The sequence below is a fragment of the Mobula hypostoma genome, chromosome 24 (genome assembly GCF_963921235.1).
Source record: "Mobula hypostoma chromosome 24, sMobHyp1.1, whole genome shotgun sequence".
Lineage (NCBI taxonomy): Eukaryota > Metazoa > Chordata > Chondrichthyes > Myliobatiformes > Myliobatidae > Mobula > Mobula hypostoma.
Genome location: NC_086120.1, coordinates 44,409,056 through 44,650,033, shown reverse-complemented (window position 1 = coordinate 44,650,033; position 240,978 = coordinate 44,409,056). Strand labels below are relative to the sequence as shown.

Here is a 240,978-nt window from a genome sequence, read left to right as displayed (position 1 = left end):
CTCCATGTTGTATCACTAAAATAAAAAATAAAAATAGGCTGTATAAATACTAAAAGAGAGAAAAAAAGAACAATAATGATAAATTAATAAGCAATAAATATCAAGAACCCTTGAAGGTGAGTCCATAGATTTTGGGGACAGTTCAGCGTTGAAAGGAGTGAAGTTATCCCCTCTGGTTTTACAGACTGATGGTTGAGGGGTAATAATCGTTCCTGACCCTGGTGGAGTGGGTCCTGAGGCTCCTGTACCTGTACCTGTAAGTAATCGTTAATGCACTGCTGGTTAGCCTGTTTAATTTTAGTTAGTAGTTTCTCAGTGTAGACCTAATGATTCCTTAATCTCATGTCAGCCTTAGTATAAACCCAATTAATTCTGTCAAGAGCAGAGCTGAAGATGAAGAAGAATGAAGGATGTTCAGTCTCTGCCATAATAAAACATAGAACATAGAACAGTGAGGCACAGTACAGGCCTTTCAGCCCACAATGTGGTGTTGACCTTTTAACCTACTCTAAGATCAATGTGACTCTTTCCTCCCACATAACCCATTTTTCTATCGGCCAAGTGCATCTCTAAGAGTCTCTGAAATGTCCCTAACGTATCTACCTCTGCCAACCACCCCCGACAATACATTGCATACACTTACCACTCCATGTGTAAAAATACCACCTCTGACTTCACCCCTATACTTTCTTGTAATCACCTTCAAATTATGCCCCCTTGTATTAGCCATTTCCGCTCTGGGAAAAGAGTCTTTGCCTGTCCACTCGATCTATGCGTCTTATCTTATACACCTCTATCAAGTCACTTCTCATCTTCTTTTGCTTCAAAGAGAAAAGCCCCAGCTCGTTCAGCCTATCCTCATAAGAAATGTGCTCTAATCTAGGCAGCATTCTGGTAAATCTTTGCGTCCTCTCTAAAGCTTCCACCCCCTTCCTATAATGAGGTGACCGGAATTGAACTCAATAGTCCAAGTGTGGCCTAACCGGGGTTTTACACAGCTGCAACATTACCTCAGGGCTCTTGAACTCATTCCAGCAAGTCGTCGTGGCTATCCCTTGAGGTTGAAGATGATGGTCTTCGATCCGTACAGAGCGAAGACGCCTGTGCGTGTATTTGTTTAACGTGTACTTGATGTTGCACTCCAAGAAGCACACGATACTTCACATATCAACCAACTGATTCCAATGGCATGGAAACCATGACGATTGGAGCTGAAGGATTTGTTGCAGCCTTCATCCGCCTTCACAGCCGTTGAGTTCGAAGTAACTTCGTCCACCTGTTCCACCATTGAGGTCTTGGTTGGATTGCTCTTTGTCAGGGACCTCACCCTCGACCTTACCACCATGGGTGACCCTCCCAGGAGCATAGCTCCAGACGGCATCGCTCTCAGGATCACAGGACCACACAAGCTTCTCCACCGCGACAAGGTGACAATCCGCGGAGAAGTCCAGCAAGTACTGAAAGGCAGCACACCAAACACCCTATCAACTCGTGCAGCATCCTTGAGGAATCCATGGAGAAGAGCGATGAGCTATGCTTTGGGAACCAGTTGCAGAGGTGGGGGAGGTGGCAGGGCAAGCAGAGCCACTGTCTCTCTGCTCCAATGACCCAGGTTCGATTCTGATCCCGACCACTGTTTGTGTGGAGTCTGCACGCTTTCCCTATGACAGTGTGGGTCTCCCCCCACATGCTCCAGTTTCTTCCTACATCCCAAAAAACGTGTGGCTGGCACGTTACTTGGCTAATACGAATTGCCCAAAGTGTGTGGGTAAGTGACAGGTAATTGGCAGTCTGCTCTAGAAACACCAATGCTCTTGAAAAGAAAAGCCTACAAAAAATAATGGATGCAGGCCAATCCATCACAGATAAAGTCCTCCCCATCACTGAGCATATCAACAAGGAGCATCGTCACATGAAAGCTGCATCCATCACTAATGACCCCCATCTCTAGGCCATGCTCTCTTCTTGCTGTTGCCATCAGGATAGGATGCAAAACTGGGCTGAGAAGCAGCAGATGGAGTTCAACCCAGAAAAGTGTGAGGTGGTTCATTTTGGTAGGTCCAATATGATGGCAGAATGTAGTATTAATGGTAAGACTCTTGACAGTGTGGAGGATCAGAGGGATCTTGGGGTCCGAGTCCATAGGACACTTAAAGCAGCTGCGCAGGTTGACTCTGTGATTAAGAAGGTGTACGGTGTATTGGCCTGCATCAATCGTGGAATTGAATTTAGGAGCCGAGAGGTAATGTTGCAGCTATATAGGATGCTGGTCAGACCCCATTGTGCTCAGTTCTGGTCGCCTCACTACAGGAAGGATGTGGAAGCCATAGAAAGGGTGCAGAGGAGATTTACAAGGATGTTGCCTGGATTGGGGAGCGTACCTTATGAAAACAGGTTGAGTGAACTCGGCCTTTTCTCCTTGGAGCGACGGTGGAAGAGAGGTGACCTGACAGAGGTGTATAAGATGATGAGAGGCATTGATCGTGTGGATAGTCAGAGGCTTTTTCCCAGGGCTGAAATGGTTGCCACAAGAGGACACAGGTTTAAGCTTCTGGGGAGTAGGTACAGAGGAGATATCAGGGGTAAGTTTTTTTACGCAGAGAGTGGTGAGTGCGTGGAATGGGCTGCCGGCAATGGTGGTGAAGGTGGATATGATAGGGTCTTTTAAGAGACTTTTGGATAGGTACTTGGAGTTTAGGAAAGTAGAGGGATATAGGTAAGCCTAGTAATTTCTAAGGTAGGGACATGTTCGGCACAACTTTGTGGGCCGAAGGGCGTGTATTGTGCTGTAGGTTTTCTATGTTTCTATGTTCAGGAGATTCAGGTCCCACACCAGCAAGTTCAGGAATAATTATTACTCTTCAGCCATCAAGCTCCTGATCTAGAGAGGATAACTTCACTCACAGTAACGCTGAACTGATTCCACAACCTACGGACTCACTTTCAAGGACTCTACATCTCATATTCTCAATATTTATTTTCTGTGCTTGTACTCACAAGAGTTTAGAAGAATGAGGGAAGATCTCATTGAAGCCTATCGAATATTGAAAGGCCTAGATAGAGTGGATGTGGAGAGGATCTGAGCACACCCTCGGAATAGAGGGGTGTCTATTTAGAACAGAGAGGAGGAGGAATTTCATTCGCGTGAGTTTGGTGAATCTGTGAAATTCATTGCCACAGATGGCTGTGGAAGCCAAGTCATTGAGTATATTTAAAGCGGAGTTTGATAGGTTCTTAGTTATTCAGGCCAACAAAGGTTACAGGAAGAAAGCAGGAGACTGGGGTTGAGAGCAATACTAAATCAGCCATGATGGAATGGACTGACTGGCTTAATTCTGCTCCAATGTCTTATGGTCTTATTATTATTTTTTATGTTTTCTTGTATTTGCATATAGGTCATTTTTCTGTCTTTGCAGCTTTTCAGTGATTTTGTTGTATTTCTTTGCACTTGTTGTGAATGTCCACAAGAAAACGAATCTCAGGATTGTAGGTGACATATACAAACCTTGATAAGAAGTTTAATTTGAACTTTGAACATTATGTTGTAGAATCTAGGAGGAATTGATGGGTAACACATGGACAACAAAATAGGTTAGGGTCAGATTGAAGTAAATGGGAATTTGATGGACAGCACTGATTCGATAAATCAAAGATCTGTTGCCAGCTGCATCTTCTCTATGATTTTGTGACGGGGAATAACAAAGGCTCTTTGCAATTGTGTACAGCAGCCCTAACAGTGACCACTACTGCATGGCAGAGCTAGAAAGAAACAATATGAATTTATCAGAAAGTTACATCAATAATGAGGCTTTTAGTCCACATATAGACCAAAAACATAATTTTGACAAAGAATTCTAATCGAGGAGTCTGTGGAGGTTCCCAGAATAGTTTGTAAGGACATCATATCTGGAGCCAACCAAAGAGGTAGGTTATATTAGCCCTGGTATAAAAATAGAATTGTAATTAATGACCTCATAGACTCTCTTTAGCAGCAGCAATTATAATGGGATTGGATTTTACACTCATTATGGGGAGAGAAGGTTAAACAAGGACAATTGCTGCACAAGAGCATGAAGGTCGTCATGGCTAAAGCAAACTGGAAAATTGGGTAAAGGTGTAGTGAAAGAGATTAAAAGAGAATTAAAAGACCATAAAACAGGAATTCAGCCAGTGAGTTTGCTCCTTCATTCCATCATGGCTGATTTATTATCCCTCTCAACTTCATTCTCCTGCTATCTCCCCGTAACCTTTGATACCTTAACTAAGCAAGAACGCATCAACCTCGATTTTAAGTATATCCAATGACTTGGTCTCCAGGCCCATCTCTGGCAATGGAGTCTATGGATTCATCACTCTCTGGTCAAAAGGAATTCCACCTCATTTCTGTTCTAAATTCCGTTCTGAGGCTGTGCCCTCTGGTCCTAGACCCTCCCACTAATTGAAACATCTTCTCCATGTCCACTCCATCTAAGCCTTTCAATATTTGGTAGTTTTCAATGAGATCTCCCACCTTCTTCTGAACTCCAGTAAGCACAGGCCCAGGGACATCAAACACTCCTCAAATGTTAACCATTTCATTCCCAGGATCATTCTTGCAAACCTCCTCGGGGCACTCTCCGATCCACCAAATTGATGTTCTCTGAGAAAAGCAGTTCAGACCGTGAGACCATAACACAGGGGAGCAGAATTAGGCCATTCGGCCTCTCGCGTTTGCTCTGTTATTCCTTCATGGTTGATTTATTTTCGTTCTCAACCCCATCCTCCTGCCTTCTCTCCATAACCTTTGACACCCTGACTAATCACGAACCTATCATCCCATATTTACCCATCACCAATAAGAAGATGGATTTCTCCTCTTTTCCGTCTTAAATCTATTCGCCTGAATCTTGGGGCTCTGTACTCTAGTTCTCGTCTCAGCTGCTAGTGGAAACAATTTGAGTCCTGATGAAGGGTCTCGGCTCAAACCATCAGCTCTTTATTCCTCTCCATAGATGCTGCCTGACCTGCTGCGTTGCGCCAGCATTTTGTGAGTGTTACAGTGGAAACAACTTCCCAGCCTCTATCATATCTCTGAGGCCTCTTTTGTCGGGGTCAACCACGGATGTTGCACCCCAGCTATCTAGATACGCAAGCCAGGGCAGGGCAATATGGAGAGCAAGCTGTTGCACATGTAGCAGACTCCTCCTCTCCACTCAATGACCCCAAAGGAATGGCAGAGACCGACACAGTTCAGCACCAGAAGCACCGTGGGAGTTGCCAAGTCAACATTGAACTCAATGTAGGACTATCTTAGGGACTCCAGCTCCAGATTTTTCCCTTGGGATTTGCTCCTGAAGCTTTCCCAATGAGTGGGTATAGCCACAAGGCAATGGAGGTTTGAGATTGGAGTTTTCCTTCTCCTAGCTGAGTTGCCAACCATGGCTGACGAGTCCCATCTGCCCAAAGCGACTGGTTTTAAGGCGCCAGTAACCCGCCTTTGCCCCTTCTCCTGTCAGTTGGTACTATAAAGCATTGTGCTAGCCAATACACTACTCATGGAAGATGAGGTGACGTTCCTCAAGCTTGTGTTGGGTCACTTTGTAACAGTATAGATGACCATAGGCCAATAGACATGAACATTGATTTCTCCAATTTCCCATAATTACTTCCGTCTGGGATAAACTGCGAACAAGGTTATCTGGGTCAATGCGTGAAAGGGAGCAGTTTGAGAGGGAGGACATACCCAAAACTTCAAAGACAAAAGAAAGTTTTCAAAACTTGCAATACCCTGACCCTCCCGAATTTTTAGCATAGTGCAAAGGGTCTTGGGAGTCCCCTAAAGATTAACTTGCGGGTTGTGTTAGTAGGTAAGAAAGGCAAATACAATGTTAGTATTCATTTTGAAAGAACTGGAATATAAGAGAAAGTATGTAATGCGGAGTGGCGGGGTGGAGATACGTCTCTACCAAAGGAGGTGTGAGGCTCTCCTTCCCTTCACTAGCCTGTAGGTCACCCTTGGGCAAGGTGTAGCACCTGCTAAGTCCCCCAGTCAGGGTCACGTGAAGCCATGGCAGCAGGTGGTGGATGGTCGTGTGAGTAGCTGGTGTATATCACAAGTCCTGGCTATGCAACCACTGACGCCAGGCAGACAATCTTTGATGAGTATTGATACTGGTCGAGGTCACCCAATTTGGAAAGGCACTACCCAGAAGAAAACATTGGCAAACTACTTCTGTAGAAAAATGTGCCAAGAACAATGATGGTCACAGATCATGATTACCCACGTCATATGACACCGCACATGATGATGATGATGATGATGATGATGAAGAAGAAGTAATGCTGAGACTTTATTAGGCATTGGTCAGATCACATTTGGAGCATCGTGAGCAGTTTTGGGCCCCTTATCTAAGAAAGATGTGGCTCGTACTCACTGGAGTTGAGAAGAATGAGGAGAGATTTCATTGAAACCGTCTGAATATTGATAGTGGGAGAGTCTAGGAGCAGAAGTATGGCCTCAGAATAGAAGGACATCCCTCTAGAACAGAGATGAGGAGAAATTTCTTTCAGAGAGTAGTGAATCTATGGAATTTATTGCCACCGGTAGCTGTGGAGGCCAAGTCATTGGGGATATTTGAAGAGGAGGTCAGTAGGTTCTTGATTAGTCAGGGGTCAAAGGTTACTGGGAGAAGGCAGGAGAATGGAGTTGAGAAGGAAAATGAATCAGCCATGATGGAACGGTGGAGCAGTCTCTACTGGCCAAATGACCTAATTCTGCTTCTAGGTGTAATAGTTTCATGGTCTTTCCTAACATAGTTGTGCATCAATATGCTTTGTGGAAGTACTCACTCACAATCACATGAATCTAAATAATCTGAGCACTGTGAATGCTAATTTATCCAGATTAGGACTATTTCCGTTTGGATCAATCCCGAAGTGATCCGACACCAATCACAACTTCAACAGTTGTGTCAGTGACTGAATTGAAAAGGAAGTGATGCGTTTTTCAGACTTATCATAAGATTCCTTCTGTACATATTCACATCAAATATTCGCTCTGCTGTAACATATAGAACATGGTGGAACATAGAATGATGTTTTACCGACTTTTAACCTACTCCTCGATCAATCTAATCCTTCCTTCCTGCATAGCACTCCTCTCCTCCATGTGCCTATCTAACAGTCTCTTAAATTTCCCTAATGTATCTGCCTCTATCACCAGCCTGACAGTACTCTCCATGCACTCCCCCCCCACCCATTCTGTATAGAAATCCTGCCTCTGACATTGCTCCTTTACTTTCCTTCAAATTCTCTTGTATTAACCATTTCTGGCCTATAAAAAAGTCTGTTCACTCTTTCTATGCCTCCTATCATCTTATACACTTCTCTCAAATCACTACTCATCTCCTTCACTCCAAAGAGAAAAGCCCTAGCTCACTCCACCTATCTTCATATAAGACACAGCCTCTAGTCCAGGCAGAATCCTGGCAAGTCTCCTCTGCACCCTCTCTAAAGCTTCCACATCCTTCCTATAATGAGGCGACCAGAGCTGTACAAGATAGTCCAAGTGCGGTCGAACTAGAGCTTTGTAGAGTTTCAGCATCACCTCACAGCTCTTCAGCTCGGTCTCCCGTCACACCACTCACTTCCTTAACCACTTTATCAACTTGCACAGCAACTTTGAGGGGTCTATGGACGTGGCCCCACAATCCCTCTGTTCCTCCACACTGCCAGGAATCCTGACATTAATCCTATATTCTGCATCTAAGTTTGACCTTCTAAAGTAAATCCCTCCACACTTTTTCGGGTTTATCTCCATCTGCCACTTCTCAGGCTAGCACTGCACTCTGTCAATTTCCCATTGCAACCCAGGACAACCTTCCACACTGTCCACATCTCCACCAACCTTCCCGTGGCAACCCACAACCTTCCACACTGTCCACATCTCCACCAATCTTCGTGTCATCTGCAAACTTACTAACCCACCCTTCCACTTCCTCATCCAAGTCATTTATAGAAATCACAAAGGGATGGGGTCCCAGAGCAGATCCCTGTGGAGCACCATTGGTCTTTGACGTTCAGGTAGAATATGCTCCATAAACACAAGAGATTCAACAGATGCTGGAAATCCAGGGCAACGCACACAAAATGTTGGAGGAACTCAACAGATCATGCAGTGTATATGGAGGAGAATAAAGAGTCAACTTCTGGGCCAAGACCCTTTATCAGGACTGGAAAGGAAGGGGAAAGAAGCTAAAATAATAAAGTGGGGGAGGGAACTAGATATGCTAGAAGGCAAATAGGTGAAGCCAGGTGAGGGACTAGGTAGGTGGGTGGGGGAGGGAGATGAAGTGAGAAGCTGGGAGGTAATAGGTAGAAAATGTAAAAGGCTAAAGAAGGAATCTGATAGGAGTGGAGATTTGACCATGGGAGAAAGGGGAGGAGATGAGGAGATGAGAAGAGGCAGGAGAGGAGCCAGAATGGGGAATGGAAAAAGAGAGAGGGGGAAGGGGGAGAAATCACAGAAAGTTAACACTGAAGGTTTCAAACATTTTCTGCTGGTTTGTTTAATGCTAATTTTGGTCACCTTAAATGAAGCATATTGATTATTTATTGTAGTTGGAGTGGCAAGGTAGCATAGTGGTTAGCTCATCACTTGACATCACCAATGATATCGATCGGGGTTGACTTCCCACTGCTGCCAGTAAGCTGTTTGTATGTTCCCTGCGACCGCGTGCTCTGGTTTCCTCCCACATTCCAAAGACGTACGAGCGAGGGTGAGTGAGTTGTGGGCGTGCTATGTTGTGTGTCGACACTTGCGGGCTGCCCAGCACGAGCCTCGCTGATTTGATTTGACCAAACGATGCAGTTCACTGCATGTTTCGATGTGTATGTGACAAATAAAGCCAATCCCTTTCATGGTCCTAGATAGAGTCACTGTGACATTTCAAAGACTCCAAAAGACAGTGAGATTTACATAAGTAAAGTTTTATTATTAATTATTAATGTATAATAATGAAAAATACAAAACATATAATAAAAGCCAACAAGAGTCTTTCCAGTTTCATTGGCAGAAGATAATATTATTTTCCATGGAATGTTTACAGAATGTTTCCCTGTCTTAAACTGTTATGGTGTTCCTCTTTGGAGCAGTGCCTTGGTCTGCTGCAGTTACTGGTCCTGAGATGATCACCATAAAACCATAATACCTTCAGGCATGGGAGCAGAATTAGGCCATTAGGCCATTACTGAAAAGCATCAAAGAGTAACTCTTCTCCTGACAGTCAGTGACCTCTAAGTGCCTTCTGCTTCCCGCTGAGGTTTGGACAATATCACATACTTGATTTCCAGTTTTCCACCTTAATTCCATTTCAAAGATACTATAGAGTAGCAAATCACCGATTCAAAAGCATTCCATAATTGACGACTCATTAAAGGAGGGTACAGGGAACAGTTGAGAATGTAAAACTAATAGGTGTGAATACTCAGTTTAGAGTAAATCGTCCAAGAACTTTCATTTATAAGCCATTAAATTATGGAAAGGTTACATGATATACAGGCACATTAACTGTATGCATATGTGTGCGTGCGTGTTAGCCCGTAGCCGATTTCTAGTCTGTATTTTCAGTTATAGCATCATCATATTTAGGTTCATTGTGTTGACTTACTCCTTCATGGGATGCCTACAGGGCTGCACCAAATTAACCTCTTTTCCAAGCAAGTGATTGAGCTCAGCCTAACGATACTTATTGAGCAATGTTTTCCTGAGACTTCTGTGTGTTTCCAACATGATATTCCTTAAGTATTCTGTTAAAATGTGATTTAGACACACACAGCTATACACAGGCATGAAAACGGACACATTTACACACACACAAATATGTACACATGCAAATGCACTCACTCACGTGCACACTCAAATAAACACATACACACGCAGTCACAAATATAGTATGTAGACATGCGAATGCACTTACACACAATGCACACTCGGGTATACTATACACACACACACACCTCCAGCAAACTTCCTTTGGAATTGAGATTTTCGGCTGCATGTGACTAACAACTGCATGTCAGCAAATGGGAATAAGCAAATTGGTCTGAGGACCCACTGTGAAATTTAGATCTTCACTTGTTTGATTTGGGGTCTCACCGAAATTTACAACTTCCTCTGGCTTGTTGCATTTTACAAATCATTATAACCTACTTTCTACAGAGAATTTTGATCTAAATTTAGAAAAAAAACTAAATTAAATGAGAGGCAACAATCTTAACTTCAAAATTCATGTCAACAATTTTCATTGAGAATTTATGAAATATTTGAACTTTCCATTTCTGATCTATTTGAAAACAGACCAAAACTCGACAGTTGCAGAATATAGCCACACTAATATATGACGTACTGTAAGATAATACACAGCTTGGCTGAGTAAAATGTCACCATAAATGTTCTTAATATAGATATACACTGGTCTTTTCTGATAATATTCGACTCATGAGACAGCCGCATTGCCTGGGTCATCTGCACTTACATTCCTCTGCCACCATGTTCTTGTACACGGTGATCATGCTGCTTTGGCCATTGATAACAGCCAGGAGCAGTTCAGAGTACTCCACCGGAACACAACACGGCTCTCGCTTTGTCGGAAGCCCTTGCTCCTGCATCTTAATGAGTAAGACAACGTGATTGGATACATTCCCAGTTAAGGGAATCCTGCAGGACCCAACACAATTGTGTATATTGTACAACTTGGGCACCAAAATCCAATCATAGGACAAACGCTCAAAGTCGATGCTGAGCTCCTCCAGTTTGCAGATGGACCGGTTGGTGGCACTCCTGTTCTGCCTGAAAATTTTTTGCCTCTTGTCCCAGAATGTCTTCACTGTCTGCAATGTCTTCAGCAACAAGAAAGTATAATAGGTCTTTTGCCTTCGATTTATCTTCTTTGAGCCATCCTGAGGCGAGATATTAACTTGAGGGAACTCGGGAAGTGGAAAGGGATAGTTGCACTCATTCAGTAGGTGAATCAGCTTCTTTAGAACCTTCTCCTTCTGGAAAACGGGGATTTCCAGGACTTTATTAACGGTGTTCTTCAGTTTGGTGAGGAACAGGTGTTGTATCTTTTCCTCAGTTTCTCCAACATTTCCATGTTCGATGATTTGCTCCAAGAAGTTCTCAGCATTCTCTGGCAACAAGAACACCAAAGGCTCCTCAGACTGAACAAGCAGCTCCAGGACATAGGCATTGGAAATATTCAACGAGTGGTGGGGAAGGCTTTCAATGGTTTCTTTGTCAAGGTGGAGCACAGATCTGGAATTCTGGTCGGTGGAGTAATCTAACACTATATTCAAAAACCGATTGAGTTGTCGTAAGAACTCTCGTGGAGACCCTTGACTAGAGGATGCCGAGTGAAGTGGTAAGTCCAATGTTTCCAAATGATCATCCTCTGCTCTCTTAACCATTCTGGAAGCTTCTCTGAAAATAGAATTGACTGGATTAGGCTTCATGTATTCAAAAACATACCTCTATACAGCCCACTTCAAAGTTCATAGTAAATTTATTAACAAAGTACATATATGTCACCTTGAGATTCTTTTTCTTGGGGGCATTCACAGTAGAAAAAAGAAATATGATAGAACAAAGAAAAACACACACACAAACACAGTGACAAACAACCATTGTGCAAATACAAAAATAAATAAAATATATATACAAATATCATTAAGTACTGTTGAAACCCTTGGCATTCCTACTGAACAAAGTATACACTATGACAACCCTTTCTGTTGATTCCATAGAGTCATGGAGCATTGAAACAGTCACTTCAGCCCATCTGCTCCCTACTGACTATGTTCCCCAAAGAGCTGGCCCCATCTGCCCTCATTTGGCCAGTAACCCTCTAAACCTCTGCTCTCCATGTAATTATCTGGATGAATTTTTAATGTTGCTCATGCGCCCACCTCAGCTACTCTTTCTGGCAGCTCACTCCAAATACGCACCACCCTCTCCGTGAAGAAGCTGCCCCTGATGTCCTTTTAAATCTCTCACCTCTGATCTTAAAACTATCCCTGCAACACACATAAAGTTCTGGAGGAACTCAGCAGGCCAGGCAGTATCTATGGAAAAGAGTAAACAGTTAACGTTTAGGGCCGAGACCCTTCATCAGGTCATCTATGATTAAACCTATCCTTTCTCGTTTTTTAGAACCCCCTCCCTGGGGGGAGAAGAGGTTCTGCACTTTCATCCTATCTACCCTCTCATGATCTCATCAGGTCACCCCTCAATCTTCCAGTTTCCAAGCAATAAAGTTGGAGTTTACCCAACCTCTCATTGTATTGCACTGATCTGCTGCTGCAAAACAATAAATTTCACAACATAGTTCAGTGATAATAAACCTGATAATAATAATAATAATCTACATGTGCAGAGACAGGATAGACAGATACAGTACTGTGCAAAGACCTTATGCATGCATATATAACTAGGGTCAACATGCAGCAGAGGGCGAGTCGGTAAACCTGGCAGGAGCAAAGGATGTTAGGAATGGCGAGGGTGGAGTGCTGTGGGAAAGCTGTGGGACAGGTGGCAGAGAAGTAGTGCCAGGGGTGGGGGGTAGTGCGGGTACAGACACACCCAACCCTAAGAACCCAGGTAAGGCTGTTTGATTCCAAACAATTGTTTTATTGATCATACAGAACGTGTCTCTAGTGCTTCCCACTCCCTCCCTTCTCCCTTCCCCTTTTCCCAACCATGATTCCCCTCTCCCTGCCCCCTTCCCACTCTCAGTCCACAACAGAGACCCATTTCAGAATCAGGTTTATCATCACTCACATATGACAAGAAATGTGTTTTTTTTTTGTGGCAGCAATACATGTAATACATAAAATTACAAGAGTACTGTGTAAAAGTCTTAGGCACCCTGACTACAGTATATACTTGTTTATGTGTGTGCCCAAGACTTTTGCACAGTACTCTAGATGGACAGACAGACAGATAGATAGACAGACAAGGCAGGCAGATAGATAATGGATATGATAAATAGATAGATAGTTAGGTAGTGCAAAAAAGGAATAACAAGGTAGAGTTCATAGATTCAGGGATCTTTCAGAAATCTGGAGGGGTAGAAGATAAAATATTGAATATGGATCTCAAGCTGCTGTGCCTCCTTCCCAATGGTGGTTATGAGAAGAAGGCATGTCCTGGATGGTGAGGGTCTTTAATGATAGATTCCCCCTTTTGACAACGTGCTTGGCAATGGGGAGGTTTATGCCTGTGATGGAACTGGCCGTGTCTACAGCCCTCAGCAGCCTCTCACAAACCTGTTCATACAGATACGTGGAGGGAATCTCAAATTAAGGTATAACTAAAATAATGTAATGAGGGGAAGAAGCTGTTCCTGAATCATTGAGTGTGGATCTTCAGGCTCCTGTTCCTCCTCCCCGATAGTAGTAATGAGAAGACGGTGATGAGGGTCCATAATGATGGATGCCACAGTTGCAGTGCTCATGGCCAAGGAGTTTAAAAAAAACACAGAGACACAAGATCTCAGCCCATACTTACTCAGTGATGGGGGGCAGTATCTGTGTTTCCTGGGAGGAGGTGCAGGATGACTCCATGGGATTGTTCCTCAGCTCTCTGACAAGGAAAAATAAGGCTGGTGTCATCCGCGTGAATCGTTTCTCATCAAAGCCAAACAGCAACTCTTGCAACTCTTCCTTCACCACTGGATCATCTGTTCAACTCATTAAATGAGAGCAAATTCACTTGAATATCAGCATGAAGAACCAACATTGAACTCATAATAATTAGATAGTCAGATCCTTTATCCCAGGGGAGAAACGTTTAACACCAGATTACATGAATTTAAAGTCCTAGCACACGATACCCTAAAGATTAACTTGCAGGTTGAGTCGGTGGTGAGGAAGGCAAATGCAATGTTGGCATTCATTTTGAGAGGATATAAAAGCAAGGATGTAATGCTAAGGCTTTATAAGGCAATTGTCAGACCACTCTTGGAGTATTGGGCCCCTAATCTATGACAGGATGTGCTGGCATTGGAGAGGGTCCAGAGGATGTTCACAAGAATGAGTCTGGGAATGAAAGGGTTAGCGTATGAGGAGTGTTTGATGGTTCTGGGCCTGTACTTGCAAGAGATTAAACAGGTGAGGAGGGATCTTATTGTAACTATTTGAAAACTGAAAGGCTTAGATAAAGTGGATGTGGAGAGGTTGTTTCCTATAGTTGGGGAGCCTGGGACCAGAAGATACAGCCTCAGAATTGAAGGATGTCCCTTTAGAACAGAGATGAGGTGGATTTTTTTTTTTAGCCAGAGGGTGTTGAATCTGTGGAATTCATTGCCAGAGATGGCTGTGGAGGCCATGTCCTTGCCTATACTTAAAGCAGAGTTTATCGGGTTCCTGATTCGTAAGGGTGTCAAAGATTACGGGGAGAAGGCAGGAGAATGGGGTTGAGAGAGATAATAAAGCAGCCATGATGGAATGGTGAAGCAGATTCAATGGGTTGTACGGCTGAATTCTGCTCCCATGTCTCATGGCCATTGAATCAGTCTACACGCTTTAAAACCCGACTGGTGACATCATGGTCTGGTATAGCAAATCAAAGTTCAAAATGGATTTCAAAATTCAAAGTAAATTTATATTAAAGTATGTACTGTTTATCTCACCATTTACTACCCTGAGATTCATTTTCTTGCAGGCATTCTCAGTAGACCAAAGAAACACAATAGAATCAATGAAAAAATCCACACAAACAAAGACAAGCAAGCAATATGCAACAGAAGACAACTGAGCAAATATTAAAAAATATATAATAATAAAAAATAAATAGTTCACTTGGTAACTGTAATGTTGTATGACGTGGGCAATCCTAGTCTTTCCATGACCATGATTGTTCCTGGCAATTTTTTCCTACAGAAGTGGTTTGCCATTGTCTTCTGGGTGGTGTCTTTACAAGACTGGTGACCCCAGAGGTTGTCTGCCTGGTGTCAGTGGTCACATAACCAGGAATTGTGATATGCACCAGTTGCTCATACAAACATCCACCACAAGCTCCCATGGCTTCACGTGACCCTGATTCAGGGGGCTAAGCAGGTGCTACACCCTGCCCAAGGGTAACCTGCAGGCTAGCAGAGGGAAAGACCGCCTTACACCTCCTTTGGTAGAGACATATCTCCACACCGCCGCCCAAAAGAAATAGTAAATAAATAATATTGAGAACTTGTGTCCGTAGGTTGCGAATCAGTTCAGTGTTGAGGTGAGTGAAGTTACCCATGCTAGTTCAGGGGCCTGATGGTTGAAGGGTAATAACTGTTTCTGAACCTGCTGATATGTAAATCAAATGTGCAGGAACATATGAAGCTACAGGGAGGAGTGGATTCAGGCAAATACCTCACAGGCACACCTCCGCCCTATTGGGAGTACCTACGTGAGTTGCTACCTCAAGTAGGCAACGTCTATCATCAAAGATCCCCACCATGCAGGCAACGCCGTGCCTCACAGCTACCATCAGGCAGGAGGTATAGAAGCCTGAAGTCCAACAGCACCGGGTTCAAGAACAGCTACTGAACTTGCCTTCATCCATATGGTTCTTGAACCAGATAGTACAACCCCAATCCATCATTAGGGACCCAGGCCATGCTCTCCTCTCACTACTGCCATAGGGAGGAAGCTGCAAGGCCTCAGGACTTGTACCACCAGGTTCAGGAACAGTTACTACCCCTCAACTTTCAGGCTCTTGAACCAAAGGGGATAGCGTCACGTGCCCCATCACTAAAATTTTCCCATACCTATGGGCTCATTTTCAAGGACTCTTCATCTCATGTTCTTGATATTTACTGCTTATTTATTTATTATTATTATTTCCTTTTTTTTGCATTTCCTCAGTTTGTTGTCTTCTGCACGCTGGTTGAACACACTAGTTGGGCAGTTGTTCATTGATTCTGATATGGTTACTATTCTGTAGATTTGTTGAGTATGCCCACAAGAAAATGAACCTCAGGGTTGTAAAATTTAGCTTGAACTTTGAACCTAATCTTCGGAGTTTAGCAATGCCCTTTTCCCAGGGTGGCAATGGCTGATGGGAGAGGACATCCTTGTAAAGTGTGTGGAGGTAGGATCTTTTACACAACTTGACAGGAAGGCAACAGTTTCATGTATCAAAGTATGTAAATGTATTCATGCACTACCTTGAGATCCATTTTCTTGCAGGCATTTCCATGGAATTTTTTTTAAAAACTGTCCCTAAACAGACAAGGACTGACAAATACTAACGTGCAAAATAATTAAGTGTTCTGGAATGCACTGCTGGGGATGGTGATAGATGCAGATACTTTAGGGATGTGAAAGGGACTCTTAGGCATATGCATGACAGAAAAATGGAGGGCTATGTAGGCAGGAAGAGTTAGATTGATCTCGGAGTAGGTTAAAAGCTTGGTGCACTGAAGGGCTAGCACTGTGCTGGAATGTTCTATGTTTAAAGTTCAAAGTTCAAAATAAATCTTATTATCAAAGTACAGATATACAACTGTGTGATTCATTTTCTTGCAGGCATACAATATAAATAGAATATTAACCATAACAGAATCAATGACAGACTGCCCAATTAGGGCATCCAACCAGTGTGCAGAAGACAACAAACTGAGCAAATGCAAAGAGAAGAAATAATAATAATAACAATAATAATAATAATAAATAAATAAGCAATAAATATCGAGAACATGAGATGAAAAGTCCATAGTTTGTGGGAACAGTTCAGTGATGGGGCAAGTGAAGTTATCCCAACTGATTCAAGAGCCTGGTGGCTGATGATGATTTTCTATGTTCTAATGGTATGACCACGTTGATCACTTTGCACTAAAATGGGTGTTTTTTTAAAGTTTTTATTTATGTTTAATGTATGTTTTTCTTGTGAATGCAATATACCTGATTCGGTGTGCTGGAGATTTTGCTGCACACAAGTTTTCACTGGACCTGTGCCTACATGCACTTGTGAACACAACAATAAACTTGACTTTGACTCTGAGTAAAAGGAACATGACCCTTGGTTCCCTGTCGTAAACTGGGGGACCACTTCATTGAGCTCCTCCACTCCACAGGCCAAAAACGGAACTTCCCGGTGGCCAAACATTTCAAGTCCCATTCCTATTACTGTTGCGTCATGTCAGTCGATGGCCTCCTCTTGTGCCACAATGAGGCCACCCTCGGGCTGGAGGAGTAATACCTTATATTCCGTCTTGGTAGCCTCTAACCTGATGGCATGAATGTCGATTTCTCCTTTTGGTAAAAAAAATTCTCTCCCCCTCCTTTCTTCTATTCCCCACCCTGGCCTCTTACACCTTCTCACCTGACTATCACCTTCCCGGGTTCCCCTCCTCCTTCCCTTTCTCTTATGTTCCACTCTTCCCTCCTATCAGATTCCTTCCACTCCAGCCCTTTACCTTTCCCACCCACCTGGCTTCACCTAGCACCTTCTAGCTAGCCTCCTTCCCCTCTCCCTAATTTTTTATTCTGGCATCTTCCCCCTTCCTTTCCAGTCCTGAAGAAGAGCCTCTTTGCATGAAATGTTAATTGTTTATTCACTTCCATAGATGCTGTCTGACACATTGAGTCCCTCCAGCATTTTGTCTGTGTAGCCTTAGTTGCCTCCTCTGAGACATTATAACTTGCTGAGGGCCAAAAACTGATTTTTACTGCCCTCCACTGGTTAGCTCCTGCCAATGGAAAAAATCCTGCTGAACATGAAAATAAACTGCTGGAAATCTCCCAGCAGTTTGGGCAGCAAGTGTGGACAGGAGAGTTAATGAAGGAAGACAGGTTTTAAGATGCAGGGAAGGGTTGGCGGGAGAGGTCGAAATGGTAGATCAGATAGAAGCAGGGTGGAGTGAATGAGATGAAGATTCAGGAGTGGTGATGAAATGAGTAACCACGGCCCATTCCACGCAGGCTCTCCACTTCCCTCTGTATGCTCCACCTTCACAGTGCGTTGCTTCAGAATCAGAACTGGAATCAAGTATATTATTACTGAAGTACATTGTGAAACTTGTTGTTTTGCAGCAGCAGTATGGTGCAATACATTGAATATTACCGTTACAGTAAGAAACACGTAAAAAGTAGGTAGTGCAAAAAGAGAGCAAAATAATGTTCAATATTTCGGTAATAATTGAGTAATATTCTCAATATAGTGTTTGATTAACCATTTCTTGATTATTTACATCCACCACAAGCTCCCATGGCTTCATATGACCCTGATTCGGGGGGCTAAGCAGGTGCTACACCTTGCCCAAGGGTGACCTGCAGGCTAGCAGAGGGAAAGACCGCCTTACACCCACTTTGGTAGAGACGTAGCTCCACCCCACCACCCAAAATAAATAGTAAATAAATAACATTGAGAACTTGTGTCCGTAGGTTACGAATCAATTCAGTGTTGAGGGGAGTGAAGGTACCCATGCTAGTTCAGGAGCCTGATGGTTGAAGGGTAATAATTGTTTCTGAACCTGCTGATATGTAAATCAAATGTGCAGGAACATACAAAGCTACAGGGATAAGTTCGTGGCCTAAGGTAGAAGGAGATGAGTTATATAGCTCTCGTTACATGCATGTGCAGTTCAACTCTGAGTGAAAATGCAAAACGTTTGAAGTTAATAACTCATCTCCTTCTACCTTAGGCCATGAACTTATCAATTATCCCTGCTGTGGACCACTTCTGGAGGTCCAAGACAGGGTTATATGCAGGTAGTAAATTACAGTAAGTATAAATAAATATTTTTTAAATTAAATTAGCATTGCAAAAAGAGAGAAAAAAAGTCAGATCATGGGTTCAATGTCCATTCAGAAATCTGATGGCAGAGGGGAAGAATCCGTTCCTGAATCATTGAGTGTGTGTCTTCATGCTCTTGTACTTCTTCCCTGATGGTAGCAATGAGATGAGGGTGATGGGGGTCCTTAATGATGGATGCTGCCTTTTTCAGGCATCGCTCCTTCAGGGTGTCCTGTTTGCCGAGGAGTCTAGTGCCCACGGTGGGGCTGACTGAGTTTAAAACTTTCTGCAACTTATATTGATCCTTGCCCAGTGCCCCCACCCTCATACCAGATGGTGATGCAGCCAGTCAGAATGATCTGCATGGTACAGCTATAGAAATTTGCGAGTGTAACACAGGAATTCATGGACCGTTCAGAAATCCGATGCTGGAGGGGAAGAAGCTGTTCCTAAGACATTGAGTGTGGATCTTTGGGCTCCTGTACCTCCTCCCTGATGGTAGCAATGAGAAGAGGGCGTGTCCTGGTCCTTAGGGATGAATTCCACCTTCTTAAGGCCTCACCTTTTGAAGACGTCCTCAGCGGTGGAGGGGCCTGTGCCTGCAATGGTGCAACAGCATCTCTCTTTTTTTACCTTCTGGGAGAAAATACAGGAGCTTGCAAGCTGGACATCCCAATTTAGGAACAGTTTCTTCCCCACAGCTATCAGATCTCTGGACCGGTCACCTCTTTCATATACCCTTCCCACAAGCCAGCAGATAACCAATACTTCAGGAAAGCTGACCACATCGTCAAGGATGCCTGCCACCAGGGGTTCCCACCCTGGGGTTCACGGACCCCTCGGTTAATGGTGGTGGTCCATGGCATACAAAAAGGTTGGGGCCCCTGATTGCCACCCAGGCCTTCCCCTTTTCCCTCGTCTGCAGATCCACAATCTCTCCAGCCAACAACATTGATGATCCTGATGAAGGATCTCAGCCCGAAACATCAAATATTTATTACCCTCTATAGATGTTGTCTGACCTGCTGAGTTCCTTTAGCATTTTGTGTGCATTGCTCAATATTTCTAGCATCTGCAGAAACTCCTGTGACTAATATTTATCATCTGTTTACAATAATTATAACACTCACGTTGTCTTCCTTCCCTTTCTCCATCAATTTCTAAGTATCTTTTGCTGAATTAAAATGATCCCAAATGTTTGAGAAAATTATAAACACAGTCTTTAATTGAATACCACATTTCTATGCATGTTTTAATACCAAGGGAACAGGTATTTGTTACAAACTTGAATTATTATTTAAATTTAAATTATCCTATTGTGTGAATGTACTCCCAGTACAATTACAGTAGTCATTTAAAAAAAGAAGACATTTTAGTGTTTGTCAGATTTTGAGCTAAACTGTCACCTAGTTCCGTACATACTTAATGAGACCAAAAGACCATAAGACATAGTAGCAGATTTAGGCAAACAGCCCAGAGTCTGCTCTGCCTTTCATCAAGACTGATTTATTATCCCTCTCAACCCCATTTTCCTGCCTTCTCCCCAAAACCTGTATTTGCCCTGATTTATCAAGAATCTATCAGCCTCCATCTTAAATATACCCAATGACTTGGTCTGCACAGCCATCTGTGGCAATGAATTCCACAAATTCACCACCATCTGGCTAAAGAAATTTTCCTCATCTCTGTTGTAAATGGATGTCCCTCTATTCTGATGCAATGTTTCAATGGGATCCCCCTTCATTCTTCTAAACTCCAGTGAGTACAGGCTCAAAGCCATTAAATGCTCCTCATATGTTAAACCTTTTATTCCAAGGATCACTCAGCCTTATAAAGACTCAGCATTACATCCTTGCTTTTATATTCTACTCCTCTCAAAATGAATGCCAACATTGCATTTGCCTTCTGTATCACCAACTCAATCTGCATGTTAATCTTTAGCGAATCCTGCACAAGGACTCCCGACTCCCGCACCTCTGATTTTTGAATTTTCTCCCCTCTTATAGTCTATGCTTTTATTCTCTCTATGAAACTGCATGACCATGCACATCCCTACACTATATTCCATCCGCCATTTCTTTGCCCAGTCTCCCAATCTGTCTAAATCCTTCTGCAGACACCCTGCTTTCTCAACACTACCTGCCACTCCACCTATCTCCATTTAATCTGCAAACCTGGCCACAAAGCCATCAATTTGTTCACTCAAATCATCGACATATAACGTGAAAAGAATCGGTCACAGCACTGAAGCCTGTGGAACACCATTAGACACCGGCAGACAACCAAAAAAGGACCCCTTTATTCCCACTCTTTGCCTCCTGCCGGACAGCTAATCTTCTGTCCATGCTAGTATCTTTCCTGTAATACCATGGGCTCTTGTTTAGCATCCTCTTGAGCGACACCTTGTCAAAGGCCTGCTGAATACCCAAGTACACAACGTCCACTGACTCCCCTTTGGATATCCTGCCAGTTATTTCCTCAAAGAGTTCCAACAAGTTTGTCGGGCATGTTTTCCTCATAAGGAAATCATACTGATTTTGGCCTATTTTGTCATGTATCCCCAAGTACCCCAAAATAATGGACAACATCTTGCTAAGTACTGAAGTCAGGCTAACTGGCCTAAAATTTCCTCAAGACCTCGCTGGGGGCAGGGTATTCATTATTCTCACAGCCAGGTGGAAGAAGCTGTTACCCAGCCTGGCTGTCCAGTGGAGGATTGGAGGAACACTCTTCACTCTTTAATGGAGGAATGTGTGATTATGAAATTATTCGCTGTTACAATAACTGGATTACCTTGGGGTCTTTAGCGGGTTAACGCCAGTGTTCAAATATTGGACCATCGAGTCATAGAGCACCACAGTACAGAAACAGGCCATTCTTCCCATCTAGTCCATGCTGAACTATTAATCTGCCTAGTCCCATTGATCTGCACCAGGACCATAGTCCCCTCTCTCATCCATGTATCTATCCAAACTTCTCTTACATGTTGAAATCAAACCTGCATCCGCCACTTGTGCTGGCGGCCCGGCATTTGTCTTCAAGAACTTGTCCATTCTGTCCCCTCTCCTGCCACTGATTGCAAGGAGTTTGTACGTTCTCCCCTGTGATCATCTGGATTCCCTCCAGGTGCTCCAGTTTTCACCCACGGCACAAAGACATACTGGTTAGAGGGTTAATTGGTCATTGGAAATTGTCCCATGATTAGGCTAGGGTTAAATTGGGAGTGCTGGGCGTTTGGCTTAAAGGGCCAGAAGGAGCTGTTCCACGCTGTAGCTCAGTAAATAAATAAACAAATCTTTATCCCCTCTTCTATCGATCCAGAGATAGTAATTCAATACTTCAATCAATCGTTGTTCACCCTTGTGCTAGGAAGGGAATATTTTTGGGTTATTTGTCTATGAGATGCATCATATCACACTACTTCCTCCTTGTTGAGACCAGTACAATTTACTGCAGGAATCTCCAAAGCTCGCTCAATATTGATCTGATGTAAGGTTCAAAGTAATTTTATTATCAAAGTACGTTTACGAGAGGGATTGATAAGTTTGTGGCCTGAGGTAGAAAGAGGTAATTTTAGAAAACCTAGCACATTTATTTTTCCTACATTTACACACTTGGTCCAGCGGTTGTGGAGCATACGGATCCCTTCTTTGTAGAGGTTGGCATCTTGGACCTCCAGAAGTGGTCCACAGCAGGGGTGATTGATAAGTTCATGGCCCAAGGTAGAAGGAGATGAGTTATTAACTTCAAACTTTTTGCATTTTCACTCAGAGTTGAACTGCACGTGTGTGTAATGAGAGCTGTATAACTCATCTCCTTCTACCTTAGGCCATGAACTTATCAATCACTCCTTGTATGTCAGCATGTACTACTGTGAGATTCATTTTCTTGCAGACGTTCATAGTAGATCAAAGAAATACAATAGAATCAATGAAAATCTCCACACAAAGACTGACAATGAGCAAAAGCTGATAAACTGTCCAAATACAAATAAAATAATAATAATAAATAAGCAAATAAATACTGAGAACGAGTTGTAGAGTCCTTGAAAGTGAGTCCAGAGGTTGTGGGATTAGTTTAGTGTTGAGGTGAGTGACGTTTTCCACACTGATTCATTAGCCTGATGGTTGTAGGGTAATAGCTCTTCCTCAACCTGGTGGAGAGGGACCAAAGGCTCCTGAACTTCTGCTCGATGGCAGCAGCAAGGAGGAGTCATGGCCTGGATGGAGGGTGACCCTGATGATGAATGCCATACTCCAGGTTTGTGTCAGGACTACCGAAAGGAATTTTAGTGGATTCTGCTCACAGTTTACAAAATGTCTCTGCCCATTTTACTGATTCCTGTTGTAAAGGGCATGGGTATTGACAAGGAAAATGTGCTGCGATCCAGCACAGAACATAGTCCTACAACAGTGAGATAGAAGCTGTCCTTGAGCTGGGTGGTACGAGCTTTCAGGCTTTTGTATCTTCTGCCCGATGAGAGGGGGAGAAGAGAGTATGTCTGGGATGGGTGGGGTTTTTGACTCTGTTGGCTGCTTTACCAAGGCAGTGAGAGGTGGAGACACAGTCCATGGAGCAGGAACTGGTTTCCATGATGTGCTGAGCTGTGTCCACAACTCTCTGCAACTTCTTGTGGTCGGGGCAGAGCAGTTGCCGTACTGAGATGGGATGTTTTCTACGGAGCATCTGTGAAAGTTGCTAAGGGTCCATGTGGATGTGCCAAATTTCTTTTGCCCCTGACGAGGTGGAGGCGAATTACAGCCCCGTAACTCTGGCAGGCTCGTGTAACAGATCCGACTGCACATCTGTTGTTTTGTCTGAGGAAGTCATTTCAAAGTATGGTACATGAGGCTTTCACATAACTGAGCGCTAGCAAGCGATAAGTGTCACATCAAAGATAATCATATGCCAAGTGAATCACATTCAAAGTACATCAAACTACAAAATTAGTTCCGTTTGTTTTCTATTAATAGCCAGTACAGAACATTCAGGCTATCTCCACAGCTCCTGATAACACTATTAAGCTTAAAGTTTCAAATGTGCCAGAACAAAGAGCTGGGATCTCCCGGATCCAAACATAGATGGCATGCAATGAAGTTAAACAGTAAGATGAGAACTTCATTTTACCTGTCAGGAGTCAGAACCCACTTGGGTTCATAGAGCATACAACAGTACAGCACAGTACAGGCCCTTCGGCCCACAATGTTGTGCCAGCATTTTAACCTACTCCAAGGTCAATCTAACTCAGGGATTTCCAGCGTGAGCTCCACGGACCCCTTGCTTAATGGCATTGGCCCACAGCATTAAAAACTTGGGAATCCCTGATCTAATCCTTCCTTCCCACATAACCTTCTGTTTTTCTATCTGAAAATCTCTCAAATATCTCTAATATATTTGCTCCTACCGCCACACTCCCTGCAAGTTTCACTCTCTGTGTAAAAATCCTACAGTACTGTGCAAAAGTCATAGGCACATATGTATAGCTAAGGTGCCTAAGATTTTTGCACAGTACTGTAGTAATTTTATATATTGCACTATGCTGCTGCCACAAAAACAAAACAGATTTCACAGACATCCCACCTCTCCTGGAAGTTCCGGGAGTCTCCTGCGCATTAATAGCGGCTCCCTGATGCCCGCAAATTTTTTGAGAGCGAGCGAGAGCAACCACGAGAGAGAGAGTGCGAGAGCAAGAGAGAGAGAGCGCGAGAGAGAGAGAGCGCGTGCGAGAGCGCGAGCGTGCGCCATGGGAGAGTGTTCCAAAAAAAAGAAAATATAAAATATATGTCACCCCAGACTACACTAAAGTGTACCCCTGCCTAATAGGGGTCAAAAATAATGACAGTGTTGCTCACAACAGTGACTTTTCTATTGCCCATGGTGGGTTAAGACTGTAAAACTCATGTTGAGGTGAGCTTAACAGGTGTCATTCGTTCATTAGCATAGCTAACGTTATTTAAACTAGCTAAGGAGCTACTCTGTTGCAGACATCCCACCTCTCCCGGAAGATCCGGGAGTCTCCCGTAAATTGATGGTGCTATCTCCTTGAAATGAGTTTTTGCAGGGTGGGATGTCTGATTTCATAACATGTGAGTGATGATAAATGTGTTTGTGATGTGGGTCTCTGTGGTGGACTGAGAGTTGGAAAAGGGCCAGGACAGGGGAATCATGGTTGGGAAAGAGGGGAAGGGAGAGAACGGGATGCATCTTAGAGACATTCTGTAATGATCAATAAGCCAATTGTTTGGGATTAAATGACCTTACTTGGTGTCTCAGGGCCGGGTGTGTCTGCACCCACGCCACCACCCCCTGATCCAGAACTCCTTCTCTGCCACCTGTCCCGCACCCCACCCTCGCCATTCCCAACATCCTTTGTTCTCATATTTGCAAACTCACTCTCCACTCCAAGTTTACAAATCAAGTACTGTGCACTAGTGTTAGGCATCCTCGCTATATGCAAGTGCCTAAAACTTTTACCGTACCTCTGACATCCCCCCCCCCAAACGTTCCTCCAATCACCTTAAAGTTATGCCCCCATTTATTATCCATTTCCACCCTGGTTCAACAAGGGCTAACGGTTAAGGTAGATCTGGACAGGGTAGGGTGTGAATTATTGAATGAACTGGAGGTCAAGGATAAGAAGTCAACAAAGGGAATTAATATAATTGACTCCACAGTCAATAAAGGCATCCAACTAGAACAACAGATGGGCAGAGTTTACAGGGATAGCTCAGGCAGTACTTGTGTTGAAACACAATCAGAAAGTCCACAAAGACTCAAAACAAATACCGATGTAACATTCATGGTCAAAGTTGGCTTTATTGCTCAAGTACATGTGTGCACAGTTGCAACGAACTTGCAACAGCATCGCAGACACATGGCATCATATAGACATTATGCACGGTGAAATATAAATTAAAAGTAAATTATACAAAGTATGTTCACAAGAAAAAAGATAATTGTTCTACAATTGGAAAGATTACCTATGAATTATTTTTTTACTGATTTTGTAAAATTAATAGAGCATTAAAATATTAATGAATAAGCAACACACGCACAAAATGCTGGAGGAACGCAGCAGGTCAGGCAGTATCTATGGAAATGAATAAACAGTCAACGTTTTGGGCCAAGACCCTTCTTTAGGACTGAAAAGGAAGGGGGAAGACGCCAGAATAAAAAAGTAGGGAGGGGGAAGGAGGGTAGCTGGAAGGTGTCAGGTGTGCGGGAAAGGTAAAGAGCTGGAAAAGAAGGAATCTGATAGGAGAGGAGAGTGATCATGGGAGAAAGGGAAGGAGGTGGGGCACCAGGGGAGGTGAAGAGATAAGAGGCCAGAGTGGGGAATAGAAGAAGGGCGGAGGGGGAGGGAAAAAATTTATCGGAGGGAGAAATTGATATTAATGCCATCAGGTCGGAGGCTACGCAGGCAGAACATAAGGTGTTGCTCCTGAGGGTGGCATCATCGTGACACGATTAATTATTACTGAATAAGTAGGAAATAACTCACCATTTGAATGGTGTCTGATCTTCAGGGATACGTCAATGCACACCTGCCCCTCTTCACATTTTCCAGTGCCTCCTCTAACTCTCAGAGTGACATACTTTGTATCCTCATGGAAGCAAACCGTCTGAACAAGAAAATTCAACATTATTGGTCAATAAAAAAAAAGTCAAAAATGGCGTCACAGTGGCGTTAAGGGCTAGCACGGGGCACCGGAGTTTGGAGTTCAATTCTGGTGGAAGGATTTTGTACATTCCTCATTGTGTGCAAGTGAGTTTCCTCCGGATTCCTCCCACACTCCAGACATACTAGTTAGTGGGTTAATCGGTCACTGTAATTGTCCCGTTATTAACTAGAGTTAAGTAGGTGGGTTACTGGGTAGTGCGTCTCACTCAGCCAGAAGGGCCTGTTAGGCACTGTGTCTCCAAATAATGAAAAATAAAATAAAAAGTAATGATAATGAGATGACAGCTATGCAAACTGTGGGTCCCTCGCTCCGTTGAAAGTTAGGGAGAGTTGAGATGCCTGGTTTATTTCTGCATGAAGCTTCATCTCACCAGTTCAGTGTATTAAAGCCTGTGGGATTTGAGACTTCATTAGCCCGGCAACAAAAGCCACTTCAAATTCGAATCAAGTGCAGATGAACTAAATGAGATTTAAAAATAAACCCATGAGCATGGACTACATTCCAAACGCAGGCCGCCTACAGCCTGGTTAGGAGCCAAAAATAAATCTCCAGCAGCCGCTCTCGAATGGTGCAGTGTCTGGGGAGCTGATACCAGTGACACTAGAAATTCATATCCCAGAAGAAGACTGAGAAAATAAAAACCCAGTAAAGGTCAGTAATAAAGTGTTCAATCGTAATCACCTTTACTTTTAAGGAAGGCTCAGAATAAACATCATTAAGTTCAAAGTAAGTTTATCATCCAAGTATGTGTACCTGTGTCCTGTACCTACTAAAGTGGGCACTGAGTGTATGTCCTTGATCGTCTGCTGCTGTAGCCCATCCACTTCAAGGTTTGGCATTCAGAAGTGTTTTTCTGCACACCACTGTGATATTTGAGTTACTTTTGACTTCCTGTTAACTTCAACCAGTCTGGTCCTTCTCCTCTGACCTCTCTCATTAACAAGGCATTTTTACCCACAACACTGCCACTCTCCGGATCAGTTTTTGTTTTTTGCACCGTCCTCAGTAAACTCCAGAGACTGTTGTGTGTGGAAGATCTCAGGAGATCAGCTGCTTCTGAGGTGCACAAACCACTCCATCTGACACCAACAATCAAACCTCAGTCAAAAATCACTTAGATCACCTTTCTTCCTCATTCTGATGTTTGGTCTGAACAACAAACACTTCTTCTTCTTCCTCTTCTATTTCCGGCAGTTTAGACGCACCTAGGAGTATTACAGCCCTCCGCAGGATGTATAATTAATTATAGAACTTCAAGGAACTCAAATTCTCGAATACAACCTAGTCTCACCGTGACAACAAACCAAGTTATCAGAAGATTGATGCTGATGAGCGAGATAAGAGAGACAATGGAGAAACATTCAAAATGCTAATAAGAGAGAACAGAGAGATTAACGAGAAAGAAACACACTTCAAAATATTGACAGACCGGTTGCTTTGAACCTGAACTGATGGACAGGCGATACCCCAGCAGGGGGATAAAAAGAACAGGTTCGCTAAGGCACGACACACACCATGAGATCACGAGATAACAAGACCCTGGAAGAAGGGTGTGCCCCCACAAGTTGGTGGAGTTGGGGGTCTGGTTCGCGGGAACCGACCATAGACGCACAGGGTGAAAAGGGTACAATCGGTGGGAATCTGGTGTGTGTGTCCGCCCTTGCCTGGGTGCCGGGTTCACCGCGGAAGAACGGTCGTATCCGGAACGGAGGGGTCACAGTCGGTGACCACAGAAGACGTAAAAGAGTCCAACCGAAACCACCTGTGAACATCAAAGGTCTGCTGAATCAAATTTGCATTCTGTCTCTCTCCAACGGCACAACAGCGATTACTGTGAACTGTACTAAGCTGAACTGAACCCTGCGTCACTTGAGACTGATCATTTTACCCCTAGACTGCGATAGAGCTTGATTGATTCCTATTACCCTAGTTCTGTGTACATGTGTGTTTTATCGTTGCTAACCTGTTGCATTTATATCCGTACGATTAGAGTACTGTGTTACTTATTTCTTTAATAAAACTTTATTAGCTTCCAGTAATCCAGACTCCAACTAAGTGGTCCATTTCTGCTGGTTTGGCAACCCAGTTATGAGGTACATAACATCACGTATAAACTGAATAATAGACTCTTCAATCAGGTGTTGATTCTTTTGATGGCCAAACAAAGATTTAATAGAAAACCAAAATAAATTTAAGCCAGATAGCCTCTTGAACAACATGCTTCTTTCAATTTTGTATTGATTACTGTCTTTGGACTACCACAGTCACATAATCCAGTAGGATGTTTTCCTATTATCTTTAAATAATAGTTTAGCCCACAATGCCCCAACCTAAGTCTTGTAAATTTCACCATATCTCTACGACTTAAAAGGTAACAGTCTGAGACCTTTTTAACTAGTGGTTGACTAGAAAAATAATGCCTGCCCCTTAATTCATTTTTCCAATCCTCCTGCCACTTCTTCTCTATACCTTTTTTAATCCTACTTCTCAATTCTGCTCTGCCTAGGGGAACTCTAATTTCTACTTGCTTGTTCTGTAAGGAAGACTTTGCAATGCCATCCACAATTTCATTTCCCTCCACCCCAGCATGCCCAGGTATCCATGAAAATCTAACTGCACAACCCATCTTCCCTACTTTAAACAACACTAAGAGAATCTCAATAACTATGTCAGGACGAGCTTTTGATTTACTCCCTTTTATAGACTCTAAAGCAGCAGCAGAATCTGAACAGATGATAACCCTACGTGGTCGAGAGTCTTCCATCCACCATAAGGCCCAGAGGATTGCTAATAATTCTGTTGCAAAGACAGAAACACCATCTGAAACCCGGTGACCAATCTTAACTCCAAGTAACAACAAACTCTTGATCATGTCTGCATGCTTTTATGCATTGAGCTGACACCTGATTGGCTGATTAGATAATTGCATTAACAAGGAAGTGGTCACTGAGTGTAAGCCACCCTTGAGGGCATTCACAAAGAAATAATATAGAATCAATGAAAAACTACACACAAACGAAAACAAGCAAAAAGTGTGCAAAAGAAGACAAATTGTGCAATTACAAAAAAAAGTAATAAATAATATTGAGAACATGAGTTGTAGAGTCCTTGAAAATGAATCCACAGGTTGTGGAATCAGTCAGAGTTGAGGTGAGTAAAGTTATCCACGCTGGTTCAAGAGCCTGATGGGTGAAGGGCAACAACTATTCCTGCACCTGTTGGTATGGGACCTAAGGCTCCTCTACCTCTGTACATTAAAACTAATTTTGATATCAAAAATGAACATACACAAATTACATTTAAGAGTTTTACCATAAAATGAATTGGCATCCTATTTTAATTGTAAGATTATAGCATTTTAAATTTATCACATATTTTTTGAGTAGCTAATTAAAAAAATCATCACCTGATATTCCTCCAAATGAATTTCACTGAATCTGAAGCCTCGTTCATTTTCGAAGAGAAAGCCTTGGTTTCGGCCAAGATAAAACACTAGCAGGCACATCTCTGATTCCTCTGTCAGCTGAAGCAGATCCCTATCCAATGCCATCTTGAACTGGAGCTGGAGATTGTATCCTTTCCAGTTTACTGTTTAGAAAAGGAAACGAGGGTTACGTTTGGATCAAGGGTCAACTTTACTCACCCTATACATTGACGGTACAAGCATTAGGAATTTGCCATGGAGTGTTGGTGAGGACACGACACGTAACAGAAAACAGCAATGTTCAACAATTATAAAGGATTAAATAAAAATGAATTTCAATGTTAAAGTACAAATATGGAATGAAAGGTGCATAAACACATAAATCCCAGCATGTATTTACTTTTAAACAGCTTTATAAAGAGTGGTTTAAAGCACTTACAATACGGCGCCATGATGGGGGTAATAGAGGGGGGGGGCTCAATAGAATGATTGATCAGATTAATTGCCCGGGGGAAGAAACTTTTAAGGTGCTGAAAAGTTTTCATCTTAATATCCCTATCGAACGTTTTAGAAGGGAGCTTTTGGAAAAGGGAGTTCACAGGGTGGGTAGTGCCCACAATGTTTTTTCCTGCCCGCTTCTTTGTCCCGGACACGTACAAGTTCTGCAGTGACGGTAGACTGCAGCCAGTGACCCTTTTCAGCTGACCTGACAGTCCGCTGTAATTCCCGTTTACTGTGAGACACCAAAGCAGACGGTAATGGCTGAGGCTCTCTGTGATGCCCCTGTAGAATTGCGGCAGTGTGTTCTGGGGAAGATGGAGTTTTACCAAGTGCAGCAAGAAGTACTTCCTCTGCCATGGTCTTTTGTTCATGAAGGAGATGTCGTTCTCCCACATGCGGTCCTGTGAAATAATAACAAGTGTGGTATGCTTATGAAAGATATTTATTTATTCAGTGACACAGCACTGAGTAGGCCTTTCTGGCCCTTAGAGCCACAAGGCCCAGTAACTCCCAACAACCCTGATTAACCCTAACCTAATCACGGGACAACTTACAATGACCAATTAACCTGCTCAGTACATCTTTGGACTGTAGGAGGAAACCGGAAAACCAGGGGAAAGTCCATGTGTTGCATGGGGAGCACTCCTTCAGAATGGCGCCAGAACTGAACCCCAAACTCCGGAATGGCCCGAGCTGTCACAGGGTCAGGATAACTGTTACACTACCCTGGCTCCTCACAGATCTGATAGAGTTTCAGGTAGATCTTAGACCATAGAACAGTACATCGAATACTACAACACAGAAACAGGCCCTTCAGCCCAACTAACAGATGCCAACCTGATCTTTTACATCAACTTGCACACAGAACATATCCCTCCAAAGCCCTGTGAGTACCACACAAGAACAGGCCCTTCGGCCCACAAAGCTGTGCTGAACGAAATAAATTAGATGACTGACTGAACTAATGCCTTCGGCCTACACACCGTCCATTTCATACATATACACATGCCTATCAAAGTGCCTTGTGAATGCCTCTATCATATTTGCCTCCAGAGGAAACTCTACCTGAGAATTTCTAAAGCAGCGCTTCCCAGCCTGGGTCCACAGACCCCTTGTATGGTATTGGTCCGTAGCATAAATAATGTTGGGAACTCTGCCCTAAGGATGGCACAATAGCGCAGTGGTTATACTTCATACTTTATTGTTGCCAAACAATTGATTCTAGAACGTACAATCATCACAGCAATATTTGATTCTGCGCTTCCCACTCCCTGGAGTACAAATCGATAGTAAATATTAAAAATTTAAATTATAAATCATAAATAGAAAATAGAAAAATGGGAAGTAAGGTAGTGCAAAAAAAAACCGAGAGGCAGGTTCGGATATTTGGAGGGTACGGCCCAGATCCGGGTCAGGATCGATTCAGCAGTCTTATCACAGTTGGAAAGAAGTTGATCCCAAATCTGGCTGTACGAGTCTTCAAGCTCCTGAGCCTTCTCCCGGAGGGAAGAGGGACACAATTGTGTTGGCTGGGTGGGTCGTGTCCTTGATTATCCTGGCAGCACTGCTCCGACAGCATGCGGTGTAAAGTAAGTCCACGGACGGAAGATTGGTTCGTGTGATGTGTTGCTCCGTGTTCACGATCTTCTGTAGCTTCTTTCGATCTTGGACAAGACAACTTCCATACCAGGTTGTGATGCACCCTAGAAGAATGCTTTCTACAGTGCATCTATAAAAATTAGTGAGGGTTTTAGGGGGCAGGCCAAATTTCTTTAGTTTTCTCAGGAAATAAAGGCGCTGGTGGGCCTTCTTGGCAGTGAACTCTGCTTGGATGGACCAAGTCAAGTCATTTGTGATATTGTGATATTGACCCTGAGGAACTTAAAGTGGTTAGCACAATGCTTTACAGTGCAGGCAATTCCTGCCGCTGTCTACAAGGAGTTTGGACGTTCTCCGCATGACACTCTGGGCTTCCTCCAGATGCTCCAGTTTCTTCCCACGGTCCAAAGACGTACCGGTTGGTAGGTTATCTGATCATTGTAAATTGTCCTGTGGTTACCCTAGAATTCAATTGGTGGCTTGTTGGGTGGCATGGCTTGAAGGGCCAGAAGGGCCTATTCCATGCTGTATCTCAACAAATAAAGAAAGTGCTAGAGTTGCAGCGAACATGCTATGCAGGTAGACAATCAGGTGCAAAGAGTAGAGTGATTAGAACGGAAGAATTGTTCAGCTTGCCACGAGTTACTCACTCAGGAACCATCTTGCTTCAACAGAAAGAGGAACAAGGATTATTGACGGAGCTCGTCAAAGTTACACCACCATTTAATAAGATTTTGTAGCTCCAATCTTGTCCTGATCACCACTTCCCTGCTCTCTCCCAGTACCCCAATGACACCCACATAGTTCAAGTGCAGTACTGTGCTAAAGTCTGAGGTGCGTGGATATAGCTAGGGTGCCTTGGACTTTTGCAAAGTACTTTATTTGACAACGTGGAGCAGGGAGCAAGTTTGTAAATCTGGCAGAAGCAAAGGATGTTGGGAATGGTGAGGGTGGAGCACCGCGGGAGGGGTGTTGGACAGGTGGCAGAGAAGGAGTGCCAGGGACGGGGGTGGTGAATGTGCAGACACACCCAGTCCTGAGACACCAGGCAAGGTCATTTGATTCCAAACACAAACAACAGGAATTCTGCAGATGCTGGAAATTCAAGCAACACACATCAAAGTTGCTGGTGAACGCAGCAGGCCAGGCAGCGTCTCTAGGAAGAGGTGCAGTCAACGTTTCAGGCCGAGACCCTTCGTCAGGTCTCGGCCTGAAACGTCGACTACACCTCTTCCTAGAGATGCTGCCTGGCCTGCTGCGTTCACCAGCAACTTTGATGTGTGTTGCTTGATTCCAAACAATTGGTTTATCAATCATTACAGAATGTCTCTCTGGTCCTTCCGCTCCCTCCCCTCTCCCTTCCTCTTTTCCCAACCATGATTCCCCTCTCCCTGCCCCTTCCCACTCTCAGTCTACAACAGAGACCCATATCAGAATCAGGTTTATCATCATTCACATATGTCATGAAATGTGTGCTTTTTTGTAGCAGCGGTACAATGTAATATATAAAATTACTACGTTATGATGCAAAAGTCATATATATATACACACACAAACACCTAACACATTTGCAAAGGACTGTATCTTTCGATAATCCACTATCAATATAATTAATGACTCCGGTACCGCACTCTCTGGGAGAGAGAATTGCAAAGAGTCACAATCTTCTGAGAGAAGGAATTTCTGATGGTCTTTATCTTACACAGGTGTAGGACAACTCATAATCCAGAGAGGTCAGAAATAATGGACCAAGCTTGAAAAACAAATGATAGCCAAACTAAAGGTGTAGCCATGGGCATCCGTATGGGTCCCAGCTATGTCTGCCTTTTCGTTGGCTTTGTGGAACAATCCATGCTCCAAGCCTATACTGGTATCTGTCCCCCTCTTTTCCTTTGTTACATCGATGACTGCATTGCGCTGCTTCCTGCACACATGCTGAGCTCGTTGACTTCATTAACTTTGCCTCCAGCTTTCACCCTGCCTTTAAGTTCACCTGGTCCATTTCCAACACCTCCCTCCCCTTTCTAGATCTTTCTGTCTCTATCTCTGGAGACAGCTTATCTACTGATGTCTACTATAAGCCTACGGACTCTCACAGCTACCTGGACTATTCCTCTTCCCACCCTGTCTCTTGCAAAAATGCCATCCCCTTCTCACAATTCCTCCGTCTCCACTGCATCTGCTCTCAGGATGAGGCTTTTCATTCCAGGACAAAGGAGATTTCTTCCTTTTTTAAACAAAGAGGCTTTCCTTCCCTTCCACCATCAACTCTGCTCTCAAACACATCTCTCCCATTTCACACACATCTGCTCTCACTCCATCCTCCCACCACCTCACTAGGGTTAGGGTTCCCTTTGTCCTCACCTACCACCCCACCAGCCTCCGTGTCCAACATATAATTCTCCGTAACTTCCACCATCTCCAACGGGATCCCACCACTAAGCACATCTTTTCCTCCCTACCTCTTTCTGCTTTCCGCAGGGATCGCTCCCTACATGACTCCCTTGTCCATTCGTACTCCCCATCCCTTCCCACCGATCTCCCTCCCGGCACTTATCCTTATAAGCGGAACAAGTGCTACGCATGCCCTTACACTTCCTCCCCCACCATCATTCAGGGCCCCAGACAGTCCTTCCAGGTGAGGCAACACTTCACCTGTGAGTTGGCTGGGGTGATATATTGCGTTCGGTGCTCCCAGTGCGGCCTTCTATATATTGGCGAGACCCAACACAGGCTGGGAGACCATTTCGCTGAACACCTACGCTCTGTCCGCCTGAGAAAGCAAGATCTCCCAGTGGCCACACATTTTAATTCCACATCCCATTCCCATTCCCATTCTGATGTGTCTATCCATGGCCTCCTCTACTGTAAAGATGAAGCCACACTCAGGTTGGAGGAACAACACCTTATATTCCGTCTGGGTAGCCTCCAACCTGATGGCACGAACATTGACTTCTCTATCTTCCGTTAATGGCCCTCCTCCCCTTCACACCCTATCCCTCATTTAAAAACGCAAACAACAGGAATTCTGCAGATGCTGGAAATTCAAGCAACACACATAAAAGTTGCTGGTGAACGCAGCAGGCCAGGCAGCATCTCTAGCAATTCACCAGCAACTTTTATGTGTGTTGCTATCCCTTATTTATTTATTTAATATATTTTTTATTCCCCCCTTTTTCTCTCTCTCGTTTTTCTCCCTCTGTCCCTCTCACTATAACTCCTTGCCTGCTCTCCACCTTCCGGGCTCCCCCCCTCACTTCCCTCTCTCCCCAGATTTCCCATCCCATGATCCTCTCCCTTCTCCAGTCTGGTAACCCTTTTGCCTATCAACTTTCCAGCTCTTGGCTCCATCCCTCCCCCTCCTGTCTTCTCCTATCATTTTGGATCTCCCCCTCCCCCTCCCACTTTCAAATCTCTTACTATCTCTTCTTTCAGTTAGTCCTGACGAAGGGTCTCGGCCTGAAACGTCGACTGTACCTCTTCCTGGAGATGCTGCCTGGCCTGCTGCGTTCACCAGCATTTTCTGCGTGTGTTGATGGCATTTATGCCGTGTGACTCTTTCTCAGTGTTAGATCACTGAGTTGTTAAGAAGGTCCATCACCTTACCTCAAAGCCCATTAGCCCAATTAGAGCATCGAGTGTAGAACATTCCAGAACAGTAAAGACTTTTTAGACTACCCTAAGACCAATCTAACCCTTCTCTACTACAGAACCCTCTATTTTGCTATCATCGACATGTCTATCTAAGAGTTTCTTAAATGTCCCAAAAACATCTCCTCTACTACTACCACCCCTGTCAGGGTGTTCCATGCAACCAACACTTTCTGTGCCAAAAACTTCTCTAAGATCCTCCTATACTTCCCTCCAATCACCTTAAAATTATTCTTCCCCCCCCCCCCACATATTAGCTATTTCCACTATACCTATGTACTATGTTACTTGGTTTTAAAGCTCCTAATAATCTGGGAGTGATTGTGTTGGCGCGTGGCCAAGTGGTTAAGGCGTTGGTCTAGTGATCTGAAGGTCACTAGTTTGAGCCTCATCTGAGGCAGTGTGTGTTGTGTCCTTGAGCAAGGCACTTAACCACACACTGGTCTGCGACGACACCGATGCCAAGCTGTATGGGTCCTAATGCCCTTCCCTTGGGCAACATCGGTGGCGTGGAGAAGGGAGACGCAGCATGGGCAACTGCTGGTCTTCCATACAACCTTGCCCGGGCCTGCACCCTGGAAACCTTTCAAGGCGCAAATCCATGGTCTCATGAGACTAGTAGATGCCTAAAAAATGATTTGGGACCAGAGTACATCACAGTTTTGTTTTATAATCCTGATCGAGATCTCACGTCTTCTTTCGCCGGTCTCTTAAATTTAAGCAACCTCCCTGAAAAGATAATTGGAAGTTCAGCTTTTTAATAATCTATGCCCCTAAACTGTGGAATTCAATACCAAAAAATGTAAGGAATGAGACACAGTTGACACTTTTAAACACCAGCTCATAACCTATTTATTTAACCTTGTTTTTGACTAAAATCTTTTTGTCTCTTACTTTCATGTTTGCACTTTATCCCATTGTAAAGCACTTTGAACCACATTGTATGGATGAAAAATGCTCTATGAATAAGTTATTATTATTATCATTATTATTATTCTGCCTCTTATCATTCTGTATACCTCTATCAAGTCACCTCTCATCCCCCTTTGCTCCGAGGAGAAAAGCCCCAGCTCTCTCCACCTGTCTTCATAAGACACGCTCTCTAGTCCAGACAGCATCCTGGCAAATCTCCCCTGCACCCTCTCTATAGCTTCCACATCCTTCCTATAATAAGCTGACCAGAACTAACACAATATTCCAAGTGTGTCTAACCAATTGTATTGGAAAAACCTTGGATAAGTCTGGGGAAACAAGAAGATAGTTAAAGTTTTGGATTAAAATACGGGTTAAATTTTCAAGGTAGGACAGCAATGTTGTGTGATATAGCCTAAAGCAACTTTCTCACACACAAGGAAAACCAATTTAACACTATGCCAGTGCAAGCTATAGATAAAACATAGAATATTGAACAACCAGTGGAGGAACAGTCCCTTTTGGCTCACAGTGTCTGTGCTGAACACTGTCTTCAGAATCAGGTTTATTATCACTGACATATACAGTGAAATTAGTTCAAAGTTCATTTATTATCAAGATACGTATACAGTATACAACCTTGAGATTCATCTTCTTGCAGGAAGCACAAGACAAAGAAATACCATACAACCCATTTAAAGAGAAACCCCTCACAACAAGACCATCAAACATGTGAAGAAACAGAACAAGCCACACAAACAACAAAAGGTGAACAAATTACACACGGAACGTTAAACAGAACCCTCAAAAGTGAGTCCACAGCCACACGCCCCCGAGTTCAGCAGTTCCAGGAGCCGATGGTCGCGGCCACAGCCACAGCAAAACAGTTGTTGTGTTGTGTCAGCAGTACAGTGCAATACATAAAATTACTAGAGTACTGTGCAAAATCTCAGGCACCCTGGCTATATCTATGTGCCTGAGGCTGTTGTACTGAACTGTGGGCTACTTACACCGAGAGTGGTGCTTGCAGGGAACATAGTGCCAGGGTAGAGGTACAGGCAGATCTATTAGAGACATTGTGGTAAACTATATATACATAGGTTGTAACTGGGTTACCTGTCTGGACACGCCCCTCTGCTGACTGCTCCTGTGGCTCCTCCCACAGATCCCTGAATAAAGGCGATTGTGCCATTGCTCCTCCCTCAGTCCAGGGGCAGACACTCAGCATGGTGGAGGTCACATTTTACTGCTAATAAAAGCCTTTCAGTATTTACTCTACTTCCAGTCTTTTGGAGTTACTGATGGTGCATCAGACATATATGAGACTTTTAGATAGGAACATGGATGATATAAAAGCAGAGCATTATGCAGGAAGGAAGAGTTAGATCAGCCTTTTTTATGCCGTGGACCAATGCCATTAAGCAAGGAGTCAGTGGACCCCAGGTTGGAATCTCCTGGGTTAGACTGATCTTGGAGCAGGTTAAAATGTCGCCACAACATTGTTGCCCAAAGGGCCTGTACTGTGCTGTATGTTCTATGAACCAAAGTGGCTTCTGACTCCTGACGGCTGAAATAAAGTTCTCATCTGACTGCACGCCATCGCTCTTTGAACCTGGGAGATGCCAGCTCTTTGTTCTGGCCGGGACTGTAGTCACATTTGAACCGTAGAGTTTTAGCTTAATAGTGTTATCAGCAGCTGTGGAGATAGCCTGAACTTTCAGTACTGGATATTAATAGAAAAGAAGCTGAACTAATATTGTTGTTTGATGAATTTTGAATGTGATCCACTTGGCATACGATTATCTTTGATGTGACACTTATCACTTGCTGGCGCTCGGTTATGTGAAAGCCTCATGTACCACACTTTGAAATGACTTCCTCAGACAAAACAACAGATGTTCAGTTATTTCATTTCTCCATTTTAATTCTACTTCCCATTCCCATTCTGCCAAGGCTCCTCCACTGTCGCGATAAGGCCACACTCAGGCTGGTGAAACAACACCTTATATTCTGTCTGGGTAGCCTCCAACCTAATGGCATGAACATCGATCTCTCAAAATTCCAGTAACTGTCCCCCCCCCCACTTCTTCTTCCCCATTCCCTATTCCTGTTTCCTCTCTCACCTTATCTCCTTACCTGCCCATCACCTCCCTCTCCTTGTTTCCTTTCTTCCATGGCCTTCCATCCTCTCCAGTCAGATTCCCCCTTCTCCAGCCCCTTATCTCTTTCACCAATCGAATTCCCAGCTCTTTACTTCATTCCCTCCTCTCCCGGTTTCACCTATCACCTGCCACCTTGTACTTCTTCCTCCCCTCCCCCCACCATCTTACTCTGACTTTTCCCCTTCCTTTCCAGTCCTGATGAAGGATCTCGGCCCAAAACATCGACTGTTTACTCTTTTATAATAAACACTGCCTGGTCTGCTGAGCTCCACCAGCATCTTGTATGTGTCGCTTTGGACTTCCACCATGGGCAGATTTTCTCATATTTCAGATGTGCAGTTGGATCTGTTACACGAGCCTGACAGAGTTACGGGGCTGTAATTCGCCTCCACCTCGTCAGGGGGAAAAAGGAATTTGGCACGTCCACAGGGACTCTTAGCAATTTGCACAGATGCTCCATAGAAAACATCCCATCTCAGTACGGCAACTGCTCTACTCCGACCGCAAGAAGCTGCAGAGAGTTGTGGACACAGCTCAGCACATCATGGAAACCAGTTTCCGCTCCATGGACTGTGTCTCCACCTCTCACTGCCTAGGTAAAGCAGCCAACAGAGTCAAAAACCCCACCCATCCCAGACATACTCTCTTCTCCCCCTCTCATCAGGCAGAAGATACAAAAGCCTGAAAGCTCGTACCACCCAGCTCAAGGACAGCTTCTATCTCACTGTTGTAGGACTATGTTCTGTGCTGGATCGCAGCACATTTTCCTTGTCAATACCCATGCCCTTTACAACAGGAATCAGTAAAATGGGCAGAGACATTTTGTAAACTGTGAGCAGAATCCACTAAAATTCCTTTCGGTAGTCCTGACACAAACCTGGAGTATGGCATTCATCATCAGGGTCACCCTCCATCCAGGCCATGACTCCTCCTTGCTGCTGCCATCGAGCAGAAGTTCAGGAGCCTTTGGTCCCTCTCCACCAGGTTGAGGAAGAATTATTACCCTACAACCATCAGGCTAATGAACCAGCGTGGAAAACTTCACTCACCTCAACACTAATCTAATCCCACAACCTCTGGACTCACTTTCAAGGACTCTACCACTCCTGTTCTCAGTATTTATTTGCTTATTTATTATTATTATTATTATTATTTTGTTTGTATTTGAACAGTTTATCATCTTTTGCTCATTGTCAGTCTTTGTGTGGAGTGTTTCATTGATTCTATTATATTTCCTTGTTCTACTATGAATGTCTGCAAGAAAATGAATCTCAGGGTAGTACATGCTGACGTATACATACTTTGATAATAAAATTACTTTGAACCTTACATCAGATCAATACTGATCCAGCTTTAGAGATTCCTGCAGTAAATTGCACTGGGTTCAACAAGGAGGAAGTAGTGTGATATGAAGCATCTCATAGACAAGTAGCCCAGAAATATTCCGTTCCTAGCACAAGGGTGAACAACGATTGATTGAAATATTGAATTACTGCCTCTGGGTCGATAGAAGAAGGGATAAAGTTTTAGAGAGGGGTGGGGATGGACAAGTTCTTGAAGACAAATGCTGAGCCGCCAGCACAAGTGGTGGATGCAGGTTCGATTTCAACATTTAAGAGAAGTTTGGGTAGATACATGGATGAGAGAGGGGACTATGGTCCTGGTGCAAATCAATGGGACTAGGCAGATTAATAGCTCAGCATCAACTAGATGGGAGGAATGCCTGTTTCTGTGCTGTGGTGCTCTGTGACTCGATGGTCCAATATTTGAACACTGGCTCTATCCTGCTAAAGACCCAAAGGTAATCCAGTTATTGTAACAGCAAATAATTTCATATTCACACATTCCTCTATTAAAGAGTGAAGAGTGTTCCTCCAATCCTCCACTGGACAGCCAGACTGGGTAACAGCTTCTTCCACCTAGCTGTGAGCATAATGAATACCCTGCCACTCCAAAGTCTCGTCACTAAGACTTTGAGCTGTTTACTGTTTACAGTTTAGATTAGATTAGATTAGATTCAACTTTATTGTCATTGTGCCGAGTACAGGTACAAAGCCAATGAAATGCAGTTAGCATCTGACCAGAAATGCAAAGAATAGTGTTATTTACAAAATAACTGCAAATAAAAAGTACACAAGTACAGCACACAAATATAAAAGTACTGAGACAGTACAATATGGGTGCAATATTGCTTAGCGCTGTGATGTGAGGTTCAGCAGGGTCCCAGCCTCAGGGAAGAAGCTCTTCCTGTGCCTGCTGGTGTGGGAGCGGAGGCTCCTGTAGCGCCTACCGGATGGGAGGAGAGTAAAATGTCGATGGTTAGGGTGAGATGCATCCCTGATAATGCTTTTCGCCCTGCCCGGGCAGCGTTTATGGTAGATGTTCTCATTGGTGGGCAATTGGGTGCCGATAATCCGCTGGGCAGTTTTCACCACACACTGGAGTGCTTTGCGGTCCGATACGGGACAATTGCCATACCACACTGAGATACAGTTGGTGAGTATGCTCTCAATGGTACAGCAGTAAAAGTACCTGTGCTGTGCACTACATGCATTCTGAGTTATAGTTTATTAATTTATTTATGGCAATATTTTGTTTCGTGTGCTGTGTGTGATATATGTTTGTGGGTGAAGCGTGGTCCGCAGGAACATTGTCTCGTTTGGTCGTATGTACAGTATGTACAGTCAGATGACAATAAACTTGAACATACCTTACTTACCTACTTCAGAATCAGAATCAGGTTTAATATCACTGGCAAATGTCACGAAATTTATTTTTATGTGGCAGCTTTACATTGCAATACTTAATAATAAAAACTGTAACTGACTATTTTTCAAAACTAAACTTAAAGAAGTAGTGCAAAAGGAGGAAAAAATAGTGAGGTAGTGTTCATGGGTTCAATATCAATGTCCATTCAGAAATCTGAGGGCAGAGGAGAAGAAGCTATTCCTGAATCGTTGAGTGTGTACCCATCTTACAACCATGGGCAGACATTTCATCTCTCAGGGCTGTAGTGTTTTATGACTCTTCTACGACAGAAGGTGTAACATAAATCATATCAAATTGCTCCACACAGATTAGGGATTCAAGCCGAAACAATCCAAATCCTTGGATACAGAAGATGAATTTATACATCCAAACATTTGGATTTCATTATTCATTTTCCCTTTGAATATTACATTTCCTCTTTCTATCAGTATTGCAGTGGAGTAAAAGGAATTTTGGAGGGCTGAGAGAGGAGCTGGCCAAAGTTGATTGGAAAGGGATAGCAGCAGGGATGAGGGCAGAACAGCAACAAATGGAGTTTCTGGGAGCAATTCAGAAGCTACAGAATAAATACATCCCAAAGAAGAAAAAGTTTTCTAAAGGGATGAGAGAAGATGAGGCAACCGTGCCTGCTGAGGGAAGTCAAAGACAGCATAAACACAAACGTGGGCATATAATATGGCAAAAATTAATAGGAAGGTAGAGGACTGGGAAGCTTTTAAAAACCAACAGAAGGCAACTAAAAAAGCCATAAGAGAAAAGATGAAATGTGAAGGTAAGCTGGCCAATAATACAAAACAGGATACAAGAAGCTTTTTCAGAAATATAATGAGTAAAAGAGAGACGAGAGTGAATATTGGACTGCTGGAAAATAACACTGGAGAGGTAGCAATGGGGGACAAAAAAAATGGTGGACAAACTTAATATGCATTTTGCGCCAGTCTTCACCGTGGCAGACACTAGCAGAATGCCTGAAGTGAAAGAGTGTCGGGGGCAGAAGTGAGTCTCGTTACTATTACTAAGGAGAAAGTGCTTGTGAAACTGATTCTGAAGAGGTAGATGAAGAGATTGTGGAGGCATTGGTAATGATCTTTCAACAATTACTAGATTCTGGAATGGATCAAGAGGACTGGAAAACTGCAAATATCACTTCACTCTTTAAGAGGGGAAGGAGGCAGAAGAAAGGAAATGATAGGCCAGTTAGCCTGACTCCAGAGGTTGGGAAGATGTTGGAGTCTATTATTAAGGATGAGATTTTGGGCTGTTCGGAGGCACATGACAAAATAGGCCAAAGTCAGCATGGTTTCCATCGGAGAAATCTTGCCCGACAAATCTGTTGGAATTCTTTGAGGAAATAATAAGCGGGATTGACAACAGAGAGTCTGTGGATGTTATTTACTTGGACTTTCGGAAGGCGTTTGAAAAGGTGCCACACATGAGGCTGCTTAACAAGGTAAAACCCCATGGTGTCCCAGGAAAGATACTAGCATTGAAAGAATATTAGCTGATTGGCAGGACACATAGAGTGGGAATAAAGTGAGCCTTTCTGGTTGGCTGCCAGTGACTAGTAGTCTGTGTTGGAACCATTTCTTTTCACATTATATGTCAATGATTTTGATGAAGGAAGTGATGGCTTTGTGGCTAAGTATGTGGACAATTCAAAGATATCGATAGGTGGAAGGGTAAGTAGTGTTGAGGAAGCAAGGTGTCTGCAGAAGAACATAGACAGATAAATGGCAGGTGGAATATAGTGCAGGAAAGTACATAGTCATAGTCATAGGAATAAAGATGTGGAATATTTTCTACATGGGGAGAAAACTTAAAAATCAGAAGTGCAAAGGGACTTGGGAGTCCTTGTGCAGGATTCCCTAAAGGTTAACTTGCAAATTGAGTCGGTTGTGAGGAAGGCAAATGCAATATTAGCATTCATTTTGAGAGGACTAGAATATAAAACAAGGATGTAATGCTGAGGCCTTGTAAGTCAATGAATGATCCCAGGAACAAGATGGTCAAAATATGAGGAGCATTTGATGGCTCTGGGCCTGGAGTTTAGAAGAACGAGGAGGAATCTCAGGGAAAACAATCGAATATTGAAAGGCCTAGATAGAGTGACTGTGGAGAGGCTGTTTCCTAAAGTAAAGGAGTCTAGGACCAGAGGGCACAGCCTCAAAACAGAGGGACGTCCGTTTGGAGCAGAGGTGAGGAAACATGTCTTTGGCCAGAGAAAAACACACATCAAAGTTGCTGGAGAATGCAGCAGGCCAGGCAGCATCTCTAGGAAGAGGTACCATCAACGTTTCGGGCCAAGACCCTTCATCAGGACTAACTGAAAGAAGAGCTAGTAACAGATTTGGAAGTGGGAGGGGGAAGGGGAGATCCAGAATGATAGGAGAAGACAGGAGGGGGAGGGATGGAGCCAAGAGCTGGACAGTTGATTGGCAAAAGGGATATGAGAGGATCATGGGACAGGAGGCCTAGGGAGGAAGAAAGGGAGGGGGGGGAAAACCCCTCCAACCTGAGTGTGGCTTCATCTTTACAGTAGAGGAGGCTGTGGATAGACATATCGGAATGGGAATGGGATGTGGAATTAAAATGTGTGGCCACTGGGAGATCCTGCTTTCTCTGGCGGACAGAGCGTAGGTGTTCAGCAAAACGATCTCCCAGTCTGCGTCGGGTTGAGGTTGAAGGAACAACACCTTATATTCCGTCTGGGTAGCCTCCAACCTGATGGCATGAACATTGATCTCTCAAACTTCTGCTAATGCCCCACCTCCCCCTCGTACCCCATCCGTTATTTATTTATATACACACATTCTTTCTCTCTCTCTCTCCTTTTTCTCCCTCTGTCCCTCTGACTATACCCCTTGCCCATCCTCTGGGCTTCCCCCCTCCCCCTTTTCTTTCTCCCTGGGCCTCCTGTCCCATGATCCTCTCATATCCCTTTTGCCAATCACCTGTCCAGCTCTTGGCTCCATCCCTCCCCCTCCTGTCTTCTCCTATCATTTCGGATCTCCCCCTCCCCCTCCCCCTCTCACTTTCAAATCTCTTACTAGCTCTTCCTTCAGTTAGTCCTGATGAAGGATCTCGGCCCGAAACGTCGACTGTACCTCTTCCTAGAGATGCTGCCTGGCCTGCTGCGTTCACCAGCAACTTTGATGTGTGTTGCTTAAATTTCCAGCATCTGCAGAATTCCTCGTGTTTAGCCAGAGAGTAGTGAATCTGCGGAATCAATAGTCACAGGTGGCTGCGGAGGCCCCGACATTTGAGGTATATTTAAAGTGGAGGTTGTTAAGTTCCTGATTAGTCAGGGGGTCAAATGCTACGGGGAGAAGGCAGGAGAATGGAATTGAAAGGGGTAATAAAGCAGCCATGATGGAATGGAGAAGCAGACTTGATGGGCTGAATGGCCTAATTCTGCTCCTATTGTCTGTGTGTGTTCACTAGGTGGCAGTCTAACCCAAAATCTGACAATCACTAAAATGTCTTTTTTTTATAAATCAGCCCTATGATTATCCTGAGAATGCATTCACACAATAAGACAACTTAAATTTAAATAATAATTCAAGTTTGTAACAAATGCTCATTCTTTTGGTATTAAAACATGCATAGAAATGTGGTATTCGATTAAAGACCGTTTATAATTTTTTTAATTCAGCAAAAGATACTTAGAAATTGATGGAGAAAGAGAAAGAAGACAATGTGAGTGATGTATTCATTGTAACAGATGATAAATATTAGTCACAGGAGTTTCTGCAGATGCTAGAAATATTGAGCAATGCACACAAAATGCTGAAGGAACTCAGCAGGTCAGACAACATCTGTAGAGGGTAATGAATAGTTGATGTTTCGGGCTGAGATCCTTCATCAGGATTATCAATGTTGTTGGCTGGAGAGATTGTGGATCTGCAGACGAGGGAAGGGGGAAAGGCCAGGGTGAAAATCAGGGCCCCCAACCTTTTTGTATGCCATGGACCACTGCCATTCCGTGAGACCCAGGGTGGAAACTGCTGGTGGCAGGCATCCTCGCCGATGTGGTCAGCCCTGGTTTTCATCTACAAGAGCTTGTCATACAGGAACGTAACTGATGTAACTGAGAAGGAGTTGAGAACAGAAAAGAAGGCAGAAGTAATAAAAGGGCAGATAACCTGTGTTCCTCAGGAGGCTGAAGAAATGTGGCATGTTCCTGTCTACTCTGCGATTTTTATCAACGCACTATTGAAAATATTCTGACTGGCTTATGGGAAGGGTGAATGAAAGAAGTGATTGGTTCAGACATCTGCTATCTGGGGGGGGTGAACCAGTTCCTAAGTCGAGGCATTCAGGATTGCAAGCTCCAGAATCTTCTCCCAGAAGGTAAAAAGGAGCTAAGAGAATGGTCAGGGTGGTAGGCATCACTGATGATACTGCTGCACCATTACAGGCACTAACCTCCCCATTGCTGGGGACGTCTTCAGTAGGAGGTGCCTTAGGAAGGCGGCATCCATCATTAAGGACCCTCAGCACCCAGGACACGCCCTCTTCTCATTGCTACCATCAGGGAGGAGGTACAGGAGCCTGAAGATCCACACTCAATGCTTTAGGAACAGCTTCTTCCCCTCCAACAACGGATTACTGAATGGTCCATGCATCCCTGTGTTTCACTCGCAAATTCCTACAGGTGTACCACGGGGAGCATTCTAACTGGCCGCATCGCCGTCTGGTATGGGGGTAGGGTGGGGTCGGGGGTCGGGGGGGGGTCACTGGACAGGATCAAAATAAGCTGCAGAAACTTGTAAACTCTGTCAGCTCCATCATGGGCACCAGCCTCCGCAACATCCAGGACATCTTCAAGGAGCAGTGCCTCAGAAAGGCCACATCCATCATCAAGGCTCCCCATCACCCAGGCCATGCCCTCTTCTCATCAGGCAGGAGGTACAGGAGCCTGAAGGCACACACTCAGTGATTCAGGAACAGCTTCTTCCCCTCTGCCATCAGACTTCTGAACGGACAATGAACCCATGAACACTATCTCACTACTTTTTTACTCTTTTTGCACTACTTTTTTAATTTTACTTTTCCAATATATATTCTTCTTACTGTTTTTTTTTTGCGATGTACTGCTGCCACAAAGTTATCAAATTTTACAACGTATCCTGGTGGTAATAAACCTGATTCTAATGTTTTGTAACTCCAGAAATTAATCAAATGAAAAACACTGGAGCTAGCTTGTTCCAAGATGCCTAGAACAACCTACCTACTGAATCTCTTATGAAACTGCAGAACAGTGTATCTAAGAGAACCGATGCAGTTTTAAAAGCAAAGTGTGTTCACGCCAAATATTGATTTGCTTTGGGTTTTTTTTTACTGTTTACTGCTGTTTAGAATAAATGTTTTGATATTTAAATACATTCCATTTTATTATTTTTGAAAACGTCTTTGCTTTAGAGAATTTTTTTACATGTGCCTGAGACCTTTGCACAGTTCTGCATACACTGACAATTTTCATGCATCGTCGCTCACTGATATTCAGGAGCTACCTTGTATCAGAGAGAGACATCTGCAGCCTAACACATCATAGCTAGCAGCTTGCTAGAGAGGGACATCTCACACTTCGCCCCTGTGATGTTTCTAACCATAAACTGCTAGAGGACCAAGCTGCTCGTAGACAGATGATGAAGAGGTACCTGGGAACTCAGTGAATCTCTGGGACCACATCGTTAATCCATCTGATGCAAGGACAGATGAACAAACTCAGAAACAGAGCTTTATTTCAAATCAGGTTTAGAAATAGAACAAAGCATTAGGAGAGAAATATGAAAATGCAAGTAAGGAAATTAATTCAATTTGAGAGATCTCCTTCAACAAATTGCCATCTGAAAGAGTGGGACTTGACATCTTTAGTTATTTAGGTTCAAGAATAGGTAATTCCCTTCAACCATGCTATCAGATTTCTGAACCCACAGTCACTACCTCACTATTTTTGTTCTTTTACTACATTACTCTTTTTATATCGATACCGTACTGTGCAAAGCTCTTTAGCACATATATTGTAAATTGTCCTGTGATTAGGCTAGGGTTAAATTGGTGGCAGCTGGACAGTGCAGCTCAAAGGACCTGAATGACCGGTTATTGATCAATAGATAGCTTAATAAATAAATACATAGATAGACAAGTATCACACCACAAATTTTCTTCCTTCTATGTTTGTCACTTCAAAAAGCAGTCTGTGTAGAAGTGTGTGCAGGTAATCCTGGTGTGGACTCTAAGATTACTAATGAACATGAACACGATTTAAAATTTACAATTATCAATTATATATTGGACAGTAAAAGGCCAATATGGCTCCTCGTAAACCTTTTCCCTCCTTTCTTCAATCCACCCTGTCAGCATATCTTTCTTTCCACTAAGTGATTTTTTAATTTTTATTTGTTGAGATAGAATAGGCCCTTCCAGCCCTTTGAGCCAGGCCACCCAGCCTTACCACGGGACAATTTACAATGCCCAATTAACCCATCAACCGGTACGTCTTTTGACCGTGAATGGAAACCAGAGCACCTCAGAGGAAACCTACGCAGTCACAGGGAGAATGTTATAAACTTACAGGCAGCGGCGGGAATCAAATCTGGGTTTTCGCTACTGTAAAGTGTTGTGCTAACCACTATGCTACCGTGCACCTCAGTAAGCAACCAGCAATGCGAAAGAGCCTTCTAGTAAAAACATAACCACCCAAACTTTTCACAGATTCACACTGTGGTTAGTATTTTTCTGACAGACCCGACTTCACACCTTATATTCCGTCTGGGTAGCCTCCAACCTGATGGCATGAACATCGACTTCTCTAACTTCCGCTAATGCCCCACCTCCCCCTCGTACCCCATCTGTTATTTATTTATATACACACATTCTTTCTCTCTCTCTCCTTTTTCTCCCTCTGTCCCTCTCACTATACCCCTCGCCCATCCTCTGGGTTTCCCCCCCTCCCCCTTTTCCTTCTCCCTGGGCCTCCTGTCCTGTGATCTTCTCATATTCCCTTTGCCAATCACCTGTCCAGCTCTTGTCTCCATCCCTCCCCCTCCTGTCTTCTCCTATCATTTTGGATCTCTCCCTCCCCCTCCCACTTTCAAATCTCTTACTAGCTCTTCTTTCAGTTAGTCCTGACAAAGGGTCTCGGCCCAAAACGTCGACTGTACCTCTTCCTAGAGATGCTGCCTGGCCTGCTGCGTTCACCAGCAACTTTGATGTGTGTTGCTTGAATTTCCAGCAACTGCAGAATTCCTCGTGTTTGTATTCTTAAACATATGTAGAACATAGAACACCACAGAGATTCTTGGGTCTACGATGTGTGTCAACCCTTTAACCTACTCTAAGATCAATCTAACTCATATCTCCTACATAGCCCTCCATTTTCTTGATCATCCACGTGCCTATCTAAGAGTCTCTTAAATGCCTGCTAATGTAACTTGAATTGAATTGAATTGACTTTATTACTTACATTCTTCACATACGAGGAATAAAAATCTCCGTCTAAATGTGCAATGTGCAATCATAAAAATTTATAATAACTTATAATAAATAGAACATTAATGTAACAGAAATACACACAGATCAGCATGAGTTCATCAGTCTGATGGCCTGGTGGAAGAAGCTGTCCCGGAGCCTGTTGATCCTGGCTTTTATGTTGCGGTACCATTTCACCGATGGTAGTAGCTGGAATAGATTGTGGTTGGGGTGACTCGGGTCCCCAATGATCCTATGGGCCTTTTTACACACCTGTCTTTGTAAATGTCCTGAATAGTGCGAAGTTCACATCTACAGATGTGCTGGGCTGTCCACACCACTCTCTGCAGAGTCCTGCGATCAAGGGAGGTACAGTTCCCATACCAGGCAGTGATGCAGCCAGTCAGGATGCTCTCAATTGTGCTCCTGTAGAAAGTTCTTGGGATTTGGGGGCCTATACCAAACTTCCTCAACTGCCTGAGGTGAAATAGGCACTGTTGTGCCCTTTTCACCACGCAGCTGGTGTGTACAGACCATGTGAGGTCCTCGGTGATGTGGATGCCGGGGAACTTAAAGCTGTTTACCTTCTGAACCCCAGATCCATTAATGTCAATGGGGGTTAGCCCATCTCCATTCCTCCTGTAATCCACAACCAGCTCCTTTGTTTTTGTAGCGTTGAGGGAGAGGTTGTTTTCTTAACACCACTGTGTCAGAGAAATGGCTTTTTCCCTGTAAACCACCTCGTTATTGTTTGAGATTAGGCCAATCAATGTTGTGCCGTCGGCAAATTTAATTAGCTGATTAGAGCTGTGGGTGGCAACACAGCCATGGGTATAGAGGGGTAAAGGAGAGGACTTAGTACACAGCCCTGAGGAGCTCCTGTGTTGAGAGTCAGAGGGGTGGAGGTGAGGGAGCCCACTCTTACCACCTGCCGGTGATCTGACAGGAAGTCCGGGATCTACCTGCACAAGGCAGGGTCAAGGCCGAGGTCTCTGAGCTTCTTGTCGAGCCTGGATGGAACTATAGTGTTGAATGCTGAACTGTAGTCCAAGAACAGCATTCTCACAAAAGTGTCCTTCTTCTCCAGATGTGTAAGGACAGTGTAGAGCAGTGGCTATTACATCACCTGTCGATCGGTTGTGTCGGTAGGCGAATTGCAGGGGGTCCAGTCTGGGTGTAGCAAGCTGCAGATGTAGTCCTTGACCAGCCTCTCAAAGCATTTGCTTATTATTGAGGTGAGTGCGACAGGACGCCAGTCGCTCAGACATGTTACCCTGGTCTTTTTAGGTACCAAGATACCAAGGGACAATGGTGGATAATTTGAAGCAGGAGGGGACTCTGCACTGGGAGAGGGAGAGAGAGAGATTAAAAATGTCTGTAAACGTACTTGCCAGTTGTGCTGTGCACATCCTGAGTACTCGCCCTAGGATACCATCCAGTCCCACAGACTTAACTTCCTCTAGCACGGCATTCCACGCACCCACCACTCGCTGTGTAAAGAACTTATCTCTGACATTCCCCACCATACCTAAAATGATACTCCCTTGCATTAGCCATTTCCATCCTGGGAAAAAATAACTGACTGCCCACCCAATCAATGCATCTTATCCTTTTATTTATTTATTGGGAAACAGGTCAGAATCTGTCCTCCTGGCCCTTTGAGACACACCGCTCAGCAACCTACCGATCTAACCCTAGCCTAATCACGGGACAATTTACAATGACCAATGAAACTACCAACCGGTACGTCTTTGGACTGTGGGAGGAAACTAGAGCACGGGGAGAATGTACAAACTCCTTACTGACAATGGCTGGAGCAGAACCTGGGGCCTGGAATCCACTGCTGGGGGTGGTAGTAGAGGCTGACGGATTAGGAACATTTAAGAGACCCGTGGGTGAAAGAAAAATGGAGGGCTATGTGTTGTGTAGGAGGGAAGAGTTAGATTGATCATAAAGTTGGTTAAATGGGTCGGCACAACTTTGTGGGCCGAAGGGCCTGTACTGTGCTGTAGTGTTCTATGTTTTGTGTGAATGGAGAGCTCACTAACATTTTTGCAATGCATCACTTGGCTCTACTGACAGCAATTATTGTTGCGTCTTTTTTACAAAGAAAGAGACATTCAGGAGTACGGGAATAAACAATCATTATGAGATTCAAAACACACAGAGGACAAATATAACTGTTCGACATGCCAAATATGTAGCCAATACTACTAATGTACAACCAAAACATCACTTCTTTTATTCCTCAACAGAAAACGTGTTCAAAATGCACACATAATGGGTAGATCTTGTGGATGACTGCCAAGTGAGGGAAAGGGAACCAGAAACTAAAAAAAATTATCACACTCCTTCTTCTTCAGTCCTTTACTGTTTGCACCCATCTCCTCCCAGCTTCTTACTTCACCCTGCCACCCATCCATCTCCCTCCCTACCTGGTCTCACCTATCCCTTACCATCTTGTACTCCATAAGAGACCATAAGATAGGAGAAAAATAGGCCATTTGGCCCATTGAGTCTGCTCCGCCATTCCATCATGGCTGATCCCAGATCCCACTCAAACCCAGACACCTTGTCAGTGTGATTTTTGGGTTTAGGACACATACTTCTAGCAACTGACAGTCTTCACATCTGAAAATGTATTGTGCATTTAATTTGGAGTGCAGCTCTGAACGATGGGTTCCTAAAAGCAGCGAGCCCCAATCCAGACATTGTGACTAAAATGTCTGTGGTGTGGATGCCAGTCGGGAGGTGTGAAGTTTGAATGTAGTTTCAAGGAAAGCATTGTCTATACTTTGTAAAAATGGAGTTGTCCTTTGATCGCAAACAACAGGAATTCTGCAGATGCTGGAAATTCAAGCAACACACATAAAAGTTGCTGGTGAACGCAGCAGGCCAGGCAGCATCTCTAGGAAGAGGTGCAGTCGACGTTTCAGGCCGAGACCCTTCGTCAGGACTAACTGAAGGAAGAGTGAGTAAGGGATTTGAAAGTTGGAGGGGGAGGGGGAGATCCAAAATGATAGGAGAAGACAGGAGGGGGAGGGATAGAGCCAAGAGCTGGACAGGTGATAGGCAAAAGCGATATGAGAGGATCATGGGACAGGAGGTCCGGGAAGAAAGACAAGGGTGGGGGGGGGGACCCAGAGGATGGGCAAGGGGTATATTCAGAGGGACAGAGGGAGAAAAAGGAGAGTGAGAGAAAGAATGTGTGTATAAAAATAAGTAACAGATGGGGTACGAGGGGGAGGTGGAGCATTAGCGGAAGTTAGAGAAGTCGATGTTCATGCCATCAGGTTGGAGGCTATCCAGATGGAATATAAGGTGTTGTTCCTCCAACCTGAGTGTGGCTTCATCTTTACAGTAGAGGAGGCCGTGGATAGACATGTCAGAATGGGAATGGGATGTGGAATTAAAATGTGTGGCCACTGGGAGATCCTGCTTTCTCTGGCGGACAGAGCGTAGATGTTCAGCAAAGCGGTCTCCCAGTCTGCGTCGGGTCTCGCCAATATATAAAAGGCCACATCGGGAGCACTGGACGCAGTATATCACCCCAGTCGACTCACAGGTAACAAGTGCTACACATGCCCTTACACTTCCTCCCTTACCACCATTCAAGGCCCCAAACAGTCCTTCCAGGTGAGGCAACACTTCACCTGTGAGTCGGCTGGGGTGATATACTGCGTCCGGTGCTCCCGATGTGGCCTTTTATATATTGGCGAGACCCGACGCAGACTGGGAGACCGCTTTGCTGAACATCTACGCTCTGTCCGCCAGAGAAAGCAGGATCTCCCAGTGGCCACACATTTTAATTCCACATCCCATTCCCATTCTGACATGTCTATCCACGGCCTCCTCTACTGTAAAGATGAAGCCACACTCAGGTTGGAGGAACAACACCTTATATTCCGTCTGGGTAGCCTCCAACCTGATGGCATGAACATCGACTTCTCTAACTTCCGCTAATGCCCCACCTCCCCCTCGTACCCCATCTGTTACTTATTTTTATACACACATTCTTTCTCTCTCTCTCCTTTTTCTCCCTCTGTCCCTGTCACTATACCGCTTGCCCATCCTCTGGGTTCCCCCCACCCCCGTCTTTCTCCCTAGGCCTCCTGTCCCATGATCCTCTCGTATCCCTTTTGCCTATCACCTGTCCAGCTCTCGGCTCTATCCCTCCCCCTCCTGTCTTCTCCTATCATTTTGCATCTCCCCCTCCCCCTCCAGCTTTCAAATCCCTTACTCACTCTTCCTTCAGTTAGTCCTGACGAAGGGTCTCGGCCTGAAACGTCGACTGCACCTCTTCCTAGAGATGCTGCCTGGCCTGCTGCGTTCACCAGCAACTTTGATGTGTGTTGTCCTTTGATGTTTGGCACATAAAATATCGAGCGCGTGTTGCGCCAGCGAGACCTTTCGACCAAAACTGTCTCCTGTGGTACCTTGTCTCATCGAATAGAGAAGCTGCTTCGTATCTGCCAGTAATTTTCATTCACGCAACAACATTTGGAGTCAGGAGTGGGATACCTCGGTCACCCATCGTGTGGCCAGCGATCTTAGCAGTCTAAGTGGGTGAGTATTTTTTTAAAATTAGCACTCACACTTGGATCTGTTCGGGTCAGTGGTGCATGGGAACACGAGGTATCACGGACACTGAGAGCTGAACTGCTAGATATAAATGTGGTGTGTGCGCGCGTGCGTGTGTGTTTATGTGAGAGAGGAAACTTTGCGAGTTAGTTTGGTGAGACGGGCCCACCAGTCGAGGAGAGTGGTTACTGATGGTTCGGGTCGCCAGAGTGGGGTGTGCACTCTTTTTTAGCAGACACGCTTTGCGAGTGTGATGCAGAGCCCACTGCCAAGAAGGCCCACCAGCGACTTTACTTCCTGAGAAAAGTAAAGAAATTTGGCCCGTCCCCTAAAACCCTCACTAATTTTTACAGACGCACCGCAGAAAGCATTCTTCTAGGGTGCATCACAACCTGGTATGGAAGTTGTCCTGTCCAAGACCGGAAGAAGCTGCAGAAGATCGTGAACACAGCGCAGCACATCACACAAACTAATCTTCCGTCTGTGGATTCACTTAACACCGCACGCTGTCGGAGCAGTGCTGCCAGGATAATCAAGGACACGACCCACCCAGCCAACACACTTTTCGTCCCTCTTCCCTCCAGGAGAAGGCTCAGGAGCTTGGAGACTTGTATGGCCAGATTTGGGAACAGCTTCTTTCCAACTGTGTTAAGACTGCTGAACGGATCCTGACCCGGATCTGGGCCGTACCCTCCAGATATCCGGACCTGCATCTCAGTTTTTTTGCACTACCTTACTTCCCATTTTTCTATTTTCTATTTATGATTTATAATTTAAATTTTTAATATTTACTGACTTTAACTATTCTTAATATCTTTAATATTTAATATTTGTAATCCAGGGAGCGGGAAGCACAGAATCAAATATCACTGTGATGATTGTACCCTCTAGTACTAATTGTTTGGCGACAATAAAGTATAAAGTATAAACAAAGGAATAGAGCAGGCATTGGGAGTTTAGGTGCTCAAAAGCGGCAGATTACAGAATACATCCTCTGCGGTTTTAAGTATGTTTGTTTCTTTTAAGTATGTATGTATCTTTAACTGGTACCCATTATTTATAAATTGCGTAGTGTGGGAATTAGTGTGGAGTTATTTCAGGGAGAGGTTTTACCCAGATATATCTGTCAGGATGGCACCTACTGAGATCAAGCGAGGTCAGGCCGAAAACCCTGATCATGACCATTCATAAGCCCTTCACCCCCTAGGAGAAACAGGGCACTTTGTCAGAATTGACCTTAATTAAAGTCGCGTGTGGGAATTCAAAATTTGCCATATCTATTCTGTTCAGGCCTTTTAGCATTCGGAATGTTTCTATGAGATTCTCCTGAACTCCGGGGAATACAGCCCAAGAGCTGCCAGACGTTCCTCATACGGTAACCCTTTCATTCTTGGAATCATTCTCATGATTCTTCTCTGAACCCTCTCCAATGTCAGTATATCCTTTCTAAAATAAAAATCACAACATTCCAAGTGTGGTCTCACGAATGCCTTATAGAACCTCAATGTCACATCCCTGCTCTTATATTCTATACCTCTAGAAATGAATGCCAACATTACATTCGCCTTCTTCACAACTGACTCACCCTTTAACCTTTAGGGTATCCTGCACAAGGACTCCCAAGTCCCTTTGCTTTCTGAATTCTCTCCCACATTTGAATAATAGTCCACCCATTTATTTCTTCCACCAAAACGCATGACCATACACCCTGCCACATTGTATTTCATTTGCCACTTCTTTGCCCATTCCCGTAAACTATCTGTGTCTCTCTGCCGGTTCTCTGTTTCCTCAACACTCCTCCACCTATCTTTGTATCATCGGCAAATTTAGCCACAAATCCATTAATCCTATAGTCCAATCATTGACATACATTGTAAAAAGCAGCGATCCCAACACCGACCCCTGTGGAACTCCACTGGTAACTGGCAGCCAGCCAGAATAGGATCCCTTTATTCCCACTCTCTGTTTTCTGCCGATCAGCCAATGCTCCACCCATGCTAGTAACTCCCCTGTAATTCCATGGGCTCTTATCCTGCTAAGCAGCCTCCTGTACGGCACCTTGTCAAAGGCCTTCTGAAAATTCAAGTACACCACATCTACTGCATCTCCTTTGTCTACCCTACTTGTAATTTCCTCAAAAAATTGCAGTAGGTTAGTCAAGCAGGATCTTCCTTTCAGGAAACCATGCTGACTTTGGCCTATCTTGTCATGTGCCTCCAGGTACTCTGTAATCTCATCCCTAACAACTTCCCAACCACTGATGTCAGACTAACAGGTCTATAATTTCCTTTCTGCTGCCTCCCACCCTTCTTAAATAGCGGAGTAACATTTGCAATTTTCCAGTCTTCTGATACAATGCCAGAATCTATCGATTCTTGAAAGATCATTGTTAATGCCTCCGCAATCTCTCCAGCTACTTCCTTCAGTACCCGAGGGTGCATTCCATCAAGTCCAGGAGATTTATCCATTCTCAGACCATTAAGCTTCCTGAGCACCTTCTCAGTTGTAATTTTCCCTGTACATACTTCACTTCCCTGATACTATAACCATATAACCATATAACAATTACAGCACGGAAACAGGCCATCTCGGCCCTTCTAGTCTGTGCCAAACTCTTACTCTCACCTAGTCCCACCGACCTGCACTCAACCCATAACCCTCCATTCCTTTCAGGTCCATATAGCTCTCCAATTTAACTTTAAATGACAACATCAAACCTGCCTCAACCACTTCTGCTGGAAGCTCGTTCCACACAGTTACCACTCTCTGGTAAAGAAGTTCCCCCTCATGTTACCCCTGAACTTTTGCCCTTTAACTCTCAACTCATGTCCTCTGTTTGAATCTCCCCCACTCTCAATGGAAAAATCCTATCCACGTCAACTCTATCTAATCCCCTCATAATTTTAAATACCTCTATCAAGTCCCCCCTCAACCTTTTATGTTCCAAAGAATAAAGACCCAACTTGTTCAACCTTTCTCTGTAACTTAGGTGATGAAACCCAAGTAAAATTCTAGTAAATCTTTTCTGTACTCTCTCTGTTTTGTTGACATCTTTCCTATAATTTGGTGACCAAAACTGTACACAATACTCCATATTTGGCCTCACCAATGCCTTGTACAATTTCAACATTACATCCCAACTCCTATACTCAATGCTCTGATTTATAAAGGATTTATAAAGACCTACTCTTGAATGTCCGGTATACTGCAGATGTCTTCAACTGTGAAGACTGATGCAAAATATGCATTCAGTTCCTCTGCCATCTCTGCATCTCTCATTACAATATCTCCAACATCAATTTCTATTGGTCCTATCTCTACCCTCAACTCTCTTTTACCCTTTATATATTTAAAAAAGCTTTCAGTATCTTCTTTGATATTAGTCGCCATCTTCCTTTCATAATTCATCTTTTCCTTCATAAAGACCTTCTTAGCTTCCTTCTGTGAGTTTTTATAAGCTTCCCAATCCTCTATCTTCACCCTGGCTTTGGTTTCCTTGTACGCCCTCTCTTTTGCTTTTACTTTGGCTCTGACTTCATTTGTCAGGCATGATAGTGTCCTTCTTCCATTCGAAAACTTCTTCTTATTTGGAATATATCTGTCTTGCCCTTCCTCATTTTTCACAGAAACTCCAGCCATTGCTGATCTGCTGTCCTTCCTGCTAGTGTCTCTTTCTAGTCAACCTTGGCCAGTTCCCCTCTCATGACATTGTAATTTCCTTTATTCCACTGAAATACAGACACGTTGGAATTTAGTTTCTCCTCAAATTTCAAAGTGAACTCGATCATATTGTGATCACTGTTCCCTAAGGGTTCCTCAACCTTAAGCTCTCCTATCACCTTCAGATCATTGCACAACACCCAATCCAGCACAACTGATCCCCTAGTGGGCTCAACAACAATTTATTCTAAAAAGCCATCTCTTAGACATATTACAAATTCTCTCTCTGGAGGTCCAGTACCGGCCTGGTTTTCCCAATCCACTTTCATGCTAAAATCCCCAACGATTATCATGATATTGCCCTTCTGACATGCCTTTTCTATCTCCTGCTGTAATTTATAATCCACATCCTAGCTGCTGTTTGGAGGCTTGTGTGCAGCTGCCAATAGGGTCCTTTTACCCTTGCCATTTCTTAACTCAACCCACAGAGACTCTAGATCTTCCAATCCTATGTCATTCCTTTCTAATGATTTAATATTGTTTCTTATACACAGAGCCACAACACCCCCTCTGCTTACTAACCTATCTTTCCGATACATCATATGTCCTCGGACGTTCAGCTCCATCCTTTAGCCAAGTTTCAGAGATGGCCACAATGTCATACTTGCCTGAATTTCAAGATCGTCTATTTTATTTCTTATGCTGCATGCATTCAAATATAACATTTTCAGTCCAGTATTTGTTGCTTTTTGTTTTAACTGCACCATGCCTCTATTGCCCTGTAACTCATGCCACTGGCTGTGATTAAGCCTCATCTCCTGCTTGTTCTTTCTATAATCTCTGTCGCACGCTATCTTTGATTTATTTCTATTTTCCCATCCCTCAGCCACTCTGGTCCCATACCCCTGCCAAATTAGTTTAAACCCTCCATAATGGCTCTATTAAACCTGCCTGCTAGAATATTGGACCCCTTTGGGTTCAGGTGTAACCCGTCCTTTTTGAACAGGTCGTACCTGTCCCCGGAAGAGGCCCAAATGATCCAGGAACCTGAAGCCCTGCCCCCTACACCAGTCTCTCGGCCACACATTGATATGCCTGATCATGCTATTCTTGCATTCGTTAGCACGTGGCACAGGCAGCAGTCCTGAGACTACAACCCTGGAGGTCCTGCTTTTCAGCTTCCTATCCAACTCCCTGAATTCTCTCTTCATGACCTCCTCCCTTTTCCTACCTATGTCAACGTGCACCAAGACTTCTGGCTGTTCACCCTCTCCCTTCAGAATACTCTGCACCTGATCCGAGACATCCCGTACCCTGGCACCTGGGAGGCAACACACCATGCAGGTATCTCTATCAGGCTGACAGAACCTCCTGTCTATTCCCCTCATTATGGAATCCCCTATGACTACCGCATTCCTCATCTTCTTCTCTCCCTTCTGCACCATGGAACCAGGCTCAGTGCCAGAGACCCGATCGCCGTGGTCACCCCCACCCCACTAACAGCATCCAAAATGAGATAATGATTACTGAGAGAAATGACCAGAGGGGTACTCTCTACTATCTCAGCTCTTCCCATCCCTTCCCTGACAGTCACCCTCTTGTCTACCTCCTGTAGCCTCAGGGTGACTAACTCCCTTTAGCTCCTATCTATCTCCTGCTCACTTTCCCTAATAAGCTGTCGGTCATCGAGCCGCAGCTCCAGATCCCTAACACGGTCTCTCAGGAGCTGCATCTTGGTGCACTTGGGGCAGATGTGGCCATCTGGGAGACTGGAAGATACTTTATACTTTATACTTTATAGATTCCCAGGATTCCCACGTCTGACACCCAAAGCAAAATAGTAACCCTACAGACATGCTCTCTATTCCTCCAAAAAATATGCAGGGAAGAAAAAACGAAGTCCACTTGCCCACTTACCTTGTCAAATCCCAAATGAGCCAAAGCTCTACCCCTCTGCCTCAGACCACTCCGTCGATGACCGCTCCTTTGATAACCGCTCTACTAGGCAGTGTCTCTCTTTAATGCCCGAATCTTCCCAGCTCTCCAACTCACGATTGGTGCTCTGGTTATAGCTGAGTTCCCGCGAAGCTTTCCCCCTTTAAACTTCGCTCCCGGACCTGTGTGCCACCTCCTATCTCAAAGCTCTCCAACTCACGATTGGTGCACTGGTTAGAGCGATGGAATACCAACGAAGACGTTTTTGTAAAGTCCGTTGTTCAAATTTCTGGAAAAATCTCTCTGCTTAGCATTTTGTAGGTAGCGATTAGGGATGATAGGGTGGAAGTAGAGGCACACAAAATAATTGGGGGGGGGATTCCGAGGCAGGGCATTTTTGCTGCCCTATTTGAGTAGATCCTCCTTTAGGTTGGCCTTTCCTGGTACAAATTAATTTTTGTCCAAGAGGGACTGTCAAATTGATTTTTGGGTTTAGGACATATGCATTTAGCAATTGGCTTTGGCTACCAGTCTTCACATCTGAAAATGTATTGTGCATTTAATTTGGAGTACAGCTCTGAAAGATGGGTTCCTAAAAGCTGTGAATTCCGATCCAGACAATGCTGAATAAAATTCATTTGGATGTGAATCAGAAGGTGTGAAGGTTGTATGTAGTTTCAAAGAAAGCATTGTCCATACATTGTAAATACGGAGTTGCCCTCTGATCAGAAAATCTGCAGATGCTGGAAATCTGAGCAACACACACAGAAAATGCTAGAGGATCTCAGCAGGCCAGGTAGCATCTATGGAAAATGTACAGTCGATGTTTCGGGCCAAAACCTCGACCGTACCTTTTCCATCGATGCTGTCTGGCCTGCTGAGTTCATCCAGAGTTTTGTGTGTGTTGTCCTTTGATGTTTGGCACATAAAATATCGAGTCCCATGTTGGCCCAGCCAGACCTTTCAATCAAAAGTGTCTCCATATGATGCCTGTTGTACCTTGTTTTGTCGAATGAAGAAGCTGCTTTGTATCTACCAGTAATTTTTTCCAGTGACTTCGTTCACACAGCAACACACCTGCCTTCTTGCCATAACCTTTGATGCCCTGACCAATCAGCAAAATATCGATTTTCACTTTAAATATACCCACGGTTTTGGCCTCCACCGCAGTCTGTGGCAGAGCATTCCACAGATTCACTACTCTCTAGCTAAAAAAAACTCCTCCTTACCTCTGTTCTAAAGGGTTGCCCCTCAATTTTGAGGCTGTGCCCTTGAGTTCTGGACACTCCACCATAGGAAACATCCTCTTCACATCCGCGTTATTTAGTCCTTATAACATACAGTACATTTCAATGAGATCCTCCCGCATTCTTCTAAATTCCAGTGAGTACAGGCCCAAAGCTGCCAAACGCTCTTCAAATGTTAATCCGCTCATTTCCAGAATCATCTATGGACCTCTGGATTCTCTCCAATGACAACACATCCTTTCTGAGATATGGGGCCCAAAACTGTTGACAATACTCCAAGCGCAGCCTGACTAGTATCTTATAAAGGCTCTGCATTAATTCCTTGTTTTTATGTTCTATTCCCCTTGGAGATGAAAGCCAACTTTGCGTTTGCCTTCTTTACCAGAGTCAACCTGTAAATTAACCTTCTGGAAGTCTTGCACGAGGACTCCCAAGTCCCTTTGCAGCTCTGATGTTTGAATTTTCTCCCCATTTAGGTAATAATCCACACTATTGTTCCTTTTACCAAGTTACATTATCATACATTTCCCAACACTGTATTCCATCTGCCACATTTTTGCCCATTCTTCCAATTTGTCTAAGTCCTTCTGTAATCACATTGCTTCCTCAGCACTACCTACTCCTCCACCTTTCTTCATATTATCTGCAAACTTTTGCCCCAAAGCCATTAATTCCATTATCTAAATCACCGACAAACAATGTGAAAAGTAGCGATCCCAATACTGACCCCTGAGGAACATCACAAGTCACTGGCAGCCAACCAGAAAAGGCCCCCTTTATTCCCACTCACTGCCTCCTGCCTGTCAGCCATTCCTCTATCCATGCTAGTATCTTTCCTGAAATGTCATGGGATTTTTTCTTGTTAAGTAGCCTCATATGTGGCATCTTATCAAATACCTTCTGAAAATCCAAATGAATGACATCCATTGCCTCTCCTTTGTCCACCCTGCTTACTACTTCCTTGAAGAACTCTAACAGATTTGACAGGCAAGTTATCCCTTTACAGAAACCATGCTGACTTTGACTTATTTTATCATTAGTTTCCAAGTATAGTCTTAATAATGGACTCCAACACTTTCCCAACCACTGAGTTCAGGCTGACTGGCCTATAATTTCCATTCTTTTGCCTTCCTCCATTCTTAAAGAGTGAAGTGACATTTGCAATCTTCTAGTCCTCCGGGACCATGCCAGATTCAAGTGATTCTTGAAGGATCATAACTAATGCATCTGCTATCTCGTCAGCAACCTCTTTCAGAACTCTGGGATGTAGTCCAACTGGGTCAGGTGACTCATCTACCTTAAGGCTTTTCAATGTGCCTAGCACACTTTCCTCTGCAATAGCAACGGCACTCATTCCTGCTCCCCGACACTCACGGACCTCTGGCACACTGCTAGTGTCTTCCCCAGTGAAGACAGATGCAAAGTACTTATTAAGTTCATCTGCCATTTCTTTGTCCCCCATTACCACCTCATCAGCATCATTTTCCAGTGGTTCAATATCAACTCTCACCTCCCTTTTACTCTGTACATAACTGAAAAAACTTCCCTGCTCTATATTATTGACTATTTTGCCCTCATATTTCATCTTTTCCCTTCCCATGGTTTTTTAGTTGCTTTTTGTTGGTTTTTTAAAATATCCAAATAATCCAATTTCCCACTTACTTTTGCTAACTTATATCCCCTTTCCTTGACTTTTACGGAGTCCTTAACTTCCCTTGTCAGCCATGGTTGCCCACCCCTGTCATTTGAGAACTTCTTCTGTGGCGCATGTCTATCCTGTGCCTTGTGAGCTATTCCCAGAAACCAGCCATCTCTGCTCTGCTTCCCATCGTTCCTGCGCCCACTGCCCACCCACCCACCATGTTATTCCGGTTTCTTTCTCCTTCCGTTCCAGTCCTGATGAAGGATCTCAGTCCAAAACATTGAATGTTCAGTCCCTATACACACTAAGGGTGGTGGACATATAGAAGGAGCTGCCAGTGGAAGTGGTTAACGACATTTAAAGAACATTTAGGAAGGTTTTAGAGAGACATGGGCCAAATGCAGACAGAGGTGAACACTTTCATCAGCATGGATGTGTTGGGCCGAAGGGCCTGTTTTCTGTGCTGTACTACTCCATGTCTCCCAGCCTCTCGGCGGAGAAATTGAGGCAGACGATAACTTCATGGAGTCTGCAGATATAGTGGATAATTGGTTGTTCTTTGCGAAACATCCTCCACGAGGACCACTACATTGTCGTTGGGTTTGGAGGCTTTCGTGCCTCAGTGATCGGAAAGCTATATTGGCTGGAGTCTGAGCCTTGTTCTTTGGCTCTTGGTCAAAGGGGTCAAAGGGTAAAGGGCAGACTAAGAGTGGTCTACTGGTCCTCCAGGTTCGGGGGTTCAGCTCAGGGCTAACAGCCCTGACTGGTAAAACAAAACTGTTATGCAAACAACGATGGAGAATTCATCTCCATCTGAGTGTGAGGGTATTCCTGAGACTCCAGCCAGGACTTGGATGACTGACAGTAGTGAAAACCGAGAGGAAGCTACTGATATGATGAAGGAAGCCCTGAACACTGCCAGAGATGGAAGACCTTCATTGCTGCCTTAAACACCAGCGGCGTAACGGGCAGTGAGTAAATAAAAACGTGAAACGTGTAACATTTCAGTTGAAATCCTGTGGGTGTTGTGGAGCTCACTGTCAGTCGTGTTGTTGCTCTGTTACTGTGTCGCTTCACCTTCTTTCTAATAGATCCATAGTGGAAACAACAGCCATACACTAGGAGGGGAGGAGAAGATGGCGGCGCGACGCAGCGCGCGCAGCCGCTCTGAAATGATATCGTATTTGTTAAGTAGGTACCGTGCACAATCCGGATTTGATGGAGACGGACGTGAGAAGCACGGAGGAACATCTGGAGAAACTTCTGAAATGCCCGCTTCGCTGCCGCTGCTACTGTGTGATCGAGAATCTCTGGAGGGGAAGGCCCTAGATCCTCGGCTTTGCCTATTGCCTGTTGCCGGGGCCGGGGTCGAAGCGCTCGGCAGAGATGGTGCTCAGGGCTCGGTGTCGGAGGCTCGAAGTTTTCGGACGGACTCAGAGTCGGCTGTGGTCGGGTGCTTCCAGGATGCTGCATCGGCAAGTTTGCGGCGCCGGAGGTTCATGGTAGGGGGAGTTTCTCCCTTCTACCGTCTGCGTGAGATGATGGGACTTTCGAGAGACTTTGAGTTTTTTTTTACCGTGCCCATGGTCTGTTCTTTATCAAATTATGGTATTGCTTTGCACTGTTGTAACTATATGTTATAATTGTGTGTTTTTTGTCAGTTTTTTTAGTCTTGGTTTGTCTTGTGTTTCTGTGATATCATTCTGGAGGAACATTGTATCATTTCTTAATGCATGTATTACTAAATGACAATAAAAGAGGACTGCGTGTCCTCATAATCTAATCTAATCTACATTATAATTTCGTAATTATAAAATAATTATCTTTATAATACCCTTTATAATTCACTACTCAATGCCTTGTTCTCACTGCTACCATCAGGAAGGAGGTACAGAAGTCTGAAGACACACACTCAGTGATTCAGAAACAGTTTCTTCCCCTCTGCCATCCAATTTCTGAATCGACAATGAACCCAAGAAAACTTCCTCACTGCTTTTTATTTCTATTTTTGCACAGCTTATTTAACTTGCTTTATGGTACAGCTGAGATACGCAGTATAAGATATTTCTTAACAATGTTCAGCTGGGTTTTGGAGTACGGTAGACCTTTTACTGGTGCTCACATTTATCATTGAAGTTCTGGAGTCAGAGTCACAGGCCCTTCATCCTCACGAGTTCACTCAGCTGGTCACAACTTCCTGAATTTGCCCTATATCCTTCTAAGACCCACCTCTCCTGAAGCGCTTCTTAAATGTTACTATTGTACCTGTCCCAATTATTCCCTCTGGTGTAAACACGAGAAAATCTGCAGATGCTGGAATCCAAAGCAACACACACAAAATGCTGGAGGAACTCAGCAGGCCAGGCAGCATCTATGGAAAAGAGTAAACAGTGGACTTTTTTGGCCAAACCCTCACATCAGGACATCGCCAGTCCTGATGAAGGGCCTTGGACCGAAATGTTAACTGTTTACTCTTTTCTATAGATGCTGCCTGGCCTGCTCATTTCCTCTGGTACTCATTCCATGCACTGACCATCGTCTGGGTGAAACAATTGCTCCTCAAGTCCCTTTTAAATGTTTCTCGTCACACCCTAAAACTATGCTGCCAAGTTTGGGACTCCATTACCCGTGGAAAACATCTTCCACCTTATCTAGGTCTCTCCATATCTCTATAAGGTCATCTCTGATATTCCTGCATTCCAAGAAAACCCAAGCCAGGCTAACCTCTCCCTATAACTCAGGCCCTCCAGATTTGGAAACATCCTTGTAAATCACTTCTGCACCCTTTGCTGTTTAACTACAACTTTCCTATAACAGAGTGAACAAAATGACACATTGTGCTCCAAGTGTTCAAATTAAGTATATTATCAAAATATGTATATGTCCCATATACTGCACTGTGGAAGAGTCGTATATATATATATATATATATACACATATAAAACCTAGGGTGTCTAAGACTTATGCACAGTACTGTAGTAATTCTATGTATTGCACTGTTCTGTTGCAGCAAAAAAAAGCACAAATTTCATGACATATGTGAGTGATGATAAACCTGATTCTGATATGGGTCTCTATTGTGGACCAAGAGTGGGAAGGGGACAGGAAGAGGGGAATCATGGTTGGAAAAAGGAGGAGGGGAGATGGGAAGGAGTGGGAAGCTCCAGAGAGGCATTCTGTAATGATCAATAAACCAATCGTTTGGAATCAAATGACCTTGCCCGGTGCTTCAGAGAAGGTGTGTCTGCACCTGCACCACCCCCACCCCGGCACTCCTTCTCTGCCACCTGTCCCACACCCTTCTGCAGCAATCCGCTGTCGCCGTTCCCAACATTGTTTGCCCCCACCAGACTTACAAACTCGCTCTCCGCTCCACCTTGACAAATACAGTACTGTGCAAGGTCTTAGACACCCGAGTTACATATATGTGCCAAAGATTTTTGCACAGTCCTGTACTACCCTGAGATTCATTTTCTTGCAGGCATTTACAGTAGAACAAAGGAATACAATAGAATCAATGAAAAACTACACACAAACAAAGACTGACCAATAACCAATGGGCAAAAGAAATCAAATTGTTCAATTAAAAAATACATAATACTGTGAACATGAGTTGTAGAGTCCTTGAAAGAGAGACAATAGGGTGTGTAATGAGTTCAGAGTTGAGCTGAGTGAAGTTATCCACACTGGTTCAGGAGCTTGAATGTTGTTCCTGAACCTGGCAGTGGCATGGAGTTACCAATGACTTGGAGCTCTGATATCATCTAGATATCACAAGGAAAAGGTTTCTCTTTTAGTTTTAAAAAATTAGCTTGGGAGACTTCAAGCCTCAGGTAATCTTCCTCCTTTCTTCCTTAATTAGCTATCCATTAAAATGGCAGTCATGGCTCACTGATACCAGATCTGATCTGCACACTTAGAGAGGGTTTTTGCCAGCTTCAAACAGTTGACTTTACTGTCTATATACAGTACTGTGCAAAGATCTCAGACACATATACACAGTATGTAACTGAGGGGCAAAACACCCCTGCACAGTACTGTATTTGTCAATGTGGGGCAGAGAACGAGTTTGTAAATCCGGCTGGAGCAAAAGATGTTGGGAATGGTGAGGTGGAGTGCCTTGGGAGGGGTGTGGGGCAGGTGGCAGAGACGGAGTGCGAGCAGTGGGGTTGAAGCAGGTGCAGACACACCCAGCCCTGAGACACCAGGCAGCATCATTTGATTCCAAACAGTTGGTTTATTGATCATTACAGAACGTCTGTCTGGTGCTTCCCACTCCCTCCCCCTTTTCCCCACTATGATTCCCCTCTCCCTGCCCCCTTCCCACTCCCAGTCCACTATAGAGACCCATCTCAGAATCAGGTTTACTCTCAGGTTTAGCTCCAAGTCATTGGTAATTCCATGCCACAACCAGGTTCAGGAACAACCTTCAGGCTCCTGAACCAGTGTGGATAACTTCACTCATCTCGACTCCTGAACTGATTACACATCCGACGGACTCAGTTTCAAGGACTCTACAACTCATGTTCATAGTATGAAATCCGTTATTTTTTTGTGGCAGCAATATAATGCAAAGTGTAAAATCACTCTGTTTTAGGGAAGATGTGGTTAAATGGGAAATAGTGCAGAATCCATGACTGGAGGGTCTGAGTTATAGGGAGAGGTTTGTCAGGCTGGGTCTTTATTCCTTGAAACATAGGGATGTCAGTGATGAACTTGCAGAGGTGTTTAAAACTTTGAGAGACAGGGATAGGTACAAGCAGGCACACAAAAGCAGTGGAATAAATAATGGGAGACACAAAGTGGAAGATTAGTGGGCACATCAAACTGCCTGCCCGTCGCGTGCTGGGGAACAGCCCCTCCCATTCCACTTTTCTTTAGATTTAAATGCAATAAATACAAAACCATGTCAGTAAGGGATTTAACTGTCAAGTGTGTAATGTACACTATGTACCTGTAGCCTAACATCAAACATCTGTCCTCATTCCTTTTACCGATTAGTTAATCAAATGGTTATTTCTCTCTTTTAGCTATCTTCCACATTTCATATTTTCCCACAGCAAGATGGAGGCCATTTGGCCCTTCATGTCTATGTGGGCTCTCAGGGACATAGAACATAGAACAGTTCAGCCCACAATGTCGTGTTGAACCAGCAAGAAAGTAAATGAAAAACACCCTCCTACCTACACAATGTCCATATCCCTCCATCTTCCTCACATTCATGTGCCAATCCAAACATCTCTTAAAAGCCTCTAATGTATTCACCACTACCCCATACCAGGCAGCACATTTCAGGCATCCACCACTCTCTGAGTAAAAAGATTTACCCCTCACATCCCCTTTGAACCTGCCCCCTCTCACCTTCAATGCATTCATTAGGTATTCTACGCTGGGAAAAAGATACTCCCTGTCTACTCTGTCTGTGCCTCTCATAATCTTAAGAAGCTCTATCAGATCTCTCCTCAGCCACCACTGCTCCAGAGAAAGCAAACCAAGTTTATCCAGCCTCTCATGATAGCACATACCCTCTAAACCAAGCAGCATCCTAGCAAACCTCTTCCGCACCCTATCCAAAGCCTCAACATATTTCCTACAGTGAGGTGATCAGAACTGTAGGCCACGCTCCTCACGTGGCCTAACCAGAGTTTTTAAAAAGTTACAATATGATCTCTTGAGTCTTGACATCTCATCTTTTCTCATCAACTCCTTTCTGGTCCTCCTGCCTGTGATTCACATTCAGTGTCATTTATAATGATGAATTAACAGAGCAACCAGCACGTTCTGTGGGATGTCAGAGGGAAGTGGAGCTCCTGGGGGAAACCCACACTGTTACAGAAAGAATGTGCAAACTTCATACAGACCACATTGAAAGTCAGAATTAATCCCAGAGCCCCGCAGCTGTGAAACACCTTTACAACCTGCTGTACCTGTGTTACCCAGTGATGCAATGCTTTAAATATGCTTTCTCACTGAATCCCGCAGCAACATCTCTATGTTGGAACAAAGTGGAATTTGACCAAGTTCTAGTTCAGTGCAACATAAAACTTGTCCATTTTATCCCTTCCTAACTATGTTTTTGGTGCATTAATGAAGAATATTTCATATACCTGGATAGAGTGAACATGAAGAGGATGTTTCCAGTAGTGGGAGAGTCTAGGACAGGTATAAAGACCCCTTGCTTAATGGTATTGGTCCATAGCATAAAAAAGATCCGTAATCCCTGGTCTAGGACCAGAGAGCACAGCCTCAGAACAGAAGGATGCCTCTTCTGAACAGAGGTGAGGACAGATTTCTTTAGCCAGAGGGTGGAGAATGTAGGGAATTCATTGCCAAGTCATTAAGATTGATAGGGTAGAGTCCATTCATTAAAGTTAATAGGCTCCTGACCTGTAAAAGTATTAAAGATTATGGGGAGAAGGCAAGAGAATGGGGTTGAGAGGGATAATAGAACAACCTTGATCAAATGGTGAAGCAGACTCAATGGGCCGAATGGCCTAATTCTGGTTCTATGTGTTATGGTTATGATGGTAGTTCATACATAATATTAGAATTTATTGTCAATTTATTAGTGCCATCATTAATTGTAAAGCAACAAGAGAATAAACTGTGGAAAACTGTTCACCTTTGCAGTGAAATTGATTCTCTTTTCTTACCTTCAGAAAGATGCAGCACCATCAACTTCCCCATTTCTGCGCCAGCCTTTAGGTGAAATGCCAGATTTCTGAGAAGGAGCAATGCACTGTGCTTTTGCTTTGCAGCAGAACAGATCCCAAACTTGGCCACGTGTCTGTCACTGTACAGGGCCACATCTTCAATGAAACCGCGTTCGTACCCCGAAGTGGCGCCGATCACCTCGAGAGAGTTAGCCCTTTGTTCATCACTTTGCAACCTACACACAGGTTCTTTAAAGACACTTGGATGCTTTTGTCTCCAGCTTTTATCCAGCTCTTGATGCCTGCTTGCATTGGTGACATCGCCTGCAGTGGAGAGCACACCGAAGGAAATCTTGCTGTCCTTATCCAATGGTTGTGATAGTCCTGTCCCCTTCCCTGCTCCAACAAGTGACTTTGTCTCACACACAGACTCACCATCAGTAGAGCAGTTTCTTTGTTCTTTTGCCGAATGAAGGTCAGAAAAATCACTCGACTGGCTGCCGGTCAGCTCTTCCACATTTTCCTGCACCTTCATGAGGTTCTGTTCCACGGGCAGAGCGCTAATCAGCAAAAAGAAAAACTGAGAGACCGTAAAAGTTGATACTGCTTCCATGATTGATTTGGCTTTGCCGAGGACTGGGAGAATGCAGTGCGAGCGTTGGCTTTGTCTTTGAGGAGATAAGCCTTGTTGACTGTGTGTTGCACGAACACTGGTGAAGGAGTGTTTAGTAGATATTTATAAAACAAAGGCAGACCTTGTATTTTCTTTCATGGATATCAAACAATGCCAAATCTGCCAAAAAGCTCAGAGCAACATTCTTTTCTATGCTGCTACACTAGTGGCACTGAAACTCCGTTACCTTGAAATGGAGCAAAGTGGTGACCACATTTTACTTAATATCTTTTTGATATTTAAAGAACAAACCAAGACCCAGTAACTTCCCTGCCAAGTCTTTACTATAAACATCCTTACAATATTCATATGTGTATTCAACAAGACAAATGGCTTTTTTCATGCTTTATGATCTGAATACTTGCTGTTTTGGTTCCTTAAGGTTGTTACAGCTGGGGGTGGTAGTGGGGATAAGCTCCCACTATCTATTAAGTGCTCCCAGTGGCATGCGCCTGCGCCTCAAATAGCCTCTGACAACCAAGTCCTTCACGTGTAGCCCAGTGGAACAGTTTCTACTGACAGGACAAGAGGCAAAGGCAGGTTACTGGTGCCTTAAAACCAGTTGCCTTGGAGGAGAAGGAAAACTCTGATCTCAAACCTCTGCACCCTTGCGGCGATACCCACTCATGAGGAAGTCTTTGGGAATAAATCCCAAGGGAAAAGTCCAGAACTGAAGTTGCTAAGGCAGTCCTGCATTGAGTTTAACACTGACTGACACCTCCTGTGATGCTGCTGGTTCCAAACTGTATCAGCCTCTGCCATTCCTTTGGGTTTATCAGATGCATGGCGAGGGGAAGCCTGCTACATGGGCAACGGTTTGCTCTCCATTTTATACTGCCCAGGCTTGTGTATCCAGACAGCCAGGATGCAACATCTATGGTCGACCCTGACCAACAGAGGCTTCTCAGACTTGCTGCTTTAATAATGTTGTTCTGGTACATTAGGGTATACGGGGGTGGCGGGGGGGGTTGGTCCAGGGAGGGGTAGCACCTCTGGTGAAAGGACTTGTTGTGTCCATTCTGGGGCAGATCTCTCACTTTTGGTCCCCACTGGACAGTCAGCTCCCACCCGTGGCTCCAAGCTGTTTGCATGCGACAGTGGCCACGCCCCAGCGCACCGTTTCGACAGGTGGGCTAAACCAGGTGAGGGTAGCCGACAGGTCTCATAGCCCAGTGAGATGGAGACATGACCACGCTAGCACGTGCAGTCAGTGCCAGCAGACTGAGCAGGTGAGATCCAATGGCCGGGAAGTTGGTTATGCAACGCTTTGTGGAGAGTGAAGGGCATAACGAGGCACAGAAGACGTCATGGTCATCCACTGCAACCAAGGGAGATCCCCCAGTGTGATGACTATATGTACCAATGGACCTAGACTCCTGAGGTCCAGAGAGAGTGGAACTGCTGCAGTGCAAAGGCCTTTCCGCTTTAAAAACTCTCCCACACAGGATCCTGTCATTTTTGGGTATGGCTGACAGCCAACAATTCTAGTACACTGTCAAAGGCAAGACCCTTAATGGTATTGAGGGCCTTGCGGTTGAAGTACATTGCTCGCTAAAAGTGTCTGTGCAGGTTCAAAGTTCAAAGTAAATTTATTATCAAAGTACATATATAGTATATCACAATGTACTACCCTGAGATTCATTCCCTTACAGGCATTCAGCATGGAACAAAGAAATACAATAGAATCAATGAAAAACTACACACAAATAATATTAAACCAGCAATATGCAAAAGTAGACAAATGGTGCAAATATAAACAAAATAAACAAATACATCAATACAAATAATTAATTAATACATACATACACGCTGAGAGTCTGAGTTGTAGAGCGGGTTGATAATGTGATAAAGAAAGTATGTGATATACTTGCCATTATTGAGCCAGTGAAATGAGTTCAAGAGTCAGGAGGTTGTGTTGTAGTTTTATAAAACTCCAGTTAAGGTGCATCTGGAGTATTGCATTTAGTTTTGGTCACCCTTTGGCAGGAAGGATATTGAGGCTTTGGAGAGGGTGCTTAAATAGGCATATGGTTGTACAATGGATGGACAGAAATATGTAGGCACAAGGGATTAATGTAGACTATAAGACCATAAGACATAGGAGCAGAATTAGGCCATTTGGCCCATCAAGTCTGCTCCATCATTCAATCATGGCTGATCCTTTTTTCCCCCTCCTCAGCCCCACTCCCCGGCCTTCTCCCCGTAACCCTTGATGCCGTGTCCAATCAAGAACCTATCAATCTCTTGATAGGCCTCCACAGCACCCTATGGTAACAAATTCCACAAATTCGCCACCTTTTGACTAAAGAAATTTCTCCACATCTCTGTTTTAAATGATGCCCCTCTATCCTGAGGCTATGCCCTCTTGTCCTGGACTCCCCCACCAAGGGAAACATCCTTTCCACATCTATTCTGTCTAGGCCTTTCAGCATTCGAATGGTTTCAATGAGATCCCCCTTCATCCTTCTGAATTCCAGCAAGTACAGACCCGGAGCCATCAAATGTTCCTCTATGATAACCCTTTCATTCACAGAATCATCTTTGTGAACCTCCTCTGGACCCTCTCCAATGCCAGCACATCTTTTCTAAGATGAGGAGCCCAAAACTGTTCACAATACTCAAGGTGAGGCCTCACCAGTGCTTTATAAAGCCACAGCATCTCAGCGCTGCTCTTATATTCTAGACCCCTTGAAATGAATGCTAACATGGTATTTGCCTTCCTCACCATTGACTCAACCTGCAAATTAACCTTTAGGATGTTCTGCACAAGGACTCCCAAGTCCCTCTGCATCTCAAATTTTAAAACTTTCTTCCCGTTTAGAAAATAGGCTGCACATTGATTTCTACTACCAAAGAGCATGACCATGCATTTTCCAACATTGTATTTCATTTTTGCTACTTTCTTGTCCATTCTCCTGATCTGTCTAAGTCCTTCTGCAGCCTTCCTGTTTCCTCAACACTACCTGCCACTCCACCAATCTTTGTATCATCTGCAAACTTGGCAACAAAGCCATCTATTCCGTCATCTAAATCATCTATATACAACATAAAAAGAAGTGGTCCCAACACCGACCCCTGCGGAACACCACTAGTCACAAGCAGCCAGCCAGAAAAGGATCTTTTTATTCCCACTCGCTGCCTCCTAACAATCAGCCAATGCTCTAACCATGTTAGTAACTTTCCTGTAATGCCATGGGCTCTTAACTTGGTAAGCAGCCTCATGTGTGGCATCTTGTCAAAGGCCTTCTGAAAGTCCAAATATACAGCATTCATTGCATCCTCTTTATCTATCCTGCTTGTAATCTCCTCAAAGAATTCCAACAGGTTCTTCAGGCAAGACTTCCCCTTAAGGAAACCATGCTGACTTTGTTCTATCTTGTCCTGTGTCACCAAGTACTCCACAATCTCATCCTTAACAATTGACCCGACATCTTCCCAACCACTAACTGGTCTGTAATTTCCTGTCTGCTGCCTTAGACCATAGACCATAAGACAAAGGAGCAGAAGCCGGCCATTCGGCCCATCGAGTCTGCTCCGCCATTTTATCACAAGCTGATCCATTCTCCCATTTAGTCCCACTCCCCCGCCTTCTCACCATAACCTTTGATGCCCTGGCTACTCAGATACCTATCAATCTCTGCCTTAAATACACCCAATGACTTGGCCTCCACTGTCACCCATGGCAACAAATTCCACAGATAAATTCCACAGTCTTCCTCCTTTCTTAAAGAGTGGAGTAACATTTGCAATTTTCCAGTCCTCTGGCACCATCCTAGAGTCTAAAGATTTTTGAAAGATCATTATTAATGCCTCCACAGTCTCTACCACTACCTCTTTCAGAACCCTCGGGTGCAGTTCATCTGGCCCGGGTGACTTACATACCCTTAGGTCTTTCGGCTTTTTGAGCACCTTCTCCCTTGTAATAGTAACTGCACTCACTTCTCTACCCTCACACCCTTCAACATCTGGCACACTGCTAGTGTCTTCCACAGTGAAGACTGATGCAAAATACTCAATTAGTTCATCAGCCATCTCCTTGTCCTCCGTTATTGTTCCCCTGCTCTCATTTTCTACCAGTATTTATGCACTCTCATCTCTCTTTCGTTTTTTATATACTTGAAAAAGCTTTTACTATCCACTTTGATATTGTTTGCTAGCCTGCTTTCATTTTTCATCTTTTCCCTCTTTAATGATTCTTTTAGTTGCCTTCTGTAGGTTTTTAAAAGCTTCCAAATCCTCTATCTTTCCACTAATTTTTGCTTTGAAGTATGCCCTCTCTTATGTTTTTACATTAGTTTTGACTGCCCTTGTCAGTCACAGTTGTACTATTTTGCCATTTGAGTATTTCTTCATTTTGGAATACATCTACCCTGCACCTTCCTCATTTTTCTCAGAAACACACGCCATTGCTGCTCTGCTGTCATCTCAGCCAGCTTCTCCCTCCAATTTACTTTGGCCAACTCCTCTCTCACACCACTGTAATTTCCCTTACTCCTCTGAAATACTGCTGCATCAGACTTCCCTATCAAATTTCAAGTTGAACTCAGTCATATTGAGATCACTGTCTCCTATGGGTTCTTTTATCTTAAACTCCCTAATCACCTCTGGTTCATTACATAACACCCAATCCAATATAGCTGATCCCCTAGTAGGCTCAACGACAAACTGCTCTAAAAAGCCATCTTGTAGGCATTCAACAAACTCACTCTCTTGAGATCCATTACCAACCTGATTTTCCTAATTGACCTGCATGTTGAAATTTCCCATGACAGTCATAACATTGCCCTTTTGACATGCCTTTTCTAATTCCCATTGTGGTCCACATCCCAGCTGCTGTTGGGAGGCCTGTACATAACTGCCATCAGGGTCCCTTTACCCTAGCAGTTTCTCAACTCAACCCACAAGGTTTCAACATCTTCCGATGCATCAAGTCACATCTTTTGACTGACTTGATGCCATTCTTTACCAGCAGTGCCACACCTGCCTAGCTCCCTACCCCTCTGATACAACATGTAACCTTGGACGTTCAGCTCCCAACTACAATCAAATTTCACACTCAAATTCAGTGATGGCCACAACATCATACCTGACAATCTGTAATAGTGCAACAAGATCATCCACCTTATTTCTTATACTCTGTGCATTGAAATATAACACTTTGAGTACTGTATTTGTTACCCTTTTTGATTCTGCATCCCTGATGCACTGATACCCACCCTGCTGGCTGCAATTCTATCCTATCATCTGCCCGCCCTTCCTGACAGTCTGACTCACGCTATCTTCGCTTTTTTACCATCTATCCTACCTTAAGTCCCTTCATTCCAGTTCCCATTCCCCTGCCAAGTTAGTTTAAACCCTCCCCAACAACTCTAACAAACCTGCCTGCAAGAATATTGGTTCCCCTCGGGCTCAGGTGCAACCCGTCAAAACCTTCCCCAGAAGAGATCCCAATGATCCAAGAACCTGAAGACCTGCCCCCTGCACCAGATTCTCAGCCACATATTAATCAGCCAAATCATCCTGTTTCCACCCTCACCGACATGAGATACAGACAGCAATCCAGAAATTACTACCCTGAAGGTCCTGCTTCTCAGCTTTCCGTCTAGCTCTCTAAATTCTCTTTTCAGGACCTCATCGCTTTTCCTTCTTACGTCATTGGTACCAATATGTACCAAGATATCGGGCTGCCCTCCCTCCCCCTCCAAAACGCTGTTAGGAATTTAATTACTAGCTTAATTAGTTCAGTGCAATTTCGGGTCTGTTCCTGCGCTGTGTTCTTTTATATTCTATCAGTGGTGGTGAACTTATGCCATGTGCAGATTATGTTGGCTTGCAGCATGCAGTGCTGCTCCTCGATTCTTTAAACTGCACCCATAATAAAAAAGATTATCTTTACTGCCAAATGAAGCAGCAGATTTTTTTTTACAACCCGAGAGCAGTGAGATGTTTTCACAGGGAATGTCTCATGCCAGCTTGACAGTGGCGAGAACACATGATAAGTTTCGAAATCCTCGCGGGCCAGGTTTGTATAGTTCGAGCAGGCTGACCATTGAAACCGGTGCTGTGTGCACAACTTTCAAAACAGCCAAATATTTGTCATCGCTAGTGCGGCCACGAAAGTATGACTGAGAGTAACGTGTCGTTGGATTCTGATGTTTTAATCTCATGATCTTTTTAGCAGGGGGGTCTCAAACTGGGGTCCTTGCTTAATGGTACTGGTCCATGGCATAAAAAAGGTTGAGGACCCCTGTTTTAGATGTCAGGAAAGAGGCACCAAAGTTGTTGTTTCATGATTGTTTTAAGCACTGATGGAACTGAAGAAAATTGGCGGTGGTCTACTAAGTGAGGGGAAAGCTAAGATTAAGATCAGGGCCCCAAATAGTACCTCCAGGTGAGGCAAAACTTCACCTGCGAATCTGATGGGGTCATCTATTGCATCTGGTGCTCCTGATGCGGCGTCCTCTACATGGACGGGACCATCTTAAATTGGACAGACCCACCTTCATCGAGCACCTCTACTACATCCACCAAAAGCGAAACTTCTCGGTGGCCGAACATTTTAATTCCCATTCCCATTCCTATTCAGACATATCAGTCCATGGTCTTCTCCTGTGCCAAGGTGAGGCCACCCTGAGGGTGGAGGAGCAACACCTTATATTCCCTCTAGATATTCTCCAACCTGATGGCATGAACATCCACTTCTATTTCCGGTAAAAGAAAATCTCCCTTCCCCTCTCCTCTTCTTCTATTCCCCACTCTTCTCACTCTTCTTCCCTACCTATCACTTCTTCCAGTCACCTCCTCCTTCCCTTTCTCCTATGTTCCACTCTCCTCACCTATCATATTCTATCCACTCCAGCCCTTCCCTTTTCCCACCCATCACCCATCATCTTCTAGCTACCCTCCTTCTCTACCCCCCCCAGCTCTTTAATCTGCCATCTTCCCCCTTCCTTTCCAGTCCTAAAGAAGGGTCTCAGCCCAAAACGTCAAATATTTGTTCATTTCCATAGATGCTGCCTGAGCTGCTGAGTTCCTCCAGCATATTGTGTGTGTTACTCTGGATACAGAATCTCTTGTGTTTATATTAAAGTGGAACTGTTGTATACCAAAGAGATAAGGAAAATTCCATTCAAATTTCTAGATAAGAGTCAACCAATCAGAAAGCACATATTGAATACTGCAGTACCAAGTTAACAAATGGAAAAGCATTTACTCAAATAAAGCAGGACAAAGAACTTTTCAGAGCTTTCCAGAATTATGCTTTGTACAGCCACTAGAGGCATATTAAACTGATATATGCAGAACTAACTACTTAAAATGCAAGCAGATCATTAATTTTAAACTGCAAAAGAAAATAACAATTTAATAGCGTAATCTAAGAATTAAACAATTGGATCCAATAGTGTGTTTATTTTCCTTTTCTTAATCTTTTATGAATATGCATCAAAGCATATAGTTTCGTGTTCATATTTCTTACATTATATATGAGGTACAATACAATCACCATTATCATTATGTGCCGTGTTGAATGACGTGGGCGATCATGGTCTATCCAGGACCGTGATTGCTCTTGGCAATTTTTTCTACATAAATAGAAGTCATCTACCATTGCCTTCTTCTGGGCGGTGTCTTTACAAGACGGGTGACCCCAGCCATTATCAATACTCTTCAGAGATTGTCTGCCTGGCGTCTGTGGTCACATAACCAGTCTGTGCACCAGCTGCTCATACGGCCATCCATTACCTGCTCCCATGGCTTCATGTGACCCTGATCGGAGCGGGGGCTAAGTAGGTGCTACACCTTGCCCAAGGGTGACCTGCAGACGAGCGGAGGGAAGGAGCACCTTACACCCCCTTTGTTAGAGACATATTTCCACCCTGCCACAATAACAATACTATTTAGAAATTATGCCACTTTTCAATTGTTTTCTTAAAAGATTAATACATTTTTGAACAGGTTTTCAAACATGCTTTATTTATTTAAGTCTGTCTCTGTTATGCTGTTATTACTAGCTAAACAATAATACATGTAAATAAACAACAGGACTCAACCTTAAGTTCATAATTATTGTTGCTAATTTATTGATCGGTGATCATCTCTGCTCAAAATTATCATGGCATGTGAGAGAATTTTTTTGGAGATCATCGCCTATTTTGGCACAGGCTCTCAAAAAAAGTTTGCTGCACCTGTTCTATGATTAAAGATTAAGATTAGCTTTATTTGTCACATGTCCATTGAAACACCACATACTGTTGTATGCATCATTTTGTGTCAAAACAAATCAGCAAGGATTTGGGCAGCCACAAGTGTTTCAAAGTACATTTATTATCAAAGAATGGATAAATTATACAACCTTCAGATTTCTCTGTTTACAGACAGCCACAACGCAAGAAACCCAAAAGAACCCAATAAAAAAAAGACCAACCCCCAATGTGCAAGAGAAAAAAAAAAACTATGAATCATGCAAGCAACAACATTCTAAACCAAATTAAGTCACCTGGGGTAGGCCCAAAGCCTCGGTATCAGCTCATGATATTAGCGGGCATGGAGCACGGCAGCTGGGGCAGCCTTCATAGCCACAGCGCCATGGAGAGATGAGTGACCATCACATAGAGTGAGTGAAATCAGCCCTCACCTCCAATCCCAACACCCTGTCTTTCCAGTCTATCTGGGCTGGTGTTAAAATGGTCCGAACATCACAGTGTACCCGGGCACCACAGCAGCGAAAGGCTCTGGCCTCAGACCATGCCACCCGGCGACTCACCCCGGGCCCAGGCTTTGCCGCCCAGCCCAAAGCTACTCACAAACTGTTTAAATCGCCATGTTTCTGGTGCCAACATAGCATTCCCACAACTCACTTACCCGAAGTGTACGTCTTCGGAACGTGGGAGGAAACCAGAGCACCGAGAGGAAACCCACGTGGTCACGAGGAGAACATACAAACTCCTTTCAGACACTGGCAGAAATCAAATCTTAATCAATGTTTGCTGGCTCCGTAGAGCGATGCGTTAACCACTACGCTGCAGCGCCGTCCTCCAACATTGTGTTATCAGAATAACATTAAGGGGTCACCGTAGCAGAACGCCTTCAGAACAGAACAAACCCTAGAATCCTAGAGGACTGGCTCTGTACTTCAGCCATTCTGCTATTTGGGAGCACGGGTGTCGGAATGAGAATCAGGTTTATAGTCACTGTGAAATTTGTTGTTTTGTGGTGGCAGTACAGGGAAATAAATTTTAAAAACACTATATGTTACAATAAATAGACAGATAGACAGAGCAAAAGAAAACTTGCAAAGTAACGTTCATGGATTTTTGATACAAGGCCTCTTCCAGCCTTGTGAGCCACACTAACCCAGCAATCCCCTAATTTAATCCTAGCCTAATCATAGTGCAATTTAAAATGACCAATTAACCTACCAACCAGTACTGCGGGAGCAGCCAAAGGAAACCCACGCGGGCACGGGGAGAGTGTACTCACTCCTTACAGGCAGCGGAGGGTATTGGACCCAGGTCGCCTGCCCTGTAAAGTGTGTGTTAACTATCATGCTACCGTGCAGCCCCTGATGGTGGAGGGGAAGAAGCTGTTCCCCTCACACATGACAGTGTGGGTCATCAAGCTCCTGTAACTCCTCCCTGATGGCAGTATTGAGAAGAGAGCTTATCCCAGGTGGTGAAGCAACTCAAGGGCAGACTGAAGCAAGAGGAAACTTCCCTTAAACTCACGCACACACAGACACAGACACACCTCAGTAGTACATCCCTGGCTTCCAGCGGTAAATGATTTTGACTTACAGATAGGAGCCACAGTGAATTACTTTGTGCATGGTGTTGAAATTGTGTGTGGTTGAAATATCTGGACCATAGGAAGATATGATTGGATTAACGGCTCTTTATAGAACTGGCAAGTGGAAGCCACTTTGGGGAAGCAGAGCAATGTACATGGGGAAGGAAAACAAGGCAAAGGATCAGTAGAACATAGAACATTACAGTACAGTACAGGCCCTTTGGCCCACAGTGCTGGTCTGACCTTTTAACCGACTCTAAAATCAATCTAACCCTTCCATCTCACATAACCACTTCTCTCTCGTCCATGTGACAATCTAAGAGTCTCTCAGTTGTCCTAATATCTCCATCACTCATACACCCACCATTTTCTGTGCAAAACACTTAACTCTGCCATCCCCCCTATTCTTTCCTCCACTCACCTTAAAATTATGCTCCCCTCGTATTAGCCATTTCTCTCCTTGGAAAAAGCCTCTGGCTGCCCACTCTATCCTCATCTTTACACCTCTATCAAGTCACCTCTCATCCTCCTTCACTCCAAAGGAAAAAGCCCTAGTTCGCTTGAACTTTCCTCATAACACACGCTCTCCTATCCAGGCAGCATCCTGGTTAATCTCCTCTGCACCCTCTCTAAAGCTTCCGGATCCTTCCTATGATAAGGTACTCTGTGCTTTCCAGAAATCGCTGTCAGTGACTTTCTACGCCTTTATAGTCTACAAGGCAATTGCACAAAATCTACAAAAATAAATATTGAATTCATTGCCACAGGAGGCTGTGGAGGCCAAGTCGTTATGTATATTTAATGCAGAGGCTGACAGATTCTTGACTGGTCAGGGCATAAAGGGATACGGGGAGAAGGCAGGAGATTGGAACTGAGAGGTAAATTGAATCAGCCATGATGAAATGGTGGAGCAGACTCAATGGGCCAAATGGCCTAATTCTCCTCCTATATCTTAAGGTCTTATGAATTTACAAGAACTTAAGATATTTATAAATAACTTGTGCATAATATCCTGGAAGTTTGGTTCTGCAAAGACAATTTATTTTTAATGGTGTACTAAATTTCTCTTCACCATTTACACCTCGTACTTTAACCACTGCACAGAGTCTTGTCATCCTCAGAAGTTTTCTGATGACTCTGCCATAGTTGGATGCATCAGCAAGGGAGATGAGGTTGAGTATAGGGCTACGGTAGGAAACTTTGTCACACGGTGTGAGCAGAATTATCTGCAGTTTAATGTGAAAAAGACTAAGGAGCTGGTGGTAGCCCTGAGGAGAGCTAAGGTATCGGTGACCCCTGTTTCCATCCAGGGGGTCAGTGTGGACATGGTGGAGGATTACAAATACCTGGGGATACGAATTGACAATGAACTGGACTGGTCAAAGAATACTGAGGCTATCTACAAGAAGCGTCAGAGCTGTCTCTATTTCCTGAGGAGACTGAGGTCCTTTAACATCTGCCGGACGGTGCTGAGGATATTCTACGAGTCTGTGGTGGCCAGTGCGATCATGTTTGCTGTTGTGTGCTGGGGCAGCAGGCTGAGGGTAGCAGACACCAACAGAATCAACAAACTCATTCGTAAGGCCAGTGATGTTGTGGGGATGGAACTGGACTCTTTGACAGTGGTGTCTGAAAAGAGGATGCTGTCCAAGTTGAATGCCATCTTGGACAATGTCTCCCATCCACTACATAATGTACTAATGTACTGGTTGGGCACAGGAGTACGTTCAGCCAGAGACTCATTCCACCGAGATGCAACACAGAGCGTCATAGGAAGTCATTCCTGCCTGTGGCCATCAGACTTTACAACTCCTCCTTTGGAGGGTCAGACACCCTGAGCCAATAGGCTGGTCCTGGACTTATTTCCTGGCATAATTTACATATTACTATTTAACTATTTATGGTTTTATTACTATTTAATTATTTATGGTGCAACTGTAACGAAAACCAATTACCCCCGGGATCAATAAAGTATGACTATGACTATGACTAAAACAAAACTATGGTTATTTCTTTATTGAGACACAGCATGGAATTGGCCCTTCCAACCGCATTGCCCTGCAATCCCCCGATTTAATCTGAGCCTAATCACAGGACAATTTACAATGACCATGTAACCTACCAACTGGTAGGTCTTTGGACTGTGGGAGGAAACCAGAGCACCCAGAGGAAACTCATTTGGTGTCGGGGAGAACGAACAAACTCTTTACCGATAGCAGTGGGAATTGAACCCAGGTTGCCTGTACTGTAAAGCATTGTGTTATCACTATCCTATCGTGCTGCTCCAATAAGGGAAAGGGATACAGAATTATTAAGAGCAGCTTTGGCCAGCAGTATGTGCAGTCACAAATATCTAAACTGATGAGATTTGGGCAGGTGGTCTATAGGAATCAGCTGTTATTTCCATTCCAGCAGGCCTTTTGATTCCACTTGATTACTTTTGATTATTGTGTGACGTGTCCAGCGACGGGTAGCACCACTGGTGAAGGGACTTGTTGTGTCCATTCTGGACACAATTGCTAACCACTCCAAAGCCACCGCTGACCTTTGACAATGTTACCATTTGTTTGTGTTGGGAGACTGAATTAGCTACATCTCTTTAACAGTAGCTTCAGGAAAGTCCCTGTGCTTATCTATAGAGTGCAGAACACTATTTTGATGGTAGATTACATTATCGTTTTATGCAACTAGTTCTTAGAATTTTAATTATACTTAAAGCAGCACAGTAGCGTAACGGTTAGCATAATGCTTTACTGCATTGGCCTTTGGAAGATTCACTTCCACTGTATGCTCTCCCTGTGACTGTGTGGGTTTCCACCCACATTCCAAAAGACTTATGGGTTAATTAGTACATTGTGGGCATGTTGGTGCCAGAAGCATAGTAACACTTGTGGACTGCCCCCAGCACAAGCTCGGTCTGCGTTGGTGTTGATGCAAACAATGTGTTACACTGTATGCTCAACATTTGGATGTACATGTGACAAATAAACAATCTTTATCTTTAATCTCACTATCTTTAAAAAAGCATGCAATCAATTTCCGACAATATGCAACGGCAGACTGAAGTCCATTGGGTTGTAAGATTAGCAGAACAAACACAGTACTGTGCGAAAGTCTTTGGCACCTATATATAGCTAGAATGCCCAAGACTTTTGCACACTACTATATATGTCAACGTGGAGCGGAGCAGATTTGTAAATCTGGCAGGAGCAAAGGATGTTGGAAATGGCGAAAGTGGAGCGCCGCGGGGGGGGTGTGGGATAGGTGGCAGAATGTCAGGGGAGGGTTAGCATGGGCGCAGACTCACCCAGCCCTGAGACACCAGGCAGGGTCATTTGATTCCAAACAATTGTTTTATTTATCATTACAGAATGTCCCTCTGGTGCCTCCCTCTCCCTTCCCCTTTTCCCACCCATGATTCACCTCTCCCTGCACCCTCTCACTCTCAGTCCACAACAGAAACCCATTTTAGAATGAGGTTTACCATCACGCACATTTGTCATGAAATTTGGTTTTTGCAGCAGCTGTACTGTGCAATACATAAAATTACCACAGTACTGTGCAAAAGTCTTAGGCACTCTAGCTGTATATATGTGCCTAAGACCTTTGTGCAGTACTGTATTTGCCAAACTTCTGAGCCCCTCCTTATAAAAACAGCTGTTATATTGCAATATTGCACAACTCTGGTCAACAATTAACAAATGCTGAAGTAAATGATTGTAATAATGCCACATAAACTAGATTTCCCAGATCAGCTGTCAATGGAATGTACACAAAAACTATATAACCCAATTCAGCTTTTTTAAGATTTGATTTAAAAGCTCCAAGAAAAGAATCATAAAGTGCTAGAACACTATACTTTATACTTTATTGTCACCAAACAATTGATACTAGAACGTACAATCATCACAGTGACATTTGATTCTGTGCTTCGCGCTCCCTGGAGTACAAATTGATAGTAAATATCAAAAATTTAAATTATAAATAATAAATAGAAAATAGAAAAGGGAAAGTAAGGTAGTGCAAAAAAACCAAGAGGCAGGTCCGGGTATTTGGAGGGTATGGCCCAGATCCCAGATCTGGGTCAGGATCCGTTCAGCAGTCTTATCACAATTGGAAAGAAGCTGTTCCCAAATCTGGCCGTACGAGTCTTCAAGCTCCTGAGCCTTCTCCCGGAGGGAAGAGGGACAAAAAGTGTGCTGGCTGGGTGGGTCGTGTCCTTGATTATCCTGGCAGCAGTGCTCCAACAGTGTCCGGTGTAAAGTGAGTCCAAGGCCAGAAGATTGGTTTGTGTGATGTGCTGGGCTGTGTTCACGATCTTCTGCAGCTTCTTCCGGTCTTGGACAGGACAACTTCCATACCAGGTTGTGATGCCCCCTAGAAGAATGCTTTTTACGGTGCATCTATAAAAATTAGTGAGGGTTTTAGGAGCCAGGCCAAATTTCTTTAGTTTTCTCAGGAAGTAAAGGCGCTGGTGGGCCTTCTTGGCAGTGAACTCTGCTTGGTTGGACTAAGTCAGGTCATTTGTGATATTGACCCCGAGGAACTTAAAGCTTTTGACTTGTTCCACTTGCGCACCACCAATGTAAATGGGGTCGTGCGGTCCGCTACTCATTCTGAAGTCAACAACCAATTCCTTCATCTTGCTGACACTGAGGGATAGGTTATTGTCTTCGCACCATGCCACCAGGTTCTTAATTTCCTCTCTGTACTCAAACTCAGCACTACAGCACAGAAGCAGGCTCTTTGGCCCATCTGGTTCATGCCGAACTATTAATCTGCCTAGTCCCATCGACCTGCTACCCCTCCCATCCAAACCTCTTGAATGTTGAAATCGAAATCATATTCACTTGTGCTGGCGGTTCGTTCCACACACCCTGAGTGAAGAAGTTCGCTTCATGTTGCCCTTACATTTCACTTATCAGCTTTAACTCATAACCTCTAGCTCCAGTCTCACCCAGCCTCAGTGGAAAAATCTAGGTTCCATTTACTTCATCTATACCCCTCATAATTTTGTATACCACTATCAAATCCCCCCTCAATCTTCTATTTTCTATGGAATAGTCAAAAGTTTCTTTTCAAATACACTTCCTAAATGATGGGATGTTATATTGAAGTTGTAAAGGACATTGGTGAGGCCTAATTTGGAGTAATGTGTGCAGTTTTGGCTACCTACCTACAGGAACGATACCAGTAAGATGAAAGAGTGCAGGGAAAATTTACAAGGATTTTGCCAGGACCTGAGTTCTGAGGGAAGATTGAATAGGTTCGCACTTCATTGCCCAGAGTGTAGGAGAATGAGGGGAGATTTTGATAGAGGTATACAAAATTATCAGGGGTATAGATTAGGTAAATGCAAGCAGGTTTTTTTCCTGTGAGGTTGGGTGTGACAACTAGAAGTCATGGGTTAAGGGTGAAAGGTGAAATGTTTAAGGGGAACATGAGGGAAATCTTCGTTTCGGTGTTGTGAGTGTGGAACGAGCTGCCAGTGGATGGATGTGGGTTTGATTGCAATATTTAAGAGAAGTTTGGATAAGTACATGGATTGAAGGGGTATGGAGGGCTTTGGTCAAGGTGTAGCTTGATAGGACAGACTAGCTGAGCCAAAGGGCCTGTTTCTGTGCTGTAGTGTTCTACAACTAAAGATCTGAAACACAGAATATTTTAATAATTGGAAATAGTTGCACTAGTAAAATGCCATGTTAAAAATATAAAGAAAATAAAATAATACACACACTACAAAATGCTGGAAAATGTTTTTAATGAATGATGAAGTATTGCAAAGTTTTTTTACATTTGCAAGAACCCTAGATACAACCAAAATAACAATTAAAGACCAATCTACAAAAGTTACACTGTTGAAAAGTTCTTAGAAAACACCGAGGTCAGTTAGTAGGAGGAGGAGGGGGAACGCCAGGCGGTGGGAGAGGGGTGGGAGGTGTGGCTATTGGTGCAGACTCACTGGGCAGTGGAGGCCTGATCATCGGTGGAACCGGAGCAGGAACTGGTGCCGGAACCGGAGCAGGGACTGGCGCAGAAACTGGAGCAGACACCGGAGCTGGGGGTGGGCCCTGTGGAGTTGGAGGTGGTCCCTGCGGGGTAGGAGGTGGCCCTTGAGGTGTTGGGGGTAATCCTTGGGGAGCCGGGGGCAAGCCTTGCGGAGCTGGGGGCATATTCTGAGGCGATGGTGGCATGCCTTGTGGAGTTGGGGGCATGCTTTGGGGAGCTGGGGGCATATTCTGAGGTGTCGGGGGCATGCCTTGGGGAGTTGGGGGCATGTTCTGAGGTGTTGGGGGCATACCTTGGGGAGTTGGGGGCATGTTCTGAGGTGTTGGGGGCATGCCTTGGGGAGCTGGGGGCATGTTCTGAGGAGTTGGGGGCATACCTTGAGGAGTTGGGGGCATGTTCTGAGATGTTGGGGGCATGCCTTGGGGAGTTGGGGGCATGCCTTGGGGAGTTGGGGGCATGTTCTGAGGTGTTGGGGGCATGCCTTGGGGAGTTGGGGGCATGTTTTGAGGTGTTGGGGGCATGCTTTGTGGGGTTGGCGGCAAGCCTTGCGGAGTCGGTGGCAGTTGTGGTGGGACAGGTGGCACTGGACCTCCTGGTGGCATTGGCGGCATGGGCATGGCTGCTGGCCGTGGGGTTGGCATTCCCTCTGGTGGCACTGGACCCCTCGGTGGTACGCCATTCATGAGTGGTGGTGGTGGGGGTCTGGCCTTCAGTCCAGGTGGTCCAATAGGCAAGGTCGGGGGTTGTAACGGTTTCTCCATCTTGAAGTGGAACTGAAGGAAAAACTAGGAGAGAAGAAAACGCAGAAGGTCAAACTGATCTCAACACAGAATTAAGTTAACAAAATTACTAGTTTATTTGCTCGTTATATACCGTGTTGCATGACAATATAGGCAATCATGGTCTTTCCATGCCCATGATCGTTCTTGGTAATTTTTTCTACAGAAGTGCTTTGACATTGCCTTCTTCTGGGCAGTGCCTTTACAAGATGGGTGACCCCAGCCATTATCAATACTCTTCAGAGTTTGTCTGCCCAGTGTCAGTGGTCACATAACCAGGTCTTGTGATATGCATCAGCTGCTCATACAACCATCCACCACCTACTCCCATAGCTTCACATGACCCTGATCGGGGGGTTAAGCAGGTGCTACACCCTGCCCAAGGGTGACCCACAGGCTAGCGGAGGGAAGGAGCGCCTTACACCCCCTTTGGTAAAGACGAATCTCTATCTTGCCACCCAAAAATTACTAGAGAGAGTTTAAAAGGGACCAAATAAAATAAACTGTTCCCATTATCACATAACTGCTTTAATATTCTGTAGGCTGATGTGACATTCAAGCCAGCTACGGGAGCTGAAATTAATCGAAAAGATGCCACACAGGAAAAGACATAACAGAACATATAACACAGAGAAAGCAGATTTTAAAAAGTCAAATTTTAAGTCAATTTATTATCAAGGTTAACATATAGTACATTGAGATTCATTTTCTGGCAAACATTCACAGGAAAATACAGAAATACAATGGAATTTATGAAAACTATACATAAACAAAGACTGGGCTACAACCAATGAGCAAAAGAAGACAAATTGTGCCAAGTTTCTCAAACACGAGAAGTTCTGTAGATGCTGGAAAATCCAAAGCAACACACACAAAATGCTGGAAGATCTCAGCAGGTCAGGCAGCATCTATGGAGATGAATAAACAGCTGATGTTTCAGGCTGAGACCTTCATCAGTACAGTCTCTGACAAAGTACACGACAGACTGGCCATCAAAACTGAAATCCATTAAATAGGTATTGTGCTTTAGCTAGGGGCAAAATGAAGGCATTAAAAATGAATGTTTATTTTTCAAGACCATTTTTAGAATACGCCCCTGGGGATGGGACAGGCATTAAGAACAGTTATTTTTGATATATATTAATGAATCTCTTGGTAATGGAGGACATTAGTTCCAGATTTCTAGATGATACAAAAGTATAACAGCGATTAACTCCAGAGCCACCAGTTCTAAATAAGCAAAGACAAACTAATAAAATGGCGGTGGCCTGACAGCGTTGCAGCTTGCTTTATAGCGCGAGTGACACTGGATCAATTCTGTACAGAGGCTGACATTCTCTCCTGACTGCTTGTGTTTCCTTTAGGTGCTCTGTATTCCTCCCACATTCCAAAGGTGTGTAAGGGTTAGGGTTAGTGAGTTGCCGGCGCACTATGTTGACACCGGAAGTGTAGTGACACTTTCAGGCTGACGCCAGCACATCCTCAGACTGTGTTGACTGTTGACACAAAACGAAACACTTCACTGTATGTTTCAATGTACAAGTGACAAATAAAGCTAATCCTGAAAACCTTAAAAATGGGAAGCCACATATTGAATGAGGGGGAAATTATTGATCCCAACTTTCTAATATTCCAATTTCCTAAATGATCCTAATTTTAAAGATAGTTCAACTACAGAAAAACCTGGATGTAGAAATCACAAACTGATAATAGGAAAAGTTAAAACCATCAAAAAGCGATAGGATAAGACAAACCTTCAAAAAATATACTATTTAGGCTTCAGTTGAGGTATCCTCAGGATATCGTGTTTTCCCAAGGAGAGTACAGAAGGGGTTAACCTAGATTGCAACGGGGTCAGTGCTGAAGCCTCAGCTGTACAGAATCTGTGCTAATGATAATGGTGAGGAGAGTGAGTGTTTCAGTCAAATTTATCAGCAGTACAAAAATAAATGAGAAAGCTATTGAGAGAAAGAGTCTGCAAATGACCATCAGATAGATTATGTGAGCAGACAAAAACTCAGCAGTTGATATTAAACAGTAAATCATTTTCCTCTACACTAAGATTTAAGCATACTAGCTTCTGGTGGTAATGGAGTAGGACACCATTAACTCTAAACAGAGCTTTGCCAACTTGGCACTCATTTTCCACTGCATTGGTGTTTCCATACCAGGCCATGATGTAAGCACAGACATAATAATGAGGCTAGGACCAGAGGGCACAACCTCAGAATAAAAGGATGTTCCTTTAGAACAGAGATGACGAGGAATTTCTTAAGCCAGAGGGTGGCGAAACTGTGGAATTAACCGCCACAGACAACTGTGGAAGCCAAGTCATTGGGTATATTTAAAGTGGAGGTTGATAGGTTCTTGATTATTAAGGTGATCAAAAGTTATGGGGAGAAGGCAGGAGGATAATAAATCAGCCATAATTTATTTTTATTCAGTTGTACAGCGCAGAGTTGGCCCCTCCAGCACGTCAAGCCATGCTGCAGCAACCCCCAACAAACCCAATTAACCCTAACCTAATCATAGGACAATTTACAATAACCAATTAACCTACCTGATGCGCCTTTGGGCTATGGGTGGAAACCGGAGGACCTGGCGAAAACCCACGCATTCCGCGGGGAAGACGTACAGAGACTCTTCACAGAACGGTGCCTGAACTGAACTCTCTGAACGCCCCAAGCTATAATAGTGTTGCACTATCTGCTACACTACTGTGGCGCCCAGCAGAATATAACAGATATCAGGGGTAAGTTTTTTTTTACGCAGAGAGTGGTGAGTGCGTGGAATGGGCTGCTGGCAACGGTGGTGGAGACGGATACAATAGGGTCTTTTAAGAGACTCCTAGACCGGTATATGGAGCTGAGAAAAATAGAGGGCTATGGGTAACCCTAGGTAATTTCTCAGGTAAGGACATGTTCGGCACAGCTTTATGGGCCTAAGGGCCAGTATTGTGCTGTAGGTTTTCTATGTCTATGTAATGGTGGAGTTGGGGGGGGGGGCGCAATGTGATTTCTTGAACTTCTGGTTATTGCCCTTCCTTCACCATTCCCATTTCCCTTTCTCATCCTTACTGCCCATCACCCCCTCTGGTGCTCCTCCCCCTTCCCTTTCTTTCATGGCCTTCTGTCCTCTCCAGACAGATTCACCCTCCACCAGCCCTTTATCTATTTCACCAATCAACTTCCCAGCTCATTTTCACCCCTCCACCTTTCCTGGTTTCACCTATCACCTACTACCTTGTACTTCTTATTCCCCTCCTCCCACCTGTTAACTTTGACCTCTCATCTCCTTGTTCCAGTCCCAGGGAAGGGTCTCAGCCAGAATTGTCAACTGGTTACTCTTTTACATAGATGCTGCCTGACCTGCTGAGTTCCTCCAGCATTTTGTGTGCATTACTTTGATTTCCAGCATCTACAGATTTTCTTGTTTGTATATTCATTGCCTTCTGGCTGCTGCTCTGAAGTCACCTCTGGTGGACTGTGCGGATGAGATCAACAATCAAATCTAACAGTTTTACAACGATTTGTAGAGAGTGAAAGGAAATGACAAGGCACAGATGAAATTATGATTATCCACTGCAACCAAGGGACACCCGAGATGTGATAACTACTCCTACCACTGGACACGGACTTCCTAGGTTGAGAGAGTGGAATTCCACAGTGCAACAGCTTTTCCACTTTAAAAACTCTCCTGTCATTGTTGGATATAACCAATACCGTTGCTCTCGCCCACCCAAGGTTCCATGTGTTGTGCATTCAGAGATGCTCCTCTGTGCACTGCTTCTATAACACATGGCTTATCCGAATTACTGTCACCCTCCTGTCAGCTTAACCAAGCCTGCCCATTCTCCTCTGACCTCGCTCATTAACAAGGACCTGCTCCACACTGGATGTTTTTTTGTTCCTCGCACCATTGTCTATAAATTCTAGACTATTGTGTGTGGAAAATCCCATGAAATCAGCAGTGTCTGAGATACTCAAACCAGCCCGTCTGACCCTGACCATTCCATGGTCAAAGCCACTTAGATCACATTTCTTTCCTATTCTGATGTTTGGTGTGAACAACAACTGAACCTCTTGACCATGTCTGCATGCTTTTATGCATTGAGTTACCGCCACATGATTGGCTGATATTTGTATTAACGAACAGGTGGACAGGTGTACCTAATAAAGTGGCCAAAGCCACCACTGAGTATAGCACTGAAACAGGTCCTTCAGCCAGGATGGAATGGTCTGTGCTGAACATGATGCTAATTGAAACTAATCCCATCTGCCTGCATATGGTCAATATCCCTCCATTCGCGGTCTGTTCATGTGCCTGTCTAAATCTCTCTGAAATTTTGTTGTCATACCTGCTTCAATTACTATCATGAACTCTCAAATTACTTATAAGACCATTAGACATAGGAGCAGCATTAGGCCATTTAGCCCATCGAGTCTGCTCTACCACTCCATCCTGGCTGATTTATTGTCCCTCTCAACCCTATTCTCCTGCCTTCTCCCCCCTAACCATTGACACCTTTACTAATCAAGAACCAATCAACCTCTGCCCTAAATACACCCAACAACTTAGCCTCCATAGCCGCCTGTGGCAATGAATTCCACAGATTCACCATACTCTGGCTAAAGAAATTCCTTCTAGTTTCTGTTCCAAGTGGATGCCCCTCAATTCTGAGGCTGTGCTCTCAGGTCCCAGAAACCCCCACCATAAAAACATCCTCAAGATCCAATTCATCCAGGCATCTCAACACCTGATAGGTTTTAATGAGATCCCCGTTCATCCTTCTAAACTCCAACAAGCACAGTCCCAGAGCCACCAAACGTTCCCCATATGTCAACCCTTTCATTCCGGGAATCATCCTGCAATGTATTGACCAGAACTGTACACAATACTCCAAATGTAAGCATTACACAGCTACACCATAACCTACTGAATTTTATCCCAACACCCCATCGATGAAGGCAAGTTATGCTACGTGCATTTTCTACCACCCCATCTACAGTGGTCCCAGGTTTGTGAACCCTGTAGAATTTTCTCTATTTCTGCATAAATATGACCTAAAATCTGATCAGATCTTTACATAAATCCTGAAACTCTATAGGGAGAACCCAATTAAATAAACACAAAAACATGATACTTGTTCATTTAGTTACTGAGAAAAATGATCTAATATTACATGTATTTGTTGGGAAAAGTATGTGAACGTCTGGGGTAATGCCTTCTACAAAAGCTATTTGGAGTCAGGTGTTCCAATGAATGAGATGGGATTGGAGGTGTCGGTTGTAGAAGTGCCCTGCCCTATAAAATAACACACTAAATCAGGTTACTGATAAGGCCTGCTCTTCTCAAGAAAGATCTGTTTATGTGCACCATGCCTGGATCAAAACAACTTTCAGAGGACCTTACAAGAAGAATTGTAGAGATGCATGAAGCTGGAACAGGTTACAAAAACATTTCTAAAGACCCGAGTGTTCATCAGTCCACAGTAAGAATAATTGTCTACAAATGGAGAAAACTCAGTACTGTTGCTACTGTCCCTAGGAGTGGGCATCCTGCAAAGATCACACCAAGAGGTGAAAAAGAACCCAAAAGTAACAGCATAAGACTTGCAGAAATCTCTAGAACTTGCTAAAGTCTTTGTCCATGTGTCCACTATAAGAAAAAGACTGAAGAAGAATGGTGTTTGTGGAAGGACACCACGGAGGAAACCACTGCTCTCCAAGAAAAACATATTGCGGCAGGTCTCGAGTTTGCAAAAGACCACCTGGATGTTCTACAACACCTCTGGGACAATGTTCTGTGGACAGATGAAATAAAAGTTGAACTTTTTGGCAGAAATGCACATTATTATGTTTGGAGGAAAAAGGGCACTGCACACCCAACACCAAAACCTCATCCCAACTGTGAAGCACGGTGGAAGGTACATCATGGTTTGGGGCTGTTTGTTGCCTCAGGGCCTGGACAGCTTGCAATCATTGAGGGAACAGTGAATTCAAAATTGAATCAAGACATTTTACAGGAGAATGTCAGGGTAGCAGTCTGTCACCTAAAGCTTAATAGAAGTTGGAAAATTCAGCAAGACAATGTTCCGAAAGACAAGAGTAAATCAACAACAGAATGGTTTAAAAAGAAGAAAATTTGTGTTTGGAATGGCTGAGTTAAAGTCCTGATCTTAATCCTATAGAAATATTGTGTAAGGACCTGAAGCCAGCAGTTCATGCAAGGAAGCCCACTAACATCCCAGAGTTGAAGTAGTTTTGTAACGAGGAAAGGCCTAAAATTCCTCCAAGCTGATGTGCAGGACTGATCAAGTTACTGGAAACATTTGGTTGAAGTTATTGCTGTAGTCTGTGGTGGCCAGTGCTATCATGTTTGCTTTGTGAGCTGGGGCAGCAGGCTGAGGGTAGCAGACACCAACAGAATCAACAAACTCATTCGTAAGGCCAGTGATGTTGTGGGGATGGAACTGGACTCTCTGATGGTGGTGTCTGAAAAGAGGATGCTGTCCAAGTTGCATGCCATCTTGGTCAATGTCTCCCATACACTACATAATGTACTGGGTGGGCACAGGAGTACATTCAGCCAGAGACTCATTCCACCGAAATGCAGCACAGAGTGTCATAGGAAGTCATTCCTGCCTGTAGCCATCAAACTTTACAACTCCTCCCTTGGAGGGTCAGACACCCTGAGCCAATAGGCTGGTCCTGGACTTATTTCATAATTTACTGGCATAATTTACATATTACTATTTAACTATTTATGGTTCTATTACTATTTATTATTTATGGTGCAACTGTAACGAAAACCAATTTCCCCCGGGATCAATAAAGTATAACCATGACTATAAGGGGGTCACACCAGTTACTGAAAGGTTCACATACTTTTTCCAACAAATACATGGAACATTGGATCATTTTTAGACCATAGGACATTGGAGCAGAATTAGGCCATTCAGCCCATCAAGTCTACTCTGCCAGTCCATCATGGCTGATTTATTATCCCTCTCAATCCAATTCTCCTGCCTTATCCCCGTAACCTTTAGCTCCCTGACTAATCAAGAACCTATCAACCTCTGCTTTAAATATACCTATTAACTTGGTCTCCACAGTCACCTGTAGCAATGAATTCCTTAGATTAACCATCCTCTGGCTGAAGAAATTCCCCATCTGTGCTCTAAAGGGATGTTCCTCTATTCTGAGGTTGTGCCCTCTGGTCCTAGGCACAGTACGCTTTCTCAATAGACAGGTATATGGAGGAATCTAAGGTGGGGGCTTATATGGGAGGCAGGGTTTGAGGGTCGACACAACATTGTGGGCCGAAGGGCCTGTACTGTACTGTACTATTCTACGTTTTATGTTCTAATAGGTATAATGTTTTTTGTGTTATTCATTTAATTGGGTTCTCTTCATCTAGGTTTAGAACTTATATGAAGATCTGATCACATTTTAGGTCACATTTATGCAGAAAGAGAAAGTTTTACAGGAATCAACTTTCTAGCACCACTGTACTTGTGTTGCCACTTTCAGGAAGCAATGGATTTGCACTTCAAGATCCCTCTGTACATCAGTGCTACTAATTACCCCAAATTACTTTGTCACTTCTCGAGAGCTTAACATTTCCATGCTGGACTATTATTTATTTATTTGTTTGTTTGTTTATTGAGATGCAGCGCAGAATTCAAGCCACGCTGCCCAGCAATCCCCTGATTTAATGCTAGCCTAATCACGGGACGATTTACAGTGACCAATTACTCTACAAACCAGTACGTCTTTGGACTGTGGGAGGAAATCGGAGCACCCTGAGGAACTCACGTGGTCAGGGGGAAAACATATGAACTTCTTACAGACAGCGGCGGGAATTGAACCTGGGTCACGGGTACTGCAAAGCGTTGTGCTAAGCTCTATGCGACCATACCATCTCTACTTAACTTTGTTAAGTTCGTAGGAATGGTTTTGGGGACAGAAAGGGGAGTCAGGAGTCAGTTTATTTAATATTTTTTAATTAGAGATACTGCGTGGAATAGGCCCTCTCGGCCCATTACAATACCAATTAACCTACTAATCGGTATGTCTAAGGACTCTGGGAGGAAACCAGAGCACCCAGAGGAAACCCACACATTATATGGGGAGGATGTACAAACTCCTTACAGAGGACTCAGGATTAACTCTGAACAATATTAGCATCACGCTAACCGCTATGCTACTGTGATGACCTATTTAACACTCTTTAGGGACAGTGATGTGGGAGAGTTAGGGGTCAGACATGAGCTCTAGGCTCCACATTCAAAGCCCAGTGACATGGACGCCGGAGGACTTCCATGGAAGTCGGGCTGTTCCAGGTCGATGCTTCCAAAAGTCAGATCCAAGAGGCACGAGGTCGCGTCAGTCAGTATGCCTGGAGTTCAATGTCCTGTCCGGGGGGGGGGAAACCAATGATCGATCGGAAGTCTGAAAGTTGAAGCCTAATGGCTTCGGCCATCGGAAGCCCGAAGACCTGACCTGAAATTGGAGGACTGTCCAGTGTGTGAAGAGGCAAGGAGCTTGTTGTGTTGGTTGTTAACACGAACAATGCATTTCACTGTATATATGTTTCAATGTACATGTGATAAATATATCTGAATCTGGAATATCTTTGTTTTTGCTCATCAACTCTATTTCTTTGACCTTTCAACCATTGATTTTGGGAATGAGGCATCGTGGGCTCATTGGGCCATACGTATCTCTAAATGTAAATATACAAGGTCAAATTGTCCAGTCTGGTAGCAAAACTAAAGAAGTATTTTATGTAAATGATAAGAGATTTAGTGCTCTGGCTGTCTCACAACACCTCACAAAAGTCTAGTAGGCAGCCAGGGAAGTTAACAAAAGGATCTTAATGATTGAAAGAGAAATTAAATACATAAGTAGGGAGATTATGTTCATTTACAAGGGATGTAGGAAGGTCAATACTGGAATATCATTCCCCATTTTTAAGGAAGTATGTTAATACACCAGATGCAGTTAAGAGGAGGGTTACTGAATGATACTTAGAGTAGGAGGGATGTACTAAAAGGTTCAAGAGTCTACACTTAATAGAGGTTCAGACAAGCCTGAGGCAGCTTGATTAAATCATATAAGGACTGTGTAAAATTCTTAGGCTCCCTAGCTATATATATGTGCACAGTATAGAGATATTGAGGCCCGAAATACTGTTTATTCCTCTCCATAGTTGCTGCCTGACCTGCTGAGTTCCTCCAGCATTGTGCGAGTGTTGCTCAAGACACTGAGGGATCTAGACTGGTTGGATCTGGAATAAATGTTTCTACTTGTGAAAGAATTTAGAACAAGGAATCATTATTAAAAAAATATAAATCATGTATGGTATATGAAGTGAAATTCTCTGAGGAGGTTGTGATTCTTCAGGACTTGTTTCTCAAAGGGCATTGGAACAGAGTCCTTAATTATTTTGAAGGCAGGGGTAGACTTTTGATAAGCAAAAGGCAGGGATTCGGAGCTGAGGCTTTACTCAGATCAACCATGAACACGGGCACCACAGTAGCTGTACATGGGCGCCACAATACAGCTTGGGGTGTTCTGCAGTTCGGATTTAAATTCTGGTACTGTCTGTAAGGAGTTTATACGTTCTCCCCATGAACCACACGGATTTCCTCTGGATGCTCTGGTTTTCTCCCACAGTTTAAAGATGTACTGGGTATAGGTTAATTAGTCAGTGTAATCTCTCCTGTCATTGGTATCATATTAAATAGGTAGGCTGCTGGGTGCTGCGGCTCATTGAAATCTGTTCTGCATTTAATCTCTAAGGCTTGAGGAGCTGAGGGCCTATTCCTGCCCCTCATTTGTACCTTCATGTATAAACTTGAATATTCTGGGAGCAAAGGCTTTCTAGACCTCAACTTTCTCTTGTGCCGTTGAAGAAGTTCTGTGTGACCTTTCACAGAAATATTATTATCTGTTGATCTAAATAACGCTTTGCTGAAAAGAAGCTAGTCATAATCAAAGAATACAGACAGTTTACTTCAGACAGAATGATCTGGAATGATTATGTAAATAAAAAGATACCTGCTTTGTTTCTCTATTCCAGTGGGTCCAAAACTTTCCCTCAACTTTATCAATTTCTCTGCTTGGTACCTAAGGACAATAGAAGACGTGTTGAGATATTTGACTTGTTGAGTACAGTTATCAAATATAGATATTTCAGTGCTCTATCTCCTTTTTTCAATAGTCTAAACAAAATGTGTGCAGTAGGGAAGATAGAATTAAAGTTGTAATCTGAAACAAAGTTGTTGATAATAAAAGCACAGACATTCCTTAATGTAACATTCACCCTAGCATTTTTTTCCTTCACTAAACAAAATGGAAAAGTATGGCCCCAGCACTTTTTCTAAAACTGCTCCATTTTGTTCAGACTTGTTTATTTACTGTTTCATCTCATTCACTTCATTCCCTTTTGTAAATGATCAACATTTTAAAAATACCTCCGGAATACCAACTCCTACCACCTATTTATTAGTATAATTTCTAGCCTGGGGGTTTTCCCAAATGTTACACAGTCAATGACTGCCATTACTCGATGTAGCAGGCTAGTATTTAATATTCAACAGTATTTAAGACCATAAGGCATAGGAGAAGAAATACGCCATTCGGCCCATTGATTCTGCTCTGCTATTCTATCACGGCTGATTTATTATCCCTCTCAACACTATTCTCCTTGTAACCTTTGACGCCCTGACTAATCAAGAACCTATCAACCTCCACTTTAAGTATGCCCAATGGTTTGGCCTCCATAGCCGTCTGTGGCAAGGAACTCCACAGATTCACCACCCTCTGACTAAACAACTTCCTCATCTCTGTTTGAAAGGGACATCCTTCTATTCTGAGGCTGTTCCCTCTGGTCCTAGACACCTCCACTACCGGAAACATCCTCTCCATATCCACTCTATCTAGGTCCTTCAACATTTGATAGATTTCAATGAGATTGTAAAGTATAAAAAGTTTATTACCTTAAAAGAAATGGTTTCATATGGCTCAGCTGCAAACAACAAGTACTGCCAGCGTCTGTCCGGCGGTTCAATTCGTTGTTCATATGCAGACATAAACCGATGGCGTGGAATTACACCTTCTGCAATTTCTGGATAATCAATCTAGAGGATAAAATTAGAATTTATTCCAAGTTCAAAGTAAATTTATTACCAATGTGCAGATTGATCCCCATAAACAACCCTGAGATTCATTTTCTAGCAGACATTCACAGTAAATACAAAGGAACACAAAAGAATTAATGAAAGTTCGCACATAACAAGATGGACAATCAACAAAGGTACAAAAGACAATAAGCTGGGAAAATTAGAAGAAATAATAATAAATAAATAAGCAATATATACTGAGAACATGAAACGAAGAATCCTTGAAAGTGAGTCTATTGGTTGTGGGAACAGTTCTATGATGGAGTGAGTGAAGCTGACTGAAGTTACCCCATCTGGTAGAGGGGCAAAAACTGTTCCCGAACCTGGTGGTGTGGGTCCTGAGGCTCCTGTACCTTCTTTCTGAAGGCGTTAGCGAGAACAGAACATGGCCTGGATGGTAACTAAACCAGCATTTCAAAAATACATACTCATATACCATATTGAATGATAGGTTGTCCGTCATTTCTGATGACAACAGAAACCTGTGTGGGAGAGTTTTTAAAGTTGAAAATCCATTGCACTGGGACAGTTCCACTCTCGACCTGGGAAGTCGAGGTCCAGTGATATGAGGCAGCGCCTCAAGAAGGTAACATCCATCATTAAGGACCCTCACCATCTACCTGTACACCTACTTGTTAATACAAATATCTAATCAGCCAATCATTTGGCAGCAACTCAATGCATAAAAGCATGCAGACATGGTCAAGAGGTTCAGTTGTTGTTCAGACCAAATGTCAGAATGGGGAAGAAATGTGATCTAAGTGACTTATGATCATGGAATGATAGTTGGTGCCACATAGGGTGGCTTGAGTATCTCAGAAACTGTTGATCTTCTGGGATTTTCACGTACAACAGTCTCTAGAGTTTACAGAGAATGGTGCGACAAAACAAAAACATCCAGTGAGCAGGAGTTCTGTGGGTGAAAATGCCCTGTTATTGAGGAAAATGATTAGAATGGTTCAGGCTGACAGAAAGATGACTGTAATTCAAATAACCATGTGTTACAACAGTGGTGTGCAGAAGAGCATCTGAGTGCACAACACATCGAACTTTGAATTGGATGGGCTACAGCAGTAATAGACCACAAGCATACACTGAGTGGCTATTTTATTAGGTACAGGAGGTATCGAATAAAGTAGCCACTGAGTGAAAGTGCCCACTGACTATCCTGACACCCAGTGACCTGGATTTGGAATGGGTATAATAGCCTATAATAAACACATGATTAGTGCATGGGAAGCGGACATATATACCAGATAATAGAAGTCAGGCAGATTCACATTGCATCCAGGAGTGAATCCTCTTCAAAATGAATACACAGCTTACTGAATAAGAGAATGGATCTTACTCTTCAATGCAAAGAGAGCACAAAAGGATTTTACCTGAAATAGGAGACTTTGCTGTCCCATTTCTGCATCCCGCTGTTTGGTCACTATAAAACAAATGGTAAATCTTGATATACTTAAGCTGGGTTATCAGCCCGCAGCTAAAGCAGAGTAGTGCTGACTACCCTCCACATGCTAGAATAGATGGTGCAGCAATTTACTTTGCAAACGTTACTACGAACTTAAAAAAAGTCACGTGATTGTTAATAAATTCCACAATATTCACAAACTTAAGAGGGCTAATGGAATTTGCTGACAGAGATTATAGAACAATACAGCACAATACCAGCCCTTCCGGCCACAATGTAGTGCTGACCTTTTAACTTACTTAAATATCAATCTAATGCTTCCCTCCCAAAAGCCCACTATTTTACTTTCATCCATGTGTCTATGTAAGAGTCTTAAATGTACCCTAATGCCTCTGCTTCTACCAATACCCATGGCAGCGTGTTCCACATACCTAACACTGTGTTTTAAATAAAAACTTACTTCTGACTACCCCCCTTATACTTTCCTCCAATCACCTTAAATTATATCCTTTTGTGTTAGCTATTTATACCCTGGGGAAACATCTATGGCTATCCACTCGATCTATGCAACTTTCATCCTCTACACCCCTGACTGATTGCTATGATTTAGTAAAAATGCCAATTTACAATAAAATCTCTCCTTGCAGCCCTGATCTACCAGCAGAAGGCAAAATACAAATGTCTTATCCTGTTGAGTTCTTTTACCTTAACTCCAAGTCCCAGGTTAAAACATTTTAATTTATTATATCAGCTATATTATTTATTATTAGATTATTAGCTTCCTTAACATTGTTATAGCTGGGGAGGAAGTGAGGAAAAGCTCCCTCTACCTTATAAATACTCCCAATGCCATTTATCTCAAATAGTCTCTGACAACCAAGTCCAGCTCCTGGTCTTCACATGTGGCTTAGCTACTAAGCCTGATGGAACCATTTCTACTGACAGGAGAAGGGGCAAAGGCACGTTACCAGCGCCTTAAAACCAGTTGCTTCAGGCAAATGAAGCTCATCAGCTGTGATTGGTGGCTTGTCTAGGAGAGAGAAAACTTTGATCTCAAACCCCTGTTTCCTTGCAGTTATACACACTCATGGGGAAGGCTTTGGGAGTAAAGCCTGAGGAAAACTCCAGATATGGAGTCCCTAACCCAGTCCTATGTTGAGTTCAATGCTAACTGGCAACTCCTGCAATGGCACAGGTGCCAAACTGTATTGGTCTCTGCCTTTCCTTTGGATTCATCAGCAGCGTGGAGGGAGAACCTGCTGCATGGGTAACAGCTTGCTCTCCAGGTTGTACTGTCCTAGCTTGCATATGACAGCTTAGGAAGTAGCATCAATGGCCGACCCAGACCAACATACATCCTCACTCATTGTTCATCAAGGTTCATTCTGACTGGTGAGTTTCACTGAACAGGAGCCAGGACTTGGAGTGAGAGTTGTGGAAGCGAGAAGAATTTGCAGTGAGCGGACTTGAAGAGAGAGTTTAAAAGCGGTACATCTCGAAACTTAGACAATTACAGCACAGTACAGGCTCTTTCGGCCACCAGGTTGTGCGGACTATAAACTTGCAGATCGTGGTCTCACCGGCAGATTGCTAGTTAATAGATGATTGGTTAATAAGCTAATTAACAGCAGCCAATAAAAAGACGTTAGGGTGAGATAGAGTGGCCATTGTGATAATGGAGGTTTTGATGTGAAGAGGTGGAGTAAGTAGATCAAATGTGGAGAGTGAGAGCAGCCATTTAAAAAACTAGTTTCAGTGAGAAAACATAGGCAAGGTTTTTATTTTGTTGTCTATGCTTAAATTGTATCAGGCAGACTGATAGTTAGGCTAGTGGAATGCTCCTTCGGCAGGATGTGGGGAGTCAGGGAACCTCAAGGCTTTGCTGATGACTACAGCTGTGGAAGTCCAGCTCCTGACAGACTGAATATACTCCAGATCGTCTGGGAAGCTGAAGGCTTCAAAGATGAGACTGCTACAGAGGTGGTCACCCCCAAGGTACAGGCTTCAGATGGGTGACTAGCAGAAGTAAGGTGAGTAGGTAGCCTGTGCCCACAGCTCCCCTCAGCAATCAGTATACGCATTTGGATACTGCTATGCAGATGCCCTAACGGGGCACAGCAGCAACAGCCAGATCAGGGCACTGTGGCCAGTTGGAAGAGTAAAGTCAGGCAGAGAAAATTCAATAGTGGACTTGATAGTTAAACTCTACTATGGATGGTCCCAAGCCCAGCTGTGAAAGGGAAAAGGTTGGGCTGGAGGCTAGCAACCCCATCCCACAAAAGCCCAAACCTAAAGAAGCACCAAAGACCTTATCCTTGGGAGAGAAAGAACCTTTGCCTAAAAGATGTATGAAGTTGTGCGGTGAAAGTTGAAGACAGGACCGATCAACCTTTGACCCAGGACCAAGGACTCTGGTGAGCTCTGTCAATGGCCTAAGCCCCAGTAGGGATGATGGGCTCAAGAAGAAGACTTAATATTTAGGGAGGGAACATGCAGTAGATATTGTGGCCACCAGAGGACATACATTTAAGGTGAGAAGGATTACAATCAAAGGAGATGTGTGAGACAAGTTGTTTCTCAGAGTGGTGGGTGCGTAGAAAGCACTGCCGGGAGTGGCGGTGGTGGTGGAGGAGGCAAATACAATAGAGGCAGTAAAGAGGTTCTTGGATAGGCACATGAATGTGCAGGAATGGAGGATATGGAAATTGTGTAAGCAGAAGGGATTGGTTAATTTGGGTACTTGATCACTAATTTGGTTCGGAACAACTCTGCATCAAAGGGCCTGTTCTGGAAGGGTTTGGACTGGGTGCAGGTAGATACAGAAGATCAGCACAACATTATGAACCGAAGGGCCTAATCCTGTGATGTATTAAAGTTATTAAATATTAGTAACTTGAAATCATGTTTTCCATGTCCCAATTTACAAATTTTTGTTTTATAAAAAAAAAGCAATTGCCAAAATGGCCCATAACGTCACATATACCTTTATAACCAGGCCGACCAATTTTCACAAATTTCTTCACCTCCACTTTAACCTTCTCAGGGGCAGGCTGTGCTGGTGATTCCTTTGCTTCTTTTGCTGCTCGCCGGGCCCTGTATTCAAACCATTGAATAGATCACTCTGCAGGGAATTGCCATACCTTTACAAATTTCATCCTCTTAATGGGCAAAAAGCAATTCCCAAGGCAATGTCCACCCACCCGGCAGTTGCATATGCATGTAGTACATTATCTCATTTCTGCATTGAGCCTGTGATGATCATGGACGTTTATCCTAGCTACCTATGTGCCTAAGACTTTTGCACATTACTATACCTCCTCTCTGAGGGTGGTACCTGTAGACCTGTAGTGAGAAGAGGGCATGTCCCTAGCTAGTGGGAGTCCTCATTGTTTTTGAGGCATCACCTTTTGAACATAGCCAGCGGGTGGTGTAGTGGTATCAGCAATGGACTTCAAGGAGAATGGTCCCAGGTTCATTTCCTGCCGGCTCCTTGCAAACTTTCCATCTGTGCTGGGTTGAGTGTTGAGATAGCAATTCAGCTTCGTAAAAAAGCAAGACAAATGCTAAGGAAATGGCAAAAATGCCGCCCCAAGGCATGGAAAGGAACAACAACCACCTTTTGAACTTGGATTAAGGGGAGATTTCATAATTATGAAAGGTACAGACAGGGTAAATGCAAGCAGGCTTTTTCCACTGGAGCTGGATGAGACTAAGTCATGGGTTAATGTTTAAGGGCAAACTGAGGGGGAATTTCTTCAGTCAAGAGGGTGGTGAGAGTGTGAAACAAGCTGTCCGTGCAAATGGATGTGGAGTATAAAGGGACTAGGTCAATGGGATTAAGCAGATTAATGGTTCAGTAAGGACTACACGGGCCAGAGGGCCTGTTTTTGTGCTGTAGTGTTCTAACATTCAATGATTTTTCTGTTGTATACAGCTTATATATGCTCGATTAATCAATATTCCATTGACAGCTGATCTGGGAAATCTAGTTAAAGTAGCATTATTACAGTCATTTATTTCAGTATTTGTTAATTGTTGACCAGAACTGTGCAATATTGCAATATAACAGCAAAATTTTTATAAGGAGGGGCTCAGAAGGTTGGCACATACATTATTGTACAAAAATCTTAGGTATATATATGAGTTGATGATCAATCTGATTTTGATATGGGTTTCTATTCTCGACTGAGAGTGGAAGGGTGCAGGGAGAGGGGAATTATGGTTGGGGAAAGTGCCAAGCAGACGTGATACCATTAGAGTCTCTATTGTATCTCCAGTGCATGGAGTGGCCACGTAATGCAAAAACGGAAATGTGCAGTAACAGAATACAAGGCATTAGTATCCAAGGATACAGATTCCTCATATGCAAAGCTTTGATGTTAGTATCATTATCAAAGGAATTGCTGTTTCAAGGGGTAGAGAATAAAAGATGGGACAATACGGCACTTCAAACTAGTTAAATAAACTACTAACTATCTATAATAGTAACTAAAGAGAATGAAACATATGCTGTATTTTCTTATAGATAAAATTAATTTCTATGAACCTAAAACTTTATTCTTGCTATTGTTTTCTATTTACGACAGCTGCAACATTGGTACTCTAAGAATTGAAGATAAAAACCAGAGGAAAGTGCATTTTTCATACATAACTTCAACTCTCATGATCTAATGCCGACACTTTCATTATGTGCTTTATTTATGATGGTGGATATCTCTTGTATCTGAAAATGACAGGAACCTGTGCAGGGGAGTTTTTAAAGGTGGAAAAGGCATTGCACTGGGGCAGTTCCACTCTCAGAAGTCTAGTCCAGTGGTATAATTAACCACCACAACTGCCGTCTTCCTTGGTTGCAGCGGATGACTATGACCACTTCTGTGCCTCATCATACCTTTCACTTTCCACAAAGCATTGCAGAACTGCCTTCCTGGATCTCATTCGCCCAGTCTGCCAGAGCTGACTTCACATGCTGAGACAGGCATGTCCCTATCTCACCGGAGTATGAGGCTGCAAGCTGCCCTTACCCTCACCGATCTAATGCTGGCACCTTTATTATATGCTTTAGTTATGATACATAACTCAGTTATATCTGTCAAAATATTTCTCTGGAAACTATTTGAAAAGAAAACTAGTCTTTCCTCACCCACCCTCTGCAAAATTTACACTCAAGACCCTGTATTCAGCTTGAAGGCATTACACAAGTGCAGTAGAAATAGCATTTCATAACTGGACAGACGAGCACTCATAATTACATTTATTTCAGAAAGAAAAAGCATGTTTTCTTTTAAAACATTAAATGTACAAGCTCAGATTGATTTCACATCCAGTATATTTACACACTTACAGATTAGTCTGGTGCTTTTTCCCTTGTGTGTGTGCCAAGTAACTCCCCTAAAGAAAAAAAATTAAATCAATTATACCAGGGAATCGAATTATGCAAACACGTTTGTTGCAAAAATGTTTTAATTACTTTCTGCCTCTACACTTAAGACCATAAGACAAAGGAGCAGAAGTAGGCCATTCGGCCCATCGAGTCTGCTCTGCCATTTTGTCATGAGCTGATCCACTTTCTCCCATTTAGTCCCACTGCCCTGCCTTCTCACCATAACCTTTGATGCCCTGGCTACTCAGATACCTATCAATCTCTGCCTTAAAGACACCCAATGACTTGGCCTCCAATGCTGCCCGTGTCAACAAATTCCATAGATTCACCACCCTCTGACTAAAAAAATTTCTTTGCATGTCTGTTCTGAATAGGCGCCCTTCAATCCTTAAGTCATGCCCTCTCGTACTAGACTCCCCCATCATGGGAAACAACTTTGCCACATCCACTCTGTCCATGCCTTTTAACATTCAAAATGTTTCTATGAGGTTTCCTCTCATTCTTCTAAACTCCAAGGAATACAGTCCAAGAGCGGACAAAAGTTCCTCATATGTTAACCCTCTCATTCCCGGAATCATTCTAGTGAATCTTCTCTGTACCCTCTCCAACGTCAGCACAACCTTTCTTAAATAAGGAGACCAAAACTGCCCACAGTACTCCAAGTGAGGTCTCACCAGCGCCTTATAGAGCCTCAACATCACATCCCTGCTCCTATACAAAACTCCTCTAGAAATGAATGCCAACATTTCTATAACTCCATTTTATTTCCACACTTCCATTTGGACCTCTGTCCCTCCTCTCCCCTCCCTCATTCCCAAATTCACAGAACCAGGAAACAAATCCCCATGCTTTCACTTTTCAACGGATGGGACTCTGCAATTTGTTACATGGCCAATTGATAAAACCAGCAGATATACCTTCACCCCGCTTCATAAGTAAATTCTGCAGCACCAATGGAGAGGAATAAAGAGTCAGTGTTTCAAGCTGAGACCATTTATCAGGACTGGAAAGGAAGGGGAAAGAAGCCAGAATAAGGAATTGGAGGGAGGAGGAGGGATACAAGCTGGAAGGTGAAGCCAGGTGGTGGGGGGGTGGGGGGTGGAGAAGAGGGATGAAGTGAGAAGCTCAGAAGTGATAGGTTGAAAAGATAAAGGGCTGAAAAAAGAGGAATCTGAAAGGAGAGAAAAGTGGACCATGGGAGAAAAGGAAGGAGGAGGGACACCAATAAAAGATAGGCAGGTGAGAAGAAACAAGAGCGGAGCTTGATGAGGAATGGAAAAAGAGGGAAGGGGGAGAGGGGAAACATTTCTGGAAGTTAGAGAAATCAATATTCATGCTGTCAGGTTGGAAGCTACCCAGTCAGAATATGAGGTATTACTCCTCCAACCTGTGCGTGGCCTCATCATTACAGTAGAGCAGGCTACATGCCAACACGTCAGAATAGGAATGGGGAGTGGAATTTAAAACAGTTGGCCCCCGTGAAATCTGTCGTGAATGGAGCAGAGGTGCTCAATATAGCAGCCCCCTAATTTATTTCGGGTCTCACTGATATAACAGTGGCTGAACCAGGAACACTAGATTGTTCCCCAGTTCTTTTTATCTTTTCAAGTCAGCCTTTCCTCTAGGAATTCCCTCTCCCATGGTATCTTAGTGTGCAATTGTGGGATACAAGACCTTTTACCAACTTCAAGGCCCCAAACAATCCTTAAACATGAAGCAGTAATTTACTTGTACTAATTTTGGTTTAGTACACTGTTTTGCTGCTCATGATCCAGTTTTTTTCTATACTGGAAAAACTGGAGAGAGACAAGATGTACATTTTATTGAATAGCTGCATTCAGTCCACAAGGGTGACCATGAGCTTTGGCTCGTTTGCCATTTTAATTTTCAACTCACTCCCAACCTGCCTTCAGCTTCCTACGGTGTTCCAACAAAATTTAATGTAAACAGCATCCTGTCTCTCAACAAGACAAGAGTACAGCCTTTCAGGCCCAAGGCTGAGCTCAACAGTTAAGAGATAAACCAGCATTTCTGGCATTTTTATTTCCAATTTCTAGCATTTGCTCCACATTCTTTTGGCAATTTCAGATAATTCTGCATTTACATCTCCTCCAGACATCTGTTCCTGTTCACCATGCTCTTTCATCTGCACTATTGTCCTTTGCTTGTTTAATCTTTCTTTCCTTTCATCCTGTTCTATTCTCTCTTCTCCTCCCCGCCTCTGCCGCTTAGAACTTCCACAATTTCTAAGAAAGGTCGACAGTCTGAAACAAACAATTTTTCTCTCCACAGATGCTACTTGGCCTAAGTATTTCCAGTATTGTCAATTTTTACTCTATACTTGCAATGACTTCATCTCAACTAAAATCAAATATATCAGCTCTCCAAAAAAAGTTTCAAAAATTCTCGAAAGGGATATATGTGATGATAAAATATTTATAATGTCAATACTTCACAAATTATAAACACTAACCCCCAAAGTAACCATTTCATTAACTCTGTTCATATTGTTAACTTTCAATTAAAACAACTAACAGGGTTTATTTATAGTCATAGTCATACTTTATTGATCCCGGGGGAAATTGGTTTTCGTTACAGTTGCACCATAAATAATAAATAGTAATAAAACCATAAATAGTTAAATAGTAATATGTAAATTATGCCAGTAAATTATGAAATAAGTCCAGGACCAGCCTATCGGCACAAGGTGTCTGACCCTCCAAGGGAGGAGTTGTAAAGTTTGATGGCCACAGGCAGGAATGACTTCCTATGACGCTCTGTGCTGCATCTTGGAGGAATGAGTCTCTGGCTGAATGTACTCCTGTGCCCACCCAGTCCATTATGTAGTGGATGGGAGACATTGACCAAGATGGCATGCAACTTAGACAGCATCCTCTTTTCAGACACCACCATCAGAGTGTCCAGTTCCATCCCCACAACATCACGGGCCTTACGAATGAGTTTGTTGATTCTGTTGGTGTCTGCTACCTTATCCAGTTAACTGTTATTTCTAAAATCTAGAACAACGTGAATTTAGTGTTGTGTTGAACTTATCATTATTTGAGGCAAATCGGGGTCCTGCCAGTAGAGGTGTCACTTCACATCTGCAGTACCTGGGTTCAATGATGCCACCTGATGCTGTCTGACATTTGAATGCACCCCCACACTCCATAACATGCTGCTTTCATCTTGCTGCTCCAAAATCCCAAGGTAATAGCATCTTGTAAATGCAAATCACTACTAGTACAAAGAGAAGTAGTAGCATCCAGGAAGAGTTGACTCTAAGGAAAATAAAATGGGGGTCGACATGGAGAGGATCTTTCCCATTGAGGGAGAGTCTAGGACCAGAGGGCACAGTCTCAGAATAAAAGGATGTCCCTTTAAAACTTCTGTTTGAAGAGCAATTTCTATAGCTGGAGGGTGGTGAATCTAGTGAATTCATTGACACAGACGGCTCTGAAGGTGAAGCCATTTGGCATATTTAAAGCAGAGGTTGACAGTTCAAAGTTCAAAGCATATTTATTATCAAAATGCATATATGTCACCATATACACCCCTGAGATTTGTTTTGTGGGCATATTCAGTAATCTAAGAAATGTAATAGAAACAATGAAAGACCCCACCCCACAGGGCAGGCAAACAACCAACGTGTAAAAGACAAAACTGTGCAAATACGAAAGAGAAAAAACGTAGCAATAAATATGGAGAACAAGAGATGAAGTCCATTGGTTGTGGGAACCGTTCAGTGATAAGGTGAGTAAAGTTGAATGAAGTTTTCCTCACTGGTTCAAGAGCCTGATGGTTGAGGGGTAATAACTGCTCCTGAACCTCATGGTGTGAGTCCTGAGTACTTACTTTCTGATGGCATCAGCGAGCAGAGAGCACGGCCTGGGTGGTGGAATATCTGATGATTTATGTTGCTTTCCCGCGACAGTGCTCCGTGTAGATGGGGGAGGGCTTTGCTCATGATAAACTGGACTGTATCTACATTTTCTAGGACTTTCCATACAAGGGCATTGGTGTTTCCATACCAGTCTGTGATGCTAACAGTCACTATACTATCCAACAGATATTTATAGGTCTATGATTAGTCAGGTTGTAAGAGGTTAGGAGAGAAGGCAGGAGTATGGGGCTGAGAGGGATAATAAATCAGTCATGATGGAATAGTGGAACAGACTCAATAGACTAAATGGATTGGTGTAACTTGATGCTTGATAGTCCAAACTCAGCATACCAAAGGACCTGTTACTCGAAATGTCACCCACAAGAGACTGAAAATAATACTACAATACTTGACCCCTAAAATATTCAATTTCATGCACCAGCCTAAAAGTTATTGGCACAGACTTCATTCCAATAATAACGCATCTTAGGATAAAAGGAAACAGGAGGGGATTGGTAGGAGAATGTTGGAACTCGTTGCAATGCTTTTCATATTCAGAGTGACATGGCAGTGTAGCAGTTAGCCATAAGACAAAGGAGCAGAATTAGGCTATTCACCCTAACAGCTCTGATCCCACATTCAGTCATGGCCAATTTATTATCCCCCTCAATCCCACTCATATAGCACTATTAATGTGCAAGCACCCTGGGTTCAATTCTGAAACTGTCCGTAAGGAGTTTGTACATTCTGTCTGAGTGTTCCAGTTTCCTCCCACATTCCAAAGACCCATGGGTTAGTAGGTTAATTGATCATGTGGGTGTAATTCAGCAGTGCAGGCTTGTTGAGCCACAAGGGCCTGTTCCCTCTCTAAACAATAATAAAGAATTTTTAAATAATATTAAATATTTTTAACATTCTGCATAGTCAGGCATAAAAACGTAAAGATCAGTACCGACTCAATAACTACCTAGAGACGAGATTAAATTCCAGCCCTGACAGTTTCAGCTTACAACAGAACCATCAAAAATATTTTAAACTTACCTCATTGTTGTGAAGAGTTAAACAAAGTTTACATTCGTAAGAACCCAAGTGATTTTTCATAAAATAAGGATCCTACAAAATTAAAATAAGAACATAATTTATAATGAACTACATGAAAGAATAAAATGAAATCAAATATACAGATCACAACAATCGAAGTTTAACCTTATTTATGTCAATAGTTTCCAATGCTAACTGTCTCAGCCGTTCTCTTCGATCTCGATTACTTTCGGAAGAGGAAGCAACTCCTCCGCTCCCTGTTTTTCCTCCTGCTCGATGTTGAAAATCCATGGTTATTCGATGAACTTTATCTTAATCGAAAACCTGAAAGATTTTAAAAACAAAAGATGCAGATATATAAGCATGTTTTGTTGCCTGCAAGGAAACATTTATTGGAAGTTATTTTAGAGCTCATCATGAATCTCAAATGCTGGCATGGTGACCACAGCAGTGAAATCATGGAGGATATTTGGTAACCTTGATCATCTCAGAGGCCCATGTGTCTGATTCTTAAATGATCTCTGAAATGCACCAGAAAGATACTCAATCGTATTGTCATTATGTTCAGAGAAACAATAAAATTGGCTGGATTACCAGCCATCAAATTCAGACGTGGCAAAGTCACTCAGAACCAACTGACCCAATAATGAGCCTTACAAACTACTGAGGACAAGTGTCTGAACTAGGAGTTCTGTCCCACAGGCAGCCTGACCTCATCAGACGTGATTTTGAGAAGTGGGCAATGTGGTACAATGCACCAAAATCCCCAGGTAAAGTGCATTTATTATCAAAGTATATAAGCTTCAGATTCATTTCCTAACAGGCAGCCACAAAACAAAGAAACCCAAAAAACCCAACAAAAAAAAAAGAGCAGAGCAGCGAGCTGAACTGGCTCGTCCCTTTTTCTGTAAAGTTCTGTATAATCAGCAATAAAAAGTAGATAGGAGAGACTCACCAGCGTTAGCTTGCAAACTCTAATTCGGTGACACATTTTAATCACATGGTTCACATATTAATAAGCTTGTAGCAGGTGCAATCAAACTACTTAAAGTTTGAAGATTAGCTTTATTTGTCACATGTATATCAAAGCATTGAAACATACAGTGAAATGCACTGTGTCAACAACCAACACAGTCTGAGGATGTGCTGGAGGCAGCCTGTTAAGTGTTGCTATACTTCCGGTGCCAACATAGCATGCTCACAACTTACTACCTGTATGTCTTTGAAATATATTTGGGAGGAAACCCACATAGTCACGGGGAGAAAGAACAAACTCCTTATAGACAGTTACGGGAATTGAACCCCGATCACTGGCAATGTAAAGCATTGTGCTAACCACTATGCTACTGTGCTGCCCACTTAAGTTAAACCCCAAAAGGGGGTCATTAGAAATTGATATTTAATGTCAATTTCCCTATTACCTAGCCTTCCTTAGGAGTCTGCAGAGATTGAGCATGACATCTAAAACTTCATCATCTAAAGTTCTATTGGTGTGTTCTGCAGAGTATATAGACTGGCTGCATCATCATCACAGCCTGGTACGGAAATACCAATGACTTTGATCTGAAAATCCTACAAGAGGTAGTGGATTTAGCCCTCCCAATCACTGAACATATCTACATGAAACACTGTCGTAGGAAAGCAGCATCAATCATCAGAGATCCCCACCACCCAGGCCCCGCTCTTTTCTCGCTACTACCATCAGATAGAAGGTACAAGAGCCTCAGGACTCGCACCACCAGGTTCAAGAACAGTTACTACCCCACAAAAGAGGATAACTACACTCACTTGCCCATCCATTGAGATGTTCCCACAACTAATGATCTCACTCTAAGGACTCTTTATCTTATTATCTAATTTTCTCATTATTCATTGCTATTTGTTTAAATTTGCATTTGCTCAGTTTGTTGTCTTCTGCACTCTGGTTGATCTTTCATTGATCATGTTATAATTACTACTCTATAGATTTGCTGAATTTTCCCCGCAGGAAATTGAATATTGGGGCTGTATATGGTGCCATATATGTACTTTGATAATAAATTTACTTTGAACTGTATGTGGACAAGCCTACAATAACTAGGGCAAAGGAAGGACATGTACCAGTACTCCACAGGCCTCTCTCCCGTCTACAATTACACAAGCCCTCTCTCCTTTATTGTTCTTTGTGCCCCACTCGAGGACTGCAACTCCCACCACTTTGAAAATTACTGGTGTACAGGAAGAAAGAAATAGCTGCTGAGTTAATCAATATTAAGAACATAAGACCCAGGAGCAGAATTAGGCCCTCTGGCCCATCAAGTCTGCTCCACCATTCAATCATGGCTGATGCTTTTTTTCTCCTCCTCAACCCCAGTTCCCATAACCTTTGATGCCATGTCCAATCAAGAACCTATCAATCTTTGCCTTAAATACACCCAACCACCTGGCCTCCACAGCTGCATATGGTAACAAATTCCACAAATACACCATCCTTTGGCAAAGAAATTTCTCTGCATCTCTGTTTTGAAAGGATGCTCCTCTATCCTGAGGCTGCGCCCTCTTGTCCGAGACTCTCCCACCGTGGGAAACATCCTTTCCACATCTACTCTGTCTAGGTCTTTCAACATTCAAAAGGTTTCAATGAGATCCCTCCTCATCCTTATGCATTCCAGCAAGTACAAACCCAGAGCCACCTAGTCCATGCCGAGAACCATTTAAACCACCTACTCCCAACAACTTGCTCCGGGACCATAATCCTCCGTATCCTTACTACTCACTTACCTATCTAAACTTCTCTTAAATGTTGAAATGAAGCTCTCATGCAGCACGTGCTGGAAGCTCGTTCCACACTCTCACAACCCTCTGAGTCAAGAAGTTTCTTCCCCTCATGTTCCCCTTAAACTCCTCACCTTTCACCTTTAACCCATGACTTTTGGTTGTAGTCCCACCCACCTTCGTGGAAAAAGCCTGTTGCATTTACCCTATCTATAATGGCAAGGCAAGTTTGGGGATGAGCTGGGATGGTATTGCGGGAGTTCAATGTCCATACAACTGGCCCAGGAGTGACGTTGGGTCACTCCGGATGCCAAAAGTAGTAGTTGGGACCCGGGCAGAGAAATTTCAATGCTCATTTAACTGGCCCGAGTGTGAGGTTGAATCGCTCTGTGTACTGAGAGAAGTCAAGGCAAAGGAGATCCGGGGTCTGTACCACTGGCCCCGGTGCGAGGTTGGATCACTCTGGGCACTGAGCTGATTAGAAGAGCTTGAGAGTGGTTTCGGACTGGGCAGTGAAATCTTGGCCCGGAGTGAGTTGCTGAGCGGTGTGGTCAAGGTCCAAAGCTTTTCAAAGCAGCGGTGTTCAGGTTCTAGGGCGAGGCACGATACGTTGCTTAGACAATTTAAATGCCGGCCCAGATTGGAGGCAAGGGCCAATTTCACTCGCTTGCCACAACCTTCACTCCTCCCTCCAGGGCGCGTAGCCTTTCGCCATTCTGCTGTTAGATCAATTTAAACACCAACCCAGATAGACTGGAAAGACAGGGTGTCGGTTGGGACGAGAGCTGATTTTGCTCATCCCCGCGATGGTCATCTTCACGGCGCTGAGTCTATGAAGCCTGCCTTGGCTGCTGTGCTCCGTACCCGCTAACACGATGACCGATAAGCGAGGCTTTGGGCCTACTCCAGGGCTCAGATCCAAGAACTCAATTTTGGTTCAGAATGCTGTTGTTTTTTTGCTTTAATTGTTTGCGTGATTCTTACCTTTTTTTTCTTTCTCTTGCATATTAAGTGTTCGTCTTATTTTTATTTTCATTCATTTTTTTAAAAAATCTGGATTCTTTCAGCTTTCTTGCTTTGTGACTACCTGTGAGCAAGCAAATCTCAAAGTTGTATCATTTATACATTCTTTGATAATAAATTAATCTTGAAGGTAGGTGACCAAAACTGCACACAATACTCCAAATTAGGTTATACAACTTCACATAGCATCACATTACAACTCTATCTACTTCTGACACCACTTTCAACAAATTACGTACCTGGATTCCCAGATTCTACTACACTCCTCCGTGACCTCCCGTTTTTCTATGTAAGACCAACATGTACAAAACCTCGCACTTGTCTGCATTAACTTCCGTCTGCGTTAAATTCCACCTGCCACTTCTCAGCGTATTTTTCCAGCTGATTGATGCAGCTCCTTCTGCAAGCCATGATCGCCTTCCTCACTGTCCACTATACTCCCAGTCTTGGTGTCATCTGCAAATTTGCTGATCCAGTTAACCACATTTTCATCTAGATCATTAATATGGATGACAAACATCAAAGGAGCCAGCATTGATTCCTGCGGTACACCATTAGTTACAGGTCTCCAGTCAGACAGACAGCCTTCTATCACAGCTCTCTGGCTTCTCACACAAAGCCAATGTCTAATCCAATTTACTACCTCATCCTGAATGCCGAGCAACTGAACCTTCTTGACCAGCCTCCCTTGCGGGACCATGTCAAATGCCTTATTAAAGTCCATGTAGACAATCTCCACCGCCTGCCTTCATCCACTTTCCTGGGAACTTCCTCAAAAGTCTATAAGATTGGTTAGACATGACGTACCATGCATGAAGCCATGCTGACAGTCCTTAATCAGTCCATGTCTATCCAAATACTTAAATATCTGGTCAAGTTGAATACCTTGCAATGACTTTTCCCACAACTGATGTCAGACTCGCTGGTTTATAATTTCCTGGTTTCTGTTTGGAGCCTTTTATAAACAGCAGAACAATACTGGCTATCCTCCAGTCCTCTGGTACCTCTCTTGTCGCTAAAGATGTTTTAAATATCTCTGCTAGATCCCTGGCAATTTCTGCACTTGCCTCCCGTAGGGTCCAAGGGAACACCTTGTCAGGCCCTGGGGATTTATTTATACTGATTTGCCTCAGGGTAGCAAACACCTGCTCCCCTGTAACATGTACAGGGTCCATGAAGATGATGCTGTTTTGCCTCACTTCTGTAGTCTCTATCCCTCTCCCAAGTAAATACAGATGCAAAGAATGCATTTAAAATCTCCCTCATCTGTTTTGGCTCCACTCTGGTCTGCCAGAGGACCAATGTTGTCCCTTGCAATCTTTTTGTTCTTAACATACCTGTAGAATCCCTTGGGATTCTCCTTCAGCTTGTCTGCTAGAGGAACTTCATGCATTCTTTTAGCCTTCCTGATTTCTTTCTTAAGTGTTCCCTTGCATTTCTTATACTCTCTAAGCACCTGATTTGTTCGTACTTGCCTATACCTGCTAAGCACCTCCTTTTTTCTCTTAACCAGGGCTTCAATATCTCATGGTACATGCCGACCAAGATGCCCCCTCCAAGCTTGTCCCATTTGCCAGCATTTGAACCTTCTAAACCTTTCCAATCCATGCACCTGTCCAACTATTTTATTAGTGTGCCTGCTTCAAACACTTCCTCCAGTAGATTCCACACAGGTACCCCTCTTTCAGTAAAAGAGTTGCCCTCAAGTTCTTGATTCCTTAACTCTGGGAAAATGACCCCAGTGGGAGTTCCCAACCTGGGGTCCACAGATCCCTTGCTGAATGGTACTAGTCCATGGTATAAAAACATTGGGAACCCCTGCATCCACTCCTCATGATTTCATACACCTCTGTAAGATCACCTCCTATGCTCTAAGAAATAAAGTCCTAGCCTGTGCAACTTCACCCCACAACTCTGTTCCCCCAACCACCACTACTTTATCATTTCCTATAAGAGACACCTTATGTACAGACACTCTTGTACTCTAGGTACATACAATCAGTCTATGTATATAAGCTAATCTTACACATTTATGTTTATTGCATTTTTATTGGTTTTTTTTGACTTGTTGTGTTTTTTAAGATGCATCAGATCCAGAGCAACATTCATTTGGTTCTCCATTTACACTTGGCACTGAAGAATGACAATAAACTATCTTGAACATTGAAGTCCTGACAGTATCCTTGTAAGTCTTTTCTGCATCCTTTCCAGTTTTATAACATCATTCTTATTGCAGGGAGACTAAAACTTTACACAACACCACAAATGCAGCTTCATCAGTGACCTGTACAACCACATCATGACCTCCCAAATCTTCTCAATGCCCTGACTGATGAATTCCTCCAGCAGTTTGTTGGTCCAGATTCCAGCAATAACTCACCCCCCCCCCCCCGCAGATGCTGCCCAACCCACCGAGTTCCTCTGGTAGTTTGTGCTTTGCTCCAGATTCCAGCATTAACTGTCCATAATCCACGCCCACCCTCCTCTCCACCCTACCATCAGGTGCCGGCTGACCTACCGAGTTCTCCAGCTGACTCCTACATCCGAAGACTATTGAGTCTCCCCTCTAAGTTTCTGCTCCCCTTCCTTGGGAATGGAGCTCATTAAAGGAAAAAAAAGACGCATTGAGCTCTACAAGGTGGCCCTTTTATCGTCGGGCATAATAATAAAAACAAAAGATTCTACAAGATGCCGGAAATCCATACCAACACACACACAAATCTGGAGGAACTCAGCAGGTGACAGATGTTCTATGGAGAGGAATACAGAGTCGATGCTTCGGGCCGAGACACTTCATCAGGGCATGAAGATGCAAAGAATACCCGGGACCACAGGCCTCAGGCACTGCGGACAGGGGAGAACCGCGCGAATACGATAGGGGAAGCGGCAGTTAGGAAAACCGCCTAATGATCGGCCTCGGTACTACCCCCACCAGCGGGCTTTATGCCTCAGCGACGCTGGAAACGGAGCGACTCCCCGCCAGTCCCCTTACCTCAGGCGGCGCGGCCTCGCTGCACAGAGCGGAAGAAGGTCAAACCGACCGGAAGTGGGGCTTGTCCCCTCCTTCAACAACTTTATTAACAACAGTGATCGCTTGACATAAGGGTGGGGAGTGAATGTGAGTCGGTTGTGTGGGACAACGCCGGTGGTGTAAAGTTCCACATGTTTGTCTTTAAAATAGACGTGAGGTTTGGTTTAACATGTTTAAGAATTGTCTGAGGTTTTCTGTTGACCGCCTCTCAGAAATAGTCTAGTGCGGAGAAGGTACCGGCTACCATGAGGTACAACGTGAGGGAATTGTTGTGTCTGTCCAAGCAACCGGCCGAGAAGGCGGCTGAGCTCACCATGAGGGGCCCGAAGCGCGGCGGCGGTAAGTTTGCAATGAATAACATAACTTCTTCCAGTCCAGTGAAACGAGAGGTGAGTTACTGTGGCTGAGGGGTGATATGGGCTAACCGATAGAGCTCATGTTCCAGCTATTATAAGCCTCTGTTAAGCTTCACATGAAGTATTGTGTGCAGTTCTGGTCACCTCATTACAGGAACGATTCGGAGATTTTGGTCCACGTAACAAGATTTCTCAGACAAAACTAGCTCGTCTTTTGTTGCTCCTGAACATCTCTTTATCAACGATGGCCATAAGTTCACTTGAACTTGAAAGGACATTGGGGACGACTGAACAATGGTGCGCTCCCTCGGATACGGGAACGATGAGATGTTTGTGTTCAAGTCTGTGGAGTGTGAGTAAAACTTACAACCTTTCGATGCAGACCATAAGGCACAGTAAGGTCAACTGTAGTGTACGGTTATAGTGTATTGCTTCAGTGAAGGACACGTCTTGAGAAAACGTTGGCAAATAGTTCTGCAGCGTTGCCAGTCATATGTGGATACCAATCAACCCTGGAGTGTAGGAGAATGAGGGGAGATTTGATAGAAGCATACAACATTATGAGGGGTAGGGTAAGTGCAAGCAGGCTTTTTCCCTGAGGTTGGGTAATATTAGAACTAGAGGTCATGGGTTCAAAGTGCAAAGTAATTTTTTTATTATCAAAGTACATATATGTCCCCATATACAACACTGAGATACATTTTCTTGTGGGCATACTTAACAAATCTATAGAATAATAACTGAAATATGAGAAGATCTGCAGATGCTGGAAATCCAAAGCAACCTACACAAACTGCTGGAGGAACTTATCAGTCCCGATGAAGGGTCTCAGCCCGAAACGTCAACTGTTTACTCTTTTCCATTGACGCTTTGTTCTTCCAGCATTTTGAGAGTCAAGTTAAAACGAGTCAGTGAAAGACTGCCTATCTAGGGTTTTCATCCAGAGCGCAGAAGACAAATAAATAATAAAGAAACGATAATAGATAAGCAATAAATATATAGAAGGTGAGATGAAGAGTCCAAGGGTGAAAGGTGAAAGGTGAAATGTTTAAGGGGAACATAAGTTGGAACTTCTCTCAGAGGTTGGTGAGAGTGTGGAACGAGCTGCCAGTGGAAGTGGTGGCTGCAGGTTTGATTTCAGCATTGAGGAGAAATTTGGATAAGTGCCTTCGTTGCTGCCCTAAACACCAGTGGTGTAACAGGCAGTAAATAAGTACATGGATGGAGTGCTATGGTTCGGGTGCAGGTCGATGGGACCAGACAGAATAATAGTTTGCACGGACTAGATGGGCCGAAGAGCCTGCCAATGCTGTAGTGTTCTATACAGATCATTTCAAAACGTGAGTTGTACAAAGGAAAAAATCTAAATCAATTTTATTCTTCGGTCATTCATTATCTTGCATAATGTCAAATTTGTTTTGCAGCAACAGTACAGTGCAAGACAAGATTACAATAAATTACATAATGGTGCCAAAAAAGAATAATGGGGTGGTCATGGAATAGCAGTATCAGAAACAAAATGCAGATTAGTGTTACAAATATAGTGTTTTATATATACAGTACTGTGCAAAAGTCTTATGCACATATAGCTAGGGTGCCTTTGAACAGTACTAAATTTGTCAACGTGGAGCAGTGAGTTTGTAAATCTGGTAGGAGCAAAGGATGCTGGGAATAGTGAGGGTGGAAGCCGGGGAGTGGGGTGGGACAGGAGGCAAGAGGAGGAGTACCAGGGTTTTGGGGGGTGGGGCGGATACAGACACACCCAGCCCCGAGACACCAGGCGAGGTCATTTGATTCCAAACAATTGGTTTATTGATCATTACAGAATGTCTCTCTGGTGCTTCCCACTCCCTTCCCTCTTCCTTCCCCTTTTCTCAACCATGATTCCCCTCTCCCTGCCCCCTTCCCACTCTCAGTCCACAATAGAGACCCATAACCAAATCAGGTTTATCACTCACTTATGTCATGAAATTTGTTTTTTGTTCTGTGTGTCTCTCTCCCTGTCACTGTCATTAAAGCAGATGTGCGGATAATTTTTTTTTACACAGATTGGTTAGTGCCTGAAATGGGCTGCTAGTGGTAGTGGTGGAAGCAGATATGATGGTGATTTTTAGAGGCTCCTACAATTGAGTAGGAGTATCGTTGTGGGGAGTGCGGAGGTTCATAAGCAACTGTATGCTGGAACATGGAGCAGCACAAAAGTTGCTGCAGGTATTGTAGATGCTGGCTAACTCACGGAGTACCTCCAGCATCTTCCCTATTGCATGTGAATAGAGGGATATGTGTCATGTACAGAAAGAAGACATTTCATTTAATTTGGCAGTGTGCTTCACACAGACATGTGCTGAAGGACCCATTCCTGTGCAAAACTATGCTGTTCAATGTTCTATGAACAAAGCCGGGGAACGCAGGGACCTGAGCTTGTCATTGAGTTAGATGCAGATACAGGCCCTCCAGCCTGACTAGTCTGTGCAGATCAGGTGCCTTCCCGAGCTGCATGTAAATCCCTGAGCATGAGCAGACAAGTTGAGAGAGCTGTTAGTAGGCTTTATGAGTTCCATCGCTTGAGGGATGTACAAAAGTGAGGAAAGTTGTGTTGAATCTGCATTTGACTAATTGGGTGAAACTGGATTGTTTGCATTCTATTGTGGCTGCCATACTGTAAGAACAATATGAAAGTACAGGAAAGGATGCAGAAAAGATAGGGTAGTGGTTATCACAGTGCTTTTACAGCCCGGGGTGCCGGAGTTCGGAGCTCACCTCCTGCCGTGGTCTATAAGCGGTTTGAAAAGATGGTGTGCCACAGTAGCGTTGCAGTTTGCACAACCCTTTTACATCTCAGGATGTCTGAGTTCAGAGTTCAGAGTTCAATTCTGTGTTCTCCCCTGAACCGTGTGGATTTCCCTTGGGTGCTCTGGGTTCCTCCCACAGTCCAAAGACGTTTCAGTTAAGAGGTTGTTTGGTCATTGTAAATTGTTCTGTGATGAGGCTATTGTTAAATAGGTGGGTTGCTGGGCAGTGCGGCTCGTTGGGACAGAAGGACCTGTTCAGCACCCAACCGACAATTAAATAAAATGAATGTGCTGGCGTAGTTCTAACGAGGAGGGTTTTCAATTGTTATCTAACAAACTCGAATTGTTACCTTTAGAGCAGAGATTTAAGAGATGTACAAAATTATGATTGGTTTAGTGAGGGTAGGGTTGGATTGGATTCTATTATTGCCTCATGAACTGAGATACAGTGGAAAAACTTGTATACTGTTTATACAGATCAGATCATTACACAGTGCATTGAGGTAGAACAATAACAAATCAAAGTAAAGTGTAAGTTACAGAAAAGGATAGACCTTCACTGCTGTCCTAAACACCGGCGGCGCAACGAGCAGTAAGTTCAGAAAGAGTAGAGTAGACTGCAGTGCAGGTAAACACTGTAGTGCAAGACCAAAACTGGGTGGACCGTGAGCTTGAGTTCATCTTATCGTACGAGAGAACTTTAAAATAGTTTGGTAACAGTAGGATAGACGCTGTCCTTGAGCATGGTGGTACATGCTTTCCGGCTTTTGTATCTTCTACCCTGTGCAACGGGAGAAGTGAGAATGTTCGAAGTTGGTGGAATCTTTGATTATACTGTCTGCTTTACTGAGGCAGCAAGATGTGTATAGAAAATCTACGGAGAGGAGGCCGGTTTCTGTGATGTACCGAGCAGTGTCCACAACTCTCTGCGGTTTCTTGTGGTCACGTGCAAAGCTGTTGTCACACCACACGCATCCAGATAGAATGCTTTCTGTGGTACATCAATTTTTATATTAAAAAAATTATTGGTAAGCGACGACAGGGACATACCAAATATTTTGGTGTCCTGAGAAAGTAGAGCTGTTGATGAGGCAGAGGGAAGCTGTAACCATGAGCAAACGCTTCACTGACTGGGAATAAAGATTTAAAATTTTGGATGGACAGTATAAACAGTGCAAGTGAGTTTGAATGAGAAGCTTGGATAGGTACATGGATAATAGAGATACGGAGGGCTGTGGCCTCAGTGCAGGTCCATGGGAGTAGGCCATTTAAATGGTTTTGGCATGGACTAGATGGGCCAAAGGGCCTGTTTCTGTGCTGTGCTTTTCTATGACTCTACAAAGGAGTTGTTGTTATTGTGCAGAGAACGGGTACCATTCTGAAATCCTTGGGGCTAGTAGGGATCAAATCCCTCAGTTAATGGTTGGGAACCCCTGCCTTAAAAGAAGTTTGATACAGGATTGAGAGAATCATTTGTCGGGTATTGAAGCAACAACTTAAGAATTTGCTGGAGAGTGTTGGTCTGGGTGTAACCTGCAATAAAAAATTTCAGCGTTCAACAATTGTAAAGAATTATATAAAATAAAAGCAGATATTAAAGTATAGATATGGAATAAATGTACATAAATACATAAATACCAGCATATATTTACAATGTAAACAACATTATACAACAGTGGTTTGAAGTGTTTACAGTGCAGCACAGTGACAGAGGTAATAGATAAATAGGGTGGTTGATCAGATTAACTGCCTGGCCATTTAGTAACTGAGAAGAAAGAAATAATATTACAGTTTGACCTTTCTTTGGAAGGATTATACTGTAACCAGTGTCTGTTAATGCAGCACTTAAGGTTGACAGCTGGTGAATGTAGTGTAAATTGTTTTATTCTTGTCACATGCACTGAGGTAGAGTGAAAAGCTACGCCCATTTAGATCATTTTATTACTACACTGCATTGAGGTAGTACAAGGAAAAGCAGTAACAGAATGCAGAATCGATGGTCACAGTCACTGAGAAAATGCAACACAGACACTAAAGTGCAAGACCAAAACGAGGTCAAGAATTTATCTTGTATTAAAGTCTGTCCTGTAGTCTTAAACAGCTGGTTAGAAGCTGGACTTCAGCCTGGTGGTACATGTTTCAGACTTTTGTATCTCCTGCCCAATGGGAAAGGAAAAAGAGTGTCCAGAATGGCTGTGGTCTTTGATTTAGTTAGCTGGGGGTCTATCAAGGAAACAATAAACATCAACAGAGTCCATAGAGGTGAGGCTGGTTTCCATGTCACGTTGAACAACGTCCACAACTCCCTGCAGTTTCTTGTCACGGGCAGAACAGTTGCCCAAGGCAGCACAGTGCAAGAGTTGTCTCAAACCTTCATACTTCAAGTTATAATTAGCAATGAACTATACAAACCACTATTTGAGCGTGGAACTAACTCTCAGGGCTTTTGTTACCTATCTCAAATTACTCCTTTGCTGGGCCACTTTAGTGGACAGTGATGTGAAAGAACAGTTTGGAGTCACGCATGAGATCAGCAAATGTTGTTCCTGTTGCGTATGTGCAGAGCAAGGACAACAACAGAGTAGTAGAATTAAAATTTTTTTACTGAATCGTGTTAACCACTCTGCACCCTGGGCAGCTTCCAGTGCAGGGGTTACAATCTGAGCCCGTCAAAGCAGAACAAGCTCACTCGAAAGCCAAAGCAAAAAGAGGGAGCCCTCTGCATGTAGGAGTCCCAATCAATTCACCACACGATTGATCGGTGCATGCGCCCTTGTCCCATTCTCACAATTGATCTGTTACGGTTCAATACCCTGAAGGGTATTATTGATCTAGCTGGTTGTTTGATGAACTGGCCAAGAATTGAGCATGTCTCAAAGTTCAAAGTAAATTTACTATTAAAGTACATGTATGCCACCCTGAGATTCATTTCCTTGCTGGTAATATTTGCATGTTCCTTTATTCAGTTGCAAAATGTCGACTGGTGAAGCTAGTTGTCAACTTCCTTTTTTACTTCAGAATTGATGAGGAGGAGGTAAGACTGCATTAAAGTTTAATTACTTCGCAGATTACGTGTCACAGTTTTATTGATGACTTCATAACATGTCAGAAAGCCTCGAGCAATTTCATCGTAAATGTTTTGCTGCCTGTTAACACTTACCCCTTGCGTGATAGCACTCAGTCAGCTTTATTGTATTCCTCTTTCCGAATAATGATGCCTTTGAGATTTTTCATGATTACACACAGTAGCCACTTTATTAGCTACCTCCAGTACCTAATAAATTGGCCACTGAGTGTATGTTCGTGGTCTGCTGATGTAGCCCATCCACTTCATGGTTCAATGCATTGTGTGTTCAGAGATGCTCTTCTGCACACCACTGTTGTAATGAATGTGTGGTTATTTGAGTTACTTGTACTTTCCTGTCAGTGTGAACCTGTCTGGCCATTCTCCTCTGACCTCTCTCACTAACGAGGCATTTTCACCCACAGAACTGCTGCTCTCTGGATGTGTTTTGTTTTGTTTTTTTTTGCACCATTCTCTGTAAACTCTAGAAACTGTTATGCGTGAAAGTCCCCGGAGATAGCAGTTTCTCAAACCAACCAATCTGGCACCAACACTCACTCCATGGTCAAAGTCACTTGGATCACATTTTTCCCTGTTCTATTGTTTGGTCTGAACAACAACTGAACTTCTTGACCATGTCTGCATGCTTTTATGCACTGAGTTGCTGCCACATGATTGGCTGATTAGATATTTGCATTAACGAGGTATGCAGGTGTATCTAATAAAGTGGCCACTGAAGCTGTATATTTTCCAGCTTGCCACTTTTAACCCCATTTTTACGAGATCCCCAGAATACTTCCTAACCTCTGAGGTGTCCTTGCTCTGTTACTGTCAACCCTCTGTGCTATTACAGGTTCTCATCACATCAATCCACATGCTCCTAGCAGTTCTTCAGTGGCATAACATCAGTCTTGAGAGCACAAAATATTCAAGGTACATTACAGGCAGCCAAAAAACAAAGAAACCCAATAGAACCCATTTTAAAAAACAGAAAAGACCGTCATACACCCAATTATATCTACTTCCTAACATTTCGAACATGCAACAGTCTGGTGATATTTAGCTGGATATAAAGCAATTTATGTATTGTTTCTGTTAAGAGAGGATCAAAAGAAAATGGTTTATTGACAATTTTCTTGCTCGTTCTACAGTATAATTTAGACTAAACTTTCAGGAATATTTAATCTTGATATTTAATTGTTGTTTAAAAAATTCATTTGTCAGCTGATTTTGGCAACTGAATGTTAGTGGGAATATTGTCAAAGAATGACTTTTGGAAACTGTAATAAGAAATGATTTAATATTCTGATCTTGTCTATTTACCAGCCTGTCGGTGCCTTGTTACTTGAGCAGTGCAGAATCCAAAAGGAAGATGACACTGGCTTCTCACTAGGTAATGAGTTTTACCTCTTGGTACTTCCTAGTCTTGTTAATAACTGGAAGATGGACTTGGATAATTATTAAATTCTGTTTTGAACTGTGATGCATGTTGGGATTTTTGCTGAATACAAGTCACAACACCAAAACAAAATATTGAACGGAACTAGTCTGTGCTGGCATTTATGTTCCTCCTGTCTTCCTCTACCTAACTCCAGCAGCCCAATGGTCTCTGCCTTTCTCCTCGTTAGCACACCTCTATGTTGTCTGTCTAAACTTTACCTTGTGACAGTACGTTCCACTGTTCTCAGATAAATAACAAATTATTTCTTGCATTTTAAGTGTGGTCACGTCAGTTCTAAACTCATCTGTTATTGTAAGTACCCAATCTGTTTCCTAATCCATTATTGAAGGGACATAGAGTCATAGAACTGTACGGCACAGAAACAGACCATTTAGCCCACCTGGTCCGTGCTGAACTGTTAATCTGTCTCATCCCGTGGACCGTAGCCTTCCACACACCTCACAGACATATACCTATCCAAATTTCTCTTAAATGTTTGAATTGAACCTGTATCCACCACTTCCACTGGCTATATTATACCACATCCTAAACCTGAAGAATATTTGTGGTTCCTTAGTGCTTTTTATATGCTTGTAGATTATTTATTTTCTTTTTTGTATTTTTAATTGTCATGTTTTCTACTACTATTCATAAGCTATCCCCGCTCTCCATTTTTCTCATCGGCATTTATATAACACAAGAAAAGGGTCAGAAATACATCGTTCAGGCAGTGTCTGTGGTGAGAGAAACAGAACTGATGACTTGGAAAAGAGAGAAAAGAAATGTTTAAAATTGCAGGGAGTGGAGAGGGCTGGAGCAAACTGAGGAATGTCTTCGACAGACTGGAGACCATGGTTGTTCAGCAGACACACAATACAGTTGATGTCATTTACCGAATAGCTATTGAGAGGATTAATAATTGTTAATCTGTGGAGGAATATATGAGGAGGGTAGAGAGAAAAATGTGCTGATACTGTGAGATTCAGAGTGTTACAGTTAGAAATCTGAAATAAGAGAGAATGCTATCGCATCTCCCCCCTCTGGGTCCCCACCTGCTTCCCTTTATTCCATGGTCTACTGTCCTTTTCTGTCAGGATGCACCTTATTCAGCTCTTTGTCTCCACCTCCCTACCTGCTTACCCTCTCACCTGGATTAACCCATTACCCACCATCTTCTGCTCCTGCCCCTCCTTTCTTTCCAGTGCTGAGGAAGGGTCTCTGCTCTAAACAGCAACTGTCCATTTCTCTATTGTTGCTGCCTGACCCTGACCTGCTGCGTTTTCCCAACATTTTGACATACCGCTCCAGATTTCCAGCATCTGCAGAATCTCTTGTCTCCAGAATGCTAGAAATACTAAACAGATCAGGCAGTATTGGTAAGGAGAAGAAAACAGAATGAATGCTGTAATCTAACACTGTTCTGCATCTCATAATGACAGCATTTAGTTCACTCTGTGCTGACAACATTCATCTCCCTCGTTTTGCATTCCTTCAGACAGATCGCGTATAACATATCCAGGTATTCATCACCCTCCTTCAAATGGTAGCAATGGGGGACAAAGAAATAGCAGATGAACTTAATGAGTACATTGCATCAGTCTTCACTGTGAAAGACACTAGCAGTGTGCCAGAGGTCCGTGAGTGTCGGGGAGCAGGAGTGAGTGCCATTACCATTACAAAGGAAGAAGTGCTAGGCAAACTGAAAGGTCTTAAGGTGGATAACTCATTTGGACTAGAATGGACTATATCCCAGAATCCTGAGAAAGGTTGCTGAAGAGATAACGGATGCATTGGCCATAATTTATCAAGAATCAATTGATTCCGGCATGGTTCTGGAGGACTAGAAAATTGCAAATGTCACTCTACTCTTTAAGAATGGAGGAAGGCAAAAGAATGGAAATTATAGACCAGTCAGCCTAACCTCAGTGGTTGGGAAAGTGTTGGAGTCTCTGATTAAGAATGAGGTTTCAGGGTACTTGGAAGCTAGTAATAAAATAAGTCAAAGTCAGCATGGTTTTTGTAAAGGGAAATCTTGCCCGACAAACCTGTTAGTTCTTCGAGGAAGTAACCAACAGGATGAACAAAGGAGAGGCAGTGGATGTCATTTACTTGGATTTTCAGAACACGTTTGATAAGGTGCCACACATGAGGCTGCTTAACAAGATAAAATTCTATGGTGTTACAGGAAAACTGCTGGCAAGGACAGAGGAATGGCAGTGAGTGGGAATAAAGGGGGCCTTTTCTGGTTGGCTGCCAGTGACTAGTGGTGTTCCTCAGGGGTCAGTATTGGGATCGCTACTTTTCACATTGTTTGTCAGTGATTTAGATAATGGAATTAATAGCTTTGTGGCAAAGTTTGCAGATGATACGAAGAAAGGTGGAGGGGTAGGTAGTGCTGAGGAAGCAATGCGATTCCGAAGGACAGACAAATTGGAAGAATGGGCAAATAAGTGGCAGATGGAATACAGTGTTGGGAAAGTATGATAATGCAATTTGGTAAAAGGAACAAAAGTGCAGACTATTATCTAAATGGGGAGAAAGTTCAAACATCAGAGCTGCAAAGGGACTTGGAAGTCCTCGTGCAAGACTCCCAGAAAGTTAATTTGCAGGTTGACTCTGTGGTAAAGAAGGCAAATGCAAAGTTGGCTTTTATTTCGAGGGGAATAGAATATAAAAACAGGGAGATGATGCTGAGGCTTTATAAGACACTAATCAGGCCACACTTTGCCAACAGTTTTGGGTCCTATATCTCACAAAGGATTATTGTCATTGGAGAGAGTTCAGAGAAGGTTCGTAAGGATGATTCTGGGAATGAAGGGGTTAATATACGAGGACCGTTAGGTAGTTATGGCCTGTACTCCCTGGAATTTAGAAGAATGCAGGGGGATCTCATTGAAACCCACTGAATGAATAAAGGACTAGATAAGCTGAATGTAGAGAGGATGTTTCCTACGGCAGGGAGGGGGGGTGCCCAGAACTAGAGGGCACAGCATCAAAATTGAGGGGCAACCCTTTAGAACAGAGGTAAGGAGGCATTGTTTTAGCCAGAGTAGTGAATCTGTGGAATACTCTGCCACAGACTGCAGTGGAGGTTTAAAGCAAAAATTGATAGTTTCCTGATTGTTCAGGGCATCAAAGGCTATGGTGAGAAGGCAGCTGTATAGGGTTGAACGGAATGGGATCCGGGATTAGCCATAATGGAATGGTGGAGCAGACTCAATGAGCTGAATGGCCTAATTCTGCTCTCATGTCTTATTGCATTAACTGTATTAGTGTCAGCTGGACAGCCGTGATCCACACATTCGCACAGACATGCTCTCTGCTTTGTAGTGCCCTTTTTACACCTTTGACCTTTTCAGTACTAGAAAACTGAGAAACAATAACCTGAAAATATTAACTGTTTCTTTCTCCACAGATACTGTACTATGAAATTTCTCTTTTTATTTCAGTTTTCTAATATCTGCAACTTTTTGTTTTTCAGTTAATGTCCATATTATGACCATTAAAGCAAAGATTTTTATTTATTTTATTGAGAACAGTGCAGAGTAGGCCTTCCAGCCCTTTGATCCACACCACCAGCAATCCCCCAGTCACGGAATGATTTACATTGACTGATTAACCTACCAGCCGGTACATCTTGGGACTGTGGGAGGAAACACGTGGTCACAGGGAGTACGTACAAACCCCTTACAAGCAACGGCGGAAATTGAATCCGAGTCACCTGTACCGTAAAGCATTATGCTAGCCAGTACACTACCGTGCCAACAATTCTTGCAGGCGACCGGAAATGCTTACTTTTCTTTCTACTTTATTGTTTCAATACATTTTAACTTTAATTTTCAAGTACTATTTTAGAACGCATGATTAAAATGCATTACTCTGATGTTTGTCATGCCTTTATTGTTCTCTGTTTATTATCATAGTTTGTACTACTTTGTGATCACTATTGCCCATGTTCCTCTTGCTCTCTAGTGTTTACGGCTTACTGGGAACTAGTAGGGAATCATTCCTTGCTGGGCATTTTGCTTGGAGATTCTATACATATAGTAGGATCTCCATCCCCTATTTCCCATTTCCTACTACTAACCACTTTCAAAGTTCAAACTAAAATTTATTGTCAGAGTACATACATGTCTCCACATTCAACGCCGAGATTCTTTTTCTGCAGCATACTTAGCAAATCTATAGAACAGTAACTGTAAACAGGATCGATAGACACCAAGCTGTACAAATGCAGATAAAATAAATAGCAATAAAATGAGGGGACAGGCCCGGAGTCACCCCATAGTGCCCGGAACCTCCAAGTGTTGCAAACTAATCCCTCGAACATGAAGTCTAACAGGAGGCGGATCAAATGGCCTGCAGCTAACATGACTTCACTGTGGAAGCAGTTTGATGACGATGTTAACCAAATTCTGGAGGCAATGGCGAAGGGAGGGGTTGATGGGAAGCTGCAAGCCATGACAACAATTATTGTTAGTATCGCAGCTGAACTGTTACAGGACTGGTCAGCAACTGTCAGCAGGCTGGATGGAGAGTGAGATGTCTCCCAGTGGAGTTGGTTGTAGGGGATTCATAGCCCGTTCTTTAGTTAAAGCCTTCAGCATTTTGGGCATCGAGGAAGAGGAGAGCCATCCGCAGTACCACCGATGTGGCAGAGAGGGCCTCAAGATGGCTGTGGCTCAAAAGAGGGGAGCCATGGAGTCATAAGTAGCTAGCCACCTGGACACAAACTAGGGTCTGATCAGCCCCGGCTGGGTCACCTTGAGGAGGTTGTATGATGTTGAAAGACGCAAAACACCTGATGATTCCAGGAACATCTCTGAAGATGTGTCCAGAAGCATCAATAGATGTATGTACACAGCGTGAAATAAGATAAAAGAACAGCAATCATTTCTTCATAGTTTTGTTTTAATTTATTTCCATATTTTATATTCAGAATAATGAGTGAACTTACAAAAATTTTTTTTTGATAAGGTTCCTCACAAGAGATTATAGAACAAAATTAGTGCATGGGAATGGGGATTGGTTAATGGTTAGAAAACCAAGGTTGTAACAAATTGGGGGCCCTGGGGAATGGCTGCTATGGTCCCAGTTGTTCATGATCTGCACTGGTAATCAGAATGAGGGCAACAGCTAAAACATGTCCAAGACCACAAGACTTTGGAGCAGACTTGGGTCATTCAGCCCATCGAGTCTTCTCTGCTGTTCCAGCATGGCTGATTCATTATCTCTCCTAACTCCACTCTCCTGTCTTCTCCCCAAACCTTTGATGCCCTGATTAGTCAAGAACCAATCAACCCCTGCCTTAAATACATCCAATAACATGGCCTGCACTGCCTTATGTGGCAAAAAAAATCCATGGATTCACCATCCTCTAACTAAAGAAATTTTTACTCATTTATGGTCCAAATCAGGGATTCGCAACCTTTTTTCTGCTGTGGACCAATACAATTCAGCAAGGACCCCAGGCTGGGAACCCTGTTATAAATGGACATCCCTCAATTCTGAGGCTGTGCCCTCTGATCCTAGACTCCCCCACTATAGGAAACATCCTCTCAACATCTACTCTCTCCAGACCTTTCAATATTCAATAGGTTTCAATTAGATCCTCTCATTCTTCTAAACTCCAGCGAGTATTAGGCCCACAGCAAGTTAGCTGATACTATGTTGGTGGTAGGTGGGTTGTGAAGAAAATGCGGGAAAGCTTCTTGGGGGAATATTGCAGAGTTAAGTGAAAGAGTGAGGACAAGGTAGATGTGGAAAATCTGTCATCATCTGTTTTGTCAAAAGAAGACAAAGGTGGAGTTTCATTTCATAAACACAAAGTCTGCAGATAGTGGAAATCCAAAGCAACGCAGACACAATGCTGGGGGAACTCAGCAGGTCAGGCAGAACCTATGGAAAAGAGTAAACAGTTAACGTTTGGGGCTGAGACCCTTCATCAGGACTATGAAGAAGGTGGAGTTTTTTGTTAAATAGCGCGAGTTTGAAAGTTGTTGGTGTTGGAGCGGCTTGGCTGTCCTTGTACAGGAATCATCAAGTTCACATCAGGTAATTAGTCAAGATAAGGTATGTTGGTCTTTGGTACCTTGACTAGCCTTAAGTCTGACAGGTTTACCAGTTTGCAGTCGCAACCAATCAATGGAATATTAACAAAGCTCTGAAATTATTGGTTCTTCTGCCGTACATCATAACCAGGCTCAGCCTCTAGGTGATTTCCCCCCCACAAAAATTTCTACTTCTCAAACAAAATGAAAACTGTCAAAAAGCATCATCTCTCCCCACTCAGGTATTTTGATAGTAAAATATTGACTATCCCACTAACAATCTGGGGTTTGTCATGTTAAGAGACTTACGCAAATAAGGCTTTATCTACTTTGCAATCCCCGCCCTTAAGGTGATATTGGGAGTAAATAAATAGTATTTGCAGCCAGTTCTGGAATGTATCCTCTGTGATAGCAAAGGGTTTGCTGTACAAGAGTAAAGGTATGACTGTAATTATGCTCAGTGGCCACTTACTAGGCACACCTATACACCTCATTAATGCAAATAATTTAATCAGTCAATCATGTGCAGCAACTCAATGCATAAAAGCATGCGGACATGGTCAAGAGGTTCAGTTGTTGTTCAGACCAAACATCAGAATGGGGAAGAAATATGATCTAAATAATTGTTGGTGCCAGACGGGGTGTTTTGAGTGTCTTAGAAACTGCTGATCTCCTGAGATTTTTACGCACAACAATTTACAGAGAATGATGCGATAAACAAAAAGTCCAGTGAGTGGCAGTTCTGTGGATGAAAATGCCTTGTTGATGAGCGAGGTCAGGAGAATGGCCAGATTGCTTCAAGCTGATAGGAAGGCAACAGTAACTCAGATAGCCAAGTGTTGCAGTGGTGTCAGGAAAAGCATCTCTGAACACACAACACATTGAAACTTAAAGTGGAGGACCTACAACAGGAGACCACACATATACTGTGTACTCAGTGGCCACTTTATAAGTACCTAATAAAGTGGCTACTGACAGTATGTGCAACACTAGTGAGATCTGGAATATCTGTACAGATCATGTCTGCCTAACTTAGGAAGGCTGCACTTCTGATAAGTGCAGTGAAAGTTCACCAAATGGGTTCCTGAGAATGAAGGAGGAATGGTGAAGGTGTCTCCTGTCAGTGGAGATTAAGAAGACTGGACCAATGTTCTTTGAAATTTAGAAGAGTGGTCATTGATCTCATAGAAATATACAGACATCTTTATTTTGCCTGGCCTGTTATCTGGAGTCTGAGACCACAGTCTAAGGCCAAGTGTCTCAACAGTCAGGGCAGATGGGAAGAAGTTTCATAAGAGTCAGAGAACAGTGTGGTATGGCACAGCAGCAGGCCCTTGGGCCCATCTAGTCTATACCAAACTCTTATTCTGCCTTGTCCCATACAAGAGTAAAGATTAGCTTTATTTGTCCATTGAACACTGAAACACAGTGAAATGCATCGTCTGTGTTGACCCTGAGCTTTTTGAGTTCACCATCCAAGGACACTGACGATTCAATCACCGTGTATTTAAGATGGAGATGATGCATTTGTTTTTGGTATGAGGAATATGGGATAAGTGCAGGAAAGTGCTGCTAAAGGGAACACCATGATCTCATTGAATGGTACAGCAGGTCTGAAGGGCTGAATGGCCTTCTCTCATGTACCTTTAATTTCTCTGCCTTCCTTGTGCTTCTTGGGTGGCCTGTTACCTACCTTTATACATGTGATTGATCATTTAATAACCTTGTGCCTTCTGTTTGTCTTGTGACACCTGCATATTTTATCTCATTTTTATAAATGTGTCATACCTGTGGTGTTTAATTACCTGTGCAGAGTTTTGTTTTTTCTCGCTAGCTATCCCTATCTGATGTGTTTGCTATTATGACCCACACGTCTACCTCCATTTCAGAACCTGATGCTGTATTGTCTTTAGATACAGAATGAGTGGCACAACAGCATAGTGGTTAGCATAATGCATTAAAGTACAGGCGACCCGGTTTCATTTCCTGCTGATGCCTTCAAGTTCTCCTCATGACCATATGGGTTTCCTCTGGGTGCTCTGGTTTCCTCCCACAATCCAAGGACCTACCAGTTGGTAGGTTATTTGGTCATTGTAAATTGTCCTGTGATTAGGCTCTGATTAAATCAGGGCAGCGTGGCATGAAGGGCCTATTTCATGCTGTATCTCAATAAATAAGTAAAAAGAATGATCATTAATTTTCCTTTGATTTTGTTTTATTGTCATTATGATTGGTTATTGGAAGGTTTTTCCACCCGAGCGACTCCTGTCAGTGTCGGCACCATCCAGCCAAGTATCCCTGCTTTCTTTATTTCAGAGTTCAAAGTACATTTATTATCAAAGTATACCATAATCAACCTTGAGATTCATCTTGCAGGCAGAACCAAAACAGAAACACAATAGAATCCATGAAAAAACCCACACAACAAAGACTCCAATGTGTGGAAAAAAGCAAATTGTGCAAACAATTTTTTTTTAAAAAAGTAAACATGTAAAAGACAGAGCATGAACCGCAGAGTCCCTGAAAGTGAGTCCACGGCCATGAAGCCTGTTCAGTGCTGAGGCGAGAGAAGCTGGATCAGGAGCCCGATGGCTGCAGGCCACAGCCGCTGAGTCAGTTTAATGCTGAGGCAAGTGAAACCTCACGGATCTGAACACCAGTTCATCCTTCATCCTCAGCCTCGGTGACTTAATCTTTTTAATCCAGCTCGGCACATAAATCAGCACAATGAGCCTGCACTCCCAATTATACTTATGTGACCAATTAACCTACTAACCCATACGTCTTTGGAATGTGGGAAGAAAGCCACATGGGCAAAGAGAGATCATAGAAATTTCTTACATATAGTGCTGGGAGCTGAACCTGTGTGCTGGCACTGTAATAGGGTTTTGCTAACTGCTATGCCACCATGCCACCCCACTGTACAGAGCAACTTTCCAGGAATATTTACTTAATACCCAACATCTTTTCCATTTCCCACACTAACTGCTTTCTGTGGCTTTAGAGGAGATTGAATTTTTGTAGTGGTGACTGTGGTAGCTAATGGACAATTGTGCATAAACACAGTGCAAACTGATTTTACACTGAATTTGTAGTCTATAAAGAAATTACTTCTTCATTTGCTAATATGAATCTGTAATTGTGTCCCAACCATATCTTCCTAACAAAAAAAGCCTTTTTTGAGGGGGAAAAAGAATCATAAGAATTATTGTAGAGTTGAGAAAGTGTTTTGTTTCTCAAGAGGAGGTGACAGTGGGGGCAGAAACTGCCATCATTCTAAAAATGTTCATTTTCTTTTTGGTTGTCCTTGTGTTGATAAGTTATCATTTCAACTGCCATCTGTTTTCAAGAAGTATGATTATGTACAAAAAGAATGCACAGAACTTCTGTACAAATGCTAACGTTCAAGGCTACATTTTCTTTCTTGCACCAGTGCTGAAGCACTCTGTGCTAATGTGGTTTCTGTGATTTTTTTTTTTAAATAACCTGAAATTAATGTTATCAAAAAACTTATTTATGGAAAGTACACTAAAAAGAGCTGGCTATCTGGTATTAAACTTATGATGTTACAACTTTCTTGTTAACAACTTTGGGAAATTAACTCCAAATTTATACTTTGTCAAATAATAGTGCATGATGCACACAATGGTCACTTTATTGGTTACTTCCTGCACATAATGAAGTGGCCACTGTATGTATGTTCGTGATCTTCTGCCGCTGTGGCCCATCCATTTCAAGGTTTGACGTGTTATGCATTCAGACATGCTCTTCTGCACACCAATGTTATCCGGCTATTCTCCTCTGACCTGTCATTAACAAGGTGTTTTTTGCCCACAGAAATGCCACTGACTGGTTGATTTTTGTTTCTTGCACCACTCTCTGTAAACTCTAGAGACTGTTGTGCATGAAAATCCCAGGAGATCAGTTTCTAAGGTACTCAAAAAGCCCCATAAGGAGTTTTGCATTCTTGCTATCATCGTGAGAGTTTCATCCAGGTGCTCTGGTTTCCTCCCAAGTTACAAAGACGTACTGGTTAAGTGAGTTGCAGGCTTGCTTTGTTGGTGCCAGAAGTATGGTGACACCTGCAGGCTGCCCCCAGCACAATCCTCGGACTGTGTTTGTCGTTTAAAATTTCACTACATGTTTCAATCTACATATGACAAAGCTAATCTTTTATCTTTTTGTGCTAAAGGAACTTAAATAGGACAAGACAGTAGGTGAAGGGTCTAAACCCAAAATGGTGAATTAACTCAACGGACCAGGCAGCACTTAAGGATTTATTTCAGCTGTCTTGTGCCTTATTTAAAAAAAAAATTGGATTTGTTGTCCACATATGCATTTTGGAAATACACTTTTGAAGCGAAGAAGTCAATAACTTTGCATGTGAAGTCTTATTGCTTGGAAGAAGATCAATCTTGTCTCGGGTTGACCTTTGTAACACACACAAAATGCTGGAGTAACTCAGCAAGTCAGGCACCACCTATGGAAAGGAATAAGGATTTGACATTTTGGGCCAAGACCCTTCATCAGAACTACTGGATTGAAATGTGGACTCTTTTTTTCCATTTCATAGATGTTGCCTGACCTGATGGGTTCCAACAGCATTTTGTGTGTGTTGCTCTGGATTTCCAGTATCTGCAGAATCTCTTGAGTTTATGCTGAACTTAAGATGTTTTCTGTTTTTCCTTAATCCCAAGAGAAATTCAAGCCTTAGCTGGTCGGGTATGAGCTTCAACTTGCATATCAAATAGTCAAAGGAAGTAGCATTTTTGAGCACTGTAGAATGTGCATGTTAATCCTTTACTGCTAAGGGTTTACATCAACAGCGAGTTTAATTTTCCTTTTAATATAAAAGTCATCCAGTTGTGTGTTATGTAATGTGTAGCTCATGTTTGACATGTTCCCTTTGTACAGTTGTCAGCAGCATTGAGACCCTGCTGAGGATGAACCACAGATTTAAAAAAAAAAGAAAATGTAGCCAACTTTTTTTCAATCCTGTGGCAATTTTCCTTCACCATTATAACTGGGTCTTGATGGGGGGAAAAGATGGGCACATGGGGAAAAAGAAGATGGTTATAATAGACAGCAGTACACTCAGAGGCAGGAATAGTCAGTTTGGTAAACCAGTATCCATCGTTAAGGATCCCTGTCACCCAGAACATGCCCTCTTCTCATTGCTACCATCACTGAGGAAGTACAGGATCCTGATGACACACACTTAACATTTTAGAAAAGGGTTCTTCCCCTTCACTATCAGATTCCTGAATGGCTCAGAACACCACCTTACTATTTTTGCTCTCTATTTGCACTATTTAATTTGGTTTTATAGTGATATAGTATAAATTTTTTGTACTTCATAGTTTTGTTTTTATGTATTGAATTGTACTGCTGCAGAACAACAAATTTCATGACATATAACACTGATATTAAGCCTGATTCTGATTCTGACCTGGTATTTCCAGCTAACTGAGTATAACTAACTGATTAAGACAAATGAATTGAGAAGAAAATCTTAATGTCATAGTGATTTTTTTTTTCCTTTTGTGGTTTTAATATATTTGTGCTGAGTTGTTGACTATAGCCAAAGAAACAGCATATTTTAACTTGCTTCCACTATAGTTATTTTTTTTATTATTTGATTGAAGTATTTGTGGATGAGCCGGAAAGAAAATATTCATTTACATGTGAAACTAAAGATGAATGTGAGGAGTGGATTGAAGCTTTGACGAAAGCTAGGTATGTAAACACTGTCATTATCTGTTTGCCATCTCCTTTTACAGAAGTCTTTATAGCATTGAACAGTTATGTAACCTACAGAAGCTTTCATTAAAATAACCCAGGGGTTTATTTGATGAAAGGATTCTGTACACAGATTCTAAAACCATTTTGTGTTTGAAGAAGCTAGGTCAATTTAAATTAGGTGGTACTACTTCCAACAACTGTGGAATTGATCCAGGTTAAAGATCCTGAATTTAACCAACTAGGCAAATTTTGTGGTTGCATCTCTGATCAACAATGTTTAGCTGGAGTTTACTGTAATGGATATTGACGAGGAAGCATTTGAGGAGGTTGGAAGGTTCCTGAAACAAAGTTTCAGTGGTTTAAAAAACCACTGTATTTGTTCTTTCTTGCCTATCGTTTCCCCTGATGCCCCTCCTCTTTCCCTTTCTCGCATGGTCCACTCTCTGCTCTTATCAGATTTCTTATTCTTCAGCCCCTAACCTTTTTCCCCCTTATCACCTCTCTACTTACTTCATTCCTGCTCTCCCCCCACCTGGTCTCACTGATCACCTGCCAGCTTGTCTTCCTTCCCACCCACCCCCCACCTTGTTATTTTGGCTTCTTCCTTCCATTCCAGTCCTGATGAAGGGTCTCGGCCCAAATCATCGACTGCTTATTCATTTCCGTAGATGCTACCTGACCTGCTGATTTCCTCCAGCATTTTGTGTGTTACTCTGGATCTCCAGCATCTGCAGAATCTCTTGTTTTTGTAATTTATTATACAGAATTAAAATTGGACGTGTTTGAATATTTTAACGTCCATATACATTAATCATTGTTTTTGTTCCACAGCTACGAGTACATGCGGCAAAGTTTAATATTTTACCGAAATGAAATTCAAAAAATAACTGGAAAAGTGAGTTTATAAAATATGGTTTGTTACTAATCTGCTGAAATTATAGCACTGGATATTACAGTGCACGGTATCCGTAACCTTTATTCTAAATGATTTTTACTATCCCCTTAACCCGGGAAATCCAGGATTTAACTACTCACAATTCTACAGGCTCAATGCAGTCCAGGTCTTTGCTCAGCAATCACAACTAGACTACAAACCCGTTGGCACTTAAATTTCTGGTGGTTTGATTAAAATTTGGAAATTTGGTGAAGGTTCTTAGTTAGTGACTTTTACATTAGAACAGTAACAGTGGGATTTTGAAGATGTTCATGGTATAGAGTAACTATTTGACCTATGTTGTTTGAATGGTTAGACCATAAGACATAGGAGCAGAATTAGGCATTCGGCTCATTGAGTCTGCTCCTTATCCATGGCTGATTTATTTTCCCCCCTCAACACCACTTTCCTGCCTTTTCCACATAACCTTTGACTCCCTTACTAATCAAGAATCTATCAACCTCTACTTTAAATATACCCAATGACTTGGCCTTCATGCATGACTCATGCGTTCATTTGGATTTGAGACTAAATGGGCACCAAGACAGCATAGTGGTTAGCATGCTGCTATTACAGTTTGGGCGTTCTGAAGTTCAATTCTGGCACTGTCAGTACAACATTTGTACATTCTTCTCATGAATCATATGGGTTACCTCCTATAGTCCAGATGTACCAGTTAGTAGGGTAATTGGTCATTGTATATTGTCCTGTGATTAGGCTAGGTTTGTCACTGGGCCGGAAGGATCTGTTCTGCACAGCATCTCTAAAATAAAAATATGGACTGTAGTTTCTGATTTGAACTAAATTATTCTTGATCTTCATACAAAATGTTATCACATTGTGGCCACTGTTTCTTAAAGACTCTAATGATCAGGTGTATTTGATGGTGTTATCACACAAGAGGCAACAGGGAGGTCAGAAAGTGATTGAGTAGATTTCAGAGAACAGCATCAAGTTTGGCTTAGTATTTGCCTTAACTGTAACGACTTGGCTTAAGAATGACTTATGGATAAAGGCTCAGGATGTCTGTAGTTCTGTAGCTCAATGTCCAGATTGGTGGTGGGGGGGGGGGGGGGGGAGGTAGTCTGTTTTGGAAGAAGTCACTTAAGCACAAACTCTAGAAATAATTCAATAGACACCATTGATTAAACAAAGTACAGTTTGAAACTGATGCACTCTGGACTAAATATCCTGCTGTTTTCCTGTTAGTATGTAGAATGTAGAATATTCTTTGCAGATTTCTCTGTAGTGAAGCACTGTTAGGTGACTGATCCTCATTTTTGGAGTAATACCTGTTCCTCTACCACAGGATCCACTGGAACAGTATGGAATTTCAGAAGAAATAAGATTTCAAACCAGATCGTAGAAACTGTTGAAAAGGTGCAGTGATTTCTGATGGTAACTATGGATTTTTATCAGCTTTTCAGTTTGTCAACTTCAAATATTGAAACAATCCAGAAAGTGATACATAAGCACAGTTACTACACTCTGATACAGTATCTGATTGTTTGGCAATCCTAATGTTTCAGCATCTGGCTCATTCCTCATCCTTGCTATATACAAACCCCTGTGGGTCAGCTGTGTGTGGGACTGGGGCCACAATGGGGGGGAGGGGGGTAGGTTTGCAGCTGGAGTATGGCTAGCAGAACAACTGGAGTTCAGCATGGGCCAAAGTACAGACTTTCAGCTTAGACATATCTAAATTCATCAGGGTCCTGTTTTTCCCACTCCCTTTAAACTTGCTAGATTCACTGGAGAATTTGAACTATAAATGGCTTAGCAACCGGGTATTAATAACATCTGCTAACACCACTAAAGTTCTGAGTACCAGTTTGAGTTTTGCTCTAGTTACTTGTTCCAAAATTTAAGTTCTTGACTACTCAATTGCTGAGCAAGGGCCCAAAATTCACCCGATTTTACTTTTTCTTTTTTTAGATTCTGTTGGACCTGCTACATTGACCAACTTTATCGGGGTTTTCCTCTTTCTGACGTTCCTAGGTTATTTTTAGTAGAAGTGAACTCGTGCATGTAAGGATGGGGTAGTGGAGAGAAAGGGTTGGTGTCTGAGTGATTATAATAGTCATTCACTGTAAATGATTTGAATTGGGTATATTTATATTTTGTACTAGCTTTTTTGTGATGTTTGCATGTAGATACTTTGGGATTTCCTGGATGTAGCTTGCAGTATCTAATAGACTGTAACTGTGAACTTCAAGTATTTCTGTTGGTTGGAATAAAACATTAATGATGGAACTATTACATTGTGATTAGTTATAAAATTAGGAAAAATAATTGAGAATGCTGGGGCTGCTACATACTGGATCTTGAATAGTTATTTTAGGCTGATGGGTCTCTGCTTTACACCTGATTCACCTGTCAGATCTATTTCTAAATTTATGTATATTAAATTTATTAAACCTATTGTTCATTTCCAATGAACTGAAATTAATAGTGTAAAAAAAAATCAACTTTCATTGTGGAGTATAAATAAGTTTTGAGAATAAAAACAATACTAGAAACCATAAACACCATTCAAGAAATGTGTAGTGGGATTAATTCAGAGGGTTTGTTGGGTGGTGCAGCTCAAAGGGCCAGAAGAGCCTATTCTGTGCCGTATCTCAATAATTAAATAAAAATACTCCTAAGTATCCACAGCCAATTGGATCTTTCACAGTGATTCAGTTAAAATAATTGCAAAGTAAATTAATGGAAAATAAAACTAAGTTAGAAATTGGAGAATCAGACTGATTTAATATCAGTGACATAGGTCATGAAATTTGTTTTGTGGCAGCTGTACAGTGCAATGCATAAGTACTATAAATTACAAATGTGTTAAACATTAAATAAGTAATGCAAAAAGAGCAAAAGTAGCAAGGTAGAGTATATGGGTTCATTGAGAAATCTGACAGTAGAGGGGGAGAAGCTGTAGGAGTGTAATGGTATTTTCTCACTTATTTCACATATGTAAAGCAAAATAGTTCAATAAGAATTTGTCTGCACCCATCTTGTTTCTTGTCCCTTTGTCATTACCCTATCAAACCTCACTTTTAATGCATTGCTCCCCTTGCCATTTCATTTTCTCAAGCTGTGCAAACATGACATCTTTTCCACCCTGACCAGATAGATTTTCTAATCTTCTGGCTCCTACAGTTGACAGAAGAAATCTGGTTGCACAGCCAAAAAACCCACAGCAACTCTCATGTCAGGAGTACAGTGATAATTAGGTAGAAGCATTGTCAACAGTGATAGCAGCATCTGCTTTGCCTGCAGCTACAGCAAAATGCTTACATAACTGAAATAGAAAATATTCAGTTTTGGGAATGATTAACTTGTGCTGTTTAAGCTTTTTTTTTAATGAGTGGTTTTTCTTTTGACCCACTGCAGTGGTAATGGTTGCAGAAGTCATCTTGGTGGGGGTGGGGGGGGTAAACTTATTTACATCTTATACTGAAAATGTCAATGTAAACCTAACCAAATCCAGAAAATCCCTCACTGTTACATTTCAGTAAAAGTATCCAACAGCTTTAAATTGGAGAATAGCTTCAATGCCTCTTCTGCTTTTCATAATGCCAGTTAAGATGGTTGTAGACCTATTGTATATTTTGAACACTAAAAATACTTAATTTGCAATTTATACTGCACTTTTAGGTCATTTGTGGTGAGTAATATCCAATCAATTTTGGTACTGTACAGAAGGTAATATTGAGAAGGCAGGAGAATGGGTTTGAAAAGGATAAATCAGCCATGGTAGAATGGCAGAGCAGACTTGATAAGCTGAATGGCCTAATTTAGCTTGTTCTTACAGTATAAAATTTCACAACCAAATTAAGTGTTTGATAGCCCTATCTTTAGCTAACCAGCTGTTAATGATGGAGTCTGGTAATAAGCGCAAAAACTTCAGAACAGCTATTATTCAGCCAGGATTTCTTTTCTGGTAGGAGACTAATAGACAAACCATCTCTGCATTTTGGATAATCAGTTTGGATCATAACCTAAAACATTTTAAACTAGCTCCTCCTAGCAGCGGAATACCTTTAAGTGCAAAAGGTATTTAGAAACAGTTTACAGAATTACCACAGTTTCAAGCAACACATTGAGGAAACCCAGTTGTTTCATGAAATAAACAAAACTGACCATATGCAAACATGGCTGCACTTTTTAAAAATATATATACATACGTAATAGCTGCATTCGGAAATTTACTACTTTCCTACAAGTTTCGAAGCTGGTATAAGGAATTTCGTTTTGCAATAACTGATACACATTGTATATATTTAGAAATACAACTTTATTAAAAGCAAAAAAAAACAGATGCATTAAATTCTTGGCAAAATTAACATCCGAGATAAAGACCTTGAGTAAACTGGGGTAAAATGTCAAAAACTGCCAAGCTGAGGAAATCTTATTCCAAAAAGCAAAACAATTTAGTAGTTGCAACTTAAATAGATTTACAGTACTTTACAACCCCAGATACGGGTAGAATGGCAAAACATTATTACTACATCATTACATAAGCACTACAAGCTCTTTAGAATACCTGCCATTTAACCTTCACAAATTTCACAATTTAAGCATGAGGCAATTAAATCATAAGCATTCCTTTCCCTACCATACAGTATATGCACTGGCTGCATTGTGGAAAATTCGAAAAGCTAAATGAACTGGCTATTAATGTTATACATCTAAGTTATACATTTCATATTCTACAGCTATGCCAATAGTTACAAGACAATTCCTGAGCGCCATCAGCTTCCCATCTTTACATACTTGATGACCTGTATATAATAGACAAACGACCACAGATTTTCTTCCTTAACATTGTGTTTATTTAGAATAGCTTCTTTGTCTTTCTTCCACACCAAGCAACATTGTACAAGATAAACTATAGCCACAAAATAGACAGACTATAATGGTACAAGTGCAAAGAACAGCTGGTTCATCCTCCACTTTTGTTGTTAAAGGTAACGTCCATCTTACACAGGATATATGGAACCTGATGCAAATCTATGCAGATATTAAAAGCTAACATGGAGGACCTTACAGGGGGAGTAAACTGGAGAAACCTTCACAAAATTAAGATTTTTTGCACCTTTTTAATTCAAAGAAATTTGCAAAATTACTAATTCCAACTCCTGTATGTAAACATTTTGGGGATAATATGTGCCTGAAATAATCAGGAGTTTTAACACTATATTGTAATCCCCTCATCATATTACAAGATCATAGCACACTTCATATTTATGGCAAATATTGCATTTTCAACTTGTATTACCTGTGTGGTTAAAATGGTAGTAAGCATAACACTATGTAAGTGCACCTGAAACAGGATCCTTGATGCACAATTTACAAGAATTGTGATATTCTATAATATGAATTTAGTTATTTACAGATGCATTGCTTTAAATGCTCATTCAGGATGCAGTGCAAAGAGGATTAAAATATTCTTTTATCTTTCCCAACATAAGCATTTTAAATGTTAAAACTGTTCAAATACCCTTATGTGCATGTGGGGAAGTTGAAAAATAATTGATGTCTAAAATCCAGCATATGATGGACATTATCTTTCAGTGCTGAATAAATGTAATCTGTGCCTTGTGATGGTTCACAGAAACTGGTTAGATTTTTTAAAATGCACAATTTGTTACAAACAAAACACTCTTCAAAGTATTCTGATACACTAAAGAAAATTAGGTAATAGTTTTTAATATATCTCAGGCATTTTGATAATATATATTAAAATAATAGGTATTACTTTGTACATTTTTCCTTACAATAAACTGAACTTGATAAATAGTGTACGGATTACAATAGATGCTTTATTCTCAAGGGGTGAAGCTCATTTACAATTTCTGCATGCTAGAGGCACCCCAACCGATTGTACAAACTGTCTGCTTAAGTAAAGCAGTCTGTATTATTACTAGAAACTGACATAAAATGACGCAAATGCATCTTTTCTCTATTAAGTTATATGGCTCAGTTTTCACAGTATGTAATTACATCTCAATATACCTACAAATTTAAGGCTACTTATGAGAACATCCTGCCATTATTCTGATGTTTTATCATAACTGTCTTACTAACATTCTACCAAATACTAGTGTAAATTTTGCTACTTTGTACAAAAAGGAAGCCAGATTTATGACTGATTTACAACTTTCTTGTAGATAGTTGATTGGCAGAATGTTATTATCCAAATTATCAATCTGCTGTTAAGTCAATATCACTGATTTCTCAAATGCAGGCTGAGAGATTGAAATTCAACCAAAGACCATAATCTTAAACAGTTTGTTTTTTGTTACTGTTTTAGTGTCTATTTGTATAGAATTGAACTCTGGATTGAACATATTTGACTTGTATCTCAACAGCTGAGTTTATAACACCTGGTAACTATTGCATCTGTACTAGCATGAGACTAAAAATCTAATTGTAGTCACCTATTTCCTAACTCAATTATCTTCTCAATTATTTTGAAAAGGAAGATGATCAAAGATTACACTCTAGTAATCTCATTCTTCCTGAGAAAGATCTCACGTCACATTTCATGGATACTTGCCCAAAAATGTGCCAGGATAGAGGAAGGGAAGTAAGATTCTATAGCACTATGTTATGGTACTTTAAACTTGAATAAATATTAACCTCAAGTAAATGTTAAAATATTATGGTTATGCACCCAAGATGATAACCAGTGGAAGGTGTCCAGTTTTTTTGCACTGGAACACTTACTACTTTCTCTACATTGTGCATAATGACGCACTGAACATGTACCAATAAGACACGTGTCACTATTTTAGTGCGCGTCATGCATAAAGGTGCATGCATATATCCAAGTTAATTTACCTTTGCAGAACTACAAACCCCATAATGTAATAAGCCAACATTTCTGCTCACACTTTTACAAGATTTCATTTTATTACAATTACTCAATCACAAACTCAAATTCCCACATAGCCACCACTATAGCTATTTTCTAGGCAAACCAAAGCAAAAGCAGTTCATTCCCTCGGGTAAAATACAACAGTTTTTGGACTGCGACGTGGTTTCAAAACAGGCAGCAGGACTTGAGGGCAAGTCCCTTACCATCCCAACCCCATATCCCCTTATAGCTTTTATATTTACTTAGTATGTTGGATAAAGTCTTTGTTTAAAATGTCATGGGCTCCTCTGTGCTGTAATACAATAAATATGAAGCATGTAAATCAGCTCCTCAGTCATCACAGCTTCCTGCTGGCCTACAAAACTTTTAAGTCACTACATTATAGAATCCAATTATATTATACTTAAAAAATGCTTGGCATTGGTCTCAACTGCAGTTTGGTTAGTGAATACCATTACATAAAAATTACTGCAATTTCTTTGCTTCAGACTTTAAAATCATTTAATAAAAGAAAACAATTAGCTTCAGGTAGAATCCAATGTTGAATTCCTAAACCAGAAAATTTGTGTAAGGATATTAAAAAAAAACTTGAGGTACTTAAAAATTGTATTAGTAAAGATGTCCCACCATTAAATGTATAAAACAGTGATAAAGAAATGCTTAAAATACATTTTTTAAATGACAAATGCTTATGAAATCCCACTGCATTTAAAATTTTAGTCTTCCTTTTCATATTTTACTTTCTTGGGTTGCTTATACATAATACATTTTTCAAACAAAATGTGTAGAAAATGGTAACATTTACACTTCATTATAATCTATGCTCACCAGAAAACCAATGTGCTATTATTTGCAATTAAAATTACACACAGCAATAATTCAAATGTATAATAAATTTTTATCTAATGGTATTAGATTACATCGTTTCAAATGCAATTTACAATGCTATAAAACACCATTAAATTAACAAAAGAATAACAGTGATGACAGTATTTTTCTGTGTTATAATAATCTATCACTCAACGTACAAAAGACGAGAGAAAGGAGCACAAACAAACTTGTATAAAATAGACAAGGTTGAGCAATATTTGCATCGTACCGAACTTAACAAGTGATGCAAAATATTATTGGGACATTAGCAACCAACCTTTCAGAATAATGAGCACCAAGGATCAGAACCCACAGAGGCACAGTTTGTGATGATTAAAATAGCACCAGCAGCAGGCTAATGAACGAATGCTGGTGTGTGCTGCATTTCACACCTTGGAGCTTCTCTACGGGCTTGCTGGAACAATGACTAGCCCCAAGTTACTTGGAAAGAAGATAAATAGTTTCTGTTCAAATGCTGTACAACAGGAGCCATTTTTTTGCAGCAACACTAAAACCAATTCACAGTAGAATTTATTTTATTTTATTTTCCAGTAGTAAAGAAGCAAAACAATGTTTGCAGGCCACTCAAGCACCTTTAGTTTGATGGAAGTGGATGAACTTGGTCCACATTGTCCTTGCATAGGTCACATTGTTTTGAGGTAGACTTCCTAATTACCTAGGGACAAAAGGGGAAATGTATATTATCTACCTTCCATTACGAACTTAAGTTTTTCAGATACAAAAACAAATGATGAAGATATTAAAGGGGGAAATTTCTCCCTTTTACTCGATTGAAAAAGTTGCCCAGATTTAATAATTTATTCATCCGCATACTCCGGGATTAGATTTAATAACAAAATCATTAATATTTTGTTCTAACTCTAGAAAACAGTAGGTTCTTCAGTCCACAATGTTGAGCCAACCTTTAACCTACTTAAATCTAGCCCTTTCCTCCTACACTGCCCAAAGCTCTCAATTTTCTTTGCTGTCTCTTAAATGTCCCTAATGTATTAGACTCTACCACATGCGCCAGTAGTGCCTTCCAGTCTGTGTAAATATCTTACCTCTGACATCTCCCCTATCCCTTCCTCCATTCATCTTAAAAGGATGCCCTCTGCCGCCCTGGGAAAAAGGCACTGGCTGCCCACTATTTCTGCCTCTTATCATCTTGTACACCTCCATCAAGTCATCTCTCAATTTCCGTTGCTCCAAAGAGAAAAGGTTAGCTGACACAACTTTTCCACATAAACCATGTCAAAAGCCCTATTAAAATTCATATACATCACAGCCACTGCTCAACCTTCAACTTATGTTGTCACTTCCTCGAAAAAGTCAGTCAGGCTCATAAGGTATGACCTGCTCCTCACAAAGCCATGTTGACTATCCCTAATATGACTGTGCTTCTCCAAATGTTCCCCAAGAATCCTCTCCATCAGTTTGCCCACCAATGACACAAGAGTCACTGGTCTAGAATTTCCAGGATTATTCCTATTATTTTTCTCAAAAAAAAAGCAACATATGCCATCCTCCAATCCTCTAATAATACTCCTGTGACCAGTAAGGACACAAATTTATCGTCAGTGTTCCAGCAACTTCTTCCCTTGCTTCCTGTAGTAACCAGGGGTATATCCCACTCAGCCCAGAGGATTTAATGTGTTTCAAAAGCTCTAACACTGTCTTCACCTCAAAAGACACCAGCATATTAGCCCTCCCCCAAACCATCTGCGGTCATGCTGCAGATCAAGGAGCTGCGGTCACTGTTTCCAAAATTCTCACCCTTCTAGACAGAAATCTGTTACCTGATCAGGATCATTTGTATGTATGGCCTCTCTACATACAAAGTCGGGAATCCTTCCTAGACACACCTAACAAATTATGCCCATCTACGAAGGGTAATTGATAAGTTCATGGCCTAAGATAGGAGTTCAATTTTAGAAAACCTAGCACATTTATTTTTCAACATAGTCCCCTCCTACATTTATACACATAGTCCAGCGGTCGTGGAACATATAGATCTTGGACCTCCAGAAAGTGTCCACAGGTGGGTGATAAGTTCATGGCCTAAGGTAGAAGGAGGTGAATTATATAGCTCTCGTTACATGCACATGCAGGTCAACTCTGTGATTATGCAGAAAGTTTGAAGTTAATAACTCATAAGGGGTGATTGATAAGTTTGTGGTCTAAGGTTAGAAGGAAATGAGTTATTAACTTCAAACTTTCTGCGTAATCACTGAAAGAGTTGAACTGCATGTGCATGTAACAAGAGCTGTATAACTCATCTCCTTTTACCTTAGGCCACGAACTTATCAACCACCCCTGCTGTGGACACTTTCTGGAGGTCCAAGATCCCTATGCTCCATGACCGCTGGACTGTGTGTGTAAATATAGGAGGGGACTATGTTGAAAAATAAATGTGCTAGATTTTCTAAAATTGACTCCTTCTGCCTTAGGTCACGAACTTATCAATCACCCCTCGTAAATTGTTTGTACTAAGTAAACCACTGGAAATTAATAAGTTTGGTCTTCATTCTATAATTGTGATTTTGGTCAGATCGCTAATACCCAAATTTAAACCGTTTTAACAAGTGGCATAAAGCCAAATTATTGTTGTAACTTTTTAAATTGATATCTGTATTTCCATAAGATATAGGAGCAAACTTAGGCTATTCAGCCCATCGAGTCTCCTCTGTCATTCCATCATTGCTGATTTATTTCCTCTCTCCACCCCATTCTCCTGCCTTCTCCCCATAACCTTTGATGCCTTTACTAATAAAGAACCTATTAACCTCCACCTTAAATATATCCAATGACTGGCCAGCATGGCCATCTGTGGCATGAATTCCACAGATTCACTACCCTTTGGGTAAAGAAATTTTTCCTGTTTCAAATGAATGTCCCTCAATTTTGAGGTAGTGCCCTCTGGTCCTAGAGTCCACCACTATAAGTGTCCTCTTCATATCAACTCTATCTGGCCTTTCAATATTCAATACGTTTCAATGAGATCTCCCCCTCATTCTTCTAAACTCCAGTGAGTACTGGCCCAGAGCAAAACGCTCTTCATATGTTAACCCTTTCGTTCCTGGGATCATTGTTGTGAATCTTTTCTGGACCCCCTCCAATGACATATCTTTTCTTGGATAAGGGGCCCAAAACTCACAATACTCCAATATTTCAGGCCTTAAGTATGTGTGTCTAAAATACCCAGGAAAACAAAACATTTCTAAAGTGATCTTTATTTTACAAAGAATATTTTGGAAGCACTGCGAGAGTTTGCATTTCATCAAGGAATCAGAAACAGAGCTGCACACATTGTTATAACCTTGCACATTTTTCTAACCTTACCTTATAAGACTGATATAGTACGCAAGTTCTTATCGAGGCTTAACCCCAGAGAAATGTGTAGCGTAAGGAGGCTGCATGCCAAGTGTGACCCACATTGCAGATGTATTTGTACCAGACTGAGGAATTAGAGGTGCTGCCTGTGCAAGCGCTGAATGTGGCAGAGGTGGGTGATGCACTGTGAAAGAAGGGTGAGATGCTTTGGGCTGCAAAGACGCAAGCTTCAAGGCTAATGCAGTGTTAGCAGATTGAAGCGACGCAGTTGAAGAGCAAGAGATGGATGGAGGCAAATATCCATCACTAACAGAAGACATAGTCCGGAAAAGAGATGGGTCAGAACTAGTCGAGTTCAACAATGGAGGAGGTGGAGGCAAGGAAATATTAGGGGAAGGTGTGTTAAGCACAGACTGTGGAGGTGCTCGGGTAAGGTAAGGACTCACTCTACTATCAGTGGAAGATAATGTACTAGAAGAGACAGACAGAAATGACTGGGAAGTTGTAGGAACAGTCTGTAGTGGGTTAAAGCTACTAGATACTGGAACATTGCTGAAACTGGCTCCAAACTGATGGGAAGAGACTGAAGGCACCACATGGTTAAAAATACCTAAAACAGGAGAGAAAAAAAACAGCTCAAAGATTTCTGTCTAGCAAGAAGCAAAGCAACATTACAGCAGCTAAAGGATCGCTCGGTTTTTTTCAAGCAAGCACAGTTAAAGCAAAAGAAAATAGATTTTAAATAAAGCGAAACAATTCCGGTTACCCAAAGCAGAGCAAATTTCCTCCTTTAACATCTAGCATATCTAAGGGAAAATGTTTATGTAAAAATACAGACCTAAAAACAGAATTATTTTAAAGTTGGATTATATTTTGATTAACCACATATCAGGTTACATACCGTGTTTTTTTTCCTCCTACCTGCCCCTGTCCAATTTTTTTTCTTCTCAGAAATATATATATGCACCCCAGAATACTTTCTCAATGATATTGCATTATTATTTAAAAACTAGACTACATTACTTGCTCCTTAAACTAGGATAAGACTCAAATGCCACAACAACTGACAGCACTATTAAAAAGCATGGAAGCAGGATTAAAGTACAACAATGTACAAATTAGTATCTGCAGAATGGGAGAAAATACAGGCACTTGAAGTATAAATAATTAGTTGATTATGTCTGTAACATAACCAGACCTTACTGACTACAGCAGGGATTCAGATACTAGTGTCGGCCAAATCAAAGGTGGTGACAAATCCATGTATAGGAGGAACTTTGCAAATTTGGTTGAATGGCGCCACAGCAACAACCTCTTACTCGATTGAAAGCAAAACCAGAGCTGATTATCGACCACAGGAGAAAGAAGTCGGTCCTCATTAGGAGAATGGAGGAAAAGAGGGGCAGTAGTTTTAAATCCCTTTGTGTTAACCCATCAGGGGATCAGTCCTGGGACCAGTGCCAAAATGAACATGGTGCATATAGTGTGGGGTGATTGATTTATGAAAATGCAGCCGGCAAATTTTTGCCATTTAGTATTGATCTTGATAGGACTGTCACCATTGGCAAAGAGATTCAGACTAGGTTTTCAGCATGGCGTATGAGGAGCCGAGCTATAGGCTAGTTAGCATACAAACAACAGCTCACATTTTTGCCACCAGATGTTTCTTCTGAAAGGACATTGGTCCCTGACAAGGAATTTGGACTACTTTTTATTTCTATATATGCACCATGGACAGCATTCTAACTGGTTGCATCACCATCTGGAATGGAAGGACCACTGCACAGGAGCAGAAAAAGCTGCAGAAAGTTGTAAACTCAGCCAGCTCCATCATGGGCACCAGCCTCCGCAGCAGCCAGGACACCTTCAAAAGGCAATGCCTCAAAAAGGCGGCGTTCATCAGTAAGGACCGCCATCACCCAGGACATGCCCTCTTCTCATTGCTACAATCAGGAAGGTGCTACTGGAGCCTGAAACCATACACTTAATATTTTGGGAACAGTTTCTTCCCCACCAGCAAAATTCTGAATGGACAATGGACCTATGAACAATACCTTACCATTTTTTGCTCTTTTTGAACTACTTAATTTTTATATATAGTCTTTAATATTGTAATGCATAGTTTTTGAAAAAAAAATTATGTATTGCAATGTACTGCTGCTACAAACTAATTTCATGACATATGCCAGGTTAAACCTAATTGATTCTTCTCGTACAAGAGAGTCAGATTTAAGTTCTGAAACATACTCTTCTCCAAACGGATACTTAAACCCATGTACTCTCTTTTGCCTTGTGCCCCGACTTACACAGCTCATTCCCTTTGCAGCCGTCCACACATCTTGCTAGGCCTTGATTGAGGAGACACTTAGTCAAATTCAGAGTTAGCTTTGCTTCTCGATATGTACTGAAATTCAAGACCCACCTCTGGAGTTTTGAGCAAAATAACACCAACATCATACTTCCATAAACTGAAATACAGACGATCCAGAATTCTAATTAAAATTGATAGGAGACTGAATTATGACCACTTTTCCCTGAAGAGACAAGAGTCTCAATATGCTTCCTAAGATGGGAAACTGCTTTAGAATTACTAACTTAAAGGTCACCTGTAATAGGCCTGGTGCCAAAAGGAGAAGCTTGGCATAAAGCAGATGCTGACTGGGATCCGTTTTCAGAGTTCTTGGTCAAATTGGTATCAGATATTGGAGAAAAAGTGGATTTCCATTTACTGCTGTTGTCTGTACTACTGGAACTGAGTCCTTGCTTCCGTATCGTTAAGCTTCCCACTATGAAGATTTAAAACAAAAAAAAGTTTGGTCAGCACAGTGAAGAAACAATTCTCATTTAATTTTACCTTTGAGGCAAGGATCTGAAGGCTTCTAAAGTTGAGTTGGTTGCACTTTGGTACCAGACAATAATTGAACTGTTCTTAATTGAAATCACAGGTCATATTTTTAAACATTAAACATTTGAAGCTTGCAGAAAAGTTCAATAAACAGAAAGCAACACAACTTGCTCACAAAAAGAACCATTTAGTGAAGCCTGACCACAGATTTTTCTCTCCATTCAAAGAAAAACCACGGACATTCCCTCTTCTCACCACCACCAACCCTAATCTGTTTTGCATTTCCATCTTGAAAAATAGAAAGTCTTTTTTTTTACTTTTTAAAACAAATTATTTATCGACCTGAAGTGTCAAATGTTTAGTCTTTTCCATAGGTGCTGCCTGGCCTGCCGAGTTCCTCCAGCATTTTGTGTGTTGCTTGGATTTCTAGCATCTGCAGATTTTCTCTTGTTTACTATTGACCTTGGCCTATTTTTTTTTGTCTTATTTTAATTCAGGATTGGTTTTAGTCAGTTTATACCTGGGTACTGACATTGCACTGCACTGCTTCTACAAAACAAGTTCATAAAGGACAGTGATAATACACAATGCTGAATTTAAAGCTGCATAATTTTAAAGAACATCCCCTCTCAGTCACTCTCTTTCAAGGCTAATGATTTCTCTGGTCTTGTGGGAGTCTCTCTGCAACTTAACCACGTGGAGGAAATCAGAGGTCCAAGAGCTAGTCCTTGTCGGAGATTCAGAGGTGGAGTGGGTCATCAACTTTAAGTTACTCTGTGTTATCATGTAAGAGGACCAGTCCTGGGCCCAGCACATAAGTGCAATTATGAAGAGAGCACAGCAGCACCTCTACTTCTTAGGAGTTTGTAAAGATCTGGCACGACATCTAAAACCTTCTATTGTTTGTGAAGAGAATATTCTCTGGCTGCATCACAGCCTGGTATGGAAACACCAATGGCCCAGCCCAGTCCATCACAGGAAAAGTCCTCCCAACCACTGACCACACCTTTGTGAAGCGTTGTCGGAGGAAAGCAGCCTCCATCATCAGAGACCCCATCACTCAGACCATGCTCTCCTCTTGCTGCTGCCATCAGGAAGGAGGCGCAGTAGCCTTAAGACCCACACCACTAGGTTCAGGAATAGTTATTACCCTTCAACCATCAGGCTCTTGATCCAGTGGGGATAAGTCCACTCAATGTCACTGGTCCTATCACTGAACTGTTCCCACAACCTATTGATTCATTTTCAAAGACTCTTCATCTCATGCTTGGTTATTTATTATTATTTCTTTTTTTTCTTTTGTATTTGCACAATTTGATATCTTTCGCGCACGAATTATCCGCCCTGCTGAGTACGGTCTTTCATTGATCCTATTATGGTTATTGGATTTATTGAGAATGCCCACAAGAAAATGAATCTCAGGGTTGTACAAGGTGATGTATTATGTACTTTGATAATAAGTTTACTTTGAACTTTAACAGCACCAGCGATCAGGGTTCAATTCTGGAGTGTTAGGGAGTAGTCTGGGGATATGGAATATAGCAACCAATCTTCAGATCTGAATGTCAATTGTAGACTGAATTTAAAATTCTGCTCACAACAATGGTCTTCCTGGAGCTGCAGACTGGGGTTGATTGTAAACCAGGAAACACTCCATTGACCTGAGATGTCTGCATACGCATGAATGTAGCTTAGAGACAGCAATAATTAACATTCATTTTAGGTACCTGAAGTGTTGGTGTAAAGATCTAGGTGTTCAAATTGCATATGTCTTCAAAGGAAGCACTGTGGATAGATTTTAACTATAGAATTGTCCTGGTGTTACCTTTGCTAAAAATGTCATGTATTGTTGGGCCAAAGAGCCTCTATCCAGAATGACTCCAAATACCGTCAGCTTGTATGTGCCAAATAAAGATTTTATGATACCCACTGTGTCTCTCCAGTCAATTTCATTGACAATCACAACATGGTCAGTCTCGTGGTTCTACGTGCCCAGTCTCCCTACTCAAAGAATTCCCATTTAACATTCATGCCACAGTCTCCTTGATAGTCTCCAACATCTTAATAGTCTGTATTGATCACAGTAAGCAACACACATAAAAGTTGCTGGTGACTGCAGCAGGCCAGGCAGCATCTCTAGGAAGAGGTACAGTCGACGTTTCGGGCCAAGACCCTTCGTCAGGACTAACTGAAAGAAGAGCTAGTAAGAGATTTGAAAGTGGGAGGAAGAAGGGAAGATCCAAAATGATAGAAGACAGGAGGGGGAGGGATCGGCACACAATACTCCAAATGCAGCCTAACCAAAGTTTAACCTAGCTGCAACCTGACTTTTCAACTTTTATACTCAAGGTCCTGACTGATGACTGCAGGTATGCCATATGCCTTCTCCATCACCCTAATCACTTGTTTTGCCACTTTCAGGCAGTTATGAACTTGCACCCCAAGATCCCTCTGTACATCAATTCTCCCAATGGTCTTGTCGTTTGCAGTGTAATTTCCTCTTAAATTTGATCTCTAAAACACACTACCTCACACAATCCGAATTAAACTCCATCTACTGATCCATATCCTGTTGTATCAGTTGACAACCTTTCTTATTATTCACAACTCCAGTTGTTGTGTCATCAGCAAACTTATAAATCACACCACCTATACCGTTGCCCTTACGTCCAGTCCTTATGAAGGATTTTGGCCTGAAATGTCGACTGTTTATTCATTTCCATTGATGCTGCCTGACCTGCTGAGTTTCTCCAGCATTTTGTGTGCACTGCTCTTTTACCACTACTACCTGGTCTGTAAGAAAGGGTGGGTGACTGGTATTACTGATTGGGACTTTTGCTCCTAACAAATGAATAAAATGACTTGGGATTCTCTTTAATCTGGTTCCTTATGGTTGTTATAGCTGGGGGTGATAATGAGGACAAGCTCCCATTACTTATTAAATGCTCCCAATTCCATGCACCTCAAATAACCAAATCCAGTCTTGGCCTTCATGTATGGCTTTGCTACTGAGCCCAATCTCCACTGCCTTGCAGCTATAACCACTCATAGGGAAGGCTTCGGGAGTAAATCCTGAGAGAAAAGTTATAAGTTAGAGTCCCTAAGGCAGCTCACCACCGACTGGCAACTCCTACAATGCTGTTGGTGCAAAACTAACTGTCTCTGCCGTCCCTAAGGGTACATCGGACATGTGCAGAGGGGGAGCTTGCTACATGGGCAACAGCTTGTCATCCAACATTCCAGACCTTTCCATCCTCACAGAAGCCTGATGGCCCTGAACTCTAGGAAGCCAACCTTGAAAATACTCTCCCATGTCAAGTGTGGATTTACTCCTAAACAGCCATACCTAATCCACATTCTCCAGTGCTGCCTAACACTGCCTGTAATTAACCTTTCTCCAATTGCACGCGAGGAGTCTTTCCCTTATCCCTAACCATCTTAAAGCTTAGGGAACTATAGTCACTCTTCCCAAAATATTCTCCCACTGAAATTTATCACCTAACCAGACTCATTTCCCCAGTACAATATCCAGTACAGCCGTTTCCTTCATATTGTTTTAGAAACCCTCCTAGATGCACAGATTCTGCCTCATCTAAGTCCCTGGCATTGAGGTCCCAGTCAAGAGAAAGTTAGACTCACCCACAATAACCTTGTTGTTATACCTTTCCATGATCTGCCTGCATTTCTGTTTCTTTGGCTCTTGATGGCTTTAGACTTCTGTAGGATAAACCCACCATATTGATTGCACCTTTCTTATTCCCAAGTTCCACCTACATGGCCTCAATGGCCTTATCTCCCATGGTAGGGATTCCAGGACAAGAGGGCATGACTTCAGGATTAAAGGAAGTCCATTTAAAACTGAGATGCAGGGAAATTACTTCAGTCAGAGGGCGGCAAGTCTGTGGAATTTGTTACCACGAGTAGATGTGGAGGTCAAGTCATTGGGTGTATTTAAGGCAGAAATAGATAGGCTCTTGATTAGCCAGGGCATCAAGGAGTATAGGGTGAAGGCAGGGGAGTGGGGATGACTGGAAGGATTGGATCAGCCCATGATTGAATGGCGGAGTAGACTCAATGGGCCAAATGGCCTACTTCCGCTCCTATATCTTATAGTCTTATAATGGGTGAGCCCTCCAAGATATCTTGCGTTCAGCTGTGATATTCTCCCCAATCAGTGACACTAATCAGCCACCCCTTTTACATCCCCTCTGCCAAGTCTGAAACATCTATATCTGGAGTGCAGAACTGCAAATGCTGCCCTTCTCTCAAGCAGCATTATGTAATGGCTGCAGTATCATGTCTCCATGTACAAATTCTGACTTATCTGCCTTACACTTGTACTCCTGGAATTAAAATAAATACACTCCAGACCTTCAGACCATACTCTCTTCTCACAGCTACCATCAGGAAGGAGGTACAGGAGCCTTAAGTCCCACACTACCAGGTTCAGGAACAGTTATTACCCTTAAACCATCAGGCTCCTGAACCGGCGTGGATAACCTCACTCACCTCAACTCTGAACTAATTCCACAACCTAGGGACTTACTTTCAGGAACTGTACAACTCATGTTCTCAGTATTATTTTTGTATTTACATAGTTTGTCTTTTGTGCATTGGTTGTTTGTCAGTCTTTGTGTGTAGTTTTGCATTGATTCTACTCTATTTCTTTGTTCTGTGTATGCCTGCAAGAAACAATCTCAGCGTAGTATATGGTGACATTCTGTATAGAAATTTGATAATAAATTTACTTTGAACTTTGACCATTATTCCTTGTGTTTGTTATCTCAGTTCTGCCTATTTTTCTATTAGACCTACTTCACTTCACCTCAGTTATGCTCCCTGCTGACCTACCGCACCAGCACACCTCGAAAGGACACTGGTGTCCATCCCTTTTAGGTTCAACTCTTCCTTCTTGTACAGGCCCCACCTGCAGTAAAAGACATCCAGTGATGGAGGTATCCAAAGCCCTCTTCTCCTACACCAGCTCTTCAGCCATGTATTCAGCTGTACTACCATTCTACTCACTATCTGAAAACTGCACAGCGCTTTAAATGTTAAGAAAATTCCAGCTGCGCAGCAACAAAAGCTATGTGCACAGGAAAATTGCAGTTACTGCATGGTCGTGCCCAAAAGTGAAGCTTAGTACTGGAAAGTCTCCACATCACCAGCTCATCTCTTCTGTGTGGCATTTTGTTCTAACAATATGCTTCTTAAAGTAGTGGTGGATTAGATAAGTGTATTGTCGTTCAACCATACACATGTATAAAGCAAAATGAAAACATTCCTCAGGATCCAAGGTGCACATATATACAAAAATGTACCAGGAAAAGGCCAGGAATACCATGAAGGTCCCACCTACCTTACTCACGGACTGTTTTACCCACTCCCATCAGGGAGGAGGCTACATAGCATCTACCACCAGGGCCACCAGACTCAAAACGGTTACTTTCCCCAAGCAGTAAGGCTGATGAACACCTCCACACCCCTTCCTGTCAGTCACCTTACAGATATACAATCAAGCCATACAAGCTATCTTATGTATACTTATCGTGTTGTTTTAATTATTATTGTGGTCTTTATCTTGGAGTTTTTTTGGGGCTGCATCAGAACCTGAGTAACAATTATTTCATTCTCCTTTACACTCGTGTACAGGAGATAACATTAAACAATCTTGAAGTAACTAACTCTAAACAACATACAGCACATAAAATTAAAAGGCAAGTAGGTCAGAAAAGGGCTCATTTGTAATTAAAAAACAGGTTTCATATACATCACAGCACTGTTGGTGATGTACTATGGGGGAACAGTAGTATGAAAGGAAATAATTCAGAGATTTCTTTCAGGATAAAAAAGATTCCACCAACTCAATTTACCTGGGTCATTTTCACCACAGACAGGTGTAATTTCTTTACTCTCGATGGACACAGTGCATTGAGTCATTTTTCTTTCAATCCTTGAAAGCAAAAAAAGTACCTTTACAAACAGAGTATTAATGAATGCACTCATAACTATGCTAACACCCGATGCCTCTGATAACGACTAACATTTAAAACCAGTTGAAATACTGTAGATTGAATTAAGTTTAACTTCTTAAATTTTACCAAACACTGAAGTAAAATATAAAATAAACTTACCTGCACTTGCGTGTAGCCAGAATGAAAGTTAAGAGACGAGCACATGCAGATTGTTAATGGGCTCGAATTTTAAGATTTAACTGACTGTAAATTGTTATACACATTTTTATATGCAATACCATTTCTCATCAAATGCTAATTTTTACATTAGTTACTATAATTATTCCAAATAGGCTACTTAAAATTAAAATTCATACCACCCCACCTTAAAAAAAGGACATACTAACCAGAAGATCAACAGTCACAACAGATAAATTCGGAACAATCGCAATTAATTATCTCCCCTATATCTCAGCTCCCTTCATTCAAATTCTTGGGGTCCAAAACAGAGGAAAAGTATATAAATTTGATTACATTGCATGTCAGATGCATTTCTGAGCTTCAGTCACATGGATTACCCCATGCCCAACATTTAAGAACAAGTGCATGAAACTTAGCAGCAAATGTCCCACCTTCCATTAATCTGTTGATTTTCCTCCTCATGTTCTTCATCAGATGTAAGAGGTGAATAATGAACACCATTAGATGCAAACATTTTCTTCTTTTTCAAATTTGGAGGCCCTTCATTATCCTGATGTGGAATTGGAGAACTTTTCACTGAAGTTTCTGGTGATGAAATTGCTGTTATCTCCAGGGGTTGATTGATATTATTGACCTAAGTAACAAAAAAAACCAAGATTTTTTAATGCTTGACAAAAATAGAAGGGATTCTAAAGATGCTGGAAATCCTGAGTAACACACATACAAAATGCTGGAGGAACTCAGCAGGTCGGGGAGCATCTGTAGAGAGGAATAAACAGCCAACGTTTCAGGGCAAGACCATAAATCGGTACTGGAAAAGAGGGAGGAAGCAGCCAGAATAAGAGGGTGGGAGGAGGGGGAGGATGAAAGGTTGATAGGTGAAACAAGGAAAAGGGAAAGGATAAGAGTTAAGCCTGAATGGAAGGTGGAAGACAGAAGGGGGAGGAAAGAGGTTACTGGAAGTTACAGAAATCCAGGAGATTCTGGATTCTGCAGATGTTAGAAATCCACAGTAACTCTGACATAGACCCAACATAGACTGGGAGACTGCTTTGTTGAACATTTCCGCTCCATCTATCACAAAAAAGCAATTTCAATTTGACTGCCTATTCCCATTCTAACATAATAGACCATGGTCACCTCTACTACCACAATGAGGCTACACTCAGATCGGAGACACAACACCTCATTCCATCTGGGTAGCCTCCAAGCTGACGACATGATTATTGATTTCCAACTTCCAGTAATCTCTCCCTGCTCTCTCTCTTTTCCCCATTCTGGCTCCCTCTTAGCTCTTCACCTCACATGCCTATCACCTCTCTCTGATGCCCTTCCTTCTCTTTCTCCCATAGTCTACTCTCCTTGCCTATAAGATTCCTTCTCCTTCGGCAGTTTACCTTTTCCACCCATCCCCTCCCAACTTCTACTTCACTCCCCCTCACCTGGTCTCGCCTTTCACTTACCAGTTTGTACTCCTTCCCCTCCCCACACCTTATTCTGGGCTCTTCTCCCTTCCTTTTCAGTGCTGACGAAGGGCGTCAGTCTCAAACATCAACTGTTTACTCCTCTTCAAAGATGCTGAGTTCCTGCAGAATTCTCTTGGTGTTGCTCAGAAAATATTCAAAGGTTACAGAAAAATGCAGACGAGTGGGTTTGAGGTAGGTAATAAATCAGCCATGATAGAATGGCAGAGCTGACTCAAGGAGCCAAATGGCCTAATTCTGCTTGGTTTAAGTAGTTCTGAAATTTGACAGAACAGAACTTCAGCCACAAAACTTTTTTTTTAAATAAGTTGATTCAAAAACACTGAACTGAAATAATTAACCTTACTTTCCCTCTGCTTCCTGAATCACAGGTTTAGAATCCCCATCAAATTCACCAGATCACAAGTCAGATTTGCTGAGGGACAGAATCAGGGTGTTCATGTTGCCACAGTACTTTGTTCAGAGCCCCATAGTGGATTATGCATCCAGTTTATTAGCACATGCAAGACTCAGATTTTAAGTTTAAAAAGCCTAGTATTCAAATTGGAGCCACTGACTGTCGCTAATAAAATTTGTCCAATCATTTTTTAAAACTTGACAATATTTCATCTATTCTTTAGAATCTTTAAAGCGTATGTATATAGAAAATATGCGTAAATATTGAAAATGTACTCCACATCCACTCTTCAACCTCTAACTTGATTTTTTATAAAATTCTTTATAATCATTGAATGTTGCTTTTGTGCATATCGTGCCCTGACCAACACACCACAGCAAGTTCCTAATACAAGTAAATGTATATGATGAATAAAGTTGATCCTTGAATAGGCTTGCAAGACAGCAGTCCAGATTTTCTTCCAAACTTATCAGTAAAATAGAAATAGATCAAGCCACTTACCATGGAGCTTATATTCAAAGGGGATCCTGAAGAAAGACCAAGCGAAGCAAGCAGGGATTTCCGTTTAGGGGAATTTCCGGCATTCAGATTGGATGTCAGGGAAGAACGTTTTCTTCGGCTCTTCTTTTTCCCTTCTTGAGGCATCGACTGCCCAGATTCCAACTTGACAGCCGAAGCAAATGAAGTTTGTTTGTTTAAAATGGGCTGCTTTATGCTCCCACCATTTGCAGTGGGAAATATTACCCTCCGTTTAGATTCATTCTCCTGATCAGAGGCACCTTGGTCTGATGGTAAGTCTTTTCTCATTACTTCTGAGAAGGCCTTTTGTGTGTCTGCATACTGTAAAACTCCACCAACATTGGGGGAGCTGGTTGTTGGGTTCTGAGAGCTCGAGAGCCTGGGGCTGGAGGAATGCTGTGTGGCAGGGCAAGTCTGTTCAGAATTCCGAGACGGCATCAGGTGCGCTGTTGCGTGCTGTAAGTTTGTACTCTGCAAGCCAGCACTGTTGGCAAGGAGACCTATGCTGGTGGAATCAGATTCTTCTAATGTCTTGTCATGACTGTTGAGTGTTGATTGGATGGAAGAACCAGAATGGACTCCATTAACCGTCATAGAGCCAGCAGAGTAACAATAACCTACAAAACAAAACAATCACTGCAATAGCCTCAGCGCTGATAAAAATACATCTTCCATCTACCTTGTGTTGCTTAGCATATGTTAGAAATCAGCAGTAAAATCTTCTCAAAACACCAACATGAATTTTTTCTCAACCACGTTACACCATGTCAAATTGATTGCAAAAATACGGCAAATGTACATACGCCCAATTGACTGTGTGGGTGAATCGACTGGGCCTCCTATGCACAGTAGATCCCCTCTTTTTGCGTGGGCTTTTAAGCTTGCAAGTTGTTCATCTCAACAGGCCCATTTCTCGCACTAGCACTGTAAGTTGCCCAGCGTGTACAGTGGCTAATGTGACTCATAAAAACATTTAATCCTACTATTGCTGCCATTCTTGCTCCAAGCATACAGTGTGTAACACACACACACGATAAAGCACAACATTTGCACGTTTTACACCTTGTAATTTTGAGTGATATGGTGCTGTGATTTATGCGTTACATAAACTTATTCAAAGGTTTATTTAATATCAGAGAATGTATATGGTATACAACCTGAAATTCATACTCTTCACAGAAATAAAACCCATAGGTGAGAGGTAGAAACATTGAAGTCCAAAGCCCCCCTCCCCTTGCACAAACAGTAGCAATAGCATTGACCCCACCACCCTAACCCCCCCCCCCACACTATGTAGTATTGATAGAAATTTACAGGCATTATATCATTACTTTGATTTTGACAGGCCTATCTTTAACATTTTTTCCTGCAATTTACTTTTAAAAAAACAAGCTTAGCATCAAAACTAATAGTGTAACATTCACATTATTGTAGAGCTGAATTAAAAATTTCAGATATGACTTAAGTATCAAACTATACCAATTGCAAATAAACTGCTACATAGTAATTAGAATGTAAATAAAAAAGGATCGTTACCTGAGGTAGCCGAAGACTGTGGTTTGTTTGCAGCTGAATTTCCATAGTTAGCACCATATTGTTTCTCAAGCATTGATAAGTCACGATTTGAAATATGAATAGGACTAGGTGTGTTTCTCTATAAAAGAGAGCATGCTATATTAATTTAAACTGAAAATAGTGAAAATGGTTCATTGTTGCCTTTAGTTAGATAACTGAAAACAACCAGCACCCACAGTATATCAAAAATAGAAAAAACACATTGTATAGCTTCTGACAGAACTTTAGCTCAGAAAAATTAAGTTAGAAGTGTCAATGGGACTAGGCAGAATAATAGTTTGGCAAAGAACAGATGGACTGAAAGGCCTGTTTCTTTGCTGTAGTGCTCTATGACTTATCTACATCCTTCAAACACAACTCAGGATTCAATATATGCAGAATTCAATATAAATATTACTTACATGTTTTGCTTAGTATATTAGAACCAGTGGTTTATGATTTTCCAATCACTAAGGCCTGTTATTTCCCCATCATTAACCCTCCACCAGGACTATTTTGTGCATCATTGTTGATATAGATATTGTGGCTTGGCTAACTCAATCAGTATCAAAGACATCTTCAAAAAGTGATGCCTCAAAAAGGCTGCATCCCCCCCATCACCTAGGGCATGCCCTCTTCTCATAGTTACCATCAAGGTGGTACAGGAGCCTGAAGACACAGTCAACATTTTAGGAAAAGCTTCTTGCCCTCTGCCATCAGATTCCTGAATGGACAATGAACCCATGTGTACTACCTCAGTATTTTTGTTCTTTTTTGCACTAATTTAATTTTATATATTTTTTATTGGAATTTATTTCTTAAATTATGTATTGCACTGTACTGCTGCCGTAAAACAACAAATTTCACAACATATGTAAGTATTACAAGCACGGGAAAGTCTGCAAGAAATCAACGTTTCGGACCAAGACCCTTCTTCAGGACTCAAGGGTCCTGATGAAGGGTCTCAGCCTAAAACATCAACCAGTTACCCTTTTCCATTGATGCTGCCTAACCTGCTGATTTCCACCAGCATTTTGTATGAGTTGCCAGTAATATTAAATGTGATTCTGATTATAGCTTTAACATTTTATTTCCAATATACTTTGTTTAAAATATGAGGTCCAATCTAACTAAATAGGAGCTAGTCCAAGAAACTGCCAGACCACTGTATGCCTTATGGCCTGGGAATTTCTTGGACTTGTTCCCACTCTGTTAGAGTTTACGTTAAGAATCAGGGAAAAACCCTATTTACACTGCAGTGTAAGCTAGTCGATTCCAATGGCTCACAAGTAGTTCAATGGCCACTATGAATGCCTATAGCAGTGGTAACAAGGTCAGTGAACTTGTGGCACAAATCTGTATAAAGGAATATGATTTAGCGGGCATCACAGAAACATGGTTGCAGGGTGGAGAGCACTAGGAACTAAATATTCAAGAATCAGGTAATACAGAAGGATCGGCAGGAAGGTAAGGGAGGTGGGGTAGCGCTACTAAGGATGAGATCAGGGTGATAGTGAGAGACGATATAAGATCTAAGCAGCAGAATGTTGAATCTATTTAGGTAGAGATTAGGAATAATAAAAGGAAAAAAAAATCACTGGTGGGAGTTGTCTATAGGCCACCGAACAATAACAGGCAATAAACCGAGAAATATCTGAGGCATGCAAGAATGAAACAGCAGTTTTCATGAAAGACCAACTTGCACATAAATTGGGTGAATCAAGTTGGTCCTCTTGAGGAGGGCTTCATAGAATGCATACATGATAGCTTTCTTGAACAGCATGTTACTGAAGCTACAAGAGAACATGCTATCTTGGATCTGGTCCTGTGCAATGAGACAGGTAAAATTAGCAATCTTGTAGTTAAGGGATCCTCTTAGAAAGAGTGATCACAGCATGACTGAGTTTCTCATACAGAGGGTGCAATAGTTTGATCTAAAACCAGTATATTATGCCTATAAGGGAGTCTACAATGGGATGAGAGGGGAGTTGGATAGGGTAGACTGGGAACACAGGCTATATGGTGGGAGAGTGTATTCCAGTTAAAACCAAGGACAGTAAGGGTGAGGAGAGCCAGCCAAGGATATCGAAGGAAATAAAGAAAATAAAGGAAGGCATCAAACTAAAAGCTTATGCGTACAAAGTTGCCAACAGTAGTGGGAAACTGGAAGATTGGGAAAACTTTAAAAGGCAAAGAACCACTAGGTGGGCAATAACGAAAGGGAAGATAGATTACGGAAAAATAAACTAGCATAGAATATAAAAATGGACAGTAAAAGTTGTTATAATTATATAAATCGAAAAAGGGTGGCCAAAGTGAACATAGGTCCCTTGGAGGATGAGAAGGGGGAATTGATATTGGGTAAAGAGGAAATGGCCAAGGTTTAGAATGACTATTTTGTGTGGTTTTCACGATGGAGGACGTCTAAAATGCTAGAGAGATGATATGGATGCGATAGGAGGTGAGGACCTCGATACAATAGCTATCACTAAAGAGGTAGAGTTGAGCAAACTTGTGGACCTGAAGATAGGCAAGTCCCTGGTCCTGATGGAAATGCATCCCAGAGTACTGAAAGAAACGGCAGAGGTTATAATTGAGGCTGTTGGTGGTAATTTGTAAAAATTATCTGGACTCTGGGCAGGTTGTGGTGGACTAGACGAAAGCAAATGTCACGTCACCATTCAAAAAAGGATATAGGCAAAAGGCAAGTAACTACAGGCCAGTTAGTTTAACATTTGTAGTTGGGAAAATGCTTGAAACTATCAAAGAAGAAATAGCAAGGCATCTGGAAAGAAATAGATCCATCAGGCAGACACACCATGGATTCAGTAAAGGTAGGTCCTGTTTGACAAACTTACTGGAGCTCTGAAGATATAACGAGTACAGTGGATAGATGGATGTTATTTACTTGGATTTCCAGAAGGCGTTTGATAAGTTGACACACAAAAGACATCCAAAAGATAAGGTTGCATAGAGTTGGGGGTGATGGATTAGCATGGACAGAGAATTAGTTAACCTATAAAAAGCAGAGAGTTGGGATACATGGGTGTTTCTCAGGTTGGCAATCAGTAATGAGTGATGTGCTGCGGGGGTCAGTGCTGGGCCCACAACTGTTCACAATATACATTAATGATCTGGAAGAGGGAACCAAGTTTGCTGAAGACACTCAATTGAGTGGAAAAGCAAATTGTGCAGGAGATACGGAGAGTCTGCATTGAGATATAGATGGGTTAAGTGAGTGGATAAGGGTCTGGCAGATGGAGTACAATGCTGGTAAGCGTGAAGTCATCCATTTTGGATTATTATTTAAATTGTAAAAGATTGCAGCATGCTGCTGTGCAGAGGGACTTGGGAGTGCTTGTGCATGAATCACAAAAGGTTGATACGCAGGTGCAGCAGGCTATCAAGAAGGCAAATTGGTTGGCCTTTTTTGCTAGAGCGATTGAATTTAAGAGTAGGAAGGTTATGCTGCAACTTCACAGGGTACTGGTGAGGCTGTATCTGGAGTACTGTGTGCAGTTCTGGTCTCCTTACTTGAGGAGAGATATATTGGCTTTGGGGGCAGTGCAGAGGAGGTTCACCAGGTTGATTCCAGAGATGAGGGGGTTAGACTACAAGGAGAGATTGAGTCGCCTGGGACTGTACTTGCTGGAATTCAGAAGGATGAGAGGAGATCTCATAGAAACATAAAATAATGAAAGGGGTAGATAAGATAGAGGTAGGAAAGTTGTTTCCACTGGTAGGAGAGACTAGAACTAGGGGCCATACCCTCAAGATCCGGGGCAGTAAATTTAGGATAAAGCTGAGGAAGAACTGCTTTTCCCAAAGAGTGGTGAATCTGTGGAATTCTCTGCCCAGTGAAGCAGTGGAGGCTACTGGTAAATATATTTAAGACAAGGTTGCATAGATTTTGCACAGTAGGGGAATTAAGGGTTATGGGGAAAAGGTAGGTAGATGGAGATGAGTCCATGGTCAGACTAGCCATGATCTTATTGAATGGTGGAGCAGGCTCGATGGGCCAGATGGCCTACTCCTGCTTTTATTTCTTATGTTTTTATGATAGAGAAACATTTTCAAGGAAAGAAAACAGACAGCCTGTTCTTTCAGGTTGGAATATGCTCCAGGTGGCACTGGAGATGGAATGGTGTCAAGCTATTTGTGAAAAGAATAAAGGAATCGTTAACTTGCCAGGAGATGTCAGGGCAATGCCACAATGGAGACAAAACATATTAGATGCTGTCCATTTTTTGGTTAATCAGAAACACAAAAGATTCTACAGTGGCTGAAAATCCAGAGTAACACACACAAAACATTTGAGGAACTCAGCAAGGCAGGAATCTACTATGGGAAGAAATGAAGAGTCAACATTTGAGACCTGGCCTGAAACATTGATTCTTTATTCCAGTTTCCATAGATGCTGCCTAATCTGCTGAGTTCCTCCAGCATTTGTGTTATTTGCTCTAAAAGTCACTAATGCTTTTTGTAACATTGTAGGGCAACCAGAAACCTGGCCATGACACCGGTATGAACAAAAGATTTACAATGTTTCCAGCAGAACAAAATAAAATCAATAGGATTGTATATGTCATGAAGAAGCAGCAGAGAGAGAAGGAATAAAATGAGACTAGTAAATAAGTATGGGCTTCCTCTCCAAAGCAGCAATCCAAGCCACAGTGGCATATCAGAATGCCCAGTTCAAGGTAGGAGAGTCATGGGAATTAATTCAGGTTTGCAGCAACATTACAGGCATCTTCTGCCAGTCTCTTAAATTTCAACAATCTCCTTCGAAAAATAATTGGCAGATCAGCTATTTTCAACAAAACTCCTAAACTACAAGGGATGCAGACTCATTTGAAATTTCTAAATGCCAGCTGAAAACTTATTTACTTAACCTTGCTTTTAGCTAACATCTTTTTGTCTTTTATTTTCAGGTTTATTTTTACTTTTTTATTTTATTTTCATGTTTGCACTATATCCCATTGTAAAGCACTTTGAACTACATTGTTTGCATGAAAAGTTCTCTATAAACAAAAAATATTCCTGTGTTGTATTAGTTCTGTTGCTCCTTAATATTAATCATTACTATTAATGAGGGAAAAGGAGCAATGTGACTAAATAAGAGAGCAACTCATAGAGCTAAGAATTCATAATCTCTTTAAAACTAAACAGAACACTGACATGGTAAGATTAGCCATGATGTGAGCATGTTATTAAACTATACAAAAAGCATTAAAACATTTAAAACGTTATAATTTTGCATTTTTAGTATATTACTCACCGCTTTCTCAGCACGAACTGGCAGAACTACACTGGCCAAAGGAATGCTGACAGGCAATTTGTTTGGTTGAACCGTGCTCAATGGAATACTGATTGGTAGGCTGGTTATGGTTTCAGAATTATTAACTGGACTTTTGTTGAACTCCTTAGAAAGCTGAGGGGAACGCAAGAACAGTTACAAATCAATACAAATAGTTACAAATGAAAAGCAACACAACCTTTTAGAAATTGTGATTAGGTTGATGGTACTGATTTATTTGAGAAACATAAGCAATGCACATCAATTACAGTGCAAACCTTCCAAGATTCAGCCACATTAGCCGGCAGATAACTGAAACCTGGGCTACTCTAATTCTGCTCCTATCTCTTATGGATTTTTCATGAAGTGCTCAGATTTTATTCTGCTGTTTCAACGGGACCAAGAGACCAATGGGAGCTAGCTAAAAAAATATTAACTTAACAGTCTGTAGTATGATTGGTTAATACTGCCAGAGGGCAGGGAAAAAAATTAGGTCAAATATGATCACCATTAACATGATGGTATCACCAACTACCCACTTGTGTTGGAGATCAATTTGGCATCAAATGCTCCAATTTGTTTTATTAAATCTCAAGTATCATATTTCCATGTACAGTAACATTGTTTGCTTTTAGACAGGCTGACTTTTCTTCCCTATTTACATTTTTGAAAAGATTGTGTACTAATACGAAGAATGAATTATAAGACGGACAATTCTGCAGAAGTAGACAGGACCACAAGATATAGGAGCTGAATTAGACCATTTGGCCCATCGATTCTGCTCTGCCATTCCATTATGGCTAACTTATTATCCCTCTCAACCCCATTCTCCGGTCTTTCTCCCCAGAACCTTTGAAGCCCTTACTAATCAAGAACCTATCAACCTCCACTTTAAATCTACCCAATAACTTGGCCTTCACAGCCGTGAATGAAATTCACACACAAATACAGTACCGTGCAAAAGCCTTAGGCACCTGAGCTAAATATGTGTGCCCCTAAAACTTTTGCACAGTCCTGTATATGAAATTCAGATGAAGGGTTTCAAAGTATTCATGATTGTTTAATGTTATTTTCAATACACAAGTGTAAAGGAGAACGAAATGGTCATTACTCTGGATCCAATGTAGCACAAAAATATACAATATGATAAAGGACACAATAATTTAAAAAATATATAAATACATCAGATAGTTTATATACACAGATTGATTGTATCTCCATAATGTGATGCTAGGCACAGGAGTGTCTGTCTGTACATAAGAGGAAATAAAGTAGTGGTGGTTGGCGGTGTGGAAGGGTGGTTTAGTGGATGGAGGTGTTAATCAGCTTTACTACTTGGGGCAAGTTTCTGAATCTGGTAATTCTGGGTTTGATATAATCGTTAAAATTAAGCTAATATGTATCACACCACACTGTACATAGTTCATAAACGATCAACACCATAACAATACCTTGTCTACACTTTTCTCACATGCCATCTGCTGGATTGTTAGTGATGATGGTTGCAGCTGTTCATTGGAACCATGCTGAATACCATTAGGAACTCCTGGACTCTGATGTGAAAGGCCGATTTCTTTCAGACAATCCATCCTACAACACATTCAATTATTACACTTAAATACAGCATTGAATCTGGTCATAGAGACATGCATTTAAAATTAATAAATTTGGTACCTTTAATAATCTCCATAAACAAGGTTAATAATGTGTTCCAAATTTCCTATCATTCAAAGTTTTCTGAAGCTACGAAATTATGGTACACCAAAGTGTTGGTATATAAAATTATGAAAGGTGTAGTAAGACTCTGGCTGGTGGGGCAGAGATACGACTCTCCCAAAGGAGGTGCAGGTGTTCCTTCCCTACGGCAGGCTGCAGGTCACCCTTGGGCAAGGTGTAACACCTGCTTTACCCTTGATCAGAGTCATGTGAAGCTTTGGGAGCAGGTGGTGGATGGCCGTATGAGCAGTTGGTACATTTCACAAGTCCTGGTTATGTGACCACAGATGCCATGCAATCTCTAAAGCATATTGATAATGGCTGGGGTCACCTGTATTATAAAGACACTGCCCAGAACAAGGCAATAGAAAACCATTTGTGTAGAAAAATTTGCCAAGGACAATTTGTTAACCAACACGATCAAAACCATGATCACCTACATCATATGATACAGCACATAATAATAGATACAGTAAGTGCAAGGAGGCTTTTTCCACTGAGGTCAGGGAAAGTCTAGAACTAGAGGTCATAGGCAAAGGTGAAAGGGGAACATTAGGGGCAACTTCTTCACACAGAGGGTGGTAAGGGTGTGGAATGAGATGCCAGTGGTGGTGCATGCAGGCTCAATTTCAACATTTAAGAGAAATTTAGATAGGTACATAGATGGGAGGGGTGTGGAAGACACATTAATAGTCTGGTACTGACTAGATAGGCAGGATGGACCTGTTTCTGTGCTGTAGTGCTCTATGACTATAATCTACAGCATTGCAAACTTTGATCTTGCAATGCAATAAGGTGGTTGGAGTGCTATCTTTAGTTTTTACACATTGTTCCTGAATTAAACAGATTCCTTCTATTCGCAAGTTGTGCATGACAGAATTTAGTGTGTAGCTTTATGGATTCTTTAAAAATACCAAAAACATATGGTTAGGATTGTCATGAACATAGGCACACTAAAATATTATTTGCATTCTAATTCTTTAGGGTGCAATCATAAGAAAAATTAATTTATTAGTTTATCTTAAGAGAAGTAGCTTATCTAGGGGCGTACAGACCCAGTGTCTACAAATCCATGAGTCTGCTGGAGGGGTTGGAGGACTATGTATGTATGTATGTATGTATGCGTGTGGGTTGGGATGAATGGAGCTTCTTGCATTGTTGTTCCTTGGTATGTTCTGTTTTGTTTTGTTCCATTCTGGATTCTTCTGCTGACCATCGTGGGTATGCTGTGTTGGCGACAGAATATGGTGCGACATCTGCGGGCTACCTCCAACACATCCATAGTGTGTTGGTTGTTATCACAAATGACTGTTTTGATGCACATGCGATAAATAAGCCTAAAATCTAAATTGAGTCACTACTCATACTTCTACCTTCGATAAATATCCAATTTTGTGAGCTCATCCTACAGAACATAGAACAGTACAAGCCCTTCGGCACACAATGTAGTGTTAAACCAATTAACTTAGTAATCAGATGGCTAACTAATCTCTTGTGTCTACAGTATTCTTCACTTTTCCTTACATTAAATTGTGCAGAAGTTCAATTTTTAATTATCTGTATTTAATTACTAGTTTTGGATTTTAAAATCCAAATCTGATAGATTACAACACTGAGCACTGTTATATTTGGACACAGATTTTAATAAATAAAACAGTGAAGATTTCTACAATAAATGACAGAGGAAACCTATACCCATAGGGGGCAACACTCAAAGTTGCTGGTGAACGCAGCAGACCAGGCAGTATCTCTAGGAAGAGGTACAGTCGACGTTTCAGGCCGAGACCCTTCGTCAGGACTAACTGAAGGGTTATTAAGAGATTTGAAAGTGAGAGGGGGAGGGGGAGATCCAAAATGATAGGAGAAGACAGGAGGGGGAGGGATGGAGCCAAGAGCTAGATAGGTGATTGGCAAAGGGGATATGAGAGGATCATGGGACAGGAGTGAGAGCAGATGTGCATGAAATGGCAGCTATCTGGACTATTCCTCTTCTCACCGTCTCTTGCAAAAATGCCATCCCCTTCTCGTAATTCCTCCGTCTCCACCACATCTGCTCTCAGGATGAGGCTTTTCATTCCAGGACGAGGGAGATGTCCTCCTTTTTTAAAGAAAGAGGCTTCCCTTCCTCCACCATCAACTCTACTCTCAAACGCATCTCCCCCATTTCACGCACATCTGCTCTCACTCCATCCTCACGCCACCTCACTAGGAATAGGGTTCCCCTGGTCCTCACCTACCACCCCACCAGCCTCCGGGTCCAACATATTATTCTCCGTAACTTCCGCCACCTCCAACGGGATCCAACCACTAAGCACATCTTTCCCTACCCACCCCCCCCCCCGGCTTTCCGCAGGGATCGCTCCCTACGCGACTCCCTTGTCCATTCGTCCCCATCCCTCCCCACTGATCTCCCTCCTGGCACTTACCCTTGTAAGCTGAACAAGTGCTACATGTGCCCTTACACTTCCTCCCTTACCACCATTCAGGGCCCCAGACAGTCCTTCCAGGTGAGGCGACACTTCATCTGTGAGTCAGCTGGGGTGATATACTGTGTCCGGTGCTCCCGATGTGGCCTTGTATATATTGGGGAGACCCGACGCAGACTGGGAAACCGCTTTACTGAACACCTATGCTCTGTCCGCCAGAGAAAGCAGGATCTCCCAGTGGCCACACATTTTAATTCCACATCCCATTCCCATTCTGACATGTCTATCCACGGCCTCCTCTGCTGTAAAGATGAAGCCACACTCAGGTTGGAGGAACAACACCTTATATTCCGTTTGGGTAGCCTCCAACCTGATGGCATGGACATTGACTTCTCTAACTTCCGCTAAAGCCCCACCTCCCCCTCGTACCCCATCTGTTATTTATTTTTATACACACATTCTTTCTCTCTCTCCTTTTTCTCCCTCTGTCCCTCTGACCATACCCCTTGCCCATCCTCTGGATCCCCCCCACCCCCCCCCCAGTCTTTCTCCCCAGGCCTCCTGTTCCATGATCCTCTCATATCCCCTTTGCCAATCACCTGTCCAGCTCTTGGCTCCATCCCTCCCCCTCCTGTCTTCTCCTATCATTTTGGATCTCCCCCTCCCCCTCTCAAATCCCTTACTAACTCTTCCTTCAGTTAGTCCTGACGCAGGATCTCGGCCTGAAACGTCGACTGTACCTCTTCCTAGAGATGCTGCCTGGCCTGCTGCGTTCACCAGCAACTTTGATGTGTGTTGCTTGAATTTCCAGCATCTGCAGAATTCCTGTTGTTTACCCATAGGGGGCAGTGCTTTCCCCTTGTTTTTCTTGGGAATGCAAATGAAACCCTTCATTACAGCTCAGCCTCACTCTTCATTTGTCTGTCACTAACCTCTGAGCGCAGGCCGATTGTACTTCATGTGTGAGCTTCCCCCCTCCAGTATGATCCTGGTTCAAATGTCGACGAAGTGCTATTTTAGCTGGAGAAAACCTGGTGTAATCGGGAAGAGAATGATTCGATGATCTGTCCACTTTATGTTTGCTCATAAAATTTGGGATGCACAGTTCATTGTCCGGATCTGGAAATGCAGTGTTGTATACATTCTGGGATTTGGAAGAAGGCCGGCTTAAAGAACTGTGAATTTCAAAAGGAGTTACATTTCCATTAATCGAGAGTTCTGGACTCAAACCATTCATACTTCCCATTGGAATTTTAGGACATTCAATTTCAAGTTGAAATCTGTTTCTTTCTGCATCCATTTCATAATTTTTGCTTTTGTGACGTAGCTGAAGGGATACATCATCTGATGGCATGTAAGATTTCAGCTGTATTAGCTCTTGCTGCCGTTGGCTCTTCTCCAGCTCTACAATGCTTATCTAATGGAATCAGAGGAGAAAAATAGCTATAATCCATAATTATACTTCACTCAATTATGAACATATAGTTTCATACACAGAATCTAAATATATGCAAACAAAGTTACTTCAGAAATAAAAAGAATTAAATAAAGTGGAGGTTACATCAGTATCAATGATAATTTGATAGGTATCTATCACCTTCTTCCCATAATCCTACTTTGTTAAATACTGAAAAATAAAGCAACAGATTGCCAATCTTAAAATATTTCATGTAAACTAGTCAAAAATCACAATTATTGTAAAGTAACACAAATAACCCTTTTCTGCTGAAATTAGGGTCTAAACCTGATATCGGTGGAAACGTGTATCACAGATGACAAGAATGATGGCCCATAATAAAATGACCACCAGTTTTCACCAGCTTTGCAACTTTATAAAATTTTTTAAATCTGTGACAGTAGACAGTTCTTATAACCAATATTCAGAATTTAAATGGAATTTATTGCTCATTGTGCTCTGTCACACATAAAAGAAACTTAATGTCTTCTCCACTGGGGCTGGTGCCTGCAATGAGCAAAGCTGTCAAGCTTTAAAATCTACCTCTTCACCACATTTTCTGACCACCAACCCCTAGAACAAGATTTTTGACATCTGCTCCAGGACTCTGTGTGGTTTGGCATTAGTATTTGTTCATAACATTCCTATGAAGTGCCTTCAAACATTTTTGCTAATTACTACACAGCTTTTCTCCTCTGCCAAATAATCTGTTCCAAATTTACTATGTTCATCAACAACAAAAGAAGTAATTTCATTTCCTAATCTTTGTGCCTAATACAAGTGAAAGCCTATGTTATTTACAAACGTACATGGCTATCATCATTAAATTGTAAATAATTATACCCCAATCTCAAAACTATAAGATTACAAGTGAAAATAGTGCCAATAACCAAGTTTCATAAATACATTTAAATGATATGTTCAAAACTGTCATGCCAACTTCAGAGAAGCACACACAAGTGGAAATGAAAGTGTATGCTCTTGCCTTTATGGCAGTGGAGAGCCGCAGTGAGCAGAGCTGAACCCCCACAGCTCTAGAGAGCTGGATGCAATCCTAAACTACAATGCTGTGTGCATGCTCTCCATGACCATGTGAGCTTTCTTGAAGTGCTCCATATCTGGACTGATAGATTAATTGCCCACTGTAAATTGCCCCAGTTTGCAAGTGAATGGTAGGTTCTTCGCGAGATGCTCATCAGGGTATGGTGGAAGAGTTCATCATAGGATTGATAAATATTAGCACAAATTTAATACGCTTATATCATGTGACTATCAATGAGCTGATTAAGCCTGATGAGTTTGAGAACAAATTCAGATATGAGGTTGCAACACCATTGATATAGACAAGGGAAAGGTTGGATTTAACCAACAGGTGGAATACAGACTTTCTATATCCAGTACCATTGTAATCAGACATGATGCAAAGACCAATTGGAGTAGGATGATGCTGATCTCAGCTCCTAGTTATCAGTGCATATTCACTTCCAATCCAAATGAACCACTTTTGGAAGATCCATCACCACTGAAACTTGAGTATCCTGTCACTGTCTTTTTCACAATCCCAATTAATCACTTTGCCATATGGCATTTCCATTTTCCATTAGCACTTTTATCTTGGATTTATCCCAGATATTCACTGTTTGATTTTATTTGAATAGAACTTGAATAGAACAGCTTGAGGCTCTCCTACCTGAAGCTCTAAGCAGTGCCTCTGCTTTTCTGAGATCTGACTCTTCAAGGCTTGTTTCTCCTTCAGCAGGGTGTCCAAAGACAGTGATGACCAATCCAAATTAAGCTCTTCACATCGTGCTTTCAGCTGTAGAATTTATGTGCCACATGAAAAGCCTATCAACTGCCCTTTCCACAAATAAACATGCTTGCACTTACTTGAAAAATTACAGTATCTCAAATGTTTGTGGACACCCTAAAACTGTCCCATACATGCTTAAAGCAAACTTTCATATCTATTAATGTTTTAAGATACAATAGACAAAAATAGGCCGCCATGGTAGCTTAACAGTTAGCGCAACACTATTACAGCTCGGGCATCAAAGTTCGGAGTTTAATTCCAGTGTCATCTCTAAGGAGTTTGTACATTCTTCCCATGGCTGTGCAAGTTTCCTCCAGATGCTCCGGTTTCCTCCCACAGTCCAAATATATACGAGTTAGTAGGTTAATTGGTCATTGTAAAGTTTCTGATGATTAGGCTACTGTTATGGTGTTTTAATAGCGCAGCTCATTCGGCCAGAAGAGCCTGTTCCATGCTATATCACTAAATAAGTTAACTAAATGAAACAATGTTCTTCCTCATCCAACCCCTACACAGTAGTTCCTACCAAATGATGAATAGTAGTAATAAAGATACATCTTGCACTCTACTCCCTAGAACATTATTTTCTTAAACCATAAACCCTAGATTTTTTTAAAAAGAATACTATAACAATTATTCACAAAATTGATATTACACACCTGCTTTCTAATTATAATCCAGCCAGTTAAAAAAAAAACAACCTGTGGCAGGATTTTTGAAAGAACTATTTTAATTACAGTTCATTCTAAGCCCATTAAATAATTACCAGCTGCAGACTTTGTTTCCTGAGGTCACCGTTGTCCTTTTCCAGCTGCTTTGTCTGCTCTTTCAGATGCCTGTTGTGTGCAATAATCTCCTTCTGCGCTTGGAGTAAATCATTGAATGTCATGGCCTTTATACCCAACTGGAAGAGAGAATATGCAAGGTGCAAAGTGTAAATTTTAATTGAACTTTGAATGTTGTACAACTGAAACAGCTATTCTCAATTCCTTATTACTCGTCATACACAAAAACAATGCAGCCTTATTTACCAAAAACCTCACTTGCTCTACTATAGCATGCAGTATATTTTTAACCATCAAGTGATTTAGAAACTTAACTTTTTAAATTGGCAAACCCAAACATTAGTTAGTAACTGGATTTGAAACAACCCTAAATAGCTGAAAATTTCCTAAGAAGTAGTTGTTTGAGTAGTAGTTGTTATTAGATAACCAATTTATTTAATTAAATCTGCACGTTTGCAATTAGCAATGAAGGCAATTATCATCAATTTCAATTAACAGTGAAAGCAGCTAAGAACAAAAAGAGTAGGCAAAACAATTTTGGCTTAGCAGATAGTCATACAATTACTTTAAAGTTAGCAGTCTTGAAATCAGCACACACATCATGGTCATTAAATATTTAGAATTAAAAAAACTATGGGTGTTGAGGATTAAAACTGGGAAGAGAAGAGGAATTTGCTTAACAAAAATGGTTGAATCTAACATGACAATTTCTATAACCCCACTCAAATGAAACTTCTTTTAAACATAGGTTTCCTTTTGACAATTTTATGCAAACACTAGCTTTAAACCAACCAAACATTAGATAAGCTTGTAAACACATTCAGGGAATACAAGCTTTCGAATGAGAAAATAACTTCAGCCTTGACAATGTATGATACGGAGAAATAATATGGTTGAGCACTATTTCAAACGTCTCTTAATTTGCACTAAAACCATAATTTGCACTAAAAAATATCCCTTTTCCCCTACCTTCAGGCCAAATTTTATTTTGCTTTCCATACAGTTAAATCTGTTTTATATTTCCAGGTTTATACCTCCTGGTTAAGGCTCTGTGCATCTCAATGAAGATTCCTCAAAACATTTGGTTGAAGAGCCTCACTTTCTTGTCCTGCTCAGAGCCTCCGCAGAGAGCGCCACACTGAAACAGATGCCAGTTAGAAAAAACGTCACCTCTCTGAAGCCCATAAAAAAAAACCAGTGGCAGTTGTCAGCAAGGTGCAAGGCAAGCATGTGCCTTTCCTGTGAGCTGCTAATGCAGGCCACTGTTTCAATATTGTGTTTCTGAGCAATGTTTCGCAAAGGCCCCCAACTGTGAAAAGCTACACAGAACTTTGCCACCTGCCCTAACTTCTCAAGTTTTCAACCAGGGCATTCTGATATTAGATATTTGCTGAGGGTTCACATTGAAAGCCTTATAAAGGGAATAGGAATCGTAATTAAAACAGGGTGCCAAAATATTATTTGACATCAAGGTTGTGTGTGTACAATACAAACACAGGAATAGAGCACAGTGCAAGTAACTGATGACAGTGAATATTGCAAGGATTCCACTTGAAATGTTAACAAACTTGCATAATTTAGTAGTAGAGAGAGAGGCCTCATGTTCAAGGACTTAACAAATAGCTTTACACTCTACAGATGCAGCCACATTGTTAATACCTCTTCAAGTTTCTGCTGAAAAAGAAGGCGAACCTCTTCTTTCTGTGTCTGACAATGTCGAAACAGCTGCTGTGCCGTCCCTGTTAACTGCATGTTCTTCAACTGCAAAAGGAACATTATCACCTCTTGTTAATAGCTACCTACATAGATTTATATTTTCTGAAATTTGTCAAACAAAAAAAATTACACGAACTCTATTCCAAAATGGATCACATTTATAGAATACCACAGCAGAGATACAACCCCACATCTGTGCCAAACATGACAAATTTGACTAAATCTCATCCAACTGTACATAATATCCCCCATCTACCCAACCTCTTGAAATCCACTACTGTATCTGCTTCAATCACTACCCCTGCAGCCTGCTCCCGACACCTACCACTCCCCATGTAAAAACACTTGCCCTGCATATCTGCTTTAAATTCCCCCCCAACCTCCTTAAATGCATGCCCTCTAGTATTGTCTACCTTATATATAGGTTTCAAAAATTTATTACAAACCTATCACATTTTTACTCTACATCTGATGTTCCACAGAAAGCAAACCAAGTTTGTCCAACCGGTCCTTCGGAAGTCATACTCTCTGATCCAAGGAGCATCCTAATAAACCTCTTCTGATCCTTCACCAAAGCCTCCATATCCTGCCTGTAATGGGGCAATCAAAACTGCATGCAATACTCCAAGTGCAAAGTAACCTGGGGTGTCTTTGAATCCCTTAACATTAACAGAAACCCAAAAACAAAATACAGACAGCTGTTTTAAGAGGATTGGAACACACTTGCCCCTTCCTTGTAGGAATTTTATTTGGTGTGGCCCATCACATTTGTGAACATTATTGGTGAACTGAGTTAAGGAAAAACATTAAAATACTGCACTAGAGAAATCTGAAAAACAGTTATTAGAATGAGTCTGGTATGGAACACAAATTGAGAGTAAAGTAAAAAATGAAGTTCTCAACAATGAGCTGGGGACAAGTGTGGGTGTGGAAGGGGCAGTAGGGAAAAAGGAAATAATAAAGAAATGTGTGAGCAAGAGAAATTAGATTAGCAGTGATGTGCTGCATGTACTGGACTAAAACTTGCAAAGTTTAGAATTTTAGTTGTGTTTAAGTTATTTTTTAATATTTTAAGATAATTTACAATTCTTCCATTGGCTTTTAGCAGATTTTCTTAATATTATGTTCAGGAAGTAAAGCCCTTCATGTGTTTGACAGCTACTTCAAACTGTGGGCAGCTCCCTACACACCCAAAGTGGCTTTCTGCTGTGGCAAGACCAAGGCCTGGCCATAAGACTACAAGATCACATAGCATCTCTGCCGTCATCCGTATATTTCCTACAGCTTTGGGTTGAAAGTCAATGTTTGCACATCTGAGAAAAATGCAAGTCAATTTACCACATAGATCAGTGGTAAGGAGTGGGCAGTGTCATTAACAACACATTCTGTCATAAGGGAACTAATATTACATATTACACTAAAGCTCACTTTTGTCAAGATATTGAAATAAATGGTAACCATAGTACCTGGACATTCAAGTCAATGCTATCAACTTACAGCCTTCATTACCTTTAGCCCATTAATTCTGACATCATTTTCTTGAAGCGTATTACTGATGCACTCTAATTTTACCGTGAAATAAATCAGGCAGCGTACCTTTTCCTGGTCCAATAATTGCTGCAAGTTAGTCTTGTACTGAGGTGTCTTCATATATGCCATAAACTGCAGATACTGCAACCTGAAAGACTCTAGATTTGATCAAATACTAGTTAGTGCATAATTAATCACTTAAATTATCACATTTCTTCAATCAATATTCTAACAGGGAGAAAACACCTGTTTTTGTTTGGAGAATAACTTTCCAAAACCTCAGACTGCATTTTGAACTCATATCCAAGTCTTGGTAGACACTTTGTTGAAGAAATCCAGTTGCAGTATTGAACAAGTTGTTCTCTAATACTTAAATTACAAGCTTAAAATGAATATTAATATGTAAATGATTTAGCAGCAGAAGTTTAGCAAAACCAATATGGGCAGAAACTTGAAGTTCCAGTCTCATTGAACTGTACTGCACAGGATATTTTCAACTTTAAAGTTATCGATAAGCCAACAAAATTGTTGCTATAAATATAAATAAAAACAAGCTGTTAGAAATATTCAGCAGGAAGTATTAACCGGCTGAGTTTGTAGGGCACTTCCTATATTTCAAGATTTAAAAGCATGCTTTTAGCAAAGAGACAGTTATATGGGTACACTGCGGGGGGGGGGGGGGGAGATGCAAGAGATGCACCACACTGCCGATAAAGCAAGTTTCCAGTTTGTGTGTTAACAATATGACAACTAATAGTAGCAATAGAACATAACTAAGCACTTTGGTCCATTTCCCTCACAAGACCAAAGTGGCTGTAGTGATGAAGCAAAGGATCTGGTAATATAATTTTTCCACAATGATCAGAATCTCTTCAGTGTTATTGAGCTTCAACTAGAATATTGCCAACTTCCGCTACCGCTGCAGAAAACGGATCAAAACTACAAACATCAACTGGGGAAATCAACACGATTCCATGTTCATCATATCCTGGAGCCCTCTACTCTTTATTCCTCTCCACAGACACTACCTGACCTGCTCCTGCTAAGTTGTGTGTGTGTTACTCTGGATATCCAGCATCTACCGAATCTTTGTATTTAGGAGTCAAAAATAAAATTTATATTCTATCAGCAGCGTTCCATGTGGTTGGCCAAAACAAAAGGAGAATTATTTTTGACTTGTATTCCGCAATCTTAAGCCAACAGCAAATGAAGGTTCCTCAGCTTCAAGGGTCTATCCGCAGATTTTGCCATAACAGAGACCTGCCACATCATACCAGTGTCTCATTAATAATGTGTAAGGAATTTGATGGATAATTCATCTGCCAGCTCTTTCCACACAACTTTAAAGCAGCAGGTCTAGGTGCATTCACTTTTCAGAAATAACACAGAAACTCAAGCTGTGTCCAAATATTATGGAGTAAGCTTTACCCTTGCTTCCACTGCAGAGCATCAGAAAACTAATTCAAATCAAAGGTTTGGGCAGAAATTTTAACATGTTCATTCACAGTTTGCACAACCTTCAGTGCAAAGCATCATGTGAGCTACTGGTCAGCCAGCCTGATTATTGCAAAACTTTGATTAGGGCATTTAGTTCACTAATTGGGTCCCTACAATGAGCTTAAGTAGAAAAAAAAATCAGCAACTGCAAATCATAATCAACAGTCCTTATAAATAGCAATGGCTTAAATGTTAACTGCTTACTTCACTTTTGCAAGTCCAAATAACATTATTTTTTATGTCAAATCAAATAAAGTTCAATAAATCAGTTATAGAACCCCACAGCACAGAAACAGGCTCTTTGACCTACCTAGTCCATTCTACACTGTAATTCTGCCAACTCTCAGAGCTGCACCTGTACCACAGCCTTCCATACCCACACTTTGTAGTTACTCAAACTTCTCTTAAAAATTGCAATCCACATCCACCACTTCTGCTGGCAGCCCACTCCACACTCACACCATCCTGAGTGGAAAAGGCTGCCTTCAGAACCCCTTTAAAATATTTCACCTTTCACCCTTAACCTATGACCTCTAGTTCTAGTCTCACCCATCATCAGTGGAAAAGGCTAGCTTGCATTTACCCTATCTATACCCTACACAATTATCCTTACTTCTGTCAAAGCTCTCCTCATTCCCCTACACTCCAGGAAAAAAGTCTTAACCTGTTTAACATTTCCCTATAACCCAGGTCCTTAAATCCCAGCAACAACTTTATAACTTTTCTCTGTACTCTTTCAATCTTATTGATCTTCCATGTAGGGAGGTAACCAGAAATAGATAGAGTGATGTAATATCATTAGATATTATTCAGATTTTTTAATCAAGTCATTTTGCATCCCAACGACCTTTCCACTCTAACCTTCATGTCACTCAACCTCACACTAAACAAATAGGAAGAGAAAGCACAGATTTTCAATTTGCAACAGTATCCAGACTTCACAACCTTGATACATAATCACCAATGACAAGGTGCTGACTACCTTATTCAAGACAAACTATTTTCAAGTTCACTTGATATCCAGACTATGTTTTCTTCCAAGTTTCATCATGTCTAGTTCTTTTCCTGTCAACAATTTGAAAACTTATTTATAAGTTCAGCATGTATTACTGAATAAAGCTGCAATCAGATTTGTTGCAAATGGATAAAAGATGCCCTTTTAACGTACAACCCATCTGATTGTTAACAACGTTGGGGGTACAGGTTGGGGCGGGGGGGGGAGGGAAGATAACATGGCCAAAACGAATACCAATTAACAAATGAGGAGGAATTTCTTTAGCCAGAGGATGGTGAATCTGTGGAATTCACTGCCAAAGACAGTTATGGAGGCCAAGTCATTGGATATATTTTAAGCTGAGCTTGTAAGGTTCTCGATTAGAGGGTTACGGGGAAAAGCCAGGAGAAAGGGGCTTAAAGGGATAGTATATCAACTATCAGAAATCGATGGACCAAACAGCTAATTCTGCTTCCAAGTCTTATGGTCTAATAGGCCTACAAGGTAGTTGTAAGCTCCCATTGAGATGGATAATGCAAAGGATATGATTAGTTTGTACCTTAAATTTTCTCATTGAAGTAGGACAGTTACATAACAAAGTTGTCACAAAAAGAACAAAATTCCCAGGGGCTACACATGCAAGTTTAAATCCAGTCATGCCCAACATTCAAAATTCTACAATAATTGAAGTCCAAAATGGTAGAGTTTACATTCATCTGCATTGATTTATATAACTAAATAATCTGGCATTATTAATATGTTAGGTTTATCATTTACTATTTCAAAGAAACCTAGATACTGAAACAAGAAATTGATGAGCTAATATTCCTGTGTGACAACAGTACAGCTTAAAAGCCAAGTGTATTGACTGACTTTTGAAGTTGACAATTGAAACAACTATAAAAGCAACAGACAATATAAAAGATAAAGACAGAACAGTATTGCAGGCAATGATAGCTTTGTAAAGACCAAAGCAGAGAGAATCAAAATTAAAATTTATATACAGTTCAGAACAGCCATATAATTCAAAGCAGATACACAAGCACCAAACAGCAGCAATACTCACCTAGCAGCTTCTGTAGTGCAGGTGGTGTAGGACCCAGTAAAAACTGATTGGGTGAATAGCGTTGCACTTTGGGAGGTAGTTGGTAAAACGGACTATGAGGTGACTTGTATGCATCTGAAAAAGGAAAGCAATGGACTGGAGGTTTTCCTGAGCTATAATGTTGCAAATCAGCTCTTACTAATCATGTTATTTAGCAAATAGCACACCAGACAATACATGTGGCTTTATAGAAACATAGAAACATAGAAAATAGGTGCAGGAGTAGGCCATTCGGCCCTTCGAGCCTGCACCGCCATTCAGTACAATCATGGCTGATCATCCAACTCAGAACCCTGTACCTGCCTTCTCTCCATACCCCCTGATCCCTTCAGCCACAAGGGCCATATCTAACTCCCTCTTAAATATAGCCAATGAACTGACCTCAACTGTTTCCTGTGGCAGAGAATTCCACAGATTCACCACTCTCTGTGTGAAGAAGTTTTTCCTCATCTTGGTCCTAAAAGGCTTCCCCTTTATCCTTAAGCTGTGACCCCTCGTTCTGGACTTCCCCAACATCGGGAACAATCTTCCTGTAAATACTTAAAAAAGCTTTTAGTATCTTCTTTGACATTAGTCACCAACTTCCTGTCATAACTTATCTTTTCTTTCCGAATGACCTTCTTTGTTTCCTTCTGCAAATTTTTAAAAGCTCCCCAATCCTCTATCTTCCCACTAGCTCTGGCTTCCTTGTATGCCCTCCCTTTTGCTTTTACTTTGGCTCTGACTTCACTTGTCAGCCAAGGTAGTGTCCTTCTTCCCTTTGAAAATTTCTTCTTACTTGGAATATATCTGTCTTGTACTTCCCTCATTTTTCACAGAAACTCCAGCCATTGCTGCTCTGCTGTCCTTCCTGCAAATGTCCCTTTCCAGTCAACTTCGGCCAGTTCCCCTCTCATGTTATTGTAATTTCCTTTATTCCACTGAAATACCAACACATTGGATTTTACTTTTTCCCCTCTCAAATTTCAATGTGAACTCGATCATATTGTGATCACTGTTCCCTAAGGGTTCTTTAACCTTAAGCTCTCTTTAACACCTCCAGATCATTGCACTACACCCAATCTAGCACAGCCGATCTCCTAGTGGGCTGAACAACAAGCTGTTCTATAAAAAGCCATCCCTTAAGACATTCTCCAAATTCTCTCTCGAGCTCTAGTACTGACCTGGTTTCCCCAATCCATTTTCATGTTAAAATCCCCAAGGATTATCATGACATTGTCTTTCTGATATGCCTTTTCTATCTTCCTCACAACAATATCTTAGAAGCAATAATTCTCTTTGAGGCGGCCTTAGGGTGTGAATGACATGATCCATGACAGAATGTATGTAGAAGTCACAGATAGCTTGCAAAATACCACTTGGATGCTCCACAACACTTCTGGGACAAAGTTCAGTTGACAGATGAGACAAAAGTTGAAATTTTTTGGCAGAAATGTTTGGAAGAAAAAGGACACTGCACACCAACACTTTATCCCAACCGTGAAGCTCAGTGGAAGAAGCGTCACGATTTGGGCTGCTTTGTTGCCTCAGGGCTTGGGCAGCTTGCAATCATTGATGGAACAATGAATTCAAAATTGTATCAAGATATTTCACAGGAGAATGTCAGAGTAGCAGTCCATCACCTGAAGCTTAATAGAAGTTGGATGATGCAACAAGCAACTGATCCAAAACACAAGGGGAAATCAACAGAATGGTTTAAAAAGAAGAAAATTTGTGCTTTGGAAGGCAGAGTCCAGATTGAGATCCTACGGCATGACTGAAGATTGCTGTTCATGCAAGGTATCCCAAAATATTGATGAACTGAAAAATTTGTATGGAGGAACGGACTAAAATTCCTCCTCACCATTGTGCAAGTCTGATCAGCAACTACAGGAGACATTTGGTGGAGGTTATTGCTGCTAAAAAAAGGTTTTACCAGATATGAAATACAAGAATTCACATACTTTTTCCAGCCTAGACTATGAATGATTAAATAACATGTTCAATGAAGTCATGAAAAATACAATTGTTCGTCTGTTATTAGTTGAGGCAGATTGTGTTTGTCTATTACTGTGACTTAGATGAAGATCATCAACATTATCAAAGGAGGGCAAGAACATTTACAAAGCAAAAGCAGCAAATTGACAAAAACCACTTAGGCAAGACCAAAATTAACATTAAACTCCACCTATTGTAATTAAAGACCCAAATTTTATTACAACTGAATCAAGGCCAACTTAACAGGTTTATGTGCAAATATTTTAATAGCAAGTTATTATGCCAAAATATAATGAAAAATATGGCATTTAGCCATATTTAACAACTGCATAATATTTTTATGTATTTCTTGTCAACTACTCAAGAGTGGGTCTAGATGTAACACCCTGTTGCAGGGGTTCCCAACCTAAAGTCCACGGACCCCCCAGTTAACGGTAGGGATCCATGACAGTAAAAAAAAGGTTGGGAACCCCTGCCCTATCACATGTCAGATCTGGATATGTTAGTTATATTTTCACCAGTGAACTAATTTTTCCTCAATCCCAATTAAGGTCATGCATGTGGATGCTGAATCTTCATGTATGTATTTAAAATAACCATACTTCAGGTCAGAAGCATGCAAAGTAATAGGTTAAATTTAGCACCTTGTTAACTAGTAAATATCAGTTAATGCTTACTAAAAATTTATCCCTAAGCCTTTACAGAATTTGAGTGAACAAGTTACTCAATAGTTAAAAAGACACTGCTTACAATTTACCAGAGATAGGAAAACCATTGGAAATTATAATGAATTTTCAATATTTCTGCATTGAATTTATAATTTAGCTTAAAGTAATTAAATGCAACTTAACAATGCATTTAGAAGTATCGAGTGCATGTGGTTTAAGACTCTGCTAATACAGTAATGTAATCGTACCTGAAGGCATTCTTTGGTGCCATTAAATTAGGCAACGTTAATGAAAATGAATAAAACTACAAGGCTTTTTACTTGCCCATTGACAGAACAAAACAGGGAAACTGACTGCAGAACTTACCCTGAGGTGAGGATGCCGATAGAGTCTGAGCATGTAAAAGATCCAGTGCAGATTGGCTTTTCTTTGTATTTCTTTTCGAAATTGCAGTGCTCATTTTCTTGGGGCGCCCTCTTTTTTTCACTGCAATTCTCTTGCCTTTGTTAATTATTTTGCTCTTCCGTGGTTTAGCAGGTGAAGCTGATTTTTTAATTCCGGTTACCCCAATTTTCTCCTCTTCAGGACCAGAATCCTGCCAGTGAGAATGCCAGTTGCATTAGCATTATTAGGACATAATAAGGAGTCAATTTTGTTGATTATTCGATACGAAATTTTGCATTTCACTAATGCAGGCTTGTTCAACCAAGGTTCAGACACTAATATAATCAGTAGCCAGCTGGATGAAAAGTATTTATCTCATCTAGAGATACAGCCCTACAAATTGTACCACCCAGCAACCCAACTAACCTTAGCCTAATCGCAGGACAATTTACAATTATCAATTAACCCACTAACCGGTACATCTTTACAATCTGGAAGGAAACCAGAGCACCTGGAAGAAACCCAAGTGTTCACAGGAAGGATGTACAAACTTCTTTCAGACAGCATCAAAAATGAATTCCCATGCCCTAAGCTGTAATTGTGTCACACTAACCACCACACTGTATTTCAGAAATATTTTATATATAAATATTTACTAAGATAACTAGGTTATGCCTTCAACAGGCAGAAGGAGGGAACATACAAATGGCAAGAAGGACAAGGACATGACAAAATACCAAGGAGTTGCAAAGATGAGAAAAATCAGTAAAATTATCCTCTGTGGTAACAGGCAAGAATTTAATCAGACAAATGTTGTAAAGTACAAACTTAAATTCAGGAAGCTGCTTCGAAACCAAGTGCTCATAACCAAACGATCAGTCAGGGGAGAATAACTGACATCTTGGCCTGGTCTATTTGTGATTTCATGCCCAATGTAGTTGGCTCAAATGTGCTCTGAAATGGGCTAGCTCTCAGTTCAAGGGCAATTAGGGATAATAGTAAATAGTGGCACTTCTAGCACTACCACCAAAACCAAAAGTAGAAATGATCCAGCACCTAAAAAAAAATTTCCAATGTCACTTTATATGAACGAGATTACAAAGAGTGAATTAGATGCTGGTTGATGAATCACAAGCACAACTGCCCAAATAGTATTGTGCAGTTGCCCCTTGACAAAGAGATATTTCACACAAATTAAGTGCATTACCTTGGTTGGAGTTGTTGTACTACTCTTATTTTCTTTGTTTTCCTTTTGTTGTCTACGTCTAGCTGCCTCTTGTTCCTCCTGTAACCAAAATATCAAAATTTCATTCATATTGTGTGGACTACAGATTCATGAAATGACCTCTCATATTTCTCACCAAAGCCAAGAGTCATTTTCAAACTAATTGTTTTGAGAAACAGAAATCATCATATTTAATTAAACCTCTGGAGCAACACTCATTGAAAGAGCAAGAAGAAAAATCAATATTTCAGCTTCGCTCAGCACTATATTTCTAGGCACAGTAGCACTGCAATTAGTGTAATGCTATTACACCACCAGCTGTAAAATTAGGGTTCAATTCCCTCCGCTGTCTGTAAGGAGTTTGTATGTTCTCCCTGTGACCCCATGGGTTTCCTTGGGGTGCTCCAGTTTCCTCCCACATTCCACAGACATATGGTTAAGGGTCAATGAGTTGTGGGTATGCTATGTTGGTGGTGGAAGTGTGGCGACACTTGCAGGCTGTTCAGCACAATCCTCACTGATTTGATTTGACGCATTTCACTGTTTCGATGCGCATGTGACAATAAAAGCTCAAACATTTTTATGCCATGGACCAATACCATTAAGCAAGGGGTCCATGGACACCAGGTCAGGAACCCCTATCCTAGTAAGTTTTCTCCCACATCTCAAAGACATGCAAAATAGTTCCTGCAAATCACTTCTGGTATACGTGGGTGATAGAATCAGTGGGATGTTAATAGGGCACCACAGAAGGAACTGATTGCAGAGAAGCTAGTGGAAAATGGGTGGCATGGGGTGTTAAAGTTCAAGTTTATTGTCATCTGATTGTACATATATACAATCAAATGAAACAAAGTTTCTCCAGACCATGGTGCACTCATAAAACATACATCACACACAGCACCTAAACCAAAATATTAACACAATAAAATATTATTCAAAATGCATGTAGTGCATAGCACTAGTCCTGATGTTCCCGTACTTCTTTCTTGCAAGTAGTGGGTCAAAGATATTGTGGAATGGGTGGTAGAGATCATCAACAATGCTTCTTGCCTTTCATCATCAATGTTCCTGGTAAATGTCACAAACAGGGGGGAGGCAGACTTTAGTGATGCTCTCGGCAGTTTTTACTGTCCTCTGTAGGGTCTGCGGTCCAATGCCTTGCACTTTCCGTACACACAATGATACAGCCAGACAGGACACTCCTGACGTGCTCATGCAGAAAGTTGCTAGTGTGGGCGATTGCTCTGAGAGCCAGATTAAACACAATGGGTCAAATGGCCTCCTTGAATGACATTAAACAGAGTAAATACAAATCCTAATAAGAAACAAATAGCCCATGCGAATCAGTTACCATTCACACCAATTTACGCTGAGCTTTTCATATTTAGAATTACATTTACTCTCAAATTAATTGCTTAACATGCAATTTACTCTTCTGGTCCATCTTCTCCAAAAGATTATTCCATTGGTTCAGGAATCAATTTTGTTCCAACACAACTACACTCCACATCTTCAGATGATTATATTTCTACTGGTATAGAGGTATAAAAGAACACAAGGAATAGGAGCAGGAATTGGCCATCTGACCCGTCGAGGCTGCTCTGGATTGCGGTTAATCTGGCTGTGGACTCAGCTACACCTACCTGACTTTTCCCCAAATTACTTATTTATTGACTTCAAATGCATTAAGTGCAATAATTTTAACAATTTCAAAACTTACCCTGAGTTTTGGATTTTTGAGACTAGAAAAGTAGTTTTCAAGCTGAAATGGAAAACAAAATAGGTTATTTGCTATTTTCCAGTTGCAACTCCAAAGTCAATATACAAATCGATGACAAACTTAATGACCAGCAAAAGGAAGCTGCAATAGTGGCAATTAACAGAAACCATTGCCATGTTTTTGTCTGTCTATCACCTGGGAGATCAATGAGATTCCACAGATTCAGACAATTTTCATTCCTGGCACCATTCTTGGTATTACTCTACATGCTAAGAATGCAAGATAAGAAGGGCGCTGAAAATGCCATGTTGGTGCCAGAATGTGTGGTAATATTCAAGGGCTACCCCTAGCATATTCTTGGGTTGCGCTGGATGCTAATGCAAATAGTGCATTGTACTGCATGTTTCAGTGTACATGTGATAAATAAATAGATATGCCACAACTGGCCACTCCATCATTCAACAACACCTTGTCTGCCAACTCAGTGCTACCTTCAATTTCCCTTTAATACTCTGTAATTAATCAATCGGTCTTAAACATCATCTGCAACCAAGCCTCTGCCGCTCTCATAGAGAATCACAAAGATTTACTATCACCTGGGTGAGGGAATTTCTCCACACCAGTTTTCTGAATGGCTGACCAATTAAACTGAGGAAGTGAACCCTGGCTTGAGGTAGAACAAGCAAGGGAAGCATCATGCCTGTATCTACTCCTATGAGAAATTTATATTTCAAAAACAAGTTACTGTTACTGTTTATGAGAAAAATTAAGACTTTTAACCAATGATTTTTAGAGTCAGAGTGGTAGAAAAGTACAGCACAGAAACAGTCTCTTTGGCCCATTTAGTCCACGCCGAGCCATTTAAACTGTCTACTCCCCATTGATCTGCACCTGAACCATAGCTCTCCATACCTCTACCATCCATATACCTATCCAGAGTTTTCTTAAACTTTGAAATCAAGCTCACATGCACTACTTGCGCTGGCAGTTCATTCCACGTTTTTCTTATGCCATCGCCAAGACACCAATAATCCTACAATCTGAATCAAGTTTAATACCACTAGTATATGTTGTGAAATTTGCAGTTTTATGGCATCAGTACAGTGCAATACATAAAAAGCTATAAATTACACTAAGAAATATATATTTTAAATTAAATAAGGAGTGCAAAAAGAGAGCAAAAATAGTGAGTTAGTGTTCATGGGTTGGTTCATCGTCCATTCAGAAATTTGATAGTGGAGGGGAAGCAGCAAGGACACCAAAGTAGCGTAGCAGTTAGTGTGATGCTATTACAACTCCGGGCAGATTTCAGAGTTCAATTCCGGCGTCATCTGTCAGGAGTTTGTATATTCTCCCCGTGGCCATGTGGGTTTCCTCCAGGTGCTCCATTTCCTCCCACAGACCAAAGAATTACCGATTAGTAGTTTAACTGGTCATTGCAAATTGTCCTGTGATTAAGGCTAGTGCAAAATAGATCAGTTGTTGGGCGGTGCAGCTCGTTTGGCTGGAAAGGCCTGTTCTGCATTGTATCTCTAAATAAAATAAAGCTGTTCCTAAAACAGTGTGTGTAAATAAGGAACTTTTCTGGCAACTAAAATATTTTACTTACTATGGTCCGGTCAATTGTATGCAGGTAGTAGGAAACTGGTTTACCAGTCCATGAAACTGATCCTCGCAGTGGTGATAACTCCACAACCTTCATAATGGTGCCAATATCTTTGAAGAGTCACAGAAATAAACAGTTTTTGATTAATTCCTTTTTAAGTTCTAATATTACACAAGAAATCTTTTATTGTCTTTACAAGGTTTCAAAAAAAAGTAGTTAATGAAAAGCAGCAAGCAGTTCTATGAATTACTAACTACAATGATGTACTGACAGCAACACATCTCAACTACAGTAGATTTAGCTCCAAGTTTCATTTAAGGAAATGAAAAGTGATCAGTTCTGGTCACCTCACTACAGGAAGGATGTGGAAACTACAGGAAGGGTGCCGAGGAGATTTACAAGGATGTTTCCTGGATTGGTGAGAATGCCTTATGAGAATAGGTTGAGTGAACTCTGCCTTTTCTCCTTGGAGTGACAGAGGATGAGAGGTGACCTGATAGAGTTGTATAAGATGAGAGGCACTGATCATGTGGATAGTCAGAGGCTTTTTCCCAGGGCTGAAATGGCTAATACAAGAGGACACAGTTTTAAGGTGCTTGGAAGTAGGTCCAAAGGAGATGCCAGAGGTAAGTTGTGTTTTTTTTAAAACGCAGAGAGTAGTGAGTGCGTAGAATGGGCTGCAGGCGACAGTGGTGGAGGCAGATACAATAGGGTCTTTTAAGAGACTCCTGGATAGGTACATGGAGCTTAGGAAAAGAGGGCTGTGGGTAATCCAGAGGTAATTTCTAAAGTAAGTACCTGTTCGGCACAGCACTGTGAGCCAAAGGGCCAGTATTGTGCTGTAGGTTTTCTATGTTTCTATGTTCAAAAATTTAAAATTGCCACTTACAGCATGTAAAGTATTTGAAACCCCCAAAATATCTCTAAAGTTATACAAAGATTTAACAGCTAGACTTCCAAACATGTCAGAAATGTCTCTTTTGCACATGCTCAATTGGCAACGACTTTCAATTATATTCTAGCTCACAGGTAACTGCTCTTGCACCCAGCCCACACCCATGGAAAAGCTTTCACACATAAATAATTTTAATAAAACACATTTTTCCTAAAGCCTTCTTAAATTATTAATTTTCTAACTATTACAAAGCCTCAGTAGGCTGTATTTTTGACTTCCCATCACTCCAAACTTAATTATTGATCTACCTACATCTGCACTTCCTAAAGCTCTATAGAATGTTCCTCATAGAAGTCATAACACCAATAATTTTTCCTTTTATTAAACATTGCAGTGTTAAATACTTGCCAAAAACTTGATTAACTTGCTTCTCAACATTCTTCTACCTCCTGAAGCAATTTTGGGGCAGGGTAGACAACATCCAACCAGTAATGGGAGTATGAAGTTTAGAGTTACTACTTTCTCCTTAGGAGAAAGTTGTTTGGCCACATGTATTATTACAGCACATTGTGCCATGAACTAAGATGAATTCAATTAGTAAAAAACAAGAAAATACTCAACTCGTTTCCACTAGACAGTAACATGGCCTAATACCAAGCCTGTGTCAGTTAGTGTGGTGTAAGAATGTATAATGAAATTGAAAAGAAATTTCATTAAAGTATAAAACGATATTCATTTCACGAGCAGAGACGAAAATGACTGATTTTCTCAGTCCAGCAAAGGGCTTTGGGACAGACATAAATATCATTACTAATGCATTCCTCCAATTCAATAATTAAAAAATTCAGAGATCTACAGAAATTTGTCATAATACATGCAAGTTAATCTTTTATAAAGGTATAGTTTCACAAAATAGATTGAAGGATAAAGGGTTAGAATATTCAAGTCATATCTGAGAAATCCCATTCTCAAAAGGTACTTAACAAATGAAAAAACTTACCACTCAAATTCCTGCTATTTATTCTGAAATTCAATGGCGCAAAGGGCTTGGAAGAGACAATTTTACCACCTGTAAAAATGACAAGAAACATCATTGTCTCACATTCCTCAAAATCCACTGCCTACCCTTTCAAATACATTTTTCCATATAGAATTTTGTGAATAATCAAGGTTAGGCAAGGATAAATGAAGGACAATTATAAAAACAAAATCAAGTCAATTAAGTAAATTAGCAAATTACAACCCCTGAATACACAAACAACAGGAATTCTGCAGATGCTGGAAATTCAAGCAACACACATCAAAGTTGCTGGTGAACGCAGCAGGCCAGGCAGCATCTCTAGGAAGAGGTCCCGGCCTGAAACGTCGACTGCACCTCTTCCTAGAGATGCTGCCTGGCCTGCTGTGTTCACCAGCAACTTTGATGTGTGTCCCCTGAATACAGCCTTGTTGAACTTGTAGAGAGGTTCTAACTCCTGGCCTACATTCAAATGACCATAAACAACCATCAAATAGTAATCTATCATGAACACAAAGATAGAGCATACGCCATGGCTATTCAACTGGGGCTATTTTTATTGAAGATAAATAGGAGGGATAAACAGACCAAGTAGTTCTATAAAAGTACAACATGATATTCATTTCAGGAGCAGAGACAAAAAATACTGATTTTTTCATTCAAAGGGCATTTGGACAGAGACATGAATAACTGCCACATAAAAACAGGTTTCACGACATATGCCAGTGATATTAAACCTGATTCTGAAGCAATGATTGCATGTAGTACAATAAAATGTGTATAGTACACGGAGATGGAAGTGTAAGCATAAATACAAGAGAGAAAGAGGATAGTATAACACACCCAAACAGGTGCACATTCACAGTCGACTACCTAACAAGTATGAGAACAAGCATATGCAAAGAAAAATTATTTTAAAATGTTTCAAGCAGATTACTCTACTCTCAATCTTGGTTTACTCATGACAAGCCAAACAGCTAACAAAGCACTGCAGCCACTCACAGCACATCTAATGCTGATTTAAGAAACCAGAGTCAAATTTTACCTAAAAACCGGGTATACTGTATACTTCTGTTGAAGAATTGCACTGAATCAAACAGCACAAAAGAACACTATTCAAGACTTTCAGTCTCTCGGTTTCAGAAATCTGGTGCTGCTGCTACTCTCCCACCCATTGCTCATACACATATTTTTAATTCCCTTTTGAAAGCCACCGATTAATCGCCCTTCACTGCCTTGTCAGGCAATGAAATACAGATGTTAACTGTTTGCTACATGGAAGGAGCTTTTCTATGTATCACCTTTGGTACTTTTCCAATCATGAATCTGAAATTGAGAACTCCATGTCAACATAAAGTGTTCCCAGGATTGCAAACTATGAAGCACTTTTCCAAATTCAGATTATTACTTGGCCCAGTGTTATCACATAAAAGCATTGGAAATAATTCAGAAAATGTGTAGCTCAGGTGGTTGACTGTTGAGTTGAGTTGCCAAGATCAGAGAACAACTCAACCCAAATATAAAAGCATGTTACAATGAAGAATATCTTGTAACAAGCTTCTTCAAGCTCAACAATAAAATCCATCACATTTCTGTTCTACTCTTTCATTGTTAGAAAATCCATCAATTTGGAGCCACTCAGCAAAATCCTGCATTATCAAAATCTTGGAGAAAAGATAAAACTTCTTACCTTCTTTCATGTTTGCAAATCGTTCCTTCAGCTGGTGATCCACCTCGGGACCAAAGGCAAAATTATTCACAAACACAACACTGCAAAGAAATACTGAAAATATAATCTTTCAACCATCCAAAGTTGTAACCTAAAGTAATACACATGTAATCAAATCAATTCACTGTGACAAATTTTACATCACACCAAAGCACAAACAAAAACATTTATATTATTTACCACACACAAAAGGGCCAGTTGACAGTTATGAATGCAGAAATTTTAAGTAACAAAACGAAAAGTCCAAACAACTTACCACCAAAGTAAACTTTTGCAGTTACCATAAAGTTAAAACACAAAGAACTGCAAATACTCAAGCAGTTCTGAAATGTTACCCCTTCTACTCTTTACATGGCCATTGCCAAATACAGCAGACAGCTCAAAATATTCTGGTTTATTCAAAACACATGCATTGTTTCAGATATGACTTTGTGAAAGCTGTTATCTTTCGAAACTGCAATGGATTTGACACCATCAGAAGAGCAAATTAAAAATAAATACAGAAAAACTATAAAAACCCTCAAATTTGTGTGAGATGTGAGAATTCTGGGAGACCTCTAGGCTCCCGGATAACCACATCTGCAGTAGGTACACTGAACTGCAGCTCCTAAGAGAATATGTTAAGGAACTGAGGCTGGAAGTGTATGGTCATGCACTTTTGGTAGAAGGAATAAAAGCATAGACTATTTTCCAAATGGGGAGAAAATTTAAAAATCCAAGGTACAAATGGATTTGGGAGTCCTCGTGCAAGATTCCCTTGAGGTTAACTTCCAGGTTGAGTCAGTGGTGAGGAAGGCAAATGCAATGTTAACATTCATTTTGAGAGGACAAGAATATAGAAACAAGGATGTAATGCTGAGGGTTTATAAGGAACTGGTGAGGCTTCACTTAGAAAACTGTGAGCAGTTTTGAGCCCCTTACCTAAGAAAGGATGTGCTGACATTGGAGAGGGTTTAAAGCAGGTTCATGAAAATGGCTTATTATATGAGGAGCGTTTGATGGCTTTGGGACTGTACTCTCTGGATCTGGAAGAATGAGGTAGTATCTCATTGAAACCTATGAAATGTTGAAAGGCCTAGATAGAGTGGATGTGGAGAGGATGTTTCCTATAGTGGGGAGTTTAGGACCAGAGGGCACAACCTCAGAATAGAGGGTCATCCACTTAGAACAGAGATGTGGAGGAACATTTTTAGCAAGAGGGTGCTGAATCTGTGGAATTCTTTGCCACAGGCATCGAATGTACTTAAGGCAGAGGTTGATTAATTCTTGACAAGTCAGGATGTGAAAGGTTATGGGGAGAAGGCAGCAGGAGAACAGGGTTGAGGAAGAAATACATCAGCCATGATCATCTCCACCTACCTGCCTTTTCCCCATAACCTTTAATTCCCCTACTATGCAATGCCCTAGTTCTGCTCCATGTGTTATGGTCGAACTACTACAGTTACAATAACAAAGGCAATGTGAAGATTAGAATCTTCTGACCTGGATGAATTAAACTATGAATGCCTTTGTGGGCTCTACGTAATTCAAACAAAAAGTTAAATCTATCTTACAAGCTTTGGGGTCAAAAGCAATCCCAATGTTCAGATAATGAACAAGACAGAAATTAAGCACTTGTTAGGGATAAAAATCAAAATTAGTACTTTCTGAATATCTTAAGGAAAAGGGAGTTCAAAGAATAAATTATGCAAAGTTTGGACAAACTACCTAGTGTGAGAAGCTAATTTAAATAATGAAGAATGTACATAATTTAAATAATGAATATCATACTAGAAACATGCAATGTGATGAGCAGTCTAATGTACACTGCAGTCTTGGCATTCAAACTATAATTTGCATATGGGTGCTTATATTCCTTACAAACATAATTTAGCCCCAATAATTCAATACCAGTTTTAAATTGTTAGTAAAGCAGGTTTTTAAATATACACAAGGTAATACATTAATTATTAATACATTATTAGCTGAAGACAGTACAGACTACATTAGAGCACCTGACATGAATCAAAAACAATGAACCAAGAACATGATTACATCTTGTTATTAACAAATACAATAGATGGTCCAAATAAGGTTCTCTAGAAACACAATGAGATCATTAACAATTGTACTTATAGACCTTAATCAAAACTGGTCAATATTGGACCGATGCAGCATCAATCCCAGTTCAAGGATAATCACAGGAAAGGAAACCTAAACGTGAAACATTTAAAAGATTTAATCGAGAAGAAGAAATGACTCTTGATTGCAGCAGAAAACAAATTTTTGAAGGCTGCAAAAAAAGAACTGGAAACAGGATGGAATATAGATCAAAATATTCCAAGAATACAGTACAGGCGGGAGGAGAAGATGGTGGCGCACCTCCGTGTGCGCAGCCCTCCGGTGAAAAATGATATCGTATCTGTTAAATAGGGGCCATGGACAATTCTGATTTGATGGAGAATGGACGTGAAAGCACAGAGGAACATCTGGAGAAATTTCTGAAACGCCCGTTCGCTGCTGTCGTTACTGCGTGGTCGGGAATCTTTTGGAGGGTAGGCCTCAAAATCCCCGGCCTTGCCTGCTTTTGGCAGCCGAGAAGGAGGTCGAATTGTTCGGACTTGAGATGACGCTCAGTACTTGGTGTCGGAGAGCTGATCAGAGCTTGAAGTTTTCGGATGACTCAGAGTCGGATTGTGGTCGGCATGGCAGGGAGAGTTTTTCTTCCTTCTCCCGTCTGCACGAGATGTGGGACATTTGAGAAGCTTTGAACTTTACTGTGCTCATGGACTTCTTCATCAAGTTATGGTATTGTGCACTGTTGTAACTATATGTTATAATTATGTGGTTTTGTTAGTTTTTTCAGTCTTGGTTTGTCCTGTGTTTTGTGATATCACACCGGAGGAAATAATGTATCATTTCTTAATGTATGCATTACTAAATGACAATAAAAGACTACGTGTCTTCATAATCATACATCTGAAGATTTCCACATCTTAAGAATGTTAAGACGAAGGATAGCATTAGGAAACAAAATCCGAAGAAAAATACCAGTTACTGACCCAAATAGGAGATATGACCAGAGATGACCAAATGTTTTGAGTTTAAACAAGAATCTTAAATGATGTCTAAACATCAAGAGGAAGTGAAGAGTAAAGGCAGAAATTTCCAACTACCAGGCCGTTCACACTACTGATGGGCCAAAAGTGTTATAAGGTTAGGGTACAGAAGAAATATAAAGCATTTCCTGTCATCAGTGAATGATTATATCCATTGATCTGTTAGTGCTGGTGCAATTTTAAAGATTAAAAAGCTGAAAATTGAAGAGGCAAATAGTCTTTCACGAAAATCATTAAAACAAGGACTACAATCCTCAAAGTAAAATCACTACATTTAAAAATTGAATAAAAAAAGACTAGAGAAAGAGCAAGCTAGGCCAAACAGATGCTAACAATAAAATAATTACATTTGAAAGGAAAACTAAACAAAACACATAATCACAAGCTGCATGTCAACTAAGTGTATTAAGCTTTAACTAATGAAAACTTCCAAGTAATAAACTGTTTTTAGAATTTGTGCGGCTATACTAACTTCTCCTTAAAGTATGATAAAATATTGTGAAAAAATAGCAAGGGAATTATAAAATTGTAGTTTCAAAAAGGAAACACAGGGAAACAAATCATAATTAACACACTTCAAGTGGTCTTTAAAATAAAATCACTCAGATGTGAGCAATACCAGCCAGGATGCCACAAATTCCCCCATAGACAACACCCAGCAGCAAGGGATGGCACAAATTTGCCATCCACCATTCTCTACGTATGGAGTGGAAGGTCAACTTGAAGCACTACTAACATTTAGATCAACTACATGGATGGCTGTATCACTTCAATGAGTAGTCAACAGGTATAAAATGGATAATGACAGCTGAGTTCCTAACCTTACATACATCATGAACCAACCAAAACCTGGAAGTCCTCAGACCGCTGCTGTTTACGATGTATGTCAATGATTTGGACTATGGCATTAATGAATTTGTGGCTAAATTTGCGGATGATACAAAGTGTGGAGGAGCGGGTAGTGTTGAGGAAACAGAGGGCCTCCAGAGAGACTTGGATAATTTAGGGGAATGGGCAAAGAAGTAATGAATGAAATAGAATGTTGGAAAGTGTATGGTCATGCACTTTGATAGAATATAAGAGCAGGGATATGATGTTGAGGCTCTATAAGGCACTCATGAGACCACACTTGGAGTATTGTGTGCAGTTTTGGGCTCCTTATTTTAGAAAGTATATACTGACTTCTCGTGTGGCTTAGCCTCTAAGCTCCGCGGAACTGTTTCTACTGACAGGAGAAAGGGCAAAGGCGCCTTAAAACCAGTGCTTCGGGTAGATGGAGCTCATCAGCCTGGGAAGGCAGTCCTTCAAAGAGAGGGAAAACTCTGATTTCAAACCTCCGTTGCCTTGCAACCATACCCACTCATGGGAAAGGCTTTGGGAGTAAACCCTGAGGACAAATTCAGAGCTGGAGTCCCTAAGGCAGTCCGACATTGCCTTCAACCTTGTTCTGGCAACTTCTGCGACGACACTGGTGCCAAGCTGTATCAGCCCTTGCCCTTCTCTTGGACAACATCAGTGTCGTGGAGAGGGGAGACTTGCTGCATGGGCAACTGCCAGTCTTCCATACAATCTTGCCCAGGCCTGCACCCTGGAGAGGAAACTCCAGCGTCCCCTCACAACAGACGCTGCTCTACCAACACAAACTGAAGCAACACTTTCCAGGCGCAGATCCATGGTCTTGCGAGACTAACGGATGCCACCAAACTGACATTGGAGAGGATTCAGAGAACTTTCATGAGAATGATTCCAGGAATGAAAGGGTTACCGTGTGAGGAACGTCTGGCAGCTCTTGGCCTGTATTCCCTGGAGTTCAGGAGAATGAGGGGGGATCTCACAGAAACATTCCGAATGTTAAAAGACCAGAACAGATTAGATATGGCAAAGTTATTTCCCATGGTAGGGGATTCTAGGACAAGAGGGCACAACTTCAGGATTGAAGAATGTCTATTTAGAACAGAGATGAGGAGAAATTACTTTAGTCAGAGGGTGGCAAGTCTCTGGAATTTGTTGCCATGAGCGGATGTGGAGGCCAAGTCATTGGGTGTATTTATGGCAGAAATAGATAGGTTCTTGATTAGCCAGGGCATCAAAGGATATGGGGTGAAAGCAGGGGAGTGGAGATGACTGGAAGAATTGGATTAGCCCATGATTGAGTGGAGGAGCAGACTCGATAGGCTGAATGGCCTACTTCTGCTCCTATATCTTATGGTCTTATGGTTTTCACTTCCTGATTTATGACAAACTCTCAGGGGATTAGATTCAAAATCAAATTCTCTTTACTCCAATTTCTGGGTCATCATAATTAGGGCTTTTTTTTTATTCATTTCCAGGAATACCTTTTTGTGATAGTGTGAAAAATGTTACCCATGATTTGTTGAAATTGTGCAGAATTTCTTTGAATGCAAATGAGCAATTTATGAGCAAAGTTGTTTGAAATAGTGCTAGCTTTCCCTGTGAAGCTGTGATTCATGTTTACAAAGATAAATGCACAAACCACAACAGCAATAATAAATCTAAATAAATTACAAATTGAGATGTATATATTGCTATTGGATCAGTCACCTTGTGCTGGCAATTTTTTCTTTCCATTCTTCAGAAAGGAAATCACCCCTCTCCAGCTGAAAGAAACAAAAGACTGCTAAAATAACAAAATAACATTTTCCTATACATTCAGAAAAATACATAACCTAAATTTTACCAAGAATTTCACATTTAAAAAATCCTTTAGCAATGGATTTAGAAAATATTGTTTCCTCATATGGCTTTTCAATAGCATCTTGGTTTATTTTACTTCCACCTGAAAATTCAAAAAATTTAATGTTACAACGGAAGTACTAGGATATTATACTGACCCTTGCACAGAAGTCCTTTTCTTTCCCCTCAAACCCCTCGACAAAGAAATCTGAATTTCACCAAACAATAGTGGGGTCAAGTTTACAGTTCTTACATTGTAAAACCGCCCACTTTTACAATGGTCACAATAACTTATGAATCTGGAAAAGTTATAATCCATTCTTGCAAGTGAAGAAAGCATTGTCAATCTATATTTTAGACATAAAATTGCCAGTAAAATTATATTCAATGAAATAATATAATAAAAAATACGTAAAATGAAAGTAAATTTGATACGTCTTTGGTCTGTCACCAAAGACTCCAGCAAATTCCTACAGCTGTACCATGGAGATCATTCTAATTAGTGGCATTGCTGCCCGATATGGAGGGCCCACTGCACAGGATCGAAACAAGCTGCAGAGAGGTACAAGCTCAGCCAGCTCCGTCGTTGGCACTAACCTCCCCACTATCGAGGTGATCTTTAAAAGGTGATGCCTCAAAAAGGCAGGATCCCTCATTGCAGGTGGATGCCATTTTCTGGTATATTACACAAAGCATCATTGTATTTGTTTAGCTGAGAATAAACTAAAGAACGCGAGGGAGGTCTCCTGATAACTTTCCAGCATTTCTCAGAAGATTCCAAAATAAAAATTATTAACTTCTTACTCACACACTATGTTGTCTGCTTTTGCATACATAACTGCATCTCAAAACAATCTAGTTAAAAGCCAGTGATATTCTCTTAGCAAACCAATATGAAAAGTTATCACAGCAGTTTGGAGGTAAACTGGAAAGAGGAATTGGCAAAATTAAGACTGTCAAAAATATGGCACATATTGAGAAATGGAAAGGTCTTAGATTTGGAAATTGCTTGAAAACAGCAACTCAAAATTTGGCTGCAATACCCAACAGCAGTAATCCACATTATTAATGGAACAGGTTTAAGCTAAATAGACTCTATGCTTCTCTCTACAGCTGCACCAATGATGAACCAATGAGACAAGTGTATACAAGAGGTCCAAAAAGAGCAACAGAATATGTTGGAAGATGGACAGAACTGAACATATCTGTTAAGGCAAGACAAAAAACTCTGGCAGACCAAGGGATTCAAATTTAATGGAAGACTAGCAATGAATGCAAGTGCCCAAGAGTGCAAAATGCATGTGACAAGTTTGTAATGGTGGAGGATAGCAAACTAACAAGGATACAATCCCAGAAGCCGAACAAACAAGAGGTCAGGAAGCAACAGAAAGGGAATCAATTGCAAAAACAAAGTACAATAAATGGGAAGAATGTCAAGAAGATGACGAGACAGCAGAAAGGGCACTGCCAAAATTGAGGGGCAACCAAGGACTCAATTTCCCACACACACACACATTTAAAAATGATAACCCAAATCCTGCATAGCTCTCTTGTCGTAAGTTCACCCAAAAGGACAAAGCTGAGAAACTAAAGCAATTAAACACAGGCCAGAATAATAAAACAATAAGATGCTTAAATGTCAGAATACAAGGAAAGCCAAATCACTAAGGTTTTAGGTACATGACTAACAGAGGGACCTCTTGATTCATTGTAAATGAAAGATTAAGCATGAATCAGATAAAATGGGAGAGACAACAAATAACAATACTTAGATACAATGGAAATCTACTTTGGTAAATTTATAATGCAAGGCGCTTATACTGGTAAAAATATGACTGCATATCTTTAACCAATTTCAGCATGCAGGTTAAAAATTCTAATTACAGGAAAACACTTTCATTGAACTTGAATTGATTTTTATAGGTTGGGATTGAAGCTTAGCATAAAACACACTTACAGTGTACTCTCCATATTTCTTTCCATACCACCGCATCCATTTCCTGAATTCTATATCCATTGCCTATGTAAGAGAGAAAAACAATACCATGAATAATGTATTATAGCACACAGGAGTTAGCCAATTAACTCAAGACGGCTTCACCATTTAGAGCAGACCTGATCAGAATATTTTTTTCATTCAAGGAATTTGAGTTAATTACTGATCCCCAACTTGAGAAGGTCGTGGTCAGATGGCTTCTAAACTGCAGAAGGGAAGAGGAGGTGGTCCCGTATTTTGACCCAGCAACATAAAATACTGGCAACATATTAAACTGCACATACCCGCCTTCTCTTCCCAAATACCATAAAACCTTTGGTCCACAAAAATCTCATCACTCCCAGATTTAAATTAACAAATGGCCTGGCATTAGCTACCATTTGTAGGAATTCCAAATGTCTAACCCACTTTGATTATACAAGTGCCCCCACTTTGAAAAGAACCACCTTTGTTTTGCATTTACCTCAGCATATTTTGCAGGTATCTCTGCCTTTTCAACACCATAGTAATGCTTGCACTGTGTAGCTGCAGCAACTTGCAACACGACTTGACCCACTCCTTCAAGTGAAAGAAATCAGTCAGCATTAAACAAATAAAACCACACAAAAATCCAATTATCCAAAGCACTGTGAGCAGATTTAGGCCCCATATTTCATAAAGGATGGGCTGGCATTGAGAGGGTCCAGAGGTGGTTTTCAAGACTAATCCTGGGAACGAAAGGATTGTCATATGAGGAGCATTTCATGGCTCTAGGCTCGTATTCACTGTAGATTAGAAGAATGAGAAAGAATCTCACTGAAACCTACCAAATATTGAAACGCCTAGAGTGGACAGGGGGTGGATGTTTCCATTAGTGGCAGAGTCTAGGACCAGAGGGCACAGCCTCAGAATACACAGATGTCCCTTTAGAACTGAGATGAGAAGGAATTTCTTTAGACATATAATGGTGAATCTCTAAATCATTGCTTATGCATGGCTGAGAAGGCCAAGTCATTCTGTATACTTGAAGTAGAGGTTGATGGTTTCTAGGTTCATACAGGCATCAACAGCTACGGGGAGAAGGACCGGGGGGGGGGGGGGGAGAATAAATCAGTCATGATCAAATGGCAGAGCAATGGCCTAATTCTGCTTTTATGTCTTATGGTCTGACTAAGTGTTATACAGTCATGAAATAATTCAGAAATTTTATTTTTTCTCCCTATATAATCTCTCTGTTGACTTGGGTAAGTGATGCAATCAGTTTAATGCAAGCCTTCTGCATTTCCCCATCATTATTTTGACAATTCTTACCACTTCCTAAATCAACAAATGTATCATCTTCAGTCATCTTGATCTCGTCAATCATTTGAGCAACTAAATCAAATGATGTTTCCCCATAAACTTCTGGAGAAAAGGGTTCATAATTGTTCAATTTCTCTGGATCAGTCACTGAGTGGTTGTAGACCTGTTGCAGAATATGTCGTAGCAGGCCATTGCAAGGGCGAGTATTCAGTTTCATAGGCTGTGTTGTTCCTTTCCACTATTAAGTAGAAGATACACTATTGTTAGAAGCATTACATTTCTGTACCTGTGCAGGTATAGTGCGCACAGTTTATCTTAAACACAACCAGTTTACACGTTGCTTCATTTAAACTTCTATACAACACAAAATAGTATTTAAACAAATAACAATAAATACAATGCATTCAGAATTATATCCAAAATAATTCAATTAATCTCCTATTACTCCTGCAAACCAACAACTACTTGTATTTATGTGTGTTGCTAGAATAACAAAAAGACTAGGTGAAGCCCTCCCCACTGTTGAGCACATCCACATCGAGAACTGTCGCAGGAAAGTAGCATCCATCAAAGACCCCCACCATCCAAGCCATGCTCTCTTCTCCTTAGTGCCATTGGAGAGGAGGTACAGGAGCCTTGAGACTCACACTAGGTTCAAGAACAGTTATTACCCACTCAACCATCAGGCTATTGAACCAGAGGGGATAACTTCACTCACCCTCACAATGAACAGTTCCCACAGCAATGGACTTACTTGCAGAGACTGTGTTCATCTTATGTACTTGATATTTATTGCTGATTTATTATGTTTCTTTGTATATACTGCAAATGCCCACAAGAAAACAACTCTCAAGGTTGTATATGGTGACATATGTATTTTGATAATAAATTTACTTTGAAGTCACAAGTTGCTTCAAATGAGCACTATTAGATGAAATATACCTTGGTCAATGAAGTCACAAGTTGCTTCACATGAGCACTATTAGATGAAATATACCTTGGTCAAAGAATTAGATTTTCAAAAGCAGCTTAAAACAAAAAGTGGAAAGAAAGGCAAAGCACCTCAAAGCTTGGAGAGAATTATATACAGTACATATAAAAAGTATTCACCACCACCCCCTTGGAAGTTTTCATATTTTATTGTTTTACAGCATTGTATCACAATGGATTTAATTTGGCTCTTTTGATACCGATCAACAGAAGACTCTTTTGTGTCAAAGTGAAAACAGATCTCTAAAGTAATTACAAACATAAAACACAAAATAATTGATTGCATAAGTATTCACCCTCCTTTAATATGACATGCCAAATCATCACTGATGCAGCCATCTGGTTTTAGAATTCACATTATCAGTTAAATTGAGAACTGTTTTTGGAAACCTGAGTGCAGTCAAGGGGTTTTAAATGACTGTAGTAAAAACGCTCATGTATCTGGAAGGTCCAACTGCTGGTGAGTCAGTATCCTGGCAAAAACTACACCACAAGACAAAAGAACACTCAAGCAACTCCGCAAAAAGTTTATTGAAAAGCACAACTCTGGAGATAGATAACAAAAAATTTCGAAGAATATCCCTTGGAGTACAGTTATGTCAATCAAGAAATGGAAAGAATATGGCACAGCTGTAAATCTGTGTAAACCATCCTCAAAAACTGAGTGACCAAGCAAGAAAAGGATTAGTGAGGGAGGCCACCAAGAGACCTATGACAACTCCGGAGGAGATAAGCTTCAGTGGCTGAGATGGGAGGGACTGTGCATACAGCAATTGTTGCCTAGATGCTTCACCAGTTGCAACTTTACGGGAGAGTGGCAAAGAGAAAGTCACTGTTGAAAAAAAAAAGTTGTGAAGTCTTGGCTAGAGTTTGCCAAAAGGCATGTGGGAGACTCTGAAGTCAACTGGAAGGAGAGTCTATGGTCTGCGGAAACCAAAATTGAGCTTTATGCCTGTCAGACTAAAGACTATGCTTGACATAAGCCAAATACCGCACATCATCAAAAACACACAATCCTAACTGTGAAGCATCATGCTGTGGGGATGCTTCACTGCAGCAGGCCCTGGAAGGATTCTAGAGGTAGAGGGCAAAATGAATGCAGCAAAATACAGGGAAATCCTGGAGGAAAACCTGCTGCAGTCTGCAAGAGAACTGCAACTTGGGAGATTTGTTTTCCAGCAAGTCACTAACCCCAAGCATAAAGCCAACACTACACAGGAATGGCTTAAAACAACAAAATTAATGCCCTGGAGTGGCCAGGTCAGAGTCCAGACTTCAGCCCAATTGAGAATTTGTGGCTGGACTTGAAAAGGATGGTTCATTCTCGATCCCCATGCAGTCTCACAGAGCTTGAGCAGTTTTGTAAAGAAGAATGGGGAAATATTGCAGTGTCCAGATGTGCAAAGCTGATAGAGACCTATCCACACAGACTCAAGGCTGTAATTGCTGCCAGAGATACACCTGCTAAATACTGACTTGAAGGGGTGAATACTTATGCAGTCAATTATTTTGTGTTTTATATTTGTAATTAATTTAGATCACTTTGTAGAGATTCATTTTCACTTTGACATGAAAGAATCTCTTCTGTTGATCAGTGTCAAAAAAGTCAAATTAAGTCCATTGTGATTCAATGTTGTAAAACAATGAAACATGAAAACTTCCCGGGGCGAATACTTTTTATAGGTACTGTATTAGGATCTCATTTAGTGTTTGCCTATGGCAAATTGATTAAAATTCACTAGTGGAGAAAAATATGTCTTTTCAAGTTATAGAAGCCACTGAAATAAGGAAGTGTGTTCATAGATGGATTTCCAAATTAGCATGAAGATTATAAATAGAGGTACTACTTAACGAGGAACCAAAGAATATTAGTGACTATCGGGATAAGTGAACAAAATAGTCTAAGTTTGAGAAAGAACATGCTAAAGATAACTTCAAGTTTTTGCTCTCCAAAAAGGCAAGAAACCAAAACAGCCATTAAGTTCCCACTAATTAAACATTTTGTAACAACTTTCAATGAGTTTTAATCTGAAATAATACCCATGCAGAGCAATCTCTCCATTTCTAATCAATCCCAAACAAGAAAGCTTTTTTAGGAAGTAATCGAAGTACAAAATGAATCAGGAAGGGCACTATGTTGCTGCCAAGATCTGGAAAAGCACTTACCTCTACGGTTCCAACATTTGATAACCCACCCCATAGGAGATCCTCACTAAATGCATCCAAGTAAACAGCCAAACACATTTCCTTCTCATTGCTACCATCAAAGTGGTGGCATAGGAGCCTGAAGGCACACACTCAATGTTTCAAGAACAGCTTCTTCTCCTCCACAATGGACAAGAACCCTTGAATACTACCTCAATTATAACTGCAGGCAGAGCTTAGTCATGATGGAGCTAAACGGCGACTCCTTTGTTTGCAACTTTGGAATCAGCTCTTTTTCCATCTTTAATATCTCTATTTTTCACTTTTAGGGTTCTTTTGAAGACCCTGACCTGGAGTTACATGCTGACTTCAGTTCTTTGTGGGAATGGGACCCGCTCTCAGGGTTTCACCACTGGTCATTATTTGAAATTCCAAGGACATGGCCTAAAAGATTAGTTCGCCTTTGGAGGTCCGAGATCTCATGGCTCTGGAGATGGGCAGATCGAAGGTTGGTGTCCTGGCAGGAGATCAATGTGTCATGGGAGTCAGAAGATCTATGGTTGTGTGCCTAGAGACCTCTTTGGGCACAGAGTTCAGAAAAAGCGACGCAACAGACTTTTAACATTGTAAACCAGCGAGTTGTTTGTTATGTCTCCCCTCTCACTGTGAAACTGAGGCACCTCTTTCTCCCTTATTAGGGAGAGAGAGCGAGCCTGTGGTATGTCAAATACCAGTGAACAAGTAGTCTTTGGGGTACTGCAAGTCTGTGTCTTTGCTGTTGCTTTGCTGCATGCTTGAGTGCTCAGTGGTGGGTGCCAATGCTCTTTTTTTGCTAGTGGGGGAGGGGAGCCGGGGGGGGGGCTTTGGGGTTCTGTCATTCATTCTTTGGTGGCACTCCTCTGCTTTTGTGGATGGTTGCAAAGAAAAAGCTTTTCAGGATGTATATTGTATACATTTCTCAGACAATAAATGTAGCTTTGAAACCTTTGGATATTTTTTCTTTTCTTGTTCTCTTTGCACTATTTACACAATTTTTTATATATTTCTTATTATAATGCAGAGCTTTTGCATTTGTACCGCTGCTGCAAAACAACAAATTTCATGATATTTGCCAGCAATATTAAATCAAATTCTGATTCTTACATTTCGATACTTATTAATGATTTCCTTCAGAATCTGCCTTTCCTTCTCTCAACCTTTCCAAATTAAAAAAAAGTACAATCAAAAACAAAACTAAACCCCACTCAGTCCACAATACAGACACATCCAGATCAAGTCACACTCCACATCTACAACCTGGATCGTATTCTTTGTTAGAATTGAGATACATGCATATTGTAACAAACAGATCTAAAAAAGTCAGAAGTGAAGCAATAGAGTAATTAGGCAGCAAAACCAAAATCAAAGATTCAAGATTGTTTAATGTCATTTCCAGTACACAAATATAAAGGAGAACGAAACAATTGTTACTCCAGATCCAATGCAGCATATAAAAAAAGAAATCAAACACAAAAATCAATAAATATAAATGTAAACATGAGGGGTGATTGATAAGTTTGTGGCCTAAGGTAGAAGGAGTCAATTTTAGAAAACCTAGCACATTTATTTTTCAATCAATACACATCAAAGTTGCTGGTGAACGCAGCAGGCCAGGCAGCATCTCTAGGAAGAGGTACAGTCGACGTTTCAGGCCAAGACCCTTCATCAGGACCATTTATTTTTCCTACATTTACACACTTAGTCCAGCAGTCGGTCATTTACATACTTAGTCCAGAGGTCGTGGAGCATACGGATACCTTCTTTGTAGGAGTCAGCATCTTGGACCTCCAGAAAGTGGTCCACAGCAGGAGTGATTGATAAGTTCGTGGCCTAAGGTAGAAGGAGATGAGTTATTAACTTCAAACTTTCTGCATTTTCACTCAAAGAGTTGAAATGCACGTGCATGTAACGAGAGCTGCATAACTCATCTCCTTCTACTTTCGGCCACTAACTTATCAATCACCCTGCTGTGGACCACCTGGAGGTCCAAGATGCTCTTGTTACATGCACGTGCAGTTCAACCCTGAGTAATAATGCAGGAAGTTTGAAGATAATCTCCTTCTACCTTAGGCCACGAATTTATCAATCACCCCTGCTGTGGACCACTTCTACAAAGAAGGGATTCGTAGGCTCCACGACCGCTGGACTAAGTGTGTACATGTAGGAGGGGACTATGTTGAAAAATAAATGTGCTAGGTTTTCTAAAATTGACTCCTTCTACCTTGGGCCACAAATTTATTAATCACCCCTCGTACATAGATTGATTACATGTCCATAAAGTGATGCTACACACAGGAGTGTCTGTACATGAGGCGACTCTGAGAGGAAATGATAAAGTAGTGGTGGTTGGGGGTACGGTGGGGTGGGTTAGTGGGTGGAAGTATTGATCAGCCTTGCTGCTTGGGTAAAGTAAATGTTTTCAGGCAGATTTCAGCTCGAATGTGGAACAGACTAAATTTACTTTTTTTTTTCGAAAAATTCAGTTGTAACAGTTACCTACCGCTACAAATAAGTCGATAGTTGATGTACTTACCAACTGCTGAATGCTATCCATGGCCCGGTTATACTTCTCACATAGCTTTTGCATGCTTTCAAAGCTAGAGTACAGCAGTATAAACAATAAAAAAAACATTTAACATGAAAAGCAATGAGTATTTTGAGACACAATGCAGAACTGGCCCTTCGAGCCATAATGCACAGGAACTGCCCCCGCCTCCCCCCCGCAACTTAATCCTAGCCTAATCATGGGATAATTTACAATGACCTATTAGCCTATCAATCAGCATGCCTTTGGGCTGTGGGAGAAACCAGAGCACCCACAAGAAAACCCCCACATGGTCACAGGGAGAATGTACAAACTTCTTACAGGCAGCAGCAGGAATTCAACTCCAACACCCGAATGAAATAGTGTCATGCTAACCACTATGCTACCGATTATTACAGTAGAAATTCCTACACTATTTCTACAACATTCAGTTTTGTATAGGGAATAACTAAACTTTAATGTGCAATAATAAAATGGAATCTTAATTTAGCAGTACATAAAAAACATCACTTAAACATTCTGATTATTTGAAACTTAAAGACCTAAATTTAAGATATGAAGTTGAAACCAGACTGAGCTCATGAGAAAATAGTATCAAGTCCTATGATCAGAACCAAACCATTTTGAGATGTATTCAAATTAAGGCTCCAGTTAGTGAAATTTGTTTAAAACCAAGCAGCATATTCATGCATTTCAAATCCAGAAAGACCTCATGGGTTTCTTGAGTTGTAATCTAAGCTACGTTCTGGGCCATATATAAAGGTTACTCAGCCTACCCATGCACCTGGCTTTACTTAACACCTTCCAGTTTGTACTCCTTTCCTTCCCCCACTTTCTTATTCAAACACCTTCTCCCTTCCTTTCCAGTCCCTGATGAAGTTTCTTGGACTAAAACTTCGACTGAAACCTGAAACATCAACTGTCTATTCATTTCCATAGGTGCTGCTTGACCTGCCGGGTTCCTCCAGCATTTTGTGTGCTGTTCACTCACTCTTATCTGCTTCTATTAATGGAGTGTACAATAGAAGGAACCCAAACTAGAATTTATCTTTTTACTTGATCAACCAAGAACATAACTATTGTTTCCCATGCACTTTATAAAAATGCATGCATTTCTTTGTAAAATCCTAGTCCTATATTGTCTATGCTGAGAACAAATTTCCTGCAATCATATGTTGAGTAGGAAATTACAGCTGGAAATCAAGGAAGAAAGGAAAGATGGAATTAAACAGAGAACATCCTTTGGATTGAGTCAATCATAAACATGAGAAAATCTTCAGATGCTGGAAATCGAAAGCAACACACAAAATGCTGGAGGAATTCAGGTCAGACAGCATCTATGGAAATGAAGGAGGATTTCTGCCCTAAACGTCAAATGTCTATTCATTTCCATAGATGCTGCTTGACCTGAATTCATCCAGCAATTTGTGTGTGTTGCTTTGAATTGAAGTTTCAATTAAAAGCCAGTGAAGAAACTACTGCATTAACATCAAACCCACTGAACTTAATCATTGAAACCCACTTAACCTACAAAAATAAACTTTCAATATCCAGAATACAGAGGGGTTTTGGAGAATTTTATACAGACAGTATACAAGTCAGTTGAAGAAACAAAACCCACAATTGCCCAGACACTGACCAAATTTATAAAGTCAAAGGGAGGGTTATGTAACCAGGGAAAATTGAAACCAAGTATTGATAATGTGAGACTAATAGAAATGTGCAGACTATACAATGGATTACATACAGATATAGGAACAAAGTGATTGTGTTCCTGGACTAAACATCCAGAGAATAGGACCCCCATCCACACCACAATTTTATTGCAATGTCATATATCTAAAATTATGACCAAAAACCTGTCAAATCATGCAAAGGAGCCTTGGGTTCAATTAAATGTAATAGTGTAACAGGTAAATTAGCTGCCAGAGTTCTGGATCACTGGCGTTTAGTCAAGCATGAATACACCACCACCCATGAAATATGAATTCAAGTAATGAAAAACATCTGGAATGAAGTCTAACTGTGACAATGAAGCTTCAATGGACAGTTCCAAAATCCATCTTATTCACTAATGACCTTCAGACAAGGAAATATGACATCCTTAACATTTCTGCCTTATATGCAACTCCAACACAAATGCAGTTAAACGTTATATACCCATTCAGTTCACTGCCAATTAAGGACAGACTATAAATGCTAGCATTTCCAACAATATCCATATTCCCTTAATAAATATTTCCTCCCTAAATGCAGAAAGGTCCTCCAATAAGGAAAACCACCCAATCCCAGTGCAATCTGGCAAGAAAAACCCACTCCTAATTCAATCTCTGAACTGCATGAAATTGTTCTTAGTTTGGGAAAACAGTCCACAAATCACCTGCATCTCGCATGTCCCCCGTACCCCGAAACACAAAAATTAAGAAAATAATAAATGAATACAAAATTGGTTATGTTAATTAAAGATGTAATTCAATTCACATTATTACCACTAATTGCTCAAGACACCATTGAAATTTTCATATTAAGAGCTCGTAAGTAAACATTTCATATTAGAGAATCGTTACATAAACTTTATCAGCAACTACATAATCAAGAAACAATATATTTAGAATGTTAGATCTGTCCATTCCAAAATGGGAGTTGCAGGCTTCATTCTTTAGAATAAACAATGTCTTTTTTTGGGAAATCAAAATAAAAATTGCAGATGCAGGAAAACTGAAATAAAAACAGAAAATACTGCAAATATTCAGGAGGTCAAGCCACACCTATGGGAAGAAAAACCAGTCAACTGCTATTTTAAAAATTTTAGGATGGATGTCTGAAATTTGTTCCAACTACCTTCATTTCCAGTACTTGTAAACTAGAAATGTTTTAAAATAAGGTGCATTCCTTCAGCATCAGCACAATTCACAATAAAATGGTTAAATGTTCATTAAATTTAAAATTACAAGTCATCAATAATATCCTTACCATTTGGTATCATAGTCCACTAGCACGTAGTTTTCCATAGCAAGCTTAAGATCAGGGACCTCTTCGCAAACCCATCTGAAATAAAATAAACACAAGGTTCAGCCTTCCAATTCTGTCCGACTATTTTCATGTTTAATGACTTTCTGATTTAAGTAGTTCCAACACAATCAGAAGACCAACCCGATCTAAACAGATGTCCTCACTGAGAGAAAGAGATAAACAAAAATCACAAATAAATTCCAAACAACAAAGGATAATGCACAAAGATCAATCCTTTGATTTCCTCTGCCACCTCTCCAATATTGTCCTTTTAAGACTCCACTTGCCTTTTTCATTCAATCACAGTCAAATATAGAGATTACCATCCTTCTATTCCTATTCCCACAGAACTACAATCATATCACTGACATTATCCCACACACATGACAGGACACATACAATATCAAATGAAGCCCCTTTTTCTCTCTCCCACACACATGGACAGACCTCCAAGCCTCCATTACATTTAGTTTATGTATTGCCCATTCATAACAGCTTGAAAAGGGTAGTAATGAGCTGCCACCACCTATTAGGTGAAGATATTCACACTGCTATTGGTAGGGAGCCTTGTTGGAAGAGTGCATCTATCTGCTCAACTGGGAAAGCAGCTCAGTAAGCAATTCACCAGATAATGATACAAAATTGTTCTAACCTCAAGATAAGATATAAAATGGTGTCAAGAAGAAGCAGATTAAAAAATTTCATCAAACTGAGATTATATATCACAACCATCTGTGCCTAGGGCAGACAGAAGTACTATTTTAAATATGTGCTTATTCCATTTATGACGTATTTAGCCTGATTCTTTTAAGAATTCAGATTTATTACAATTACTAATTATTAGCAGGGACAATCGCTGAATTACAAGAGATATCTAGAAAAGAGAATTAAAATTAAGTTGTAGAAAATCACTTGAATTTAACTTCAATTCTTACCGGATGGTTTCAATAATTTCATGAGCAGCATCATGATGTTTGTCCTGGAAAAGATGCAAAATAACAATTGTAAAATCGTTAAAGAGAGAAACAATCTGGTGTACAACTAATCAAATGCGGATGCACCTTTGACAAATTAGATATAGACTTAAATATAGATACATAGATGTCCCTTAGATATAAAAATAAAAATTTAGTTGACATATATTCAGTTGACATCACTGCTTCTGGATTTGTTGGTGAGTGTGAGAAGCACAGTAAGGGAGACAATTGAGATTTTGCACTATACAAGAGAGGAGGAGCGTCCTGCCTTTAATCCTAAATGGCCCAGCTCCAATTCTAAATATACTCCATTAATCAGAGCTCCTCAAAAGGACAGGTTTTACATATCCTCTTTACTAAATAATTAAATCAGTATAAATACCTTGATTATCCCTAAACCATTTAAGATACAAGGAAATGTAAAAAAAAACTCTGCATCTCATTTAAACACTGATAAAGGGTCTCAACCCGAAATGTCAACTGCTTATTCATTTAATATAAATGCTGCCTGACTTGCTGACTTCCTCTAGTATTTTCTGTGTTACTCTGGATTTCCCCTGTGTTTATGAACATTTCTAAGCCTTAGATATTGCCATTCCTGTTCCAAACTCCCAGGCCTCCTCTGAACATGCCCTCTATTAAACCAAACGTAGAAATCTTATAATGATTAGTTTTTCATTAGCCTTGAGTATCAAGTGATGTGATATGCATATTTGGGCACCCAAGTCCTTTTCCTTCTCAGATTTAAAGTGGATGACTTCACTTTTGCACAATGAGCCAGAACCTGCTGGTAAATGCGTTTGCTCCACATGGAAATGCTAGCAAGCTCAGGCTTCGCTCGGTTTTTCTACGGCTGCACTAGCGTGTAATGACGAACTGCTGCATGTTTGTTCTTGCAGAAACATGGCTCAAGGACAACATCCCACACACCATCAATCTTCAGGCCATGCCATTCAGGCACTTGGGCTCTATTTTCTGTGACTGACATTTTACTGCTATTATAGTTGTGTATACTCGTGCTGTGTTTTGTACCTTGGCCCCAGAGGAACACTGTTTCAGTTAACTGTATACATGTACAGTTAACTGTATACATGTACAGTTAAATAACAACTGAACTTGAACTTGATTTCAGCTCAACCTTCTCCAAGTCAATAATACCAAACTTATTAGCACATTATTACAGGGCATTTGTCACACCTCCTCAGGGAGCAAGCAAAGCAATAAGTTAGTGAAACCCCCCCATCAGCTAAGGTGTGTTTCTGGTCAGGGCTTCAGTGCCAGGTTTGACTTTTCGTGGGTCTGCAAGCCATTCATCTGAACAGGGACATTAGGGTTACTCAGAAGAGACGAAAGAATAATGTATTTACATGTTCTTAATTACATGTTGGTTGTAATTTCCTTTATTCTGAAAACTTCTCTTCTGATTTTAATTCTTTTCAGGTTATTTTTAATTCATCTTTGCTTGTTAATCATTTCATTTTTCAATAGGTTTTGAATGTTTCGCTACATCACAGGAATTGAGAGGTGATGAAAAATTGACAGCTTTGAACTGGAAGACACGACTTTTCAGTCCAAAGATTGTCTCGGCCATTTGTGGAGATGCTCAGGGCTTCCCCTATTTAGAAGCCAAACTTGATTCAGCAATTTAACCTTTTCAAAATGGATCCAATGAGTGTAATGGAAATCAAAAGTGCAGAAAAAATGATAAATCTTTAAAGTAATGGAAATTTCAAGATAATTGAATTAACTAAATTGGCAATTTTAAGAATTTAGCAAAGCTACAGAGCAACAGATTGCTGGATGTTCATTTATTTTGTAGCTCCAGAATCAGTAATGTCACCAGTGCCAAGATCCAATTTCCCATAACTAACACAGATCTTAAACACATTGTAAGTATCTGCAATATAATTCAACTCATTTCATAGAGCTTAGACACAAATTCCTTCAATTTCATAGGAAACTTAGATGCCAAGAGGATAGCATCAACTTTTCACTATAGAAATTAAAAGTTTGGGGACAACAGTAAAAAGATTTGCATGAAGTTTAGAATACAGTTGATTTCAGTGAATTGGGACACATCGGAACCAGTACATTTTGGCCCAATTAAGCCGCTGCCCCAGTAAGCTGAAGTTTCATGGAAATAATTAAAGTATAAAAAGATAAACTATTAATTGAGTAACAACTTATGTATTTAAATGAAATACAAAACAAATCAGAACACGACTAATACTACTACAGTACTATAAAACTGTTAGTTCTTAATAGTTATTAACGGAGGAATTCATCCAGGGTACGCTGCTATGTTCTTAGCAAGGGTTTAAGAATTTTTTTTAAGTCAAAAGAAAAAACAAAATTATCAAAAAATCACTGCTTTTTGAATCAATCCAAACGGATATAACACAAGCACTCAGAACTGGTGCTATTTTAAAAATGTTCGCTCTAAGCACAGTGTGGAGGTTACACAAATCCACGCAACTGATGCTAGTTGGAAACCGTTCAGCAACAGTCTCCTGTCCCAATTAAACAACAGTGTGCCAAATAAACGAAGGGAATCCTGGCTATTTTCTACCCCAAATAAACAGATGCCCCAATTAACCAGAATCCACTGTAGTAATTTTCCAGAAATCAATATGGCTTAAAACATAGCTCTAGCGGCTACTCAAACTAACCAATGCCACTGCTAGTGACCAAGCACAGGGGGTTATCTGTATGATGTGCCCTGTGATCAATCCAACAATAATGTTCAGAATAGTTGAAAAAAATGCGTTTGACCCTTTATTGGTAACTAGCAAAACATACATCTTGATGAAAGTTAAGTAATTAAACCTAGCAATATTAAACATACTTTAAGCAATTTCAAATGTTATTAAGCAAAGTTAAGCTGTCAAAAGATATGACACCTGGTGGTCCCCAGCTCTGAACTGCCTAAAACAAGCAATAATACGCATCTAACACTTCGCTATACCACACCCCCACCCATATGACTAGTTACCATAATAAACATAATAAATGCACAACACAGAATACAATGCAGATAGAAAACAGATGCATGGCTCCTACAATAGCTTTTGCAGTAGTAACAACTGGCACTGTAATACGTTTCCAGAAATATTCATGAACTACCCATTAATGGAAAGCAGAGTACCCATGGTCTAGAAGCCAAATGGGAAGGCAAGGAGAGAATGAATAATCTTAAACCAGAACACACTGTTGACATCTACTTTATTGGAGTTTGGGCTTTTCCCAGATATCACACAGATCAGTTTTAACTCCAAGTTTGCATTACTGCTCTCCATCTATAATTAAAACAAGTTTTATTTCTTAAAAACAGATTTAGCAACTACAGTTGCACATTATCGTTGGTCTGTGCAGTTTGCATTCTAAGGCTACTTGAGGTTAGCACCCCTTATTATATTTATAGAACTAACACTTCAATTTTCTCTGGCAACTAACAAAATGCTTCAGATATTACTGTGCAAGAGCACTGGCACAAACATTTAATATATTAGAAGTATCCTCTGAAATGCTGTTAAAACTCAGATTACATGTTCAATGGTAAAGGTAGTCAAGTGAGGAGTTCATTAATGTCTCATTAAAGGATTATTCTGCATTGCAACTCATAATCAATCATGCAATTAAAATGTGGACAAAAGGAAAAACAGAGCAGCAAAGTGGATGGGAGAGGTATGGAGAGCTATGCTCCTGGTGAGGGTCAAAAGGACTCAGCAGATTAATCATTCGCATGGACTGTAGTGCTCCCTGACTAAATTTGCCAACAATAACATTTTTGAGAGCAGAATGCTGAGGTATAAAGAAACAGTTTCAAGTTAATAAAATGGAGAACTGATGCCATCGAATATCAGCAAGTACAATATAGCAGTTCAGTACAAATCAGATGGTCTCACAAGATTAAGAATGATTTACTTTTGCTTCTCTGGCCAACATGCAAACCACAGTTTCTTTCACAAATGAGTCAGGAGGTACATGACAGAACCACTGTTTACTGCTCTGTGCTCTCCCAACCCATAGACAAATTCTGAACACCATGCCAAATGCTCACTCACTACTTTAAGCAGTCAGGGAATCCCAAGAGTCAGTATTTCTCCCCAGGTAGAATAAAAAGGGCTCAAGATCAGAAGAGTTGAAATCGCTTAATGGGCACGGCTTTATTATATTAATTTTTTGTGTTTCAATTCAGATTTCCAGCTCTGTAGCTTTTGCTTTGATTGATCTTTTGATCAAAAAAAAATCAGAGAAACAGAAAGTGTCATTGACTAATGTAAGGCAAATATTCGAAAATGTTTCATCCCAGCACAATACAGAGATCATCACAGTAACAGGAAGGAGCCATTTGGCATTGCTCTAACATTCAAAATGATTATCAATACCCTTTCCTTCTTCCATTCTAACCCCAACTCTATTCCTCATCATCAACACCTTCATCCCAGCAATCGCCTTTATAGGTCCGCCTCCTTGGTGAAAAAAAGCATCCTTCTTCTAAAAGGACACTGAACTGCACACAAAATTCCAGGTGGAGTCTTGCCCTGGCGCACAGATTACAGCATCTGCAGACTCTTGGGTTTTACCCCGGGCCCGTTTAGCGGCAGCAACGTCCTTAGCCTTGTTCTCAAATCCTCCTGCAAAGACCAATACACCATCAGCTTTCCAAATTGCTTGCTGCACCAAACAAGTGTTTTCAGCAACTGGTGCACAAGGAATCCCAGGTCTTTCCACAGTTTCCCTTCTCCCAATCTATTAACATTCAGATCATCTATAACTTTTTTTCCAATCAAAATGGATAATCTTGCATTTCTTCATGCTAATCTCCATCTACCACGCTTTTGACCACTTGTCCAACATATTTAGAATAACAATAATTCACAAAATTTGAAATGAGAAACATTAATCAATAATTTTGGGTTGGATGAAATGAGGCAGAGAAAGAATGCATACAAAATTTTACGATGTATGTCAATGATTTGGACTACAGTATTAATGGATTTGTGGCTAAATTTGCCGATGATACAAAGATAGTTAGAGGAGCAGGTAGTGTTGAAGAAACAGAGAGCCTGCAGAGAAACTTGATAGTTTAGGGGACTGGGCAAAGAAGTGGCAAATGAAATACAATGTTGGAAAATGCATGGTCATGCACTTTGGTGGAAGAAATAAATGGGCAGACTATTATATAGATGGGAAGAGAATTCAAAATGCAGAGATGCAAAGGGACTTGGGAGTCCTTGTGCAGGATACCCTAAAGGTTACCCTCCAGGTTGAGTTGATTGTGAAGAAGGCGAAGACAATGTTGGCATTCATTTCTAGAGGTATAGAATACAACAGCAGGGATGTGATGTTGAGGTTCTATAAGGCACTCGAGAGATCAAACTTGGAGTATTGTGTGCAGTTTTGGGCTCCTTATTTTAGAAAGGATATAGTGACATTGGAGAGGGTTCAGAGAGGATTCACGAGAATGATTCCCAGAATGAAAGGGTTACCATGTGAGGAACATCTGGCAGCTCTTGGACTGTATTCCCTGGAGTTCAGGAGAATGAGGGGGGGGGATCTCATAGAAACATTCCGAATGTTAAAAGACCTGAACAGATTCGATATGACAAAGTTATTTCCCATTGTAGGGGATTCTAGGACAAGAGGGCACGACTTCAGGTTTGAAGGACGTCGTTTTAGAACTGAGATGCCGATAGATTACTATAGTCAGAAGGTGGTAAATCTGTGGAATGTGTTGCCACGAGCGGCTGTGGAGGTCAAGTCATTGGGTGTATTTAAGGCAGAGACAGAAAGGTTCTTGATTAGCCAGGGCATCAAAGGGTATGGGATAAAAGCAGGGGAGTGGGGATAACTGGGAGAATTGGATCAGCCCATGATTGAATGGTGGAGCAGACTCGATGGGCTGAATGGCCTACTACTGCCCCTATATCTTATGGTCTAAAGTTTGTTTGCCAAGAGATCAAAGCTTTTATTAAACTTTTGTTAACTGAAAAGATGAACAAAAAAAACTCCATGGAAGTTTACTTGTAAATTACGATTACTATGGCTTTATTTTTCAGGATTTAAAAAAAATTGTCAGTTCTTCCAGTATTTCCATTTTACAATTGAATACATATGTATGTACCCATTTGCTCTCCAATTCAGTTTAATGAATGTGGTTTTCTCAGGGAAGGCACTGCAACCTAGATTAAATTAATCAACTGTTAGCTGTGTGGTGAACATAAAATTCCACATGCAAAACACTAACATTTTGGTAAAATGGGAACAACGGATTAGTCACAAATCAAATAACAAAAGATCCTATAGAATATCCAACTTATGGATCTTCAGTGTTGGTTCATGGCTAACCAACAGTTCTTCAAGCAATCCCATTTTTTTGTACACTACTTAAATAATACAATTTTGATTAAAAATAGCTACGCTCTTCCATTACAAAAAAGTTGTTAATATAGGATTACTGTACAAGCTAATTTATGGACGTCCTTACTTAAATGTATACTGATAATATTAAGTTCAAAAGTCCAGCACAAAGTTCACTCCTACAAGTGACAGAACTATTTTCCTTTTGGTCACCACGCTTAGTAATAGTTTATTCTTAACAGTCTAGTGTTGTTGATGCCATTCATTGCAATACTATGGCTGCAAGAATTTTCTGCATTTCTCAGTTTATGATCAAAATCAACACATGGACATCTGTAATAAAGGAAAGTGCTTGTTACTCAGCAAATGCCTATGTATATATAGAAATTTTGAGAAATTAATTCTCCCTAGGGCAGGAATTTCTTTAATGCACAAAATATAAAAAGACACAGCATTTTATATTTTCTTTAAAAGCTATTAATGAAAGAATCTTATAAGCTTGTAATAATGAAAGGCAAATTGAGCAGCCTAATGCAATTAAAGTAATTTTAACCAATGTTTTATTTTACTTCCCCACTTTATGGTCTTAATGCTACAACTATGCATCTATTTATCAACTCTGCAGTAACCAATCCTCAACTCAAGGGATGCAGACTACTCAACAGTCAGAATACAATTTGTTAATCTTTTAAAGTGAATAAAGGTAGTATAAATCTCAAGAATACTTGCATTTACAGAACATCATTCAGGACCTTGGGGTACCCTGAAACACTTTAAACAAGTAGCAGTTTTGAAGTTTAGAAACTGTTGCATTAAGTCCACCAACAATAATGCAAAGGTGACCAGATGATACAAATAAACATGAACATCACTAAGCTACCTAACTCACGAGGTCATCTTCAAAACAGCCAACTAATCTATATTCCCTTTCCAAACACCAGTTAACACAATGAAACCCAATGAGATTTCCAGGTGAAACTTTGATGGGAGTGTGATTTATTAGCCAGGTGAGCAGGATCATTTCCAATCATAACTGAAGTTTTATTTGCTGTAGAGAAACAGAATCGTAGAAGTGTTAACATTTGAAACTGATCAGCATGAGAACCTTTGAGATATTTGTTTCAGTCCGTGAGAAAAGGCGAGGCTTTGGTTTAATACTTCATACAAAAGACAATACTCCTGACGGCTCAACACACTCATAGCTACAGAGTGCCGACATGTATATTTATGCTCAAGTCCCCAGAATCAGTTACACACACCTAGGTTAAAAATAAACAATTTTGGCTCCAAAATATCATATTGCTGATAAAAGAACAAGGGTTATACAGACCATGACCTTTAAAGAATCTGCGTTGATAAGAGCAAATTAAATATCTGCATGCAAATATCAGGGGTAAAACAATTCATAAATACAACATTGCAGCAAAAGTATCAAATTACAATAATTAGGACATTTTGCCTCTTGGTTAACACACAGAAAATGCTAGAGAATCATGCAGCATTCTCTGGAAAGGTAAACAGACAACATTTCAGGCTGAGACACTTCATCAGGATTAACTCTTGGTTGGTGGTTCCTTGGGACCAAGATAGATCCCTTGGGATGCAGTGGATTCAGCCCAGTCCATCACAGCTAAGCCCCTTTCCACCATTGAGCACAGGCACAAGGAGTGCTGTCAAAGGACCCCCACCATCTGGGCCATGCTCACTTCTTGCTGCTGCCATCATGGAGGTGGTACAGGAGCCTCAGCTCCCACAGCACTGGGTTGACGAACAGATATTACGCACAAGAGTGGATAACTTTACTCACCTCAACACTTCCATAACCTAGACTCACTTTCAAGGACTACACAACTCACATTCTCAACATTACTTATTTATTGTTACCTTGTTTTTTTTTGTATTTGCATATTGGCTTTTTGTCTGTCCTTGCTTGTCTGCAGTATTCATTGATTCTATGTTTCTTTGTATTTAATGTGAATGCCCACAAGAAAATGAATCTCAGGGTTGTATATGGTGACATATACAGCACTGTGCAAAAGCCATAACATATATACAGGTATAGCTAGGGTGCCTAAGACGTTTACACAGTACTGTATATTGTGTCTTTCCAGTTACCAAGTACAGTAACACTTAATACTACTGAGCCAATACAAAGCTAAGTACTCTTATTGCTGTTTCCCAACCACCTTCCTACTTTAACCAATATACAGTACTGTGCAAAAGTCTTAAATGCTCTAGCGATATATGCCTAAGACTTTTGCACAGTAATGTATGTACTTAGATAATAAATTTACTTTGAACTTTGATATATTTCCATTCCAGCTTGTTGACTCAATATAGGAACCTAGGATTTTTTTTTAGAAAGTTGGAGCAGGAGGTAACTGACGGGTGGGGAGGGTGGGCAGTCTATGAGATGGTACACTGTTTTCCATTGCTTATACAGAGCTTCTATGTACCTAACGCATGGCCTCTGGTTGGGAATACTGTCCAAATGCTCTTTCTGCAACAATAAGATTATGGACCAGAAGCACCTAGGAGTCAGTGGGAATGTTGGACTTCAAGGAAACTTTTGAGTACATCCTTGAATCCTACCTTCTCACTAAATGGTCATCTTTCCCCAGGATTGAGTTTGAAGCAGAATTCCATTTTAGGGAGTGTGATATCTAACATTCCAATGATATGGCCCGTCCAATATAACTGACAAAGTAACTAGGGTTTCAATTGTGACGATGATGGCTGGGAGAGACTACCAATGTTCAGCCACTAATTCTGCTGGGGAATTTAGAGGAACTTGCATGGATAATTTTGATTATATTTTTCCTGTAACTTGAGATGCCAGCTGATGAAGTCCATGATACGTTAGTCTTCAATGGCATTAATGCAAACTGTTTTCTGGTTTGCAATAGAAAAGATCTATTCAAAATGCTGCTCAAACTTTAGAGTGATTACATTTAAATATAGATCGAAACCATATTCTCACAGAAACAGCGTTATACATTTTATAAAACTGACCCTTTTCTCTTTGAATACACAGTTAATGGCACAGGGACTCCCCCAGTTACAGACAACCTGCTTACAGAAATGCATCTTTACACAAATTTTCCCATTTTTTTTAAAGCATTACTCAAGATAGTTTTGAGAATAAGTGTTTTGCAGCATTCGTTACTGACTGGATTATGTACATATTCCATAAGATTAATTATTGGTAGTGCTAGGATGAAAGAATTATAACAAGTATATAAAGAGAGATGTGTGTATAGCTATAGAAAACAGGTATTTCTGATATACAAAATAAATCTGCATACAGACAGTGGTAAGGAACAGAACCCTCACATAACCCAAGGACTACCTGTATTTGTTACATCGTGGTTTCTTTTATAGGCATTTAGTTAAAATTAAATACTGAATATTTTGGAATTTAATAATCTTTTAAGAATTACTGGAATTTTGTTAATTCAGTCCAAGGATTAAGTTGACATTGAAAGTATTTTCCAATTTAGGGCATTTTCACATTATAAATACCAGCTAAATAATGTTTTAGTTGAGTCATTGTATTAAAAAGATATTTTGGCATGACAAACTGGAGGCTCTTCTGAACTCACATGCAGGACATGAGCAAGCCACGCCAGATAAAATTTAAATTTTGCAATTCAGATCTCATGAAAGAAGGGCAGAGAAAGAACTCCAGAAAACCACCAATACCATGACTTGCCCCACTTTCTCAACCTACCTTTGCCCCCATCAACTTCATTTTGCCAACCAAATTCTTGTTGCCTTTATTTTATTTACAGTATATCCAAGTGCCAGTGGCTTGAAAAATGGTGCAAGGGGAAGGAATTCAAATTTCTGGGGCATTAGAACCAGTTCTGGAGGAGGTGGGACCGGTACAAACAGGACGGTCTGCACCTGGGCTGGACTGGAACCAATGTCCTAAGGGGAGCATTTGCTACTGTTGTTCAGGAGGATTTAAACTAATGTGGCAGAGGGATGGGGACAAGTGCAGAGAGACAGAGGGGTGCAAAATGAGGGTAGAAGCAAAAAGTAGTAAGGTGAAAAGTAAAAGCAAATCCAGGGCAAAAATCAAAAAGGGCCACTTTTCAACATAATTGTATAAGGGCTAAGAGCGTTGTAAAAGCAAGCCTGAAGGCTTTGTGTATCAATGCAAGGAGTATTCGTAACAAGGTGGATGAATTGAAACTGCAGATAGTTATTAATGAATATGATATAGTTGGGATCACAGAGACATGGTTCCAGGGTGACCAAGGATGGGAGCTCAACATTCAGGGATATTCAATATTCATGAGGGATAGACAAGAAAGAAAAGGAGGTGGGGTAGCGTTGCTGGTTAGAGAGGAGATTAACGTGATAGAAAGGAAGAACATTAGCCGGGAGGATGTGGAATCGATATGGGAAGAGCTGCATAGCACTAAGGGGCAGAAAACGCTGGTGGGAGTTGTGTACAGGCCACCTAACAGTAGTAGAGAGGTTGGGGATGGCATTAAACAGGAAATTAGAAATGCGTGCAATGAAGGAACAGCAGTTATAATGGGTGACTTCAATCTACATATAGATTGGGTGAACCAAATTGGTAAGAGTGCTGAGGAAGAGGATTTCTTGGAATGTATGCGGGATGGTTTTCTGAACCAACATGTCGAGGAACCAACTAGAAAGCAGGCCATTCTGGAGTGAGTTTTGAGCAATGAGGAAGGGTTAATTAGCAATCTTGTCGTGCAAGGCCCCTTGGGTAAGAGTGACCATAACATGGTGGAATTCTTCATTAAGATGGAGAGTGACATAGTTAATTCAGAAACAAAGGTTCTGAACTTAAAGAAGGGTAACTTTGAAGGTATGAGACATGAATTAGCTAAGATAGACTGGCAAATGATACTTAAAAGGTTTACGGTGGATATGGAATGGCAAGCATTTAAAGATCGCATGGATGAACTACAACAATTGTTCATCCCAGTTTGGCAAAAGAATAAACCAAGGAAGGTAGTGCACCCATGGCTGACAAGGGAAATTAGGGGTAGTATCAATTCCAAAGAAGAAACATACAAATTAGCCAGAAAAAGCAGCACACCTGAGGACTGGGAGAAATTCAGAGTCCAGCAGAGGAGGACAAAGGGCTTAATTAGGAAAGGGGAAAAAAAGATTATGAGAGAAAACTCGCAGGGAACATAAAAACTGACTTTAAAAGCTTTTATAGATATGTGAAAAGAAAAAGATTGGTTAAGACAAATGTAGGTCCCTTACAGTCAGAAACAGGTGAATTGATCCTGGGGAACAAGGACATGGCAGACCAATTGAATAACTACTTTGGTTCTGTCTTCACTAAGGAGGACATAAATAATCTTCTGGAAATAGTAGGGGACCGAGGGTCTAGTGAGATGGGGGAACTGAGGGAAATACATGTTAGTAGGGAAGTGGTGTTGGGTAAATTGAAGGGATTAAAGGCAGATAAATCCCCAGGGCCAGAAGGTCTACATTCCAGAGTGCTTAAGGAAGTAGCCCAAGAAATAGTGGATGCATTAGTGATAATTTTTCAAAATTTTTCAATCTTTAGATTCTGGACTAGTTTGAGGATTGGAGGGTGGCTAATGTAACCCCACTTTTTAAAAAAGGAGGGAGAGAGAAACCAGGGAATTATAGACCGGTTAGCCTGACATCGGTGGTGGGGATAATGCTAGAGTCAGTTATCAAAGATGTGATAACAGCACATTTGGAAAGCAATGAAATCATCGGACAATGTCAGCATGTATTTGTGAAAGGAAAATCATGTCTGACGAATCTCACAGAATTTTTTGAGGATGTAACTGGTAGAGTGGATAGGGAAGAACCAGTGGATGTGGAATATTTGGATTTTCAAAAGGCTTTTGACAAGGTCCCACACAGGAGATTAGCGTGCAAACTTAAAGCACACGGTATTGGGGGTATGGTATTGATGTGGCTAGAGAATTGGTTGGCAGACAGGAAAAGTGGGAATAAACAGGACCTTTTCAGAATGGCAGGCAGTGACCAGTGGGGTACCGCAAGGCTCAGTGCTGGGACCCCAGTTGTTTACAATATATATTAATGACTTAGACAAGGGAATTAAATGCAGCATCTCCAAGTTTGCGGATAACACAAAGCTGGGCGGCAGTGTTAGCTGTGAGGAGGATGCTAAGAGGATGCAGGGTGACTTGGATAGGTTAAGTGAGTGGGCAAATTCATGGCAGATGCAATTTAATGTGGATAAATGTGAGGTTATCCATTTTGGTGGCAAGAACAGGAAAACAGATTATCTGAACGGTGGCCGATTAGGAAAAGGGGAGGTGCAACGAGACCTGGGTGTCATTGTACACCAGACATTGAAAGTGGGCATGCAGGTACAGCAGGCGGTGAAAAAGGCAAATGGTATGCTGGCATTCATAGCAAGAGGATTCGAGCACAGAAGCAGGGAGGTTTTACTGCAGTTGTACAAGGCCTTGGTGAGACAACACCTGGAGTATTGTGTGCAGTTTTGGTCCCCTAATCCGAGGAAAGACATTCTTGCCATAGAGGGAGTACAAAGAAGGTTCACCAGATTGATTCCTGGGATGGCAGGACTTTCATATGATGAAAGACTGGATCAACTAGGCTTATACTCGCTGGAATTTAGAAGATTGAGGGGGGATCTTATTGAAACGTATAAAATTCTAAAAGGATTGGTCAGGCTAGATGCAGGAAGATTGTTCCTGATGTTGGGGAAGTCCAGAGCGAGGGGTCACAGTTTAAGGATAAAGGGGAAGCCTTTTAGGATCAAGATGAGGAAAAACTTCTTCACACAGAGAGAGGTGAATCTGTGGAATTCTCTGCCACAAGAAACAGTTGAGGCCAGTTCATTAGCTATATTTAAGAGGGAGTTAGATATGGCCCTTGTGGCTAAAGAGATCAGGGGGTATGGAGAGAAGGCAGGGTACAGGGTTCTGAGTTGGATGATCAGCCATGATCATACTGAATGGCGGTGCAGGCTCAAAGGGCCAAATGGCCTACTCCTGCACCTATTTTCTATGTTTCTATGTCAGTGCTCATTTTCTAAAGGGTTTAAATCAATACCTCACTGCCCCCATGTCAGCACAAATCAATTCCATCAGTATTTCCTTTCTGCCTCCATAATCTTACTCAGTTGATAAAAAATAAACCTGCTCACCCAAGTAGTGTTAAGTCCAACAAATGAAAAATATTGTAGAACAAGAGCTAAGCAATCAAAAAAACAGCCTATATATAAGGAAGGATGATAAAAACTAAGGTGTCTAAATGTGTCGATATATAAACAAAAAATGTATGCTAACAAGATAAAGTCTGCAGATGCTGGAAATCCAAGCAACACACAAAATGCAAGGGAAACTCAGCAGGACAGGCAGCATCTACAGAAAAGAGTATAGTCGATGCTTCGGACCAAGACCCTTCCCACTAAATGTACGCTTAAATCCCCAAAATTAAATGATATGTAATACTGAACTAACTCGGTGAACTCAGTGTATTAAAAAAGACGGCACACAGAGTGCAATTAGTTCGGACTGCAGAAATAGCCTATTGACAAATTAAAGATTGCACCTGGCCAAAAGAGGGAATTTCAAGATAAATTCCGAATAAGCGAGTGTCCTTGCAACAGTTTTATGTTTTAATAAAACTGGTATTAAGTTAGATGAAAATGTTGTTTCTAATTAAGACAAAAACTAAACAGAGCAGTTAGACCAGATGATCCCCACCCAAGGTCCTCTGGCAACATGTGATTTGGAAGCAATGCAAACATATTTTCCCAAAAGCTCACTGCACTGAGATGGTTACTACACACCTGGAAGATAACCCAGATGTTTGAACTTACTAGTACAGATGCAAAGCATTATTGATTAGATAAAGACATTAGGGACACCCAAAATGATTTTACTATCATTTTCACTTGAGGAAAAATAAACTTGTGTATGACAGAACTTGCTAAGTATTAGGTATGCTAAAACAACTGATAGCAAATAGAGCTAGAATAAAGTTTGACAAAGCTGGAAAGCACATTGGGATACACTTGAACCATCTTGGAAAAACCTTTCAACAATGGTATTCAGCAAGGATTGATGTTGGGCGGATTGACCTTCATACATAATCTGTAGGTGGGGGCTGTGGGCGGGCAGGGAGGGGAGAAAGAGAATGGCAAAATGTAACACTGAGCTCATCATTGGCCTGGACAAAAGCAGTGTTAAGCATCTGGGCTAGGCTTGACATTAACTGTATGAGATAGACGATCATGGTCTCACGGCCATGATTGTTCTTCGCAAATTTTTCTACATAAGTGTTTTGCCATTGCCTTCTTCTGGGCAGTGTCTTTACAAGACAGATGACCCCATCCATTAATTATCAATACTCTTCCAAGATTGTCTGCCTGAGGTCAGTGATCACATAACCAGGACTTGTGATATGCACTAGCTGCTCCCATAGCTTCACATGATCCTCATCGGGGTGGGGGCAGGGCTAAGCAGATACTACACCTTGCCCAAGAGTGACCTGTAAGCTGACAGAGGGAAGAAGCACCTTACACCTCCTTTGGTAGAGTCGTATCTCCAACATGCCACCCACGCCACCCAACATTCATACACTCCTCAAAATAAGAGGTGGAGAAAGACACCTAAATATTATGGTACAAATATCTCAAAAGCAATATCAAAAAACATTGAGGTAGAGTTCAAGTACATTTGTGGGAAAAAGGCAAGGCATAATTTCCTACTGAAGAGCTGGTTAGTCTATGAAATAGTTTTGCTTTTGGTTTCAGAAAAAAAATGCAGAATAGGGCAATAAACTAACTTGCAGTAAAAGCACCTCGGCAATAAAAGTGGACCAAGGGAGTTGGAGCTTAAGACAAGTATGGACTCTGGCCTCATCAAATCAGATAATTCTTTTTTTGGAAATGGGCTATGTTCGGTCGTCCAACTTGTACCGTTTCATATGACATGGACAAACATGGTCTTTCCATGACCATGATTGTTCTTGCTAAGTTTTTCCTCCAGAAGTGGTTTGCCATTGCCTTCTTCTGGGCAGGGTTGATAGCATGTTCGAATTAAATAAATCAATCAAGGCCAGGCTTCTCAATTATAAACTGTATAAGTCAAATTAAGGTTAAAAGATAGGTGGTGTTTTCCTCCACAAGAGAACAATGGATTTCTTGAACATGTTGCTGTCTCATACTGTGCGCATCAACTCAATGAATTCCTTCAAAACCAAACTGAACCTGCTTCTGATCATCTCAATTCCCCGTGCCCCCCACCACCTTCTTATTCTGACTTCTTCCCCCTTCTTTCAATTCCTGATAAAGTGTCAGCTCTTTATTCCTCTCCATAGAAGTTGCCTGACCTGCTTACTTTCTCCAGTAGTCACAAATCAACTCCAAAACAACTTCTGTATCTCAGGAAATTCAGATCCAGACCAGGATCTTGAATTAGGTTTCATCATCTTTCTAGGTTGGATAGGATTTTTGCCCTTTTTTGCTTATCCCAGACCACAGTATGGTATCAAGGAGAGTGAGCTGTGTTTATTTTGTGATGCACAATTTATCAGTATTATGGGAGACCAGCTGGCTGAACTAGAGAGCCTTCAGCTGTACATTATTAAGTCTTGTCCTGACTGACAATTTCCATTTAATAGCACCAGTACTCATTATTCCTCATTTCATTCATTTTCTTACCACCAGCCACTCTTCATGCTCTGAGGATCACTCTTACATCCCTTCATTAATTTTCAGAAATACTGGTCATTTTTAATCATTTTTCAGCTACACCCCATTAACCCGTTATCTAATCTTCACATGCTAACATTCATTTTACCCATGTAAAAAATACTCTAGTATGACCTCCCTGTTCGATGAATATGACTCAAATTCTAAGAATCGCACTTGAGTAACAGAAGGCTACCCCCTGCACTAAATTGATCAACATTCTGTGCTATATCAATAACAACAAGTTATCAATTACTGTTTCTCCAGAAGTTCTAAAACCAGAGATGGAGAATATACCAGAAATGTAATTTCCAACCTATATTACAAGCATTTGACAAGTCAACAGCACCATGCTTATTTAATAGAAATTCTGCCAAAGCAAAAGAGGAATCTACTGTAATTACATAGAAACATAGAAAATAGGTGCAGGAGTAGGCCATTTGGCCCTTGGAGCCTGCACCGCCATTTATTATGATCATGGCTGATCATCCAACTCAGAACCCCACCCCAACCTTCCCTCCATACCCCCTGACCCCCGTAGCCACAAGGGCCATATCTAACTCCCTCTTAAATATAGCTAATGAACTGGCCTCAACTGTTTCCTGTGGCAGAGAATTTCACAGATTCACCACTCTCTGTGTGAAGAAGTTTTTCCTAATCTCGGTCTAAAAGGCTTCCCCTCTAACCTCAGACTGTGGCCCCTCGTTCTGGACTTCCCCAACATCGGGAACAATCTTCCTGCATCTAGCCTGTCCAATCCCTTTAGGATCTTATACGTTTCAATCAGATCCCCCCTCAATCTTCTAAATTCCAACGAGTACAAGCCCAGTTCATCCAGTCTTTCTTCATATGAAAGTCCTGCCATCCCAGGAATCAATCTGGTGAACCTTCTTTGTACTCCCTCTATGGCAAGGCTGTCTTTCCTCAGATTAGGGGACCAAAACTGCACACAATACTCCAGGTGTGGTCTCACCAAGGCCTTGTACAACTGCAGTAGTACCTCCCTGCTCCTGTACTCGAATCCTCTCGCTATAAATACCAGCATACCATTCGCCTTTTTCACCGCCTGCTGTACCTGCATGCCCACTTTCAATGACTGGTGTATAATGACACCCAGGTCTCGTTGCACCTCCCCTTTTCCTAATCGGCCACCATTCAGATAATAATCTGTTTTCCTATTTTTGCCACCAAAGTGGATAACTTCACATTTATCCACATTAAATTGCATCTGCCATGAATTTGCCCACTCACCCAACCTATCCAAGTCACCCTGCATCCTCTTAGCATCCTCCTCACTGCTAACACTGCCACCCAGCTTCGTGTCATCCGCAAACTTGGAGATGCTGCATTTAATTCCCTCATCCAAGTCATTAATATATATTGTAAACAACTGGGGTCCCAGCACTGAGCCTTGCGGTACCCCACTAGTCACCGCCTGCCATTCTGAAAAGGTCCCGTTTATTCCCACTCTTTGCTTCCTGTCTGCTAACCAATTCTCCACCCACACCAATACCTTACCCCCAATGCCGTGTGCTTTAAGTTTGCACACTAATCTCCTGTGTGGGACCTTGTCAAAAGCCTTTTGAAAATCCAAATATACCACATCCACTGGTTCTCCTCTATCCACTCTACTAGTTACATCCTCAAAAAATTCTATGAGATTCGTCAGACATGATTTTCCTTTCGCAAATCCATGCTGACTTTGTCCGATCATTACACCGCTTTCCAAATGTGCTGTTATCACATCCTTGATAACTGACTCCAGCAGTTTCCCCACCACTGACATTAGGCTAACTGGTCTATAATTCCCCGGTTTCTCTCCCCCTCCTTTTTTAAAAAGTGGAGTTACATTAGCCACCCTCCAATCCTCAAGGTTACAAGGTTAAGTCAGACAGGCAACCTCATGGTGAAAATTCACTGGAAAATTCTTCAAACTTGAAGGATCAGTTCCACTGCAATATAAATTTTAGATGTGCAGGAAAACTTACTTGGCGATATAAATGAAAAATATTACTTCACACTTGAATATTTAGGACGAGCATTTATATTCTTATTATATTTGACATTTTATGGCTGCAAGGTCAAAATTCTCAATTTACTGAACTGCTGATCTAAACAAATGATGGAGATGGGGAAGGAAAAAAAAGATGCAATCAGCCATACAAGTAACCAAGAAGAGGTATCACTGTGTTCAGGGTATCAGATGGGGTAGCCAGAAATGCAATATTACATCAGAAATATCAGTATTTTAAAACATCCAGGATAACCAGGCAAATCAAATGTCACAATATGCAAAAAGAAAACTCATTTGGGCACTTCACATTTTAAAACTGAAGAATGGAGAACATATTAATGACAACCAATTATGACAACCTACAAACCAAATAAACCAGCCATTGTAAATAAAAATCAATTTAAAAGTAAGCAGTATAAATTCCGTTCAATGTTTGAAGGGAAAATCCAAATTATATAATTTAGACCATTACCAAGTGGAAATAGCAAGTTTTCCAGGATTGCAATGCCTTATTGTCAACTGAGTAAAAGTACAAGTTCTGTAATACAGACAATCTCCATCGGACATCAGTCCCAGACTTCAAGTTCAGGTTCAGTTTATTGCCATTCAACCATGCACGTGTATACCACCAAATGAGAATATTCCCGAGACCAAGCTGCACAATACAGTACATATTATTCACACATGACAAAGAATATTACCACAAATAAATTAAAACACTAAGGTAAACACGAGGAAATCTGCAGATGCTGGAAATTCAAGCAACACACAAAGTTGCTGGTGAACGCAGCAGGCCAGGCAGCATCTCTAGGAAGAGGTACAGTCGACGTTTCAGGCCGAGACCCTTCTTCAGGACTAACTGAAAGAAGAGCTAGTAAGAGATTTGAAAGTGGGAGGGGGAGGGATGGAGCCAAGAGCTGGACAGTTGATTGGCAAAAGGGATACGAGAGGATCACGGGACAGGAGGCCTAGGGAGAAAGAAAAGGGGGAGGGGGGAAAAAGCACAGAGGATGAGCAAGGGGTATAGTGAGAGGGACAGAGGGAGAAAAAGGAGAGGGAAAAAGAATGCATGTATATAAATAAATAACAGATGGGGTACGAGGGGGAGGTGGGGCATTAGCAGAAGTTTGAGAAGTCAATGTTCATGCCATCAGGTTGGAGGCTACCCAGACAGAATATAAGGTGTTGTTCCTCCAACCTGAGTGCGGCTTCATCTTTACAGTAGAGGAGGCCGTGGATAGACATATCAAAATGGGAATGGCACATGGAATTAAAATGTGTGGCCACTGGGAGATCCTGCTTTCTCTGGCAGACAAAGCATAGGTGTTCAGTGAAACGATCTCCCAGTCTGCGTCGGGTCTCGCCAATATATAGAAGGCCGCACTGGGAGCACCAGACACAGTTTATTACCCCAGCCGACTCACAGGTGAAGTGTCACCTCACTTGGAAGGACTGTCTGGGGCCCTGAATGGTGGTGAGGGAGGAAGTGTAAGGGCATGGGCAGCACTTGTTCCGCTTACAAGGATAAGTGCCAGGAGGGAGATCGGTGGGGAGGGACGGGGGGGGGGGGGAACGAATGGACAAGGGAGTCGCGTAGGGACCGATCCCTGTGGAAAGCGGGGGGGGGGTGGGGGAGGGAAAGATGTGCTTAGTGGTGGGATCCCGTTGGAGGTGGCGGAAGTTACGGAGAATAATTTGTTGGACCCAGAGGCTGGTGGGGTGGTAGGTGAGGACAAGGGGAACCCTATCCCTAGTGGGGTGGCGGGAGGATGGAGTGAGAGCATATGTGCGTGAAATGGGGGAGATGCATTTGAAAGCAGAGTTGATGGTGGAGGAAGGGAAGCCCCTTTCTTTAAAAAAGGAGGACATCTCCCTCATCCTGGAATGAAAAGCCTCATCCTGAGAGCAGATGTGGCGGAAACAGAGGAATGGCGAGAAGGGGATGGCACTTTTGCAAGAGACGGTGAGAAGAGGAATAGTCCAGATAGCTGTGAGTCAGTAGGCTTATAGTAGACATCAGTGGATAAGCTGTCTCCAGAGATAGAGACAGAAAGATCTAGAAAGGGGAGGGAGGTGTCCGAAATGGACCAGGTAAACTTAAGGGCAGGGTGAAAGTTGGAGGCAAAGTTAATGAAGTCAACGAGCTCAGCATGCAGCGCCAATGCAGTCGTCGTTGTAGCGAAGGAAAAGTGGGGGACAGATACCAGAATAGGTTTGGAACATAGATTGTGGTGCTTTACATGTGATGAAACCTGAGTAATGGCAGGGAGTTCAATAGTTTTACGGCCTGGGGGGAGAAGTGCAGTCCTTGTCCTAATGCTACAGTACCTCCTGCCTGGTGGTAGGGGTCCATACACTTATGGGAAAAAAAAGGTGAAATTAACTATTGTTTCATTGTTACTTAATTGCATTCTTCAAACTATTGGGATTAGTAGCAGTTCTCATTTGTCAACTAAGTTATCAAAATTTACTGTCTAGGGCAGGGGTCCCCAACCTTTTTTTGCACCACAGACCGGTTTAAAATTGACAATATTCTTGCCAATTTTGTTTCTAAAAGGGTCTATCTAACGAATTTAATATTAAACACAGCACATATTTTCCTCGCATGAATATAGTGAAAAGTCAATTATAAGTCAATAGCATCATAACATTTTAAGTAACATCTGGATATTAAACACACAGCACGTATTTTCCTCGTATGAACATATAAAATCATTGCAACACACCAATATTGCTGAATCAGTGGGAGGCCTGGGTTTGTTTCCCTGCAATAACACGGTCCTATCGAGGGGTGATGGGAGACGACGATACTCGAAGGGGGTTCCTTGTGTCCAGTCTATTCCGCAATTTAGTTTTTGTTGCCTTCATTGCAGAAAACCCCGCTTCGCAGAGATATGTTGTTGGAAATGGAAGCGATGTTTTCAGTACTTTCGTGGCTATCTCAGGATATTCAGCCTTGACTTTGATCCAGAATGTCGGCAGAGATGTTGTGTCAAACATGCTTTTCAGCCCGTCGTCATTTGCAAGCTCGAGGAGTTGATCTTCTTCCCGCGCTGACATGGATGATTCACTAGGGACATTCACAAATGGGTCACGGACCCATTCCTTTGCACGTCTTGGGTCATTTGTGGTTGGGAAGTAACACTGGAATTCTGTCGACAGAGAAGATAGGTGATCGCGCACCAGCTGTGAGAAGGACAGTGCAGCCTCAGACTCTCCCAAAATCCCAGCTAATAGTGGGAACATGTCAAATATGCCCCTGTCCACTCGCCGTCCCCACAGTTCCAGTTTGGCTTTGAAAGCAGACACTTCATCTGCCAACTTGAAGACAGTTGTCATTCTCCCCTGAAGTCTCTGCGTTATCATCATTAGGCCTTTTATGTCCCCTACCACCTCTTCCAAAGAAACTCTCAAGCCACGTTTGTTTTTTGTACTCATCGAGTAGTTGTAGTTTAATGACTGACTGATGACCTCGCATGCATAATGACCTTGCGTGTGTTCAAGTTCAACAGTGGGCATGACAGGGAATGAGGAAAGGTGCAGCTGACTCATATCGTTTCATATCGCCAAATCATATTGTTTCCTTGCGGCCCGATAGCACATGCTTTGCGGCCCGGTGGTTGGGGACCACTAGTCTAGGGTCCTACATCAAATTAGCCTAATTATGAAAGTAACAAAATATCAAATAGCAGCACATGTATCGATAATGTCTTCAAGAGGAGGAAAAAAAGTTCAAATATGTCCATAAGGCATCCTTGCTTTAAATTGTCTCCAAACAAGCACGTCGTAGCAAAACTTTGCTTCCATCTATAAAGCTCTCTCCCACTCTGCACCCCTACTCCTTTTACAAAATGATCAAAACATGCATCTTAAATCAAACCTTCTGTCATCTGTACCAATTTCTCAGGATCATACCAGCATGTTTGGACACTATAAATACATGCATTAAAGTAAAAGTTTATTTTTGTCCAGTTCTATACAAATGCACGTTGATATGAATAATTCTCCAGAACCTATTTGGGAATATCAAAATATTCTCCACTTTCCCAAGGATGACATTAAGCATTAGATAAATATAGTTTCTTTAATGCAATGCAATATAATCCCCAACCAAAACTAAATTTCCATTGGTAACCTCAGAGATCTCACTTTTTGCTTGTGGCCATATTTAAAGTGTGCTTGTGACCATACTTACATGTCTACAAGGACTTGTAAGTGGAATACACGTTTAATAAAATATTTGACTATTTCAGAAAACAAAATGCAATATTCTGAAGATGTAATACACATGCAGTTTTCGCTCAAAAATTTAGAGATAAAATTTACAAAACTGGAACATGAAGGTTACATTGCTTTTGTACAACTTCCAGCTCCAATTTTAATGAAGCTTCAGAAGAGGATCATTACTTCAAAGTTCAAGATGTACTACTTGAGTCATAAGCAAAAAATCTAATTAACTCCTGCTGAAAACCTGCCAAGTGTTAAACTCCCTTCCACATTTTTTCAAAAAAAATACCCTGGAATAAACTGGATAAGTAACAGCCAATAAGATAACATTAAAGATATAAATACAATAGCCAAAAAAAACCTTAAATAGTTTGCATCTTCCCTCAAGGTGATGGCTGATTTTTCACCTGTGCATCACTTTGCAATGATCCCTCAATTCCTTCTGTAATCAAAAACCCTGCACCTGAGCCCCAGACGTGCTCTTGTATAAAGAATTCCAATGATTCACTGCTTTCTGAAGGAATTTTTCTTCACCTTTGTCTTGAAAAGCTAACCTCTTATTTTGAAACCATGACTCCCCAAAGTTCAAGACAACCCAAGCAGGGCAATTATCCTTACATCAATCCTAATAAAATCCGTAATAATTTTTAAAAATGGATCACTCACATTACTTTTCCTTTTCCCAAGTTCTACAGAACTCCACATTTCCTTATAACGCTTTGAACTGAATTGACTTTATTTCTTACATCCTTCACATACATGAGTAAAAATCATATCGTTACATCTCCGTCTAAATGTGCAATCATAGTAATTTATAATAATTTATAATAAATAGAACAGTCAATGTAACATAGAAATACACTCAAATCAGCATGAGTTAATCAGTCTAATGGCCTGGTGGAAGAAACTGTTCTGGAGCCTGTTGATCCTGGTTTTTATGCTACAGTACCATTATCTACATCAGATCACAAAGCAATTGACTTTGCCCATCAAGTTAACCTGCAATCTATTCTCCCTAGTTTCACAAATCCCTCCTCCAAAATTCTACCACTTTCACAGAACATAGAACATACCTGGGGCAACAGCGACCAACTAATCTACCAACTCAATGTCTTTGGGATGCAAGAAACAAAAATAGAACATCTGGGGAGGAAACTCACGTGATCACAGAGAGAACATGCAAACTCCACACAGAGAGCAACAAAGATCAGCATAGAACCCAGTTCACTGGAGCCATGAATTGGAGGAGTTCTACTAACTGCCATTGCATGCAAAGCCAGTTCAATCTTCCTTATAGAACAACTCTACCCTTCAATAAGACGATCTAGGAGCAGAATTAGGCCAGTCCGTGAATCTGATCTGCCACTCAGTCATGAGTGATTTACCTTCCTTCTTAACCCCATTCTCCTGCCTGCTCCCTGTAACCTATTATGCCCTTATGAACCTCTGCTTTAAATGACTTGCCCTCCACAACTGTCTGCGGCAATAAATTCCACAGATTCATCACCCTCTGACTAAAGAAATTCCTCATGTCTGTTCTAAATGGAATGTCCTTTAAGTATATTCTACCCCAAATAATTAGTAATCTGGTAAAAACTTTGTTGTACTTGCTGTATTTCAATCATATCCTCCTTTAAGTAAGGAGACCAGAGGTACACAACATTACAGATGCTATCTCACCAGAGCCCCATTTGTTCTAAAACCTTAAACATTACTAATCAGATGATGTTAATTCACTCTAATATCCTATACTTTGACTTCACTGTTTTCAAATTGTATTTCTTCTATTGGTAATGTGAATATACAGTATACACATTTTGTAAATCGCATACAAAAACAAATATGCTCACATTTGCTCTAACTTATTGACAAATGTGACTCAATGACTCAAATTGTAACGGTGCGCAAGTCTCTAAGACTGTAGCAAATTTCTACAGATGTACCAAGGAGAGCATCACCATCTGGTATGGAAGGGCCACTACACAGGATCAAAAGAACCTGCAGAAAGTTACACTGTGTATGCAACTTTATCATGGGCATCTTCACCTCTATCTTCATGCTCCACAGGGGCAGTTCCATAAGCCAATGCTTCAAAAAGGCAGTATTCATGGATCCCCATCACCCAGGGCATGCCCTCTTCGCACTGCTACTGTAGGTTTTCATAAATAAAACTACAGAGGTGTTTTAAGTTTAAGGGAAACTGTAACAACTAACTTTATTGTCAACGACACACAGAACACATGGTTTTAAAGAAACTTCACATCTTCACATTGGATCAGCCTCTTAAAGTCAACCCCAACTCAATGTAGGTGGTTATGAATGTTTCCACCCCTCACATCACCTTACACAACCATCAAAGAGGAGTGCAGGAGCCTGAAGATGTATATTCAACATTTTAGGCACAGATTCTTCCCCTCTGCCATCAGATTTCTGAATGGACAATGAATTCATGTACACTAAATATTTTTTGTTCCCAGTTTGCACTATTTAATTTGTAGTTTTTTTTTTAAAAAGTGTTCCACTGTACTGCCAAAAAAAAACAAGTTTCATGACCTAGTAATATGTCAGTGATAATAACCCGATTCTGAAAAAGCACAAATATTACGTGGATTTTTTGGGGGAGTAAGACAACATTTCAGCCCATGCAGGGGAAAACCCTCGTCTTTTCCCTTAAGCTGTCGAACATGGTATCATTTTGAGCTAACAGCTGTTTAACGCCGATCAGCCAAAACGAGTCTCCCCACCCACCGCTTGCGGGGACGTCAGCACGGAGCCGTCTACTATCAAACCATAACAACGCATGGTCATTATTACCATAGGCGCAAGCAGCTTCCACTCGCCGACTGGTGCAGTTTTATTGCCGAAGAAGAACGACAACTTCAACAGTATGCTGTGAAAGATACGATTCCAGGGGGGCAAGTGGCGGTGCTATCTAAACTTCATAGGAAACAGACACACGTCCAGAAAACGTTGTCGCTCGTGAATTCCAGTCATTCCGAAGTCAAAACAGACAGCAAACACAGACAGTTTCCACACTAGCACTCTTCAGTCGTGATTAAGAGTTTAACGCAAAAATAGCACAGAATAATTGAAGCTAACAGACGGGAGAGGGGGAATAGAAAATCATGCACGTGGTGAACTGTTATAAACTGAAAGTAGAAATAACACTTCCTTAAACAGACCCAGTAGAGAGAAAAAAATGTTCACGCCGGGTTAATGCATAGAGTTGGGCCCCGGTCCGAAACAGGTCAGCAAAAACAAATCAGGCCAGGTCACGTTTACAGGGCGGGGAGACGAGAAAGGCTGGCAACAACGCCAGTGACTGCATCCATTCCCAACACAATGGAGGAACTGCCCGTCCTGTTTGAAATCCCCGCAATCACACCGCCTTCGGCAAACAGCCGCTTCCCTCGCCGGTGAGCACACATAAACACCCATTCTAAAAGTGGACTTTCAGCGGCACCGGCCCCCCCGCCAAAACGGAATTAAATTGTCCTCGGGGGGGGAAGCCTGAGACAAAGGGTCCGGGACACCGGCTCAGGATATCCAACTTCCCCCCACCCCTTCCCCTCAGACAACCACCACCGTCAGGAGCGCCGCCGCGCTCTTAACGACACTATAAGCGGGGAGAGCGGAGCTGTCGAAGCGGCTGGGCCCGGATCCGCGCAGCCTTCCCCTCCCCAGCACCCCCCTTTCCTCCTCCCCGCCCGAGAGCCCGCGAACAACCTCGGACCATTTTCGCCTTCCCTCCACTTACATAGACCGGCAAGGGCCAGGGATACACAGCAGCCTCCGCGCCCACTGGGCTTTTAAGACGCAGTTCGTGCTTCTCGCCCATTTTCTTCCCGGCACTATCATGCTACGTCTTGACGGATTGAAAAGGGGTTTTGGACAAAATCACACAAGCGGCGAAAAAATAAAAGAGAGGGGAAGGAGGAGGAGGTGGGGGTGGGGAACTGAGAGGCGAGATGGAAGAGCAAAGGGGGCGGAGAGAAGAGGGGAGGAAGGGGCGTTGGTTTCTTTTAATATATGAATGAGTCAAAATAAAAAGTTCAAATGTAATTTGTCATCCGCTCCCTTCCGTGACTCCCCGTCACCAGAGCCCAAGCATCGGCCATCTTGGGCCGGCATGAACTGAGCGACCGCCAGCGCGCTACTGCAGACCCGACCAACTCCGGGAATGGGGGAAGTCCATCGCTCGGCACGGCGATTATTGCCAAGCCTGCCTTCCCCCCGCGTCGTGCTCGGCAAGAATTTTATTACACCGGACAGTAAAAATCAGCCTGCTTAATTCTAACCCCTAAAAGTCTTCTTCCCCTCCGGTAACAACGGGTTTAACGTTAATACGGGGGCGACACCGGGGATTGCACCAAAATCGAGTTGTAGGGAGGCGCTCCGGCAGCCAATCACCGGGGTTGTATTCTAATTAGGCCGGGGATCGCTTTCGCGCACGTGATGCAGAAAGACCGGGGAGAAGTGAAGGGTGGGTTCCTGCGCTGGCTTGTGGAATGTCCTCGCCTTTCAGCCGTGTGCAGTTTTTGCCCCAGCATCAATCTCATCGCCCACCCCACCCCCCCAGGTTATAAACTATGCACAAGGCAGAATGGTTGCGAAGGGTAGTTCAGTCGGTGCATTAACTGCTGAGGTCAATTAGTAGCCGCACTCATCATCAAAGAGCCTCCAATATCTCGGGCAGGAGGTACAGGAGCTTTCGGTCCCACACCGCCAAATTCAAGAACAGTTATTCCCCTGCCTTCAGCTATCAAGCTTTCTGAATCTGCGTGGATAACTTCACTCACCTGAGTTCACAGCCTACACGCTCATTTTCAAGGACTCCACAATTCATGTTCTCTCTTTTAGTTCTTATCCCTACAATTTTGCGCATTGGTTATTTGTCAGTCTTTGTATATAATTTTTACTAAATTCTATTGTATTTTGTTATTTCCCTGTAAATGCCTGCACGAAAATGAACCTCAACAAAGTATATAGTGAAATATAGGTACTTCAATAATAAATTGACTTTGCCATTGAAGTAACGGCTTGAAATGGTTTGCCCCTAACTCTAAACACAAAATAATCTGCAGATGCTGGTGTTAAAAGCAATACTCACAACTCGCTGGAGGAACTCAGCAAGTTGGGCAGCATCTGTGGAAATGACCAGTCAACGTTTCGGGCCTGAACCCTTCGTCAGTAAGTCCCCCTTACTGGTTTTTCACCTGGCACCTACCAGCCTTCTCCTTCACCCCCCCCCCCCGCCCCTTCCCTCTTCAGTCCTGATGAAGGGTTCCAGCCCGAAATGTTGAATGATCGTTTCCACAGATGCTGCCCGACCTGTTGAGTTCCTCCAGTATGTTGTGGGTGTTGCCTCTAATTCTAGCTTTGTTTGTTTTCAAGTTGCTGCCTCTGCCAACTTGGGACTGACTTCTGCCACTGGTAGGGTTAGTGTGTTTGACAGGGCAAATATTTAGCTGGTTTGGGAAATAGAAGACTGTTTGGCTAAGCTTTTATGTGCCCCCGGAGGCTGGGTGCATCAGTGTAGGGGTGGAATAATAGGACCGGAGGTTCCCAATGCCATCCCAAACATTCTGTTACCAATTTGTAATTCACAAGGTCAGAGTAAATTTATCATCAATGTACACATTGTCACCATATATAAATAAAAAATAAAGGTATCCGTTAGTCTTGCGAGACCATGGATCTGCGCCTGGAAAGTCTTCACTCTCATGGGCGCAGACCTGGACAAGGTTGTATGGAAGACCGGCAGTTGCCCATGCTGCAAGTCTCCCCTCTCCACGACACTGATGTTGTCCAAGGGAAGGGCATTAGGACCCATACAGCTTGGCAGCAGTGTCATTGCAGAGCACTGTGTGATTAAGTGCCTTGCTCAAGGACACAACACGTTCCCTCGGCTGGGGCTTGAACTCATGACCTTCGGGTAGCTAGTCCAATGCCTTAACCACTTGGCCACGTGCTCACACCCATATATAGAAACATAGAAAATAGGTGCAGGAGTAGGCCATTCGGCCCTTCGAGCCTGCACCGCCATTTATTATGATCATGGCTGATCATCCAACTCAGAACCCCGCCCCAGCCTTCCCTCCATACCCCCTGACCCCTGTAGCCACAAGGGCCATATCTAACTTCCTCTTAAACATAGCCAATGAACTGGCCTCAACAGTTTCCTGTGGCAGAGAATTCCACAGATTCACCACTCTCTGTGTGAAGAAGTTTTTCCTAATCTCGGTCCTAAAAGGCTTCCCCTCTATCCTCAAACTGTGACCCCTCGTTCTGGACTTCCCCAACATCGGGAACAATCTTCCTGCATCTAGCCTGTCCAATCCCTTTAGGATTTTATATACAACCCTGAAATTCATTTTCTTGCGGGCATACCCAATAAATCCAATAACCATAATGTAATCGATGAAAGACCGCACCAACTAGCTGCATAACCAGTGTGCAAAAGATAATAAACAGTGCAAATGCAACAAGAAAGATAGAATTATAATTAAATAACAAATAAATATCGAGAACATGAGATGGAGAGTCCTCGAAAGTGAGTTCATAAGTTGTGGGAACAGTTCAGTGTTGGGGTGAGTGACGTTATCCCCTCTGGTTCAAGAGCCTGATGGTTGAGGGGAAATAACTGTTCCTGAACCTGTTGGTGTTGGGCCTGAGGCTCCTGTACCTTCGTCATTATCATGGACAAGATCCAGTTGTCCATGGATTTTGTCTGGGTACGAAGTCCAAAACCAGAAAATGAAGTAATTTGTTGAAAAAAATTGAAAAATATTTACGTTTTGGTAGAACTTAGTAATATCATTCACCAACCTGGACAGGGACTCAAGCTCAGAAAGGTGGCATCCATCGTTAAGGACCCCCATCACCCAGGACATGGCCTCTTCTCATTGTTACCGTCTTGTAGGAGGTACAGGAGCCTGAAGACACACACTCAATATTTTAGGATCAGCTTCCTCCCCTCTGCTATCAGATTTCTGGATGGACAATGAACCCATGTATACTACCTCACAGCTTTTTGTTCTGTTTTTGAATTACTTATTTAATTAAAATTTTCATATATTTTCTTATTGTAGTTTTTAGCTTTATTGTTGTGTTACTCTGTACTACTGCTGCAAAACACGAATTTCACAACGTATGCCAGTGATTCTAACCCAAGTCTGATTCTGATACATGGCAGATACCTTTATTAAAGAGAACTTGGGTTAAGAAGTGAGCGATGCATACACAGAAATGGACTTTGAAGTGTCTGGTGTTACATGTCATCTGTGTTTTCAGTGACACCTTTCAGCTTACTGTTGGCCACTTTCTGCTTACAACCGTCAGAAACTTTTCCTCGGGCTACGAGAAGTGAAGAATGAGAGATCATGGTCTTATCATGGGGCAAACTAAAAATGAGATAGGGAAGAATTTCCTCTCTCAGAGAGTTGTTAGCCTTTGAAACCCCCTGCCACAGAGAGTTCCGGGGCAGAGTTCTAATCTATTTTTAAGTCTGAGATTCATAGATTTGGAATCAGCATAGATTTGGAATCAGTAAGGGGATTGAGGAAAGGGCAGCAATGTGGCTGTGAGGAACATTCGATCTGCCATCATCCTATTGAGTGGGCATAGCGGTCAGTACAACACTATTATAGCTCAGGACATCAGAGTTCAGAGTTCAATTCCAGTGTCCTCTGGAAAGAAATTGTGTACTTCCTTCCCATGTGCACATGGGTTTCCTCTAGATTCTCCGGTTGTCTCCCACAGTCCAAACACTTTCTAGTTAGTAGATTACTTGCTCATTTTATATTGTCCCATGATGAGGCTAGGGTTAAATCGGTGGGTTGCTAGGTGATGCGACTCGGTGGGCCAGAATGGCCTGTTCCACACTGCGCCTCAATAAAAACAAAAATAAGCAAGCCAAATGGCCTACTCCTGGTTGTATGCCCAGATGTTTAGATGTATGCTTTTAAAGCAAGTTTAAATCAAAATGATCAGAGAGGAAAATAGGTTCGCTCTACTTGCACGCTTATGAATATGGGGAAGGGTGAATACCATGGGTGGAGTCCTTAAATTTTGGTTCTTCTTATCAGACGATCTATATTCTACATGTGTCCTCACTTACTTCCAAGTGAAGGAGTGATTTCTGTATCACTCCAACATAAATTACACTGGACAACAAATTTTTCCAAACGTGTTGCTTCCTCTGAATTTTTGTTCATGATAGACCTCTTGAAGCTGAACACAAATGTAATTTCAGACGGCTTGTATCACATAGGAATTTGAAGGAACAAGTAATTAATT

At 41.6% G+C, this 240,978-nt stretch overlaps 4 protein-coding genes across 10 annotated transcripts; 1 reads left to right on the top strand and 3 right to left on the bottom strand.

Moving 5' to 3' along the window:
- Nucleotides 1-9,020: 9,020 nt before the first annotated feature.
- Nucleotides 9,021-69,489, bottom strand: amh (anti-Mullerian hormone). The gene is made up of 5 exons (XM_063032759.1): nt 68,649-69,489; nt 29,846-30,027; nt 26,259-26,379; nt 13,544-13,715; nt 9,021-11,458 (listed from the first exon to the last, which is right to left on the bottom strand). Exons 1-5 carry the CDS (start codon nt 69,259-69,261, stop codon nt 10,501-10,503), a joined length of 2,046 nt encoding a protein of 681 aa, XP_062888829.1. The 5' UTR covers nt 69,262-69,489; the 3' UTR covers nt 9,021-10,500.
- A 15,368-nt stretch (nt 69,490-84,857) lies between these two features.
- sf3a2 (splicing factor 3a, subunit 2) lies at nt 84,858-115,640 on the bottom strand. Of its 2 annotated transcripts, none has more exons than XM_063032120.1 (9): nt 115,574-115,640; nt 108,970-109,128; nt 108,805-108,876; nt 103,842-103,888; nt 101,481-101,590; nt 98,466-98,515; nt 96,901-97,041; nt 95,960-96,028; nt 84,858-85,901 (listed from the first exon to the last, which is right to left on the bottom strand). In XM_063032120.1, exons 2-9 carry the CDS (start codon nt 109,093-109,095, stop codon nt 84,993-84,995), a joined length of 1,524 nt encoding a protein of 507 aa, XP_062888190.1. In that variant the 5' UTR covers nt 109,096-109,128; nt 115,574-115,640; the 3' UTR covers nt 84,858-84,992. The 2 variants fall into 2 exon arrangements, with proteins under 2 accessions (XP_062888190.1, XP_062888191.1); XM_063032121.1 differs by lacking the exon at nt 115,574-115,640 and adding an exon at nt 115,287-115,500.
- A 41-nt stretch (nt 115,641-115,681) lies between these two features.
- Nucleotides 115,682-138,258, top strand: plekhj1 (pleckstrin homology domain containing, family J member 1). Of its 3 annotated transcripts, none has more exons than XM_063032123.1 (7): nt 115,682-115,951; nt 121,727-121,794; nt 123,151-123,217; nt 134,961-135,051; nt 135,889-135,952; nt 137,301-137,371; nt 137,927-138,256. In XM_063032123.1, the coding sequence occupies exons 1-6, from the start codon at nt 115,858-115,860 to the stop codon at nt 137,355-137,357; spliced, it is 441 nt and encodes a 146-aa protein (XP_062888193.1). In that variant the 5' UTR covers nt 115,682-115,857; the 3' UTR covers nt 137,358-137,371; nt 137,927-138,256. The 3 variants fall into 3 exon arrangements, with proteins under 3 accessions (XP_062888193.1, XP_062888192.1, XP_062888194.1); XM_063032122.1 differs by having other exon boundaries at nt 115,685-115,951; nt 137,301-137,389; nt 137,927-138,253; XM_063032124.1 differs by lacking the exon at nt 115,682-115,951 and adding an exon at nt 116,001-116,320 and having other exon boundaries at nt 137,301-137,389; nt 137,927-138,258.
- Nucleotides 138,259-139,717: 1,459 nt separating this feature from the next.
- On the bottom strand, nt 139,718-236,846 carry dot1l (DOT1-like histone H3K79 methyltransferase). 4 transcript variants are annotated; one of them, XM_063032115.1, is made up of 29 exons: nt 236,438-236,845; nt 210,314-210,357; nt 209,340-209,414; nt 206,355-206,418; nt 200,657-200,885; nt 199,830-199,924; nt 199,328-199,390; nt 197,239-197,294; nt 191,540-191,619; nt 189,832-189,900; nt 187,940-188,046; nt 186,331-186,372; nt 184,590-184,667; nt 183,365-183,593; nt 180,315-180,428; nt 176,824-176,915; nt 175,171-175,272; nt 173,493-173,630; nt 172,607-172,732; nt 170,393-170,877; nt 166,770-166,908; nt 165,301-165,453; nt 160,005-160,122; nt 158,451-159,085; nt 156,500-156,702; nt 155,787-155,866; nt 149,675-149,854; nt 147,078-147,678; nt 139,718-144,411 (listed from the first exon to the last, which is right to left on the bottom strand). In XM_063032115.1, the coding sequence occupies exons 1-28, from the start codon at nt 236,516-236,518 to the stop codon at nt 147,107-147,109; spliced, it is 4,449 nt and encodes a 1,482-aa protein (XP_062888185.1). In that variant the 5' UTR covers nt 236,519-236,845; the 3' UTR covers nt 139,718-144,411; nt 147,078-147,106. The 4 variants fall into 4 exon arrangements, with proteins under 4 accessions (XP_062888185.1, XP_062888186.1, XP_062888187.1 ...); XM_063032116.1 differs by lacking the exon at nt 172,607-172,732 and having other exon boundaries at nt 236,438-236,846; XM_063032117.1 differs by lacking the exon at nt 147,078-147,678 and having other exon boundaries at nt 236,438-236,842.
- Between the last annotated feature and the right edge of the window lie 4,132 nt (nt 236,847-240,978).

What these genes read in the sequence shown, in the direction of transcription:
- amh (XM_063032759.1), bottom strand. Translation starts at nt 69,261, where the DNA reads ATGGAAGCAGTATCAACTTTTACGGTCTCTCAGTTTTTCTTTTTGCTG. An exon ending in GGTGCTGCATCTTTCTGAAG is followed by an intron (nt 30,028 to 68,648) that starts GTAAGAAAAGAG and finishes TTTTCTAAACAG; the next exon opens with TAAACTGGAAAGGATACAAT. An exon ending in GATCAGACACCATTCAAATG is followed by an intron (nt 13,716 to 26,258) that starts GTGAGTTATTTC and finishes TGAGTTGAACAG; the next exon opens with ATGATCCAGTGGTGAAGGAA.
- sf3a2 (XM_063032120.1), bottom strand. Translation starts at nt 109,095, where the DNA reads ATGGATTTTCAACATCGAGCAGGAGGAAAAACAGGGAGCGGAGGAGTT. An exon ending in TGGTCGGCCTGGTTATAAAG is followed by an intron (nt 98,516 to 101,480) that starts GTATATGTGACG and finishes TTTGTTTTATAG; the next exon opens with TGACCAAACAGCGGGATGCA. An exon ending in GGAATAGAGAAACAAAGCAG is followed by an intron (nt 85,902 to 95,959) that starts GTATCTTTTTAT and finishes CTTCTCTCCTAG; the next exon opens with TTTTTCCTTCAGTTCCACTT.
- plekhj1 (XM_063032123.1), top strand. Translation starts at nt 115,858, where the DNA reads ATGAGGTACAACGTGAGGGAATTGTTGTGTCTGTCCAAGCAACCGGCC. An exon ending in GGGCCCGAAGCGCGGCGGCG is followed by an intron (nt 115,952 to 121,726) that starts GTAAGTTTGCAA and finishes TCCTTTATTCAG; the next exon opens with TTGCAAAATGTCGACTGGTG. An exon ending in TGACACTGGCTTCTCACTAG is followed by an intron (nt 123,218 to 134,960) that starts GTAATGAGTTTT and finishes ATTTGATTGAAG; the next exon opens with TATTTGTGGATGAGCCGGAA.
- dot1l (XM_063032115.1), bottom strand. Translation starts at nt 236,518, where the DNA reads ATGGGCGAGAAGCACGAACTGCGTCTTAAAAGCCCAGTGGGCGCGGAG. An exon ending in TCAAAAATCCAAAACTCAGG is followed by an intron (nt 184,668 to 186,330) that starts GTAAGTTTTGAA and finishes TTTTGGTTACAG; the next exon opens with GAGGAACAAGAGGCAGCTAG. An exon ending in CAGTTCGTGCTGAGAAAGCG is followed by an intron (nt 160,123 to 165,300) that starts GTGAGTAATATA and finishes TCTCTTTTATAG; the next exon opens with AGAAACACACCTAGTCCTAT.